Source organism: Thunnus albacares, chromosome 5 (genome assembly GCF_914725855.1).
Source record: "Thunnus albacares chromosome 5, fThuAlb1.1, whole genome shotgun sequence".
NCBI classification, from domain to species: domain Eukaryota; kingdom Metazoa; phylum Chordata; class Actinopteri; order Scombriformes; family Scombridae; genus Thunnus; species Thunnus albacares.
In genome coordinates, this window is record NC_058110.1 from 29,854,736 (window position 1) to 30,112,110 (window position 257,375).

Genomic DNA, 257,375 nt, shown 5'->3' on the forward strand with positions numbered 1-257,375 from the left:
ACTGTAGTAATCCAATGCTGCTGTAAAGCCAGGTTTTCATCTTGTTGCTCTTCACTCTCTTAAGAAAGAATCCAAAGCATCCGTTGAGTTGCATTTCGGCTACTGCATCCTGCAAAATCTGTATTTTGAGACTGTGGTGTACTACACTGTGAAATTTTATGTTTTCACTGGGATTTCTGTGCATTTATTGTCATAACTGCTGCACTGGTTTCGGAGAGGATGAACCAAATAGAGAAGGAAAAAATAGGAAGCTTAAGAGTGTCACTGCTAATGACTGTATGTTCCTGTGGTGTTTGTAATGCAGTCATGTTAAACATAAAGGTGGTTTTAAGTGAGAGTTGTGTATGTTATGCAATAGATAAGAAAGCAGAAAATGGGGGCTGGGAGCCGGGATCTGTTAGTAAGTAGAGCTTCTTATTTTAAACAATCACTGTATGTCGGAGCAGTGGGAGCTGCAGCAGGGAGGCTGGGATGATGTGTGTTTTTTTTGTCCGTTAGCTTTTGTGTTGTTTATGGTTTCATGTTAACGTCTAGGGAAAAAACGTCCGCACTGTTCCACACCGCAATATATTCAGGGCCTGTCGTGCTTTAGAGCAAAATACGAGTTCAACTTTTGTACGCATGAGGGCACATGGTGTGTATGTGTCTGTAATTTTGTACCTTTTTGAAGTGCACATCTTTTCAGCATTCAAAATACACTGTCGTCAGGTTTTTTTTGTCAAAGACATATGCAATCCTAAATTTATTTATTTCCCTAAAGAGTCAGTCAGATTACCTCATGAATGTGAGATGGAGCAAAATATAGATTGATGATTCTTTAACTCCATGTCTTACATAAAGAAGAGCACTCTCCGGATATTTCTCTGTTGTTCTTTCACCCATTAATATGTAGATTTTAAAATTAAGATTTTTTTGCCTTTACAGTTTGCAAATAAACACGCAGGCGACTGGTTGTGCATCGTTTTCATGCAAAAAGAAAAGTAAAAATCTACAGCAATCTACAAAAAAAGCTACTCCCATGATCTTACATTTGGTAGTTTATTCTAATTAACAACAGAAGAGACGTACTGTTAGATGACCTTAATGGTAAGTGCAATGAAACAAAACAGTATTCATATAGTTCAGTGTAATGTAGAAGCCATTTTGTTTTGTCTGTTATAGTGCAGTAACATTGCTGAATTTGAGGAAATGCATTTGTGGTCATAATTACAAAGCTGAAATTAAATAAAAAAAAACTTTTACAACACTTGTGAATGTGTTATTTGTAAGTGAATCAGTCCAGATAAGAGTCTTTTGTCTCCACTCTTTCCCTCCCATAAATACGTTGCCTTTCCAAGTTTCTAAATTTATCCCACAATTAACAACCTTAATACAATATCATTCATTATCCACAAGAAATCCAGTCTAGTAACTGCCGAACTAAGTATTTTTAAACACCACCTGTCTGCCAGCATGGGACCCCCATCCCTCCCCCTGTCCCTCCCTTGGGCCACTGTGAATACCACACCCTATTTTAAACCAGACCGGGGTTATGCCTCGGTTCTTCTCACAGGAAAGCAAAAGTCACACCTTAATTAGTAAATGTGAGAATCTGCAAATGTTATAATGACACATCTGATGTTGCAAATGTCATCTGGTAGAAAAACTCCACTGGTTACCTGCAGTAGTTTGACATTTAGAATAGTTTGCTGACAATTCAGCATGGTGTCGGTAGTCCAGGCATCTGTTGAACAGCACTGCCCCCAAGTGACCAAAACAAGCGGAGCAGCAAAATCCTCCATCAGAGCACATTAGTCCTTTTGAGGTTCAACTAAATTATATATACACACAATACCAGTCAGCTGACTGGTACTGTACATTTTATATACACACTTTATTAGGTTATGCTACAGATTTAGAGTGGTCGAGATTATGTGAGCTCAGTAAAGTGTCACGGAAAACCAGTTTAGAGCTGCAACAGTTAGTCGGTTGACCAGAAAGTTAATTTGCAGCCGTTTTGATGATCATTTCAGTCATTTTTCCTGCCAAAAAAGCAAAATATTTAATGGTTCCAGCCTCTTAAATGTGAGGATTTGCAGTTTTTTCTTTTCATATATATCGTATATACTAAGTTGAATATCTTAACATTTTAAACATCAAATTGAAGACGTCACCATAGCTTCTGTGAGGCTGAATGTCTTTTCACTACTTAATATTTCATTGACTAAACAATTAGAAGTAGCTGATAGCTGACCAGCATAATTTTAGTATTAGTGACAAATTAAAAAAAAAAAAAAAAAAAAAAAAACTGAGTTAACAATTGGCTCTGCTCTATGTAAAATGCAGTCGCTACTGACAGCTCAGTGCTTCTGTCCAGTGGAATTAAAGTGAATAAAGAGAACACAATAGACAGTTGACAAAACTTTATTTTTGACAAAGGCACAGCTTAGACACATTAGGGAATGTATGCCTGTTTAATACTCTTCTCCTTCATCCTCGTCTCCCAAACTATCAGTTCCAACCTCCTCATAATCCTTCTCCAGAGCTGCCATGTCCTCTCTGGCCTCAGAGAACTCTCCCTCCTCCATACCCTCACCCACATACCAGTGAACAAAGGCACGCTTAGCGTACATCAGATCAAACTTGTGGTCAAGCCGAGCCCAGGCCTCTGCGATAGCAGTGGTGTTGCTCAGCATGCACACAGCCCTCTGGACCTTGGCCAGGTCTCCACCAGGAACCACGGTGGGAGGCTGGTAGTTGATGCCAACCTTGAAACCAGTGGGACACCAGTCCACAAACTGGATGGTGCGCTTGGTTTTGATGGCAGCAATGGCAGCGTTCACATCTTTGGGAACCACATCGCCACGGAACAGCAGGCAGCAAGCCATGTACTTGCCGTGGCGAGGGTCGCATTTCACGAGCTGATTGGCTGGCTCGAAGCAGGCGTTGGTGATTTCAGACACCGTTAACTGCTCATGGTAAGCCTTCTCAGCAGAGATGACGGGGGCATAGGTGGCCAGAGGGAAGTGGATACGGGGATATGGCACCAAGTTGGTCTGGAACTCTGTCAGATCAACATTGAGGGCACCATCGAAACGAAGGGAAGCAGTGATGGAGGACACAATCTGACTGATCAACCTGTTCAGGTTGGTGTAGGTAGGACGCTCGATATCGAGGTTCCTACGGCAGATATCGTAGATGGCCTCGTTATCTACCATGAAGGCACAGTCAGAGTGCTCTAGGGTGGTGTGGGTGGTCAGGATGGAGTTGTAGGGCTCCACCACAGCGGTGGACACCTGGGGAGCTGGGTAGATGGAGAACTCCAGCTTGGACTTCTTGCCGTAGTCGACAGACAGACGCTCCATCAGCAGGGAGGTGAAACCAGAGCCGGTGCCACCTCCGAAGCTGTGGAACACCAGGAAGCCCTGAAGGCCAGTGCACTGGTCGGCCTGAGGACAAAGAGGGAGAGATATAATCAAATATGAGATACAATAATATAATCTAGTTTTATTTTTAATCACAATTAGGAATCATTTCTTCCTGATCAAATTACCCACCAGTTTGCGGATCCTGTCCAGCACCAGGTCGATGATCTCTTTGCCGATGGTGTAGTGTCCACGGGCATAGTTGTTGGCAGCATCCTCCTTGCCAGTGATCAGCTGCTCAGGGTGGAAGAGCTGGCGGTAGGTCCCAGTGCGAACCTCATCTATGGAAAATAATAAAATTATAGGAGGGTTTGACTGCCAAAGGAAAAAAAAAAAATTAATGGACCAACTATGGTATTCATAATTTTTAATAAGCATTTACCAATGACAGTGGGCTCCAGGTCAACAAAAACAGCTCTGGGGACGTGCTTTCCGGCTCCAGTCTCACTGAAGAAGGTGTTGAAGGAATCGTCTCCTCCTCCAATGGTTTTGTCACTGGGCATCTGTCCGTCCGGCTGGATCCCATGTTCCAGGCAGTAAAGCTCCCAGCAGGCATTTCCAATCTGGACACCAGCCTGACCAACGTGCACTGAGATACACTCACGCTGTGGAAACAAAAAGATAGATTTATCCATGTGCATTTAATTTGATACAATCAAAAAGTAAGTTTGGTTGACTGAAAATATGTTTTAAACAATTCTTGTGCTATTTTTAACTAATGCAAAGCTGGAGGCAATTCATCACACGTTGAAAACTGCTCAAGAGTTAATGCCAGATCAAGGATGAGGAAAAAAAAGGCTCCTTTGTAAAGAACCAGATACCAGAAAATCATGAGTAAAGTCACATGACGCATGATGCACAATCATTTACACTCAATAGAAAAACCCTTTGGAGACAGAAACATCACATAAAAGGCTGATTATTCAGACACATGATGTGGTTAAAGGAAGAAAGAAGATCTTGTGTTGAGAGCAAACAATCTGAAAAGTTCTGTGGTGAAATATTATACTAAAACCAAACACAGCTGTAGATTTTTTGATACAATAGTAGTAGGGCTTACACAATGTCCACCGTGAAAGATTAGATATAAAAGCCCCCCATAAAGCTTTTAGTGAATAGGTTTTGTTTAAAAAAACCTGTGGTTGCAGTTTTATAAAGACCAGGCCTCTTCATACAGGCCATAAAACAGGAATGTTTCAGGATGAAAGCACAGCGACCTTCGCCAACTGGGTCAATGTGCAGACAGGAAAAGCCAGAAACTGGCAGCCACGACACGACTGAACTTGAATTTGGGCCGTGGCCTGTCTAGTAACACTTAAATGTTCCAAAAAAATCAAGTTTAAAGTTACAGTTAAACGTCCCAACAAGGCTTAAGTTTGATGAGCAGTCCTACACCTAAACTTTTGTTTGGATTAAAAGGTCAAATTGAAGTTTAATAGTTCACGCCAAAGCTGCTTTATTAGCCAGGCTGATAACCGTTAATTCAGGGTGTAACGTGATGTCACCCTTCAAAGATTTAAATTTGATTCAATAAATAAACACAAGATAAGTAAAATTAAACTATCTTTTCATACTCACCATATTTCCTGGAGGAGTGAAGTCTGTTGAGATTCGGGTTAAAAAAGAGGAAGAGACTAAGTTAGCTCTCACAGCAGGGCCTTTATGAGTCCTGTGTAAGAAGTAACTGACCAGTTTTAGCTGGGCGGGGCTATTTATACTTTCCTAGCCGGCGGAAAAGAGCTGCTGATTCTGATTGGTTGGAGAGAATCACGTGGGTCCCTTTCCATTGGTTAAAACAAAAACAGTCATCTTTTTCGACACGCCACGAGCTTTACAGGAGGCGATTTTTTTTTTACCTAGGATGGCGAAGTCATGTCCCGCCCTACTCTGCCTCTGATTGGCTCACCCTGATATTCTTACTCTATCTCTAACCAATCTCATTCCTCATACCTAAACCTAACCAACCCATCCGGATGTGAACAAAGGGAACGAGTACTAGCCAATCAGAAACAGAGTACGGCGGGCAATGATTTCGCCATCCTAGGAAAATCAATTTGAAAGTGGGGCAATCATTCTGGGGGCGTAAACATTGCAACAGGTTTAACTGACAGCAGTGTGCCGGGAAGTTAATACCATTTAAATAGAAATTACATTTCTGTTTTGTTTTGTATTGAATCTATATGCTAATCTCGTAAAAAATAATTAGATATAGCAATATAAGATGTTTCTTGTGTGTTTATTAATATTAGCTTTTTTTCTTCTTTTTGACCAACAAATAGTGGTGGAAGAAGTATTCAGGATGATTACTTCAGTAGAAATACTAATACAACAGTGTAAAAAAAAATACTTAATTACAGGTACAAGTCCTTCATTTGAAACCCTTCTTACAGGTGCAGTAGTGAAGTGCATTTACTCAAGTGCTGTACTTTACACACACACACACACACACACACACACACACACACACACACACACACACACACGTGATTGTTACTTACAACCCATGAAAAATGAGATTATACAATTTTTTAAAAAACTATCTGTATATTGATACAAATACAGTCAAATCGAGTCCTGAGCTTGCAGAAAACGACATTTTAGGTTTTTAAAAATGCAGTTTCTCAATGTGGATAACCAAAACAAGTTCATGCAAGTAGTTTCTGAAGCACGGTGGAGTTGGTGTCTTCTAGTCTTTGAGAATAAGATGTTTATCTGGCACCATGACCCCTCAATTTTTATAGATTAAACCAGTGGTCCCCAGTCTCTCAGGGTTTGGATGACAGGTGTTTTTAAAAATACACCTGCTGTTCCAAATCAGAGTACAATGTGGAATAAAATCATGTTTTCAAATAAGCTTCTAATATTGCAGGACCTGTAGATGAAAATAAGAAAGTTTGACTAGATGAGTGAGAATCATAGTGCCTTTTAAATCCAGGAATATGAAACCAAAAACGTTGTTCAATAAGTATGATTTTTTTAACCATATAAGTTTCAGTACTGCATTCATCAATTAAAAAATCAAGTCACCCTCTTCAGTAGACTTAACAATATCTTGTTTTCTTATCTAATGGCATCAGTGATACCAGGACCCTGAAACTGAAGCAGCTGAATGAAATTTCACCATATTTAATTGTATTATTTACATCTTTGATGTCAAAATATCTTGAAAGAAGCCCATTAAGAGGGAGCTGATATACTTTCATACAGTACTGTGCAAAAGTTTTAGGCACTTTAGATGTTTAGATTATTATCCATTATGCAACACCATCAGGGAGACCCCGAACATACAGCCAGAGCCATAAAGAACTATCTCCAAAAAGAACAAAGAGTCCTGCAACAGATGGTCTGGCCCCCACAGAGCCCTGATCTCATCATCATTGAGTCTCGGATAACGCAAAGAGACAGAAGCAACTGAGACGCCGACATCCACAGAAGACCTGTGGCAACTTATCCAAGATTCAGGAACAACAGACCTGCCAAGCACCTGAAAAACTGAGCGCAGGTGCACTGATGAGACCTGCTGCTGTTTTAAAGGCAAAGCTGCTCACAGCAAATATTGATTTCATTTGGGTTTCTTCTGTTCATTGAACTTTGTATTAAATTAATTGAAAGCATCCTCACTCAACATTTTCACAGCACTGTATACTGTATGTGCCTTAGAAATGAATACTGTTTGAAGGAATTATGACGGCTCTAAATCAGTATATTAGACTAGATGTACCGCCTCTTTTGTGTTAACAAGAATCAGCCTCTCATCTTGTGCACAGACGCTCACAAACCAACAGTATTCAAGTTGTCATCACTACTGCTGTTGGCCATATGAATCCAGCTGTGGTCACAACCACAGTTTTGACCTGGTTTCGACCCTTTTTTTGTCACCCATCACTACCACCAGAGGTCTCCAAAACTCAGAAATGGTTCCGTTTTTCCATTTTGTTTGTAATTCAATGACTTCAGATTAACACAAACTGTGTCACTGGTTGGTTCACGCATCCTAAATTGCAGACCGTTAAGTCGTCCTGCAACACGTCATGGAACACAAACACCATAATGTTTCTTACTAAATGGGGTCTCTATATGCATTTGGGTGAACATTAGAGTGCCTTTGTTGCTACGATAGCTACTTTCATCAGTTTGTCCATATTCATAGCTCACATTTAATCAGTTTACTCAGGAAATCTTAAATTAATTCAGCCGTTATTGCCTCAATATCATGTTTTCTCATATTTAATTAAGATTCACGGATGATAAGCTTCTTCACAGATGTTAGTACAGGATGAAAAACAACACAAGTAGATCTACAATCTTTCCCAGATTTACAGATTTACAGCCCATAAACATTCAAACGACTTTTTAAAAACTACATACTAAGTGAAACAATGAGAACACAATTATAATATTACACATCTATGTACAGATGTAAGATATTAAGCTTGCATAAATGGTTTAGGAATGAGACTTTCAAGTCAATTTACTTATATTTGTAATCAGAATTAGGAATGAAGCCTTGGTACCAAGTTATCCTTTAAATAAACTGCAAAATCACAAAGCATCATTAAATTAGAAGCATTATTATAATTACATTGTTTGTCACCTTTTCACAAACTGTTTATATTCATTGTCCCCGCCATGCATGGAAAGTTTTTACTATTATACAGTCTATTTTTGTTGACAGCATGTCTGACTGGAGGTTCAGGCTATTGTTTATTCTAAAGCAAAAAAAAGGGGGGTGGGGGGGGGGGGGGGGGGGGGGGGTACTGGGATTATTTGAATTGTTTACTGGGATTTTGATATTTATGTCTGCTGATGATTTTATTTGTTTGCTTTGCTTTGCTTATATATTTTATTTTGTTGCTACTTTTATTTTATTTTGTTTTGTTTTTTTCTTTGAACATGTTCGAAATTTTACAGGAACCTGTATATTTTCTGCTGGTCTCTGCTGCAACATAAACACACATCTGTTGGACCCGGGATTACTGTAGAGGAGGATTATGTAGGTCAGACATGTTGCAGTGGGTCTCTTAAAAACACCACATTCACATTCTCCACTGGGAATGGTATTCTCCCATGAATTTTTGTTTACATTAAATAGTAAAAAGACATATTTTAGGTGGCTTAGTTTAATGTAACATATACAGACAGACAGACAGACAGACAGACAGTAGGATGTATAATTTTCACATAATGATCTTTAGAACAAGGATCACAGGATTGATGTAATGTACATTTATATCAAAGCTACAAAATTGACAATAAAACAATTTAAAGCCCTAAATAACATTTAAAATCCTGCTTACCATGATGGCTTGTCAATATTATGCAATGCAATGAGACAAATCTGAGGAGTGTGTTGGTTTTCTTCCGCAGCAGTAACTGTTTCAACCAGAACAACGAAGATACTGGAGGTGAGATAGGACTTTGACTTTGACCCCAAAACATTTTGTCCTTCTTGTACAACTTCTGATCATTTAAGAGGTTTAATTTTCCTTGAAATGGCTCCACAAAACCCTGAAATATTCTGGTGTACAGATGATCAAAAAATAGGAACGGTTATGTGTTTAATTGCTGACTTTGTCTCAAAATCCAGGAAAAGAAGACAAGATGGATTATTTAAACAGAGTTTATTTTTATTTCTTCAGTATTATATAGCAGGGATTCCCAACCTGGGGTTCGGGACCTGTATATTGGGTTGCAAGATGAATGTAGTGGGTTGCAAGATGATTACCCAAGTAGGAAATAAGAGAAAACGAAATTCTGATACACAAAAATTTAATAGTACTTACCTGGTTAAATAATGGTTAAATAAAATGAAAAATATCAAATTTCCTGTGTAGGACATGGACTCTATCTATAATTATACCTAAAGAGGTTTCAAAGCATCATTGCAGGGCTGCAACTAACAATTATTTTCATTATTGATTAATCTGTTGATTAATCCATTTCCCAAAGCCCAAGATGTAACCTTAACTGTCTTGTTTTGTCCAAACCAACAGTCCACAACCCAAAGATATCCAGTTCACTACCATGGAGGACTAAATGAACCAGGAAAATATTCACATGTAAGAAGCTGAAACCAGAAAATTTTTCTACTTTTTCTTGAAAAATGACTCAAAACAATTAAATCAATTATTAACATAGTTGCCAATTAATTTTCTGTCAATCAACAAACAGATTAATTGACTAATCATTGCAGCTCTACATCATTATTGCACTTTTTTACTTTTAGTTTGTTGCTGTTATACCATATTTCTGTGAGGGAAGAAATCACATTGTTGGTTCACCTGAAACTGAAAGTTGAGTTAACTGATGCAACGGTGAAAAACAAAACATTTACCAACCAATGCACGTGGTCCTATGTGCTTTTATTGGTGCTGTTTTCGCTGGTCTTAGCAGGGCGGAGATGGTCTGATGATGGTTAAGGTGGTAAATGAGACCACAGCTGGTCGGCCCATTGACTGAAAACAACTCATAATCCAACCTGCTACACCGGAACCAAAACCAGCTGACCCTCAAGTCCATACTCGCCTATACTGCTGGTTTATGAAAGAGGAGCTAGTCTGAGTCCTATTTACATTTTCATGATATTTTGACCAAATTGCCATCTCTGAAATCCAAGTTTGATTCAATTCAATTCAATTTTATTTATATAGCGCCAAATCACAACAAAAGTCATCTCAGGGCACTTTTCACATGGAGCACATCTAGACCATACTCACACATAATTTAAACAGAGAGAGACCCAACAATTCCCCCATGAGCAAGCACTTGGCAACAGCAGTAAGGAAAAACTCCCCTTTAACAGGAAGAAACCTCAAGCAGAACCCGGCTCAAGGTAGGCGGTCATCTGCCCTGACAGGTTGGGTTGAGAGAGAGAGAAGAGGTTGGGAGTTAGTCATATCAAGTGGATATCTGCCACATTTACAGTCTTTTTAGCATCAAATTCCCTCTTTGTGTTTTCTCAGACAGTGTTTCCTTGTTGAGCTGCAGTAGAGGTATAGTAACAAAAAGAGGAACTTTGTCTCATTTGGACGGCTGACACTTCATATTAGCTTCAGAAAAACACTTAAATACATTTTTGCACAGAAGGAGGACTGTGGATTTTGGCGCTCATCACTTACATTGTAAGAGATCTTCTAACAGTCAGTAGGAGTCACAAGAGGAAACTGCATTATCCCACTTAGAAAACCTGCTTTCAGTCAATCTGCCTTTTCAGTTAAAGAAGCACATGAATGGAAAACCATTCCAGCCCACATCAGGAAACTCACCACTTACAGGTCCTTTTCTAGACAGTTAAGAATGTTGCTTATAAGCCACCATATCTGTCAGCACCAACTCAGATTCCTTCATCATTTCGCAAATGTCACAACTTGTAAGTTGCTAAACTTCCCTGTTGCTTGACTTACCTTAGTGCGACTGTTGTCCTGTTGCTTATATATCTGCCTTTGCTTATGTCTATCTCTGCTTATTGTTTGTTTTTCCTTTGTGGAACCATAGCTTTCCTTGCTTGTACTGCTGCCCATATCTGTGCTCCGCTTTTGCCGTAATTGACATGCCTTACATTATGATTATTGTTTTAAACTTGTTTCTTGATTCCTTGACTCCTGGATAATTCTGGCAAATTTACAGTAATGTTTATTAACATGCACTGTCCCTGAGAAATAAACTGAATAAAAAAAAACATGGGGGATGATTATGGCAAGAATCTGGGGTGACTGTAGCTCAGGAGGTAGAGCTGAGCCACAGCCACCACTAATCAGAAGATTGGCGGTTTGATTCCCTCCACTCCACATGTCAAAGTGTCCTCAGGCAAGATACTGAACCCCAAATTGCTCCTGATGGCTGCAACAGTACCCTGAATGGGTGAATGTGGCTTGTGGTTTTAAAGCACTTTGAGTGATTGGAAGACTAAAAAGGCACTATATAAGTGCAATCTATTCACCATTTTACCATTTATTTCAATGTTCATTTGGGCATTTGACTTATTTTAAGACAGACTTGAAAAATTGTGAACCCGCCCTTTAACATACTTTCAGATTTCTCTAAAGCAATAGTTATTTCTGTCACCAGAGCTGTTTGTCTTTCAAATAATGTTTGAAAATTCTGCATTTACAAAGCAAACTGTGTATTCATGTGCATGTCTGGGCAGATTACAAGTGTTTCCTTTCTGGGGGAAACAAAAGGCACGTGGATGACGGATCAGTGACCAAATCACTCTGGTAATAACCAAACACTCGGGTCTCCCCTTTCTGTAATTGTCAAACTGGTTTGTAATTTTATATGAATTTCAAATTTGCACTAAAGCTGCAGTAAAAATAATGTAATCAAAATAATGTTGTAAGTTAAATTTAGCAGTAGAAAACACAAAATATACATTTTCTCATTAGGTTTTTTAACTACAGCTCATACTGTTTATCTGAGAGTAAGACATTTTACTTGCTTCTCTTATTTAAGAATTAGTTTTTTGTCTCTGTCATGTTCTTCAGCTGTTTCCATTTTATTGGCAACAGCAATCTCATCTCATTCGCAACATCCATTCAAGTTAAATAAATAACACAGACAACTTCACACGTCACAGGAAATTTATTGAGAACAGCCAAAGTGGTAATTAACAAACATTTCTGTTTGGAATGTATTTAAGAGCAAAGGGAATCATCTGTTTCCTGTTTAGCTAGTGCCTTTGTGTCCCTTTTAATATTCCTCTCCTTCCTCCTCTCCCTCACCCTCAATTGAGTCGACTCCGACCTCCTCATAATCCTTCTCAAGAGCTGCCATGTCTTCTCTGGCCTCAGAGAACTCTCCCTCCTCCATACCCTCACCCACATACCAGTGAACAAAGGCACGCTTAGCGTACATCAGATCAAACTTGTGGTCAAGCCGAGCCCAGGCCTCTGCGATAGCAGTGGTGTTGCTCAGCATGCACACAGCCCTCTGGACCTTGGCCAGGTCTCCACCAGGAACCACGGTGGGAGGCTGGTAGTTGATGCCAACCTTGAAACCAGTGGGACACCAGTCCACAAACTGGATGGTGCGCTTGGTTTTGATGGTGGCAATGGCAGCGTTCACATCTTTGGGCACCACATCACCACGGTACAAAAGGCAGCAAGCCATGTACTTGCCGTGGCGAGGGTCGCATTTCACCATCTGATTGGCTGGCTCGAAGCAAGCATTTGTGATCTCAGCCACTGAGAGCTGCTCATGGTAAGCCTTCTCAGCAGAGATGACAGGGGCATATGTGGCCAGAGGGAAGTGGATACGGGGATATGGCACCAAGTTGGTCTGGAACTCTGTCAGATCAACATTGAGGGCACCATCGAAACGAAGGGAAGCAGTGATGGAGGACACAATCTGACCGATAAGCCTGTTTAGGTTAGTGTAAGTGGGACGCTCGATATCGAGGTTCCTACGGCAGATATCGTAGATGGCCTCGTTATCTACCATGAAGGCACAGTCAGAGTGCTCTAGGGTGGTGTGGGTGGTCAGGATGGAGTTGTAGGGCTCCACCACAGCGGTGGACACCTGGGGAGCTGGGTAGATGGAGAACTCCAGCTTGGACTTCTTGCCGTAGTCGACAGACAGACGCTCCATCAGCAGGGAGGTGAAACCAGAGCCGGTGCCACCTCCGAAGCTGTGGAACACCAGGAAGCCCTGAAGGCCAGTGCACTGGTCGGCCTGAGGACAGAGAGGGAGAGACATAATCAAATATGAGATACAATAATATAATCTAGTTTTATTTTTAATCACAATTAGGAATCATTTCTTTTTTATATCAAGTTACCCACCAGTTTGCGGATCCTGTCCAGCACCAGGTCGATGATCTCTTTGCCGATGGTGTAGTGTCCACGGGCATAGTTGTTGGCAGCATCCTCCTTGCCAGTGATCAGCTGCTCAGGGTGGAAGAGCTGGCGGTAGGTCCCAGTGCGAACCTCATCTAAGACAAAACCACACATTGAATCAGTTGTGGTTTGCAAAACTTCAGGTATTTCAATTCAATTTGCTTAAATTAACGTTCAGCCAGATGTGACAGAAATGACACTTACCGATGACAGTGGGCTCCAGGTCGACAAAAACAGCTCTGGGGACGTGTTTTCCGGCTCCAGTCTCACTGAAGAAGGTGTTGAAGGAATCGTCTCCTCCTCCAATGGTTTTGTCACTGGGCATCTGTCCGTCCGGCTGGATCCCATGTTCCAGGCAGTAAAGCTCCCAGCAGGCATTGCCAATCTGGACACCAGCCTGACCAACGTGGATGGAGATACACTCACGCTGTGAGAAGAAAAGAAAACAATAGAGGTTATTCACCTGTATGCATTCATTTGTACTTATAAACTCATTTAGACCTGTCAGAGTAGAGAAGAGAAAATTTAATACCGAAAAAGTGTATTTTAGATTTTTGTTTTGTTTTGCAAATCATCTTTTTATTTATTTAAAGTCACCAACAAGCTTATTATTGAATGGGTGAAGAGGTGGGGTTTAATGTCAACTCTACATTTACAATAATAATAATAATCTTAATTGACTGGCGACAACCAATCAGAGACAATCTGGGGTTGATTGAACTTTTTTCTGACGCACTGCGTTGTGTCTGGAGCTGGGTTGCTATGCGACAAGCCCCTCACTCTAGCAACGGATGACGTTTATTGAAATTGATGTGAAACTGTATCCCTACTGTTATTAGAAAAAAAGAAAACTTGAGTCTAGTCTTAGAAAAGCTGAAATAGCAGCCAGATCTAACAGTAACAGATACGTCTCATCAGCAGCAGCCATCTGCTGACAGCTCGCCAGTGTCCATTACTAGCAATGCATATTTAATGCCTTGCGCCATGCTGACAGCGCACTCCATCCTTCCTCCGTGCGGATAGGGTTTCTCTAGGGGTGTGGGACATTTGCGGACGGGTGCAGCCTCTGCGCATCCTCCTCTGCGGCTGCACATTGAGTTGACGTTACCGGCCGGCGCTGTCACGAGGAGAGTGATGACCGGGGGTGGGGTGGGGTGGGGTGGGGGTTGTTGCTGGACTGAAAAATGCCGCAGACTGGTCTACGTCTGGACTGAAGCCTTCATTATTCATTCTGTCCACACTGCAATCTGTTGAAAACGTCTTTTGTTTCAGCCTGCCCGCCACGTATCCATCCACAGTGCGCCAGGACATCTCCTTACACCAAACCTCTGACTGCTGCCTTTGTTTGCATGCATTTACTTATTCAAGACATATTTCTATTATAAAGTAACGTTTTAGGATAAATCAACCTCTTATTCCCACTTTTTCCCGTTCATATTAACGCCCCCCTCCTTTCATCCTCACACCCACAATCACATCTATAATAAAAAAAAGTGGAAGCAGCCTGTGTATCTCAAATATTTATGAAAGTTAAAAAAAAAAAAAAAACTTCTTACCATTATGTCCTGTTATAGCGCTTGAGGGTTGCAGAAGCTCCTTGATGGGGAGTCTTACAATTCGACAGTTATGGGGTCGATGTAAGAGATAATGGCGCACATGAGGATGGACAGAGCTATATATGCAAGAGCAGCCCCGGCGCCGGGTGGCTGCTGCACCCCTATTGGTCAATTCTCTGTCAGTCTGCAATCCGAGGCTTCCTATTGGATGAAGTGCTCTCTGGCTGCAACAGACCGCCCCTCAGACCCCACCCGACATCCCGACATCCTCCGGGTATTGTGCTGCAAGCATGGCGCCTCTAATTGTGAGGAAAATGCTGCGTAATTTTCAGCATGCTGATACTAAATAGGCCAAGTTTATCAAACATGAGCTCCCACATGAAAAACTAATGAATACAAACAGGGGAATAGTTTGTGTAACATAACAGAATACAATAGAATACAATATGCTTTGTCATAGAGAATAATATTGATTATTTATTTGATCTAAGTTGGCCTTATACATGATGCATGTAATTGATCTCTGTGCTTGTGCAAAATCAATCAGGCAATCTGTTCGCTCATCTCCCTCTAAATATCTTTTATTATCAACGATTTTCCTGCATTTCAACCTCATGCACGCCTTCCACACTGCAGAATTAGAGGCTGCATGTCTTCCGAAAAGGTTGGGATGCTGCATGGTGAAATATTTTATTCTATGCAATGACAGCATCAATAAATATGCTTCATATGTGATATGTTTTACCTAATTTCAGGTGGATTTTGTTACAAAAAGGCCAGTCAAGCTTTACAATTAGTTATATTTTGGTGCATTTGTCCTTTAACCAGAGCTCGCTGTCCTCTCATGTTTTATCATTCAACTTGTCAAGCATTTCTCAAATATTCTTTTAAAAATCACTGTGTTCATAATGCTGTGTACTTTATTGAGTAGTAGTTTTATTTCCAATCTTTATTTTTCATTCTTTATGAATAAAGGAGGTCAAACTGTCCAGTCATAGATGAGGGGCATGTAGGCCACAGAGAGCAACAGACGCCCAACCCCCCAGTCCTACTCCCAAGATTTAACCGTTGCTAGGAAATGAATAACGGAGTTGCCTGGATACAGCCTAGTATCCACATAGACCGCCTTTATCTGGTAGTCACGTGACCCAGCTTAAATAGCAGCATTAATGTGCTGCAGTGCAGCTGCCCCTCTATGTGGGGGGATGTGAGACACCCAGACACCTCTTTTCCAAAAATCTTTTGGCATGATGTGCCTGTGTCTGTAACGAAATGCACTTGCTCACCTACAAGGTTATGTGTCCTCTGCTTTTAAAATAAAAAAATAAATAAATGAATTGTCATGAGGACGATAGGGTGTGGCCACTGCGGCATAAGATGCATGGCATCAGCATGGCTCAGCCCTTTTGTTCACACAATTCATCAAGGCTTCTGTCCATATAAAAGGTCAGTCTTTAAAGAGACAATATGTCTGTCTTAAACATTCAGCTTTCAGTGAGAAAGACAATAAATGTGTTGTTTGGTGGGCCTATAGAGTGGCCCCAGCAAACTAACAGACAGTTAAGCACCTTGGTTGCTAACAACAAAGGAAACCCTGTGGCAACAGTTACCCCGGGGGCAGAAATAATACATCTTTGAATGTGGGGCTTCCTAAAATAAACCACATTTTGAGACACAAAGTCAAGAGCAGCAGTAAGTCACCTGCAGCCACAGCCAGGAGGGAAATCAGATAATTATGCCAAACCGTTAAATCACTATGAGCCATCTACTGTATTTGTAAAGTGAGAGTCATAGTGGACTTTTTCAATATTTATAGATTAAAGAGTGTGACATCTGATGCCTTACAGTTGATATTTTCAGGCCATGATCAGGTGGACCAGCTAATCAGGACACTAGATTGATCTACAATAAAACATTTGATATTTTTAAAACAAAAGGTACACGCCATATTTTAATGCTTTTGAAAGATTGTACTGATCCATTTACACTCATTTCATTTATTTGATGCTGACTTAAATATGCTGACTCACGCATGCTTTCACTTTCTCTTTCCAGACTATTTCTTCAGTGACTCTCAGTGATTCAAAGATTATTTGTTACATGTCACATATAATATGTGGTGAAATTTGTAGGTTTTGCTAAGAATAGTGTGAAAATTAAGGATTAGAAAAAAAAAATAAGATCAGTATATCATTGTATGTATGTGTATGTATGTTTGTATCCATGTTCATCTATTTTAACTTGTGTGTGGGTGTATGCACGCTTTTACACAAGAGTTACCACCATTTTTTAATATTATATATCATAAAAATATAAATTGAAAATCATCATAGTGGTACTTGAGAGCAAAAAGCCCAAACTCATTAGCTAGAATTATTTGTCATTATATCTGCATGTCATCTAGTAGAGTCCATAAGGATATAAATCATGAATTACCATTTGTATTAATGGCTTATATGTTTCAGAAAGCAAAACACATATTACAGTATGACAGTCTTCTAATCATGTGGACCTCCAGGCCAGTATTCCTGCCAGGCTCGGCCCCACCCTCGAAATCTCAAACCAAAATATGTCAAGACCTGCTGAAGCTAAAGCTCAAAACCCTTCAGTGTCTGGTGTATTCATACAAGAGAAAAAAGATACCCAACTTTGATATTTTGTCTGATGACCCAGTTCAACTACATCACCTGCATTAAAACATTCAAAAGTGACAGATGGAAAATATGTCACTTTGCAGGGTATCATATTCTCTCTCGAGGATGCAGTAAAGCCATTTTCATGGCATGAAGGACCACTCCCATCTCTCTAGCATTCCCATCCTCCCTCTCTCCTCTTGGTGTGCAGCTGCTCAGACCCTCCCAGTCTCGCAGCTGCTGGGGAGGAGAAGGAGGAGGAGGAGGAGGAGGAGGAGGAGGAGGAGGGGGAGGGGGAGGAGGGGGAGGAGTGTAGAATGTTCTCTGATGAAGTCTCGGCTGGGAGCCACGGCCGCTTCCTGTTCTTCTCTTTCATCCCCTGCAGTTCATACTGAGTACAGCAACCGCAAAAAGCCGGTTGTAAATCATGCATCCTCACTTCCCTGCTGAATAAATGATGATTTCTCCCACAGTACGGCGGATGTTCTGATGGAAAAGAAAACAACATGTTTGGTTCATACTGCAATGAGGAAGTTTTGCAGGCCAACAGTAGACTCAGGAGGCACTGATTATGTCAGAAACACCATGCAAGCCTCTTTTCAAATGACTCAGCTAGAAGGGAAGGCTTTCCAAACATATTTTATTATATCTGCAGAGGAACTGCGCAGAAGGACCTTGGTCAATGCGGCTATCGAGTGCCTTAGAGCAACCGTCATGCCACATTGACGACACATCACTCTTAAAAAAAGACCATTCAGGCATTTTCAGTTCCTCAAACAAGACGGACAAACAGAGGAGGAGGCACACCCCAACCTCAGCCCAGCTGAACAGCAGAGGCACACAGACATGCAGCCACGTGATCGGCCCACTGAATGACATCATTGCAGAGAATCTAGGACAAAGAGGGAGGAGAGCTGGAGAGCTGGCATGCCAGGCAGATACCATGGCAGGCCCCAGCAACATGGATGATATCAGCTCGAGTGGGATGGAAGCATCTTGTGCAGCAGAAGCATTCAGCCATTTTGCATTATTTATACTGCGTCAGGTGCATCGAGCGCTCGTCACAGATTTCTGATGCAGAATTTGCTTATATACACTAGAAATGTGCAGGTTTCTATTGATTCTATTGCAGTCTGTCACACTAAAATAAAAGATGTATTCAATCTTTGTCTGCTCATTCCTCTGCATGCATAATAAATTAGCTTTGTCTGAACTTGTCCTTTATTCAGCGAGAATAACCTCAAATTTCTGCCCACAAAATATAAATATGGAAAATTACATACAATATCTATCTTAATTTGCATCAAAGGATCAAAGCTGAAGCAAATTCTCATCATATTCATCATATAATAATCAAACATCACCTTCATCCACCTTCATTTGAAATAATAATAAGATGAAATGATGAGTCAATTAGTGGATTATATTAATTAATCTGCATGTTTCCAGCTAGTCTAGTATGTAGATTTGCTGCTTTTCTCTGTTTTATATCATTGTAAACTGAATATCTCTGGGTTTTAGACTGTTGGTTGGACAAATAGAGAGATATATATCTTAATCATATGAAAAATATAATTAGCTTTATGGCAGCTTGCTGTCTTCTGTCTTCTGTATGTTATATGTATATTTCCTTTAACCCTCACTTCATCGGTTTCAGAACATCTCGCCAAAGGACTGCAGTTGAAAATTTGCCAGCTGGCTAAGACTCACAGAAATCTTATCGTCCTTATAAATAGATAAAAATGACAATCACAGCCTTCCAGTAACCTTCAGCATGATATTCATCCTGCTGTGATGCGTTTGACAGGTTTTACAGTACATCATTTTGCTCAGAAAAAAAAAAAATTGAATGCAATATACAGAATAAGCTGGCCTTAACCAGCTCACCAAATGGTGGTAGTAAAACCTCTTTTTTTTCTTGCACAGTGCACAGGAGCCCTGCATGTATAAATCTGGTAGCGCCGCCCTCCCATTCAGCAGTTGTTGCATCGACCCCGCCGGGTACACCACGCGACGCAAACACACCTTTTTAAAACGCTTCTTTCTTCACATTTTCTCGTTCTTTTCTTCTTCTTTGACCCTCAAACGAAAACATGGTAAGTTATTCTATCTCATCTATTTATCTGAGACACTTAATGCGAGGTTTTTAGGAGGTAGATATTGAGGTAAAAGCAGCAGCAGCCGGCGTCTCTGCTGTTAACACGACGTCGTTTTCCATCTCTATCTAATCCTCTTTAATTTAGTAAACCTGCGCATTTGGATGCTTTATGCAGCTGTTATTTAGTTCCCACGTTTCTTGTTGATTTATATTTAACACAATTTGGCTGTTGACACACAGATTGGTCTGCAGCAGTGGCGCGATGTGATAAGTCATTGTGTAGAGATGGGAACAATGCACTGGCTGGCTGCGTTCAGGCTCCAATAACAGACAGTGAGGAGGCGAAATAAATCTGTTTTTATCAATAAAACAGTAGCATTTTTTTATCTGGATTTTTTTTTAAAATGTCAAATTTAGTGAGAGAATACGTAAAAATACGACATCTTATAAATGCCCTACCCTGTCTTAATGCAGGGAGGGGCAGGTTGGGTGGGGATGGATGAAAACATTAGATTGCAGCAATCATATTTAATTAATAGCAAACAGAAGCGAATATTTTATTAATCTTATCTATGATTTAAAAATGGATGCGACACAGTGTTTCTGCCTTTAATCATGGCCTGAAATATATAATAAATGCGTCTCCTAATTGATTTCATCCTCACTGATAATTTATTTTAATTTGTGTGCAGATTTGTGGAATATAAAATGACACAGGGTTGATTATGCAGGATGAGCAATACGCTGTGATTGTGCATCCTCAAGGCTTCAGGAGCAAGTGGAATATTCCAGGCTGGTGATGTGCACGCGCCTGTGCACATGCAAATGAATTTGCATTCGTGCTTATGCTCGCAAAAGAGAGGGGAGAGAGTGTGGGATAAAAGACAGAGGACAAACCAAAAAAAAAAAAAAAAAAAAAGATTGGAGGAAAGACGAGAGGAACGTCCTTCCTCTGAGAGGAGGGCTGCTGTCAGGCATTTCTGTCCCCTGCGGATTGTGGTGCAGGGAGGTGCCTCCTGCTGCATTGCCTGCCAGCATCAGATAGGGGGAGCAATTAAATGTTTCTAATTTCAAAGATGCATTTATGTTGCAGTTTACCACCTGCTAATTATTGTAGATGTGTTAAAGAAGTCAGCAGTGACAGGATGGAAATGAAATTAAAAAATTAATGTATACGGGTAAATAACCTCTCCTTGTTTTTGTTTTTTTTTTCTTTCCACAGCGTGAGTGTATCTCTATCCACGTTGGTCAGGCTGGTGTCCAGATTGGCAATGCCTGCTGGGAGCTTTACTGCCTGGAACATGGGATCCAGCCGGACGGACAGATGCCCAGTGACAAGACTCTTGGAGGAGGAGACGATTCCTTCAACACCTTCTTCAGTGAGACAGGAGCCGGAAAGCACGTCCCCAGAGCTGTTTTTGTCGATCTGGAGCCCACTGTCATCGGTAAATGCTCAGAAATACAGATACCATGGTTACATCTTGATTTAATTTTGTCAAACCCTCCAGTCATTTCTGATTGCACCTGTCTCCTTAGATGAGGTTCGCACTGGGACCTACCGCCAGCTCTTCCACCCTGAGCAGCTGATCACTGGCAAGGAGGATGCTGCCAACAACTATGCCCGTGGACACTACACCATCGGCAAAGAGATCATCGACCTGGTGCTGGACAGGATCCGCAAACTGGTGGGTAACTTGATCAGGAAGAAATTATTCCTAATTGTGATTAAAAATAAAACTAGATTATATTATTGTATCTCATATTTGATTATGTCTCTCCCTCTTTGTCCTCAGGCCGACCAGTGCACTGGCCTTCAGGGCTTCCTGGTGTTCCACAGCTTCGGAGGTGGCACCGGCTCTGGTTTCACCTCCCTGCTGATGGAGCGTCTGTCTGTCGACTACGGCAAGAAGTCCAAGCTGGAGTTCTCCATCTACCCAGCTCCCCAGGTGTCCACCGCTGTGGTGGAGCCCTACAACTCCATCCTGACCACCCACACCACCCTAGAGCACTCTGACTGTGCCTTCATGGTAGATAACGAGGCCATCTACGATATCTGCCGTAGGAACCTCGATATCGAGCGTCCTACCTACACCAACCTGAACAGGTTGATCAGTCAGATTGTGTCCTCCATCACTGCTTCCCTTCGTTTCGATGGTGCCCTCAATGTTGATCTGACAGAGTTCCAGACCAACTTGGTGCCATATCCCCGTATCCACTTCCCTCTGGCCACATATGCCCCTGTCATCTCCGCCGAGAAGGCTTACCATGAGCAGCTCTCAGTGGCTGAGATCACAAATGCTTGCTTCGAGCCAGCCAATCAGATGGTGAAATGCGACCCTCGCCACGGCAAGTACATGGCTTGCTGCCTGCTGTTCCGTGGTGATGTGGTGCCCAAAGATGTGAACGCTGCCATTGCCACCATCAAAACCAAGCGCACCATCCAGTTTGTGGACTGGTGTCCCACTGGTTTCAAGGTTGGCATCAACTACCAGCCTCCCACCGTGGTTCCTGGTGGAGACCTGGCCAAGGTCCAGAGGGCTGTGTGCATGCTGAGCAACACCACTGCTATCGCAGAGGCCTGGGCTCGGCTTGACCACAAGTTCGATCTGATGTACGCTAAGCGTGCCTTTGTTCACTGGTATGTGGGTGAGGGTATGGAGGAGGGAGAGTTCTCTGAGGCCAGAGAGGACATGGCAGCTCTGGAGAAGGATTATGAGGAGGTCGGAGTCGACTCTATTGAGGGTGAAGGAGAGGAGGAAGGAGAGGAATATTAAAAGGGATATAAAGGCACTAGTTAAACAGGAAACAGATGATTGCAATGTGTTCTTGAATACATTCCAAACAGATATGTTTGTCCATTACCAGTTTGGCTGTTCAGAATTGAAGTCCTGAAAATGTCAAGTTTGGCTTTGTCCTCAATAAAATTCCTGTGACATGTGACATGACATGGTTTTTTTGTTTTTATTAATGCTTCCTAAATATAAATATACCAGTGGTACTGTATATCAGTCATGAGTGATCAGTCATAAATGTTAAATTCTGAATTTCTAACTATGCTATAACATGTAATAAAGTTGCAGTTTTATACCAGCAAACACTTAAATCATCGATCCTCAATAGGTTTTTTAGCACCTATACAAGATGTATATCTTACTATAAACATTAAAAACAATGAATCTCAGCAGGTTGTGTTTAAGAAGCTGAGATAAATTGAAGCTCTGGGTCCACAACACTATTCCAGTGCTATTTTTCTATTACGCTCTCTGATTTATGCAGGAAACCTGGTTTAATTAATGAAAAATAACATGTTAATGTCTCCACTGAATTCTGAAGTTGTATGTTAGCTTTCAATGCATGTTTCACAAATCATGATTCAGCATGATTACTGAGGATTATCAAAATGAAATCTGTGACTTCCATAAGCTCTAACTAATAGAGAGAAGAAAGGGAGCTGTGTTTTTGTGGGGTCGGCGGTTCTGTCTGAAATCTTGGATAATCCCACAAGGAGCTCAGCCGCAGCACGAGTATAGCTGCTTTACAATGCGTTATGAATTAAGTAAAACAAAAACTGCAATAACTGTTTGGAGCAAAGTTTATTTGAAAAATATTAAAAGTCAGTTTTGTCCAAATGAAAGCATACACTTCAACTACCAAACTTCAAATACATACAAAAATCAGAGCATGTCTTAAGGTGTAATTTTAAGAATTTTTTGATTTAATTGTAATTAATTGTTACACACTCATTAAGTTTATTGTTTAGAAAACATGTTTTTTAAAAAAAAGTATAAAAAGACATCCCAGGTGCCTGTAACTTGCAATCAGATGATGCTTGGTTTGGTATTTGGTTGTGTAAGGCTGGTTCAGACCGGCCTGTCCTGCAGCAGAGGGCAGTTGTCCACGGCTCCTCGTCTGTTCAGGAGGTTCCAGAACATCGATGCTGCGGAGCAAGTGTGCGCCTGGCCGAGCTGCGGGCCTGCAGATATGATGACGTCTTCCTTCAGAGGACGATAGGACTTAAGGCGCCTGTCGAGTGAAGCACAACATCAAGATAAGTTGTTTAAATTGTATGTGCTTAAAGGGTAAGGTGGGGGATAGTCTATATTGTTCTTATTGCCAACAAATCCCATAAAAAATACCAAAATCTACAAAGTGTTAGTTATCTCTCTATCTCTCTGTGACTTCTCTAACCTGTTTTCAGCTCTCAGCCCCAAGTCTACTGGTTCCTACTGAAGACATAAATCTTTAAAAGCATGTCACAAAAAGATTTATTTTTATCCATGCTAGTGGTATGAGTCTAGGGATGAAATAAACAGAATAGATGACACACTGCAGGGCTCCAATTTCCACTTTTTTTTTTGCACCAAGGTGACTTTTCAAGCACCACTGCTCTTCATCAGACTGAGGTGACAAAGCACAACGCCATCTTAAATATACACGATGCTAGTCACATGATACAGTCACGTGAACCGAGTTTCTAATGTGAAAATAGCATACAATGTATACACAAAACACCTATACATATCCATAAATGCATATATATACCCACATCTGTAACTAAGATGCATGTATATGTATACATACACACATACAGTAGATAGTGTACATAACTCTGCAGTCAAAAAAGTTCAGAGTTGAATAGTGTCAGGAAACACTCAATTAAAAAAACAATTAATGTGTAAAAAGTATATTGTATGTACAAAACTATATTAAGAGGAAGACACTCCATAGGGTGTTCCTAACCACCATCACGCTTGTAAGCCGTCATCAAGTACAGGAAAATACTAAAGAGGCGCCTCTATTTGTCCTATAAAGAGTGAAATATTATCAGCCAAAGACCAACAGCACACAGACCAAAAAAAGACTGAGAAGAAAAAGAGAATACAGATGACTAGTTATACACAGAGGATATGACTAATAGGAAGTGGATCCAGGGAGTCACATAAATGTCCATTTCCTCATTTAGGCCCTTGGGTGACATACAGTAGTATCTGGAGCGCGAATCCAGACAAGTTCTCATTTCAAAAGATGAGTATTTATGTCTCCCCCACCCTCCGTGGGAGTTGGACATGTTCATTTCCACTATAACTGAGAGAGGCAGACAGTGTGGTTCATTAAACTTGAAATGGTTGGACACAGGGCTCTTATAGTCACGGTTTCTGATAGCACTTCTATGTTCTGGGACTCTGGTTTTGAGGGGTCTGGAAGTTTTGCCAATATATGCAAATCCACAAGGGAATTTGAGCATATATATCACACTGTTGGTTGTGGTTTTGCTGGTGTTCCCACATTTGTAAGTGCCTGGTTCCACAGGACTCAGAAACGTAGATGGTGTTGGTGGGGGATTAGGTGGCCAATCCGCCCTCACCAATGGTGGCAATGGTTCTAGGGATGGCAATGTTAAAGGATTTGGGTGGCGATTTTCTATATTTTTCTTATTATCAAAAAATCTCATCTGCAGAACCAAACTACTCTCCAGAGACTGAAAACGTGATCGCTGTTATTAGTCTTTGGAGCTGTTTCTAAACAAACTAAGGTGACTGTAATCTTCTTGGTGGAGGAACATGTCACCCAGTGCAGCAGTGTGACTTATTGATGTGTTTTCAATAGTTTTTGGACAACAACGGAGGTCTACAGCACAGAGGAATAAGGTATATCAGGCTTTGGATACACACACAATACTTGTAAGTAGATTAATTCTTAGTTGGTTTGGTTCAGCACATGAGAATTGTTGACAATAAGAAAAATATATAAAATCTGTAACCTTTAATGTCAATAACAATTCAATAGATGACCATGTAATGGTACAGGTATCCATGGTGCCCAGAAACTGAATCCTTGTGACTTTCTATCAAGCACCACCATCAGGTCAAAATTTTAATGTGTTCAATACTTTGGTTTATGACCAAAAACCTGCAAATGACATTCTCACCAACTTAAGCTGAACTTTGTGCTTACTGCTAATTACCAAATGTTACTATGCTAACACGCTACACTAACATGGTCAGCAACATACCTACCAAACATCAGAAATATTAGCATTGCCATTGTGAGCATGTTAGCATGCTGATGTTAGCATTTAGCTCAAAGCACTAATGTGGTCATAAGTAAGCTACAGCCTCATAGAGCTGCTAGCAAGGCTGTAGACTCTTTGTCTTGTTAAAAAAGGTTCAGATGGGCACTGTTTTCAGACACGGATTAATACATGTTTTGTGCTCCAGTGAGTATTTACAGTAGCAAAATTGTGTCTGTTGATGTTGTTGTTGAAAACAATAGAGCCCTATTTCACGGAAAAAAGAAGCTATGTCAGACTTTGGATAAACAGGAAGTACTTGTCAGTGGAATCAATCTGTTGTTGGTTTTGATCTTTTCGTGGGATTTGTTGACAATAAGACAAATATAGAATATAATCAAGTAATTGAATGAGATTGTGTATAATTTGTAGAAAAATGAATATCACAAGACATGTCAAGTTACAGTTCTTACTTGTAAGAAAACGCTACTATTCCTACTGCCAGGACGAGTGCCAAGACACCCAACATCATAGCAATAGTGCCAGAAGAGGACAGATCTGAGCCTGAAACAAAGAAAAGGACAAGGATCACACTGTCAAGCAGCATAAAGCAGATTGTCAAACTGAACAATTTGTGGACTGTTGCATGGTAGTGGCTGCGTACCCATGTCGACATTGACTTTGGCACTGGTGGCGGCTAGACTGACATCATTGGCCATGGACACATTGATGCAGTAGACACCAGAGTCATTGAAGAAGTGACGCAACACCAGCTGGCACTCTTTGGAAGGCTCCACCATGTTGCATATCGTGTGAATCGGCCTCAAGCACTGCTCATCCAGAATCACACTGCACACCTCTTTTGGGAGGCTTTGGGAGAAAGAAAATGCTCCAGTGAGTAAAAGTAAATAAAATAAAGTGCTCTTAAAGGACACTGTGTAACTTTATTTATTTTGGAGTAGCATTCACCTTCCCTGGCAGGTAACAGTGAGATCCAGAGCATGTTTGTCCGTTCCAGGTGATGCCATCACAGCATTGTCCATTTGCACAATCTCTACTTTTTCAATGCCCTCTGAAAACCAAGACAAGGGCCACAGAATGAAGGACTAGTCACTTCAAAGTTTTTTATTGTTTCCATTTTACATGTTGATGAACGTAGAAAGCATTAACGAAAGGTCACCTACCAACCACTTCAATGCCAGTGCAGAAGGAGCCGTATCGATAAATCACGCAGTCATCATCAGAGGGTTTATCATCAGCTTCCCTTTTAGCAACCACTACCACTGTAGCTTGGCCCGTCAGTGTCACTGTTCGCTTTACACCTGATGAGGACAAACAGCAGCAGAGAGTTAACATCACATCATCTAATTCACAATCATTTTAATTAATTATTGGTAATCCAGAGTGCACCAAAAACATCTCAAGTCCAAAAATGAGAGCAGTCGACATTGATTTCTTTTAACCATAACCGTGGTCATTCCTGAACTGTAACCAAGTTGTTATCATTTCTTTTAACCATGACGACTGACGAAGAAGGTCCCCTAACTTTAACAAAGTTGTTTTGTGGTATGCGTCTTAACCAGTAGGCTACCTTGGCTACCCAGGGTCTACATAATTTGATTGATCACAAAATTGTTAGAGATTTGCACCACTGAAGTACAATATCAGGATCTCCATCCTCCATCTTGTGGTCCTGGTCTTGAAGAGGGTCAGAATCTAGTTTCAAGACAGTTTATATTGAGATAATTTGTTGTGAAGTTGTGTTTTATTGAGTTGCACACTCAGAACTGAGGGCAGCATAGTATTATGCCAGCGTAGGAGTACTGCAAGGCAGCAACAAACAATTATTTTCATTACCAATAGGTCTGAAAATTACTGTCTTTAATAACTGATTCATTGTTCAGTCTGAAAAATGTCAGAAAATAGTGAAAAATACAGATCATTATTCCCTGAAGCCCAAGTTAACATATTCAGATTACTTGTTTTGTCTGACCAACACTCAAAAACCCAAAGATGTTGAGTTTATTATCATGGAAAACTGGGAAAAATAATAAATATTCACATTTTAGAATGTGAAAAAAAGGTTTGAGATGCTGATACTAGCAAATGAATTGTTGTCAATTAATTTTCTGTCAGTCCATTAATTGATTAATCATCTAATCACTTCAGCTCTACCATAGTGGTATAATAGGGGCCAAACAGCAAACTTTTGCCCCAGAGCCCCATAAGAGCCCCGTTCTGGAGTGTATGGATGTTTCTTTGTTATTTAATTTGGAGGATTTGTTGGCCACAGAGCTGCTGCATGTGTCCTAGTTCACTCATTTGTTGGCTGCAATAAATGTTTATTTAACAGCTCTTTATTCAAAATTAGAGAGTGGGTGTATTTTTGCCATTTTGTCATATTTTCTTTAAAAATATTGCTTTGATAAATTGGGGGTAGTTCACTCCTTAGTCAAGGGGAAGATCCAAAGAAAAAATCAATAAATGAAAGATAAGATTCAGCACCCCTCCCCACCCCAATAATTTTCTTACAGTCCCGCAGTACACTAGTAAAGATGATTGATCTGACCACGCTCAGTGAGCATGCAAATCAGAATTCAAATATTAAACCTCAAAGTACAATAGAACAATTCATTTTGAAGTCAGCTTGACCTGTTGATTTGTACAATGGCAGCGCCTTTTGAAAAATTTACATCACATTTACATTTTAGGAAATCAGTTGATGCTTTTATCGGGTTCATCTGACAGTTGGTCCACTTGTATGAGCTTAGTGACACTTTGCTATTGTTGTACAAGCTACCTCTGGTGGGGATTGAACAAATGATCTTCTGGTGAGTTTCTACCCTAATTCTGTACAAGCAACTACTCAAATCAGCTTACCTGCTTCCAGCCCAGTCCCTGCCTCACTGTTCGCCTGCTCATTCGCAGCTGGAAGCATCATGGAGGACTCGGCCGAGGTTGAGTCAGCTGGCTTATTGCGGTTGATGGGGGAGGGAGTCTTGGCCACTGTGGGTGTTTCCTGACCAGGCTGCTGAGTTGTGGAGGCAGTGGAAGCCTCATCCTCGCTGTTGTCCTCCTCTGTGTCCGAAGGAACCGTGTTGACAACCAGACCACTTGCTTTGGTGGAAATCAGTATTGGAACAGCAGACACCATTGCAGGAGCTTTGACTGTACACAGAGAGGGATGCTGATTTACTACAGGTCCATACTTCAATAAGATGTACATACACAGTAAACATTGTAAGCATTATTGAAGATTTTACTGAAACAACCACTGCTAAAAATTTGCTAGAAATTCAATACCAGTCTCATATCTGTCCTTTCAATATGTAGCCAGCAACCGGTTAGCTGCTTAGCTTAGCATAAAGACTGGAAACAAGGTGAAACAGCTAACCTGACTCTGTCCAAACTTTAAAAATCCACCTGCCAACACCTCTAAAGCTCAATAATTAATGCTTTATTTGTTGTTTGTCTAATCTGTACACAAACAGAGATGTTAAAATGATAATTTGTGGTTTCACAAGGAGTTCCTGTATGTGTTGTAACTACTTTCAGTTACCTGTGGTTTCATGATCAGTAGGTGGACCGGGAGCCTTGGTTGGGGTATCAACTGGTGGGTCGCAGGCCTTATCTGGGATCACCGCCTGGATCACCACCTGGGGCTTGAAGGAGCCAGAGTTAATGTAGGTGTGAGTGACAGTCAGCTCTCTGGATATGAGGGCTCCACTTTCATCCCCAAAGTCCCAGTTGAAGGTGATGTCTGCGTTGCTGAGGTACTCGCTGGGGTCGTGGAGGGTGATGGTGAAGGCGATCGCTCTGTTCTGGATGAAGCGCATGTCTCCAGCCACAATGTCGTTCACTTGGTCCAGGGAGACGGCGAATGGGATTTGATCTGAGGCGAAAATCAAATAATAACAACAAAATGAACACTGATTGAAGGTTATAGCTTCTAGTCTTGTAATAACTACTTAGAAAATCTAAACTGATTACCAGTGATGGAGAACTGAGTGGAGGCATATCCCAGAGGAATGAACTTCTCCTTGCTGCGGTAGTGGTAGATAACGATGTCCATGGTGTAGGAGCCCAGTGGGATGTCGTCTGTCCCAATGGTCAGAGAGGAGGAGGAATCGTCTGCCACCTGCCAGTACTTACCTGCCAGGTGAGCATTCAGAGCCTGGTGAGTACACTTTACTTCCTCTTCACTACAAATATTTACACATGATTGTAATCCAGTTAATTTAATAAAACTGTATCAGGAAGCTTTCTGTAAGATGTGTTCAGGGTCAGAGCTTGTCTGCTTGAGAAGGATTTATAAATGCTAACATAATTACCCTTTTTTCTGTTTTCACAAAGCTTCCTCAAATCTGAAACTGTGTTTTAAACAGTCTCTGGAGTCTACTTGGTCATCAAGTCCATGTTTATCCAAGTGTAAATATAATGTTTTTTAAGATAGACCTGGTTTAATGTTGTCTGATTGGAGAAAATGCAGTAAAATCACTTTTTTTGTTTTGATAAATAGAATAAAGGTTTCACACATCTGACAGTGGGATTTAAACAGTGTTAAGGTTTTTACTATGGCCATGTTCAACACTTTCTACAACTGTAAGTGGTGCAAACACTGAGAACTAGTTGCTTAATATAGTTGTTTAAGTTTTCATAATACATAATAATCATGTGAAGTTCTTCACTTGTTTTTTTTTTTTTACTTTCCGAATATGTTTATTGAATTTTTAAGTTTTCCATTTTACAAGAAAAGTGAGCAAGAGAAAAGTAATTTAGAGCATAATACTGTTTATCTCAGCATAAATAAGTAAGTAATGAAGAAAAGAAGAACATTCATTCATCATCGTTTTGAGTCAATTATCACAATATCACAGCAACAACCATATTTGGGCCTTAGTATCTCATATAATTCATGTGAAACTTCTGATTAAAATAGCAAACACATTCACATTAAGGGATGGGTTCACAGTTTTTCAAGTCTATCTTAAAACAACAGTCAGGCTGTAATTATTCCTCATGTTTATATTGGCTATTAAAAGATCCCCTTCAGATGTGATGGGGGCCAAAATCCACAGTGTGTCCACACAGTCATTTGGTGCAAAAATGCATTTAAAAGTTTATCTGGAGCTCATTCAGCAATCTGAGTTAGTCATATGAAGTGGAGGAGAGACACTGGCTCTAATTCAAGCTCAGTTTGCAATGTGTTCTGCATTTCGTACAAGACAGTTTCCCAGTGTTTTTGTAATTCAAGACAAGACCATAGCAGTATTTATGTGTCTGTCACTTGTTAACGTGACATTTTTTGAAGTAAATCCTTGAGGCCTCATGCCATGTGACATGCAATGTCTGAAGTCTGAAAAGTGACAATCATGTATTGTTTTTTTACATGTCTTGCAGGGCAAATGAAGTGACATAATCATGATCATATGAAAAGGCTCATTCTTAATCCATACTGGGTCATGTTTCAGGTCATAGCCTGTGACATAAGAAACCCTGTGACCCTCAGAATCAACATCATTTCAAAGCATTTTGGGTTTATAATAATAATAATAATGGATTACATTTATATAGAGATTTTCCTTGATACCCAAAGCACTTCACAGTGAAGGGGGAAACTAATGTCAACCACCACCAATATGTTGCACCCTCCTGGGTTATGCACGGCAGCCATTTTGCACCAGATTGCTCATCACAAATCATCTTGAAGTGGAGAGGGAGGGGATGGTTGAGCCAATTACTCTGGGAGATGATTAGGTGGCCAGATGGAGAGAGCTGGGATTGGGAATTTTGCCAGGACACCAGGGAACCCCCTACTCTTTGTGATTAATGCCATGGGATCTTTAATGACCACTGTGAGTCAGGACCTCGGTTTAACATCTCCTACAGCACAGCGTCTCCATCACTGCACTGGAGCTTTGGGATTTATTAGGACTAGAGGGAAGACTGCCTCCTACTGGCCCACCAATACAACTTCCAGCAACAAATTCATTTTTCCCAGTAGGTCTCCCATCCAAGTACTGACCAAGCCCACTCCTGCTTAGCTTCAGTCATTAAGCTGAAACAGGGTACATGTTAGTATGGCTGCTGACAGCTAGACTCACCCCAGGTCTTCCAGACAAACACATAGCCTGGCTTCTTGTCCTTCTTAATTGGTGTCCCATCGGGGAAAACAGCTTCCCAGTCTGTGTTCTGTGTTGGGTATACTGGCTCAGATTCAAGGTACTTTGTTCCTGTTGGAGGAGCAACAACATTATGACTGTTAGAAACTGTGAAATGCTAAACAGATTTAAATAGCAGTAAGATGTACAGAACCATGGCCAGGTGTGACTTATTGACAGTGCACATTGTTCAAGAAAATACTTGCAGGATGGAGTAATAAATTAAGAAAAATTAACATATAATTTAATTATGAAAATGAAATTATGGAAATAATTTATGTTATTATTAAGACTGACTATTCATTTGTATGAAGAAATTGTAAGTTGGTGATGTATATTTTGTGTTTGGCTTTATTTTCTTGTTGAAAGTTTTGTGACAGTTTTGTTTCTCCTCTGTGTGTACTCGACTGTTAAACCAATAAGATGAACTGGTTTTGATGTTATCTTTACGTGGTTATAGTGTGTATATAAAAGTGTGTGTATAAATGTATGTGTGGTGGAAGAATAGTCAAATGCTTATGCTGGTGCTAGTGGGGATCCTAATGTTGAGAGAAAGATAGAAAGAAGGTCTTCAGCCATGCTAGCAGCTGTGTGAAGTTAGTTAACTGCTACATGCTAACATGCGGATGATTAGCAAGTCTAATGTCACCATGTTCACCATCATAGTTTTAGCATGCTAGTATTCTCTAATTAGCACTAAACAGAAAGTACTGAGGTTGACGTGATGTCGTGCATTTTGCTGGTACTTGGTCATGAAGCAGCAAAGTTGATGATGTCGCCACATGAAAGCTCAGAGGATCACCAAAGTTATGACAATTCATCTTGAGGGGAACATGAACATCTGCACCAAATTTCACAGCAACCCATCCAGCGGTTGTGAAGACATTTCACTCAAAACCACAAATGTGAACCTCATGGTGGTGCTCCAGAAATAGTCATAATATCACCAAAGTAGAATTTACTGTCTAGGAACCATGAATGTCTGTACAACATTTTGTGCCAATCCATCAAACAGATGTTAAGGTATTTGACTGGATGCAACCTTTGACCTGCTGGTGACGCTAAAGGAAAGTTGAAGGAGGGGTATTATACGCACATCATGTAGTCGCAATAATAAAAAGGTGATGCTTGCACACTTAATCCAAGCCGCAAAGTTTAATCTGGACAAACGTTAACGTTAAAGGCAAAGTTAGGATACATACTCTGGGCACCATGGGTATCTGGACCAAATCATATGACAACCCATCCAATATTTGTTTATATTTCAGTCAAGTGTGTATTGTGCATGGTGTGTGTATGTGTGTTAATGTTGTGTTACCATTGACAACGCAGTCTTCAGCCCAAACAACATTTCCATCCGGCTGCACCTTCTGGTTGTGTGGGAACTCCAAGTCGATGGTGAAGGTGACTTTGGCTCCAGTCAGAGTTGGTGAATCATTCCCTACATTGAACGTCACTCTGCCGCCTGCAATGAAGAGGACAGAAAAACACTGAGTCACGGACACAGAATTATATGCCTGTGAGTCCAAATAAGTGTAATGATCCTTGAATTAAAAACATAATTAAGACATAATTTTCTTTCCAAAAGCATAAAGTAATGGGACGTCCTGGTGGCCTAGAGGTTTAAGATGCACCTTTGTTGCATGTCAGTCCAATATCTCTCTCCTTTCATTTCCTGCCAGCCCAAAAATTCCCATAAATACTTTGAAAAATGTGTATAATGTAGGTAAATATTACATTTGAACTTGTATTAGGCCACCGATATTTCAACACACAAACCTTTCCAGGAGTCTTTGTACCGAGGGTCTCCATCCTTCCAGATTGGGTACATCTTAGTGTTCCAGGACGGATAACGAGTGAAACGGTTTTTGGGCTCTGAAAATAAATTGAGAATAAATATATTATACTGAAAGCAGAAGCCACCAGTTCCATGCACATATGTTATAAGTTCAGAAGAGTTTCCTTATAACCTTGAAAATGTTTCCTAGAAAGAAACATGTAATTTGGTTCTTATAATAAAGAAAATAGAGACAATATATAATTGGAAGTTTAAATTAATTCATTCCAATTAATTCATTATCTAGTCTTTTAGTCAGTGTGCAGTCATTTCAATTCAGTTCAATTTAATATGTGATACCATCAATCAGTTGAACATGGAAAAATGTGAAATTTCTCTACAAGCACGCATAAAATACAACACATCAGGAGAATAAAGATTCCAGTAAAAAACTTTAAAATTAATAAATATTTATTTGGGTTTAATTGAAGTTTTACCTTCCAAAAACTTTACAGTTTCCCTATAATCTTTCCCTAATTAGTTCTACATTCTAAGAAACTTCCTAGAAAATTATTAGGAGATTACAAACCTGTAAATTAAGTGTTTTCTCACTCTACTGGGCTCTTAAAAAGCATTTCAGTGACATGTAGTTTATTTAAATCCTCTTTAGAGTTGCCCAAAGTCCTCATTATTGGACTTAATATATTTAATTTTACAACAATCTTGATGTATCTATCTCTATTTGCCACTGATGATGTGACATAAGGTGAAGGTGACTGAAGGTGCCCACAAATATAATTCTCTACTTCCTCCAATCCCTTTCATGTGATGCTCAGCTGAGTGCGTGTGCACGATTTTATCAACAGATTAACAATGTCACAGGGGTCGAATTTGGATTAAATACAGTTCAAATAAAAGCTTAAACTTATGGCAAAAAACAGAGCTATTATCTGAATCAGACTTTTGAATGTGATTATGAATTCAGCCTGGATTATTTCAGATTAATGACATTTCTTTTTCACTCCTCTCGTGGTTCGGCTCAGAACCTGAAGCCAACTATTGAGGTATGAATTGTCAAATGCAAAATAATACAGTTCTCGAGGCAGCTGGCAAAATATTCATTCCTTCCTTAGAAGTCATGACATTAATTTCTCAGAATATTAGACCGACTGGACGAGTGCACGTCCAGAAACGTTGAGTCTGTTAAGTATTGTTTTTATGTGTTTATGTTCCCCATAATATCACCTTAAGGTGAAAGTTGAATAAGGATTAAGATAAATAGTCTGCGCTTTGCATTAGAAAGGTCAAATTCTGTGTCATTTAAATTCATGCATGACTGCATAGAGAGGTCATGGGAAACTCTTGAAACTGGAGCTTCAACTAGAAACAGATTTTATGAACCAAAAACACAACGTTTCTCTGCTGGAGGAGCAGAAATGATTCATCTTATTGGAAGGAGGAGATTAAATTAGAATAGATTTGATCTATTTTGTCTGTCAGAGCATCTTCAGAGATCAGAGTCAGAGCTTAGAATTTGATTGAAACCTAAAGGCAACCTCACAAAAACCATAGTAGGATCGCCCCCGTAACCACATGGTTGCTGCACATGCAACATATCTACCAACGTCCCTGGTTTGAGTCCAGCAAAGGACTTTTGATGCATGTCAAATCCATCTCTCCACTAGTTTCTTGTTGTCATCTTCACCAATAACTGTCAAATAAAGGCAAAAACTGCCAAAAAAGTAAATAAATAATAAAAAAAAGAACTAAATCACTGCTGATTGACAGATAAAAATACTGACAGAGTGCCAATTTTGTAAATATTGTCTCAAAATGAAGTAATTCATGATGGTTTGAGAAAGTTCCACTTACAATGGCAACAAAGAAACATAATTTACACATAAAACTTGCATAATGAGTGTTGTTCATGACACTGACTGTAATATTAGAGAACTGATTGTCATCTCTCTGTCTACTGGAAGGACAGATTATTCTGATTATTGAAGTTCTCCATCTTAAAGGACATAAAGTTCTCATTCTGAAGTACTTTGCATTCACTTGCAGATAGAAAATGTCCTGAATAACTTGTATTATATCTGAAACTGCTGCCTCATCACTCCTGAGATCTGAGACGGATTAAATGTGACATTTTTATGCTGCTGTTCCAAATTATTTCTGTCACACTTTCTACATAAAATTCAGTTTAAAAAATGCATTTTCTTTACTTACTCGCAGCAGTGTGTGAAGCCACCGCCAGCAACACCAACAGCACTACAGACGTCCTCATGGTCAGTGCCCCTCCTCTTAATGAAATATCCCTTTTGTGAGCAGCAGGCGACAGAAAACTGGCTTTATAAACCCTCTGATGTTTGACCTCACATTGTGTATTAGCAGGAGGAACGCCTCCTTCCTCTCGGAGCCCTCCAATAAGATTCAGGGGCTCCTGGACTGATTTGTGATTTGTGTATTTACAGTAGCAGCACGTCTGAGCGATTACAGTCGTACGTACAGTGGAGAACGCGCCACATAATCACATAAGAAATGCAGAATTCCACATGGACTTTTTTTGCATGGCAACAGATTCGATCACGAGACAAGCTCGAGTGCGTATAAAGAATTTTTATTTCTCTGTGATGGTGACGGCTGTGGCCGGAGGCAGTTTTCGGGTTGTTTTCAGGCGTACGTACATCCCATTCTCGTGAACGGGATATCTCAGGATTTCATTACACCTGGCGTTTGGGCTCAAGGATGAGCTAATTAGATTTTTGTGGTCAAAGGTCAAAGGTCACTGTAACCTCACAAAACAGGTCTTTGGCCATAACTCAAGAATTCATATGAAAATTATGAGAAAGTTTCGCACAACAACAGGATGAAACGATGAAGTGATGATATTTTATATCCAGAAGGTCAAAGGTCAACTTCACTGTGACATCGTGATGTTCTGTAAAAACACTTTTCTGGCCGTTATTCAACGCCATAACTCAGGAACAGAAGGGGAGATTGTGGTCATGTTTCATATTTGGTCAGATACTGAATTGGTGACACTAATCTTGGGTTCCCGCCATGAAACTGTGGTGATTGTTTAGATCTTCTCTGCTGCCGGGTTGAAGATGTGTGTGAAGCGTCCACGTTTTAGAAGTTGTAGCTTCTTTGCAGCAACATCCATATCTGAAGCTTTGTCCACTGTCATGGCTACAACTTTGTTTTTCTACCAGAATCAGCTTTATTGGCCAAACATGTGAACACATACAGGGAAAATACACCTAATACCAAAGTCTTTACTACGAATACTATATGGATATAAACTGCAGCTCGACTGGTTGGTGGATGTATACAACTGTGAGGTGATATTTCTAGTTAAATAAGGAATTAATATTGATCATAATAATATGAATTAAAAGGACGCACCAGCTCACCTTACTGAGTTGTGCTCAGTGATTTACATTAATATAATACATTGCATTAGAGCTGCAAAGATTAGTCAATTAATTGATTAGTCGATCAACAGAAAATTTATCTGCAACTATTATGATAGTCAAATAATCATTTTAGTCATTTTTTTAAGCAAAAATGTAAAAAAAAAAAAAAAGTTGCTGTTTTCAACTCACATGTGAAGGTTTAATGATTTTCTTTGTCACTTTTGACTCTGGTCATTTATCACTAATTTTCAACATTTTACAGACCAAACAATTAATCAAGAAAATAATGGGCAGATTAATTGATAATGAAAATGATTATTAGTTGCAGCCTTTGTTATCGTTGTCCTTCAACACCCATTATAAAGAAATCATTCATTTTCTTTCTTGCAGAGAAAGATGAGAAGATTGAATAGCTGAGCATAAATGCTGAAAGTTAATAGTTACAATTTAAGGTGAATGTAGTTTAAACCTTTAACATCCACCGGGTCACCGGCGACCTGCTTAAGCCAGCTGTAAGCGGTAGCATTACATAGCAATGAGTCAAAGCAATTGGCACAATTTGGCCAATTGGAGATAATTGGAGAGGTTCAGGGACACCAGTGCTCCCATAAGGTTCGGCCTAGAGGTCTGGAATATTATACAGGTTGAAAAGATGTAGTATACAGTGTTCTGCATAATTCTGGCATAAAGCATGTCCTAATTATTGTTATTAAAATATAACTCATTATAGACGAGGACCAAAAACACTTTTTTGAGCCTTATTTGAACTGATGTAGTTTTGTTTGTGTTTTAGCCACATGTTAAACAAACACATTTCCAGAAACTAGAGGATGTCACTTGTCAAATGAAGCCTAATACATGCATCATGGCCTTACAGTTCTTCTGTTATAAGCTTTTCCACTTGGGTACGCCAAATAGGCGAAAATTCTATAAAAAGGGTGGATGTTAAGGGGTTAATATGTAGGCTGTAAACTTCCTTTAATCCACAGACCTCCAACTCATTTGTATCATGCCTCATTTGTTTTTGTATTTTAATTCAACAGCCAGATGAGGGCTTTCAGCCGAAACACGTTGGTGTCAGCTGTGTAATATTAAAGGCTTTTTATTACACTGCAGACTCAGAATGACGTGGATTTTTTCCTCTTGTTTGCAATTGTTGTGATCCTTGACCTTTGTCCAGGTAGTGTGATTTAAATAAAAAACAAAAACAAATTTACTTTTTTTTTTACATATAGCAATAGCATTTAGTACATTTTAATTTAGTTTTTTCATGCTCATTATGTATATAATAGTTTTTTAAACATTACTTATGCATCTGTTCTTGTACTTTTTGCTGCTGTGAAACTTAAGTTTAGATTAAGGGATCAATGAAGCTCATAAGTGGTTTTATCTGCATTAGAGTGAATTTTTTACATTAATACCAACCTTGTGTAGTTACTCTGCTCTCGTGCTGGTTTGGCCGTATTGCACGGCCTCTGTCAGTATAACAAAAACCAATAAAAATGCATAAATTTGGGGAAAATTAGTAATTTATCAGACTTTTAAAAGCTCAGGAACCATATCTGGATCGTGAGGGTTACAGTATCTTGAATGCTGGGTCTTGCGTGGCTGCCAGCTCCACAAAGCATGTGCTCTCAAATACAATATGAACGCTCACCTAAATCTCTGCTACCACCACCTGACCCATTTGGCTGCCCCTCTAATTATTCCTAATTAGGTGCAGATTTACACAAAAGTTCAAGTTGCTGCTGGTGATTATCAGCCATCAAAACAACATCATGGAAAACATTAAAAAAGTATATTTGTATTAGTTTTATTAACTGAAAATGCGCCATATTTAAATATTTGTTTAATGTCTGAAATATTAATGTGTGGAGTCGAGCTCTGTTCGTTTCTGTGTCACCCAACAATAGGTCACACATGCCGCTGAAGTAGAGGAATGCAATGTTAATGAGGATTATTGAAGCACTTGTGACTCCCTAAATTCATCCGGCTTTGTCCTTCCAACCCCCCGAGAACTATAAAGTGACTTTGTTGAAAGATTTTTTGTCTCCATATCATATGCCAAACTGTGACACTGTTTAAACCTCTTTTAAAACAATGTCAGCATTCACAGCAAATCCTATTCATCTGTCATTATATCAACTGTGAACCCTGTAACTCCCCTCACGCCTCATCTCTGACATGTGCAGCCCCAAAATGTGTCAAACGTAGAAAATCAAGTAAACTGTAGAACAACACAATAATAAAAAAAAAGACTGTTGACTGCTCTGCATCAGACAATGAGATAAAAAGTTATCGGTCAGTTTGCACATCAGTTGCTCCATGTTATACAGAGGTTATACTAAAACAAAAGAAACACCTGAAAACATCACAGAATAGCTCCTCTTAATACCTGCAGCAAAGGTTAATCATCATTTGTGATTTTGTTGAGACTTTCAGAGGTGTCGACCCAACTTTAGGGTCAGTTTTTAAGCTTATATTTATATTTTTTGCCATTTCTGTCATGAATTTAAGAAGTTAAATAGGCATTAAAAGAAGCAACACCTCTGGGTCCACAATTATTTGCTTGCTGAAGAAAATAAATTATCATATAATTCAGTCTAAGGCTGCAACTAGAGGTTATTTTCATTTTATCCCGACTAACAGTCCACAACTCAGATATTCAGTTTACTGCCATAGAAGACTAAAGATTCAAGATCCAAGATTCAAGATGTTTTTATTGTCATTCAGCAAAAAAGCAGAACGAAATTACGAGCATAGGTCCCATTAAATACACAGATAAATAAAAAGAAAACAGTATATAAAAAGATCTATATAAGAACAGAAAAAAACTGAATAATAAATAATAATAAAGACTAAAGAAACCAGAAAATATTCAACATTTAAGATGCCAGAATTAAAGAATTTGGACATTTATCTCCTAAAAAATCACTCAAAATGATTAACCGATTATCAAAATAGTTGGTAATTAATGTAATAGTTGGCAACTAATCAATTAATCAACTAATTATTGCAGCTCTAATTAAGTCTAATATAATTCTTTTATTGGTGTTGTTGTAATGAGATCCGCAGGGGTTACAGTTGTGTCACGTTTTGGCCGACACCTGACCTGAAAGGTTTGGTACCTGGAGGTGAAGGGTTTTTATGTCAGAGAATTGATGGAAACATTAATTAAGCTTTGAATTCATCAATCATCTTGTCATTCTTCTTCATTTTCTGAGGACAGAGAGTGGAACATTTTTTAGAGCAACGTTGCTTTTGTTCCACTTACTGTTTGATTTCTCTAAAAACTGTCAAAGCGACATTAGTGAAGAACATACTGAAACAGAAAGGATATGTACATTTAATATACATACCTTTACATACATTACATACATTTTATTAGGGCTGCAACTAATGATTATTTACATCATTGATTAATCTGTCTTAATCTGTTGATTAATCTGTTATTTTCTTGATTAATGGATCAGTTGTATGGTCTAAAAGATGACAGAAAATGGTGAAAAATATCCAAGATGCAACCTAAAATATCTTGTTTTGTCCCGACCAACAGTCCACAAGCCAAGGATACTTGCCGTCATCGAAGACTAAAGCAACTAGAAAATATTTACATTTAAGAAGCTGGAACCAGATCATTTTTGCATATTTTCTTTAAAAAATGACTCAAAATGATATATCATTTATCAAAATAGTTGATAAATTAATTTTATGTCAATCATCTAATCAACTCATCAATTAATCGACTAATCGTTGCAGCTCCACATCTTGTACTTGCATGTAAATTTTAATTTCTAGGTAAGCCCTCATCTATTACACATTATTGCAGCATGATGCCCAATGATCTATGTTTAGCACCTTGTTGCCTAGCAACAAGAACGTGGACCATCTTGCTGCCTTCATCTTTTGTCCTCTGAAGAGTCACAAACCAGAGAAACAAAACAATGTAATATAAACATAAATATACATGTCGGATACAATATGTCCCCACAAACAATGAGCATTAATAATGTAACATTAGCTGTCATCATCACACACGTCACATCAATGGAAAATATTTTTTAACTCAATAATATTATGTTATTAATCCACTCATACCTTTGTTTATACCTTAATGTTAGTTTCAGTTTGTTTTGTCTTTTCATTTAAAAAACATATGAGACAGCAGAATGTGAAACTGTGTGTGCTAGTGATACTTTTACTTAAATAAAAGGCTCAATATGTATCAGTATGTAGCGGAGTGGAAGTATAAAGTACCTCAAAACTGTACTTAAGTAAAGCACTTGAGTAAATGTACTTAGTTACTTTCCACCACTGTCTACCAAATGGTTTAAAACAGTGGTTCCCAACATGGGGGTTGGGACACCCATAAGTGGTCACTGGATTAATCAAAGGGGTCGTGAGATAACAGGGCAGGATAGGATACAGAAAAAAAAACACATTTTGGACTCAAAATTATGATTTTTTTCCAAGCTTTCCTCTAATTTTTGCTTTATTTCTTGTGGATGTTTATATTTTACCTCCTCAAGCCTCTAAAAGTTATTCAAGTAAAACAAAATAAGTCCTCTTTCTAGAGATGCAAGGCTGATACGTCGATCGACAGAAGATTAATCAGCAACTTTTTTGATAATTAAATAATCGTTTTAGTCATTTTATAAGCAGAAATTTAAAAAATAAGCTGATTTCAGCTTCTCAGACGTGATGATTTGTTGCTTTTCTTTGTCGAACATGATGATAAACTGAATATCTTCAGGGGTTTTTTGGACTGTTAGTAAGTAGAAGATGTAACTTTGGACTGTGGGGAACTTTAACAGATATTTTTCACTATTTCCTGACATTTTAAGAACAAAAAAAATATCTGATTAATCAAAGACAATAATCAGTAAATGCAACATGTGACGAAGTAGACTTTGCTATATTTTAATGGGGTCACAGATCAAAAAGTTTGAGCGCCGCTGGTTTAAAAGACGCACGGCTGCAGTTCGTCCGTCTGTCCTGCAGGCGGCGCTGTGAGAAACAGAGTTTACAGTGAAGCGCTCAGAAGTAGAGCAGCTCCTGTGTGATTGGAGGAAGTTATACATCAACAAAGAAAGATGGCTGAAGTCATAGAGCTACAGAAGCTGAAGGTTGGTAGTGTCATAAAATATATATTTTATTACCTGCATTAGCTGGATTTATTAGTGAGGAATGTGTTGTAACCGTGGTTAGTTGTAATATCAGACAGCTGGGTGACGATGAGCTCAACGGTTTGATGAGTGAAATGTGTCCGCCGGGTGTGAAGGCTAACCGGCGTGTTCATCCAGCTAACCGCGCTAACTGAGATCAGTTAAAAAGCTCACATTAAACCAACAGAGAGCTGAGGAGGGATTACAATTAAGAGCTAATGAAGAGCATATTAAATGATATCTGTGAATGTGGTGCATGTGGTTAGATACAAACTATTCCGCCATCTTTGTCCTCGTCTCATAAATTAACGACATCGGTAAATAAATGTGTCGGTTTTTATAACACCTGTGAAACCAAAAAGACAGTTTCTGTTACTATTTGGTTGCTACACAGCTTTCTGTCTGGAAAACTGAACATCCTCTACTACAAAAATATACTAATGTAAGCAGTAGTGGAAAGTAACTAAGTACATTTACTCAAGTACTGTATTTAAGTACGATTTTGAGGTACTTTACTTGAGTATTTCCATTTTATGCTACTTTATACTTCCACTCCACTATATTTCAGAGGGAAATATTGTACTTTCTCCTCCACTACATTTATTTAACAGCTTTAGTTACTTTTCAGATGAAGATTTGACACAATGGATAATTTAATAAGCTTTTAAAATACAACACATTGTTAAAGATGAAACCAGTGGTTTCCAACCTCTTTTTGGCGTTTGACGTCTTACAAAAAGCAGTGTGTAGTCGGGGTCACATTTCAGATGTCTATGAGTTGTTAACAGCTTCACCAAATAGTGATTTTTCCCTCTAAACTTCTCACATGCTTTCATTTCAATAAATGTTCAAATGATCCAATATTTCACCTCAAATCAAAGATTAGAGGAAAAGTTCAAAAACTGAAAACAGATTTGTGTATCAGAACTTTGTTTTTTCATCTTTCCTCTCCCATTAATCATCTCACGACCCCTCAGATTTATCTGCTGACCCTTTGAAGGGGCCTCGACCCCTAGGTTTGGAACCACTGGACTAAACTAGCTAACTGTATATAAAGTAGTTGAAACTAGCTCCACCTCCAGCAGCTACAACAGCAACATGCTGCTCTAACACTGATGCTTCAGTATTAATAATCTAATGATGTCATATATAATAATATATCAGTCAGAGGGCCCAAACTACTACTTTTACTGCAATACTTTAACTACATTTTCTGCTAATGCTTATGTACTTTTACATGAGTAGGATCCATAAACTGATAAAGTTTGAGGCTGTAAATGTGAAAGTGTTTGTTTATTTTTGCTCTTTCAGCTCGCTGAGCTGAGGCAGGAGTGTGAGGCTCGAGGTCTGGACACCAAGGGAAACAAAGGGGAGCTCATCGCCCGGCTGCAAGCCTATCTGGATGAGCACGGTGAGAATAAATAATCTTTTTTACAAGTTATAAACATGAAGGTGGGTGAAATGTAATCACAAATGAAAATATTCCTTTTGTAACTGTTCTCATGACTTTGGGGAAAAAAAAACATGGACTTGATCAAGTCAAGATGAATTGTTTCTACATACAATCCAGATATGAGTTGCTGATGTATTTTTTATGCATCCCTTACTGTGATAAAATGACTAATTTCTCCATCTGGCCTCTTTCTCTCTGGTGACGGGATCTTCATCACTTGATCCAAACAACAGAGGAAGATGTGGACGTAGATGACGTGCTCGGAGAGGATACAGAGGTAATGTGATTGTCTGTTAGATTAATGTTAACCTTGGACTCTGGGAAATTATAACGTGCATTTTCACCATATGTGTCCCCTCTCAGACTGTCAGACTATTCGTGTGATTAATGTTTCCGTTTTCATTTTAGGACTACGCTAAAGTCGAGAGCGCCGAAAATGAAAAGGAAGACAAGAATTCTGAATCTACTGAGAGCGAGCTGTAAGTTTACGTCCTTTGTTTTACTTTGTATTTCTTTGCTGTTTGCTTACAGCCAAGAAATACAAACTGCATCCATACAAATTTCTCTTAACATCCTGTCATTCTCTCCTTCTGCATTGTCAGAATTTAGAAAGTAGGCAGCAATTTAAAAAAAAAAAAAAAAAAATGATGCAGTTGATGTGGAGGTCAGCGTCCCTCATGCTCACGATGGCCATTAAGGCTTCAAAAGCAAAATCCATCAGTGATGCTCTCTGTGCCAAATATCACACAAGCATGTGTCTCTTTTTTGTAAATGTCCTGTCACGTCTGAATAAATTCTTAGGAACATTTACATAAAAGACACCTCTGCTCGAGTGACAAAAAGGCCGCTTTAACACAAGTACTCATTTTTCATCTCTAAAGCGTTATCAGTCTTTGATCATTCCTTTTCTTTACACGTTTTTCTTTCAGAAATGCTGAAAAGAAGGTGGTGAAAATAAGTCCTCCAACAACTGCCACTGAAGTATGTATGACATCTCTGCAAAAACAATGATTTTAATATAGATATTATACACCTACACCTACCTACAAATATTCAGTAGCAGAACCAATACGTCTGCATGTTCAGTTTCTGTTACCAAGTTTTAAATGTTGTCTTGTGTCGAGCAGAGACTACAGAAGAGGGCTGAACGTTTCAGCCTGCCCGCATCCGCCGAAAGCAAGAAGGCCATACGTGCAGCGAGGTAAGACTTCACAGGATCCTTATCCGAGTGTCTTTTAAAGGATAATTCCAGTTTGTTACAATTTTGGATGTTATTTTCATAGTTTTGCCCATCTGTTGTCTTGATAATAAGAGTGTATTGACATCTGGGAGTGCTGCATAACTGCTATAAAGAAGTCACAAAAAATCAGATGATCAGACAGATTTGGAAGGAAAGACCCAGCTTGGCTAAATTTGTTGGCTTTTTTTTTTTGTTTTTACCCGCGAGTGTTTTGGATAATCTGATCTGATCATCTGAACATGGTCGTATCTTTTCTGCCTGAGACTTTGATGTAGAAATGTTGCCACATTCCCAGATCTAAAGGGCTCGACTCTGTGTTGTGTTGTATAGTCGACCAAGATCAGACTAAAAAATCCAAAAGGACGACATGTTTAAGGACTTTAACAAAGAAATTGAGGGTTTTTTTGTGGAAAAACCATTTTAGACACAAGTTATTACTGAAAGCAGAGTATTTCTTTATATGTCTTAAAACTGGAGGAGATCTTTAAATAAATGTCAACACTCAAAGCCACGTTGAAACAATTCTGCTTGTTTTCTTCAGGTTCGGTTTACCCAACGATGCTTCAAGTCCCTCTCCAGGTCTGTAGTCACTCTTTGCTTTTAATAAACTGATTATTGTGTTCTGATCGGAGCATATATATATATAAGCTAGAATATAACGTGTCACATGCTTTGACATGACATCCGATATTTAACAAGTTTTCCATAATGTTTAATTAAAAGTCTCACTTGTTTAGTAGCTGCTGTTTCTCACCTCACAGTTATTTCCATCTCTCTCCCGTACAGGTCTCGTTGCAAACAGTAAAGCTCCTGTAAGTGAAGCCGACACATTTCTTTATGCCTTCATTTACTGTAATGAGATGGTTTTTATAAGAACGTTCTGTGTCTCATAAAGGTGTCTACCGATCAGCTGAAGAAGAGAGCAGAAAGATTCGGCATGAATGTTTCATCCATTTCACAAAAGGTAACGAAAACTGCGTAACTGCAGCAGCGTTATCATTATTATTATTATTATTATTATTATTATTACCTTTTCTGCCCTTTTATTTGTCATTAAAGTGACGCTAACAATGTTTTCCAGATCGAAGAGGATGAAAAGCTGAAAAAAAGGAAGGAGAGGTTCGGGATCTTAACAAGCGCAGGACCGGCCGCTGCAGCCGATGTCGAGGTAGATTTTTTTTATTATTGTTTGACTTGGTTGACAATTTGTAGTCATACATTTTATCACAATGCTGTTGACCATATTGATGTTTTCTTTCTTTTTTTTTTTACAGGCAAAGAAAATGAAGCGCGCTGAAAGATTTGGAAAAGTGTAAATAATGTTTTAGAGCCTGTTTTTTGTTTTTTTTTTTTGTAAAGCATTTTCATGACTTGTACACCAGAGATTCCCCGAAGATCACAAATGTCACTGATAGGATTCCTGTCAATCGAACGTATACTTAAATACAACAATAAATGGGTGAGTTAGATCATTTTTGGGGAAACAATTAGAAAAAAGCTTGTAATTATAATGATGTCAATTTGAAAGTCACATATTACCCTGTCGATTATTTACTGGATTGCCTTTTTTTCCTCATTCCTGAGATGCCTTCAAGCTGTTATTTTCAATTTTCCTCACACAAAAATTCTCATTGCCTTCACTTTTTACACAGGAAGTAGTTGGTTGTCTATTAAAATGCATGGGCAGCATTAGCTCCTGTATAACATAGAAGCTCGTTCTCTCATCGTTCATCATCTTCTTCTTCATCTAACAAACAGGATCCTCAACGGTTTCTGATAAAGTTAATTTCTCCAGCGTTCAGGAAGTATAATTAGTTTTCCCTGTTTTTGGTGTTTAATTACAATAAAACCGCCCAGAATCTTAACAAATCAAACAGAATATGTTGGCACAGGGTAAAAAATGATTGTTTTTAGCTGCAAGGAAACTTTTACATCAGCCAACGAGCCGACCAGGTGCGTGACTAAAGGTGACATTTTGGTGCTTTTTTCGGGTCTTTGAATAGACTCTTGCAGCTCTGACGAAGCACAGTAAAGAATCAGAAACCAGCGAGGCTCTTATGTGTCGGACGAGGTTTAGAAAAGAAACAAAACTGAACGTTATGCAGCATCTACAGATGTTCTCGTCATTATAGACGCAAAAAGGAAGATGGTACATTTTGGCCGGGGAGATAGAAAATGTGTAATACATTCGTGCGAGGCCCGAATAAATTGAAAAAGTGAAATTGAACAACAAAGTTTAGTTTATGATAAATGAAAAGAGTAAAAGAAATTGTGTTTTATAAGCTTATTGGAAGTAATGACAACATATTTTCAATTGAAATGATTTAACTCACATATCTGTATTGACTGTGTGTATTCAAATGTACCTTTGATTAATCAGTCGGCCTGTTCTTGTTTTCTTTCTGGGACTCCATTGGTACACTGCTTCAGTTATCTGTCCATTTTATAACATTTTGTGATTTAAAATAAATTGTTTTCAATTTTTTGATATCTGCTTTGTTGTTTGATTCTTGTTTTTGTCTCTTTTATGTCTTTTATTGTTCTGACTTAGGGTTTGTTACATGAAGTTTCACTATTAGTAATATAAAGATGTCATATATAACTGGAAATGTGTTTCCTGCAGAAAACGCGTGTGAATGCTTGTGACAAAGTGGGTGAGGAGACGCCATTCATCCCCATTTTCACCATCATTGTCGTATTGTTAACTAATATTAATAACCATGTTTGTTTTAGCCATAGTTCCATCATTAATCTGTAACTTGCAGATACATACTATCACAGGTTTGTTTGTGATTTGCATTATATTTGGTTAAAGTTTACATACTAGCAACATGTTTGGTTAAAGTAAAACACAGACAGGCATTTCATAAGTTAATCATTTTCTTTCTTTGTTACTTACCCACCATGAGACAAAAGGAGGAGGCACTGTCATGGAAATTGTCTGAAAACACTAAACACACATGAAATGATACACAAAACACTGCTGGGTTGAAGATTTAAAAAATATTATTGTACAATAAGGAGACAGAACACACAAAGATTTGTCTCACTAAACAAAGAGCGAACCTAATCTTCTATAGTTTCTGAAGGAACAGAGAAATGATCTGTGATTGGTCACTGTATCAGCTTATATGATTATAGCCACAAGATATACATTTACATGCACATGTATGTTATACAAGAGTCACATTTCCCCAAGACTCAGGAAACCAAGAGCACCAAGCCATATATGGGCTTTGACCCCTTAACATGTTCTGTATACACCAAGACCCAGAATGTGACTTTATTTAGGCTTAAACCAGGATGGGAGGAAAGGAGTGGACCTTCTTTATGTCTTATTTATTTATTGGGACCATGTACAGTGTTAAACATAAATGTTACCATTTGATGTACTGCACCAGAGTTAGCTTATAACTATTTCTTCTTCTTCTGCACCCACAACTAGAAATCAATCAGAAATCAATAATGTAAGCTTGTCAAATTAAAAGCAAGATTATTTGAAACAAAGCAAAGGAGCAATGATCCTCACAGTTCTGTACATTAAAATGATAAACCAATCATCTGATCGTCTCATCACCTCAACATCACCCGACCGCTTCCTGTATTTATGCACTAGGTGACATCATCGGTGATGTCACTGGGTTAGACCAATATGATCTGTACTTGTTTTGGCTCGTGTTGAGGTTTATGACGTGGGTGTGTTCTGTTTAAACAATGTTGACTGATACAAGTAGCATTGTTATTTGCCAGTTGGTATAAAGGGAAGGACGCCTCTGCAGTAAATGTGGGCCTTAGTTTGCTTTATTCTGAGTTAAGCCAGTTAAATTTGATTTGCTTGTATTCATTTCATTTTTTGATACATTGGACTGAATAAATCAGTTTTTACTCAACAGGTCTCAGGGCATGCCAAGACCTGTTGTTGTTGTTGTTGTTGTTGTTGTTATTGTTGTTGCTGCTGCTGCTGCAGTAGTATCCGGCCAGCACCAGTATGGTTGGTATGAACCCAGACCATCCGCAGTAACTTGCTGCCTTCCAGATCCCACCCAAGCACCCATGCATAGAATTGGGAGTATCCATCAGGCACCTGGGACCAGCCGCAGCTAGCTGCTGCCTTCCCAGCGCCCTGGCCACCATTCCCATACTTCCCCTTAAGAAAACCGGGACCAGCTGCAGTGAAGTGCTGCCTTCCAGGACCCCCCAAGTACTACTTGCTGCTTTTATAAATACAGCATGTTATTCTCCACTTTTACAGCAAAATACTGCCAAAAAGGAATTGCATTGTTTATTACTGTTAATTTGCACTTTTCACAAGTGGCATACTTACAGATTTTTACTGTAAACTGCAAAATGTACGACACACTACCCACTATTGTGTAACTGATTGCTAACAGTGAAGACTACAGTGAGTTTAAATTTTAAATATTTTTTTCCACAAACCTTGTTACTTGACATAATTACTCATTGACAGTGTTTACAGCAGTGAATAAAAACTCATTTGAATTGTGACTTAAAATGTTGAGACTAATTATACAACTTCAAGGTGTTTCTTTCAAACCACATCTCACTTTATTAACATTTTAAATGAATGATGCTGAACATTTGCACACAATTACAAAGTAATAGAAAAAACAAAGCATAAAGCTCATTTGGGTAATTAAACATTCAAAAGTCATTTAAAAAGTAAATACTTATACAAGTAGTGCAGTCTGTCTGAACTTTGTACACAAATAAAGACATAAAACAAAAAATATCAACATGCTCCTCTAATGGGATTCTGTCCAACAATGGGAAATATATCAGAGAGGCAAATTAATTCAATACTAAATACTTCATAGATATTATTACACCCCAACAACTCAATAAAATGTGCCTAATTTAAGACTTTGGCTGAGAGACTGATTGTGTGGGTGGGTGAGAGGGTTCACTGACTTACTTAAGTCCCACTCAAAAGTCCATCAGTTTCTTTAATAGACTTAACACACAGAGGCTGACTGATGTCGTCTTTTTCTGTATTTTTCTTCAGTGACCAGACTTTGTCCCGTCCTGTCGGGGTGCCTCTCTCTGAGTTTATTTCTGTGTATTCAGAGAGGGTGTGAAAACATGTTTTATTTACTAAATTATTATTATTATTATTTTATATAGCACATCCATTCTTCAGTGTCGCATCCCTGGATGGATGCGACACTGAAGGACTGGGATATTGCTGTAAATTGCTGATGTGTTTCATATAGGCCACTATAGTGCTAAATCTACTTGTAATTGAGCATAAAAGAAAGCAATTGAATCAGTTATCCTTACTTCATTATGATGCCTAAATGTTTTATATGTTTGTCTTAATGTCACATGTTGTAAGTGATGTTCTGATGCTCAGCTGAATCTGGATTTGATCTCATGGTCTTCTCAGATAATCTTGCTTTTGGTTTGACATGCTTGCATTGTTGATTTCTGGTTGACATTGTGGGTGTATGTGATGTGCTGTTTCGTGTAGCTTTGTATTTTGTATTTTGTATAATGTCTCCTGTGTGTTTTTTTTGCTTTGTGCTGTTTGTTATTGTGCTATTATATGTTTTAATTGTAAGGGACAGCAGATGAAAATTAGCTTGAAGCTTAATCTGGTACAGTTCATCATTTATGTTAAAAACTGTACAATGTCCTGATAAATAAATACGATACAAATGCAATAAAAAAATGGAGAAAAACATGAAGTGCTGGTTTCACAAAACACAAGACAAAACTATTCTTATTTTCAGGTGATTATGCACTACTTAAAAAATACTTATGACTATTATATTCCATTTCTGCCAATTGATCCCCCTTAAATACTACACACTGGTCCTTTAAAACGTGTCTGAAGAGGGTCTTTAATAAGGATTTTTTCTGACATCTGCCGGTCAGCGACGGGAAGACGCGCTGACGTAGCACCCCCGGTGTGACGTATGTTCCTGTGACGCGCAGAAATTTTAAACTATCCTCCTTCTCAGTGATGGCGGCTTCGTTTCGTTCTCTCCCTGCAAGCTGTAATAACAAATGGTACTACACCCGGCAACAGATCGACAACAGCCCATCTCGGCGAGCTGGACTTGATCCCGACAAGGAACTGTCCTACAGGCAACAGGCGGCCAACCTGCTCCAGGACATGGGACAACGACTCAACGTGTATCTTTTGTCGAGGGTCGTCTTCAGCTAGCCGACGTTAGCATGTTAGCCAACGAAGTTTAGCTTCAGCGAAGCCGGGTCGGGTTATTGTGTCTCCTTCGCGGGGGGTTGGTTGGTTTTTATGTTTCGAGTCTTTTTCGCCCGGTGGTTTGTGGTTTTTTACTGTGTTTACTGTAGCCGGCTAACGCTATCTGAAAGCGGCGTAGTTGGCTGAGCCGGAGCCGTGAAGGCCTGTGTGGTCGGCGGGCCTTCAGGACGTTAGCATTAGCTTTGGCTCTTAGTGTGATGCTACCGCAGAGAAGGAAACGTGTAGAACAGCCTGCTAACTTACAAAAAACACCGTGTTTTGTTTGCTTTATCCTTTCGGTCATCAGCTCTTTTGTGTGTTTTTTCAAAGATAAATGCTTCCTTCAAACTGTTTGTTGTTCTGAGTCAGAATCGTATTTATTAGCTAAGTATGTTTACGCATAGAAGGGATTTGACTCTGGTTTGTTGGCTCTAAATGTACTTAAATAAAATAACAACAACAGCAACAAAAATCTCGAGGAATATACACCAGGAAGGACTACAGGTGAAACCGTTTTTTGTGAGCTGTAAACAAAATACAAATACTGATAAGGTGTGCAAGGAGATAAATGTTGAATGGAGTGCTGGAGCAAATATTGTATAGGTAAACAAGTGATACGTTACTTTATATATATGTATGGTTAGGTTTGACCGCTTTAGTTGCGTTTCAGATTGAATTGATACATTAAATATAATAATTATAAATTATACTGCATTGTTAAAGAGTAAACCAGTGATTCACAAACATTTTGGGATGTGGGCCCTTCACAAAACTGCAGTGTGTATGTGTGTCTCTTTGTTATGTTTCAGATGTCTGAGTTGTTTGCAGGTCCACCAAAGAGACATTTGAAAAAAAAAAAAAAAACATACATGAACTAACAAAAGGATTTCATATATTTCACATGTATACCAGTGACCCCGGTCATATTAACAATATGCAACCAGTGTAGATGTTTTGATCTGTAAGTACTCTTGTTTGCAATGTTTTCCTTAACTACCATGTATCAGGTCCCAGCTCACAATAAACACAGCCATTGTCTACATGCATCGATTCTACATGGTCCAGTCATTCACCAGATTTCACAGAAATGTAAGTATTTTTTTTTTTACATACCTGATCGTTTTCAACAAAGTCCCAGATAGAACTGTTAGGTTTTAAATCTTAACTATTTGTGAATTTGTTTTCTTTTACCCTCACCAGGTCATTTCTCCTGCCGCTCTCTTCCTTGCTGCGAAGGTTGAGGAGCAACCCCGAAAGCTGGAACATGTTATCAAGGTGGCTCATGCTTGCCTCAATCCTCAGGAGCCTTCACCAGATGTACGCAGTGATGTAAGTCGCTTTTTTTCTCCTTCTGCTCATATGTTTACCTAATAGGGTAGTGATTTCATGTGTACAATAATATGACCTAATGGGAATGTATTGCTTGATTAAGTGAGTTATTGCTTATTCATAAGCAACAGTTTAGAAGTGAACATTCCTTTGTAGCAGCACTTTGACATTAGATAAAGAGCGGGCCACCTTTTAAGCTTCTGACATTTATATTGTTCCAATTTGTGACTTTCCATCAGTTTTCTTCTCCTACAATGGATCATTTTCTAATAACAGCTTCAATGTTGATGCTTTTAACTGCATTTTTATCTTGGTATAAATTTAACAGCTATTTGAACTGGGGACAATTATTTGATGAGGTGTTTTATTTTGAGCTCTTGCTACCTCATACGTGGAGGCTGCTCGATGCTCGGGGCGAGAGCAAAAGAGGAAGTGCATCACAGTGTCTGTGTAAGGTTTTTTTTTGGTCGTCAGGGTAATTTGATGTCTAGTGGTTGTAAAACAAGAGCATCTGTACTTATCTGCGAGGCTTCGTCAGTGCTGCGTGAAAGGTCGATTTTTAACATGCGCAACTCTACCGCAAACTGTAACCCGACCTTTCAGTTCAACCCCAGAAAGCCTTTCAGATAAACGATCAAACGTTTTGGTTCAGTTGCTCTTGTTCGACAACGGATAGAGGCCTCCAAGTGAGTAACGTGCCTGTCCTCTCAACCTCAGGCTTACCTGCAACAAGCCCAAGACCTGGTCATTCTTGAGAGCATAATACTCCAGACCTTGGGTAAGTTGGGAAGGAAGAACTGGGTCCCTTGATTTTTTTTTTGCCCCTGAAACACATGTGATTATAAAAAAAAATAGTGCTAACCTGTTTTACTTTTGTCCTACAGAAACCCCACGTGCAGTTAGCAGCACAGCAAAGTGACACATGCTTCATACTTGGCAACACCTACCCACTGTTACATTACTATTTCCACACTTTTGTTTTATGTCATGTCCTTAACTTTTCCCTCTTTTTTTTTTGTCTTCATATTTTTAAGCCATCTGTTTGAGGACTACGAGATGAATCCCTGCGTTATCATGAACAATGGTTTTTAGTTTGTCTGCTACAGCGTGCAAAATCTTGTCTCCATGTTTCCAAGCTTGGAAGAAGGCAGCAGAAGAAAATAACTTTTAACTGAAAACAACCCATTTGTGTTGTCACCTGTAAACGAGATTCACTGTCAACACAAGTGGAAAAATTTAGCTTGCATGCTATTAATTTTTAAACTGTTGATGTTTTCGCATCGTCTCGGATGTTATCGGAAGACCTCATGCAAAGTGACATCTAATCTAACTCTGCAACGTTTGGTTTAACACGGCGTTTGTTTTTCTGGTTTTCAGGGACTTTTCTTAATGTTTACTGCTGAATGGAAAATAATCTTTGACATGGAAATTGGATTTAAAGAAATCTGTCTAGTTATTTTGACATGTGCGTTTAATTTATTCTTTTTTTGTCCCCTTTTTATTACAGCTTTTGAAATCACCATCGACCATCCACACACTCATGTCGTCAAGTGCACTCAGCTTGTCAGAGGTGAGCATCAAAAGACAGCTTTGAGTTTTGCTTGTAAAATTTTGTGAGGATATTTTGGTATTATTATAAGTTTGCACATAAAAACGTTGCAGATTTTAAGTATGTTTTTCTGTTCTATTGTTGTTCCAGCGAGTAAGGATCTGGCTCAGACATCATACTTCATGGCAACCAACAGGTATATTCACAGTTCACAATAAAACACAGACTTTTATGTTTTTAAACGATGCAACGTGTTGGCATATCTTTGCGTGTAATCCTCAAAAACTCAATATACTGAATGTCTGTCTGTTCTCTCTCTCCCTCTCTTCCTGTTTCCTGTTTTTGTGGTCATCTGGGACGTATGCTGCCACATAGTCTGCACCTGACCACGTTCTGCCTGCAGTACAGTCCTCCCGTCGTGGCCTGTGTGTGCATCCACCTCGCCTGCAAATGGTCCAACTGGGAGATCCCCGTGTCTACAGATGGCAAACACTGGTGGGAATATGTTGATCCCACGGTTACCCTTGAGCTGCTGGACGGTATGTGCTCTGAATGACCTTGTAGCTCAGACCATTCCACACGCGAGCAGGAAAAGCGTTTGAGAAGGGCCAAGAAGTCGTATATCAGTTACAGATTAATCTGATAAATGTGATTCAAGAGGTTTTTTTTTTTTTAAACTTTCTCCTGTCTTCACTGTTTCATAAATTCATTCAGAGCTCACACATGAGTTCCTGCAGATTCTGGAGAAAACACCCAGTCGGTTGAAACGGATTCGCAACTGGAAGGTACAACTTCTTTTTTTTCTGTTGCTCTTTTGTGACAGAGCTCAGCCAAGTCATTCTCCATTGTTTTTGTTGAATTACCTAACAGGAATTGTTGTTTACCCAATGTATACATTTTTATTTTAAAAAATATACACACATACATTCACATATAATAGAAACACACTTTCATATATTCAGATATACAACAGGAATTGTCTGTTTTCTTGGCCTCTAGGCTGGAGGTCAGACACCAAAAGTCAAGCCAAAGGTCCAGGAGGAGGGTGACCAGAGGGACACCATGATGAGCATGATCTCCATGGCCTCATCGGAGAGCACTGTGGCAGGCCTGATGAGCCTCTCAGCTCCACCTTCAGCCTCTTCTTCCTCATCTGCGGGCGACAAGGACAGAAGTACGCCTGGCAGCGCTGCGACTTGGAGCGGCAAAAGTCAGGGTGGAGCTGAGCAGCAGCAGCAGCAACAACCACAGCAGCAGCAGCAGCAGCAGACCAATCACGAGGTCCACGCCCCGGCTAAGGTGTCGCTGAGTGAGTACCGTGCCAAGAACGCAGACGTCCTGGCCGCCCAGAAGCGGAAGCTGGAGAACATGGAAGCCAGCGTGAAGAGGGACTACGCCAACGCCGCCCAGGCTCTCATCGGTCAGCAGCAGAGGAAGGAGAAGCAGCAGCAGCAGCATCATCACCAGCAGTCCAGCTCCTCCTCCTCTGACATGTCCAACCCGTCACCCATTATTCTGAAAATCCCTCTGGAGAAGGAGAGGCACGACAGGAGCTCTTTGAAAATGCGTTTCCCCCTAGCCGGCGGAGGAGGAGGAGGAAGCAGCGGGCACAGCGGCAGCGCCCGAGGTCAGGACCAGGATATCAAAGTCAGAATACGAGTGCCTGAGAAGCAAAGGGGGAGCTCAGGAGAGGAGGGCAAGAGCAGGGACAAGCACAGGGAACGGTCTAACCACCACCATCACCATCATCACCACCACCACCATTCATCCTCTAGCGGCACCTCAATGTCTTCTTCACATAAACACTCATCTAGTTCCAGCGGGGCGTTAGGAAGCAGCAAAAAAGTCCCCAGTGACTCCTCTAGAACGAGCTCTTCATCCTCTTCCGCCTCACGCAAGAGGACACACTCCCAAGATCCCTCAGCAGGATCTCACCAAGCCTCTAAAGTCAGCAAGTCCTCTAGGAATCCCTACCAGCTACCGTCCCTGTCTTCCTCCTCCGGGCAAACACTGGGGACACACGGTCCCGACATCCTCCCCGCCCTGGGCCTTCCCCACCACCAAGGGAGCTTTTCGCACTCCAAAAGTGACAAGACAGACACTAACGGACACAGCGCGACAGGCGGAGCCCAGTCGAACGAGTACCAGGACACTTTTGAAATGCTAAACTCACTTCTGAGCGCGCAGGGGGTGCAGCCGTCCCAGCCGTCCATGTTTGACTACAGATCCCAATACGGGGACTACCGGTACAGCAGCGGCTCCAGAGGGAGCAACTCCAGGCCCCCGCCCCTGCCTTCAGACCCGCCTCCCCCACTGCCGCCGCTACCCAAATGAGTTCCTGGTCAGGAGATGTATTATGTACATTGTACTTGACGTCACAAACATCCATCATGTTACTTAAAGTATTGTAAAATGATTTTTTTTTTTTTTAAACTCACTAAACATTTTTTATAGGCTTCAGAGTGACAGCAGAGAAATGTACCAGTGAGATGAGTTTTTCTTTTTTTTTCTTTTTCTTTTTACGGTTCACTTGTGGGGCAATAATGAGAGGCTTGAAAAGCTTACAAAAATGTGAGAAAAATATTTACAGGAAAGTGTAGATACTATTTTTTTGCTTTTCTGCTTTACTCAAATGAAATGTGATGATGGGACCTGGTAGTTTTTTTTTTACCATCACAGTTTTGGAGGAAGTCATTGTATTGAAATCATGAGGAAAAGATTTCCATCACGTACCTGTCAGGTCTTCTTACCGATTGTCTTTTTTATAATGTTTTTTATAGTATGTTATTTATTAATTGAATGCTTTTAAAAAAAAACAAACAAACATAATCCCCCCCTCCCTTTTTTTTTTTTAACCTTGTTAAGGTCCCCCCCCCCCCCCTCCCATGTTCTTTTTGGGCAGAGGGATATTTCTTCATCAAGACTGTACAGGCGAATTTGAGTGTGCATGTCTCCAAAGCCATCTTTTCAATATTTTTGTCTTTTTTAAAAAAACAAACAAACAAAAAAAAAAACACCCATAACCTCAAAAAATTAGGTGATTGCCCCACCCCTGGTGTTATCTTGCATTATTTAGTAAACTTGTACAAAGATTGTAAAATGTTTAAAACAAACATGAAATATTTTTTACATTTTGTTATGAAAAATTGCAAAAAAGATGTAAATTAACGGAGCTTGTACTTTTTTTTTTTTTGGTTTTGATTTTTAAGTGTTGCAGTCATTGTTTTAAATGGTTGTAAAATATTATGTCAGTTCTCTTAACAATTACACTAATGGACACAGTTCATACAAAGGTTTATACTGTACATCTATGGGTCATGAGGTTCAAACAATTCAAACATATCTACCCAGTATGGTCACAGTGAAGGAATTGCCAACAAAAAAAAAAAAATCCCTCTAGAAATAAATGTGAGTTTTTTTCCTGTCATGTAACTGTCACTTGTCCATCAGTTTCCTCAGGATCTGATCACAGCTACGTGCAAAGATAGAAGTAGATAGAAATAGGCTGCCTACACAGATACACATAATTTACAGTGGTGTTTGCATAAGCAGCACCCACTTTAACCCTGAAACTATGCCAGAAAAATAAAGTTTATCTGCCGGTGCTAACTTTGTGGTGACCATATTGAGTTCAGTATACAACAAAGTATTCACAATACACATTATCAAAGACGAATCATAGGTCATCTGTATGTCTTTATGGTTGTCTTTCATTTATAGATCTTCCCTTTTGGGGATGTTTTTTAAAAAAAAAAAAAAGTGTAAAATCCCAGTGTATACCTGTGTTTTCATGCTGATCTGATTTAATCATGTTGAAGTTGTCTTGTTACTCCATATGCATTGAACCTTCAAAACTGACTTGATGGTTGTTCAGCTTCAGATTGTTTATATAATCCATCCACAAGCCATGATTTAATCAAAAAAAAAGAAAACAACAAAAAAACGTTTGCATGTGTTTCTTCAGTTGTGTAAATCATAACACGACAAGCAGCAGGTTATACCTCCACTACAGGGTCATGAGCATGAAGTATAATACTGTTTAATTAATCTGAATTAATGTTTAAATTTGTGTTTGAGCAAAAATAATGGAAGACTGCTATATGTTAGGAAGAGAATCGGGTATCATCTGTACATTTGATTCATATTAAGCTTTATATGGTTTTGATTGTATAGTATTACTGCTCTTAACCTGCTTTTTTTTCTTTCTTTTTTTTTTGAACTTGTTATCAAAAATTTGTTTTAGGCAGTTCACAGTAATGCAGTACAACAAATCAGCCATACAACTGTAAAATGTTTTTGTTCCTTTGATATATGGAAGACACACGGAAAAGAGTGCAGCTCTTTGCTCAGGCAGCAGAGGTTTTAAAGTCATTAGTTATTCAACTCTTGGTTGTAACAGGGAAAAAGTAAATGCACTGAATATTTATCTCGGTAGGTTTACCTACAATGCAAGTGACAAAGTGTTACATGTATAATGGTGAGACTATTAGAATAGATTTCAATATATATCATTGCCATTTTTAAAAAAAATTGTTTTATTTGATCTGGACAAATCTTCCAATTTTAAGTATTAACTTTATGCTGTGAGAAAGTCATACAAAAGGACACATTTCAAAAATAAAACCCATATGTGAGAAAAATGGAAGACACTCATGCAACCTAACAATGCAAAAATCACATAGCTACAATAAGTTTCATGTTTTTTCATGTCTTGGTGTTTTTAGTGACACTCAGGTCTGGAAATAAAACGTTTTGGGATTTCTTTGTTTTTTGGTTTAAAGGTTATATGTGAACACTGTTCTTTTTGATATAATGTGGTTGCTTTATTCCCAATTAAAGTCAATAAATATTTTAAGAAAACCTGCTCATTGCACCATTAATGTTTCCATAAACTTTCTTTACTGCTGCAATATTGTGGGTGTAATATACACTTGCAAGTTTGGTTCTCCTTTGATTGGCATCTAAATGAGCCAATGGCGCGCTTTGAACTCTGGCGTTTCTGCCAATCAGAGCTCTGAGTGGGCGGGCTCTGGTTGTTCCTGCGGTGGCCGTGGCAGTTATCAGGGAATGCAGGCAAACCGACGCAGTGTGCTTCGGGAGCTACGTTAAGTGAGGCAGCCGTGCGGAAGGTAAGCCGTCATTAACGGAAAATTAAGGTATCTGTTCGTCTTCTGACATCGAGGCATTTCGACGATATCGACAAAGACCACTGCTTGTTGTAATCGGTCACTAAATCGCGCTCCCCAGCCGCAAAAATTGTGAAAATTAGCCGTTAGCTACTATTAGCAACTGCCCGAACAAAGATGGCGACTGCACAACCGAAAAAGAGTGACGCAGTAAAGAGAGGCGGGCTAAAACTCGGTGTGGCGCCTGGTTAGAGTTGTCCGGGGCGTAGAAATGTACTTTTGCTGCAGTTATAACGGCTGATATAACACAATTTCTTATATATGTTATAAAGGCGTTCGCTGGTTATGTATATGTACATTTGTGGCCGTTGTCTATACATATAATGCGCATTAAAATATGAAAAAAGTTGATAAGACCCGATTCTGACAAGCCACCTGACCTGCCACCGCCTGTTTAGGCGTTAGTTTCAATGATTATCAACATTTCCTTTCGACCATATCGCATCAATACGGTGTTTATTAATTTAACTGAACTAAATTAATTGTAAAATGTTCACAAAGTATTAGACGTTTCTCGGCAGCATTCAAAATGTTGTACTTGTATACATATGTCCTAAAATAATGTACATATAACAAAAAATATTAAGATGCAATAGGTATATAATACAAATATTATTCTTATTGATGTATTTTGCATATATGCGTGTCTTTGAGGATGTAAGGGAAAAGAATAGTTTTATTTGGAAGTTAAGTTTGTTTCAAACTGTGGCTAAATTTTAACTGTGGCTAAACTTTGTGGCTAAATAAACCACGTGGATCTCTAAAATGTGAACAGATATTTAAGATTCCTCATCTTAATGCATCACCTGCAATGACATTTCTTTGTGGTCTACACAGACTTGTGCCCATGTTTTATATGTAATACGTTATTAGTATAACTGTCTCAATTAATTGTTTTGTCTACAATGTCAGAAAACACAATGTCCATTGTATTTTCTCAGCACAAGGTGATGCCTTTTTAAATGTCTTGTTTAATCCCACCAACAGCACAAGGATATTTAGTTTAGTGCCATGTATGATTAAGATAAGACCACAAGTCCTTACAATTTAAAGCTGGAACTAGATAATATTTGGCATTTTTGTTTAAACAATGTCTGAAATGATTAGTTTAAAGGAAAAATGCCAACAATTCGCTGGTTGCAGCTTCTCAAACGTGACAATTTTAAGCTTTTGTGTGTCATACATGATTGTAAACTAAATATCTTTGGATTTCAGATCGTTGCTCATTCGGTATGATTTCAGTACAGCAGAAAAAAAGGTAGAAAATAACATTTTGGTCTTAAATTTTGAAAAATGTAAACATTACTGTCACAGTTAAGTTGTGCTGCAGTGGAAAAGGAAATCAACCTTTCTGTTTCTTGCAGGGAGTCAGGTCACCTGACAGCTGATTTATGGTCTAACTGTATATAAAGTAGTTGAAATTAGCTCCACCTGCAGCAGCTACAACAGTAACATGCTGCTCTAACACTCTAACACAGCTTCACTATTAATAATCTAATGATATCATGTATAATATATGGAAACAGTTAAAGCCATGTCAAAAGTCCATGTAACTGAGAATTACAACTGCCTTATTTGAGCTGGATTCAGCCTTGTGTGTTTGATGTTTGTATTCCTTATCTGTTGTGTTTTATTTCTACTTAATCTGTAACTGGTGTGCCGTCTTGGTCAGGTCTCCCTCGGAAAAGAGATTTCAATGTTAAAAGGGACTTCGTTGTTAAATAATAGATGAATTTAAAAAAAAAAAAGTATGTTAGTCAGAGGGACCAAACCGCTACCTCTACTTTCATACTTTTTAACTACACTTTTCTCTCTCAGAAGTGGTTCTTACAACCTGCTGTCTGAACACGTCAGAAATCAAATGTTTTTATCGTTGTTCTGAACAACTTCACTCAAAGGCGACCATCACATAGAGGGGAAGGGGGGACAGGGAGACATGGTGTTGTCTACGGAGATAAAGAAGCATATTTTGATAAAAGGTTGCACTCGGTCAGTGTAAAAGGTCTCTCGTTTGTTATTCTGACGGCAGCGACACTACAAGGTCGCCGGGTAGCCTACACTCATGAGCACGCTACAGCTAAAGTGGTGCACTGCCAAAATGCTCTAGGTGGAAAAACTCTAGAATTACTGTTCTGCACATTGGACTAAGTGAATTATTAAACTATTTTGACAGTAATTGTTCGGGTCACAGAGCGTATTCTTTATACGACTACTTGCACCAAACTGTAACGTCTGTACCGTCATGGTTCGGGACAAGTACACGTATTGTTACACCCCTACTGACCAACAATATAAAACCCAAAGATGTTCGGTTTACTATCGTCAAAGACAGAGAAAAGTGGCCAGAAGTTTTTTTTTGATATTCGATTATCTTTCTGTCAGTCGACAAACCAATTAATGGACTAATTGTTTCAACTCTGAATTATTTTGCAGATTTGCAATGAACAGGATACGCATCCACGTTTTACCGTCAAGTCGGAACCGGGTGACCCAGACTCCCCGTCCTCAGGAGCCTCAGGCCTGCTCCTTCACCCAGCGACCATGCTCTCAGCCCCGCCTGGACGGCCTGGAGTTCTGCATCAAACACATTCTGGAGGACAAGAACGCCCCGTACAAGCAGTGCAGCTACGTCTCCTCCAAGAACGGCAAACGCTGCCCCAACGCCGCACCAAAGGTGGAGAGGAAAGATGGGTGAGTTGGAAACGGAAAGTCAAAATTCAATCAGCTTTTAACAATAGTGAGAAACAAGTTAGACTTTTGTTTACTCTGTGTCTCCTGTCCTCCAGGGATTGAACTTGCATACAGAGACTTGAACACTAGACATCTAATAACAAATCCAAACAGATCTCTGACTTGTGTCTATCCTACATCTCTTCCTTAGAGTGACGTTCTGTGCAGAGCATGCTCGCAGGAACGCCATGGCTCTCCGCGCTCAGATGAGAAAAGCATCTTCTGGTCCAACCCCGGAGTCGCTGTTGTCTCAGCTTAGCGGATACAACCGTGGAGAGACGCACAGCATCGAAGGAGGCCGCTCCGAAGCAAGTCGTATTCTAGGTAAATGGTCTTGTCAACTGTACACATCTCCAGTGAAGTTAATCATGTGTGCATTAGCTTTTCTTCTGTATTGTGGTATGGCTAAATCAACGTGTTTCTTTGAACATGTGTATCCATGATCATAATGTTTAACTTTGCTTCTCGGGGCAGATGAGGACAGTCTGAGTGAGGAAGAGCAGGGACCCTTGGTGTTAGATCAGACATGGAGAGGAGACCCCGACAGCGAGGCCGACAGCGTTGACAGTGATCACGAGGATCCTCTGAAGTAAGCTCAATTATTTTTGACTGTTTCATTGTTTTATTTTAGAGAATGAACAGTTTGAGACAATTTAAAGCCCAATAAAGTCATTTTATTGGATTCATATTGCAGACCTTCATTTCAAAAAGTGACAGTGAAATAAAGTCATTATGCAAACTACAAAAACAAGTCATTCTAGAGTGTGCTGTTGATGTAATATTATCCCGCAGTGCACAAAGAAACGTTGAGGAGCTACTCACAACTGCAACGAATTAAAATAAATTACGGGGATGGTGAAACCCGCTGCAGAAAGAGCTTTTGACAACAAAATAAGTGAAATCCTCAGGACAACATTTGCTTTCTCTTCGATGTTTAATCATCTGTGACTTATTAAAATCTTACTGTGATTGATGTCCAAAGGCACACATACTGCCTCATTTCCTGTTATTAAAATCTGCAAAGTATGTTTGATTTATTTCATACTAACTGCAAAAACAATATACTATGACAAAAAGCACATACTGCATATTGTTGAGTGTAGTAATGTTATGTGGCCCTTTTTACTAGTAGATCTTATGATGAATGTATTTCTTCTGTGTCCCGGCAGACATGCAGGAGTGTACACAGCAGAAGAGGTGGCGCTCATCACTCGAGAGAAACTCATCAGGCTCCAGTCTCTCTACATTGACCAGTTCAAACGCCTGCAGCACCTGCTTAAGGAGAAAAAGCGCCGATACCTGCACAACCGCAAAGTGGAGCACGAAACTCTAGGTTAACACACGACAGATTGTTTACTAACTAAACATGTTTTACTTGTTTACTTGCCTTCAACAGTCCAGACCCTCCACAAGACATCGCAGGCCTCGGTGATAACCGTGTTTGTTTATGTTGATGACAGGCAGCAGTCTGCTGACGGGGCCTGAAGGACTGTCCATGAAGGAGAGAGAGAACCTGAAGAAGCTCAAAGCTCTGCGTCGATACCGTCGTCGGTACGGCGTGGAAGCCCTGCTGCATCGGCAGCTGAGAGAGAGGAGGCAGGCTGTGACGGAAGGAGCTCCTCAGGTGGGACGCAGTTAAAAGAGTAGAAAGTAGTAAAACTAGTGAGCAAAAACACAAAACTTTCCCATTTTCCTGGCAGTATCTAGCCTCGCAGATGGTTTCAAGTCTAGCTGCCCAGGTTTCAGGATATCCATATGTGTACATGTGGCAGTTTAGTTCGTGATGCTCAATGCTGTGGAGAAATATATTTGAAACCACAAGAGCAGAAACAATGGACCTCATGCAAGAACTACTAGTATGAGCAGATTTGTTCTTAAACGGCACATACAAGCAATTTAAAGAATTTATGATATTTACCACTTTTCTCATAAATATGTACATGAGTGGGACAGACCTGTTGTACAAGTCATGGACAGACAGAAGTGTTTTATTGGCATATTTCAGCACAACAACTTAAAGTAGTTGCTAAGAAACTTCTCACTCCGCCAGCTGCCTCAGTGTCTCTGCACATCTCTGTCCAGCAGCATCTGACAGTGTTAACATCACCTACTGTAGATTATTATCTTCTCTCGTCTAATATCTCCATGACTGTCACATCCTCCGACCACCTCTTATCTTTCTAAAGCAACAGAGTTCAGCACTAGTGTTTTTTTTTTTTTTTTTTTTTTAGCTTCTAATCTCATGTCAGACCGTTTCCTCTTAATTTGTCATGTTACAGTTCTGCTCTGATGACACGCAGCTGTACTATGAAGATTTTCTAGTTATTTCAGATCCCCTACTGCTGACATCGTTTAAATATATTTTTTGTCTGCTGACAAAACAGGACTTTAAGCTCTTTTTTTTTTTTTTTTTTTTTTTTGTCTTTGGTAACGAATCTTGCCCACAAACTTAGTGTAACAGGTCGTCTTACACGGCAATTTTAGGAGTATCGACTACGCTAATGATCATATCATGAACGCTCGCAAATCTCTAACGGAAAAGTCAGAGGTTTAGGAGAACAATACAAAAATGTTCTTGCTTGAGGTCAAATGTCTACACTGGATGATCTACAGTTATTGCTGTCAACAGTTTTTCTTCGAGCCATATATCACTACTGAAGAAACAGTCCCTACTGTTTATCTGCACTTTATGCATTAACCATATTGACGTGACTCTCTCTCTCTGGAAAGAGATGTTACTGTTGAATACATTATTTAATGTATTTTTTTTCATGTCTGTGAGCAGTTCAGACTAAATTCCATTCACCTTTTTTGTTGTATTTGGGTGGAGGCAGAAATTTCTGAGTCTGATAAATCAAAATCTGGGCAAAAAAACACACAAACTATTTGCGTGGCTAGATACCACGAGGGGTAAGCGAGGCAGTTTGTGACCCTTAAAATGAAAGGCAGCACTCCAACCTCAGTCAGTTTAGTTTGATAATTCAACAGAGTTAAAACGCCAAGGGTTTTGTTGAAATAAACATGACCTTTTCTTTGATTTCAAAAAGAGAATAACTCACTAAGCTCTACAGAAACATGGTGGTAAAATACATATGATGCATCATCATCACACACATGCAGGCTTTTCTACATCAGATGTATTACAGCGGTAGTGCCTTCAAATGTGTTTGTCACGTTGTCCAAAACTACAGTGACTGAGGGGAAACTGCATACTTTTGGTTTTTAGATTATGCTCAACATTTTTGAGTGCAGCAGAATGCAATTGAGATTTGATCAGTCAGACACTGAAAAGAAACCAGAAGAGTTTCACTTTATTTTCATACGCCTTTTCCTCTTGACAATTTTGTGGCTTCCAGGAATGATAATGGTCTTAAAGATGATTATAGTTATAAAGGAAATGCTGTTATGCTGTTATGTTGATGTTTTTCCTCTCGGTTTAGTGTTACGATCTTATCTAACACTTCTCTCTCCTCTGCAGCCGCACACAAGAACGGTGTACGAGAAATGCATCTCCTTTGTGGAAGGAACCCGGTGTACCAATCCCTGCCTGCCCATGACCCGGCACTGTGTCTCACGTATCCTCAATGGTGTTTTTATATTGGTTTGACTGAATGAAACCATAATAGTCCAGAATGTTTCCATAAAAGAAACCTCAGATGGGTTTTCACGAATTGAATGAAAGAATTTATTAACATTTCTTTTGTTGACACGCTGACGTTCTCTCTTCTCATCGAAACGCCTTCACCTCTCGTTCGATCCGCTTCGGCCCCGATCAAGACCAGCAGCTTGCAGTAGCTGCTGGTTTCAAAGGGAGCCTACATAAACTCCTTCCTGTGGTCTGTTGATTTTTCCCAGAGTGACACAGGGGTTAATCAGTTCAGTTGGAAGGAACAAAACCCCTTCCCAACCTGTCTTCATTTTCTGTATTATTTTCATTCAACAGGATTAATGTGTTTACATTGTAGTTTTCTCTCTGGCAGTTTTATTGCAAGTACTGAATTTTGTGTTCCTCTAATCGCCAGTTTAGTTTGTCACTAGTGTTTCATTGTGAACAAACACTGCAAAGTATTTATGCTCAGACAGAAATCACTAACACACTGTACACAACCACTCTAGCATGAAGCACTCGAGCCTTTTGCAACCTCACAATAAGAAGCTTTATGTTGAGAATTGACTACAGGAAGATTATTTGTCGAAATGAATTTAGCGCTTGCAATAATTACAATTTGGCTGCTAGTGAGGATAAAGTTTCCCATGAGATACAACACAGTTTTACTAATTACTTTTTGAAAATGGGAGCAGTTCTGTTTTATCTGTTCGACCCTCTGGTATCAGTGTTCCTGTTTGGGTACAACATGTCGTTGTCCTTGACGACCAGACGCTCAGACATCTTCCAAGACAGCAATCAGGTTCTTTTCAAAATGTGTCCCGGCCTGAAAGACGTCCCGTGCGACCGCACCGTGCACATGGGTCAGTCCGAGGATCCTCGCTGCCCGCTTCACCTCACCCTGCCTCCCCCCATGTACCAGCCAGAGCAAGAAGCTCCACCGCAGGAGCAGTTCACCCCCGCCAGCAAAGACATGTACCTGAGTGCCGCAGAGCTTCAGCCCACAGAGAGCCTTCCTCTAGAGTTCAGCGATGTACGTACAGATGATGATGATGATGATGTTACCTTTTCTTATCTCACCTCACGTCATGTTCCACACTCACTGTCAGATACTCCGTTACAAGTATTCATCTGATGTTACACAGGACCTGGATGTGGAAGGAGACGGTATGCAGGGTCCTCCGTCCCCCCTGCAGTTTGACACGGCCTTGGCTCTGGAGGACCAGACCATTAGAGCCATCGCCGAGGCCCCGATGGACATCCTGACTGGAGAAGACCCAGACCCGGTGGACCTGGACGCCTCAGGACAGGAGCTTTCTGAAAGGGACGTGGACGCCATCATGGATGACCAGGTTAACTTCTAGTTAGGCGCTTTGTCATTCTGAGTGTCTGTTGACTGATTGTGCCCCATACACTTTGTGAAATCAACAATCTTACACGTTTATTGTGCCAGTTGCAATCTGTCAAACTGAATAATATCGATATTTAAGGAGTGATTGAGCAATAAAAGACTGGTGAATTGTAGAGTTATGATGAAAATAGGGTTAAAAAAACCCTGCAAGCAGAGACTTTAAATCATCATCTATCTGCACTGCTTGTGTTATGAGAATGTAGCAGAATAAGAACAAGCTCTTGCACATAAAGGTGCCACTTTTTTATGCATTGAAAAGTGTCTGAAGCGGAGGAGAGTGCAGGTCTGGATGCCAATTCTGCAAAGTGAGTTTGTGGAAAAATGTTTTTCAGCGGGGTGTCCTGGTCTGAGTCCAGCTGACGTCGTTCACCATCTTTCTACTGTCAACCAATAATAAAGACATAAAATGCCTAATAAATATACTTTTAAAAAAAAATGTGTTTAGCATTATGCTCGCATGCGTATATCAACGTCCAGCTTTTTCATCTATAAGAACATGGAAATTGCAGTTCTCCTTTCCTAATCAACCGACGCTGATTGCCAAAACATAGGATGTACTCATAAAATATAAAAACAACATAAAACTATATTCCATAATAAAACTGTTAAAGAACCATCCAAACAACATAAAAACAAAACGGAGCTTCGTAAGTGATTTTTATAGTCACATTTTCCATACGTCCCTCAGTCCTGATCCGCGTCTGTTTCAGCGGTAATTTAACCGACTTTGCTGCTTTTAACATCGGAGCTGAGAGCTTGAAGCGGGAAACATTCGCTCTTCTGAGTATCGCGCTGTCTTCTGTTTACCCTCTGTTTCTATCACAGTTCTTAATCTGTAGAGGTTTACAGCCTGTCATGCTGTCACCCTGCGTTACTGTGTGCATAATGACGCAGCTTTAAAAAAAAAAAAAAAAGGTAGTGATTCAGCTGAGGGACTTTTTAGGAGCAGCTCTAAAATTGACGTCATCAAACATCTTGTTTTGTCCCCCCCAAACCGTCCAAAATCAACTGATTATTGCAGCTGTTATAAAGAGTCCACTGTGCTCTGGGTTGGTTTGTAGACATTAGTCGTAGCAGCAGTCACATTGTGAGATCCTGACGAAGCTCCCAGTCATCAAACAGTGAACTCGACCTCGGTTTTTTTAAATTAACAATAAAAGATTTCATCACTCTTTTTTTTTTTTTTTCTTCTCATGACTGTCAACTTTGTTTCAGCCCGTAATCACATTAGGTAAACATGGCTTTTGAAGAAACATGTACAGTGTGCTTGCAAAAACAAGTCAATAAAGGAAGCAATTATTTTTGTTGTGTTTCCACATTCTTGCACTGTGCTGCGGACTGTATGTCGGGTGACGTGTCAGACTCTGACAAACATGGAAGGAATTTCAGCCAGGACGAAACAGAAAAAACGGTCTTCAGTTGAAAATTACAGCCTTTTAAACAAAGCAGCAGATCTTTTTTATTTTTTTTTTTTTAACCAGCAGGTAACTTTACTTCTGTCAGCTCACTTCCTGTTCTTCCTCCTAGGTGGTGTCGGAGGTTGTCGGAGGTGAAGGGGACGCCACAGACGGTTCGCTCCAAGACGTCGACGCTGCTACTGTTGACGCTCCCAGATGAACGAATCTTGAACTCAAAGACTGATGCTTGATCTGGGGCTGCGACTGACGATTATTTTTCCTGATTAATCGATTAGTTGTTTGTTCTATAAAACATCAGAAAATAGTGGGTAAAAAAAACATCAATCACTGTTTCCCGAAGCCCAAAGGTGACGTCCTCAAATGTCTTGTTTTGTCCTGAGAACAGTCAACAACCCAAAGATCTTCACTTAACTGTCATAAAATACTAAAGAAACCAGAAAATATTCACATTTAAGAAGCTGGAATCACAGAATTTGGACTTTTTTTTTCTCTTTAAAAAAAAAAAAAGACTTAAAACGATTAATCGGTTATCAAAATAGTCGGCGATTAATCAACTAATCGTTGCAGCTCTTCGATCTACGGTGAACCATTTCCAGTAGACTATTAGACTTTACGTCATTGATTGTACTTCTGTTTGTCATGTGGGTGTATTTATTTGGTTTACATGTTTAGTCTGGGTTAAATTGCCTTAAAATTGCACCCAGTTTAGTCGGTCAATATTTTTCTCAGTTTTGCATCATTTTGTCTGTGTAACTAAAACTTAAAGTGCACTCATCTCTCATCCACAAATAAACTATTTTCTGATACATTTTGTTGAACGCTTCTTAAAGGATGAGTTCACAATTTTTAAAGTCTGTCTGAATGAACATCGCTGTAATCGTTCCTCCTGTTCATATGGCTATTAAAAGATCCTCTTCAACACTTTCAATGTAAGTGATCCATTTAAAATCCATTTAAAAAGTTGATTTGAAGCTTATATGAGTCTTCATCAAGTGGATATCTGCAACATTTACAGTCTTTTTAGCATCAAATTCCCTCTTTGTGTTTCCCTGTTGAGCTGCAGTGGAAGTATAGTGACAAAAAGAGGAACTTTGGCACTAAAAAGACTTAACATTGAAAGATATCTACTATGGTTGAAGCTTTACAAGTACTGTGGATTTTTGTCCCCCATCACTTACACTGTGAATGCATTATAAAGGGAATGATTACAGCAAGAAAAACAGTTTCAGAGTTCATTTGGGCACCTGACTGTTGTTTTAAGACATATTTGGGAAAAAATTGTGAACCTGTCCTTTAATGATATCCTAATCTGGACAGATTTACGATCCTAGCAGTGGTGTTTTTTTTTTTTAAAGTGTGCAGAGCATATTTAGAGCACAGAAAAACCACACATACAGGCAGCTTTATATTTATATAAGTATATGGTGAAGTTATGTTTGGCAGCATGGGGACAACTTCTCTGAAGAAGAGGAGAGGAGGAGGAGGAGGAGGAGAGAAAAAAAATTTGGGGCGGGTAATGCAATTTCATGCAATGACATCACTTTTCCTCCTCAACCCAAACACTAAACGCCGAGTGGAGAAAGAAAGCGGCTGCAGCACAGAGAGGAGCAGGAGGAGGAGGAGGAGCAGCAGCAGCAGCGGCAGCAGCAGCAACAGCGGCAGCAGCAGGAGGAGGCTAGGAAATGAGCACAAGGTTTTAACCAAACATTTAAAAGACACTAGCCTGTTTATATATGTTTATTAAAGATGGCACGACAGCGTCGACTCCGGCGGTTTCCAACCCAATGAGGTGAGTTTAAAGACGAGAGCGAGAGAGAAAAAAAACAGCCGTTAAAATGCCGTTTCATGCGCTGTAACGTTAGCTTAAAATCGGAATACCGACACTCATCCTTTACTGGCTTTTTTTCATTGTTTTAACATCACCTGGGAAGTAAAGTAAACGTCTGTGCTGATAGAAAGCTTTAAATACAAGAGGTTTTTTGGTGTGTTTTTAACCGTTAAACGACCCCCCACCTCCCCTCCTCCTCCTCCTTGTGTGTTTCCCGGTGTTGGGAGACGCAAGGGCGGTAACAGCGTTGCCCGTGTGTCGGAGGGGACCCGTGTCGGTGCAGGATTTTCGGGTTTGGAGAAGGGAGGAGGAGGAGAAGGTGGGGGCTGTCTCCATGGAAAAAAAATGACATTTTTCTAGGTTGAAACACCTTTATGTTTAGCTGCTTTACACGGTGGCTAAAAAAAAATGCAGCTGTGTCGCAGTTTCGAGGGTTAAAAATCTGTGAAAAAGGGGGACATGGAAAAGGAGCTGTCAGCTGTAAGTGCGTTGAGGGCACTAACGGTTCATTTTTCATCCAAATGAGAGACTGAAAGCTTATGATGGGAATAAACTGCTGTTTTCTGTCAAATCCCGGTTGTGACTGGACACAGTGACACTCCAAAAGCAGCCTGGCTTACATTAAAACAAACCAGCATCACTGTAATAATGATAATAATAATAATAATGCTAGTGAATGAATTAACATGTCTGCAGCAGGGATGCATGAGGAGGAAACACCACCCTGGAAATGTTAACATAGAGTCATTTTTAAGGAGGATTTAACAACATAACCATACGTTAACTTGGCACTGCATTTGTTTCCTTGAGTTTATGTTTTTATCAGCTGATTTAAAGCCCCCCATCCCTCCCCTCCTCCTCCTCCTCCTCCCCTCCACTCAAAAACTTGAGTTGGATGTTTGAGCTTCATCGTGCAGGAGGATGCAGAGTTTGACTCTAGGAAGCTGTTTTCTTCATCATCTGCTGAAGGAGGAAAAAAAAGTTTCTGTGTGCTCACCATAAATCTCAGCTTTTTTTTTTAAAGGCGTGTACTAACCAGCAAGATTTGTGACATCACAACTAGTGTGAGCCAATGGTGATGCAGTGTGCAGATGGCACAAGTGTGGTGTGGAAGGTTGAACTCTCTCTAGTGTGAAGCAGTTAAACTTTCAGAATGAATAGTTTCTGTAAGGTGTAGATTAGGGCTGTGACTAATGATTACTGTCATTATTGATTCATCTGAAGGTTATTTTCTCATTTAATTGATCAATCATTTACTCGGTGAAATGTTTCAGATGTTTTCAGTTAGCTTGTTTTGTCCGGCTCACAATCCAAAATCTGTATCTAAAAGATATTTAACAAAGAAAAACAGCAAATTGTCTCATTTGAGAAGCTTGAAACAAAAAATATTTGCTTGAAACCATGAATCAATTATCAAAACTGTTGCCGATCATTTTTCTTTCCAACGACTAATCGATTAATTGATTAAACATTGCAGCTGTAATTATGTAATTTAACTTTTTTTGTGGAAAAAAACCATGTCAGACACAAACTATTCAAAGAACAGTATTTTACATGTGTGGAAGATGTCTTCGAGTGTTTCTGATGGTGCAAAATATTCCTTTAGTTCACAATCTGATGCCTTTAGTTTAAATAGTATCGGAAAACGACATAAACAGCACGAAGTGAGAGGAACAGGAAGTGAAAACACTCATTAAATTTAGTGGCAGCACACAGTTTATGGTGCGATTTAATGACCAGAATTGTCTCGTGTCGGGGGTGAATTATGTTCACGCATATTGGAATTTGACTCCAGTTTTTTTTAGTGTAGTTTTCAGTTTAGGGTTTTGGTTTGGATATTTTTTTCTAAGCCCAGTTCCTAAATGTCAAGATATGTTTTTGTTTAACTGGATTATGTACCAGCAAGAATACAATCCTGCCGCAGTTTTGAGGGTAGAAATCTGCAAAAGGAACATGGAAAATTCATGTTAACGGGCTGATTTTCATTGGCGTCGCACCAAACTAATGCAGGGTTTAGGACTGTTATTACTGAATATTTTTCATTGTTGATTAATCGTTTGACTTTTTGACTATAAAACGTCTCTCACAGTTTATTTTGGTTCAAGCCGACGTCTTCAAATCTCCCAAACTTAAAGATATTCAGTTTAATATCTTAAAAGACATGTTTGAGAAGCTGGATTCAGGGAATATTTGGAATTTTTGGAGCTCTAATAGAGTTACTCCAAATGGTACTTTTCCATGAAGGTAACCAGTTGGATCGGCGCCCATATTCGTCAGTATAAAAACTTATTGGGAGCCGTACTGGCAGTGAATACGTGTTATTGGATCACCGTTTAACAATGCTGCTTTTCAGTAAATGTGATACCTTCCACATTTTCTGAATGGCACTCTAGTCATGAGGAGTGGATTGTTTCTTGTTTGTTTTCACATCGTGAAGGATTTTTTTATTGGCAATAGAACATGTGCCAGTAATCTTGATAAGTTGTAGGTCTGCTCGGAGATTAAACGAGATTTCAAACATCTATTGGCGTGCAGCGTTTTAGAGTCCTCTCGTAGCGGAGAAAAACATCCATACTTAATGATCTGTGCCTGTTGGTTTAAGGCCAGATATACGCTCATGCTGTTTTCATTGTCTCATCGTTTTTCTGAACAAAGACCAAGTTTGAGGTCAGAAGAAGTAAGGATGGAGGAATAGTTTCAACCCTTTTTGAATTACGGACTTACAGAGATGGCCAGAATTCAGGCTGTAAAATATTTTAAGTTTCACTGAAGATCTCCTGTGAAACGCTCGATGAATCTTTTAATGTTTGCAGGCTGCGTTTTTGGGTTTTTTTTTTTCTTATTTTGCTTTGAAAACAGATGACGTATCCCTCATGCCTTCTCCAAATTGTCTGTTGATGTAATGTTGCTGTTTGTTGTTGTTGGCAATTGCGGACAAATGCTGTGTATCATGTGAGAAAGACCTCATAGACTACATGACACAAAGAGCCATCGAAACTGTGAGAGCTCAAGAGTGGAGCGAAAAGATGGAGACTAGTTCCTGAAAGTCGAGAAGTCGTTCAGATCCTCAGTGGTGGAAGAAATAAAAGTAGCAATACAGCAATATAAAAATACGCCATTACAAGTAAAAGTCCTTCACGAAAAAGCCTACTTAAGTAAAAGTACATAAGTATCAGCAGCAAAATGTAGTTAAAGTATTAAAGTAAAAGTAGTGGTTTGGTCCCTAGTCCAGCGGTTCCCAACCAAGGGGTTGGACCCCTCCAAAGGGTCAGCAGATAAATCCGAGGGGTCGTGAGATGATTCATGGGAGAGGAAAGAAGAAGAAACAAAAGTTCTGATACACAAATCTGTTTTCAGTTTTTGGACTTTTTCTCTGATCTTTGATTTTTGCTGAAATATTGGATCATTTGAACATTTATTGAAATGAAACCATGTGAGAAGTTTAGAGGAAAAAATCACGATTTGGTGGAGCTGTTAACAACTCATAGACATCTGAAATGTGACCCCGACTACACACTGCTTTCATCTTTAACAATGTGTTGTATTTTAAAAGCTTGTTATATTATCCATTGTGTCAAATCTTCATCTGAAAAGTAACTAAAGCTGTTAAATAAACGTAGTGGAGTGGAAGTACAAAGTAGCATGAAAAGGACACACTCAAGTACAAGTACGTCAAAATTATACTTAAGTAAATCTACTTTATTACTCTTCCCCCACTGCAGATAAAGCTTTTAACCTTTAAAGTTAAAGTCCACCAAGTGGACAAAACTCAGCAGTGTAAACATATATTCTACTTTGCTGATTGGGTGGAATTATTGACATTTTTTAGCTGATGCATGCAAGTGAAAGAATTTAAACACGAGCTGGGAAGGCGGCGAGGGTTTCAGAACGAATGTTCATGAACGTGCGACATTCGGAACAACACTCGGTCAAGAACATAAGGACCCACCGGCCGCTTTGAACATCTCATCCTGAGGAATGACCTCAGAGCCGCCGAGGGCTCTGCGGATAAATGTGGTTCCACTCTCCGCTCGCTAGATTACATTTATGGTCTGTGTGCCCGTGTTTGAGCTCCGATTGAAGTTTTGTGAGAGCCCGTGTCCCAGTGCAACTTTTGAGATTGCATATCCAAGCTGTGCCGCATTACATCATGAAAAGCTGAGCCAGTGACTTATTCAAGTGTAATGGGCAGTATAAGTGCTGGCTCGCTCTGTTCGCCTCTAATTGTTCACAGATGTTCTGCACGCCTTTGTGTCCCACATCTTGTTGCAGCCGGCTCACACAGACGCCACATACAGTGTTCAGACTTTATTATAGCGGGGGGAAACGTGGCATGGAGTAAGTGTTTAATTTGGCTGTTGGTTCTGTTAACCTGTTTTGCTTATTAAAGTGTTTATTAGGCATCACGTTGCACCACTAATATAGTAGTGCTGGAACAGTTATTGACAGAAAGCCTATCGCAATCTATTTTGTTAATCGATTAAGTCGTTTATTAAGCAAAAATGCAAAATATTCTCTTGATCCTGCGTCTCAAATGTTCAGATTTGATGATTTTCTCTGTTATGAATTGATTAATTTAAAAGAGAAAGGTCAGTAGATTAACAGATAATGCAAAAAATCATTAGTTGCAGCCCTAAAATACAGCAGCACATTGCAGTAGGGCTGCAACCGATGAATAATTTAATTATCTGTTAATTTATTTGTTTGTGCATTGAAAAAACACAAATTTTAATAGAAGATTTAAGGATTTTATATGTACATAAAGACAGATGTTCACATATACTCACCTGTACATGAATTTAAATAATAATAAGGATTTAAAACACTCGTGCAGGAGAGGTAAGAAGCTAAAAGCTGAAATAAAGACCTCTACTTGAAACTCGGTAAGAATGATGAGGGATGGAAAGGTGAAAATTATTGAGTAATCTGTCTTGTTTTGTCTGACTAACAACCCCAAACCCAAAAATATTCAATTCACACAGAGAAAAAAACAGAAAAGCAGCAAATTCTCTCATTGGAGAAGCTGGAATCAGAGCGTGTTTTGTTTTTTTTTCACTATTTTTGCTTGAAATATGACTAAAACAATGAATCCAATATCAAAACAGTCGCCTATTATTTCTCTGTTGATCAACTAATCGATTAATCGGCTACTTGTTCCAGCTCTACATCGCTGTCTACAATGCTGTTTTTACAGAGCAAACGACCTTAAAGACACTCAAGGTCAGTCTTTCTGTGAAATATCACTTTATTAGGTCGCAGTTTACCGTTTTTACAGGGAGGAAAGAGCAACGGGACAATAATTTAGTCAGTTTGAAGTCTAGTAGGGGTGCGCAGACAGGTCAGAGCCTCCTGCGGTCGGCCTATCTCTCCGGCGTCGGCCCTCCCCTTCTGCATAAACGTCCATGCTTTGAAGATATGCTACGCCGGGGCTGGGACCTCTCCTTATCAGCTATCAGTTCAGCCCTTTACCGCCCCGCCGTCTGATGCATGCAGGTGCTGTAGTTACCATGGTTATACACCAAAGGCACTTCTGGTGCCTGCATTAGCATCGCAAAATATTCATCAATTACCCCCGCGGAGTCGGCGCGGTACGACTGAGCTCACAGCAGGAGGGAAGGCTGACTGAGAGCTCTGCAAGACTTCATCATCATCATCTTCTTCACCATGACTGTTTACACGCCCACAATGCAGATATTTAGATGAAAGGGATTATCTCTGCCTGCATTGTTTCCCCCACAGCCCCTCCCTTTTTTTTTTTTTGTTTTCTGTATTTTTCACCTCAGCTCAAGGCTTGTTGTGATTATTTGTACGCACGTCAGCTAGAATATTAGCCCAAGAAGTCACAAAGAGCAACTTAGAGCCTTCATTTCTACATAAACTGCATCAGAGCCTGCTGTGTCAAGCATGGCCTCTGAAATATGCATGATCGAATGCGCTTGAGGAATCCTAATAGTATGCGAGAGAGAGAGCTCCCACTAAATGCAGCGGAGTCGGTCAAAATCCACCCTACAGAGGAATCTGTGGTCATAAAAAACATTGAAGTTGGCAAAACACTGCTTTTAGCTGCTGCAGCTGTAACAAACATTCAATTCATCAGTCCGTCCAGAGAAAATATGGCTTGGAATGTAGCTTTAATCAATTCAAGCAAACCAGGTCCCCACCACGTCCTGTTTGGCCAAAAAAAAAAAAGGATTAAATTGTCGTAATTTTGTTCAGTTTTACACCGACAGAATCTAAGAATCTACACTTGGATTTATGATTTTGAGTTATGACCCATGATAACTTGGATTAAGACTGTTTAGATAAAGAATAACAGCTACAGCGGGAGGTTTTGTCTCGTATCCTCTGCATCGAATGAACACTGTTCCTTTGTGCACCCTCGCAGTTTATTTTCATTTGTCTTAAAATAAGTTGTTATTGAGGAGCTTTATGCACCCTTCCCTCCCCCACCCCCACCCCCAACCCCTTCAATCCCTAAACCCTCTCCCACAAGGTGCTTAGTGAACTACTGGTGCTTCAGTGTTTTGAAATTCTCAGGAGCTTCCTGTTTCCAAACGTGTCCCACCAGCATCGGATCTATACGCCTTTTAAAAACATCAGCGTTCTTCCCCGTGGAGATGTTGTGTGTGTGTGTGTGTGTGTGTGTGTCGCTGAGATGGAGAGCAGCCTTTTAAAAGGAGGATCTCCATATATAACCCCCTCCATATAATCTTTATTCTGTACCATAAATAGGTCCTTCCTCTTGGACGGACCTTGGGAAGAGGATGTGGGTGATGATGAGCACGCCTGGCTCTGCTGAGATAGCACTACGAGCTCCAGGTCTCCAGGAGTTTGAGCCGCTGTGCCTGGCGGCCAGATGTGGCCAGATGTAGAGAAATTGTCCATCATCAAACCACTCATGCACCTCCTCTGCTTTGTCCAGTCTGGTGTCATTGCTCTCCAGATGTCTGGAGTTTCGATCACAGAGCTCGTTTCTCTCTAACGTTGATGAATCTGGATATTGAGAAGCGTTTTTAATTTACTATAAGAGGTGACAGTGGATATACTTTTTATTTCCATTTATCTTATTTTTTACAGTTGAACAAGACTCGGTCAAAACATAGTATATGGCTGGACCGTGTATGGTCAATGTGTGAAATTGGGGCCAATTTGTTACAGGGATAGTCAATGGTAGTGTCTATAATGTGAATTCCTGCATATTAAATGTTCATCTGAAGGGTCCCAGTAGTATTTGTTAAAGTGCACTGAAGTAGCATATCACATGACGTGGTTAAGCTATGTTTGAGTTAAAAAAAAAAGATGTTATAAATGCAGTGATTGTTATTTGGAGTGTTTTAACTGCGCGCTCTCCCTCCATGCCTCCGGCGCATAGAGAGCTGTTTTCTCTCCTACTCCGCGAGCTCGTGCTGGTCGTCACGGTCCGGATGCAGCTGAAGCCACGCAAACCGACGTCGGAGGTCTCTCACGCGCGGCAGCCCCGGGCGCACCTCCGCATGAGCTTCCGACATCATCCCGAGGAGCGGCGTGACGCCTCCGCGCTGGCACCGAGGCCGTAACAACGCCTCCACATGCTCGTGCAGTCGTGCAGTCATGGCGTGTGAATCCGGGTGCAGATCGAGGTTGGGGCGTCTGCAGGGCGCTCGAATGTGCAATAAATTTTGGAATGAGCTGCACTCAGTGGAACCGCTGTAAACGCTCCAACACTTGGCCGGCTGACCAATGGTGTAACTTTATCACTCAGTCAGTCAGTCAGAGACGTTTCACAGTGACACGGTTTCTAAATGACCTCAAATCTAGTTTGGCATGTCTGTGCTACAATTTCATGTTACTTATACACTGCACACAAGTGGAAATGCAGAAAATTTAAAAAAGATTTTGCTAAGAAGTTTTTATTCTCGGCTGAGGTGGAAAAGTTGATGTATCGATAAAAGCAGAATGCAACAAAGTGCAGCGGAAACAGAGTCATAATAAATAAATCATGACTTAACATCCACTGAAGCAGCGGATGAAAACATCAACTCGGTTGTGACTAACACTCCTCAGATTAACACATGAAACAAACGTCATATTTCCATCATGTTTTTACATTGTTTTTCATCATTTGAGGTTTGATTGCCGCCCTGTTAATTACATCATCTCCTACGAACGCTCTTCTTCTGCAAAGGTTTAACAGCAGCTCCACCAGCTCAATGACCAAACCTCTAATATTTACAACTGCAGTTGGATGATTTTGCATATTTTCAGGAAATATGGTTGAAATTTGCTCTAAATTATGTGCAACAAGCTAATATTGGCAGATTTCTTGGTTTAGCTCTTGGCAGTAGTCGGGGCTGATGACACGTTTTGTTACCATGGTGATCTTCCCCGTTTCTAAAAGTGCGTCAGAAAACCCGGGTTAAGCCCAAAGATAACTGACTAATCCGCTGATATCGCTTTGTAATACAGAGTCCCGCTCTCACCTTCCGTGACACGGTTTGTTCATACTACTCAGCTCTAAAGACCGGACATGAAGGCCGCTCATGACCTGGATTCACTTGTCTGGCCTCAGCAGCTTGTCTTGTTCAGCCTCCACATTTTTTCCAGGCATGTCAGAGTTCAGTCATTTGGTTGCGAATATGACTCACCGAGGGATCAGGTAGTAAAGACGTTTGCTGACACACATGGAAATCCAGTGAGGAGCTGGACTAAACGCAGTTGTTCCTCTGGCAGGCAGTCTGGTTACACGGCTCGTAGTCTGGTTGGCAGGGGACACCACCTCCTCTCTGGAGTATTTACAGTGGTATGAAACCTGCCTTTATAGGGGCCACGACAAATGGTTTTCATTACCGGGCTTTTTTTTATGAATGCAGAAATGAACTGAAGAGCAGACTCTGAATCCTTTCACATGTGAGCCATTTATTAAGGTCACCGCTGCTCTGGAATGACATTGTGATAAAAAAAAAAAAAAAAAAATACCTCTAAAGTTGTACATGTGAAGGGGATTTCTGTTGGCCTTGCATGTATCACACAAATAGCTAAGCCAGACTAGAGCCGGGCCACTAATGATGGCTCACCGGCTACAACTCCTGACTTCCTAATGAGGTCCGACTAAGCCGAAGCTTCATGCAAATTAACACAAGAGGCCTCCACCGACCCCACTGGGGGCTTTCATAGCTCCAGCTGTAGACCCCTGCACATCTCCTCTCCGAGGCCCGAGTGTCACATTTCTTGTAGGTGGATTAGCTCTCCGTCCTCACATGGAGCTGTGCACATTACTGCCCATTAAACTGTCTGCCCCCTCAATGGGGGTTTGTTCCCCATGAGTCTGATTTACAGCTCTTAATTCAGAATTTCCCTGACAGTTCCCCCTCTCGCTTTAGCCGCCTTCTGACCAGAAACAGTTAAGATGGACCATCTGCTAACGGATCGTCGCTTTCTATATCTTTACTAGAGCTGCAGCTAGCAATTATTGTCGTTATCGATAAACCTGCCAGATATTTTCTTGATGAATTTAGTCCAAAAAAATGTAAGAAAATGGTGAAAAATGTCAAGTCATCATTATCAAATTGCATGTTCTGTCTAACCAACAATCCCAAACGCTGATATTTTTATTTTACAATCCTATAAGACAAAGAAAAGCAGCAAATCCTCAAATTTTAGAAGCTGGAACAAGCTCATTTATGGCATTTTTGCTTTATTAGGATTATTTTCATTATGAATGAATCTGTCAGTTATTTTCTCAATTAATCGATTAGTTGTTTGGTTCATAAAATGTCAATAAAATGTTGATCACTGCTTCCCAGAGCCCAAGGTGACGTCCTCAAATGTTGTTTTGTCCCGACCAACAGTCCACAACCTAAAAATGTTCAATTTACTGTCAGAGAAGACTAAAGAAACCAGAAATATTCACTTTTTGTTCTTGACTTAATTTAATAGTTGGCAACTAATATACTGCATCTCTATATTGCAGCTCTATAGAAGACAAAGAAAAGATGCAGATCCTCACATTTTAGAAGCTAGAACCAGCTATTTATCAGTCAATCATCAACATTGTTGATCTTTTCAAACTGAAGTGTGTTTTCGCAGGGTTAAGTGTTGATATTATTGTTTGTTCTTAGCGGTAGGAAGATTCCCTGTGTCGTCTTATCTTATCAGGAGTTGCATGTGTGTGTAAATGCTGCTTTGAAGAGAAGGTGTGAGTGTGATGACAGTGTGGCAACGTCCTGCTTTACATGTCGTTTGCATTGAATTTCAGGTCAGTCACATGTCGCCTCCAGTGTTGCCCATAGGAGAGGAAATTTCCAGGCGAGTTTTCTTCCATTAAGACACACGTTTTATCACCTCCTTGACATTCTTGTGTCCAGCTCTCATTTATGTCCACATTACCATTGAGTTTTTCGAGCAGTTAGTGAAGAATCCTCACTTGGGGGGGAAAGTGGTTGGCGGAGTGGGGGGGTGACAATAGACCTTTTATGTTGAGTTATCCTCATTCCGTTGTGTTAGCTCCAGGGGACCATGTGACCGGCTCTCATTCAGGTCATGTCGGCCTGTTCAGCCTTTGACCCTCTTAGAAGGGAAGCGAGTCCCCTCAATGTCCCATTCATCCCATACAGATGTCCATGAGCGTTAATGTCTGACACAGCAGAGGTATGACAATCCCCTGACAAGCCTTCATTCAGTTTCTTTACAAGTGATGTGAGTCGTTAACTCACTACCACTAATTTCTGACTTGAATTATAAGATCTATCAGAAATTTTCTCAGAATTTTCTCCAGTTAGTTTGACATTAACGTGGTCCAAAATATACACCTGCTAATCATAAAACAAAACCAGCATCCACCAATGCATAATTAATCAATAATTAATAAAAAAAATAGAACTATGAAGTGAAATTATGGGGTTAAACTGACACTATATTTTGCTCCAGGTGCTCTAAGAAAAGTTGCAGCAGATTTGTAGTCACTTTTTGTATATTCATATACCTTAATAGATCAAAAAAATGTTGAAAATAACAACACACACAACTATGACACAGCAGCGCTTTGAGCTAAATGCTAACATCAGCATGCTAACATGCTAACAAGGACAATACTAACACGTTGAAGTTTAGCAGCTAATGTTAACCACCATTCGAGTTTGGCTTGTTAACATGCTAACATTTGCTAATTGACATTAATGCTAACATGATGGTTAGCATGTATAATGTTCACCATGTTAACCATATTAGTTCAGCCTGTTAGCATGCAAACAATGGCTGATTATAAACACAAATTACAGCTGAGGCTGATGGGAATGTCATTAGTTTTGTAGGTATAAACCAAAATATTGGACAATTGAAATTTTGACATGGCGCTGGCGTCTGAATCAAAGTGGTGGACTGGCCAACGGACACAGTCATCCGTAGCAGCATAGATGCAAATTTGGTTGCAGAAAAGACAAAAAACACTGAAAAGAGGAACAGCAGATGGAGAGATGATAGCAAAGGGGGAAAAAATAAGTAAAACAAGGAAGTAGAAACAAAGCATTCAGCATTGTATTGAATAAATTCATACATTTTTATGAGTTGTGTAGTCAGGTCAAATCAGTCGGGGGTTTTTTGAAAATTTGACTAGTGTTTTTTAGCGTCTAGACTAAAAAGATGTTGCATCTGTGCACAAATGTCTTTTTTATCATACTTCTTTTCAGTAAGTACTACAATGATTTTGTATATTGAAACAAATTAACACTGAATTCTCTGTTTTTTTTAACTTTCTGTTACACCTTAAAACCAAAAAGAAATTCTGAGTATTAGAAAGTCATATCTGCAATTCACCTGTTGTAGAAAACACTGTTGAAGAATGTGATAGGATTTAGATATTATATATTCAGAGTTCCTTTAAGGATCCAGTTATTTTGATGAATAATGGAGAACTTGGCTGCATGTCAGTTTTGTTATATAGGATGTGAAAACTATCTCCAAACCCCTTAAAATTGCAAATACAACCCTATAATCAGTCAGGATTTGGTGATTAAAGAGAGTTTTAGTTGAAGCTGTGACAGTCATACGCTGGTTCTCTCTTTCATCCACTAGGTGGACACACATTAGAGGCCTGCTGATGAGGACAGACTGGGCAGGACCGCCATATGTGTTAGTAATAAGAGGATAAGTCCTGTCTGAACACGAGCTCTTTTGATCTGGGTGATTTTTGATGTGTAGCTCAGCGTCTGGGCTGTGTTTTCTGATGACCTGTGCAGTTTTCCTGGGGCAGTCTGGGGCTCATTTGAGTTGATGTAAAGTATTTTGTCTTTGGGTTTTCCCCTGATTTCCCATAGTGGATTTATCAGTGTCGACATTATCCTGAAAACAAAGCTTGGCTTTTGCTCATCTCAGACATAGAAATTGAAATTCTGTGAATCTGGGGCAATTCTATACTCGCCAAACTGGCTCGACTGTTTTGGTCAAATCTGAATGACAATAGCTTGAAACAACTGACATTCATGTGAGCCCCCTGGGGGCACTTGATTTTGACTATAGGAAGTCTGGTGCGGGGTAAAGTCGATTCAGGTCAGGTCTCGTCTACTCAATTAGGGTCAAATTAAAAAAGGAATCACTCAACTTTAAAATGAGTACATATAGATCTGTTGGTTACAATTTACAAGAGTTGTTTGCAGAGGCGAGGATGTTTTCCCTTGCATATCTACTTTATTGTATTATCCTCCCACATTCTGGTCATGAAACCCGTGTTTTCTTCCTCCTGTTGTTGTTGCCTTGGCGCCCAGTCATTTTGTCATCAGACTTGGTTTAGTGTGTCTGGTATGTCTGGGAGTATGAGGATGATGTGGTTTTATTAACAGGGAGAGCAGATGAGTCACACAGGGTGAAACCCTGAGCTGTTCCCATGAACTCCGGACAATGTCCGGACAATCAGGTCCCAGCATTGTCTGGAGTGGCGGTTTCACACATGTAGTACAAAACAGGAGATTGTCCATGTCCGACGTGTTCTCACCTGCTGGAAATACTCTGTTTGGTTTAGGTGAGGGGCGGCGCCTGGGTAGAGCGCGCAAGAGGCAGGACATGATGCAAAAAGCAGTGTTTTGTTTACAGCACATCAAAGATGGCGGATGAGGCTGCCAGCTCATCCGTAATGATGACTGTTTTTGCATTGATATCAATACTCCATGTATCAATGAAAGAGTGGAAAGCAATATACATAATTAGTTAATATATAAATGACCTTTTTTCCGGTTTCGTGCCAGTCACATGGTAGAAACATCATCAACATGCCCACTCAATCGCTGTGAGTTCTCCGGACAATGACCTGCTGTATTCACATGTGGGCTCAATCAGACTTTACACAGACTTTGTACTGAGGAGCCGGCAGAGTCAAGTCCGTTTAATGTCCGGTCCAACTGATTCAGACATTTTTGTCCTCACATACATCTCCTCTGGGTAACGTCCAGATAACTTCAGTGTTGCAGCGCATGTGTGTGAAAGCAGCTCTGGAGAGACGACCACCCCGAGATGCTGTGTTCAAGTTCCTTCAGTTGTCATGTGACCAATAAGTACAGTGACGCCGTCGTTGGCCATGAAAATCTGGAAACACTATAAATGTTTAGAAAACCTTCAAGCTGCTGACCAGTTCAGACGATTCTCTCCTAATGCAGGCTGCTGCTGAAACACTCATTCATATGAAAGAGGAACTGTACTAGATCTGAAATAAATAGTTGATCCATTGATTGACAAGATTAATCTTAACTATTCATTTTTTGAGTGAAAATGCCAAATATTCTCTGGTTCCAGCTTCTCAAAAGTGATGCTTTTCTTTGTCATATATTATATTAAAACAGCTGTTGACTCTGGGAAATTATAATTATATATATTTTCTAAAGCTGAAATGATTAGTTGATGAATTGATCAATAAATTGGCAACTATTTTGATCATCAACTAATCGTTCAAATCATTTTTCAAGCAAAAAACACCAAGCGCAGTTCCAGTATCTCAACTGTGAGGATTTGATTTTTTTTTTTTTCTTATGTGATAGTAAATTTAATATCTTTGGGTTTTAGAGACAGTTTAAAGTAGAGTGGCATATAATGATTATTGTCATTATCAATTAATCTGTGGATTATTTTCACACTTTGTCTAGTATAGTGAAAAATGCCTGTTATACTTTTTTAGAGCTCATTGTCTTCAAATGCCTGATCAACTGTCCAAAACCCAAAGATATTCAGTTCATGACGCATTAATGAAACATATGTGTCATATATGCATCACATCCTCAAATTCGAGAAGGTTAAACCAGGACATGTTTCGCATTTTTTCACAGAAAATGACTAAACCGACAAAAAGTTGCAGATAAATATTCTGTGGCTCAACTAATCCAAATAGTTGACTGATTGTTGCAGCTGTGATGTAGAGATGTTATCTTTAGGAAATCGCTTTTTTCTTTATTTTCTGACATTTTATTGACCAAACAATTAATCAGTTTTTCAAATTTATGGCATTTTTAACATAATGTGGTTTTTAACTGTTGGTCGGACAAAACAAACAATTTGTAGACGTCACCTGAGGCTCTTGTAACTATTTGTGGCCATTTTTTTCTTTATTTTCTAGCATTTATTGGACCAAAGTATCGATGAATCGAGAAAACAATCAACAGATTAATTGATAATAAAAATAAACATTAGTTGGCGCCTTAAACCTCCCCTCCAGCTCTGAATTCATTCAGATATCCTGTGACTTTCCCCCCCCCCCCCCTTTCCTATTCCTCAGCGCAGTCACACAGGACTCAGTCCAACACTTATTACCAATGTGATTGAGAAAGACAATCCTCTTAACACAGAGCCTGCTTTCTTTCTAGGGCACTGAACGGCTCTGTGTAGAACTCCTGTCAGTCCAGCCCGCCTGTCGGATATCCTCTCTCTGTTAACGTTCCTTTGTCCGCTACATGCTAGGGTCTCTTTTTGAAACACAACCCCCCTCTCTCTCAAGCCTCCTCTTTACGGCCCGAGCCCGGCAGCTGCAGGGTTAATGGTTAGCAGCAGCAGCGGCAGCAGCAGCAGCAGCACAAGCAGAGAGGCAGGAGTTGTAGGAGGAGGAGGAGGAGGAGGAGGAGGGGAGAGGGAGAAGGAGAGGCAGAGAGGAGGTGGGGGCTGGTCCACAGCTGTTGTAGTAGGCAGGGTCTATTGGGGTAGGAAGCCTGCCTCACTCGCCCTGGAACAATGGGAGACATGGCAGCCTCTGCAGACAGCACAGGCACACACACACAATGCACATACCCAAGGACAGGCCTTTTCTAGCCGTAGCGTAGAGGAAACCGGCTTCCTCGCCACACTCAGAGGGTGACGGCACTTTCAACAGGGAGGAAAATAATCTCCTCCGCAGCCGGAAAACAGAAATGTGAGGTTGTGGCCTCTGTGTCGCTCTTTTTTTTTTCCTTCTTCTTCTTCTTCTTCTTCTTCTCCTTCTTCTTCTTCTTCTTCTTCTGGTGCCTTTACATTTCATGCTGCTTTGAGGAGATCTCAGATGACTGGATGACAGAAAAGGAGCAAGGTGAGCTGACCCAAAAATTTGTTTGTGAGGTAGGAGGGGGGTGGGGGGGGAATGTGTAAATCTGTAAATACTGGTGCAGTTTTACAGCTGACATGGTGTTTCCTTTGGCCTCCTCTTTCTGCGTGTTGTGAGGGTGTTTCTGTGTCTCAAAGAAGCAGATTTTTACTTGTGTGAGAATGAAGTGATGTGACAGTGCCGGGACATGTGTTTTGTTTGGTTTTACGGTGTTGACTTGACATGAATGGACAGGAGATGACTCTGATTTGCTGTGTGTGTTTATGTTAGCAGTTGTATTCGTGGGCTAGCTTACATTTCAGGACAACAGCAAACTGCTCTGTTAGCACACGGTGTGGGGTTTTTTTTTTTTTATTGTAGCTGAACCAACACCGGCTCATGTAGGATTGTTTTGGTTGCTGCTAACAAAGTGTCATAAATCTGCCAAGCGGTAGGGTAGGTTGGTGTCGGGAGGACAGGACAGCCTGTTTGTAGTTGAACGTGTGATAAAACACTGTTATATCAGAGATGCGGGGTCCGTGATGCGTTTCCTCTCTGGGTGTGGAGGTTTGCCTGGCAGAGATTTAAGGATCCCTGCGTTCTGTTCAATCGCTCTCAGACATACATGGCGCACATCCAACCTTTCAGGCCTTTTGGGAAAGGGAGCTCCCATCCTCCAGCCCCCTCCCCCCCAAACTCCTCTCTCCCCCCCCCCGCCTCCGCTCCTCATCCCAAATATTGCTTGTGTATGATTCGTCTCGGTTCATATAGCCAAACATCAGACAGGAAACGGCACAGAGGGGGGACCCCCGCCAGCCCGATTCCGTCTCACCCACGTCTTTGATATTTATCACAAACTGCGTTAAAGATGCAGACAATGGCGTCATAATAGTGTGTCTGGTTAAAAAAAAAAAAAAAAGAAAAAAAAGAAAAATTGACTTTGGCCCACATTTATTTTCGGAGGGGGTGAAAGATTCAGTCTTTCCCCCCGTCTTGTTTAATTCCTCCATCTGAGGATTTAGGTTTTTGTCACATTGTTTACATCTCCCGCCTACACACTTTGCCTACACAGCAAGAACTTCAATCTGGGCCTTTCCAGATTGGCAGATGGAAAGGGTGGTGTTTGACATATCCTGAGACGGCCTTGCCGATTCCAAATCCCCAAGAGTGCGACTGACATGATTTAAGAAGCTTTTGTGCATTTCTTCTCTCTGCTTCGGCTGAGTCGCCTTTGAAATTTTTTTTTTTTTTTTTTCTCCCAGACTTGCCCTCATTCCATGAATCTCATGGACTCATCCTCCAACAGCAGCATCTCACCAAACCTCCTTTGAAAACCTGCATTTGACTCAATATTTCATCATTTTCTCAGCATCCATCCGTCGTCGCTGAGTAAACGCTGGTGACGCGCGGCCGTCGAGGTCTTGTTTGCTTTTTTTTCTGTGTGTGTGTGTGTGTGTGTGTGTGTGAGATCTGCTGCCTTTTGTGATCTCGCTTCATGACACGGATCAGAGATCACGGTTGTTGTTTTTTCCCAGGACCAGGTGTACCGAGGAGGACACGGGCCAGACCAGATGATCTGCCTTTGCTCTATTAAAACCCAGATTGAGAGGGCAGATGCTCAACACCTCTAATCCCATTTCAATTTGACAAGATCTAAACGGATCAGGCCCTTGTTACCCTATAGACTCCTTTTGGAAATGAAGAGTTAATGCTGTAGCTCGCTGTCCACACATATCAGGGAGGTGATGAGACAAAACGCCGGCTGCAGCAGACGTAACATGCTGTTTAAATGTTTTAAATGAGAAATTGAACATAATTAAGAGGGAACTCTGTTAATGGGGAATCCCACGTTAGACTTAAAAAAAAAAAATCATGGTGTGGCACTCAACGCATGTCCTGTGTTATCAGAAAGACATTAAAAGAGGGAGTTCTTAAACGCTGTGTCTGCTGAATTATTCATCCATCTTTCTTTCATTACACTTTACAATGACTCAGAGATGAAAGGAAAGACGAGAGGAGGGGGGAAGGGGGGGGGGGGGGGGGGGGATCGAGGAAGAGAGCGAGATAGAAGAGAGCGGGGGCTTGCGGTCGCGGCATCACTGGCGTCTGCCGAGCGCTGGTATCTCCCGAGGGCAATGGAGCGTCTTCCTCTCCTCCCGGTTTCCTGTTCACTCACTGGCAGAGCGGAGGAAAAAAAGCCGCAGCCTTTCGCCTGCCACGGCCGACAGCACAGAGGTGACATTGGTCTCGAAACCACCTGACGCCACCGGCTCTCAAAACTCCTGCCGTCCAACTTTTCAAGATCTACCTCACACGCGGCCAAATCTTGTGGTTTCTTGTCTTATGATTCACAGCGAGACACAAATAGGATTGGCAGAAATGTCAGGAGGTTGCTCTCGCCAAAAAAACCTCGGTGGAGGAAGAAGAAGAAGAGAGTTTACTGAAATGTGTTTTTTTTTTTTTTTTTTTTTTTCTCCTTCAGCTCCTCGGTTGTGTTGTTGGGAGACAGTGGTGCCTGACAGGAGACTGACTCCTCTTCAAGGATCATAACTGAGAGCTGAAACCACAGGTGAGCGTGTTTGCATGTCGTTTGAAAAAAAAAAAAAACACAGTGCAAGATTCAAAATGGGGAAATTCTCTGTGTGTCACTTCTATAGGGATGCCAAAAGTGATGATATCAGACTGCTTTAGGGCTGATGTTTTCATTCTTAGTGTTGTTGTTCTTTTCTCAATTAATCAATTACTTGTTTAGTCTAGAAAACATCAGACAGTAGTTAAAAAAAGTCCAAGGGGACATCTTCAAGTTGCTTGTTTTGTCTGAACATCTGAAGATATTTATTTTACAATCATATAAAACAGAGAAAAGCAGCAAATGTTCTCATCTGAGAAGCTGGAACCAGAGATCGTTCTGCATTTTTAACTGAAAAATGAAACGATGATTAATTTTCTGATGATCCACTGATTGATTAATTGTCTAATAGTCTCTGCTGCTTAGTTATCAGCAGAGGATGTGACAGTTTGTAGTGACAATCAGCTGATCTGAGCGAGGTGAAGATGAATCGATTGTTGATTTGCTTGTGACTCCGTCGCGTCCTCTCCCGTGTGACTCTGCTAGTTTGTTATCAGGCTGATCGGTTGATACTTGCTCGACTGGAAATGAAAAAGTGTCAGCGCCGCACACCCGTGAAAAGTTGAACCAACCTTTGCAGCAGCAGCAGCAGCAGCCGCCACCGCCGCTGGGTGATTTGTTTAAAGGACACTGAAGCTATTTATTTACAGAACATGACACAATAGTTTTCCTCTGGTGTCAAGTTGCACTTTGTTTTCTGATGAAATGTCCTCACAGCTCACATTTTTTTCTATGAACAGGTATCCGTTTGAGTCATTTCAGGGTGTACAAAAGCACCACATGCTCAGCCGGCTCAGAGGCCAACACATGATCCCGCATGTTTTGTTGAGCAATTGGATCTTTAAGCTGCGATCGCTGCGCTTTGCTGCACTTTGTTTACATTCGGCCAAAGCCATGATTTCATGTCTGTGTTGTGAGAAGGCTTGATTTTCAAAAACAAAACAAAGCTCAGCGCTGACTTTGACCTCCATTCTTATCTGTTTTGCCCCTTTTTTTCCTCCATTTTTATTATCAATTACAGCATCCTCGCTCTTTCTGGTACATCTCTTCCTTTTCATCGTCATAGAAACAAAACAAAAACTCTTTAAATGACCTGATAATTGCGAATGTTCTGCAGAAGGAACCGCATTGTTGTTGTTAGCTGGCGTGCATAAAGTTTGAGGGCAAATATTACACTTGTGTTTCCACTGATGGTTATCTTATGAGGCCGTTTTATTCGCCGCTAAGTTAATTTACTCTATTTTTCTCATCCAAATCATTTGTTTGTCCGCTTATCTATAAAATTTGTTTTGCTCTTCGCTCCTTTTAAACATGTTTCTCCTTTTTCCTTATCGCCGCATTCCATCGAACGTCCTAAAATAACTAAATTGTGTGTCTGAGAACGGCTCCAGCAATCAGACCGCTAAGATGTAAATAAACGCACAAGCCGACGTCGTCCTTATCTCGCTCCAGTGGACGCGAGAGTGAGATTCATTCACATCACAGTCTCCGGTCCTATCACAGCACGCAGACTGAAATAGGATATAAAGACGTTTGTGTGTGTGTTTTTTTTTTTATGGTGTTTTCCTCTCTGTAATGAATACAGATGTCCTCCCCGTCGTTCCATAGGAGGAGGATAAAAAAGCACAATCTGCCAGGCGGCGAGGCCACTCAGCAGCGCACTCAGCAGAGCAACAACATTAACTCTCTTTGCATTCCCCTTGTGGCTTTCTCTCTCTCTCTGTGTGTTGGGCTCCTGACAGCACCAGCGGCTGTAAGTCTGCCAGCAGAGCTCAGTGGAAGGAGCTCCCTGGCACTGCTGCCCCGCTGGGACACACTGAGCCTCTCCTTTCGCCCTGTCAATGAGCCTCTGTGTGCTTTCAGTTTCAGGCCAGTCACAGTCTCCTAAAGCACCACCGTGACAATACTGCTGGCCCGGACTCCCCTCGCTGTTTCTTTTGCTCTCCGGAGGATGTTAATTCAGACATTAATAACAACCGAACCCTTCATCAGTCGATCGGCCCTTTTGATCGGACGTCAGGAGTCATTTTTTTTTTTAGATGTGAAGGCCTGTTGGACGCGACTCGTTTTAAGAGATGCTTCTTTCTAGCGGCGTTTTTTTTTTTTTTTTTTTTTTTCAACGAAGCTTGTGACGTTAACTCTGCACATCAAAGGAAACCACAGCAGCAGCAGCAGCAGTAGCGGCGGGCAGCGGCGGTGGCGGCAGCACCACAGTTTCATGTTATATTTAGCATCACTTTTGTTGTCTTTTTGCTCCACGCTGTAATTTACATGTGAATGTTCGCAAAAAACACACACAGCGACAGAAAGAGAGAGAGAGAGAGAGAGATGGGTGCATGTTTCTTGGCCCTGCTGCCCGGAGCTTTAATGTGCATTAGCGAAGAGAGAGAGAAAAAAAAGCTGGTATTTATAACCACTCAGTAACGTTCCTGGATCCAAGGTCAAACGGATAGGCTAATATCTGCTTCCGTTCTTAGATGGGCCGCATTGATCAGACCTCCATTATACGCGTGGATCCGGCTGCGCTCAGTCAATCGCGGCTCAATATGCGCCCTATACTTTTGGACGGTGCTGCTCAGATTTGTCAGTCGAGTGTTTGCGATCTGCAGGCCGCCGATGTTCAATAATCTTCCTGTAAACGCTTTGCAGACAGCTCTCGTTACACAAAGCCTGGCAGGTCTTTACTGATTACTTATGAAACTGTTTGAAGCTTTTTCCCAGCAGTGTTTTATACTTTGTGTGTGTGTTATGTAGATATTCAGGGCTCGGTTATGGGGAGTTTTTCTATACTGATGCCAATATGATAACCAAAACGATATATTTTTGACACTTAACACTGAGGACTATTAAAATGTTTTACTACAAAATGCTCTTTTTTAAATTAAAGGACAAAGCTGGTGTATACGATGACATATACAGCAAATATTTCTCCCTTTTTTTATTCCCCTATCCCTCACAAGAACAAGAACACATGAGCTAAACAATAAGACCCAACAGCAACATAAATATAAATGAAAATAAAACGATGAGTAAAACAAGAAGACAGAAGAGACAAAACTAAACATTAACTAAAGAGATGAATAAATAAAGATTAAAACTACAAGTCCAATGAGTTGAACCAAACTTTTCTAACTGATTGAATGTAGAGCCTGGTGATATGGCCTATAAATAAGATAATATTTCAATATTTTTAGGCTGTATCATGATACATAATATGTATATCTATATTTTGAAATCTCCTCTAAACTACTGTAAACTACTAAATAAACTACTGTTACATTAAAGTTAAATAAAATACTGCTGTCTGTCTGTGGCTCTCAGCCTCAAGCACATCAGTTCCTACGAACATCTCGACAACTTCTGGATGGATCGCTGTGAAATTTTATACTTTTTTTTTATGAATCTTAATGACTTTGACGTTTCTCTGACATTTCCTCCAGCGCCACCATGAGGTTCACATTTATGAGTTATTATGAGTGAAATGTCTTGAGAAATATCAGATTGCCATGAAACTTTGTCCACACATCCATGACGTTCCCATCAGCCTCAGCTCTGCTTTGTGTTAAAGGCTAATTAGCAAATGTTAGCATGCTGACTCACTTAAAGTAAGCCATGGACTCACAAAGTCATACTAGCACCAAGCTGCTATCATAACTGTAGACTCGTAGTCTTCTTAATAGTTTTGGTCAATAAAGTAGGTGTGTGAAGTAGAGGAAGAAGATACTGTATGTCAGGCTTTGGCTACACAGATGAACTAATTTCTGGTTTTAGTAATTGTATTTGTAGACAATAACAAATCTAGAATAACACCAGACTTACCCTTTAACAAAATATGCCAAACATCTCAAATGCATGTTATTTTTATACTGTTATAAAACTTGAGGTGAACGTATGTCTGTATATGCTTCCTCCAAACAGCCGTCCGATCTGTCTCTGTTGCTAAGATTGTTAAATGTGTTGTTTGCGTTGTTCACTCGCATATTTCAGATCAGATTCAGGTCTGAACATGTACGGATGTATTTGAGAAGTTCCCATTTTGAGTAAAGAACTAGAAAAACAAGTGAAACTCTACTACGACTGTTTGTTTATGTAGCATCCGGAGCTGGCGGAAGTCGGTGGGGGTCAGAAACCAGAAACCAATCAGAACAGACTGGGCTCATTGGGAAGGGGGTCTTTAAAGAGACAGGAACTAAAACGTCCTGTTTCAGACAGAGGCTGAACTGAAGGGCTGCATGAAGAGCCAGAATAAGATAAATAAGGAGTTTTACTTAACTGTAAATAATGCAAAGATATTCCAGTAGAGCCCCAAAATATAAATATAGACCTGGAAATGTGCAGGTTATGTCCTCTTCAACATGAAGCAGCTGCACAAGAATTATAATTATTTAAATTAGGAAATAAATCAATACATAAAATAAATAAATCAAAGAATGAGATTATCATTATTATTTGTAATAATCTGACTGAGCACTTGAGATACATTCCTGGAGAGCTAAGGCACATTTCTAGTTTGAAACCCAGCCCTGTAAATATTTGAATGTTTCTGCATGTTTTTATGTGTAAACGGCGGTTTGTTTGTGTGTGTGTGTGTGTGTGTGTGTGTGTGTGTGTGTGTGTGTGTGTGTGTGTGTGTGTGTGTGTGTGTGTGTGTGTGTGAGTGTGTGTGAGTGTGTGTGAGTGTGTGTGAGTGTGTGTGTGAGTGTGTGTGAGTGTGTGTGAGTGTGTGTGAGTGTGTCACCTGTCCAAGTCCGGTCTGACACATACATGTAACTGTGCCATTTCCTGATTGGCCTGCAGCCACAGAATCAGGCTCGTCTCATCCGCTCTAATGACTCCTTAAGATGTGACAGTTGGATCTGGGTCCACGTGGACTTACCTACTTCCCCTCACATCCCTACACACACACACACACACACACACACATACACACACACACACCTGGAGCCATGCCTACTAGACTGGTGCTCAGCCATATGCCCTGCAGTGTATCATGCTCACTGACTCAGGCAGCCTGTGCACTCAGCGTGGTGCTGCGGCTCGATCTGTGGATTTATTGAAGCTGCAGAGGAATATGGAAAACAAAAGCTTATCTTCCTACACAGGCCGAGTATCTCAAACAATGCAGGATGGACGGATTAATGTGTTTGCCCTGTAATCCTCAGTATATAGAAGGTACGGTGATGTAGATTCAGCAAGGAGCTCTGCAGCGTTAGATGTCTTCGCTGCGTTGACGCGGACAGGCTGCTGTCTGTTTTTAGTTGCTGCGTGCAGAGGACTAAACTCTGAAGTAGTGTTGAAACGAAATGTTGTGGCTGTCAGATAAACAGAGTATAAACAGGGTGTAATGGTGGTAATAACGTTAACGTCACTCTTGGAGATGAGAACAGAGTCTGATGTGAAGCAGACCTCAGTGAACTGGTATCCCCGGTGTTTGTTTTGGTTTGCTTTGAGAACCAGACGGGTGGGGTTTACTGCAGCAGGGACAGATACAGATACAGTCAGCTACAATACCTTAGACACAAATTGATTCATGAATGCTTTCTTTCAGCCAGTGTCTCAATGTCATGGCACTTTATTAAATCCTTCTGTGAGTGGCAGGAGGAACAAAGAGTGTAATATCCACCGGGGGATTGTGGGAACATCTTAACTTCTCAAAAAATCCTGTTTTTGTTCCCCCTGTTTCACCCTCAATGTTGTCATCTGACTGTCCAGCTGCCAAAATCCAGACAAGTCGATAAAAAACGTTGAGTCTTGTTCAGTTATTACCGTGTGGCGTGTGCTGACAGCTACAGGAAAAGCTCGGCGGACGTCTTTTACCCTCCGTCACGCCTCTCAGGCGACACACAGGCCACCCGACCTGATTGCGGGAGGTTGTTGAACCCGGTGAAGCGTGAGAGAGGTTTTGGCTCTACTCAGGGCTAAAAAAAAAAAAAAAAAAAAATCCATCTCCACCGTATGTTGTGGGTTAACTTTTATTGTTAATTCATAGTTTCATAAGTCATTTATTTATAAGCTATAGTTAATTTATAGATGATATAATGGAAGGTATATGTCAGAGCAGCTGTCTTGTTTGTTCGACAGTGAGGTCAGAAACTCTGATGTGTATATTTATATATACACATCAGAGTTTTGATTGAAAAGATCAGTTGTCTTAGGGCTGCAACTAATAATTATTATCAATATTTATTCACCTGCAGATTATATTCTTGATTAGCTGATTAATTGTTTAGTTTATGAGTTGTCAGAAAATGGTGGAAATGCCCTCAGCTCATAGAAAAGTATTAAAATGTCTTGTTTTGTCCAAACAACAGTCCAAAATTCAAAGATATTCAGTTCACTATCAAACATGACGAAGAAAAGCAACAAATATTCACGTTTTAGAGGCTGGAACCAGTAAATTTATGGTATTTTTGCTAGAAAAATGACTTTAAAATAGCTGCCAATGAATTTTCTGTTGATTGGATAATAGATTAGACAACTAATCGTTGCAGCTCTAATCACTATATATCAGTATATTTTATATATATGTATGTGTGTGTGTGTGTATGTATATATGTATATATGTGTGTATATATATATATATATATATATATATAGTGCAGCACAAATACAAACTTTTACAAGAAGATAGAACATGTACTGTGACTTAGAGACTTAGATTTAGAGTAGCTGACACGTCTCGCCTCGTGTTTGCAGAAGTGAGCATTACTGGCTGCAGAGATCGTGACGGTTTCAGTGTTGCCTTCTGTGTCGCAGATGAGAACAATGTCTGACGAGACAGAGCAGAGAATGTGCGACGAGGACTTCGGTTCGGACGAGGAGGGCGAGGAGGCGGACGTGGAGTCTTACCTGGAGGACAACAGCAGTGAGCTCATGGACCGACTGAGAGAGCTGGAGGCGAGTAGACGAGGAAACGCAGTCCGCAACACGAGATTAATATGAATTAAAAATGTTAATTAAAAAATTAAAAAGCGGCTAATTGAGTGTGACTCATGTAATCCTGCCGTGAAGGTCACTGTCCCCTCACATCCTCAAAGTCAGTGAGAACTACGGTAAACATAAGAACAGTTGTAATCCATATATTGAAAAATCTTTATCTTGTATGATTTGTTCATTTTTTTATTTTTAAAAACAGGATACAGTTAAATATCCGTGATGCTCAGAGCAAATTGTACTATTTGTACAAGGAAAGTTGGTCTGTTGATGTTCGGTAAAACCCTAAATTACAAACATATTGTCTGATGGAAAAACAACAACAGTGTCGAACTTTATGTGAAGCAGAATTTAACCAAAAGTCAAAAATCTCTGTGTGCAAAGTTACATTCAAGCAGATAAACATCAGATTTAGAAACAAGCAGGTTTAATTTTCTCCTGGAAGAGAAAAGAGTTGAAAATGAAATCCCGTTTCATGTTTTAGAGCTAATTATACGACAATTTAAAGACTCTACTTGTTCTAATTTATTTTATTCTTCTGGTTTGTTGGTTAAAAACTTCAGTTGTTTGTTAGGAATTTTTTTTTGTGGCTGATTTTTTTTTTTTTTTATTTGAAGAGCTGTTAGCGGAGACAAAGTTCCTTGTTTGCGATGTAATGTTATTTATAAGAAGTTAAGTTTTTGTCAGACAATTGTTTCAGCACTGCAGCTCTATTTTCGCTGCCTTTTGTGAGTCCATGTGGGCTGGGAACTATTATAAGTATTTTTCAGCAACATGTTTTATTGTTATTTCCCTCGCAGGCAGAGAATTCTGCCCTGATGTTGGCGAATGAGAGTCAGAGAGAAGCTTACGAGAGATGCTTGGATGAGGTGAGTTGACGAACAATATGTTGTTTGACTTAGAAAGTAAAAATGATCCATTCTGCTCTGATAAATCACTCTAGAAAGTTTAAAATGCAAATTCTCTTCTGTTATCAGGTGGCCAACCACGTGGTTCAAGCTCTGTTAAATCAAAAGGTAACGTTTCGTTTCTGCGTCTGTGTTTGGATTCATCACAGAGTGAGGTCCGTCCATTCGTTATCTTAACTGCTGTGTGTGTGTTACTCATACAGGATCTGAGAGAGGAGTGCATCAAACTGAAGATGTTGGTGTTCGACCTGGAGAGACAAAACCGAGCGCTTTGTGAGCTTTTTCAGCAGAAACTACCCAATCACCCCACCGCTCACTACCAGGTGAATGAACTCGTCTTCCTCCTGTAACGATCCGTAAATGATTGTGTTTCATGTACATTAATATGTAAGCATCACTGTGATGTTGTAGCTGTTCGAGAAGGGAGTTAATTTTAACTACTTTAATTACTGGGTATTTAAAATTATAACAATTCATCATATTTTATACTTTGAATATATGTTTGATTCATTTGCACAGTAACCAGAAACTAGAGCTGACAAAGAAGTGTAATGGAGCGAAATTAAGTAGCATAAAATGTAAATATGTAAAGAGGAACTCAACTCATTGAACTGTATAATTACTGAATTACATAATTACAGTAATTACTGTATATGTGAAAAAGTTGTATAAAGCCTTTTGTGGCTCCAGAGCTGATATGCTGCCTCAAGTGATGTCACTTGAGTCACCGTTGGTTGACTACAAGTTTGAAAATGAAAAAAAATCTGAGGGTGTGAAGTTAGAAAAAAGTGATGTTACCAGATTTCTGGAGCCTGCTTGAGGCTAGCAGCTCAAGGCTACATTAGCTGCTACTAGCATAACACACCCAAATCTCCCACCCAACTGTCAGCAGTTGAGTTGCATTGTGGGTAATGTAGGCGCCAGGTTTTGACAAGAAGAAGAAGAATGCCTGGGATAAAAAAAAGACAATCTCTGCTGACAATCTGCTGTTTTTATACTTTTTTAAAACTGAAGTCTTATTTATAGGAGTGCAACGCTAAATCTGTGGAGTACTCTTTTCAGTAAAGTACAGTCACCTAAAAAATGTACTTATGAACAGTACTTGAGTAAATGTACTGAGTTACTTCCCATCTCTGTTTGAATATCAGTGCACAGCTCTGATTCTCAACACCAGTCGGAGCTGCTAATTTATTTTTTCACCCTCATTCTTTCAAACAGTAATAGATCTCAGTATTGTCACTTCTGCTCTATATTGTTCTAACAGATGTCAGAACAATGCAGCTCCTAGTTGTCTGTGTATACAATACCCCGTAGTGTATACAGTGTCATCATAATTGCCTCATGAATCTCCTGTTACAGGTCCAGGCGGGACCCCTCCCAGACTACAATGCACAGCTGCACAATGACTCTGCCAAACAGGTGGAGCCTGCACAGACTGAAGCACAAGCCAAGGTGTTTATTTCAAAGCTCACACAGCAAAGCCTCAGCAAACATTAAGAGTGAAACAGATGGATTATATCACGAGAGCACAGTCCCCACCTATATATATGTGTGTGTGTGACAATATAACCGCTCTGACATTTGCTTCACTATTGTGCTTTAAAAAGACGTCCGCTGCTAATCTCCCTCACACTCACTTCCTGTACGCATGCACTCAAAGGTCTCGGTGAATTAAGTTGTTTGGCTTTCATTGAAGTGTCGGCAGTGAATTTTATGCTGATAAAGATCTCTTTCTGTCCGAAGGGAAATGGCTACCGCACACAACACGCCTCCCCGGGCCCTCGTGGTCCCGCCGCCTCTATGGAGGCCCTGTCTCCCTTCTTCAAGAAGAAAGCACACATCCTGGAGGTCCTGCGCAAGATGGAGGAGACGGACCCTCTCAAGTTCCACCCGTCCACCGCGAGCTTGTCTTTCTGCGACTACAGCCAGGTGCTCATGTCCACAGAAGCTGTTTTGGCTACCGCGGACCCACTCCCACTACAGTGCAAATCCCACCACACACACTGCCACTGCTCCTGCTCTGACACTGACCCACACCAGCATGTCAACGGCGACGGGGCGGTGAAGTGTGAGGGAGGGAGCACCTGCTGTTTACACTGCAAGAGGAGCCCAGACGGTCCTCCGAAGCCATGCAACCACGTCTGTAGTCCTTCAAAAGCCAACTCTGCCACCCAGAGCCATGTAGCTCCCGCAGCTGCTATGAGCGAATGTCACAGTAAGAGCAGAACACTGGATTCTGTTCCCCCGTCTAAACAATGTACCAAGACTGACACCCACCAGCAACCAGCAGGCGCCACCACCCACTCATCACTCACAGAAACGGCCGATCAGAGCCTGGAGGTGATGGGAGTGGAGCAGGAGCAGGATAACTCTGAGAGTTGTCTTAACGCTACTGCGTCTGAAGAGCTCACTGGTTTCTGTCCCACTTCCCACCTGCCCGGTTCTGTGATGGAGAGCGCACAGATCTCCCTCTGTGACACTGAAACGAGCGATGGCGTTCACAACGGTTTGGCGCTCTCCTCCTCAGACGACCCCTCAGCCGTCCCCGAGAAAGACAGCACAGATCTGGAGGCTTCCTCTGTGAGAGCCGGAGCCTCCGTCAGTCCCAGCCCTTCCTGTCTCAGCGATGTCAAAGCCGCCGCCATCAACTCCCCGTCCAAACTGCTCAAGTTCTTGAAGATTCCCTCGATAGGGGAGAAGTCTCAGACTTCAACCCCCGCTGTCCGTCTGAGCCCCCAACTCACCCGCAACTCCAGGATCCCCTGTCGCACCAACAACTACGAGGTTTACCACTCTCCTGTTCCCACGCGCAGAGCCACCACCACAGAGAGGTGCAGGCAGCCCCCGCCACCCCCCTCCAGGTCAGAGTCCTACCCCGCCACACACTCAGCACCGACCTCCCCTCCGCAGCCTGAAGACCCCTGCTCCCCGCCCGCTAAGGAAATAAGCTACAGCAGCCTCTCTGCACCGAAAGCCAGCGCCGGCTCAAAGACGGGCGCTTCCTCCTCACCCAAAATATCTCAGAGGGTCCCTCATTATGAAAATGTCTGTGACATGTCGACCAACTCTAGAGAGGGAGAACCGAGCCAGAGCCTCGAGAAAAGAACCACTTTTCCATCGCAAACAAAGGCGAACAGCGGTGAGAGGAAACTCGTTAAATCGTTACCGGAAAGCGTCCTCAACCCCCCTCCTCAGCGAAAGCAGTCGTCGTCCTCCACATCAGAGTCCACATCGGACGACGAAGAGGATTCAGACAGCCCGGTGTGGGTTAACCATCACAGCCTGCCCAACTCATCCGCACTCAGCAAAGCTCAGAGCCGACCCAACTACTCACGAACCAGAGAGAAGCAGGAGGTGGACGTCAGGGAGGTCACGCAGGCGCAGAGCTCCGGGGTCGCCCAGGCGCCGCCTCCTCCTCCTCCGGCCAGAAGAAACGACTCCTCTTCCATCCCCAAGAGACCTGTGACCGGGCCAGCGAGACCTCAGGCTGATTCCAGTCATCACGCCTTCAAAGACAGGCTGGCTGCGCTGGGAAAGCTGAGGAGCTCTGAGGATTTACAAGTCAGCGTAAGACCGGTGGACACAACGAACGAAGGCGCCGTCACCTACAGCGAAGAGAGGAGTAAGACAGCGGAGAGGCCCATCGAGCTCCATAAAGAGGAGCAGAGACATTCAAAATACACAGACTCTTTGGATGGAAAACCCAAAGTTAGCAGCGGTGGTTTGAAGTATCAGGGGGCGACTCCGCTGTACGAACAGGGGGTCAAATCTCAGCCGTCTGGCCTGGTTAAACAAGAACTGTGTGTAACAAAAACAGAAACCCCCAAGAGCAAAATAGGTCTACCTTCGCCCAACGCAGATGCTCCGCAGGTACTACGCAACAACATTAAGTGTCCTGGCTCCTTGAATCTAGCTTATAACGTTAAATCCGGCATGGGGCCTCACAGTAGCAACAGCCCCAATAAAATCCCCCCTAAGTCGCCGTCCAAACCCTGTCAGGGCCCCTCCGTCCACAGAGCGGGGAAGCCCACAGAGGCCCCGCGCTACTCGTCCAAATCCGAGGAGAGGACCAAGATCAGCGGGAAAGGGAAAAAGAATCCGATGTACGGAGACAGCCTCCCGCCTCCTCCTCCGAGACCCCCGACGTCCGAGGTGGAGAAGCCGCTGCAGCCGGTCCCCAGCCCGCAATCCGCCATCGAGCAGAAGGTGATGAAGGGCATCGAGGAGAACGTGCTGAAGCTTCAGGAGCAGGACAGAGGAGGGCAGGGCAGCGAGGTCAAGCAGAAAACCTCCAACGGCATTGCGAGCTGGTTCGGCCTAAAGAAGAGCAAGCTGCCCGCGCTGAGCCGCAAGGCCGACGCGACCAAAGCGAAGGACGAGAAGAAGGAGTGGAAGATCAACATCCCCTCGGTGGGGAGAGACTCTGTGAAAATGGCCACCAGGTGTAAAGAAGGCGTCGAAGGTCTGAACATCTCGACGCTGATGGAGAAGGCCGAGGGGCTGAGGAGGGCCCTGGAGGAGGAGAGGGCGTACGTGGAGAGGTCGGGCAGGGGTCACTCCTGCGAGGTGGTGATGGACCAAGCTCAGGGACAGCTGGCTGTCATGTACAGGGGAGCGCGCTCAGACAACTTCATGCAACAGCTGCTAAACAGGTGAGAACTCAATGAGGACAAGTCGACAAACTGCAGCTTTAAAGGAGTAGTTTGACATTTTGGGAAGTACACTTGTTTTGCTTTCTCGGTGCGAGTTAGACGAGAAGATAGCGATCTCATATCTGTACAGTAAATACGAAGCTGCAGCAGGAGACGGTTATCTTAGTTTAGCATAAAGACTGGAAACAGGGGGACACTGCTAGCTCTGTCTGTTTAATCCCTACAAGATATAACGTGTACATTTTGAGCTTTTAAGTTGCTTTTAGGTAGATTTATCACCTTTAGATAGAGCCAGGCCAGCTGTTTCATCCTGTTTCCTGTCTTTATGTTAAACTAAGCTAATCTCCTCCCGGCTGCAGCTTCACATTTACCGTACAGACACGAGAGCGGTATCAATCTCCTCATCTCACTCTCAGCAATAAAGCCGCAGCGTATTTCCCAAAAATGTCAAAATATTCCTTTTATAATGGATGTTAGAGAACAATGATAACTAGGGCTGCAACTAAAGATTATTTCCATGATATATTAATCTACAGATCATTTTCTCAGTTCAACATTTTGTCTATAAAATGCCTGTTATAATTTTTTGGAGCACATGGTGACGTCTTCAAATGTCTTGTTTTGTCTTTACTATCATGTTTGACACATACAAGCTTCACATCCTCACATTTAACAAGCTGACGCAAGTAAATGTTTGTCATTTTTGCTTGTGACTTGTGAAAAGTCACAAGCAAAAAATAGTTTTGCCGATTAGTCGACTAATTGTTGCAGCTCTAATGCTAACGCTAACTCTTTTGTGTGGTAGGTGTTAAAGCTTTGAGATTCTAACTGATGGTTTTTATGTTTTATGAATGCAGAGTGGACGGGAAGGACGTGATCAGTGTGCCGCAGCGCCGGCTCTCGTTCGACTGTAAGAGCTCCAAGCCGGTGTTTAGTCAGCAGGGCGACATCATCAGTCACACCACCAGGCGTGACGATATTGAGAAGGTACTTACGCAGTCACACAGCTCTTTACTTCTCTGTTGTTAGACAAAAAAATACTGAGATTTAGACATAAAAAGCAAAAGAAAAACATGTAAAACTCACTTAAGCAGCTCAGATTTCAGCAGCGATTCAGTTTAATTTGTTCTACATCTTATCAGCTTTCAAGCCTAAAACCTGGCGTCTGATTCGTTCGACTCGTTCCCCGCATGCTGATTTGAAGAGCGGGCGTTCACTTCTCCATCTGCCACCTTGTTGTTCTTTTCACGCAGGGATCAGACAGGATGGGAAAGATCACGTCGGATGAGAACCTCGCAGATTCAGTTCACTCTCAGCACTTCGCAGGTAAGACGAGTCTGCCGGGAGTTTGTCAGAGGACAGAAGTAGCACACATTTTATAAGATTTATGAGCATTACGACCTTGAGCGAGATCAAACCAGACGTGTGTGTGTGTGTGTGGAACTAGTCTGGAAATAAATTGCTGAATATAAAGATCAGATTCACAGTCTTGTTCCTGCACTGTGCGTCTGTGCGGAGAGTTAAACACACTTCCAGTAAAGGTTGAAGACGGCAGGTCGCCTTTTAAAGGTTTTTACTGGAAGCAACTGTGAAAACATTATTAAACAACAAATTCAATGAAGGAGATTTAAAAAAACTGTTAGATGAAAGGTATTGTAAAAATATATTTGAAACATGAAAACAGGATTCACAAAACTCAATTAATCAATCAAACTTTATTGATAACGTACCTTTCAAACAAGTCGACTGCAATTCAAAGTGCTTTACAAGTGATTGACAAACGCACAGGATGGTAAATATGGAGACTCATGCACACCAAGATACGAGTAAAATGCCAAAATTAAAATAAATTCATAAATACATAATAATAGATTATAAAGAAAAAGTATTTAAGAAAACCTACTTTAAAATAACTGAATAAGACAACAATAACAGATGAGTTAATGAAAGGAAATACGAGCAATAACAGACACAAGTCAAATTAAAATTATGAAACACGACACAAAGTAAGTAGTAAATAAATACATTTATACAATAATAAACCCATCAGAGTACAAGACACTACATAAATAAACGGGTTGTTAGTCTACGTCTAAAAATATCCATACTTTCACTTCCTCTCAGATCGTCTGGACTTGGTATCAAATTACACATTTAGACTGGTGACACTTCTTCTTCATGCAGAGAAGACGAAGAGGAAGTCGAGTCCAGAAGAAAAAAGTAAAAAGAGTAAAAGACATTGAAGTTTTCACAACAGTAATTCAGCTGTTAATGAGAATGTTACAGTAGAAAAACAGCAGCAGACACACAGCAGAGCAGCTAGCTTGATTAGCAGGAAGCTGATCATAGAAAAAACTACAAATGAACACAAAATTAATCACAAAACAGCTGCAATAAAAGAAGGAAACACTACAAACACTCCTCCTTATGTAACAGACACTGATAGCTCACTCTGAGTAGTAAATTGAGGTATCAGACGCTCACTAATCATCATCATCATCATTTTGCTTCATCCCTGTCAGCTGTGGATTGATTCCTTAATTGGACTTAATTGAATCCTCCTTGTTATTATCCTTTTTTATTCTATTTAATTTTATTTTTCCACTGAGCAAATATACAGTGTAAACAAGGCAGACTTGAAATTTTATCTAAATTAACAGCTAAATAGAGAGGAAGTAGAGGAAGACTTCATTTTAATTTATGTGTGTGTGTGTTTATTAAGCACTACACTACACATAAGTAAACCCGGTAATTATGTATAAACTTGAATGTTGTCTCTGAGGATTTCAAACACAAAGTAGAGCAGATCTGTGTCAGTAGTGGTTGCTACTAGCAACAGAAAGACTGTTACATACACAGATAGATCAGGTGAGATGAGTAGATGAATAAAACATAAAATGTGTGTTTCTATAGAAATAAATCTATAGAATACATTTAATAAGCTTTTTATAAATGTAATATTTCTCTCAGGACAAAAGTGATAACAGTCGTACTGAACAACATGCTGCTAATATTCCAATAATAAGGTTGAAATTATGATTCACTGTTTGTCACATTATCTCACTACAAACTGCAGCTTCACTCTCATACACTGATCACTCTGATCACTATTTATTTATCACCTACATCAGAAACGTGACATCACATCCTGTTTCGGGGCCGAGTGACGGGAAATTCTGGTGAACATAAACGTAAAGTGACTTTACTTTAACTAAATACATTCACTAGAGTACAATTTTAAGATACTTTTGATTTGTGGTTACATTTTAGTGTCAGATATTGTATTTTTACTCCATTTTACAGCTTTAGTTACTTTCCAGATTAACATTTTACATGTATAACATAAAATCAATTTATAAAATATTATACATTATTACCAATATAACTACTATCTGTGTATAAAGCAGTTAATATCAGCCTCGACCAGCTGCAACATTAAAATGCTGTTTACATGTTAATACATCAAATATAGTGATCCAGTTATATAATATATACTAATATAACACTGTTTATATTACTCTCTCGGTATATTTTGAAGATAAAATGATTCCTTCTCTTTTTTTTAATTGAATGCAGCTCTGCACATCTGTGATAATCCATAAGGGTTTGACTGAAACGTATCATTTGCATATTGAGGGGAAATAAATGAGCTCACACCTTTATTGGCATATCAAAGGTAAATAAAGTAGGCCACGCCCCCGAGGAGAATCGATCGAGGCTTCAGTAAAAGATAAAAATACTTGGAATTCATTAATTTACACGTTTGCTTCTTTGTCTCAACATTTCATTTATTTATTTCTGCATTTCCACATGATAAAGTCGTTCTCCTCCTTCCTCTGCAGGTTCCGGTGCGTCCACCTACACTCTGGACAGCGGTATCGGTACGTTCCCTTTGCCCGACTGCAGCAGCGGCGCAGCGGGACGGGGTCTGTCCAAGGCGAGGGCCGGAGGGGCCGAGCACCACTCCTCCGGCTCCCCGGGGAGGGCCGGCCGACGGGCTCGCACCCTGGACAGAGAGCTGACGTCGCAGGAGGAGTGCTACGTGCCGCACAAACAGCTGATTCCAACCATTCAGTACGGCTCCATGCTGGAGGGACGAAGCTCCGCCGGCGTCATCCGCGAAGGTGCGAACAGCCTCACGAACACATGATAACAGCTGGAAGAGATCCGGTGGTTCAGAACATCGTCAGAGGTCACTCAGTACTGTGATATTTAGCTTCCAAACTGAGTAATTTAGTACTTTGATGTAGTTTCCTCTCAACTATAAAGAAAAACTCTCTATAAGACGAAGTGTTGGTCGTCTTATACGTTATCTTTGTTTGAAGTGCAGGAACAAAGATAAAAGATCTGCGGTGGATATTTAGTATCGTTTGATAAAAGAAAACACTTACTGTAGCTCATATACTGATAGATAAATATACACTTACCAAGAAAAACACATTTATTTGCCTTTTTAGAAAAATTTTAGGTTTAGAGCTGCAGGATTGGTCAATTAATTGATTAGTCAATTAACAGAAAATTAAATGCCAATTATTTTGATAATCAAATAATCATCTTAAGTCATTTTTTAAGGAAAAAAAGCCAAATATTTGTCATTTTCAGCCTTCCAAATGTGATGATTTTATGGTTTTCGTTGTCTTCTGTGATGGTGAACTGTTCAAATAAAACAAGACGTTTAAAGAATTATAACGCTGTTTTCTGACATTTTATAGACCAAACAACTAATCAATTGGTTGAAAAAATATTCGGCAGATTAATCAATAATGAAAATAAATGTTAGTTGCAGCTCAATTTAGGTTATTATTTATATAACTTGACTTAAGCAGGAGAAATGTCTCACTGAGATTAAGAATCAGAAGCAGCACAAAGAACATAAAACATGAAGGTTACCAAAAAAAACTAAGAAAATGGATCAAACATGAAGAGAATTAAACATATATGATCAGAAGGATACAGCAATCAATAAATGTAGAATCAGATATACATATTCTTAAATATAAATACATAAGATAGATAATAAAATCATAAAACAAATAACACTGACGATCTCAACCAATAAAATTCAACCAAATAAAACAGACAAACACTGACTCAGCTGGATCAGCTGCCTCCATCATTTTAAAAGCGTGACGAGATGTTCAGGTTCCTGAAGTCTGAAACAGTTAAACGACCTTCATCACTTTAAAATGAGGATTTAGACAAACGTCTGTTCTCCTGATGATTCTGTTTAGTAAAAACCTCCAGATGATCCTCTGTGATGTGAGGAGAAAGATTATTTTAATATCTGCTGATTATTTTCTCGATTAATCATTTGTTCTATAATGTTATTACATATGTACAAATTCCCACAGCTCAAGATGACGTCTTCATATTTCTTTTGTCTGATAAACAGTTCAAAAACCAAAGAGACTCATTTTATGTTCATAGAAATCAAAGAAAACAAGCCAATACTCACATTTCTGAGGCTGGAACCAAAAGATTTTTGCCATTTTTGCTGGAAAAAAAGCTTATTCCATTATCAAATAGTTTCCAATCACTGCTAACTGTCTGTTGATCGACTAATCAATCAATCAGCTGATTATCGCAGCTCTGGATAACATGTACATGTACGTAATCTCTCCACCTACAGACAAAGAGGCCCACGGAGCGAACATGTTCTCATCTCGCTCGAAGACTTGGACCTTCCCCAACCTGAAGACCCCGGCGGGACCTGCAGAGGTGTACCTGGCAGTGGAGGAGGAAGAGGAGGAGGCGGTATCCTTCGGCTCACCATTCAGAGGGGTACGGACGGGAGTTCAGTTGACTTTCGGTCAGATTCGAGCTTAAATCTGTTTTCAAAAAGAGCCTGTAACTCCTGGAGCCGGTTGCACCAGCTGTTTGTAAATTCAATCTCATCCTCGTTATAACGGAAGTGGAGATTTAAGCGTCATTAATTAAAACCAGGATCATCAGATTAGTCGCTACTAAATAATTAGCCAACACCTACTTCTGCCAGACACACCAAACCCCAAATTATAAACCTTTACGCCAATAAAATTAGAGTAAATGATCAAATAATGTCTTAGCTTAGCATAATGAGATATTTCCCTCTTATTGTAAATTAATACTCACTAATTCTAAATATTTCTCCAGAGATGCAGATAGAAATCAACAAAGTCACATCTGTATTGAAAAAGGATTGACAGTAAAGTTTATTTTATCTTTTGGCCCCTAAAACTGTTATTTTTAGTTATGTGGCAGTAATGCTACAGTTACTTCCTGTTTACATAGTTGATTGCCTCTGATTGGTCAGCGCTACAGATTCAGTTTCGTAGCAACTTATGATTCACACATTACTAAAGTGTTTATTCGCAGTCTAATCTGTTTTAAAACAACAGTCAGGAGCCAAAATTTCTTGCTGTAATAAGAGTTTCTGCTTACTTAAAGATGTTTTTTCATCTGTAAACTAAATTATGACTCTACTGTGATGAAACACATCGACGCTGGTGTTAATGTTGACATTGACATCGGGTTCAAAATGACTCAACGCACCATCTTTTGTTTTAAATCAGCTCTGAACCTCGCAAGGCCGATGCGGACCGTTTATGACTTATCTACGTCATGAAATTCATATGAAAACAGGATGTTAACGCCCTAACGGCTACGCACCGACACACTGGAGGAGCAGAGCCGCTTACTCAGCTCAGACACTTTAAACAAAGGGCGATTGAATGAATGAGCTTCTAGTGACGGTCAAAGCTCTGCAGGAGAGTCACGCAGAGGCTGACGGCAGCTCCGCATCGCCGAGCGGCGGTCAGTCCGGCAGAATCTGGGTGTGTAGTTACTCTTTAAGTTTTAATGACACAGCCTGATTTGAAACTAGCTGAGAAAATGACGAAAGACTTGATGCACAAACTTAGCAGAAAAGGGAATTAAGTGGGTCACTTATACACTGAAAATACTTTGCAAGGCGGTAAAGCGGAGATACATTTTTAAATCTGCTCTCACATCTTACATAATGTAAAAACACTGAAGCACATTCTCCCTTTAGAAATTATTAATCAGCTGAATATTAAAGATTCACAGTTGGATGATTTCTGTAACCCACTTCTGGTTTTTTGCACCTGAAGGCGTTACATAAGATGAAAGTCACGACCTAAAATATCCCCCCCCCCCTCCTCTCCCTCTCTGCTTCCTCTCAGAGCATGAAGGCCGGGGGCCCCTCCTCCAGCCGGGTGGTGGACCCAGGCAGCCTGCCCGTCCCTGCCCAGTCCGGGATGAGCCGCAGGGGGAAGACCCGCACCCCTAGCGTCCCCGAGATGAGCCGCGAGGCCGGGCTGGAGCTGCTCAGGGAGCGACCGGAGGAAGCGCTCTCCCCGAGCCGCCCTCAGGTCCTGGAGACCCCCGAGTCGCTCAGCGATTCTCTGTACGACAGTCTGTCATCCTGCGGCAGCCAAGGATGATCCGGCCAAGAAGCGGGAGGGGAGGGGAGGGGGGGCAGGAGGGAGGGAGGGGGACAGAAAGGACCAGAGAGGCAAATGCTCATCTAGTCCACAAGACAATAAGAGCCAGCAGCACCCTGAACACGCCTGCTGCTCGCTGGCTGTACTGTGATGCTGCTGCTGTGACCCGCCGCCACCTTTTTTTGAGGAAAAGAAACTGCGCTGCCCCGTTGATGTCCGCGAGAAAAACTCTGATCTGACTGGTTAGATGATGATGATGATGATGATGTTGTCTCATCATCCGTGTCTCTGTTGCAACTGGAAGGATGGATATAAAGACTTCTCCTCAGGATTCCCAATAAACATGAAGCCAAAAGCCACTCGAATGATATATAGGTTGTTCACTTTTATCACAATCAAGACCGACTGTGGACTCATCGATTTCATGTATACAGGACTACAAAACGCATGGCCGAGCTAACGATTAGCACAAAAAATCGTCACTTCCTGGTAGTTGTTCAGCAACTTTTTGTCTTTTGTTTTTCTCATCATCCCGGTAAACGGACATCAGTCGTTCAAGGAAACAGTGAAACAGTTCAACAGCCGACGTACTGTACTGTATCAAAACATCGTCATTCTGGTCTCGACGTCATTTCACCACATAATGTATCAGAAAAAAAAAATACGGAGCTCCTTTTAAAAAAAAAAAAAAAAAAAAAAAAAAACAAGAAAAAAAGAAAGAAAAAAATGAATGTTCATGTCTGTGATTCTTAATTGCTAAAAACTCCCCCATGCATCATGATTTTAAATGTATAAAACGATTTTATTGATCATGTTGATATTGTTTTGCGACCGAGGAAGGTTGTCAGAATATGTCTGTTTTAAATCATAATACATTTAAAGGTAATATATACCAGCAATAATAACATAGATAAGAGAAATGGCTACACTATTCAATGAATATGTATTTCTATTATTTATTTATTTTAAATGTACATCATTTGCAGCCATCTTTTTTTTTTTGTTTTGTTTTGTTTTTTTTTTGTAATCTTTCTGTGAAATTTGCAGTCTCCTTCGCTTAGTAGATTATGTTCATATCTTGTATTTCAACATCTCTGTTGCTGTTCGTTCTCTAGCCGATAGAGGTCCTATGTACCTACTGCCGTTTTTCAACTTTCTAATTAAAATCTTTTGATTTAGTCCTTTTGTCTGGATGCAATTTTTTCAAAGTCGTTATTTTTGGCTGTTGGCATCATTTACGCAAATTTATTTGTACTTCGCTTCCGTTTTCTGCAACTTTATATTTCTACTCCGCCACATTTCAGAGGGTAATATTGTACTTTTTTTGCTCCTCTGCATTTATTTGACAGCTATACTGGTTTCAGATTAAGATTTTATATACAAAATATATAATGAATTTATAAAATATTCTGCATTGTTATAAATTAAATTGCCCCAACAGGATATAAAAGTTCAAATTAGCTCAAGAAACTACATTTAAAGTGCTGCTTACACATTAACACATCAGCAATAATAAATCAATATATATGTAACTATGACTTATGAGGGTCATTTTCTGCAGTATGAGAACTTTAAATTGTTTTTAATATGCTTTAAATACTTTTACTTGACATTTTAAATGCAGAACTCTTACTTGTAATGGAGTATTTTTACAGGTATTACTGCATTTACTTGAAGTTCCCCTCCAGACATGTTTTAAAGACATAAAAATACTCTGAATAATAGTTTGTAGTTTTTACATTTAACTTTTTAAAATGGAAAAACAATTACATTGTTAGAAATTCTTAAAACAACATCAACTCCTTCTTCCTCATTGAAAAATCCAGGATTTTTGAATATGTGAATATTTCTGATTTAAAGTTTTAACTATTTTTACTGGAAGCTTCAAGTTTACACATCACACTTAAGTTGCATACCGGACCAGGACGGGCTCCACACTAGTCGTTAAATCACAAATCCTGCTTGTAGGTTCACGTTTTAAACTCAGATTTAAAGCGAGCACAGAGAAACTTTCCTTATTCTGCAGATTAACTTGAAAACAGCCTTTTAGTGTTCAAACTCTGCAGCGTGAAGCTCAAACATCCAAATGAAGCAACAAGAAGAAAAACACATTTACGAGTCGAGGGAGACTTTAAATAATTTTGCTAATGATACACTAAAAGTACCTTTAACTTTTTTATAGGTATTACTACATTTACATGGTAATTTGGTGTCCATATGAACACAGACAGAGGTTTTTCCCTCACTGTAATCATTCCTCCTGTTCATACTGGCTATTAAAAGATCCCCTTCAAATGTGCTTTCAATGGAAGTGATGGAGGCCAAAATCCACAGTCCTTCGTCCACAAAAGTGTATTTAAAAGTTTATTTGAATATATTTGGTTTTGTCTATTTAGTAAAAAATTCCCTCTTTGTGTCTCAACAGTGTTTTTCTGTTCAGCTGCAATGCAAAAGAGGGAATTTGGCACATTTTGACTCATTTGGACGACTGAAGCTTCACTTTTAAATACACTTTTACATGTTAGAAGTCGCTTATATTGAATAATTAATCTTCTAATGGCCAGTATAAACAGGAGGAATGATTACAGTAAAATATAAGTTAGAAAAACGTGTGTCAATGTTTAGATTGTTTTAAGGCAGACATGAAAAACCGTGAACTCGTCCTTTAAAGAAGCATAAATACACAGTGAGAGAGCAAAGACGTACGTTCAACACATTTATTTGAGCAAATGTATCAAATTATTAGTTTCAATTTTACATCAATAAAATAAATTCTTCACAGTATACACTTTCAAAAAAAAAAAAAAAAAAAAAAAGAGAATCATACCCTTAACATCACATCATTTGGCAAAACTAATTTCTAGACAACAGATATTTAGAGAAATTTACAAGGGGAGGGGTTTGAATAGCTCGCCTGTGTTTGCTATCCGAGTTGAAAACAGGGGGACAGATGGCACCGACTCTTCCTCCTCCGCCGAGCCAACGTCCAAAAAAAAAAAAAAAAAAAAAAAAATCCTGAACCAGCGAGAGGCTGTGAGTCCGTCTGAGTGTCAGCGTGGATCATCTCCAGTCTGACAGGCGTTCATAGTGTGTGTGTGTGTGTGTCAGCTCTTTACCAGGCGTCGCCATTCTTACTCAAAAAATCTTGGTCAACATATTTCAAAAAAAGGGAACAAACGATTACAGTAGGGGGGGGGGAAATTTCTTTTAAAAGGGAGGAAGAGGAGGAGGAGGAGGAGGAAGGAGAGGAATCTGTTGTCAAAATCATGGGACACCCATATGTTGTAGTGACACTGCACTAAAAGAAGAGGAAGAAAAACTATAAATAAGCAAATCAGTGGATGTGAGTAATTACATGACTTCAAATAAAACAATGATCAGTATCAGAAGCTCACGTGACTCGCTAAAAAAAAAAAAAGAAAAAAAAAAAAGGAGCCTATCATGTAGTTAATTTATGGCACTAAATAACAGTAATATGAAAATCATGAAGTGCTGCTCAGCTTCTTTTTTTTTTTTTTTTTTTTTTTTTTATTTTTTTAAAGGTGGGGGGGGGGGGGGGGGTCTTCATAGCGCAACGCTCCCCTCTACAGGCCAAGCATGTTCACTGCAGCATTAGTCTACTCTCCATTCACAGCCAAAAATGGGACTAAGCATTAATTTAACTTACATTCAACCCTTTGTTGTAAGTTTGAACAGAAAAGAAAAAAAAAAAAATCAAAGGAAGTTCAGTAATATAAGACCACATAGGAGTTAATTCAAGAAATGAAGACAAAGTGAAGAGTATCAAGTGCGTTGCAAATTGTGCCTTCTCTGACAGATTGTTTTTTTTATTTTTTCCAGCTACTCAAACTTTCTCTACTTCTTCTCTTTCTTCTTGTCCTGAAACAGAAAAACAGACGGATTATTAGTTTCACAGGACAGCGAACAAACAGGTCTCCAAACAGAATTTTTAAAAAAAAGGAGCAGTTCACCCAAATCATGAAGAAAAAAAACAAAAAAAAGATTCTCTCTTCACTCTGGTGGCATCAAGCCGTGAGGATGTTTAATTTTGAGATATCAGAGAGTTGTGTCATCGCCTCGATACGGACGAGGTGAATGAACTCTGTGCTGAACTCAGTAAACAGTTTAAAAAAAAAAAAAAACAGGGAGGTTGGAGGATTAAACAGAGACGATGTTTCTGAAAACACATGTTGACACTCAGATATTCAAACGTTATTTTCTGTCATTTGTAAACCACAAACTAAATTCAGGGTTTCTGCAGTTTTTGACCAAATTTAAAACTTTTTACAACCTTTTTAAAACCTCTCAAAATGCAAGTCGATGCCTTTTTGACTGACTGATTACAAAATAATGAATTCATTTAAGTTAATTTTATTTCTTTTTATAACTCAATTATCACAAATTTGCCTCAGGGGGGCTCGCTAAAATTGCTAAAATTAACACGTGTCCGTTATCAGTCGATGAGTTTCCATGACGACGGTAGCACCAGTCTAATAGCGCGAACTGAAAATCCACATATGAGGGATGAACTGTCACCGTCTCACTGGTGCTTTATAGATGTACAACGTCTCCGATGGTCAACGACATACAAATAAAGACGTTTAACTGATGTGACGTCTACAGCAGGCAAGAAACATATATTCAAGGGTTTTTTTGTTTGTTTGTTTTTTTTGAAATCTCAGATATCTGAAACAAAAGTATCTGCGAGGAGACATTCGACTCCACCAGAACTAAATGAGAAAACATGTTTTTTTATGATTTGAGTGATCCAATATTTGAAAAACAGCATTTAATCATAAATGTGGTTAAAACACAGTGTGGTTTGTTCAGTGTGTCTCAAGGTTTACAGATGAAGAAAACACCACCGTGTTTTTGGAAATCCCACAAAAAGACCGAGACCAACAATGAATTCGTTTGTCTCTGGTTGCTTTTACTTCCTCCGCCTGTCTGTGGTTCTCAGCCACAAGCTCGTCTGTTCCCACCGAAGATGTGAATCTTTAAAAACTTCTCGTTTCTTTTTACAAAAGGCCAAATAATTTGCTAAAACAGTCGATCACTGTTAGGAAACAGGAGTTAGTGCTGAATTTGTTATGGACTATTTTCAGCTGCGGATTTATACACATTTGGTGGGTTGGTGAGTGTTTTCAGCAGCAGGACGGTGTACAGAACAAGATTAACTACAGATGTTGTGTCCATCATAATGAAGGAACTTGTCATCCATCAATAATCGACAGGAACACAGAGGAACGAAATGTATCAGGACTTGTTAGTGGGATCAGCTCATAGACGACGGGGGTGTAACAGTTTGGTATGAACCACAGTTTTGAGGTCATGGTTCAGTGCAGCAAGGGGGGAAAAAAAAGGAAGGTAGAAAATAACATTTTGGTCTTTAATTTTGAAAAATGTAAACATCCAAAAATGGCTCACTGGCCAAAACTCATTACTGAAACAGTTACGTTGCTGCAGTGGAAAAAGTAAAAACAACCTTTCTGTTTCTTCAGAGGAGTCGAGACACCTGACAGCTGTTTTATGCTGATTTATGGTCTAACTGTATATAAAGTAGTTGAAACTAGCTCCACCTGCAGCAGCTACAACAGTAACATGCTGCTTTCACACCGATGCTTCACTATTAATAATCTAAAGGTGTCATATATAATAATATATCAGTCAGAGGAACCAAACCACCACTTTCACTGCACTTTTCTCTCTCAGAACTGGTTCTTACAACGTTTCATCTGAACACGTCACAAATCAAATGTGTTTATCTTTGTTCTGAACGAATTCACTAAAAGCCAACCGTCACAGAGAGGGGAGGGGGGGGCGCGGTATCGTTTCACTACAGAGATAACGCAGCGTATTTTAATAATAGTGTTGCACTCGATCAGTGTTTTGAGTCTCTTGTTGGACCAAGTGGATTATTAAACTATTTTGACAGTAGCTGCTTCATACGACTGCACCCACTCAACCGTGATGTCACGGTTTAGGGTGAACACACGTACCGTTACACCCCTAATAGACGATCTTCCTCTTTTCATGAATTGTTGACAAGAAGAAAAATACATAATACATACTGGACTTCACTTTTAAAAGATCAGGATTATGAAATAACTTCTGTACCTTATCGTTCATGGCGAGGATGACCATCAGTTTTCTGAAGATGGTGATAAAATCGAGGAACAAGTCCACGCAGTGCCTTCAAAAACACAACACATGCAAAGTTTGTTTCAGACTCTGTAAACACGTCATTCAATATCTCTAAAATAAAGAGCACAAGCCCATTTAGCATGTATGTATCACTCATATGAACAAGTCTTTCATTGTGGTGCAGCTGACTGCAGGATGTATTTGCATGATGTTTGGTTATGTAAAGCCGACAGATCGAGTCCTCACCAGACGTAGTCCTTGTCTCCGTTCTCTGCTTTCTCAATGATGAGCTGAGTGTCAAACAGGACGAAGCCGCACATGATGAGCAGCCCGAGATACATGTGCGCCTGTCAGAGGAGATAAAACACACACACAAAAAAAACGATGATTTACACAACACGGCGTGAAACACGGCTGAAACTTTTAGTTGAGGAACGGAGCCACGTTGGTTCCTCCTACCTTAAACAGCATCACAGATCCGAAGAACATGTTCATCACAGACATGAGGAAGAGGAGGGAGAGGCCGGACATCAGTGTGCCTGAGAAGAAGAAGAAGAAGAAGAAGTAGTTAGAACTTTGTCACTGCTTATTTCTCTTATGGACAAATGAAATCTCAATGAATAAAGAGTGGTTACCTCCCAGGAACAGGTAGCTCCTGCGTTTGGCGTAGAGAGCGCTGAGAGTGAAGCAGATGAAAATCACGGAGGTTCCCATGAAAGCTGTCACGATGATGCTGCGGAGAAAAAAAACCCAGAATTAACTTTTTAAGTAATTAAAACACTTCATAAGATGCGTAAATACCCACAGTCAGATTTATATATCGATTTATCTGCCAATCATACTCTTGATTAATCAATTTGTCTGTAAAAAGTCAGAAAAATGTGAGAAGCGGTTGTTAGAATTTCTTTGAGCCCACAATGACGTCTTCAAATGTCTTGTTTTGTTCGATCAGCAGTTTTAAATCCAAATAAATTATCATGTATGAGACAGAAAAGTCCTCCCATCTGACAAGCTGCAAACAGCAAATGTTTACCAGTTTAGCTTAAAACTTATAATTTTATCTGCTAATCACTGCAGCTCCACCGCCAATCGTCACTAAATACTCTTATCATCAAACCGGTGTTTAATGTTTCATGGTTTCTATGTTTATCTTTCACTCAGCCAGCTGTTCAGCTGCTCATATGCAGATGTTGAACATTGAGTAACTGTTCGCATACCTGGGATTGATAGCGATGACAAAGTCCAGTGTGGGGCCAAGGCCGACGCCTGGAGAGGAAGACAAACACTGTTGTTACATGACTGTAAGTTAGCAGAAAACGCTCCGATCGCACGTCAAATAACTGTTTTCATCTGCTGTTAGCTCACAGCTGCATCAGTTTACCTGTGAGGAAGGCGAATCCCGCGAGGATAGCCAGTCTCTTCTTCTCTGTCTCGGAGTTGTGTGGCGTCATGGCGAGCCAGAACATCATTCCCAGAGAGCCGAGCACAGACAGCACGCCGCCCTGACGACACGGACACGGCGGTCAAGGCATGCCGAGACCCTAAACGCTCATTTACTGTGTTGATGTAATGATGCAACGTCCCAATCACGGGCACGATTATCTTTTCATTCTTTCAAAAAAGGTTAATGTCCATGTTCAGATTGTTGTTATCCTGTAAAACCGTTTCTGAACATCACAGAAGAAACAGGAGGAAGATACGACTGAATATTTCCTTTGGGATGAATAAAGTTGTCTCATCATCATCTTATTGTGTTCCTGATTAAAACTACAGACCTGTAGTTTGACCTGTAATATCTTACATGTGCCTGCAGTGTTAATAAACAGGAGAACAACTATAATACTCCCAGTATGGAAACTGGTGTAGCAGGTACAAGATGACATCAGAGTCGTTCTTATGTTGCTTTTTGTCGTTTCACATGTGTAGGCTTTGTTTTGCTCATTAGTTTGTTTCTGTTTTTATATTTTTTCAGATAAAATATGATTTTTTTTGGCTTTAAGCATCCAAATTTTGGTAGAAAGGTTAATTGAAGTCTTAGTGTTCTTCGCTGTGTTTCACAGTCTTCTACCAGCATAAACTGTCACTGTTATCACATGAAACATGAACTGAGGTTAACAGGAAACAAAAGGATGTGTTCAGCGCCTGAGTGGCAACAATGAAATCACTCCTTGTTTACTATACAGTGAACTATATTTAGTGTTCACCGTTTCATTCATGTTGAGTGTGAACGTATCACTATATTATCACCTTCAAAAAAAACTCCACTGTGGAGCAAAAAGAGGAGTCTCCATGACGATCCCGAACGCATTTCATAGATGCAAAAATGACTTGTGTGTGACTCTACATCTGACTGTAATTAGTGTCCAAAAATCCTAATTTACTGTTTGAGTGTGTGTTATACTGGTGAGTGAATGAGTGTGTGTTATACTGGTGAGTGGATGAGTGTGTGTTATACTGGTGAGTGGATGAGGGAGTGATTTCACATGCAGCTGCTGACTTCAGGGTTTTCCACAGTGTTTTATAGCGGAAGCGTTCCATCTTTCCACTAACATCGTAAAAAAACAACATGAATACACTTTTATGAACTAAAACATTAACCTGTAGGGAAGATGAGGTGCAATATGACACAGCAAATATCATATATTTAATTGGTTTGGTTCTTGTTAACTACATTATCTACTTTAAGTCATAGGATTAGGGTTAGGGTTAGGTCCTGTTACAAGAGTAGCGTAGCTGCTAACGGGAACAGGGCAGTGTGTAATGTGTGTGTGTGGTTGAGCAAGCGGCAGAAAAGTGACGTGAATGTGGGCAGGGCGGAGTTGAGTTGTCAGTCTGGCAGTAAATGTACAGAGTACAGTGCAGCGTGTCAGTTAATAAATGCTGCAGCTTCACAAGACAAAGAAAAGTCTTGTCTGTTGTTTCCCCAACTGCTGGAGAAGTGAAAGCCCCGTTAGCCTAACCCGACCAGGCTCACTGAAAGTGGACTGACCTTTAAGCTGGACCAGCTATTCTCATTATAGTGACAATCTCCTAAACATAGAGCAGAGAAACGTCTGGCTGCTGAGTCCTCCCCCTCCCCTTTACTTTTTTTTTTTAAATCCCAAAGGGAATTTAAAACTTTAAAATGAGGTTAGATTAGGAAGGATAATGTATTCATGTCTGTAGTTTACTAAAGGGCATCATTGTCTCGCTGTAAAGGATCAACCTGGACTCCAGTGTATGTTGTTAGTTATTACCTGAAAGAGGCGTGTGACGACATGGACGTAGGAGCCAGCTGCAGCCACAAACATACAAACTGCCAGGCTTGAGTACACATTCTTCAAGTGCACCTGGGTGGAATGAGATCTGCAAGAAAAAAAAAAAAGAAAAAGATAAGGGTGAACAGGGCTGGGCGATAGAAACCTGAGGTAAAGTAGATAAAGTTCAATACGACTAACATCACACATTGTTCGACCGCGTGCTTACGTACATTTGGGAGAACTTGAGGAGAGCGTCGAAGTTGATGTTGCGGTCGAACACGTTCATGATGGAAGCGGGGGTTTGAGATCTGAAGGGATTTTTTTGATCAGACAGTGTCTCCTCTGAAAAAGAAAAACCACATGATTAGAGTCAAAGGCAAGAATTTCAACTATTCACCGACCGTAGCTGTGAGCCTGTAGCGTTCACAGAGAGCAGCACAGGTGCAACCACTTGTTAATCATCAGTAGCGGAAAGCAACTAACAACTACATATATTTAACCAAGTGCTGTATCTAAATGCAACTTTAAGGAACTTGTTCTTTACTTCAGTATTTCCATTTTATGCTACTTTACATTTCTACTCCACTACATTTAAGAGGGAACTATTGTACTTTTTAGATTAGGATTTTACATATAAAACGCACAATCAGTTTATAAAATATGATGCATTGTTATAGATTAAACTACCAAATAATATAGCATCAATAACACTGATCCATTAATACAACAATAAAACCATAACACAAGTCATTCTGCTTTTATTTTGATACTTTATTTCGTTGCTACTACTTTTATTCTGTACTGGGAGTATTTTACATCAGGTTATTGCTACTTTTATTTTCCTAAATAAAGTACTTCTTCCACTACTGTTAAAAACAGGTTCACAGTTTTTCAAGTCTGACTTGGAACAACAGTCAGGTGCCCAGAGGAACACTGAAACAGGTTTTTCTTGCTGTAATCATTCCTCCTGTTCATACTGGCCATTACAAGATCCTTTCATAATGCACTTATAATGTAAGTGATGGGGGACAAATTCCACAAGCCTCTTTCTGTGCAATAATGTATTTACAAGTTTACTTGGAGATAATATGAAGCTTTAGTCGTCCAAAATACTCAAATAAATTCAACATTTTCCAGACTTAATCTCTTTTTAGTGCCAAATTTCCTCTTTTTAAGATTTTACACTATCCATCAAGACATAAAGAGGGATTTTTTTTTAACTAAAAAGACTGAAACTGTGGGAGATATCCACTTAATTTGACCAACTCAACTAGTATGAAGCTTCCACCATCCAAATGAGTCAAATCAAATAGATATCTTTCAATGTTACAGTCTTTTTAGTGCCAAAGTCCCTCTTTTTTTTATTATACTTCCACCACAGCTCGACAGGGAAACATTGTCCAAGAAAACACAAATAGGGAATTTGATGCTAAAAAGATTGTAAATGTAGCAGATATCCACTTAATGTGACTAACTCAGACTGCTGAAGCCTCATATAAGCTTCACATCAACTTTTAAATGCATTTTTGCAATAAATGACTGTGTGGAAACACTGTGAATTTTGGCCTCCATCACTTCCATTGAAAGCACATTTGAAGGGGATTTTTTAACAGCCAGTATGAACAGGAGGAATGATTACAGCGGGGAAAACCAGTGTTTCAGTGTTTAATTGGGCACTTGACAGTTGTTTTGTTTTAAGATAAAATTGAAAAATTATGAACCTACCCCGTAACATTGACAGGGGCCAGTCTACCTAATGCGTACTTTCATTTTGGATACTTTCGCTTGCACTTGAGTATTCATGCATCAGGTTACTGCTACTTTTACTTAACCAAGTATGTTATCCAGTAACTCTTCCACCAGTGTTAATGATACACAGGCAGCAGGTCACAGATCGGACCTTATGGGGACAGAAGTGCGTAGTAAAGCCAACGCTAGATGAGGGTTTGCAGCATTACACAACAGGCTAAAATGTCAAGCGTTGACAAAACTAGCGCACAATCATGCTTCCTGAACATACTAGCAATTACCGTTGACGTTGTTAACTGTTACCTGACCCAATCCGTTTAAGTAATATAAATATATTGTGAGGAATAGAAAGGGAAAGTCGAGCAACAGTCAGACAGACGGAAAAACAGTGTCGGGCAGCATGATACTATCATATTATTAATAGCTAGCGTTGCTAACGTTAGCCAGAAAGCGTTAAACACGGGCCACGTCTCGTTCAATCGTCTGTTCAGAAAATACGACGCACCGAGGACATTATCACAACATGCTAATATGAAATAATATACCTACTTCTCACCTCCTGTGAACTCAAAGCTATCGGTTGGGTCTCTTTCCTCCTGCTGCTCTTCTGTTATGTATTTTGAGAGAGATAAATATTACGTGTCAGTTAGCTCCTACAGCGGCCTAGTGATGTCACCATGGAAACGCCCAGAAGAAAAAGCCCCGAGTCCCAACGGTTAAAATCGAAAAATGCAATTAAGAAGTATTTTATTTTATAATCATTGTATATTACAGCAATTTTGTTTTTTTAACTCTTCACAGAACGCAAGTGACATGAAACATTTATATTAAAAAAACACTTCCTGGTATGTCACCTCGCGCTTTATATTTTTTCCACCCGCATTCTGCGAAGAACCGCCCTACTCTACCTCTGATTGGCTAGTCCTCGTTGCCTTCGATAATTAGATTGGTTAGAGTTAGGATAATATCAAGGTCAGAGCCAATCAGAGGCAGAATGGGGGCGGGTCCTTGCAGAATGCGGGTAAAGGAAAAAATAACGCTGCCCTCGGTACATCTAAAATGGCCGACCCGTGAATTTCAGCCGAACCATTATAGTCGTCAACAAACAAAGCAGCGATTTTCTAATTATTATGTCGCCTAAAAGTTTACCGATTTTTGGCTAAGACCTCACGTTTCAAGAGCAGATCTTTCCGGAAACTGTTGCTCCACTACATAGCTGAACCGTGCTGTTATCAAACTGGATTTTACATTTCACAACCCTCTTTTAATCCCTGCATTTGTCGCTTTCATGTATTTCATCACACTGGACTTGTACATTGCATTCAACCTCCAATGTTACATCATTTATTTATTGCACACGTCACATTTAATGTTTGCACTTGTCACCTTCATACATATCATTTCTTTGTCCATATTTCTTTTGTACAGTCAACAGTTCATTTCAAGTTTTATATCCCATTTCAAAACTACATTTAATTTTACTACTACTTTGTTTTCATTTGTTTCATTTTTTATATTTTTATTCTTCTATGTTGTGTTTGTGGGAGCAAACGCAAAGACACATTCGTTATATGCTGCATACTTGGCTAATTAACGGATTCTGATCATATGTTTCTGATAATACTGGAATAAATTCAGGGCTGATGCAAATTGGTGTGTAGGAGTGTAAACTAAGTCAGTCACTAATGAGGCATAGTGCATGCAAGAAGTTATGAAAGAGTACGTAACAGCTCAATGTATATTTTACTTAAACTTAACTTAATATTTAGACTTAAGTGTTGTTTATGGAAATAAATATGGATCTAATAAATTAGTACCTGTTATATACTATCACTGGTGGAAGAGGTATTCAGATGTTTTTTTGTAAGTAACAATACCACAATGAATTTATACAAGTCTCAGATTGAAGTTGTTTAAAGTATTAGCGATAAAATGTATCAGGACTTGACTGTTATGTCTTGAAAACGAAGAGATTTAATGATTTTAAATGAGGTTTAAAGTGATGTATAAGAGGATATGAACATACAACTAATGACGCAGGATGTTTGTGTCACAGAGGAGAAAAACACACAAAGAAAAGTAAAATATAACCAATTTTTATTTTAAAATAAAAATCGGTAGCACATTGTCTTTTAGAGTTTTGGTCAGATCAGGTAGACAAAATGAGCTTTTGATTTATTCTGATACACAAAGACAAATTGTGACTGTCTAAACAAATACTTTTGGTCATCACAACTGGTACATTTTCATTGTCATATTTTACTTGTTAACATGCAGGCAATAATTGCATCAGACATTAAACATCATAAGAAAAAAAACCATATCACCCAGGAAACATACCCCAAAACAACAAAATATTTGTTGTAATGAATTTAAAATGAAAAAAAAAAAGAAGAAAACTTTTCTTGCATGACTGAATCTTAGATTTACATGTAGTTGTTGATTTGATTGAACTGCTAAGTTTCTGAATTATCCATGAACTTTGACAGCAAAACGTGTTATGTTATGTAGGCACAGATAAAACAGTTAAAACACAAGGCCAGCCTCAAAGTAGGCAAATGGATTACAATACAAAAAATGTGAAGCATATTACGAAAGTACTGGACAATACAGGTTTTGGCCAATAAATATAGAAAAAACACGCACACATTGTTAAAAAAATCAGATCTGATATTTTCAAGTGTTGCACTGCAAGTACCACAGCCACATGGCATTACACTTGCTCTTGACAGTGTTTTCTCACGCCCAGCATGACACTCAGAGTGTGTAGGCCTACAAATCTCTGTTCAGGCAGAACACCATTCTCTGTCCGAAATTTCAAAAAGGCACAGTTTTTGTTTTTTTTTTTGTTGTTTTTTTGTTTTTTTACTTTCAGCACTGTCAATATAAAACAAGTGCAAGTTGTTTGTCATATAGTAATAAAAGAAAAAAAACATAGTAACAAACAAGCTATTATTAAACCTAGACTGAAAACTGTGGCTTTTATGGTCATCCTATGTGCCAACATATTCCAGTGTGTCTGCTTTCAACGGACCATCAAAGTAAAGACTTCGCCCTGTTTACTTAACTTAAAACCAATATATCAAATATCAATCTGATTACTAATGATGTATATCTGCATGTTTTGTAGAAATTATGTTTATACAATACAAATAAGTAAAATACAGTTTTGTTTTGCTGCTCATTTACAGGTAAAATAAGGCTAATGTTTACATTTGCTGAATGCAATTATTGACTTGCTACTTGAGAGGTACTGTCCATGTTATTACAGAACTGGGTTGCATAGAAGAACCATGTTCACCATTTATAAAATAGATTTCCTTATAAAACAACCTATAAAAAGAAATCAATAAATGTATAAAATCTGGTGGAAATTTTTTAAAAAAAGAGCTGATGTTATTTTTTTTTGTTGTTGTTGTTGTTCCATAAAAGGCACAATAATAAAAACAACGTCCAAAAGTCAAGTCAGGGCAGGCAGGCTTCTGCTTTGGCAAAAGAACCACTTTAATATTCAGACTAACTGGAGTGATTGTGATGTGTGACTGCTTTGGTTGTTGTTTCCCCACTCTTTCTCTTAGTGCCTTCAAATAGTGGTTGTCAATATTATCAGCACTGAGGTTCAGAGGAAAGGCCTCAAATAGCGATCTATATAGTTTCAGCTGGGCCATTGTGTGTTTTTTCCAGGCTTGGAATTTCCTTAACCCCACGCTAATGCAATTTTCTAAACAGATGATTTTGTGCAAAGGCGAGGAGAACATCCGAAAACTCTATTCTTGATATATATACGGTTCTATTGTAGTTGAAGAGGAACTCTGGGGGGGGAAAAAAAAGGAGCTGAGCGGATCCCTTGAGAGCTTAATGTCCGCGAAGCTCGTCCAGCCGGGTGTAAACGTCGTCAGCTTGACTGAGTTCTTCAAACACAGGCAGAAGGTTGAGCAGCTCAGCGTCATCTACGTCGTCAAACCATGACAGCACAGGAACCTGAGGAAAACAAACAGTCACTTACAAAACTGCTGATTATAATGCACCGCAGATTTAAAAATAATTCACACATATAAACAGCACCGGGCAGTTGTTCTGAACAAAAGAGGTGCGTGCTGTATATTTATAGAAATATAGAGATGTACTATTTTAATCAGTCCTGAATCTGTCTTGTACGTGTCGTACGTGTCCAGTTCACATTCCAACAAATCAGGAGGAGATAGGAATACACAAAAACATTTACTGTGATTGAAAATCTTTCAAAACTCTTGCCTGCCAGCTACTTAAACTCTATGAAAATATGTCTTTTGTTTACATTTTTTGTGATCTATTAATCTATTAAGAGCTGATCTCAGACTGTCAGACTGCTGCTGCTGGAGAAAATCTTCAAAGTCAAAACAAATTTGTCTGTTTTAGCACTAAAAAGTTCCATCAATCCATCAATCGAGTAGTTCTGTTAGTTCACAATGTCACCGCCATTTTTTTAAACCAACTCTTGTCCCTGAACGTCTACGAGCAGGTTTTGTCACCATCGTCAAAGCTGTTTTGGACACAAGGAGGAACATGAAAGCTGACAGAATCGGATGAAAACTCACAGCATTATTAGGGTGAAAGATGTAGGAGGCAGGAGAATTATCCAGGATGAGGGTTTTGTGGAGGTCTCTGCCCAGACGACTCAAATCTTTAACATAGCAGCCCTGGTGGAATACGCAAGATTCCCGGAATAACCGAGTCCGGAATACACCACACTGATCCAGCAGGTCCGTCACCGGGTCTGCATACTGAAGGAGGGTCAGACGACAGGTAGGGGAGCAGGTGAGGGACAAGGAGGGATGTGAACGCTACTCAAACTGCAAACAGCTAAGAAACCGCACATCAAAACATCCAAAAGAAACAAACTACGAGGCTTTAATTAGAAGGGAAGAGGTCGTCTATAAAAGAGAAAACAGAGGAGCAACATCTGATAGATCAAACGTTACATTGCACATCAAAAAAAAAAAAAAAAAGATATTTAGTGCTGAATAAAATATGAAGATCTATCTCAGGATCTGTTTCAATACCTTTGCGAGACTGGCTGTAAACAGCACACATTCAAATAGTTCTCCCATTCTCTGCAGGAACTCATCCACGTACGGCCTCTTCAGCACATACACCTGTAAAACAAACAAGACCGTCAGGAAAGAGCAACAATTGATAATTGATTAACTGTTTCAGTCGTATTTTAAAAACAAAGGCCAAACATTATGTGGTTCCAGCTTCTCTAATGTGAAGAGTTGCTGTTTTTTTAATCATGTATAACAATCAACTGAATATGTTTAGGTGCTGGACTGTTGGTCGGACAAAAAAAAAAAAAAAGCAGTTTGAAGGTTGTCTTTTCGTTATTTTTCAACTTTTCATGACTTTCCTTTTGCTGAAAGAAAAAAAATCTTGTTCAGTCCACATTTCTAACTGTTTTAGATTAAAGTGACACCCTTCAAATGTATATAACAGACTCATTACTCTGTAGGTTAGACACAATCTATCGTTCATCTCTGTGTTTTATACTGAACACTAGAACAAGAACTCTTCACTTCATCTTAACCGGATGCGACTCACTAAAAATATGAGGAAAGACTAAACTTCCTGTTTCTGACAGCTATCAGTACAAATCACCTAAATAGATAATTTTCAGTATCAGTAGAGTCTGCTCTGAACTTGACAAAACTACATCTTTTTATTATGCACACTAGGCTTCATCTGGAAACATTCAAGCATCACAATAAATAAGTTTCATGATGAATGTTATAATAATGTATGTATAATGTATCTCAAGAGACTTCCTGGTTACATAAAGGTTAAATAAAAAAGTTGCAGCCATAGTAAACAGTTACAGGAATATTTAAATCTCTTTAAACGTGTACCACCAACTTCTTCTTTCCATCCGTTCAGCTGCTGATGGCCCGTTCCTGAAACAAGTAATCAAGAATAGGCCGTGCCAGTGTTAACCAGCCTATCCTGGATTACTTGAACCAGGCAGAGGCCCACAGAAGATTCCTTACCAGCACACGGGGGGTCCCCAGGAATCACGTTTCTGAGTTAAGCACATTTCCACATGTTGAATAGTTGAGTAGCTCTACGCCCCAAGTTGAACAAAAGGTCCAGTGTACGATGCTAGTCGAGCCTTTCCTCCGACATCTTCTTTCACAGAGGCATTAATACGAACGGCACATCACTTATTTATAAAAAAAAATCTTTCTTGCTGATGCATCCGCTTCCACTTGTGAGTCCTTGTTCAACATCTGGCCAGTAGAGGGCTCCGTACACCCGTCACAGCAAAAAAAAAAAAAAACCTGGCTGATCAGTTACAAGACCCATCCCTTTTCAGCTCAGCAACCGCTGCAAACACATCAACATAGTACATACACAAACACCACCACCACCACCACCCCTCCTCCTCCTCCTCCTTCTCCTCCTCCTCCTCCTCCCTTCCACAGCAAACACACTCACACAGTAGTTTACCTGGTGTGTGGTCCCCTCTATCTCCACAGGCACGATGAAGTCTGCATTACTAATAGGCTGGAGGGAGAAGAGAGAGAGAGAGAGAGAGAGAGAGAGAGAGAGAGAGAGAGGGAGATGGTTGGCATTGCTCGTTCACATGAGCCGCCGCGCTCTGTGTGTGTGTGTGTGTGTGTGTGTGTGTGTGTGTGTACATTCACATGGCATTACATAACAACTTAGAACCAGACTCCACATCGCTGCCATAAATAACAGTGCATAAGCCTACACAAACAGAATATAATTCACTTGATGTTCTGCACACACGTGATGGTTTTTGTAAAGAAACTGATTAATAAACAATCAGAGCAGAATCTGACCAATGCACCACTTCTACAGGCTGCCAGTATGTATTTATATATATATATATATATATATATATATATAAAACCTGGATAAACAGTAGTTTACCTCATGTTACTCAAAGATGTTCTTTATTCTAGTCATTTGGAAGAAGCTCTCACTCTCACTGGAATAACATCAGTATAACTATGTTGCCTGGTCAAACTATAATGCTAAACACAACAAAATTAGAAAAAAAAAATGCTTGAAATAAAGAAAAGATAAGCTTGTTTTGTTTTTTAATACCTTGAATGAGCTGTGCACCAGGGTCTCATCCAGGTCTATGACCACGCATATCTTCCCCTGGTCCTGGGCGTTCACCTCAGGGAGGAGGGTGGGTTCAGACGCCTGAGGAGAATACACACTCTTAATGGTATTGTCACACACACACACACACATATACATACACCTATACCATTTATCTAGTCTGTGCTCATTTTGTCTAAAGCTCATGATTAGTCCCAAAAGTACAGTTATTCATATGAAAATCAAAGCTCGGCCACTTGATTATACCTCTGGGAAATTAGATAAGACTGAGTTTTTAGAGAGGTTCGTATGTGTGGAACTTAATTATTTCCTGTAACAGCTTCTATGTTGCGTATCTTTAGAATTAGCATATTTATGTCTTTCATTTTTACTCCCCCCAAAAGCAGCTTGTTAAACTCCATAGGCTGCGGGGGAGAACATGTTACCGTGATATAATCTTAAGTTTCAGATTCCCCTTTATTGATTTTGTTTCATTTTAGGCTCATTATGAGCAAAGTGAAATGAATTATTAATGTATTACATAACATAAGTAGGTTATCTGTTATCCACCGTGCTGTTTTGTTTTTTTTGTCTTCTTGTCTTTTGTCTTTCTTATCTTGTATTTCTTTGTTTGTTGATGACTTTCTGCTATGAATTCTCAGTATTAATTGTTAATGTGTGAAGAATTTATTAGGCTATAGTTTGTATTGTTTTGTCTGGAGGAGTCTGACAGGAGGGCTGATGTGGGTGGGGTTAAGGGGATAACATGATATGATTCAGGCTCTATTCTATTCATTTTACTTTTATAATTCCCTTTTTTCTTTGTCCCGTCTATTTAAGATTAAAGAATAATTTAAAAACATTCTTAAAAAAAAAAAAAAAAAGTAGGTTATCTATTAAGAAAGACAAATTAAGAGTGAGAAAAATACAATCCATGAGCAACAACAATCTTCTTCCACCAACTAAACAATGAGAATGATGCAACATAACCCCATCGGCGCCGATGTTTAATTCGCTTTCATTTCAGTGGGAGCCTGCCAGACAATAACCAGGCCCTACAGATGCTGCTTCCTGTTTGCTCCTGATGCTGGAGGACACACCTCAATGTGAGCAAACATGGCATCTCATTAAAATGCCCCCTTCCATAGTAGTGAAGCTCTAATCAGGCTGACAGCGTTCACCGGCGTGGCCAGCCGTGTGCAGCGGGCGCTCGAGGCTTTATTTTTTTTCTCCACCTCAGCAATTACGAGGCACACAATACACCATTCTCTGCCCCGCGCTTCTCTGTCTGCTTAAAGGATTGATAGTCGCTCTGTCGTTCTTATCTTCCTTGCAGGATCAAGTGCGAACATCAAAGCCATTCCGTATCCGCAGACAGTTGCAGTTAGCTTTCAAGATGTTCAGAGCAGGTGAAGTAGTGGTTTTAGTGCGCAGTTGTAAAAGTTTAGAAAAAAATTAACGCTCGCAGACAATAATAAGCACTTTTTTTACGACTGTATGTTCAGTTTATTCCTGCAGATGGCCTAACTATTCAAACACCGCCTCTTTTATGGCAGTGTGGTGTGCGTAGGTGCGACGAGGAAGTGAAATCTTAAATAAAAAGGCAGGATTTGAACTCAAATTGTTTTTGCTGGTGTGTGAAATATTGCTGGAATAAGAATAGAGTTACCTTGACAACCGCCCCATTTTCCTGTGACTCCAGCAAGGCCTGCTGGGAAGTCGGTGGTAGTGGTGGAGGTGGTTTGGGGCCATCCTGAGCTTGGAGGCAACAGAAGAGTGCTTTGAAGATGTTACAACTCCGAGGCTGTTTCAGGGCAGACCGGCACACCTGGCCTGTTCAGCGCAGAGAAAGAGAGACTTTCATGAGAAAAACCAAGTAAAAACTGCATGTGTTCGACATGGAAAACGCTAAGTGGGGCCTTGACTTACACACCACAACCCATGTCAGCTCCACCTTATTTTAATCTTTCTTGTTACACACACCCACAAAACAAATCTTGATATAAACAGAGAAGAAAAAATAAGAGGAATATTAAAAAAAATCAATTAATCTGTAAAGGAAATTCCACATAATTAAGTGTGAGTTGCTTGTAACATATAAAAAGGAGCTTCCCCTATCCTAAAGGCACCATCCATCTGTCTACAGGGATGACACAGCCTGCACATGAAATCTGTTTTTAATGCGCCTGCCTCTGCCGCCGCCGCTGCTGCTGCTGCTGCTGCTGTTGCTGTTGCTGCTGCTGGAAATGGCTGGTACATGTTATATAATCACAGAGGGCGGGAAAACCCACACTTTTCAGCAGTACCTTCAACAGAAAACACAGACAGAAAACATTCCAACCATTTTACACTCCCGAGACCTTTCAGGGCTGCCTGGCAGCCTTGACGCTGGCCAGAAGGAGCCTGACAGTCAGCGCAGTCAGTCAGTGAGCCGGACACGCAGTCACACCTCAGTGCTCAGTGCAGGTCTTTGATCAGCCACTGTAACCAAAGAGTGTCCCGGCCCCATACAAGACTTGTGCCGTTGTGGGAAGAAAAGGGAGAAAAAACATTCTTGATGGGCCTCAGCTTAGCTATGCAAGTCCTCTCTAGTGTGTTTCGTGTGAGGACTTGCAAACAGATGCAGAATTTATACCCACCGATACAGAGTCACGGTGGATCGCAAAACACACTGAGTTTCTTACTAGAAAGAGGAACTGTTGATAAACAGGTCAGAAAGTGTGCTAGCTAACTGTAAGCTTGCACATTTACACGTTTTGCTCCTGTTAAACTACACTGTCCACGCTGACCCTCAAGGCTATGAAGACATAATGCAGACACACCAGTGTTACACAACTCCATGTTTAAGAGACAAAGGATCTTCATTTGATCCTTTGTCTCTAAAGGATCAAATGATCCTTAAAGCAAACAGAAGCCTTTCATTAGTCCAGCGCCATTTCTCAGGATATTAAAACAGCCTTTCAATACAATCCACATGATTTGTAACCCATGGATGTGGATCCTGATTGCTATTCAGCCTATTGATTTCCCACAGGAAGGAAGACAGTATTGGGCAATGTATGACATAACACATACATTATATCTCCCCCTGCATGTGAAAAGGGTAGAAAGATAACAGCAGATTAATGCTACAGGGGTGAGGGGGGGAGGTTATAAGTGACAGAATGAGAAATCTAGGATGCCATATGTGACTTAAACCTGCAATAATGCAACATGCACGACATTAATAACCAAGAGGTGAGCAAGAATCAATGGGCAAAGCCTCTTTTAAGCTCAAGGAAAGCGTTCAAACAACGAAATCTTTGAAACGGCGCTACAATGGGCGTGTGCAGAGGGGTGTGTTTGTGCATTCCGCTGTCAATACCGCGGCACCTGGTATTTCTATACAGCCCCCCCCCCCCTCCTCCCCTCCCTCCCTCCCTCCCACCCCCTTCACCTCTGATAATCCACAGCCACTCTACTCCTCTTTACACCTAGCAGCCTATAATATGTGTCATGATTTTCATGCGGACCCTGTTGTTTGTTTGCTCACTGTTTAACATAAATAAACGTGGAAACAGTGCAGTCCTTTAACGCTACTGAGGCGCACTGATCTGTGACCACCACCACTACCATCACCACCCCCCCCCCCCCCTTTCCAAAATGTGAACAAAACACCAAACCATAGTTTATAAATGAACAAAACAGCGTGGTTTACATTGTACTACAGTGCTGCCTGCGGTGACAGGAGCTCCTCACGCTGTTACCTGGTAGTAGTGGGATATGGGATGGTGCCAAACAAGCTGGAACCTGATAGACATAAATACACGGCAGCTTGGTTTTGGGAAAAGCTGGCCATGATCACCAGCTACACACACACACACACACACACACACACACACCACTGAGGTAGTGATAATCATAACACCACATGTTGAGAAGCGGCAGAGATTTGCACAGTAAAGCAGCCACACTGCAAAAAAAAAAAAAAAAAAAAAAAAAAAAAAAAGAGACAAAAACAGGATCAACAATAGCTAAGCCCTGGATGGCAAACCCAGTGCGTAATGGAGACTGTGAACTTAAACTTGAGCTCTTATTCAACACCATAAGAATAACTTAAAGCAGGGTGGGCCACGAAATGATATTAAAATACGTGCTGGATATTATTAAATCATATATTTTTATCCCCAACAGTGCTCTTTATGTTTGATCTGCAGGTGATCAGTGAAGAAAAACAACTCATGTTACAGCTTCTGCGCAAAATAGCTTTAACTAAAGAACGCATATTATGATTTTGTTTTCAGACTGTATTGATTTGTATTATATGGTGATTAGAGATTAATATTGCAGATCTGTTTGGTAAATGTAAAAAAAAAAAAAAAAAAAAAAAAAAAAGGAGGGGGTGGGGAGGAGGAGGAGGAGGAGAAGGGGGGGGGCAATGCGCCTCAGACCGCGCTCAACCAGCGTCCGCAGCGCTCAACTGTCAAATGGGCGCACTACAGGCTTTCTGATCATTATTCAAAAAAAAAATTAAATAAATAATCAATTAATACCGATCCCCTCCAGGCAGATGTTAGTCACATCCCCGTAACATACACAACACACAGGCCCGCCTCACCTGTTTTCGGTGACACTTGAACGTCTTCTTTCTGCACTTGGGTGATAACAGAACTTTCCATCTGACAATCACGGAGCCCTCAAAATCCTCAAATCCTGTCCCCGAGCACTGATGGGCATCCCTCATTGGGTTTTATGGACAAGTCGACTCAATTATTCACCGAGCTAACTTGTCATCCGCCTCAGTAAACCAGTCCTCGGTGAGAGTGGGGTTTATCTTGTTCCTGGGTTTCTTTATTCCCCGCCGCTTTCTTGTTCTTCTCTCCGAGGTCCGCCTGGGGAGGGGGCAAGGCACTTGGATGTTTTTTGGAGGCTATTCGAGACCCGTTGAGCTCCGTCGTCTCTGGTTTACCGCTACGATTAGCAGTTACTGGTAATATCGCCGAGCAGCCCCCCTCACCCGTCGCTGCGAAGTCCTCACTTTTGCACCAACAACATGGAGAATCCAGGCGAGAGAAGGAAAACAACCGAGGAAATGGGGCAAGGGAGGGCGGTTTCAAGCCGCCCCTTACTACAGATAAACAACATCGCCCGAAAGGCCTCAAAGAGCGACGAAAAACGCCGAGAATCGATCGCTAGAGTCGGTTTCGATACAAAAAAACGGATTCCCGTGCGAAGTTTGGTGTAAAACGTTAGTTTAGTTGTTATCCGAGGCTTTGTTTTTCTACGGTTGGGACTCCGCGGGTGCCTTGAAACGGTCGCCGCGCGCGGATTGGTCGCACGGGAGAGGGGGGCGTGGCCAAGGCATTCCTCCCCGTCCCGCACGCGCCGCTCCGAACACATTCCAGCGCTGCTTTTTTACAAACGACATCACGTTGTTTGTAAATTATTTACAAAACAAATAAACAAATGTTGGCCACGGAGGACGAATTAACATATAAATAAACACAAAGAGTGTATTTTTATATTTTTTTATCTTAAATTGTACGCGAGGCTATCATTGAACACGTTTGTTTTTTTGTTATAATTTATTATCTGCAGATATTGTTTGTAATCTGCATTTATTTATCTTTTTAAATTATTTTTTTATTTTACTGATACTCAATTTGAATAAACAATTAACTATTAGCCTTAATTATGTAATTAATTACCCCAAAATAGGTGCATTATCAGTACCTGGTGATGGACTATTATCCAGAAGTCGCCATTTTTACCTTACTCGCACATTTTATTTTACAATAACCCTAAAATTCGCGGTAAAAATCGCGATATAGTACCCTCTGATTAAGAAAGCCAAAAAGAAACTGTTGACATGTATGACATCCGTTCAGTAGGCTAATATTGAAAAAAAGCCTATATATCCAGTCACGAACATTAAACATATAGCATGTCTACAGTGCATTACTGACGAGGTATCACTTCTGTTTTGTAGATAATAGCAATTTAAATACTACAGTTGAAATTATAGTCAAGCTATACCTACATGTTACTGCATGTTCTCCAGTTTTCCTTCGTCTGAAAGACTCACACAGCCTTCACTGAACACGTCCACATCACAAGGGTTTGGTTGGAAGAAACACTTGGTCCATCAGTACTTTATGTGTAGAGGTAACAGAGGACAGAGTGAAACCAGTGACCCAGGCTCCTTTCACTTTCTCTCTCTCTCCCCCTCTCTCCCTCACTTTTGCTTCCCCTAAGTGACATAATTGTAAAAAAAAAAAAAAAAAAACACCAGAAACTGTTTTGCCCCGAAAAATTGTTGGGGGATTTTGCTTTGGGAAACCACTTATGTTATGGCAATCACCTAGCATTTGTGAAACAATACACGCAGCCTTTAATGCAGTTACATTAACATAAGACTGGTTGCTGGGAGTGGTTGTATCATGTAAAAATACAATCACAATATTAAATCAGCTCTGTTTAGACTACAAGTAGTGTTACTCAGGTCTAAATCCAGTGATTAATTTGAAAAAGCTGCGCAAAAAAGTTGCTGCTACTCTTGTTTTTAATTAAAATAAGTTGCTCTCAGCTGCAGACAGGAGCATTTTATAATCATTTTTTCACACAGCAGCTGCAGCTACAACACATTTGTTATACCTTGTGCAAATAAACAGAAGTGGGTCTGACATCATGTTAGGCAACATGGTCCCCAGATATTTAAAGCATGGAGATTCTGCAGTGCCTCCTTATCCCCTAGAAGTTAAAAAAAATCCTCTCAGTAAATCACAGTGATCCTCTCCCTGCAGCAACTGTGATGTGAAATTAAGTGACAGAAGATATTACCTGTCTTTTTTAGCACATAAAACACACGTATGAAAGATACAGTGAACCTCATACATACACAAGACTTCGTAACTGAAGAAAACGAGAGAGAAACAGTAAAAAAAAAACCTGTTAATAAAGGAATAACTACTCATTTTAGATGTGTCTACCCATTCCAAACACAAGAAATAACTACACATTTGAGATCTGTCTACCCCTTTCCAAACACATGTGGGCCCATTACACCACAAGCTCAGCCAGTGCCCACAGTGGCCACAATGCAAGACATAAACAAGAATGGCCCCGCTGTTTGCATTCCTGGTGTCTGACATTTTAAGGCAGCACTGACAGATCTGTGTAAAAATATATACAAAAAGTATGGACCGCACAGCTGGAAAATGTCATGTGGTTTAAAGTTGATGCCACTGTTTACTAAATCAACTTGAAATTCATTATCTTTGCCTGCTTTCTTGTGCGTCTCGCCTTCTTCTTCTTCTTCTTCTACTTCTTCTTCTTCTTCTTCTAGTAAAGTTGCATTCCTCTGAGAGGACAGACAGACCGACAGATAGAAAGAGAGCAAAAGGGGTCAACTGGTGTTGAGGCCCCCAGTTGTACCCCTGGAAAAATCTGTCCTAGAAAAAAAACACGTGACTTCAAACATACTAGTAAGAAGAAAAAAAAACTACATCTTTCATCAATCAACAGAACTAATGCACGAGCACGTAAAAACAACACGTGGTGAAAGAGGAAATAAATCACAAGTGTTGCACGTCTCAAACCTGGGACGTGAAATTCATCGCCGTTGAATCGTTGACAGAAAGTGAAAGAATGAAAACAAGACATAATCAGATTATTCTTAAATAATCCTGACATACAGAGCTCGTAATACCATGTCCGTGGTTTATTGTGTTTGTGCAGAGGAGTTGTTTGTTTACAGTTCAATAACACATTTAATGATTTTTATAGTTGCCGCTCATTAAAACAGTCAGTTCTTGGTAGGCCACAGTAATAAAAACAGCATTCTGCTATTGCTGATGTTTCAAGGACATCTTCTTAGAAAAAATAAGCCAACCACTGTATGTTAATCTGTTACACGTACAGATACATGACTTGTTTGTTCAAACACAATCATATTATCATAAATCAACTGTTAAATTCACTGACAACTATGATTGTCCCCAAGATTTAGAGAGTTAATTACAGTGAATTAACTTCCAAAAGATCTCAAATTCTACACAAACAAACGGTTCATCAACTTGTACTGATGTTGACGTAAATGGCAAAAGAAACATATCACTCTCTTACACACACACACACACACAGATACACACATCCATCCATCAGGCGTTTGTGGTTCTATTTCCAAATTTCACACCTGGGAATCCACAGCGTCTACTTACAGCCTCATGCACTCTGCCATGCATTAGCTACATCCAATCATGTTTGATGACAAACTAGCTGTTGAAATTTGCTTGCAGCATCTGAGCCTCATGTAGGGTTGGGACTGTAGGGTCTACAATCATGTGATTTGCTGGAAGAGCAACCCCCACCCCACCCCCCCCCCCCCCACCACTCACCCACCCACCCACCCACCCACACCCCTCCCGTCCTCCCCTTTCCCTCCCTCCCCTCCCACCTCGCAGGCATGCCCCTGAGTGGCCTCTGCTAGGCTATGTTTCCAGGAAAGGGGCCTACTGGACAGGCTGTGAGGCCTAGGCAGGGAGACATTGGCTCATTGAGAAAAACAAAAACAGAGAGGGGCGGTGGGAAGACTCTCCCCTCTTACATAACTCTGCCTCCATGACAGGGAAAAAAAAAAAGTTCCCCACCACAATGCAAAGAAAAACCTGTCCGTCCGCCTCTCCTCCTTCGGCTCGCGAACGCTCAAACACTTCAGGACTGGAATTCGAGCAAGACTGAAACCAGCAGTGCTTGCTTGCAGTTACACAATAGTTGCAACTCTTTAGACACACCACCGCCACAGGCATGACAAACATCCACACGTACACACTGAAATTTAAGAGAGCGTTACAGTCAAACACGAAGCTTTACTTTGGTTTCTGTCCACTAACTAATAACGCCGTTTCTGTCTGTGCAAACTGTGACAACACGTAAAACATGATGTAACACACCATGTCACTCTCAGTCTGTGTTGTGTTGACTGTGTTTGAGCAGCTCTGGTGGTGAGACATCTACTGTAGCTGAGCGGTCTCCTCTCGCAGCCTGCAGCGCCTCCCTGTGGCCGCAAGAGGAACCGCATGGAGGTAGTGTATGTGATGCTTTGAAATTAACCGAAGTAAAAAATGTTGGTACCACTTTCTGGTAAGCCACACTTCATAGGGGATTTATAAGCTTCAATTAATGGCTTTATTCATTGTGGAAAATCCTCCTCCAGCATTTAACTCTCTTTGTCTTTTTAGCTCTTTATTTCATCAGCAGGAAAATCCCTCCAATGGACTGATTGATCATTCTGGTAAAAGGACATCTGGACCCGTTTATAAACAGCTTATTAAAGGATAGTTTCACAAGTCTTTTTCAAGTCTCTCCTAAAACAATAGTCAGGCGCCCAAATGAACATTGACACATGTTTTTTTTTTTTAGCTGTAATCATTCCTCTTGTTCATACTGACCATTAGAAGATCCACAGTCCTCCTTTTGTGCAAAAATGTACTTAAAACTTTATCTGAAGCTACTTATTATTATTTGTTGTTTTTTCCATTTCTATATGTTTTACTATTATTTTGTACAATTCTCTTAATACAGAGATTGTTTGTGTTTGTTTACAGCAAAAATCAATTAAAAATATAAATATAAGAATCCTTTATTAATGATTTATTAACATTTATAATAGCAGGTGACTAACAAACTTTTGCTGATGGCTTTTCAGTAATTGAGAAACATTATTAACAACTTACTTTTACATTTATCACTGTCTTAAAAAGTGAGAAACATGATCGTTTATTAATGACGTTAGACGTCCTGTTGAACTAAAGAGTTAAAAAGGCAAATAAAAGTTGATGCCGGAGGAGGATTTTCCACAACCTGGCAACCCAAAAGGTCTTATTAATGGCTTATAAATGATTTATAAAGCATCTGTAAATTACTTATTAAACCATTAATTAATAATTTATAAGGGGTAAAGTGGTACCAAAACTTCATTCACATCTGTCAGGGTTTCTGCAGGATTCATCGAGTTAAATTTAAGACTTTTAAAGACATTTTTAATACCAGATTGAAAACAATTTAACACCTGTTTTAGGATTCTGCCGTCCAAAGCAGGAAAGTATGATTGAAAACCAGCAGGGACGATATGGCCTAGAATTATAATCAACATTACTGCTTCCTTGCAGTATATAATAGTGATTCCTAATGATATAGTTAATTAAATCAATCTTGGAGCTGGATAAGCAGCACAAAATGGATAAACGGATTCACCAATTAAAAATAACTCATTTATGGTTTTGCTAAAACTGACACTTTGAGTCGTAGCTGCAGTAGTGACAGCGTTTGCTGCAGGTCTGATGGTGCCGACTGAAACTCCACAACGTTTAACGAAACAAAAACAAAAACATTTTATAGTCTACATCAGGTAAGACAAAATAATATCAATTTTATACATGAAATTTAAGACTTTTGATACCTTCTAAGGCCTTTTTTTTTTGCTCTTTAAGACATTTCAGCCCTTCAGATACCCCGTCTGTAAACCTTTAAATTTGGCAAAACTCACTATGATTGTTTTGTACAATCATTAATTAGGACGTGACTACATGTACAGATAATAACACACATAATGGCAACTACAGTTTCTCGATTACTAAACAAAAACATATACATATCATATCATAACATCATCTAGAAGTTTATGAACTTCTTGTATAAATAAATTCGTGCTTAAGATGTCTGAATGTGCTGGAACTAAACAGTAAAAGGTCAGTTAGGTTGCACACAGCGGCACCTTCGAGACGAACGTCCGCTGGAACACACTTTTGTTTTCAGGAGTCAAACTCCGGCTGCCGCTCAATCAGGATGGTCGTGTCGTTTTCTCTCCCGGTGGTCGGATCCAGGCAGGACACTCCCAGAGCTATCAGACATAACCACGACTGCAGCACAGACACAAAGAGAGAGATTAAAAATGTAATTAATTTTTTTTGTCTTTCCTCCTTTTTCTTATTTTGTTTTAATGGATAGGTGCACAGTTTTTCAAGTCTGTCTTAAAAGAGTTTATCTGAAGCTTATATGAGGCTTCATTAGTCTGAGTTAGTCGCATCAAGTGGATATCTGACACATTTACAGTCTTTTTAGCATCAAATTCCCTCTTTGTGTTTCCCTGTTGAGCTGCGATGGAAGTATAGTAACAAAAAGAGGAACTTTGGCACTAAAAACACTGTAACGTTGAAAGATATCTACTAGATTTGACTCATTTGGACACTGAAGCTTCATATTAACTTCAGATAAACTTTTAAATACATTTTTGCACAGAAGGAGGACTGTGTTGTCCCCCATCACTTACATTGTAAGTGCATTATGAAGGGATCTTCTAATGCTCAGTATGAACAGGAGGAATGATGACAGCAAGAAAAACAGGTTTCAATGTTCTTTTGAGCACCTGACTGTTGTTTTAAGACGGCCCTGAAAAACTGTGAATCCGCCCTTTAACAATAATTTCTTCTTTCTTTTATATTTACTTCTCTTTCTCCCTTTCATACACACACACTGATACACTGTGATAATCTCTGCTGAGTCATCTGGTGTTGCTGTGTGGTTCACTTGTCTCTGTTCATCCTGCAGGTGGATTGTTAGTATAACACAGAACACCTGAAGGTGTGTTCTCAGCTTATTTAAGTCTGGCTGCAGAGCAGCTGCTGCAGTTGTTGCAACTTTGCATTTCTCATGCTGGTTTGGTCACATTACTTTAGTTATTTACTTTGCTTTTATGCACCTTACAACACCCACACACAAACACACAGATCTTCCACTCATGCACATCACACTACTGACTTTGCTGGCATCCACACTGCACTTTAATTACTTAAGTTACCTTTTAATTTGTCTTTCATTTGATTAATTAGTTAAATAAACTTTGACATGGTGTGACTCCCTTTTGTTGTGGCCACTTGAGCCAGGTCATAACATAAGTATACATGTGTGGCTTATAAAAACAATTTTATTATTATCATTATTATTATTATTGTTATTATAGCACATACAATTACTAGTCTGTTTTTGCTATTACGCAAGAGTATATAGTATGTTTTAAGAGTCATCCCTGTCCTTTGTTGTATCATCTTTTTTGTCACATTTGTGAAGTCTTATTCTGTTGTTTTGCACCAATAAAACACGAACAAATTCTCTTGATTTCTCTATTAGATGAAGATCACATATTTAATTTAAGGTGCATCATAAAGTAATGTGACTATACTGTGTAACGATGCTTTAGAAGGCAAAATCTGAGACGACTGACTCGTGCTTTTCATACAAAATCACTGCAGAGTTTTAACTGCCTGAGTAGTTGAGGATGAAGTCACTGGAAGGTCTGGCTGGACAGGGTTTATGTTTACAGTGGATCAAAAGGTCAGACACAGTGCAATCTGCTCTGTTACCTACCAGATATCCCACAAACGTCAGGTAGGCCAGGGAGAAGAACGCTGCCAGCACATACAGCCAAACACTGTTGAACGTAATCACGTAAATCACGACGAAGTACATGTTGATGGCGCAGACGATCAGGATCACCACCCCTCCTCCGATCTTAAACACCCTGCAGGAAGAACAAACATGTTTAAAAGGAGAAACAATAAAATCAGAGTGATATCATTTATCACTTTGTGTCTTATGATCAAGATAAACTTACAATCCGTTGGCGAACTCGTTCATGAGAGATGGCAAACTGGTGAAGGTTAGGACGGGGATGAGGGCAAATGGTAACTGTGAGAGAAGGAAAAGGAAAGTCGCATCACAAATATCAAAAGAAGCAATTTTTTTACTGTACACAAAAATCATAAAAAAGCTTTATTATTGTAGTTACGTGATTGAAAAAAAGTCTGTTCTGACTGTAAACTGATTGTCACTCTTAACCCTGTTAGAGGTGGTGACAGGTTGAAAAGATCATTAAAAAGGGAAACGTTAGCTACATGTCAGTATGTACCGGCCACAATGAGGATTTTACACCTTTTTTATTTATAATTAAGTTTGAATAATATCCTATTATTTTATTCTCATTTTTAGATTTGTATTTTATTCCTTTATTTTGTTTTATTGTTTTATTTTCATTTAATTTCCCCTTTTTATTTTAATTTTATGCATGTGTTTTGTTTTTAATTTTTCTTTGTAATTTTTCTTTGTTTTCTTTATTTTACTATTATTATTTATTTTATTTTATTTTGTTTTATTTTATTTTTATCTATGTATTTTTCTTCTTTATTTAGCTATTGTATTCCTTAATTTAGTTTTATTTTATTTTCAACTTTTCCCTTTAATAATTGTATTTTTATTTAGCTTTTTTAAATTATTATTGTAGCTTTTTCTGTCTTAGTGCGAGTCCTTTTATTTGTGTTTACAATGTACTGGTTTGAGAATAAATATGTTTCATTACTATTATCAGTGATTATTATTACTGACTCTCACTAATTATTACCAGTGCTTTTAATTGTTTTTGGAGGGAACAGTGGTGAGGATTGGCTGAGGAAATGTAATATGTTTTTTTTTTTTTTTTATTGTGTTTCATTCATTTTTTCCTTTTTTCTGTCTGTTATTTATGTTTAAAATAAATCCAGAAGCACCGAGTCAAGAGCAACTTGACTTGTTTTAGATTCTTAATCAGTTCAGACATCACAGATAAGATTAAAGATCTTCTTTCTTGTATTTCAGACTTTAAGAATAAATTGAAAAACACTTTGAAGATAAAGAACTGTGAGATAAAAGTGACTTAAAAGGTGATATACAAGAAAGATAAAACAGACAAAGATAGAAGAGATGGTGGTGAAAGCTTAGATGAAGCTGCCAGTGAACAGTTTTTTAACCGCGGTCTGACCTGCATGCTCTGCAGCACGTTGAGGAAGTCGTTCATGCCTGTCAGGTGCTGTATGTCCTTGAAAACGGCGACCAGCAGGGTGGGAGTGATGGCGAGGGAGCGGGTCAGCAACACCCGAGCGAAACGCGACCAGCGCAGGTTCAAGAAACCCTGAGGGCAGGAGAAACACATCATCGGGATGTGACATTTACAAGAAAGCTGCACTTGTTTACTACTGTTTCAGCAAAGGAAACAAATAAAGACGAATAACACAAGAGTTTCTGATGTAAACCTACCAAAAGGCCACAATAAATCAAAGATTCAGTCTAAAATTCAGTAAGATGATTGACTGATATGGGAGAAAATATTTGTCATGACGCTAAAAGACAGAGCTAACATTTCTACTCTATGCTATGTGTGTGTTTGTGTCAGTATTTGTGCACACGGCTTATTGCTCCCTCCTCCACTGACCTCCATAACAAACTGGCCAGAGTACGTTCCAGTCATGGTGGAGCTCTGTCCAGCTGCAAGGATCCCCACGGCCCAGATGTAGAGCGCCGCCGGGCCAAAGAAACAGCCCAGCACCACTCCCTGCGACAGACACGCAAACAGGGAGGACAGTCAACAAAACCAAGTCGAGAAAACAGATCCAGCGGCGTTGCGTTCACCAGAAAACAATTACAGTCCCACACCGCTTCCATAGAAACGAGAGAAATTTTAAGCGGCTACAGAGAATCATCACTCAACTCTGCAGCTCCCCTCGGCTCTATGAAGCATTTTACTGTCCTTCAGCTCATTGTTCTGGTTTTATCGCCCCAAACTTTACTGCTCTGATTCACTCTCGCCGCTTTCATCGCTGTCAATTTCGTTTCCAGACACACTGGACAGCTGTTTCCAGAGGAAAAGCTCTGAAAACCCCACTGTACACTACCTAGCAAACAGCAAACAGACACAGTTAGCTGTAGACTAGCTGGTGAACACAGTGGAGCATTTAGCAGCTAAAGAGCCAGATATTTCCCTCAGGAGATGGTGGAGACTAAAAACAGAGCAAAAAGAGAGTGAATATTGGACTCGGGTGGATAAAATAGATGTAAATAGGCAGATTTAGTAGATCTACTGTAGTATACAATCAAATGTAATAAAGAGCAATAGATGTTTTTATACCTCAGTAGAATCATTTTATTGTCCCATGCTTTTAATTCCCACTGTGGTTTTAAAACAGAGCTTCTAACAAACGGAGAGATAGTTTATGACACTAAATATATAATGAATGACGATTATAGCTGCAAGTTCTTTTCTTTCTCGAAGGGATTCCTGATAGCGTCGATGCTTTTACACTCCTGTTGCATCACTGTGGCTCAGAATAACATAAGATGATGATAAAAGCAAATAAAAACTGCATCACTGTTTGTTATCTCTTTAGAAAAATTGAAAAAACAGTCTTTACTGAAGACATATATAATAATTCTCACACTTATTTATAGCCTTAGCTTTCATTTTAATATTTGAAAATTATTTCTAGTGTTTCTGCAGCTTCTTATTCAATTGGATTATATACATTTCACCTTGCTGAATATCACTTTTTGCTGTCACTGTAACCACAAGTTGACTTTATAAATTGTGTACACATGTGATACAATAGTGTCATAGTAACAGTTTAAAACTCACCCCTCTGTAGATGTCTACCTCCAGAGTTTTATTATCCATAGGGAACAAATGTGAATGAGGACTTCCTGCATCAGTGCAGACTTTACGCTGCAATCACAAAATTACAAAATACACCTGAAGCACAGCGGCCAAAGAAAAAAAAAACACACATTCATGAAATTCCAAAAGACGTCTTGAAATGTCACTTTTTCTCAGATCACGAGAGCTGAAATACTCACCACTTCTGCGTTTGTGCGTCCGTAGAAACCCTCTGCAAAAACAGCCACCACAAACACGTTGATGAGGAAAGAGACGAAGAGCGCGACGGTCGACTCGATGAAGAAATATTTGTTGGCCTCTTTTACTTCTTTCCTGTTCGTTCGATCCACTTCTCGAGACTGAAAAGGACATTCGGACTCACCGATTAGTTGATTCATACATATGGGAAGGATGAAATAATTTAGTTTAATTTAACAGAGAGAAATCAACCAAAATGAAATAAAACAGGACATGGGAACAAGAAGGGAGGTCTATAGAAAGGATCGCCGATATAAATGGGTTTTGAGGCGTCATTTAAAACAGTCCAAGGATTCGGCAGATCTTACAGATTGTGGAAGATGATTCGCTGACGGTCACCTTTTGATTTGTGCAGGGGATAGATGATAGAAGGCCAAGAATTGAGGATCAAAGAGGTTGTGAGGTGAAACAGGGAACAAGGAGCTCAGAAATGTAGCTAGGGGGGCGAGGTCATGGAGCACTTTATATGTAATCAGCAGGATCTTGTAGTTTATTCTGAATTTTACCAGAAGCCAATGGAGGGACGCAAGAACAGGAGTTATGTGTGTGTATGTAAGACTGATTGAGGCAGGTGTAGAGGGAGTTACAGAAGTCACAGTAGACATAGCCAATCTCATCATGTCTAGACTGCTGTAATTCTCTTTTTACTTGACTTAATGAATCTTCTTTGGACCGATTACAGACCATCCAAAATGCTGCTGTTTGGCTTTTAACGTGATCCAACGGATGGTCACACGTTACACCTATTTTAACATCTCTGCACTGACTTTCTGTTCATTTTAGAATTCATTCATCATTCTTGGGCCTTACTCATGGAGCCCTACATGGCCAGGCTCATCATGGACCTTCTGCACCCCCACACCACGAGCCGAGCTCTTAGGTCCTCTAACCAGGGTCTTCTAAATGTCCCCCCAACACGTTTTAAGACTCGGGGAGATCATTCTTTCCAGTCGGCTGCATCTAAGCTTTGGAATAATCTCCCTAAAAGTCTCTGAACTCTGTGGACTCATCTATTCAGACAGACATTTAGGTAGCATGTGGTATTTTATGTTTTAACTTGTGTTTTTTTTGTGAGCCTGTGAAGAACTTTGTGACTGGTGTCTGTGAAAGGTGTCTATCTATGTCTCATGTCTATCCAGCAGCCGATCGCACCTTGACGAGAGCAGAGTGGAGGTAAATGTTGTGGGGCATGATGACGGCTCCCACGATGCCCACCGCCTGGCCCAGCTGGACCGGCCCGCAGCCCTCGCAGTACGGCACGAACATCCCCATCAGCAGCTGGCCTTGGTCTGGTCCCACCGTCACATACTGGCAGAGAGGGAGCAGAGGATAACTGAACATATATATATATATATACAACTTTAAAAGCATGTGGAGACATATTTTAAAATATAACTGAGGACGAGTCTAGATACACAATGTGTAACCAGTAGCACCTGAAGATTTTACACCACCTGCTCAATGATTGACGCTGAGTAAGCGGGAGTTTGATGTGTGGTCAGACATTTGGTTCACAACCTTTTTTGTTAGACGTAGTAGCCCCACAACTGAGTGGATGTTACTTTATTATTAATCATATAAAAGTGGATATAATAGTGGATGCTACAATACTTTCATAAGACTGAACTGTCAGTGTTTAGTTTGGTTTGGTCGAGTTTGCATTCGAACTACAACCACATGGAGAAGCAAAAGCTGGACGTACCAACCATTTATCCGTTAGTTGTAGTTATTTCATCTCCTCTGCTCGCCTGCTAACTCGTTTTCATGCACTCTTAAATGCAATAACACTTCAACTAATTGTTATAGCTGACTCAATATGTGGATTTATTTTTTTAATCAAATCATTAATTCAAAATTTTCCAATTTAGTTGAGCTACTCTACAGTCTCTCCACGTATCCCCTGGCAACAGCAGAAGTACCCCCCGTCCGTTCCGTCCTAAAGCAACAGTCAGGTGCCCAAATGAACACTGGACATTAACACATGTTTTTCTCATTATAATCATCATACTGGCCATTAGAAGATCCTTTCATAATGAACCTTCAACGTAAGTGATGGGGGGTAAAATCTACAGTCCTCCTTCTGTGCAAAAATGTATTTAAAACACAAGCTGATAAACTTTTAAATACATTTTTTTGTACAAAACAAAGTCTGGATTTTGTCCTCCGTCACTTACATTGTGAGCGATCTTCTAGTTTGATCTTTAGTCTGAACAGGAGGAATGATTACAATGAGAGAAAACTATTTCAATATTCATTTGGGCACCTGACTGTTGTTTTAAGACAGGCCTGAATAATTGTGAAGCTATCCTTTAATGTTTGAGGTCTTAGTGGTTGTATATTAATCTAAAGCTATGGTAATGTTGGTCAGTCCACCACTTTGGTCCAGACTACTTATTGTATTGTATTTATTGGAACAATGTGCAGTTTTAATCATAAATGTTAACATCTGATATACTGCACCAGAGTTAGCTTAAACTGATTCATCTGCAGTCCCTTAAAATTAAAACATATAACAGCACAATAACAAACAGTACAAAGCAAAAAACACACAGAACACATTATATAGAATATCAACAACTATTGGATGGTTTGACACGAAATTTTGTACAGACATTCATAGTTTGCTTATAATCCTTGTTTATGCATCGTCATGACTCTGAAATTTTTTGTCTTGCACCATCGTGAGGTTTATTTTAGTTTTTTAGTAAAATATCTCAACGGCTATTAGTTGGATTATCATGAAATTTGGTGAAGACATTTATTTTCCCCTCTGGATGTATTGTAATGACTCTGGTGATACCTTCACTTTAAAACAACTCATCGTGTTAGCATGCTGGTGTTAGCATTTAGCTGCTAGCATGGCTGTAATTCTCAAAAAGAACTACTTCATACAATGTGCTGTCTGATACGGCTGGAAAGCAAAAGTGTTTATAGCTGTTTTCCAAAAAGCTAAATTTAAAGGTCCTTGTCCTTGTATTTTGATGTTGGCGTTATTATCTTTTTATTTAAACTGTTGTTAAAAGTGTAAAGTGTTAAATGTCTTGTGCTTCTTCATGTTTCTTTGTCTTTTAAAATCTAGGGACCATTGTTGTTTTAACTTTAACATGTTTTCCTTTGGATTTTGGTTTTGTGTCTGTAAAATTTATCATAATATATCATGAAGGTGAGGTGAAAACCCTGCAATCGTTTAAATATGTGACATTCATAGTGTGCACTTGTTCGTTCACATGCAAAGTGACAGAAATAGTTGTGTAAAGAATAAAAAAAGAGAGCTTGAGAGACCTTAAACACCTGGTCAATCCCTGCGTGAGGTGGGCGTGAAGGTCACATTGTTGGTTTCGGAAATTTACAGGAATTGTTCGCAGGCAGTTTTCCAAAGTGCAACAACAGAAAAATGTTGGGGGAGGAGGGCGTTTCAGACGCTGTTCAACCATCTGACAAGCAGTTCAGTTGGAGCAGACTGGCTTCTTTAGTCTTGTTGTTTAGATTGTCTGCTCGGCCTTACATGGCCTGCAGATGAAAACAGCTGGGATGACATCTTGTGACTAAATACTTTTATAAAATTATTGTTTTTTATTGTTTGTCGCCCGCTAAGACCAATCCACAGCCAAAACCCCGGGTGGAAATGAGATCAAATGTGTTTGCTGGTTGTATTTATGTGTGAAAATTTAAGTGCTGGTGCTTTTCAATCCTGAGAGTGACACTTTGAGCGTGTAGTGGCCAACAATTTATCACCTGCGGTTATAATTTTCTCAGTCAGATTTAGATGTTTAGTGGAGGATATAATGAGCCACATTGTGGGTGGTCTGTCATATTGTGTTGTTGTTACTGTGATGAATATTTGCACCTGTGAATCTGTATTCCAGTCATTGATTTATTCAACACTGGAGGCGACCAGCTGAGAACTGTTAAATTAGATATTTTAGTAACACGCAGACACAAGTAGGTAAAACAGAAACGACACTGTGTTTAATTATCTATGCAGATATTTAAACGTTTTTCTTTCTTATATCCTCATTACAGCTAAAAACTCATCCTAACACAGTGGAATAAAACTGTTAAGATGTGGCTGGATGACTTAATTACCAGCTTACATTAAGGAAAGATTTGCTTTAAAACACAAACTTTCACTTTGATAGAACTTTGCAGCCCTTTATTATCTATATCTATAAATCTATAAGCAATAACTGACTCACTGTCCATCTGTATATAAACCAAAATGCTCAGTAAAAATGTCGTTGATAGAATTCTGCATGTTTGTACCTCATATCCAAAGGTTATGGCCATGACAGTGATGAGCAAACCAAAAAAGGCCTCCAGCTTCCTCAGGCCTGCAGAGAAGGAAATGTTTTTATTTATTGTTCTTACGGTTCACCATCATTTGCAAATGATTCCCAACAGAATACGACCAGAATACGACCTACCGTATTTATCCAAAAAGAGGAAGACAAATGTGTCGATGATGGTGATGAGGACGCCGCCCCACAAGGGTATCCTGTCAGTGAAAACACACACACACACACAATTAAGAGAAGTAATGAAGCCGTTTTAAAGCACTTCATCCCAGCGGCCGTTTAACTGATGTCGTGTCTGTTCACGCCACCTGCCAGAGGAGAGGAGGCTGAACGCGATGGCGCAGCCGATGACCTCCTGCATGTCTGAGCAGATGATCGCCACCTCCACCATCAACCACAGGATGATACGAGGCACCTGGACAGAAGACTCAGGTTAGTATCATGTGATTCAGCGTTATTATATAGAAAACACAAACCACGCTAACGACAGCTTAGTCCTGAGTGAGAAAAGTTCTGATTATGTTTCAAATCAATTCAAATAATCATCCATTTAGTGCAGACGACTGCTTCACTTAGATGGAAATTAAAATATGAAATATGGAAATAAAGAAAGGAATCTTAGAAGCAAATGAAAATGATTATTTAATATCAATGTTCACGGTTCAAATGAATTTCCTCTTTTGGATAATAAAGTTAAACTAGATTTGATTCAATTGATTCAAACACATACTGATGAATTTATGACATTACTGAGATTTAAAGCATTGAAACATTTTCATTTATCTACCTGAAGTTATAAGGTTTGAATATTTCTTCTGGAGTTTGTGTCCAGAAGGTAATTTAAAGTGGTGCAATCTAAAAAAAAACTGATTTTAAGTTGTTTTTTTGGGTTCACAAATTCAGATATACTTTATAATTTAAGTGTCAAATGTCCAAAAACTGTGTTGTCAAATTGCTCAGATTCAATTGGTTAATGTTCAGATCTAAAAATTGTAGTCAAGTTAAAGAAAAACAAACAAACAAACGAACAAAAACCAAGTTGTTCTAATTAGACTGGTTAAAAAACAAAATTCAAGATGAAATATTCAAACTTTGAAGCTCCCAAGAATCCACAATAAAGTCTAAAATGTTTTTTGTTTTTTGTTGTCAGTCAGATGATCTAAGAAGGAAAAATTCAAATGAGTGACTGGAAACCTCACACGCTTTAATTATTGAACTGGACAGAAACAAAAGTTTAAAAATTACTTTCTGGGAATTCCAATTATGGGAATTTAAACCACATGAATTCACACAGATGTTTTTTTTTAAACAAAATATTTCAATGCAATAAATTCCATGTTATTTTTGAACGAGACGCATTTAGAAGAAAGCAAATAATCACAAAAGTCTGTGATTAATTGATTATAGAATTCTAATTATTATGACCTGTCTTTGCTTCTATATGGTACATAACTTTAACATATCTGCACTTCTAAATAATCTGTATTTTATGAACACTCACAGCTGTTAAAGATGCTGAGAAGTTAAGTTTAACCATGACGTCTGTTTGAACGTCTTTACAGCCCCGTTCTAGGTCTGAACTATCAGTACGGCAATAAAATAAAGCTCATTAAGATAATAGTCCGTTCATATATTCACACAAGTCCATGAAATCAGTTTCGTATTCAGTTTTCAGTGAGTTGCTTCCAGATTTGTATGTATGTAATGAATGTTGTATGTATATGTATATTGTTCTTGTTGTTGTATGTGCTGTATATGTGTTTTTTACTGTATCTAAAGATGTTCTAGAGGTATTTACAACACATAACGCACTGTGATACATACCTTTCTACCTTTACATAATTGTTACCAATAAAAAACTCGACCCTTGGCTTCGTAACAGAAACAGTCTGTGTACATAAATACTCGCTGCGCTGAACAGGCCCAAATACAAATATTTGACTTCTTAAACTGTCACACACAAGAAATGGCGACAGTCTCTAAAAAAAATAATTGTTTCACATACTGAAACTCTTTACATCTTTATTTTTTTCTCCTCCTCAAATCTGTTTGGAGCTGCTTCTGTGTCCAGCAGAAGTGCAAAAAAAAAAAAAAAAAAAGCATTTTGTGGTGGAAAACAAAGAGAACAAAAGAGGGGTTGGTCACATGATGTTTAGCCATGTGGTTACCAGTTGCTTTTCATCATCAGGTATTAAGAGAAGCAAACAAGCTTTTTATACAAGCTGGATTTAGCAATATATCCTCATTAATGATTCATGAAGTATGGATTTAACAGATTCCACATTTTCCTCAGTGTTTTGATAACTATTGCAGGCTATCATTTGGCTTTGATTTATTTCATTTTTTTTGATTATACAATCCGAGGATTACAGAGGCTGTAACAACAGTGCTGAATGCCGGTTATGCAATCAGGCAGTTACAGTAAACCAGGACTACTTCTGCTTACAGCCTCTCAATTTCTCCATTGTTGCATTTTTGAAGCCATAACAGTATTGTACAGGAACGGCAGCAGCTTGAGATTACTGATATGACAGGTAGGTAGGCTCACAGTGTGGTACTGGCGGTTGCAGACTTCGGCCAGGTGCAGCCCGGTGACCACGCCGAGCCGGGCCGCCAGCCTCTGCAGCAGCAGGCCGATGATGGTGGCTACCAGCAGCACCCACAGAAGCTGACGGAACGAGAACAAAACGAATCATCCGTTAATCATCCATCTGCATCCACTTCCCCTTTTTGAAACAGACTTCATAGTTATTTATGGAGAATCTAAAAATGATAAAGGAAGTTTAGTTTTATTCTTGCATCACGCTCTTATCGAGGCTTTACTTTCACTTATGCCAGTCTGTGACTCTCAGTCTGATATTCTCAGATACTGACACCATGATATAATAGAAATATAAAAAAGGTAACACATATCAAATTTCTAGTGATGTGAGCCGAATAAAGAAGTGAAATGTTAGTATTTTGTCCTCTTTGACTAGAAATTTGAGCTGTGCTACCTTTTTTTTATGTTTTTGGAACATGCCTACTGGATTTTGGGTTTAGTACTCCACTGAGAATCCCTTTATTGAAGCGCAACCTCCTTCTCCAATTCACCTTCATATAATACTAGATAATATTAATGTTATTTTATGTCCTGCTGCTGTTCTTTTGTTGTCTTGTCGTGTCTTAAATATTACACTAAAGCAACATTATTTTTAAAGATGTACTTGTCAGTTTTAGGAAAATGAAATCAACCATGAACACGTCTGATTGATCATCATATCTACATTACTAATAATAATCATTTCTCAGAACTTTTCTGGTTAGTAAATACAGTATGTTATGAATGTACCAAATATTCACCTCAACACTAGTGGGACATTATCAGTGTAAAAATACTTGGCCAACAATATTGTGATGTGTCATTGTGTTTACAGTATTTGTCTGAATGGCGGAGCGAAACCTCAAAAATGTGAACACATTTCGATACAACCGCAGTAGACGGGCTGTCAGGGGAATCAGCTAAAGAGCTTGTATTTTTATTTTCAATATTTTGCATCAGCCTGCTTCTTTTCCCTCGTAAAGCATTTTTCCAGCCTAACGGTGATGTACACAACTTCAATATGGGACCTGCTGACTGGTTTCACCTCACAGTGCTCTTGCTTTTTGATCCAATGGCTGCTTCTTTGTTTATTTTTGTGGCTTACGTGACTTTTGTATTTGTTTTTGATGCGTATTGAGGTGAGATTCTTTCTATAAGCCTCTGGGGGTTTTCTAAATCTCACTGTACACAACTTTAATATGGGACCTGCCAACTGGTTTCACCTCCCAGTGCTCTGTACTGGGCTCTGTCAATTCTCTATTAGGTAGCTATAGAACAGCATTCAAATCACATTTCAGTCTTCTTCCCTCAAGAATTTCAAATATATGTTTATTACCTGTCTGATGAACCAAACTTAACTATTCAAACTGATCATATCTGACTATAATTGGCCTTTTTCTCTTTATCAAAACACACACACACCCTCTTTACATTATTATTATTATTTATTTTATGTCTTTGCTTGATTTATGCTACCTGTTATATGTTTGCTTTTTGATCCGATGGCTGCTTGTTTGTTTATTTTTGTGGCTGTGTTTGTTTATGATGCATATTGAGGTGAGATTCTTTCTATAAGCCTCTGGGGGGGGGGGTTTCTAAATCTCACCTGCACATTTTGCTTCTTCCCTTTTGTTGTTGTGTTTCTGCTGCTTTGTTTTACCGTGCAAATAAATAAATAAAAGTTTAAAAAACAGATAAGATAAAGCGGATAAACAGTCACATTTAAAGCTGCTCGGTCGGTCTGAAAATTCACTCCATCTCTCGTTCATTTTACAGTTTTTCTCGGTTGCTTCGGAGAAGTTTTTGAATGAAAATGAGAATGTTTCTCAGAGCACAATGTGAAATTATCAAACCTATGATTCATTTTCTCATTTCTTGTTTCTTTCATACAGAAGTGAAATACATGAGTACAAATATTTTTAAATGATGCAATAATGGATTACACCACTCTTGCAATGATTTGGACTCATCAACACGCTCATTGTGTAAATCCTCACAATGTTTGAGCCAGCTGTCAGAACTTTTAAAACAGAAATGTTTCATACATTTCAGTGATCTGATGTGATCAGTGTTTACTGTACCGTCGTGTTTCCAGAACTGTTACATATAAGGGAGGTACTATGAATAGGAGACTCACCCAAAAGAGGAACATTAACAATGAAAAACTTGTGAATAAACTGTTGAAACTGGTGTTTTTATGACATGAATTTGTTCAGTTAGCTCTAAAGGATATTTGATTTTATTATTGGGTTACGATATTTAATGAGAAATAACATGAAACGTCATTTTAGTGTCTTCTGTCACACTGACACAGTTCCTTCATCCTTTGACTGTCTCGGTTTAAACAGTGACTCGTGAGTTAAATATTTTCAATGAAGGACCACCTTCTGCAGGGCAAATGTGACAAAAGTGTTTCGCCACTCGGTATAAAATGATGTGGAAATTGCTCTTAATGTTTTGAGGATTGCGACAGTGTCTGAGAATATGTGCTTAAGCGATTGAGAAGAATGAATGAAGAATGTGTTTCCTGTTTATTCAGGCAAATAGCACATTTGTTAAACTTTGACGTGCGGTATAGTGAAACTCTCCAGTGTTTGGCCAGTTTGAGAGACAGTGGAATCGATCCGTCCTTCAGGAAATATTATTGCTGCTATTGTTTATATAACTGCATGGTGAAGAATGAAAGTAGCAGATTACTGTATGAGGGATGTTTGCTAAAAAGGAGCATAATTTTACAACTATTTTGATAGACAATTAATCATTAAAGTAACTCTTTAGACAACTGACATTTTTTGTCTTTAAGGACCAGTGTGTAAGATTTAGTTGCATCTAGCGGAACGGACTTGGCAGAAATTTAATATAATATTCATAAGTATATTTTAATTAGTGTATAATAAGAAAATAAGAATCATTGTGTTGTCTTTACCTTAGAACCGCCATGTTTCTACAGTAGCTCAGAATGGACAAACCAAACACTGGCTCTAGAGAGGGCCTTTTGCATTTTTCATGGCTACCATAGGTTCTCCTACACGCTTGGTAGGGGACCTCAACAGGCAACCTCACCACTAGATGCCACGAAATCCTACACACTGGTCCTTTAATTGAAAACTAAATATTTTTGGGTTGGTCCAAAATCTGAAGACATCACCTTGGCCGCTAAGAAATGTTTCACTCATTCCTGACATGTTGTAGCTCAAATACTCAATTAAACAAGAAAATAATTGTTACATGCAGCCCTACCTTGAAGCCAGCTTTAGCGCCAGACTGCAGGTCTGACTCGATGTTACCTGGGTCCAGGTAGGCTATGCTCATCAAGAACCCCGGCCCAGTGAAGGCCCACAGCTTACGGAAACTAATCCCACACTGGAGGAGAGAGGATCACAAGCTGTGACACTAATAATAACATCAAACTTCATATAATGTATCACATGTTGATGATCATCTCAATTCAACCAAAAAAAACCAAATCGGCATCACTTCTCTTGGATTTGTGGATTACCTGACCGTCCTCCTCGGGAACAGGGACCCTCTGCTCAAAGTAAGTGCTAGAAACAGGATCATTATCTTGTTTCTGGAGGAAGACCCCTGTGTGTGAGTGTGTGGTCTCTATCACAGCTTTGTCTCCCGCCACGTCACCTGCTGAACAAAAACATGGTGACCATCATTAAAAAACTACAAAAACTGAACCTCACAAGCGTTCACCTCACCTACGCAAATCCTATAATGTGGTTAATACATACAACTCCGAAGTAAATGTGTCTATGAGGCAAACAGTTCTTGACACACCTGACAGTATTAATATGATGACAGCAAACTGCATTGTAAAGATGTTGCTACTGTTAATTAGAAAAGCAAAATAATTATTGTAAACACTTTGTTGTTATGCTCTTATTGATTGATGTACAAGTAAACTTTTCTGTGAGATGAGAAGTTACGGGGTCATCAAAGTCATTAATTAGAATTTATCCTCTTGGGACTTTCAATATCTGTGGCAAAAATGATGGAAATCCATCCAATAGTTGTCAAGATATCTGAGAAACATGAATGTCCATTTAGTAAATGTTAAGCTATTTCATTGAATAAATAAAAGCTTTGACCTGCTGGTGGCACCAGAAGTCAGTAAGATTCATCCTCTGGGGTCTGTAAACATCTGCACAAAATTTATTTCAATCCATCCAAAAGTTGTCAAGTTATCTGAGAACCATGAATGTCTGTACAAACCTTTGTCAAGCTACGTATTTCATTGAATAAGTGAAATATTTGACCTGCTGGTGGCGCCAGAGGAAAATTCAGGGGATCATAAAAGTCAGTAGGATTCATCCTCTGGGGACCATGAATGTCTGTATAAAATTTAATTTCAATCAATCCAACGGTTGTTGACATATCTCAGTCTGGATCTAAGTGGTACCATCCTGACATCCAAACAGTTCGTCTTAGTTTAAGGGTAAAATAAAAGCCTGATTCTCCACCGTCAGAGGAGCTCAGAGACACAGAGGAAACTTGTTTTACAGAGCGATGGCGGATGAGTCTGATGCTGAAGGGCTTCATGACACTTTATAAAACTTTCTATTACTGTCTACTCTTACCTTGTCCTCCAGTTTGTTCTGACTCCTGATCTGTGGGAATACTGGGAGGCAGAGAGGAGATGTGGATGTTCTCAGGAGGGGGCTCTCTGGCTGGAGGCAAACAGATAATTATATCGGGATTACAGTCGCTTACATGATCACAGTGCACACAAAACAAAATCCTTCACACACAGAGAGAACCATGAGAAAAAGATGCACAGATAATCATCAGGTTAGATGTTATTTCAGCTTAAAGATGTGGTCAAATAAACCCTGCTGGAGTCTGTGAAGATTCTCAGTCACCCAGGTCATGGATATCCAAGGAGGGTTGAAAAAGGTTCACCTCTCATCCGAGGGGCTTCTTCAGTTCTGACTGACTGGTGGTGAGTCCCCTCTGTGGGGTCAATATCAAGGTCATTGATACCAGTTGGTTCGTTAGTGCTCCTGGCTGTTGTTAAGAGTCGTTGGAGTTGTCACATGAGTGTCGTAGAATGGTTTGATTGGTGGGCAATAAGTCGTCATCTCTCAACAGGGGAGGAGGTCTACGACACCACTTATCACCCACCTACAATAAGTGGTGTCGTAGACCTCCTCCCCTGTTGAGAGATGGTTTTAAACCACCAATGTTGTCCTTTCATCTCTTCCCAGGACCACATTTGGCTTCATGTGACAACTCCAACAACTGTCGTTTACACTTGGCTTCAGATGACTCCAACGGCTCTGAACAGTTATGTAATGTTGTAACAACAGCCAGGAGCACTAACGAACCAAGTGGGAGCAATGATCTTGATAATGACCCCCCAGAGGTTAAATACCTGGGACTCCCCACCAGTCAGTTAGAACTGAAGAAGCCTTTTGGACGTCCAAGACAAGCTGCCATCGATTCAACCCTCCTTTGTTATTTTCACAGATACCAAACACTACTGAGGCAGGTTTTCTATATATGTCAGTTACTTCAAAACAATTTGATAAAACACAACTTTATTTAGGAATATACATATAAAACAATTAGTCCTGAAGCAACATCGTTAGTGTCCGTAACCTCGAGAGAAACTTAACTGACGTCAGATGGTTTAAATTTTCACCTGGTTGAGTTTGTTTGTAGTAAAAGACTCTATGGCGATATAAATTATATAGTAACATACAGTGAAATGTCGTTTCTTCTTCCGGTCGTATGATTGTAAAGAAACTTGAGTTTTTTGAGAGAGGAGACAAAAAGTGCTTTGTTTCTAATAGAGCTGAGATGATTAATCGATTAATCAGTTTATTGTTTGATTGACTATGTATTAAACTATTTTAATTGTTAATTGTCTGAGTAATTTTCAAGCAAAAATCACTGGTTTCACTTTCTAAATTATAGCTATTTTCAGATTTTCTTGATCTTCTATGACAGTAAACTGAATATTGGGGTTTGGACATTTGAATGACTCACAATGGACATTCTTTGCTGACATTTCAGAGACCAAACTAATAATTGATTAATTGAGCATATCGTTAGTAGATTCATTGATAAAGAAAACAATTGTTAGTTGCAGCTCTAGGTTGCAAAGTAATGTTATACTATGTAAGAAGTTATGTTCTTGTTTGACAAATGTTTCACCACTGCAACTAGAGCTGCAACAATTAGTTGATTGAAAGGAATATTAATCACCAACTAATGTGATAATCAATTAATTGTTTTGAGTTATTATTTTTTTTTTTTTTTAGAAAAAAAGCAAGAATTCTCTTGTTTCAGCCACTTAAATGTGAATGTTTCTGGTTTCTTTAGTCTTCTATCATAGTAAACTGAATATTTTTGGGTTGTGGACAAAACAAGACATTTTAGGTTGTATCTTGGGGTTTAGAGAACAATGATCAATATCTTTAATTATGTGGGCTCTGCCCTTGTATGTGCATGACATGATAAGTAAAATAAATACCTACATACTATCTGAACAATATTATACTTCAGTTGTGCAAATTAATAATTCATTGACAGCTAATAAATGGTTTATAACAGACTATAATGTAGTTGATAGCAAATAAAAGTGTTTATTGATGTATTTTCTTGACAGCTGTAACTCCTTCTGTGGAGGCTGGTGTATAAACTGATAATGAACAGCACTATAGTAGGGCTGTTTTTTCTCAATTAATCGTTTTATCAATAAAATGTCAGAAAATGGTGAGAATGTAAGAAATGTAAGTTCTTAGAGCCCGAGGTGACGTCTTCATATGTCATGTTTTGTCTGATCATCAAGAGTTTCTGTTTACTATCATGTTCGACACAAAAAAGCTCATATTTGAGAAGCTGCAACCAGCAACTTTTTGTCATTTTTCCTTAAAAAAATGACTAAATGATTATTTGATTATCAAAAAAGATGCTGATTAATTTTGTGTTGATTGACTAATCAATGAATCGACAAATCTTTGGGACTCTACAACATAGTAACACACAGTTGTATTAATGTAGAATATGTCTTCCTTGGAGAAGTTATAGTTGTTGACAAATATTGTACATTAATAAACATTTTAAAATGCCATCATATCTGCTAACTACAATATAATGTATTTATTAAATGTTTATATACTGCTTATAAATGCTAGACCAGAAGACTTAAAGTAAAATGGAAATTAATCAACTTGCAACCAACTGATATTGAATGAATCTGGGTCTGTTTGTAATCTGTGTGGTACATTTACTCAAGTTCTACACTTAAGTACAATTTTAAGTACTTTACTTGAGCATTTACATGTTATGCTACTTTATACTTTCACTCCACTACATTTAAAAGGGAAATATTGTATTTTCTTTATTATTTCTTAATATTTATGTACTTTTACTTTAGTAGGATTTTTCATGCAGGACTTTTACTTGTAATGGAGTATTTCTACATTGCTGTATTAGTACTTCTGGATCTGAGTACTTCTTCCACCTTTGGAAAAAAAAAACCCATATCACAGCAAAAAAGTAAGTTCCTGTGAGCAGTTTATGGGGATAATTGTACCACAGGAAATGATAAATGCCATGAAGCATGATAAGGAGAATATACGAACTTTGTCACACTATAATTACGTGTTTAAATGTTCTAAAATATCAGGAGTTATATGAAGAAAAAGGCACATAAAGTCACATTTCAGGTAAGATTTGGTGATAAAAATATAAATACAGATACTTTTAGTGCAACCGAGCGTGAAACATTCATTCAAACTATCAGAAAACTCACCTGAGCGCAGAAAGGAGAACATCTTTGTAGCAGGAAGCGTCTCTTCAAACTCTTCAAGTTACAGACGAAACGAGCAGCACGTTTGTGTTTGCGACATTCCGGTAAAATGATTTACTTTTCCCTCTACTTCGCTTCCCTGTTTATGTAAAGGAGGAATGGCAGGTGTTATGCTGATTTCTGCCAGCCCGCCGAGAACTGCGTGCACTTCGCGGGAGCGCGCACAGCTAAAGGAAACACTAACAGACGTAATGTTTTTTTTTTTTAAGGCAAAGTACGGTTTAAAAACCGATATAATCTTCTTTTTCAGGTTCATCAATGATGATAAATGATCTGAATCTATAGGTTTTGAACGTTTAGAGTCATAAATGCGACCATTTGATTCATAGATCTCCAGAAATAAAGTGACAGTGTGGATGCATTACTGGGCAGAGGTGTATCTGATTACCTGACCTCCTTTCTCAGACCAGGTGAGTGTTGAAATTCACACTGTCGAGCCAAAACGGCCCAAAACATGAGCTGGTAACAGTGTTTGATCCGGAAGTGTCTGAAAAGTGGATGCGTTATTCGGCAGAAGTGTATCTTAATACCTGTTGAGAACTGCATCATCCTGTTGTTTCAGCCAGGAAGAATCACATAAATACTGCATCCAACTTTGTCTCTACAGATCTATGAATCAAATGGTTTCACCAGCTGTTATTTGGGGCCGTTTTGGCTCGACGGTGTGAATTTCACACATTTAATAATGACATAAGGTGAAATAATAGCGGATGCATTAATGCATGCACCCCTAAACCAGTGGTTCTCACGTCAAGGACCCCTAAACTGACACAAATGAAACCTCCCATTTTAAAGATTTTTGCTTTTAGATGTTTAATTACAGAAAGTGTATGAAACCCAAACAGGGACACATTCTGTCACTGTGTTACTTATGGATGGAATTATAGTGAAACCCCCTCAAGGACACCTGGGGGTCCTCGAACCCCACTTTGAGAACTACTGCATTAACATGACACTTTAAATCAACGTTTGATAGGAATAAAAATTGTTTTAGCAGCACATACTTTATTTGATTGACTTTGAAAGAGTGAATCTGACACCTCACATTCAATTTTCTGCATTTAAAACCTAATTTTAGTAACTATATGAAATCCTAAAGACACATCGCCCTAAGAAATATTGACAGATTCATCCAGGAAACAATTTCAGACCAGTTGTATCAAAGAAATAAAACAGTAATGACTCTAAACTATAGATTCAGATCATTTATCATCACTGATGAACCTGACAGAGAAGATTATATAGTTCTTAAACAGTACGTTGCCTTAAAAAATCATTACAGTGTCTGCTAGTTTTCCCCTCAAGCTGTGCGCGCTCCCGCGAGGTGCACGCAAAACTGTGTGTTACACCTGCAGGTTGGACGTCGTCCCTCGGCGTGGCGGTGTTGACTCACCTGACAGGTGAGGGAGAAGGACGAAACTGCCTGGGGACGAAACACAAGTGAACCTGTTGACTCGCCTGTTTCTACCACGTGACCCGGTTTATATACCGAGTACCAGTCTGAGTTGATCCCGGACCAGGAAGTGACAGATTATGAAAATTAAACATAACAGGATGTTGTTTAAGGGAACTAGTTAGTTTAGTTAAAAACACATTGTTGACTCAGAAAGAAGTAAATTATAATATTTAATGTCCACCAGTGTAAAGTCACATGCTCTGCTTAAATTTTACGTTTCCGTTTGTTTTTACCTTTCAAAATAATAGTCTTATCAAAGAACAGGGTTTGTTTCCAGCTTCAAGTTTCAAAATAAACCCCTGCATTGTTTCTCAACCTTCTTTTTCTTTCCCAGTTTTAATACTTTTGTTGTTGTTCTGTTTTGTTTCACAAAAGAAAAAGTAAATAAACAAACAAACAAACAAACAAAAAATGTGTGCAGAATGATTTTTGAAAAAATTATTTTCATCTATAATCATCAGGCAACCACTTAGATTAATCTCAAGGTTTTCTCTAAATCAAATCAAACAACGTAGCTGTTTAAAGGACCAGTGTGCAGAATTTAGTGGCATCTAGTGGTGAGGTTGCAGACTCCAACCAATTGAATACCGCTCGCCTTCCCCTTCCAAGCATGTAGAAGAACCTACGTTGGCCATGAAACTTGCGAAAAACACGATAAGCCCTCTCTAGAGTGTTTGGTTTGTCCGTTCTGGGCTACTGTAGAAACATGGTGGTGCAACATGGCAGCTTCTGTGGAAGAGGACCTGCTCCCTATGCAGATATAAAGGACTCATTCTAAGGTAGAGAAAACACAATGATTCTTATTTTCAAGTGATTATATATTAATTAAAACATACTTATGAATATTATATTCCATTTCTGACAAGTCCGTTCTGCTAGATGCCACTAAATTCTACACACTGGTCCTTCAAGTGAGAATCTGTAGCCAGGATTTAGATGATTAGACAATAATTGTATTGAAAGAAAAGTATACAAATTTTTAAAAAAGTATTTGCTGGTTGTAACTTGTCGACGTGAGAGAGATTTATTTGCTCCAAATCGCTTGAAGTTTTCTGTTTGTTTGTTTGTTTTGTTTTTTTGTTTTTCTTTGTTATAGGCTATACGACAAAAGATAAAGTAAATGGAAAGATTAAAATATCTTTGTGTTTTGGACTGTTGGATTAACAAAACAAGAAATTTGAAGACTGAAATGGACAATTTTCACTATTTAATTACATCTCATTGACTAATTGATTAATCGACACAATAATTGGTAGATTAATTGATGATAAAAATAAGTTATAAATAAATTAGTTGTGACTTAATTTAAATGTTCTAATTATTTGATTCAGCATATTTTATTTATACATATTTATAACTCTGACTTAATTATATTTTCTGTTAAATTTAGAGCCTAAAACTTTCTCCAAGCTGCCAGAAATACAAATCTTGTGGTTTCTAATTATTAATTTTTTGGCCAGAAAGTAGTTACAATTAAAGATATTTAGCCTAAAAATACAAGAATCAGCCTATAAGAAACCCATCATTGGTTCATTTTTTAAATTGTAGTCTGTAATTCCCCTTAAAACCCCCAACTTCTCAGAGGAAAAACAATCCACTATACAGTAGCCACTGTACAGCCATTACAAGATACAATAGAACTGCTCTAATGCAAAAACTAGGAACTGACTTGATAAAATGTCACCAACATTATCTGTAGTTTCCCTCCAGCAGAAAGGAGAAATACAAAAATAAGGCCTCAATCTCAAAACTTCTCAAACATCTTGTGGTTTTTTGCTGCCTTGAAAATATTCAACTACCTCCTGCTGCAGGTGTCTGTACGCCCTCTAGCAGCAGAGAGGAGGATGTTTTTTGTCCCACAAAGAAATAAAATGGTCCAATACAAGGAAAATGGTAAACCAGAGCAGGAGCAGCCACTGGGTGGAGACAAATGCTGACTGGTTTATATCCAGGAGGAGCTTTTGTACTGGTGGTGTGATATTTTGGGGAGAGCAGGGGAGGGCCTTTTACATTTTTCTCCTCCTGGATTTATATTTTCTTTCATTCTACATCCTTCCCCATATGAAATGAATGCCTAAAAATGACATTTATTAAATTAACAAAATAGTTACAGAGTATATTTTGACTAATGGATTTAATTTGTTAATCACTGCAGCTCTAATTGAGAGCAGCAAGATAGAAAATACATTTTTCAGGTCTTCAGAGGCTGCTCCTGTGTGTTTTGTTGTGGAACAATTTCTACCTTTGTTGTTCTTATTTGTCCATGATGATTTCATGTAAATCCCAGCAAAGCTTTGCACAACTCAGACCTGAGCAGGTCTAATCAGGCACAAAACTGACAAACACCTGTAAGGATATGTAATCTATAATAATACATTATATTTAATAAGTTGATTGTATATTTTGTATATTTTGAATAAAAAGAACAATATTTCCCTCTGAAATGCAGTAGAGTAAAAGTATAAAGTAGCATAAACTGGATATACTCAAGTGTAATATTTTACTTACTTACTTTCTGCCACGGTCAGTTGAAATACGTAGATCCAGATGATATGGAGTAAACTTGAGTAAACTTTTGGGGCCCCTTGAGGTCTGGAGTTGGTAGTCTAGCCTTTTAAAAGCCTTCAGTTTAATATGTGAGTTCAGGCACACAGAACATCAATACAAAGTCAAGAGGTTGTGACATGTAGCACAACGAGCTAGCGATGCATGCGATGGTGTCTGCTTTACAAAGAACTACTCTCCGGAGACTGAAAACGTGATTTTTTTGTTATTAGTCTTTGGAGCCTTTTCAAACAAACTACTGTGACTGTAATCTTCTTGGTGAAGAAACAAGTCACCTAGTGCAGCGTTGTGGCTCATTGACGGATTTGGATACAGACACAATACTTGTAAGTAGGATCAGTTCATTGTTGGTTTGGTTCTGCACAAGATTTGTTGACAGTCAGAAAAACATAACAAAAGGCCAGCCAAATCCTTTAAGACTGAATAACTTCCACATTCACACAGTCTGCATTCATCTGTCAACTGTGATGAACCCAAACATCTCTGCTTTCACTGTCACTGTATCCTCGTCTGTCTGTCTCACACTGCTGTAACGGCAGCGGCGGCGACCGAGAACACAACACATAAATCAGCTGCTGGATTCATCCGTGGCCACAAAGGTGGTCGCCTATAGCACCAAACGAGGGAGGGGGTGCTGTGTTTTTTTCTTACCAACAGGTGTGCTTTGATGGTGGTTTGATTTTCCAAAAGCCTTGCTGTTCAGTCAGTTGTCACTCGACAGCCACCAAACCTCATGTACTACCTCAGGCCACCAAACGCCATTATACAGTGTCCTGACCCCCACTTTGCCTTCTTGTCTGGAGGACTGGGAGGACTTCCTCTTCATATCTGAAGTTCTTGGACTAGAGGTTGAACTTTTTTGGGGACTCCGATCTAAATCTTTTGGGGCTTCAATCTAAAATCTCACCCTGGGCATCAACATAAGTCAGGGCCGGCCATGATAACAACCATTTTAAAATGTACTATTGTAGCACAAAATTTAAGTCAGATACGTAATTTTTCAATCCCTAATTCTCTCATTAGAAAGTTGAACTATTCTGTGAAAAGAGAGATGCAGAACTAAACTTCTAAGTCAAGGAGAAGGTCCAAGGAAAGTATTCATGACCCTGATGATATATAAGCTTCAGCCCCCCTCTTCACCCTTCTAATCTTTGTACTGTCCCTTACTTTCAGGGTTTGAAATTATAGTGTATATAGTGGATTTTTGTCACTTCATCTTTTGTGACATACTTCCTTTTATAAGTTATCGCAGGAATGTGAACAGATCTGTTGTGCAAAGGAATCTAAAAACGACACTGTCAAAACTATAAAAACTGTAAAACCTACTCTGATTTATACCTACAATTAACAATTATTTCCATTACCTATTAATCTGCAGATTACTGTCTCGATTACTCTGTTAACTGGTGAGGCTATAAAATGTCAGAAAATTGTGAAAAACGCCCATCACAGTCTTCAAATGTCTTGTTTTCGTCCAATTAACAGCCCTGAACCCAAAGATATTCAGATAAAAATGATATAAAACAAAAAAAAAGCAGGGATTGACTTTGCAGCAGCCACTCTATCAGCATCTGCTTATGAATGATTTCATTTTACTTATGAGAGCATTTCAGACAGATTGAACAGGTTAATAAATGAAAGAAAAAAAACTATTAAAAATAACGAATGTCTCATTTTATTTCCCTAAAGAAAAGTTACCTCACGACATTTTTCACACCAGAAAACAAACGACACACACCCGACCACACCGTGCACGCTTCGATCAACAAACAGGGTTTAAAGAAGAGACCGAGTGAGACTGAGTAGTCAGAGATCATTTGATCCCCATTTTTAATCCAATAGTTTTACTTATTATCAAATCTGAATCAGCACACATCAGCAACAATCTGTATTTTAGCTGAAATAGCTGTAACACACTGCCATTTGTCACGTTGACAAAAAGTTGGTGCAATGAAATCAGATGTTTCTAAAGTGTTTATTTTTGGCAAGCACCATTCGAAATAGAGCAAATTTGTCATGTGCTTATGTTTATGTGATGAAGAATAAAATTATATACCCATGCAAAATTCCCTGTGAAATGTACATACGTATCTTTATTGCAGAAAGGTTAAGTGTCACTGAAATCTTGTTGATTTCTTTTTTCTTTTTTTTTTTTCCTTTTTTTTTCTCTTTTATTTTAACTTATTGTTCTGTTGTTGTCACCTCTGTGTTTCTCTCATGTTTGTTTGTTTCAGTTTTCGGTCTATTTCCCAGCATTGGTTAGCTTGTAGAAATTTTTTTTTTTTAAAGATCATTATACATAGTTTGTCTTGGAAATGCTTGGCATGTATGGAGTTACATGATTTCCTCTAAAATCATACATCCGTACAAAAAATCAAAGTGAGTAAAAAACAGAACCAAAAAAAAAAAGAAAAAAGAAAGAGATACAAATCAAACCGAGAGGATCAAATCAAAGAGAAATGTCTCTGTGCATCCTGATATTGAACTGGAAAAAACGTCTCATCGTCTTGGTTTAGGTTATAAAGCCTGTTTACACCCCCTCCCCTCCCCATCCAACCCCAACCTCCCCCCTTCTCCCCCTCACAATTCATGTTTGATGTCTTTTAATGCTTTTTCGTCCTTATTTTCATCAGTTCTTTAATTATTGAAAAGGAGCATCTGGCTTCCTTTTGTTGTACGAAACAAGAGGAAAAATCCTCTAGTGTGTGTGCTGTCTGTTGATGCTCCGGGCATCACTCAGCTCCTCGCAGGGCTCTTGTTGCCAACATGAGTCTTTAGTTTTTTTTTTTAATTTCAGGTCCGTTAAGTCCCTCCACTCATTTACATCTGGACAAAAAAAAAAGGTTTTTTCCTCCCATCGCGCACGCCGACTCCTCGACTCATACGGTGGTGACCCTCATCACCACCTCCCGGTTGGCGGCGGCGCTGATCCGCGGGTCGTTGGGCCGCAGTTGACTCAGGATGTGCAAGATGGTGTATCCACAGTGGTGGTTCAGAATAGTTCTTAGCCTCCTGCTCTGTCGCCCGGCGCTGCTGCTGGCTAGGCCGTGGGGGTTCCCGCGAGAGCCGCGAGCTCCCGCCTTGCTGCTCGAACTCACCGGGTCGCCCAAGTCCTTTGATTTCTCGTAGTTCAGTACTTTCCACTGCTGATTGACAGCCTGCCATCGTTTGAAGATTCGATACACCGATGATCCCTCGTGGATGATGAGGCCTGGGCGGAAAGAAGAAGAAGAAGCAGGGTGAAGGGCAGTGCATGAAATCCAATGAATTCCCACTGCTTTACATCAAATATTACGCTAAAAAAAAAAAAAAAAAAGTAGGGGCCTGCGAGCTGCAATCTGCATCGTAGGTAGGAACTTTCCATCTCGCCTGTGGATGAGAATAGACAGTTGGCAATAATCACAGTGCAGATATCTGATGCCATCTGTTCTCAGTGTTGTCTTACACAGGCAACTCAATATCACACAAGAACAGTCGACCAGGTTGCTCCTAGAAAAACAGTCTCTTGTACTCTGCGACATCATCAGAATTTGCTTGGCTTTTAGTTTAGTTGTCATCTCCTACCTATGCACCATCTGCCTATTTAGTTTGCTTTTTCTGTGTAATTTTGCATGACCTTAACCATCAACAGAATGTGAGCTGAATATTAGTTTGTCATGCATAATGCAGCCTATTAATATTTTTTTGTTGTTGCAGAGTACATCCTGTTTTTCTTTGCTGTCCCTGTTGTTGCATAATGCATCCGTCTGTGCTCTGTCACCTAAGTCTTCTAACTTTATATTTTCATGCGCTACTCCTTCACAGTTCTATCTATTACCGCTGCTCGTAAACATATTATCTTTGCACATTTCGGCGTTTGTTTCGCGCTGTCTTCGTCCGCTCTGTCTTTTACCTATGCAGACGATATCCATGAAGCCGTACATGCCGTAGCAGATTTGGAAGAGCAGGTCCTGACGTTGCCACTTGGCCGACGGGCTGAGGGAGGACCAGATGAGCCAGGAGATGCTGGCGATGAGGAACAGGGAACCCAGAATAATGGCCGCTATCTGCACCTTCTCTATCACCGTCAGAGAGATGGCCTGCCACTGGAGAGGAGAGAAAACATCTACGTCAGTGGTGGGAGAAAAAACTCAAATACTTTACTTAAGTACAAGTATGAGTATAAATGGTATAAATGGAGTGTTATTCTGTTTTATGTGTTTTTATCAGGTTTCCATTTATGCTGTATCCTCTTACATGTACTTTGATGCTGTGTTTGTTCTTTTAACCTGCCGAGGGGCTGCAGATGATTAATTATTGTTAATTAATGTGTTTTCTCTATAAATAAACAAGTAAATAAATAAAACAAGTAAAAGTTCAGCATTCATAATGATAAACAAAACTATTATCAGTAAAAATGTGCTCAAAGTACTGAAGTAAAAGTGCTTGTTCTGAAGATATTTGATCCTGTGTGACTGATATATGATTATAAATTAGATTTTTTTAATATTTGATCGTTAACACAGATGCATCAGTGTGTAAGCAGCATGTTACTGTTATAGCTGGTCGAGGTGGAGCTAGTTTGAACTACTTTAAAGTCAGTTTTGGTATTTTAATCCAGCGGTTCTCAACTTAAGCGTCACAAGAGAAATCTGAAGGGACGTGATATGATTAATGGGTTTTATCATTTTGTCGTCCTGTTTTTCCAGACTGTAACTTTGCTGTCTTGTTCTATTCCTTCCTCTGTTGCTCTTCTGAGGTTTCTTACATTTTTTCCCTGTTAAAGGTGTTTTTTTTAGAGAGGTTTTCTTTATCTGAATCGAGGGTCTAAGAGCAGAGGATGTGGTATGTTGTACAGATTGTAAAGCCCCCTTGAGGCAAATTTGTGGTTTGTGATATTTGGTATATAAATAAAAAAATGAATTGACTTAATGGGAGATAAAAGAAGAAAAAACAAAGCTCTGCTTCACAAATGTGTACAAATGTTTTGGACTTTTCTCTAATCTTTTCCTTTTTTTGTAAAGTATTGGATAATTTTACCTCTTTAGGCCTCAAACAGTTATTTAAATGAAACCATGTGAGAAGTTTAAACACCTGAAACGCCCCAAAACACCGCTTTTGTCGTCCAGGATCATGAGGGTACCACATGTTTAATCTTTGATAATATATTTTAAAAGCTTATCATGATGATTTTTTAAATGGAAAATCTTAAGATGAGAAGTATAGTGACTGTAGCGGAGTAAAAAGTGCATTATTTCTGTCTGAAATGTGCAAATATCTCAAAATTGTACTTAAGTACAGTTACTTTCAACCGCTGGTCTACATTATAACTAACAAATCCACATATATGAGTAGAATTACATTAAATAACAATACAATATCCCATATACGAGACAAATCTATCAACACATCAACAACACTGATACACAGACCCTAACAAATGTCAAACACAACACACAGACAGCCTCCTCTCAATAGGTTTTAGATCTATTGGCCGCCTCTGAGAAGGAGGGCAGAAGGACGGTGACGCAGAGGGAAAATGTGTCAGCACAATATGGCAAACAGTCTTCACACCACAGCGACGGCCCGAGATTTGTTCTAGCGAAGAGCGCCAGGTCTGCTGCCTGAGCGCAGACTGCGGCAGCGTTTTTCCATGTTGTATATGTTATGAAATGTCTCCCCCACCCCCCCCCCCCCCACCCCCTCCCTCCATGTGATAAGATCTCCCTGCTTGAATCGCTCATGAATTTTAAAGAGTGACCCCCCATCAGAGCGTGACAGCGCCCCTGCATGTTGAGAAGTTTACATATTCACACTCTATCGCCATCTTGTTGACTCGATTGTTTATCAGAGAGCGTGTTTTGTAAAAAAAAAGCGATCGATGAGGAGACTTCTGCACACCGCTGAGCCAAAACCGAGCTGAGTTGAGCTGAGCTGAGCCATGCTGTGCTCTGCTGGCCTTGTTTGTGAGTTGAATCCCATGTGCGCTGTGAGTCAGATTCATCTGGATGGGCACAGTATCAGTGCTGCAGCTTTTTAGTTCAAATTCTGCAAGAGTGATGATCCAAGAGGGGAGTGTGGAGCCTTGTTTTCCAAAAGAGTTTCTCTTTTTTTTTTTTTTTTTTTGCTAAAATCTGCAACCCCACAGACTAGAGGGTGTTTATGTATGTGTGTGTTTTTTTTATGAAGACAAATTTGAGTTTTAGACCTTAGGAGTGAGGACATTTTTGGAAAGTGAGGACATTATGGTCAGTCCTCTCTTTGGGACACACATTGAAATGACTGTTTGAGGATTAAGATTTGGTTTTAAGGTTAGAATAAGGTTCAGGTTCAGTTTAGAGAAGGTGTTGAGCTCAGGCATTTAGCTGTGACGGTCAAAGTTAGCGTAAGGGTCATGTTAAGCTGCAACGATTGGTTCATTAATCAATTAGTTGGTCAACAGAACTATTTTGATAATAGATTAATCATTTTATTTTTGTATTTTCTAATTCAATCTACTCATATATGAATATTTTCTGGTTTATTTAGTCCTCTATGATAATAAACTAACTAACTAACTAACTAGCTTTGGGTTGTGGACAAAAGAAACATTTTAGGACGTCATCTTGCACTTTGGGAAACATTTACTGTGAAGACATTTCCACCATTTTCTGACATTGTAAAGCCCAAATGACTAATCAATTAATCGAGAAAATAATCAACAGATTCACTAATGATGAAAATAATTGTTAGTTGCAGCCCTAAGGGAATGGGCTGAGGCTAACGACTATTTTCATTATGGATGAATAAATGCATGAATGAATGCATTATGTCAATGAGGGTCCTCACAAGTATAGAAGTGCAAACATGTAAATGTGTGTTCCAAGTATTACTCATGTTTAGGGGACATAAATCTGTTTATTCACATTGTCACATTGTGGGGACAAAAAGCAACGTAAACGTCCCTCATGACGTAAATCAGTAAATTTCAGGATGAAGACTTGGATTGAGGTGAAGGGTTAGGGTAACGGTTAGGATAAGTCTCGAGGAAATTCATGTAAGTCAACGTCCTCTGAAGTGACGGAAGCACGAATGTGTGTGTGTGTGTGTGTGTGTGTGTGTGTGTGTGTGTGTGTGTGTGATGTTACCTGCAGAGGGTTTTTGGTGCTGATGGCCAGGACCTGGTACTTGAAGTAGCAGAGCTCACAGCTCCAGGAGCCCCTCTCGCTGATCCAGCGGATGAGGCAGGGCTGATGGGTGCAGCGCACGGAGCCGTCACAGCGGCAGGGGCTCAACAGCTCCCCCTGTAGGACAAGACCAGGAAACACAGCAACGTTAATTAAAACGTATTTATATTTATGCATCTGGCCTGATCTCTACTAGGGAAATAAAACATCCCTCCCCGAAGGGTATTAAACTGGTACAACTCCACTTAAAGAATAGAAACATTTTGGGAAATAGGCTGATTGGCTTTCTGGTGAAGAGTTAGATGAGAAGATCGATACAACCCTCCTATTGGAAAGCGGTATTGATTTTCTCACCTCACTCTTTGCCAGAAGGGGAATGAGCCTATTTTGCTAAATGTTGAACTGTTCCTTTAATACATGAATAACTAAAAGAGCAGATTTAAACATTTAATATCTCAACAGAACATTATTTTTCACAATGTGCGCCACCAACACACACAGTTAAAGTGAAATATGGCAAAAGAACCAAATATTCCAGCCACTTATTTTACACATAAGGAATTTGGTTTTACATGTAAAGGGATTTAAACAAGTGTCTTTAATTGTTACAGCTCAGTTAATTGTGGAGGAACCAACAATGAAGTGTGAGCAGAACTGATCATATTAGTAACATTGCAAACCGTAAACAGGAAACATGTTTCTTCTCATTACACTAATTAGTGCAACAAGTGGCAACGTGTGATACTGAGCTTGCATCATATTGAGATCTGACTCTATATGACACATTTTATTTTCACTGCTCTCGTTATTATGTGGAATAAAGGAGCGAGTGTGATCTTTGTGAAAGATAAATAATCAATCACTAATAAGATCTGCACAGAGGCGTCGTGCAAATTGAGGTTTTGCGTTAACAGCGGCGTGAGGTATGAATCAACCAGTGGTTTTCAATCCTGGTCCAGGAGCAACCCTGCCCTGCATGTTTGAGATGTTTCCCTCCTCCAACACACCTGATTCAAATGATCAGCTGGTCATCAAACTCTGCAGAAGCCTGATAACGAGCCGTTCACTTGAATCAAAGGAAACATCTTAAACACGCAGGACATCTGTTAAACAGGAAATGCATTTGTAAAACTACTTAGAGCTTCAGAATCTAAAGTAACTTTAACCCACAACTAATTAACATATTAGCTTGTTGTCCTTTGCTATTATTAGCAGCTAAGGTATTATTTTTGTCCAAACAAACAAGCAGCACTGAAACACTTCCTATACAACAGGGGATGGACATAATGGGATTTATTAAATATTGCCAGTAAAACTACATGTTTGTGAGTTTTCTTTACTTAAATAATCAACAGTGCTGTGAGCTAACCAGCTAATTGAGTTTAAAGCCTTTCCTCTAACATTTTCTTGTCAAATATTGCTGCTAAATGCAATATACTGTTAATAAAGTGTCATTTAATTATAATTCTAGATAGGAGGAGAGATAGAGTTACTGATAGGGGGGCGGTTTGATCATAATCATAGAAGAAAAAGCAGTAACTAGTGTGAACATTAATATATGAGTTGTGAAACTACATGTTATGCATTAACTATACGATCCACATAAATTATGTTTCTCAAAAATGACTCTCATGGGAAACTATTACAAAAATACGAATGTCGTCTTCTGAATAAAGGAAATGCATCTTTACGACCCGCGCACACATGAAACACATCTCAGTGATGTATTGTAACTATTTCAATCTGTTTAGAGCTCACAAGGGTAAGAATGAGGAGAAAAAAATCAACATCAAAATACCCTCGCCTGCCTTAATAATTCCCATCCAGTCCCTAAGAGACAAGCTAATGTGGCTTTTGGACTCTGTCTCTTCAGCTCCACGTCAGCACCTGAAGCCTGCTGGCTCGTTCGCCACATTCAGGCTGTCACCATCAATCAAAGTCAAACATCCATTTTGTCAGAAGGCTTAAAATTTGACGGCACATTTTGCATCAGGGCCTCATTTCACTGAATGAAAAGCAAAAAAAAAAAAAAAAAAAAGCCTCTGCAGTGTCAAACCTGTGCATCGAAAATGAATGAAACGCTTTTAAAATAACAGCGTCGGGGGTAAAAAAAAAATATCAGTATGAATCATTAGTAGATCAATGAATGGTCACAGCTTGACGCGGGGCCCAGTTGGCGAAGGGGCATGTTAGCACTCTGCAACACCAGCGGGGGAGCGAGGCGGCTTCAAGGGCAGCCAGGTGAAGGAGAGAAGAGCTGCTGCTGCTGCTGCTGAAGCCTGAGTGAACTCAGCCAACCTCTCAAACAAACTACAACTCTCAGCTAACATAAACACATCTCAGAGACATCAAAGATACATATTGACTGCGTTTAGGTGGTAGAGTTCACTTCAGAGCTGTTAAGGATCAGCCTGGCAAGTTTCTATATTTTCTTATTGGCATCGAATCTCATGTGCAGAGCCAAACAAACAATGAACTCATCCTACTTACAAGTATTGTGTGTGTGTATCCAAAACCAATATATCTTATTCCTCTGTGCTGTAGACCTCTGTTGTTGTTGTCCAAAAAACGATTAAAAACACATCAGTGAGTCACACCGCTGCACCGGGTGACGTATTCCTTCATTATGAAGATTGCGATGACGTTAGTTTGTTTGGAAATGGCTCTGAAGAAATAAACAAATCACATTTTCAGTCTCTGGAGAGCAGTTCTGTGTAAGAAAGGCGCCACTGAGCATGTGCGGGACCACAGCTCCATTTATAGAGCTTTGCTAGCTTGTTGTGCTGCATATCACAACCTCTAATATACAATGTAGCACAAAATATATCAGTTCATTGTTGGTTTGGCTCCGCATATGAGATTTGTTGACGACAAGAAAAACACAGAAGCCGTCAACCTGATCCTTTGAATTCAAAGGATGTGACTTTGAAAAGCATAAACTGTTTGCAAAAGTCAAATTAAAAGAATATTTTGACATTTTGCATTTAAATATGACACAAGAGAAGGAGATGGTTAGTGTAGCAGAAAGACTGACTCAAATAAATGACTTAAAACGTTTAATCCAAAATAGTTGACGAATAACATTCTGTCTATTGAGTGTTAGTGGACTTTTAATTGGACTAATTAATCAGTGAAGAAGATTGAGAAGAGTTTACTTGGGACTCTAAGAACTAAAGATGTACAACTGTCATTTAATCAAGAAGTAATCAATACAGTCTATGAATTATCAGTAAATATTGAAAAATGCCAGTTATAAGTTCAAGTAGATGAATTCAAACGTCTTGTTTTGTTCAACCAAGAGTCCAAAACCCAAAGATATGCAGTTTCCTGTCATATATAACAAGAAAAGCAGCAAATTCATTACATTTTTGCCATTTTTGGTTGAAAAATGACTAAAACTTGACTAAAATAAGTTTCTGTTGGTTGACTAATTGCCTCGTTGTTTTAACGCTTAAGTGTTTATCAATCTTCTTGTCTGACTCTCAGCAAGAAAACGAATAAGCATAAAATGTCTAAAACTAAACCAAAACTATTCCTTTAAGTACTTTTTTTCTTTGTGGTGACTAAAAATATGGTGGAAATCACCTTCACAGTAATAAAAACAGCAGATTAAAATCAGCTGATATGTGTTTGCTCTGTTTTGTGTGCAGATTTCCAAACGAACTGACATCAGCGCTGAGCTAAATCATCAGTTTACAAATGGTGACTCATAAAATGCTTCAGAATATGTTTCACCTGCCAGAGATTTACCTGTTTAATCAACACGGGGTTTATGCACCAGAGAACTACTTCGCCGACACAAATATGCTTCATATTTTTTCTGTCCGTCCGCACTCTGTCTTTCCCCCCCATCTGGCTCGTTTGACCTTCCCTCTTATAATAAAATACTTCAAGTGTCCCCACCGCATAAAAGATGCGGTTCGGAGGATGAGCCACATGCCACTCATAAACTTTAAAACAAGTTGCCTGCTGACATTATAAAGATAAGACGGAGAAGGTCAGAAGTATATGAGGAACTAAATAAAAACAATATGAAAGCAAACATTTCTAAAATGTCAAGCTGTCGTTGAAGTGTCTGTGTGTATAACGAGGAAACATATTCAGACTGGGATGAGAATGTTAATGTCACAAACAACTAAAACAAAATAAAAACAGAGAGCTTTAAAATCTCTGAATATGATTTTAAAACAACCAACAGAAGCTGTTTAAGCAGGAAATGCAAAACGTGTGACGACCGACAATTCAGACCAGTGAAATAGATCAAATTTAGATGTAAATGAAGCTGCTTTTAACTTCTATTCTGCTCACATCTGGAACAAACTACCTGAAGATCTCAGACTAGAGACGACGCTGAATACCTTTAAATCTAAATTAAACACGCATCTGTTTGCTGTGACTTTTAATTACATCTTAAAGCTCTATTGTTCTTTTGCATTATGTAAATGTGCTACACAAATTAACTTGCCTAAATATTTGTGTTTAGGGAGGAAAATAAACACACATATATGATTACAGATTGGTGTGAGGTTGAGTTTTAGTACATTTTTTTGTCACAATAATCAATAAACTACAAGTCACAACAAGCCTGAACACCACATGCTCCACTTACACCAAAGATTCAGGCTGTGAAAACTAGTTAGTAAGCGAGTAGAGAAGTCCAGTTGGTTGTTATTGTAACCATGACAACGAGGGTCTCCCAACCTTAAGGAAGTAGCGGCCTAATTTTAAACCCAAACCACAATGTTTCCTTAATCTTAAAGCGCATATATTAATAATATTTTTTATTATAACAATGTATGAAATGACACTGTGTGATATCAGACGCCTCCCTCATGGTGATGAACATACAGATTTGATTTACAATTCAATAAAACTCCTTATTTATCTTGTACTGGCCCTTTATGCAGCCCCTCAGTTCAGCCTCTGTCTGAAACAGGCTGTTTTAGCGTCTGTCTCTTTAAGGCCCCCCTCCCGATGTGCCCACTCTGTTCTGATTGGTTAACCCCCAGAAGCTGCCTCTTGGCGACTCGGGAGGCAAAACAAATTCTTCTTTCTCTTGTCTTTTACTCGAAATGGAAAGTTCTCAAATATATTCTTACATGTTCAAGTGGACAACGTGAACAACCTTAACAGACGGCCGTTTGTGAGCACGTCCAAACAATACGATGTCATCACGAGGAGGAAGTAGAGGTAACACTTCAAACGACTTTTTTACTTTCAGGGAGCATTTTTACATACGTTAACTTCAAGTTTTGGAGCTTTGACCATGTTTAACACAGACATCTGACATCATAACAGTATAAAAATAACATAAAATCATAAGAACATTACATCCACTTTAACAAAATATGTATTTTAACCCAAACTATGATCTAAACCTAGTAAAAACTTAACCTGAACCTTAACCACAGCGTTGTCATATCATAAAACATATTTATTTTTCAACTGTGATTTGAACAGTTTTGGAAAGCAAAGGCAAATGTTGTCAAATGCTGAAATTCATGGACAAACAACGTTTCCTGACATTTAAATTGAGAAGACTCGAAAATAAGTTTGGTAACCACTGATTTAGATAATCTCTCTCATCCACAGCTAGAATGAAGAGGAGCCTTTTCTGGAGCTGCTCCTTAGATGATAAAAGGAGACCATATTTTAGACACCCAACGAGCAGGGACTTTCTCTGAATATAGCTGTGAAATAAAATGTATTAATATGTAAAAACTTGTGCTTTTTGCATTCATGAATTAAATGCCAACAGAGCAATTCTTCAAAGTATCTCCTGAGTTCATCCAAAAGTTCAAGATTCAAACTCTGCAGGAGCGTCGTTTGATGTTCTCGAGTATCAATCATCCTGCTCAAGATCACAGGACTGACATGAGTGAATTTAGTTTTGGGAAACCAAAGTGAAGGTGTGAAAGATGCTTTTGATGTACGGAAGTTGAATAATGACAAAAAAAATACGATTGCTTTTGGGTGAAAACTGTGTATCTCCAAAACAGAAAACCTCTGAAAAATCAGCCTTGTTGTTCAGCTTCATGCAGTCTGTTGAAGATGCTCTACAAACCAGGTACAATTCAAAGCATTTAAATGAATAAGAATCAGATGTACGAGGTTATCACACGACACTGATATGACACAGATAACAATATTAAAGATGAGCTGCTAAGGGTTTTTAATAAGCTAAAGTTAATAATGCTTTTATAGCTGGAGATGTGATAACCCTGCAGGGCAAATAAGAAGACATGAAATCCTCGATCAAATTCAAATTTATCAAACTCAGTTGCATTTAACTAAATGAAAATGGAAGTAAAACATGTTTTTGGCGAAATGCTTCTTTTTCCATTTGCACATTCTCTCGTTTGAGAGTAACAGGCTGAGATATAAAAGGTCACATCTGGACGAGCAGGATGTCCTCATGCTCAGATAAAACTAGAAAATGAATTGATAAACTGTGTTTGAGCAAACAATGAAGTGAACTGTAAATTTAACCTACTTCCAGATTTGAGGTTTTTCCTATTGTCAGTAAATCCCATGAAAAGACCAAAACTAACAATGTGTTAGATCATCTCTCAACACTTTCTGACTTCTCTACCCCAAGCCCACTGCTTCCTACTAAATCTTTAACAAACAGCTCACAAATATATCGTTTCAGTTTTAGAAAATGCTGAATAACTTCTTCAAACAGCTGGGCACTGTGGTTTTCAGTGGACATTAATCAAACAGGAGGAGATAGTGCATTTGTTAGGGACTATTTTCAGCTGCGGATGTATACACATTTGGTTCTAGTGAGTATTTCTGGCAGCAATGTGGGACTGAGTCAAAGTAAATACAATGTCCATGTTCATCATAATGAAGGAACACATCACACAGTGCAACAGTGACTCATTGATGTGTTTTAACAGTTTCTGGCAAAGAGGAATGACACAACATCTACATTAAGCCGACAAGCAAAAACGACAAGCGTCCACACCAGGTGTTTCAGCACATTTCTGAAAATACCTCTGTCCACATTAAAACGCCAAAACAGGTCATTTCTCCTCCTACTGGGCATGAACGGAGGAGAGATGAGCAAGTCAGCAACAGAGAACCAACGAAGAAGAAACAGTATACTGTTACCGTTTCCGCTGCAGCTTCCTGACATTTTTACAACAGTTTTAGCGAGAGAAAGGTGGCAGAGAGCTACGATTAACTGCAAACAGGCTATAAAAGTTCTTCTTTCTTCTTCCTCCTCTTCCAATGAAATGCTGCGCTACTGTCATCTGATTTGTCACCGATATTACGACGTTTCTACAAAGCTCTGTTTTCCCCGTACACACTAAAACGCCAAGCCGGCGTTTTCGGATTCACACGCCGTGGAGGCTGTTTTGGAAAAGCTGCGTTTTTGGGAGAGAAAAACACTGTTTTAGCCTGGATGGAGGGCCTAAATGGAGAGAAAAAGATGCATTTGTGAACTTGGCCGGCTTAGTGTGGACATTTTCCAAGATATATCAGGTTTTTGATACAGAGACGACACTTGCTACTCGGTAGGATCGATTCATCGTTGGTTCTGGTCTTTTCATGGGTTTGTTAATAAGAAAAATATAGTAAATCACCAGGATCATCCTTTAAAGACTAACAAACATAAAAGCTGTCCTTCTCTACACACACACACACACACAAAAACACACACTTCCCTGCTTGAATGAACTGGCATGAGTTTGTCCCTTAAGGCCACTTCACAGCACATGAAGGTGTTAATTTGGTGTGTCACTAGTATGACTAAAGTAAAAAAAAAAAAAGAGGTCTTCCTCCTCAACTGTAACCTTTAGACAAACAGTTTTTGGCGTGGAAGTTCCCCCGTGAGCTGAGCAGACTGTGTGTCCCTGTGGAAACACGCTGTTGGGCACTACATGCGAAAAGGGCAGGCAGGGGTGATCAACCTCACCACCACCACCACCACCTCTCCGCACCCCAGCATGTTTTCGTGTATGTACTCTAAAAGTTAACACGTCCCTTCCCCTCCAGCAGGCTCTGGCACCGCTTCTGTGAATCCATTTATGTAGAATCAGCTACTGTACCATCACGCCACACACCGACACCTTTGACAGACAGCTAATAAGGATTCATACTCGGTGCGGCCCACAGAGCGAGGTGATTATATCTGTAGGTAATTGGCCCGCTGACAGCGACATGATCCTTACCCCTGTTGTGACCTGCTTGAATAATGAAATAACAATAAAATGGCAAACGTGAGCTCCCCTCCCAACCCTGCACCGGAGGAGGTATAAGACACTTTCACCTTGCACAATAAGAAAAACAAACAATAAGAGCGAGAAGCTGATGTAGTAGCGTAGTCTTCGGGTTTTCCCTCCACGCTTTGTTTGCTTTCTCTTTGTCTGTGACTAAAAGAGGCAGCTCAGAGCCATGTTGCACGATGAGTCACCTTGCCGGAGAGCCCAAAGCCCAAAACCTTTTATTAAAGGAAGATGTTTGAGTGGGCAACCTGGGTTTGATCCCTGTCTGTAACATCATACGCCTTGTATCCAAAACAAGCTTGAACTAATCTTTACTCGGTCCTGTGGCTCTCTCAGTTTACTATCTCTTACAATAGAAACTCTAAGGCAGATGTCATAAATTAGCACATGGGCTGTAATAACACTATACGCCTATCTTAGGGAAGTGACTAAATGGTAATATCCATCTGTGCTCCTACAGGATTTACAGTGTTTCTAATTATCTCAGGCTTCAGGTCTACCTGCTGAGCCAGGCGGCGCAGGTTTCAGCACATCTGGTGAGACCGGCATTTGGCCACAGACCAAAGAGATGCACTACTTATTGTTTTTGTTTGGGCTCTCGGAAGAAAAAAAAAAAAAAAAGAGCACCGCAAAGGGAAAAAGGAGCAGAAAATAGAAAGGCGAAAGGATGACAAATTCATTTAACTTGTCACGTATCATCACAGCTAACACCATTTTTCTGGCCAGGAACAGTGATCATCACACGATCAATAGTTGATCATCCTGTTCTGTGACACATGTGGAAAATTTAGGGGGTGGAGGTGGGGGTGGGGGTGGGGGGGTTACTCTATTTGTCATTCAGCAGACCTAATTGGCTAACTTTCTTTGTTGCTATGCTGGTCCGGATACCAGATGTTTGGGAACTGCTGCCTCCCAACAACTCATCAGCTTAGATATGAAAACTGTGTTATTCAGATAACCAGATCACCAATAAACCATCTTTTCAGAATAAAAGACAATACCTCTACATGATTGTTGGAATCCTAGGCCTCAACCTAGATTGTGTTTTTTCTTTTCAAAGGAGGTAGGTGAGGGGAAGGTGGGTGGGAGAGAGAGAGAGAGAGAGAGAGAGAGAGAGAGAGAGAGAGAGAGAGAGAGAGGGGGGGGGGGGGGGGGAAGGAGATGTAGGACAGGATGGTTGTAGTAGCTCCTCTGAATCAGAGACCCTTTGTGATTTGCTGTATAACAAAAAATCAAAATGGCAGATTTAGATGAAAGAACCAAGTGTGATTGTTAAAAAATAAATAAAAAATAAAAAAAACTTCCTCAAACCCTGCTGATGTGAAATGGTTCTCCACAGCAACCACAAAGGCTCCGTGCAGCACCATTTCTATCAGCACAAACACTGTCTGCGTCCACAGGACGTGGCATCAGCATTAAGGAGCCATTCTCTCTCTCTCTCTCTCTCTCTCTCTCTCTCTCTCTCTCTCTCTCTCTCTCTCTCTCTCTCTCTCTCTCTGCTGCATGTCTATACCTGCTCGGGGCCTTGGAAACAGATCCGGCACTGGGGGGTCCGCAGGCTGCTGGCGGTGCTGGCCAGAGAAACGGCGTCCAGGCCCACTTGCAGCTTTGGTTCCTTGTCCTCAAACGCCAAGCTCCGGGGCCGCGGGTCGCTGCCGTAGTACTCCTCCTCGTCATCCCGGGAATGGCAGTCGACGAAAGGCGGCCAACCGCAGCCGCCCATCCCCAGACCTCGCATGGTGGTGGACCGTCTATCTGTGTCTGAGCCGGACTGTCTCGAATCGGATCGCATAAACACCAGGACTTTCAGTTCATTAAAAAACATGCGGATCCGATACTTGAACATGTTTGGCTACATAAAGACTGAAATGAATAAATGTGTAAAAGTGTTTTTGTCTTTTCCTCTCTCCCTCTATTATAATTATTATAATTCATACACCAGATATGTTCATTTTTATTGTATTTTTTTTCTGTAATACCACAACTATTAATTGGAAATCCAGAGAAATAAAGGCTCTCGCCCCACTGATGGCATGTGTGTCTAAGCCAATGCGGATGAAAGATTTTCCCCTTCAGCTGGCCGACACACTCTTTCAATATTCATTACTCAAACAACTCAGCAAATGCTGTCTATAGATACATCTTCCACCGCACCCTTAGAAAACATTACAACTTGGACAGTTTCTTGATTTCCACGGTCCATTTTTCCTCGAGGCTGCTCTAAAAGACACCCTTTTTTTTCAGACGCACACTGGGCTTGCAGCAAAAAATAGCCTACATGTTTTGCTACCCAAAGCAGAAGACTGCGAGAGAGTGGACGAGTGGAAGAGAGAGCAACACAGAGCCAGGAAACAGAAGATGGGATGTAAAATACAACGACATGCCATCCATACAGTCACATCTGGGACTCTTGTCAAGAATCATAATCCAAAAACAAAAGCAAGGGAAAGGGTGCGGAAGATGAAATGGAAGTTGATTTTGACGTGATTATAATAATATATCTGTTTTTTTTTTATTGTCCCTCTCAATGTAGCATCCCAAGCGTCAGATCATGGTCCATTTTCTCTCTCTCTCTCTCTCTCTCTCTCTCCCTCTCTTCCTATTTCATCTCCTTTTTGTAAAGCCTCTGGTTGATCCGCGAAGAATCCGTGCCATTCACCCCGACAATCCACGTCGAGATCAAAAACACAATCCGTGTCATTTGCATTTTTTCTTCTTCCTTCAGTAGCCTAGCTGGAAATATGGCAACACAAAAACACCCGAAAGCCCCATGTTTCCCATCCTCGCGTCGATGTCCATCAGCATTTCATCGCGAGCCAAAATACGGTAGAAAGAAAGAGAGAGGCAGAATAATAAAGGCACCCTGCGATTTTTTCTAATTGGAGAGAAAGATGGGGAAGACGCATGAAGATGTCTTCGCATCCGAGAGCAATTACACAGCAGTAATGGCATTGATTATTGGATCAGATAGATGGTGGTGATGATACTGCTGGCGCTGATTTTCCTCCTCGAAATGGTCGGCTTGGAGATTGAACCAGCAGCTACTTCCGGAATGGGGAGAAAAAAAAACCCGGACTGTCATCCTGTAAACAAGTCGCTATTTTTCTTTAGTCATCCATCCGTCTCCGATGGGTGAAGCACCCTCTCCCAGTACTCCCAGCAGCTGGGCAGGAAAGGAGCTCCGGCTGCTTTATTATTGACCAGGCGCCGCTGTCCAGGGTGCTGATCTCCATCTGCTGACGTGTGCGCTGCGGCCACATGCACTGGGTGCCCGCGAAGTACGAACCGGACCTGAGCCTCTCTCTCTAAAAGACCTTTTCCACTACAGGAACTCTCCTATACTCTGACTGAACTTTGTACCCTCTGAACCGGGTTCTGCTTTTGTTTCCTCTGAACTGCAACTTCAGAAAAGACATGAAAATAGAGAAAATACAAGCAGTGAAGGAAACATCTTCACCAGTTTGACAACACATGTAAAGCAATCAGAAAAGCTCTGAAAATGCAGAGAACACAAGCAAATACAGAAAAGTATCACAAGTACAGGAAACACAAACAAATTCAGAAAACACAACCAAATACAGAAAAGCGCTGCAAATACGGAAACCCCAATCGATCAATCACAGCTGTGACAGGTTCTCCATCTCCCACCTTATGATCCTGATCTTGAAGAGGGACTCTGTGTTAAAATCTACTTTTAAGACACATGTTTTCTTTAGTTTATGTTTAGCTCATTTATTGTAAAGTTGTGTTTAATTAAAGGATATTTTCTAATTGTCAACAAATCTTGTGCAGAGCCAAACCCACAATGAATCGATCCTAGTATTGTATTGTAAGTTGGAAGCTTGTTGTGCACCAAATCACAACCTCTTGACTTTGTTCTGAAATTCTTTGACTAAATAACAATATAGTACAAAGTCAAGACGTTGTGTATGTAGCACAACAAGCTAGCGATCCTGGGCATGTGCTGTGGCGTCTGTCATAAACAGAACTACTCTCTGGAGACTGAAAACGTGATTGCTGTTATAAGTCTTTGGAGCTGTTTCTAAACAAACTACAGTGACTATAATCCATGTGGCTCATTGACATGTTTTTAATAGTTTCTGGGCAAGATTGGAGGTCAATGGAGGATACACACACAATACTTGTGAGTAGATCAGTTCATTGTTGGTTTGGCTCTGCACGTGAGATTTGTTGACAATCGAGAAAAATATATCAGCCATATCCTTTAAATAGCAGAAAACCCAGGACAACCTAGTGCAAACCTAAGAGTACTATAAGGTTGGAACTAACCATCTATCTCATTATCAATAGATCTGACAATTGTCTTCTTTAATTATCAGCTGATTGGTCAGTGTTTAATACGTTAGAAAACAGTAAAAAATGTAGATCACTATTCCCTGAAGCCTAAGTTAACATATTCAGATGGTTTGTTTTGTCTTTCTGTCAAAAACACAAAGATGTTGAGTTTACTACAATGGAAAACTGGGAAAACCAGCAAATACTCACCTCTGAGAAGCTGCTACCAGTTAGTTTCATGCACTTTTGCTTAAAAAATTAATCAGTTATCAAAATTGTTGCCGATTAATTTTCTATCAATGAATTGATCGGCTAATCATCTCATGTCTAGAGTATATAATGGGGGTCAACAGGGGCCCCAAAAACAAACTTCACCCTGAGGCCCTATAGGAGGTTAGTCCAGCCACGGTGAGAGCAGGTATGAATTCTGGACTCCATGAAACAACATTTCTCTGCTTATTTTCAGGTTACGTTGAAGTTGTGAATGGCTGAATGAGAGGCAAAAACTGTACAGTGATTTGTCCGTTAAAGTAGAGAGGCGCTATATAAGTGTAGTTCATTTACCGTTAATGCATCACTATTAGTAATCAATCACATATAGGAGTAATTTGTCTGCATAACCTCTGATACTTTAAATACACTTTGCTAAATATACTTGTGTACTCTTTAGTATGATATTGATGCATGATTTTACTTGTAATGGAGTATTCTTACATTGTTTTATTGCTACTTTTACAGAAAGAAAAGATTTGAATACTTCTTCCACCAGAATGATACTCTGGTATCAGCGGAAATCTTGAGTCGACTCGTCTTCAGGCTATCACTCGAGCCACTAATGCTGAGACTGATACTATTTCTGTAATACTCACACAGAAAGTTCAGCGTGCGCTCCGCCAGCTTGCATGGCGTCAGGTGTTGAAGCTGTAAACAGCAGAGGAGGAAAAATGTCTCAGTGCCGTTTATCAGGATGTCAAGACAAGGCAATTAGGAAAACATCAGGGACGCAGGTGCAGAGGTCACTTTAATCTGCAGTTTACAGAGAAGAAGAAGCCTCTCTCTCTTTCTCTCTTTAACACTCTGCATTCTCCTCTATAGCAACACTTCTAACTAAATCCCCTGTCACATTGATCCAAGATTGATTTTTCACACTCTGCTTGTTACAGATATAGATTTATTTTATGCATAAAACTAAATTTGAGATGCAACGCCATACCTGGGCTATCATGCCATCGTTCCCAGATAGATAGATAGATAGATAGATAGACTTTTCAAGGCTAAAACACATACTATTACATTGATATTAGTACACACTACAGGAATAAACAGTTCTACAAATGTACATACAGTGTAATGTAAAGTAATGTATGATCACATGTATGTGTGGGAGGGTTATTTTATGATGATGCTGAGTGGGAGGAGGGTTGGTGGTAATAAATGCTAAGATGAGATGATTGAGATGATCATTGTCTCATATGCTTATCTTGTATTTTCATAGATTTATAAGATGATAATTGATGATAATTTTTATGTCTGCTCATCAGGACTCACATTTACAGTTAATGTGGTGAAAACCTGATTTGCTCACCTCATTTTCCCCCCTTTTCTCTTCATTTTCTTCCTTCCTTTTCTCTTCTTTTCGAGTCAACTTCTTCATATTTCTCCTCATCTACCGTGCCGGTTCCCAAATTTTGTGACTTATGTTGAGGCAATGTCTACTTGTGACCCCTCATCACAGACCGCATGTGTCTCCCAGTGACGACCTGTTCAACCAAACTCCTTTTTATTTGAATAACTTTCAAAGGTAAAATTCTCCAAGAAAAAAAAGCAAATATTTCAAGTCAAGTCAAGTCAATTGTCGTTTATATGGCCCAATATCACAAATTACAAATTTGCCTCAGGGGGTTTTACAATCTGTTGCAGCATACAACACCCTCTACCCTTAAGGAAAAAAACTCCCTTTAACAGGGAAAAAATGGAAGAAAACTCAGGAGGAGCAACAGAGGACGGATCCCTCTTCCAGGACAGACAGACGATAGATGTTGTGTTTACAGAATAGAACAAGAAAACAAAATTACAGTTTGGAAAAACAGGACAACAAAATTATGAATCTGATCTGGAACATGTCGAGCTTCAGGCTATATTTGAGGAAAATCTAAAAGAAAAAAAAGCATAATTTGATGTGAAAGAAATATATTTTTTTCTACAGAACAGTCTCACGTCAACGTCCATTTAGTAGCTGTTCTGCAGCTTTCAATCAATCATCATTCATCACATGATCTTCCTCAACAGATGGAGCTGGCCTGTTGTCACGGCTCAAACTTTGGAGTCGACATGGACGAGAAGACATTTAAACATTTGCAAATCCATGACAACGGGGCAACTCCATCTGCTGAGGAAGCTCATGTGATACAACCAAAAGCTCCAGAACAACAGCTTTTGAGTGGACCTTGTTTGTTCTGTTTCCAAGGTAAAGAACGAAATATGAACCTCAATGTTTTATCTGCTTTCCTCTTCTATTGATCACTTTACCGACCTCTACAATGTGTCTTGTGACCCATTGTAGGGTCCCGACCCCCAGTTTGGGAACCTTCCTCCAACATGTAACATACGTGATCATTTGTATAAATTGCATGTTGTTATAAACCAAGAAATAGAGACATATTTTACTGTAATTTCAGACTAATGAATAAAAACCTGAATAGAAACTTCCGTATAAGTGGCCACATGCATCTTGTCTTATTACTGTATTAATATTGCACAAGTTCCTCAGGTTTCTGCATTAATAAAGTGTAACACCATTATATAAAAAGAATTTGGTGATTGACCATTAATGAACTCAGATGAAGGTTGAGTTATGAAAGATTTAAGTGCTTTTTTAAAAACATGAATACCTCTTAAGAACGCTCTGAATAAATCCTCACATCACCTGTGCCGCCTTTTCTCATCTGACGACTGACAACACGCATCCCTGCTCTGTTTCATTATTGATAGGCAATATTGACCTGTTTGTCTCCCTTCGCTGATGAGAATGATTTGCCTTCTTGCTTGTCCTCGCGGAGCTGTGAGAAGAATCTAGATCCCAGATACAGACCCATTAAAACCACCACACGGGTTCATCTTCAGCGCTCCTGTTCCCAGTGTCAGAGGAAACTCCCACTATTGATGTTGGATGCAGCTGTTGTAAAAAAAAACAACCAATATACACATTTCCTGTCTCCATATGGGAACTGATGATCAGCACACATGGAAACAATCAGTGAAATAATCATATTATCTTCAGATTAACATACATCTTTGCTCAAAATGAGGATTGTGGATTTTGTCGCCCATCATTTCCATTGTAAGTGGATTATGATTTGATCTTCTAATGGCCAGTTTGAACAGAAGGAAAAATTACAGCAAAAGCAAAAAAATGAGGGAAAGTAAATATGATTACAGAGGAATATGTATGTTCAAAAAAGCAATTAGTGAAGACAAATGCAAAACTTCATTGTATCACAACAAAGGGAGTTAATCTAAGGAACAACTGTAGCGAATAAATGAAAACATGTAGAACATTAAGTAAGTTTAAACTAATTTTTAAAAACAACATATTGAACAGATATAGAATGGACGAGCAAAGAGATGGACTGGATTAATATGATTTAGTACAGTGTGTCTTTTTGACTTGTGTTATTGTTTCTATGCAAGTTATATTTATTCTCTCGTGTTGTTTTGAATGCTTTTTTGGCTTTGATTTGATCAATTGAGTATAAAAGAAGAGGGGGGTAGGACTAAAGTTCTTTACTTCATCCTTCACCTTTTTTGAACATTGAAAGGTTATTATTTGTGTTGCTTACTGAAAGTTTGCTGTTATTTTTGTTTTTTTATTTTGTTTCGCTGCCTATACATTTCATTTTGCTATTTTAACATGTTTGAAATAAAAATAATCTAATCTAAAAGAACCTATTTCAATGTTAATTTGGGGACCTGACAATTGTTTTACAACAGACTTGAAAAATTGTGAAGCTATCCTTTAAATATGCAGGACTTTTATTTGTAATTTAGTATTTCTTGAGTGGAATATTGGTACTTTTACTTAAATAAAATATCTAATATTCCTCCACTGAAAAAAGGCTCTATTATTAGGCTCTATTGATTTGAATGCCTTATCATGCCCCATGCTGAAAAGCTATACATAATTAGTTCTGCTTAAAGGACAAGCCCTTGTAAAACCCATTCACCACAGTGCTGTGATATAATGGACCAAATGTTTTAAGATCCTGTCTTCACGCGCTCGCAGAGCCCATGCTATATCTGTAAGAGGACAGATGGTCATCCCTGTTGGTGCGATTCTCCATAGCTTCTCCGAGCTAATACACCCAGCATATGGACATGCATCACAGGGTGGTGGGGACTGGCATCGGGCCCTCAGGAGAGCACGCTGACAGGATAGGGGATGCGATATTGCGGTGCAGTTTCCAAAATGCTGCCACCAGACAACACTCAAGACCCCTAAAGCCCTTACCAGGCATATTTCACTTACATAAATGTTCCTGCGTCTCAGGAAAATGAATCTGCGGGGGCTTCCCGGCAGGGTGTACGCAACGCCAGAGACTAGGTCACGCCTTTCGTGAAGGGGGGGCACCGGCGATGGTGACAGTCTGCCACGGGCCATTAAGAGAAGGGCAGAGGAGCAGTTTATCCTCATCTAGGACAACCTTGGTTGAAAGGTATCAGGATCATTTCTTTGTGTGTTGTCTCTATTTTCCCCCATCAGGGTTGTACTTGAGCTCTCCTTCTGCTCCTCCCTTCCCTCCCACCCCCATATTACTGGACGCATCCCAGTTGAAGGGATTAATGGCCTTCTAAAGTAATATCACAGGGAATCAAAACCTACTGCTTGAGTAAATTAATTTTACAGCTGCCAGGTCGATGCTATCTGCCTTCAGCTCGGATGCAATCAATCTATGTGATAAGAGTCACTAGAAAAAGACGCCTCTGTTGATGAATTCCTTGTTTGTCTTGAGGTATTTACTGGTGTCAGAGCTGGACTGAAATAACAGAGAGTCTGACCAACCGGTGGAGAAAGAAATGGCAGCTGCAGAGACTCTGTACTGACACCATGTGGTGAAAAGTGGTGCCAACAAGTCTTAACACAATTTATTTTTATTCTTTTTTTTTTTTCTTTCACTTCAGTGCAAACTTCCATCATAAAATATAAGCTACAGTCTGTCACAACATACTGCAGTCTGTTTTCCGTGATCTGCAGACTCTTTCTGTTTGATTTAAAGTTTCTTCTAAAAAAGATTAAATGTGCATTTCACAAGAGAACAAACCACTGATGTTCCCACAGCTTCTCAGACTGCAGAAACCTTTAAGTTGTGTTATTGTGTTGTTTTCAACTGTGGCATCTTTTATGTGTTTATGTATGTATGTGTGTATTTGTGATGAATTTATTTCTCATAGTTATTGATTGCAGCCCGCAATGCTCTAAATTGATAACTAATTGACACAGTACAACACTATAAATATTTAACTAGGAATCTGGTTGGACAGCAGATACAAAACTCATGTCGAACATCTCGCTTAAAAACTAAAAATTCTTGTACTGGAACAGAGCTTGTTTCTCTTTTCACAACACATTATACAATCTAACATACTGTCCACACTGGATTATGCAGATATCCTGATGCTCATGCTGCTGCTTTCTGCCACAGTGACATTTGATGTTTGTTATTCATTTGATTGCTTGGTTTTTATCTCACAGTATCTGCACTTGTTTTAATTTGCCTGTTTTTTATCTTCTCTTTATTGTAAAACACTGTGAGCTACATCCCCTGTATGAAAGGTGCTATACCAATAAAGTTTTTATTATTATTAATATTACAGCAGACAGCTATCTGACTCACCGCTGTGAGTTATATGAAAAGGCCGGATGGTCGTCACTGACATCTAGAAGACATCAGCGTACCTGTGCCTTCATTTATAAAACCTTGTTATCAAAGTTATTTAACATCCTTACTGTTCCTCACAGTTAATAACCATGACACCAGATCACTGAGCAGGTTGGCTTTTAAAAGTTCCTCATAAAAACTCTGAACTGGGACAGACTGGTTTCAGGCACCTTAATACTGAATTGAACCTCAGCACATTTTAAAGTTAGAGACACTTGTTCCTCTGAGGGACTTTTGAAACTCATAATGTAATAAAAAGTGATGCAATAATCTGACAAAATGTTATTATATTTTGTGTGCAAGTTATTAGATTATGACTTTAGTGGCAACTTTATTGTTAAAAAATGTAATAACTCAACAATATTGTAATGACTAATTAAAATGTGCAGCCTGCATGATCCACATTTCAACTGTGACAAATGCAAACAACATATATTTGTTCCTTTATGTGTATTTTAGGTGTTTTATGTACTGAAATAATACACACTGTCTCAGATATTGGTGACAAGGTTCTGTGTGATGATTGTTTTGTGAATGAATCATCTTACTGTGATCTTGTATATACAGCAGAAGAGATCCTGATCTCAATGAGATTTCCTGAATAAATAAAGCTTAATAATAATATTCCATGATTGAAGAGGAACAGGGAGACAGAGAATCTTATATTACCAGCCCCTCTTCTCAAAATAACAACATGCCAGTACTTTCCTCATGTATTCACCTCACAACACTCTTATACGACCAAAGATGGAAGACGAAACATAAACATTTAGGTCATGTTGTCCAAATATTTGGTCTCTGCACATTTTCTTGAACTGAAATAATATTTGAACAACATTGAAGTTTACACTGAAATACACATCTGCTTCAATATAGTACATGTACAAACACAAACTACTTTTTTCAAGTAATAATCTGTTTTTTTGCTCTAAACTTAACAGTTTTTAAGAGTGTTTTTACTGTAATTCCGCTAAATCTTTCAATTTTATTGCCCTTGATTTGAAACTTGAGTCTGTTGGTTTGTTGCCATGAGTCCCGTCTTTTGGATGCTTTTATCCTTATATAAGCTGTGTGAAGTTTACAGGAGAGTTTATGGTCTAAAATTACACCAAAAAACTTAATTTATTTACATCGAACCACATTTTAAGTTTTATGTTTTACTTTTCAATAATATCTGAAAGTATTTTTAAATCATCACCAGAACAAAACAAAAAAAATATATCATATATATATCATAAAAAATATTTTTAATACTTTGCAAATATTTTCACATGAAGTTTGTAGCCAAACTTCAAAGTGAGATTCAGGGTGTATTTTCTAAAAAGACACACTAAGAGATAAAGGACTGCAACTAATGATTATTTATGATTATTATCAATCAATCTGTCTATTATGTTCTCAATAAGCTGGTTAGAAAGTAAGAAATGTAACTTTGATATAATATTATGACAGATGACAAAATAAGCAATTTGGGGATCAACTTTGAATCTGGAAAGTTGTAAAAGACATTATGGCTGCAACTATCCAATATTCTCCTTATTGTCTATTATTTTCACAATTAATCGATTATATGTTTGTTCTATAAAATGTCCATCACTGTTTCCCAAAGCCCAACGTGCAACCTTAACTGTCTTGTTGTTGTCTGATCAACAGTTCACAACCCAGATATTCAGTTTTCCATCATAGAAGACTCAAGAAACCAGAAAATATTTATATTTAAGAAGCAGGAACCACAAAATTTTAACATTGTTCTCTTAAAAAAATGACTCGACATGATTAATTGATCATCAAAATAATTTGTGTGTTAATTTTCTGTCAATGTTTGAGCTTCACTGTGCAGATTGATGTTTGTGCAGAGTTTAATACTAGAAGACAAGTTTTCACATCGGTTGAAGCGGGAAAGTTTCTCACCTTAAATGAGTTTAAAACGTGACATCACAACTAGTTTGGAGCCAATCATGATCCAGTATGAAACTTACTTTACGGTGAAGTTGGAGACTTCTTGTGTCCCGCAGTTAAACTATTGAAATTAAAAATATTTGCATATTTGTGGATCTTTCAAAGAGGGAGAAGGAGTTTAAGTAATTTAAAAAACAAACAAAGACAAATTCTTATTCAAAGCAGAGTATTTTTAAAACATGTCTGGATCTTTAAACAATGACTCAAGGTAAAAAAGTTTCCAATTTGAGGTTTTATTATTTGTAAAATTAAGTCTCAAAAATTCAAGATACATTTGAATAACAAGTGCACACAAATTCAAAGTGAGGTGTAATATATATGGCATAATAATGCTTAAGATCTGTCAAAATGCTTGTTTACACCAGCGGTAACTCCAAACCAGCAGCAAGGAAATCCATAATCGGCGTAGTTGACAGGTTCAAGTAAGACAATTACAGTTCGTGTTAGTCCTTAAGTTAAAAGATCCAAAAAGAGAAGCACATCTTAAAAAGAGAGAACTAATGAGCAGTGATTTCTCTACAGGAAATGTCAAACATCGAGTTAGGCAGCAAAGTTATATCATCAAAACTACAACTTAACTTAAGCCTAATGTGCATCATCCAACTTAACTTAAATATTTAACAAGTTCTTTTTTTACAAAGCATTTAACACTGATGAATGAAAAAAAAAAAAAAAAAGAAGAGCCCATGGCAACGGAGAATACGATTAAGAAAACAAAATAATTACACAAAAGAATTATTGTTTTCCAAAAATACAAAAAAAAAAAGAATTGCAAAAGAGCACAATTTCACAATTAACACTATAAAAACAAAACTGGGTTTGCGATAAGCAGTTTTGGCCAAAATTATTTCATGTTAATTTTTTTTTTTTTTTTTTTTTAACATTTTTTGTAATTTCTTCCAGTTACACAGGAGGTAATGATACGTACCTGATTCCACTTTTCTACTACCAGAAACTATACTAAGCGACATCACTGTGCGACACAAAGGAACATATTAAATACAGGAGAGGAGGGGGGGGGGGGGGTGGATTATTGTCGTGGTCTTCGAAGACCTCATCTATGCAGGCAAACCTCCCAGCTAGAGGGGCAACTACATGGCAAAATGCATCGAGAATGATTTTTTTTATTTATTTATTTTTTTTTGTGAACTACAGTATTTAAAGATTATGTACAACATCGAGTCTGCAGTCCGTTGGCATTCTTTATATCTCTGACTGTTAAAAGTTAGTTGGCTCAGTTACAGTTCATAAATATTTGAACCTGATTGACTAGCAACTACGTCACCATAAAAATCTAATCTTGCTTCCTAAGACTGTTAAATCCCGGCATTTGTGGCATCTGGAAAAAAAAACAAACAAACCCACATTTACAGACATTTCAAAAAAACTACTTTACACCACATGTCCAGTGTGTATCTTTCTTCCCCCCCTCCTCCTCCTCACTCAGCTGAAAAAAAGTAGCCTCCTCACACTGGACATGTTTGGGTACACAGCTCTACACATCACTGATAGCACTGACCAGAGGAATATATCTGTTGTGGCACTACATTAGAGAGAGAGAGAGAGATATTCAAGGTGCATACAAGTTAATTTTTGGACACCGCACAGTCATTTGGTTGTGGAATGAAATCAGCAAAGAGGCCGTTTGTCTGCGCAGGCGTGGGACGCATGCAGAGAGATGTCTCGTCGCAAACTAGCAAGCCGCAATCCGGAGAGATCTGGCGCTCGAATCAAGGCTGGGTCGTGATACCGATAAGCTTCTCGGTATTACAAGTCATCCTTTCATACACGAGTATCCAGTTCTTCCAGGTTGAGGTCTGGAGTGGAAGAGGAGGAGGAGGAGGAGGAGGAGGAGGAGGGAGAGGGATTTCCGGACAGGTGACAGGTGTTGCTGTAGCTTCTCAGTCTCAGGTGAAGGTGTGTGTTGTGTGTTTTTCAGTGTTTGTCAGGTGCTGCGTGCGCTTGTCCATTCTGTGTTGTTGTTGTTGTTGTTGTTGTTGTTGTGATTGTTGGTGAGGTACATCAGGCATATAATCCTGATGCACCTCTAGATGTGCATGATTCTATGTGTACCAGTGTGTGTCTAAAACCGCTTCTGCCGCGCTGCGCCTACGTCTGGGGGGGGCCAGACTATAGGAAAGCGCTCGGGTTTGCTCGTGGATCCTTCTGGTTCCTGTAGCGCACGGCGAGCCAAACTCCCAGGATCTGTGAGCGAAGGATTGCAAACATCAGACAAGGACATTAAAAAAAGAAAAAAAAAAAAGATAAATGCAGCAGTTTGGGTTCAGATAGGACTGTTTTTATATCAAAATCGCAACTTGAACGAGTTTGAACGTAGTTTTAATTATGTCTTGAAGGGGACAAATCTGCTTTTTGTGATTTTCTGTCATTGATACACTGTTATAATGTCAGATGTCTATGTTAAACCTGCAGTTCAGAACTTTTACATATAAATTAATGTCCATTACATTCAAGCCCTTGCCAAACGAGTTCACACTATGCTGATTAAGCCTATCACAGCCAGGTTAATCTCTCTGTATTTTCACTGTATACAGAGTTTTCAAATCTCATGTTGGGTAAGAGATTCCCGCGCTGGGCGTTAATCGTGCAGCTCTTCTAGACTTTCCAAATGTTAGAGGACCAAAAGGATCAAAATCTGAAACAATTTATCCAACATTTCACAGCCACATCGAACTGACGTCAGATCTTTCGTGCATGCCCACAAAAAGCTGTCTTAAGTTTGTTCTGATCCGGGCTCAAACATGTATAGATGTATTTGAAAAGTTTATATCTAAAGTAAAGAACGAGAAAAAGAAGTGAAATTCGACTACTGCTGTTTGTCGACGCAGCTTTAAAAGAGACAGGAAGTAAAACAGCCTGTTTCAGACAGAGGCTGAACTGAAGGGCTGCATAAAGAGCCAGTAGAAGATAAATAAGGAGATTTTTTACTGTAAATAATGTAAAGACATTCCAGTAGAGCCCCAAGAATATAAATATAAATGTAGAAATGTGTCCCATTTAACAAACAGTAGGAAGTAACGCTGGTGACTGTTGATTTCAGCAGCTATAATGACAGATTTACTCAGCCGTAGCTCATAAATGTAAATTCTGCTCGAGTTGTCGAAACCACAGAAAAAATAAATCTCTAATGTTGTCTGATAATGAGGTCTTTCTCTCCGTGCAATTTACGTTCACAAAGACGGTTTTGCGGGGAAGAGGAAACACCGTTCAGTTTTATGTGGGCTGAGTCTTTTTTGTTGATTACAGACTGACATAAACAATCTAGGTGATCTCTCAAGTCGATTCCTGACAGGAAGCTGTGCAGTGTTAGCGTGTAAACAACAGACGGCTACAGAGCTGCTACAGAGCTGTCAGTATCTGCCAGTCAGACTCGCTTTAAACTCACTTTCTGTCAGTCCGACATCAAACATTTGCTGTGTCCCAATTCCATAATACAAACTAATTATATACAGTATATATATAATAGCAGCAGTTACACAGAAATAGTTTTTATCAAAGACTCAGTTGTTATTTTTTGTATTCTGTGGTTTTCCTGCAGCTGTTTTTTTGAAAAATCAGGGGCTTTTTATTTTGCTTTGAACTGCTTTGAGGATGTTTAATTTCATCAGTTTTCAAGATTGAACAAACTACCTGTTCAGTTCTGCTTATAATTAATCTGTAGTTTGTATTTGAGATACAGTTACTGTCACGAAACATACCAATGCAGCTGTTATCACTAAACGAAACGCCACCTTTGAAAGTCTTAATTAAACTAGAATATTACTGAGTAATATCAGTATATAACTAATGTAATAATATAATTAATGTGGGCTAAATGGATCCATTTTAAGTTTAATTATATGTTGACTTTCCCTCCGACTGAGTGAACCCCGGGGAGGAAGTCAACAAGCTGCATCGTTTTTATCTGATTCTATTAATGTACAAACAAGATCAATTAGGCTTTGTACAAACACATCTTGTTTAAATCTATGGAGACGACATATACGGGCCTGGAGATTCAATTATAGGGATATTGGACAGAAATATTTCTATTATAAAAAAAGTATATTTGTCAGTTTATGTTGCATAATTAATTCTTATCTTCTAATCTCTTTGTTGTCTGCTTGAAGCCTAAAAATGTCTGGTTTATGTACACTGCACCGGAACGTGTGGCGATTAACAAAAACTTTTACCTAAATTGTTGAGCTTTAGTTGATGATAAAGGGTATTTGAGCAGGAGGAGAGAATCAAACCGTCGACCATGTGATTACCGGATGATTTGATTGACGAAAACTGAACTTTGAACAGTTTTTCTGACCGCCTACAATCATCAGTCAAGTTAGTGCGGATCAATAAACTCTCTTCTCCTTTATGAGACTGATAAGAGCGGATTAAAACTAGTGAACGAAACATCAGATGTAGGTGTGCAGACCCGACACCGACCTCTGTGAAGCTGAAGAAGAGTCCGACGCCCCCGAGGATCTTCAGCGCCTCCGTTGCATGATGCAGCATCATATCCCCGCAGGTGTAACAGGAACTCTGCTTTTTGCATAACTGGAGGGGGGGAAAAAAAAGAAGAAGAAGAAGAAGAAGAAGAAGACAAGGCCTTTAGTCTTCAGCAGCGTGAGTCAACGGTCTGTCAGCTGAGCCAGTATTAGCTACCCGAAATCTATTCTGAGAACGACAGAAAGTGGCCTACTTTTAACCGATTCCGGTTAAGCTTAGGTGATTTAATAGGATATATCGTGTAAATATGTGTCAAACAGGCATTTCATGTTGTTTTTTTTCTTCTAAGGACAAGTTAGAAATGTATTTTTTTGGGGTCTTTCTGTCCAGAAGTTTTCAATACGGCACAAATATTCATCAGGGTTCCGAAAAAATAGGTTTTACTGGAGAAAAAGACCAAGATCTCAAGTTATGAGGAGCGTCTTATCCTTAACAGACTGCAGACATCTTTGTTGAGGGCAGATGTTGACTTTTACACTGTGTGTTAAGGATGTCTGTGTGTTCTGGTTTGACAAAGTAATGTAAGGATGTGAATTAAGAGTAAAGGAATACAGCGTGAACAATGAAAACCGGATCTTTAAGACTTACAGCAGGGCAGTCTTGCAAATCCATATCAAACTGTTTCTGGCTGTCGGTGACGTTGAGCAGCCCGCAGCAGTTCAGCTGGCTCTCCAGGTCTGTCTTGGTTTTATTTTCCAACATTCCCCATGCAGAGTTCAGAAGTGTCACCTGGGAGGGGGGGGGGGGGGAGAAACAGGACAACAGATTAACTATAATAAAAATCATAAATATCATGTGGATGCAGCAGTTAAAAAAGGCTGTTCCCTCACTCACCTGCTGCCCGCGGTTCATCGCCAAGCAGGAACAGGAAACTCCGAATTGGAACAGGAAAACGATAAAAAGAATGACCATGTACTGGGAGCGACGTGTCAAGGAAGTAATAAATTAACATTTAGAGAACAACATCTGCAGCTATTGTATCAAACTTCACTGGCGCTTTAATGCAAGAGGAGGGGAGAGGGGGGTGGGGGATTTACTAGACGAAGAGAAAGGATACAAAGAACAGCATGACTTGGTGGTGGTGTATCGCTCCGATGAGCCCGACGATGGCGATGAGCAGCAGGAAGACGCCCACCGCGATGACCCCTCCGATGATGTGGATGCTCGACACCAAGCCGAACCCCTTCCCCCATGCCGCTACGCCGATCAGCAGCAGCCCCACCAGCTGAGAGGGAGTAGAAGGGGGAGAGAGAGAGCGGAGAGGGAAAGGAGAAGTTAAAAACCAGAGTCAGCTGAGGCAGAGCGAGATCACATGGTCACGGAGTTTTTTGATCACCGCAGACACCACATAACACCGTCGACACTCAGTGTGCAGCTCTGTGATTATCGGCAAAGTAAATAACGCAGGTGAAGCAGCAGTCGGAGAAAGAAACAGGAGGATTTAAAGTTCAACATTTATGATTTTTCACGTGGTTTTGTGTCATAAGACGACCGGATCCTGGACGGTTTCTACTTTCTTTCACCGTCTGTGACTAATTAAAAACAATGAGCTCACTGTCATGTTTTGCCTCCCCTTTTTTTTTCTTCTTTCTTTGGTCGATTACTTTTAACAGTATAAATTACACTTTTTAACAAAGATGAATTACACATTTATCTGTTATAAACTGATGAAGAAGGTCTGAGCTGGTTGTGTGTTTTATCGGTGTTCTGTGATATAATAATGACGTCATTTATGAAGCAAAAACGTCCAAATTCTCTGTTTCTCAGCTTCTTAGATATGAAAATGTTCTGGTTTCTTTAGTCTTCTATGATAATAACTGTTGATCAGGACACAACAAGACAGTTCAAGTTGCTCCTCAGGCTTTTAGAAACAACGATGGACATTTAATACAACAAACAACTAATCGATTAATCAAGTAAATAATCCTCAGATTGATCGACACCTTTACAACTTATTTTGTCAAAGATATTCAGTTTACTATCATCTGTCATAATATTATATAAAAAAATCACATTTGAGACGAAAATTTTTGGGCATCTATGCTGACAAATTAATCCAGAGCTCAAAGTATTAGTTGATTAATCAATCAGCAACGATTCTGATGACTGATTAATCGTTTAAGTTACATTTCAAGCAAAAATGCCAAACATGAACTAAAATCCAGCTGTTTTTATTTGTCTTATTTGAAAGTAAACAGATTATTTTGGGGTTTTGAACCCCATTTTACAATTTTTGACGTTTTACAGAAAGAATAATTGATTGATTAATTGAGAAATGACTCAGTAGATTAATCGATAATGAAAACAGCCGTTAGTCGCAGCCTTAAATGGATAAAAATGGCTGCATTTATATAATACTGTTTAATCAGCAGAAGGGAGGAGGAATTATTTGTCTGTGTGTTTTTCTGTCACTGCTGTTTGTCCTGATTTTACGCCTCAGCGTCGACATCGCCCTCGTGACAGCGGCGGTGACTCAGCCGTCGACAACATGATCGGTGACATGTGTGCGCGCGTTCCAATGTTTTCTGACCGGGTGGGTCGTGTCTCGAGCGCTTCTTTCAGCACACTCTGTACGAGCTCTCCCGGGGTTTTTACTCTTCTCACCAGTGTGTCACAACGGCAGGAAATCTACGCAGAGCCAGTTTTACTACTGAGTCTGATCCAAAGTTCATGCAGGAGAGACTTTAAAATACAATTAACACGGCGGGTAAGAGACAGACGTTATCACCTCTGACTCTAATGACTTGATAGTTTCAGTTATGTAACTGAACTCTAAGTACATTATGGCCTCTGACTGAATTATTAGACACGCAGACACACAATCAGAGGCATTCACTATACGTTTCATTTAACTCCACAGTCATTAGTAAGCTTAACTGCAATGCAACCCGTATGACGAGAACTCCGTTTATCAAGACAATAATCAAAACCCTGCGTGATAGTATCACAACACAACAACAGAGCTGCATCTAGCAATTATTTCCATTACTGACTGATCTGCCAGTTATTTTATTCGTTAATTAATGAATAATTTGGTCTATAAGTAGTCAGAAAATAATGGAGAATGCTCGTCACAGTTTCCCCACAGCCTTCAAATTCACTTTACGCTAACAGAAGACGAGAAAAAGCAGCAAATATTTGGCATTTTTGGCTCGAAATACAACATAAACAATTCATTTATTATCAAAATAGTAATAAATTAGCTTTCTATCAACTGACATTATTTTCTAAATTTATCATTTTGGTTGTTAAGTGTCAGAAAAATGGTGAAAAATGCCTGTCACGATATCTTAGCCCCCATTGTGACGTCACCAAACGTCTTATTTCTTCTGATCAACGGTCCGAAATCTGTCGTGTACGACATAGAAAAGCTTCAAATCCTCAAATATGAGAAGCTGCAACCAGGAAATATTTAGCATTTCTGCTTATAAAAGGACTGAAATGATCATCAAAATAGTTGCAGATTTAATTTACAGACGTTGCAGCGGTACTATCAATCCACTAATATATAAATATAAACCAAAACGTTAATGTCGCTTTAACGAAGACACGACGGATCAGCAAAGCATTAATGTGCTGTTGTTCGCTGGCAAACATTAACTATACTGAACTAAATGAAGGGAGGCTCCACTAACTGTTAACGACACATCTGTAATAACTTGGCATAATAACAGCTGGAACAAGAACAATAGAAACACCTGAAACGACATGACGCCACACAACAGCTCTGCAATAAATACGACCTCACTTAAAAGTGGTTTATGGAAACTTTAGTTGTTTTAGTGTTGTCTGTGATTCTTTTCAAGGTTGTATTTAGTGGTGTTGATGTACTGGACAGTGGTGGAATGTAACTAAGTATATTTACTCAAGTACTGTACTTACAAAACCACACACACACACACTACAGCTTTAAAACTTACCATGAAGTTTGCTCTCAGTCTGTCGCAGTATTTAGTTTTATAAAGGTATTATTTTACTGGATGTCATTAGTGCAGGAAACACAGAGGTTTCTTCCTTTTTTGGTATCTCAGTGTAATCAACAAATCACAGTGAGTTTATGTTGGTCGAGTTAAAGCCAACATGTTGACTGTCTCAACACACAACTATCTGAAGAAATGAGCTGATTCAATCTTTGTTGTGACAAACCCGGTGACAAATCGAGCTGATAACAGACAAAGAATAGAGACAACAGCCGGGTCAAGCTTGTCAATTCCAGTGGTGGAAGTACATTTACTGCAGTACTGTATTTAAGTACAATCTCCACCACATCTCAGAGGGAAATATTGTACTTTCTGCTCCATTACATTCATTTAACAGCTTTAGTTACTTTTCAGATGAAGATTTGACACATTGGATGATATAACAAGCTTTTAAAATACAACACATTGTTAAAGATGAAACCAGTGGTTTCCAACCTTTTTGGCTTTTGACGTCTTACAAAAAGCAGTGTGTAATCAGGGTCACATTTCAGATGTCTTCTTTCCTCTCCCATTAATCATCTCACAACCCCTCAGATTTATCTGCTGACCCTTTGGAGGGGCCTGACCCCTAGGTTGGGAACCACTGGACTAAACTAGCTAACTGTATATAAAGTAGTTGAAACTAGTTCCACGTCCAGCAGCTACAACAGTAACATGCTGCTCTAACACAATAATGCTGAATCAGTATTAATAATCTAATGATGTCATATATAATAATAAATCAATCAGAGGGACCAAACCACTACTTTTACTGCAATACTTTAACTACATCTAGCTGATAATACTTAGTATTGCACTTACTTGATGCAAGTACAGTGCTAAGTATGTTTACATTGCTGTATTGGTACTTTTACTTCAGTAAAGTATCTGAATACTTCCTCCACCTCTGGTCAGTTTCACATTTTTAGGTCAGGTGGCCTCCATGCTAACAGCAGCTTCTATACACATAATGGCGATAGCTAACAGGCTAACACACTCTACTTCTACATTTCTGTCTAGTTGGCTAAAGTCAGCGTTTTAAACATGTAATTATCATAACCACGTACATACCAGTAATCACCTGTAAAGAGACTCTAGAGACACGAGAGACAAAAAGGGCGAGATGATCAGTAATATTGTCTGTCAGCCTGAGCTAACGTGGCTAGCTGAAACTTAGCATGATGATCCATTTTGTGCACTCACCATATAAACCACATTCAGGGAACAAAGCGCATTTTTGGAACAGGTGAAACCTCCGCAGACCATATTCTAAACCTCCCGTCAGCCGGATTCAGCCTGATGAAAAGGTACCAAATGAGTCTCTAAACGTCTCTCTAACGTCTCCAGACACAAATGTTTTCGCTCAGCGGAGAGGGCGTATGTGATGACGTCAGCGGTACGCGTGACGTCTACGTCAACGTCATTATACTGAGGTAAAAACATTTTTTTTTTACTCATCCTGCTTCTGTATGTGAAATCATTTGTTTACCAGTGGTGGAGGAAGTACTCAGATACTTTACTTGAGTAAAAGTACAAATACAGCAGTGTAAAAATACTCCATTACAAGTAAAAGTTCTGCATGAAAAATCCTACTTAAGTAAAAGTACATCAGTATTATCAGCAAAATGTACTTAAAGTATTAAATAAGAGTACTCATTTTGTCCCTCTGACTGATATACAGTGGTGGAAGAGGTACTCAGATACTTTACTTAAGTAAAAGTACCAATACAGCAATGTTACAAGTAAAAGTTCAGCATGGAATATGATAAAGTAAAAGTACACAAGTATTATGAGCTAGATGTAGTTAAAGTATTGCAGTAAAAGTAGTGGTTTCGTCCCTCTGACTGATATATTATTATATATGACATCATTAGATTATTAATACTGAAGCATCAGTGTTAGAGCAGCATGTTACTGTTGTAGCTGCTGGAGGTGGAGCTAGTTTCAACTACTTTATATACAGTTAGCTAGTTTAGTCCAGTGGTTCCCAACCTAGGGGTCGGGCCCCTCCAAAGGGTCACCAGATAAATCTGAGGGGTTGTGAGATGATTAATGGGAGAGGAAAGAAGAAAATACAAAGTTCTGATACACAAATCTGTTTTAAGTTTTTGGACTTTTTCTCTAATCTTTGATTTTTGATGAAATATTGGTTTATTTTAACATTTGTTGAAATTAAACCATGTGAGAAGTTTAGAGGGAAAATCACTATTTGGTGGAGCTGTTAACAACTCATAGACATCTGAAATATGACCATTTAAGTGTAAATTGAATATTGGACCAGGGTTAGTTCCAAACTAGTTGTGATGTCACAAATCCTGCTCACAGCCCCATCTCTAAAAATCTGATTTTCAGTGAGCTCAGAGAAACTTTCAACTTTCAGCAGGTAAATGTGAAAACAGCCTTCTAGTGTTAAACTCTGCACAGTGAAGCTCAAACGTCCAACTGAAAAAAACATATTTTTTTTTTGCGTGGAGGGAGACTTTAAATTTAATTTAACATTTAGAATACTTTTACCGTTTTATTAATCTTATTATTTGTGAGTATACAAACCCTTGTTACTCTATGTTTGAGATGGTAAACATGTCGTGAGTAACAATGAAAAAAAGTAACACCTGCACACTGACCCCAAGCCACTAAAGTCTAATCTGGACAAAGTTTTCAGATCTTCATCAGGTCAAACTGTCACATTCACAAACTTTTATGACTTGGAGTAAGTGTGAAGACATTACCTTTTTTCATAGATGCTGCTTCCTAATAGTCTGGCACCTACATGATGTGTGTATAATTACTCTCCTTCAAAACATGCTGTGAGTTCCATTTTGTAAATGTTAAAATAAATGAATAAATCTATCCCTCCTTTTATTTTCTTTACCGCTTATTAGGGCACAAAACTAGCACCAGCCAGTAGATTTGCTTCACTCACCAGCCAGAAAAAAACAACAGTAATCTATTGAATGGCTGTAAAATGTGAACATTCACTAGCTGGTGGATAAAAAAAGTTAATTTTGCACCTTGCTGTTTATCCTCTAGAGGGTGACGGGGGAGCTTGAGTCAATCTCAGCTGACATTGGGTAAGAGGCCTGGACAGCTCACCAGCCAATCACAGGGCTAACATGTAGTATAGACACATTCACATTCACACCTACGGGCGATTTATAGCCACCAGTTAACCTAACCTGTATGTTTCTGGTCTGTGGGAGGAAGCCGGAGTACCCAGCTGGCCAGTGGGTTCAAACCCACAACCCTCTTGCTGTGAGGCACCACTGTGCCGCCCCCTTTATATCTGACTAAGATTAAAACATTGATCATGATATTACAGAACTAGAAAGCAGAATTCCCAGTAAGTGTGAGCGTAAGCACAGTGACGACAGGACTCTTATTACACAAGGATTGCACCATAGACTCGGTATGTCATACAACGTGACGGAGACGGACAGGAATTCTCTTTAACTCTGTTTGACATCAGCAGTCATTTATTCACTCATAAATTCAATTACAACAACACGCTGTTTAAATAACATTTATTTGTTTAACACTCTTCTAAAGTTCAGGAAGTCTAAATCTGTAACGTCCGGTGTCTGTTGAGCATGAAGCTGCTCTACTACTAATGAATTTAAAGACTATTTGACTGGTGATCAGAAAATATGACTTTCTGAAAGCTACTTTTCACCGTTTCAGCTGAAATCTCAACAGTCATGAGGTTTAAACGATTAGAGCGGCACCTTTTTTAACTTGTGACCTCACATCACAGCCATGTCTAAATGTGAGTTAGGGGGCTGTTCAACCAAAAATACACGTTTCCCTCCTCAGGCTGTTCCACTTTAAGGATTTTTAGAGGCCTGTGGAGGTAAAAGTAAAAAAAAAAAGCAAACATTTGCGAAAAATCATGAAAAATGTGTCTGACAAAAATACTTTAGAATCACTACGAGCCACGACTCTCACATTACACACTGTCATTTGATCTTGTTATCTTGATATTGATTATAACTGCTTTAACCTAAGCGGATATAATGAAGATATAAGGCCTGATTGCTCGTCGCTAGAGGCAGTTTAAAGGTACGTGAGGTCAGGATGATGTCATCTGTCAGAGGTGCTCAGTAGATTTATGACATCACAGCCTGAAACCCACTGCGGGGCCTAATGATAGATCAATAGCTCAGTGTGTATTCATAACTGTAAATATGGGTCACTTATAAATATAAATCGGAGTTAAATACAGATCAGGGGATCATGTCGGCATTCAGCTGATTATAGCAGCCGTGATGGTGCAAACAGCTGTTTAAAAACAAAAGTGACGGAAAGTAATTAAGTACTCAAGTACTGTACTTAAGTACAAATTTGAGGCACTTGTACTTTACTATTTCCACTCCACTATATTTTACAGGGAAATATTGTACTTTCTACTCCGCTATAGTACATTTATTTTCACAGCTAAAGTTACTGGTTACTTTTCAGTTCTAGATTTTACGTGTAAAACTTGAAATGTATTTATATTCGTTAACAATTTAGATCCTTTTTGTAGAGATCTGCTTTCAACTTGACATCAAAGCGTCTTTTTCTGTTTATTAGTGTAAAAAAAGCCTCATAAATCCCCTTTAATTCCATGTTATAAAACAATAAATAATAATATATATATATATTAAAATATAACACTGAGTAGGTCCGCTTTGCATAATGAGAACTTAGTTACTTTACTAACTTTACTTTGATATTAGTATTTTTATATGGTGATATAGCTACTCTTACTCAAGTAAAACATCTCAATACTTCTTCCCCGACTGTAGTTACTTTTCAGATGAAAGATTTTACATAAAATAATATATTTCAATATTCTGTTGTTTAAATTGTCTGCTCTTTAGTTTTCTTTTTAAATTTGTAGCACTTTGAGCTGCATTAGTGTGTGAAAGGAACTGTATAATAAAGTGTATTACTATTATAATAAAAAAAAAAACACGATACACTTATATAATATGATGCAGTACTATTACTATTAATCTACCCAAAGTATCTAAAATCAGCTGCACACATGTATACGTTGGTGACAACAACAAACAGTATAATATACTATAATAATATAACTTTTTACTACTTTTACTTTTGATATTTTTAGACTGCAGTATTTCTACTTTTACTTTTATAAAGAATCTGAACACTTCTTCCACTACTGTTGACAGCAGTTCATGTCTGGATTAAAGTGTGTCTTGTAATCTTAATTCATCATGAGACCTAAACACAAACTGTGAGCATCATAGATTGTTATTTTACATAATTATTTCCTTCATAATGGCAGTAGAGCATGTCTTATGTCCTCTGTAGGCTGTGATCACCACAACTGTCAAAGCTGCTGTATAGTGAAGATCGCGGTTTGAAATACGGAAGTGAATTCAGTTCATTTCAAACCTGCAGAGGAAACTGAGACACACATTGTCGTGAGCTGACTTTTGTGGTTTAGAGAGCGAGAGAGAGAGAGAAAAAGAGAGAAAGAGAGACAGCCGGTCTGAGCCGCCGTTGCTTCTTTTCCGCTGCTCCTGTGTGTTGAAGTTCGTGATCATTTGGTGGAATTAAACAGCCGGGGAGTTCAAATGGGCTGAAACAAGCGGTTTTGCTCCAGTTTACAACAGATCCATGTGTCAGGATGAACAGCCAAAATAAATCGGTAAACTCCACTGCAATAAAAGCAGAGATAAAGAGGCATGATTCTCTCCAGAGTGCAATCAACCGCCTTTCCAAACAGTTTGAGAGGGTCCAGGATCAACAGCTGCGTTCAGGCCTTAAAGTTTACCTCCACAGTATTCAAGGTAAGCTCTTCTTTCATAAGCTCTGCCGCTCTTTGTGATTGACTTTTGGTTGTCGGGTTTAGGGAAGGACGCACAATATTGCCTGAATTTGTGAGACATGTTTTCTGAATTTGGTATGTGTGGTCTTGATTTTCATTGTGCTCACCTGAAGTAACAATACGTTTCTTGGTATGACAAACAGGAAACTGACAAGGCTGATTTTGTATCAGATTGAGTGTCATTCTTTTTATCAGTGGGTGTAAGGGAACATGGTAACATAGGTGACTGATGTCTTCCTCTGTGCTTCCTGTGTCAGTCTTACTGTCTTTTTCGGGGACGTGTTACTCCGTCAATGTTCATTTTCCTTCTCATTTCACTCTGAGTGTTAAAATTCACCTCCCGGAGGCCAGTTTGTTGTGGTATTTATTTATCAGTCAGCCTCTGGACAAGACAACCAATGGCAACATCCCTCAGCAGCCATCGCCATGGCAGCAGGATGAAACCTGCTGTGTGGCCCACTTCCTGTCTGCCAATCTGCAACTGCCCTCAAAAGCCACTTCCTTTCAGACAAACAGGGCCTTTACATGTGAAGTTGATCAGTTTTACATCATTTCCTCATATCGCTACTTCCCACCGTTTCTTGTTAATGTGACACAATATGTTACTGTGACACTCCCTGTATGTTTTTGTCATATCTGCAACAATTTTTTTACCTAGAAGCAGCATATGTTCGGTGGAAGTACTCAGTATTCAGATCCTTTACTAAGGTAAAAGTAGCAATACCACATTGTACGAAGAATACTCTGTTACAGTAAAGTAAAAGCCCTTTATTCTAAATTCTACTTAAGTAAAAAAGTGTAAATGTATTACCAGCAAAATGTACTTTAAGTATCAAACGTTAAAGTACTATGGCCTCTTTTAAAGTGTTAAATTAAAGGACGAGTTCACAATCTTTCAAGTGTGTCTTAAAACAACAGTCAGGAGCTCAGATTCACATTGAAACATGTTTTTCTTGCTGTAATCGTCCCTCCTGTTCATACTGATCATTAGAAGATCCCTTCATAATGCACTTACACACAATATAAGTGATGGGGGACAAAATCCACAGTCCTCCTTCTGTGCAAACATGTATTTAAAAGTTTATCTGAAAGCTAATTTGAAGCTTGAGTCATCCAAATGAGTCATATCGAGTAGATATCTTTCAACGTTACAGTCTTTTTAGTGCCAAAGTTCGTCTTTTTGTTATTATACTTTCACCGCAGCTCAACAGGGAAACACAAAGAGGTAATTTGATGCTAAAAAGACTGTAAATGTGTCAGATATCCACTTGACGTCACTAACTCAGACTGCTGAAGCCTCATATAAGCTTCACATCAACTTTTAAATGACTGTGTGGACACACTGTGGATTTTGGCCTCCATCACTTACATTGAAAAGGGATCTTTCAACAGCCAGTATGAACAGGAGGAATGATCACAGCAAGGAAAACCTCTGTTAGTGTTCATACTGGCAGCAACTAATCATTATCTTCTTGATCTATAAAACATCAGAAAACAGTGAAAATGCCCATCATGACTTCCTGCCCGAAAATACTCATTTTACCATCATATAAAACCAAGAAAAGCAGCAAAAATTGAGAAGCTGGAACCTTCAAACGTTTGGTTTTTATGGTTTCGGCAATCGTATCAACATTTGATGAAGGTTCCTCGATAGCTGTAGGCTGGAGGAAGTGTAGAATGATAGAGGATCGTTCTCATGTTTTTTGGTATCGTCCGGTACTACGGGGATACTGGCAAAACATAAAAGAGGAAGTCAAAAGATGTAAATAATGAAGGCCAAAGATATATCTTATTCATAGTTGCTAGGAAAGTGATAAACTGGATGAAAGTACTCTCACCAAACACAACTCAATGGACTCAAAGGCTGAAACAGTTTACACAGTGGAATATACATGTGTATATATATGAATGTATATATATGTATGACAGCCAAAATGCAAATGAATGTGGAGGCTTTTAACGAAGATGAGCTCTTGTGATTTTGTACCTTACATTATGAAACCCTGAACAAAGTCAACTCTGTGAATCGCTCAAAACATCATGTATCTGTACTATGAAAAATGAATAAAGTAAAAAAAAAAAAGGCTTAAACAATTAATCAATTAACAAAACAGCTCTTTAAACAGACTTCAGAGTCTCTGTTCTTACACTTTCATTCTCATTAGCACATGATGACTTCATGTAAATCCCAGCACAGTTTTGCACAGCTCTAATCTGAGCCAACAGGGCCTTTAATCTGCAGTATAATAAGCATTACATTTAATAAGTTGATCATATGTTTTGTATGTAAAAATAATTAGTAACTATAGCAATTAAATAAAACCACATGTTCCAGCCTGTGTCCTCTGATAACCTGCTGCTGCTCTCACAGTATCAAATCCATCAAAACAGAACAGAAACATAAAGAAAGAACCGATTTATTCTCTGGTTTCATGGGTTTATTCATTATATATCTGTTGTTACTCACTCTGTTTGTGAACTGAAGGTCAGTCGGCTCCCTGGTGGATTCTGGTGAGCTTTGAGGTCTTTTTAGGGATCTTGGCAGATCTTGACTCGCTCTGAGAAGTATCCCCTACATGTAAAAATTTGAATTTTTATTTGTGTGTGTAATTAGACTGGAGTTGTCGACGCTGTAGTGAGGATCAAAGCTGTGTATATCCTCCGTGGAGGCCTCTATCTGCTAGTGTAGAGTTCACCTCTCCTTTTGGACTTAATAAGCGAGTGGGATGTGCTCGACTGACTGTGTGCCAAGGAAAGGCAAAAAAAAAAAAAAAAAACAGACATGGAGAGGGAGACGAGGGTGAATGAAGACATTTAAATGTGAATCTGACTGGTTTGGTGTGTTCACTGCAGCGCGGCAAGCAGAGTGAGAGATTGAGGTTGTGGAAAAATAGATGTGAGAGAGAGAGAGAGAGAGAGAGAGAGGACGAGCTCACAGTGAAGGAGAAATGAAAAAATCACCCAGCATGACCACTGCCCTTGGCCACTGTCCATCTGACAGCAGCACCCGTCCGTGGGTGTCGGAGGGAGCTTTTTGTCTGGATACGCGCGTCAAATCGAGAAAGAAGGTGGCGCGTGTGTTTCTCTAGAAAGTCTCTTTTCTGTCTTATATGTGGGTTTCCATTTCGTGGTGATTAGAGGCGCGGTGCAGCACGGCAAAACCTTACGTGCACTTTAACACACTTGGTGTTCACACTTTTTTACACACGTCAAACATCACTCTCCTGAGATTACGCTTTGATTTTTAAAGAGAAGCTCAGCTCTCGTTTCCTATTTGAGTTTTTTTTTTTTTTATTCATGACTCCTCTCCCCTGTGTTGGAAGCTGTGGTCGTCGTTCCCCCCTCTCTCTCTCTCAGGTCATGCGTTTCCCCTTGAGCCAAAGGCGGCTGTCAGAGGTCTTTTGTATTCAGTGTGAGTAGTTATTGCCCTCTCTCTGACTGTGGTAGGGAGGGAGGGAGGGGGGGAGGACGGTGAGGGGGGGCGGGGGGGGGGGGAGGCGGGCTGAGCAGGTGGACAGTCAGATCCTGTATTATGGGATGATGGCGGGAGGCAGGAGAGAGAGTGGTGCACTATGGGGGAAAGGCATCCTCTGATTTCACATCAAGGATTTTTTTTCTAATCAGAGAGTAATTAACATGAAATTACACCCGGTAATATTTCAAATGATGGTTTGTGTAATCATGTTTGCTGCAGTGTTGTTGTTGTTGTTGTTGTTGTTGTTATTGGACGCAGCATAATTGCAGCTCCTCATCTACTTTTGCTCATATTATTGCTTTTGTGTGTTATTTTATATTATTTTTCAGACATCATTTCTTACACATGCACATACAGGTTTTTTCATCAATTGCATCTTTAATATAAATATATATGTGTTTAATTTGTTTTTTGTTTTTTTTTTGCATTCTGTGGTCCAACTATTGATGTCCAATATGTTCTCATCCACTCATGCCGTTGCTCGATTCATGCTGTGAGCCCAGAGCTTACCCACTTCTGCTAATGAACACATGCCATAGTAGGCAATAGACTACAGATCAATACACTCACAGGAAATCTCTTTCACTCACATATACCACACACACACACACACACACACACACACAGAGAGAGAGAGAGAGAGAGAGAGAGAAACACCATTTTGATACAGAGATCCAGGGAACGATAGCTATGCAGAATGTACCAAAAGGAGGAGGAGGAGGAGGAGGAGGAGGTGGAGGAAGGAAGGAGGGACATGGAGGAGATGATTGTGCCACCAGAGCCAGGAAGATTGTAACACCTTAGCAACAAACAAGCCAAGCCTCCTACTGAGGAGGAGCCACACAGAGCTGCACACACACACACACACACACACACAGCTAATAGACAGCTGAAGACAGATGGATGATCTTGATGAAACTATTCTGGCAGCTGTATAAATGACACTTGGAAAACACATCCTGCCCTGAGTGTCTTTTTTTTCTCCCTCCACAAACATGCATCCATCTTTTCTTTTCTTTTTTCTTCTTCTCTCTAACCCTGCTGCCTCTCCCTGTCACTGATCGTTTCTCCTGCGGTCTCCCCTTCATTTAGGAGGTCCAGCTTGTGTGCACTGCTGCTTTACCACCAGCCGTTATACCAGTTGCCTCCCCTCCCCTCCCTCCCCTCCTCATCCTCCTCCTCCTCTTCTCCTGCACGCAGGGAGAAAGATGGAGGGGAGGGGATGTGGATGGGGAGGGGATGAGCAATAAAGAGCAGGGACCCTGCACAGTCTGAGAGAAGCAGCAGGAGAAACAGAGAGAGAGAGAGAGAGAAAATAAAGGAGGGAAAAGGAAAGAGGAGAAGCTCCTGCATTGTATGGATTGCCCATTACAACAAGGAGGGGCATGTTAGAGGGAGGGACGCTGGTGATTCCTATCAGTGTGTTTTGTGGGAGAAGGAGCGAGAAGAGCTGTGCATGTGTGTGTGCATGTGTGTGTGCGTTTGTGTGATGCGTTTTTGGACCCGTTGAACCTGTGCGACGGTGTCTCTCTATCGGAAAGCTGTTCCGAGCGGCGGTGACTACGCCTCGGCGGCTCCTTCTTTCGTGTGTTGTCATGCTCAACGCCTGATGCGCTCAGAGGACGCAAGCGGCCCCGGAGACAGCGAGAGGGGCGTGATGGCCGGACGCGCCCCGGCTCGGTCATGCATCTCCAGATATCCGCCCGGTTTCTCCTGGTTGGTTTCTCCTCCTGATCCCCTTCAGCCCTCATCAGTGTCCTTCCTGTGCGTCTCCGCGAGGCCGCCTGCCTTCCTGCCGCCGCGCTCTCTGAATGGATGCTGCTGTCAACACACATGTGAGGCTGGGAACGAGAGCCCATGATCTTGGACCGGATTGCATACAGCTCTGGGTGTACTGTGCCATGCTGCTTTAGGGTGACACTAATGAATTTTTAAAGACTTCACCTTTTTTTTCACTTTACAGCTGCTGCTGATCACATTTTTTGATGACGTATGATGCGGGGCAGTTGTTTTTCTGAATTGAATCCCGGTTTTTTTTTTGAGAGGATCTAGCACAAGAAGAGGATGGACTGAGCAACATGTAAGATGTGGCTGCTGCACGTAAAAAAAATAAGGTCAAGTAAATAATTACCATCAGGAACGAGGCATCAGGCGCCATAATGAAGATTTATTTGCATCAGTAGCTGCGTGCATATGCAGAGAGGAGAGGTTTTAATTGGGTATTTCACAGGAACAAAAGAGATGCTTGGACTGCACTGACAGTCTGCTGAAGGTTGTCAGGAAGAGTGGATTTCTTTTTCTTACTGTATTCCAGAGAAGAAAAAAATTGCAGTCAGCGAAGAAATCCGTGACTGAAATTAAAAATCCGAAACAAAGAAATAGGGATTTTGGGGGATGGATGAAACCAACAGTCGCTCTGCTGTTTTATCTTCCGAGGAGAAACTTAATCTCCCTCCATGTAAGTTTTTAGTCTCTGTCGTGCTGTCAGATTCTCTCACATCCCAACACGCTGGCGGACTGTCAGCTGTTCATGTCACTCTGTCTGGTTTCATTCATCTACTGTGTGTCTACTGAAGCCTGACCACATGAGCGGAGGCGGCACCCTGCAGCAACGCACCACCTACCTCATCTCCCTCACCCTGGTCAAGGTAGAGGCCGTGGAGGAGAATGGCGGAGGGGAGGCCAAGAACAGCAGCCAGGGAGCAAAGGAGGTGGACGCTGGGCCGGAGACCCGGCCGGGAGGGAGGGCAGGAGGAGGAGGAGGAGGAGAGGAGGAAGAGGAGAAGGCCTCCGCCGGGGTGAGAGCGGAGGCTGAAGGTGAAGCTCCTGCGCGGGCGGAAAATGGAGCTGGAGTGGAGGGACCGCAAAGTGCTGAGGATGCTGCTGCTGCTGCTGATTTGAAAGGGGTCAAGTTAAGTGAACTCAAAGATGGAGAGAGAAAACCCCTCAGCCCTTTGAAAGATAAACTTCCCTCCGCTGTTGATGCTCTTAGTAAAGGAAGTGAAAAGCCTCCGTGCAACCTCTCGATCCCCTTACAGGCCGAGAGAGTTCAAAAGTCCGCAGAGACAGACTTGACACGGGCAGAGAAGCCGCTTTCCACCCCGGAGGCGAAGCAATGCAGGTCTCCATCGCTGACAACGACACCGTCAACGGAGGTGGTCGATCCCGTTCGTACCCCGACCAGAACCAGCCTCCCTATACGCCCGGCGGGACAGCGTCCTGTGAGTCTGCTGAAGTCTCACAGCAGCGTGGCCACCCGGGGCCGGGACTCCAGAGATGGCAGAGAGCGCAGCCCTACCTCAGCCCAGAGCCTCGACCGGAAGGACTGCCGCATGCCTACACGCTCTCCAGGCCCCTGCAGGGCCTCATGGGCCGAGGCGAGCAGGCCCGAAGGATGGAGAGACCTGCAGGATGAAGCTCACGCCGGACTACCGCTGGAGATCGGAGGCGGCATGGCTGCGGTGATGAGAGACATCCCCAGGAAGGAGCGACTAAAGTCAGGTTCCACCTCCCTACCCGCACCTGCGACCCAGGCCCCCAAACCGCCACGCAAGGGGAAAAGCCGCACGTTGGATAACAGCGACCTGAACAGCCTCTCTGAAGACCTGGGTCTAGCCAGGGAGGCCCAGCAGGCGCAGCAGGGCCAACGAGGCTCCGCTAAAGACAGGAAGATGCTCAAGTTCATCAGTGGCATTTTCACAAAGAGCAGCTCGGGGGCAGCGGGGTCATCCTCCACAGCGCCTCCTGTCTATATACAGAGAGACTCCAGTGAGGAGGAAGGTAGGAGGTCACAAACACACACACACACACACGCGCACACACACACACATAACTGTCACCTCTTCGACAACATCCATGACATCAAAACACGATCAGACACTCAAACACTCCTGCCTTCAGCTCCCCGCCAAACAATTAGGCCTATCAGACATACTGACACATCCCCTTCATCTGTGCGGAGGCATCCATTTAAAATGAGTGGGTGGGGTCGGGTGGGGTTGATCTTTTCAAGGAGGAACCCCACGCAGGGAATAGACATTTAACAGGCTATAATACGTGTCACGTGTCAAGAGACATTTCTTCCTGAAGCGGCTGCAAATTGATGACAGATGAAGTTTCTTTGATCTGGAAGCTGCCAATAGAATCATCTCGGATAGTCTTAATCTAATTCCCCTCAGAGCGCAAGAGGGCCCGATTTCACACCGCTGGAGGGGTTTAATCTCTGCACACATACACATTTAAAGCAGCGTTCCCAGCATGGGTTTAAATCTCATAATGAAGCCAAAGGGGAGAGGAGCTGGTGGAGCTGGTGGATCTTTGCTTTGGCTCTGTTTCTATAAAGCTGAAACGGTTGGAAAGAGGGAGAGAAAAAAAAGACATGAGATATTTGTTCACCCACGTCCAAAAAAAAAAAAAAAAAAAAAAAGGAAGTGTGGCTCCACAGCCAATCAAGAACATTTCTAATCCCGTCTTTGATATTCCACCCACTGCATGTTCTGTCACTATATGGGATTTTTTCTTTTTATTATTATTATTCCTCCTCTTCCCTCTCACTCCGTCTTTGTCTCTGTCGGGTATGCAATTTAAATTCTATCATGTCAAAGCGTTCATGCCGCATTTTAAGATTTAGGATGTACACTCGCTGGTTGTGAGATTTTTTTTTTCTTTTTCTTTTCCTCGACGTTGCGTGTCGACGGCTGCAGCTACAACAGTGCATCTCTTTCACAAACATGTTTGCTCAAAGAGCGAGTGTCAGCCGGTGGGAGTGAGAGACTGTGTGTGTGTGTGTGTGTGTGTGTGTGTTTTATGTATTCATTCACTCATTGTGTATTCACACTATTACACATGCACACTGTGGATTCACTCAAGTAGTGAGACTAGCCACACACACACACACCATACACACACACACACACACACACACACATACATACACACTGAGGGCAGGAGGAAGTGTTGCCATGGCAACCGGCAGGACTGCTGCTTCTTCTGCTGCTGCTGCTACAGAGGCAGAGTATGATGAAACAGTGAGGTGGTGGAGGAGGAGGCGTGTGTGTGTGTGTGTGTGTGTGTGTGTGTGTGTGTGTGTGGTCGTGCTTTGAGACAAGCTGAGAGGTTTCTGAGAAAAAAAAAATCCCCCCCCCCCCACCCCCCAAAAAAGAAGAAAGAATTAAGTTGAACAATTGGCAGTTTTGACTGTCAGCTACAGGCTACATGTGGGGGGGGGGGGGGGGGGGGGGGTGGGGTGGTGGGGGGGATGTGGTGGATCGCACATGATTGGTTTGGAGCGCAGTCTGTGGATAATTGGCTTTCTGTGGGAAATCTGTGCCGAAGCAGCAGAAGGATCACACTGTCTGATCACTTTTGGCAACAGCAGCTTTGACTCAGAAAGACAAAAGTACATGTGTGTGTTTGTCTCTGTTTGTGTGGTTAGGAGTTGCCCCCTTTTTTTTTTTTTTTTTTTTACCAGGGAGCTTGCCCGCAGCGGCAGCTCGTGTGTGAGCCTCTTTTCTCTGGCCTGAAGCATCATCACTGGGCTTTATCTGTGCAGTGTTGGCCTGGACAACTCTGAATGATTAAGAATCATCATTTGTCTTTGAAGGACACATCACACATTTGTACCGAGGGCAGCGGGCATCATATCTGTCGGACTGACATTAACTCCTGGTCTCCTCTGTTGTCTTTCTCTGTTTTTATTTGTATTTTCTGATGTTTATTCTGTTTCTGAACTGGTTTTTTTTTTAGCTGCTTGGCTCTAGATATGGTAATGCTGGTCTGTTTGTTGGTCCAATGCTTTGATTCAAACTAAAATATCTCAACAACTATATGATGGATTTGTATGAAGTTTGGCTCAAACATTCATGGTGCCCAGAGGATGAATCATACCAACTTTAGTGATCCTCTGACATTTCCTCTAGTGCTGCTCATCCACTGAAATACCTCAACATCTCCTGGATGAATTGGCACAAAATTTGTTACAGACATTTAATCGCTACCAGACGATGTATCTTGAACATTTTGATGATCCCCTGATTTTTTTTTCTAGCTCCACCATGACGTTGACATTTGCAGTTTTAAGTGAAACTTCTTGACAAATATTTTTGATGGTCTGCCATTAAAATGTGGTTTAGACATTCATGTCCCACTCTGGATGAATTTTTAATAATGTTGACGATTCCTTAACTTTTCATCTGGCGCCATGAGGTCAAAATGTGTCCAATACTTTGATTTATGATCAAATACCTGCAAACTAATGACATTCTCATCAGCCTGTACTTTCTTTAATGCAAATTAGCAAATGTTTGCACGCTAACACACTAAACTAAGATGGTGAACATGGTATAAATACCTAGCAAACAGCAGCATCTGAGCATGTCTGTGTGCTGGAATTAGCATCTAGCTGAGCCTCATACAAGTAAAAGTAATCCTCATAAAGCTGCTGGTGTGGATATCGACTGTTATTCTGCGTTCTTGTTACAGGGGATGATGGTACAGATAAGAGAGATTCCCGTGTAAATGGCCTGCGAGCATTAACGTAATCAAGACGGTTGTCGGATTTACAGAGTCGGCTGTGTAAAGATTAAAACACTGTGCATTGATATAACACCGTATCAAATATATTCGGGGTTAATTAGATTGAACGCCAGGCTTTTGTCCATGTCCTGTTTGGTTTTCAGGCACTTCCACAGTTGGATTCCCAACTTGAGAGACTCAGATGTTGACTATTTACAAGTCAACTTGTGATTATAATAACTCTGATATGACATGAATGCAGCATTAGTTTTGTTCTATCTCAGTTTCTCCTCAGGCTCTCTCTCTCTCTCTCTCTCTCTCTGTCTGTCCATCTATTCTCGTCCCTCTGAAGCTGCAGCTGGGTGTCTGGGTGTGAGCGTCACATCACATTGGGGGCATGCCACCTCTTTTTCCCAGTAGGGACATTGGCACAGCTGTGTGCAAAGCTTCCCCCTCTTTACTACTGTACATGCATGTGTGTGCGCCCGTGTGAACGTTCTTGGGATTTCTCACGACTTCAGCACATCAAAACTCATCTCAGTTCAATTTTAGCTCAGAGAGAAAGAGGAGGAGAGAGGAGGAGACATCTTTGAATGGCAGCTGAACCCGAACCATCCGGTAAAGGCCTCATCGCACAGCTGCCCGTCATTTACAGCACGAGGGGAGGAAAGTGGATAACGAGCGGTGTGGCTGCACCTTGTAGAATCCCCCGTTGTGACTGAAAGGTTATATTCATTAACACGACCTGCTAGGCCACACGTCTGCTTATGGCGGACAGTCACGCAGCTGCCGGCTGTGTGATTTATTGCTCTCCCACAGGCCATCATGATGTGGCTGCCCTTTTTTTTTTTACTGTAGATGGTACAGGATGATGAATTTCTTTCGGTGTGTCCCTGCCTCACTGACTGTTTGTCTCTGTCTGTCTCTCTAGTAAGTATTGCCAACAGCCAGGAGTGGAGCCTGAGTAGATCCATCCCAGAGCTGAGAGTGGTGAGGAAAAAGTCTTGCTATTAGTTTCCAATTTATATTTCTACTCCATTACATTTCAGAGAGAAATATTATGCTGTTTATCACACTACAACACATTTATTTGACAGCCAGAGTCACTAGTAGGTTTTTTAATGAAAGCATTAAGTTAAATATGATTTGTTGCCATAAATTAAATACACAGTTGTTATATAACATAGTTAAAGGATAAGTCCGTCCTAAACCATTAGTCAGGTACCCAAATAAACACTGAGATTTTGCTGTAATCATTCCTCCTGTTCATATCGGCCAGTAGAAGATCCCTCTCTAATGCGCTTTCAGTGATCGGCGCCAAAATCCAGCAAAATATTTATCTGAGGCTAATATGAGGCGTCCAAATTAATCAAATCAAGTGGATATTTTCCAACGTTTAAAGTCCTTTCAGTACAAAATTCCCTCTTTTTATCACTATCCCCCTGAGAGACACAAAGAGAGAATTATGTACTATGAAGACTGTAACTGTGTAAGATATTATTTGACTAAAACACAGACTGCTGAAGCTTCCTGTTAGCATGTTAGCATTTTGGCCCCATCGTTTACACTGAAAGTACACTAGCAAGGAATCTTTAAATGGTCAGTATGAACTGGATAACAGCTAGAAAAACCTCTGTCAATGTTTATTTGGGCACTGACAGACAGATTTAAAAAACTGTGAACCTGTCCTTTAAAATTGGCTCCATACTGACCAAATACACCTTTAAATTCAGCCTACAAGTTAAAAATCTGAAAATATATTATATATAATAATATAAGATTCTGCTACGGGCCCATTTTGCATTACAGCTACTTTTACTTGTCAATATTGAAGTACATGTTGCAGATGATACTGCGTCTGTATGTAAATGTTGGTTGCAATGGAGTATTTTTAATGTGTGACTTTGTACTTAAATAAAGGATCTGAGCACATCCTCCTCTGCTGAATATATGTCCATATATGGATAAAACAACAATACAGCAATCTAAAGTTAGAAATTCAATATCTGCTACCAGAGAGACTAAACCAACTATAAGGAACAAACAACATTACGTGGAGGAAGTTTGAGTCGAATGCATCTCAATTCAATCTGATATTCGATACTCTGCGCTGTGATCGCTCATGCACGCTGACTCTGAATTAACCTCATGGTATTGTGTTTCCTTCCTTCCTTTCTCTCAGGGCATTCTGGGTAGTATCAAAAGCGGCAAGTCAGCGCTGGTGAACAAATACATCACAGGCAGTTATGCTGCAATTGAGAAGGCTGATGGTAAGAGAGATAAACATCTCTACGTGTTTCCTTTAGGTAGCTGAGTTATAACGTTGCTCACAAAAGGGTTTCAGTTTAAAAGTAGCAGCCTGGTGTGTGTTATGGCTTCATCCTACGCCTGTCTCTCTGCCACCAGCTGCTGAATAACCTGTCTGTCATTGTCATTGTCCTTGTCAGGTGGCAGGTATAAAAAGGAAGTGCTGGTGGATGGACAGAGTCATTTATTAATGATCCGGGAGGAACCTGGACCACCTGATGCACAGGTGCTTCTGTGTGTGTGTGTGTGTGTGAGAGAGAGAGAGAGAGAGAGAGAGAGACAGCAGTGAGTATGCATAATAGCTGCAGTACTCATCATCCATCAGGCTGGTGCCTGCTGAGTTAATGTCTTCCTCCTCTTTCTCCGTTTCAGTTCAGCAGCTGGGTTGACGCAGTGATTCTGGTCTTCAGTCTGGAAAACGAGGCCAGCTTCCAGGAGCTCTATCAGCTCTACAGCCAGCTCAGCGCTCACCGCACAGACATCCCAGTCATAGTGGTCGGCACTCAAGGTCAGTGCACAAATTGTATGAATCACAGCCGCAGATTTACATATTCTGAGCCCTAAAACATCCTCACCTGGAGTCAGAGGGATGAATACGGTACGTTAAAGGCACCCTGCGGAGTTTTTACCTCTCTTTTAGTCCAGTTTTGTTAACGTGATGGTTTCACATTATCCACTGGCTGACAGGTGATGGGAACTTTGCCAAGAAAAGAAGAGATGCGCTGCCAAAAAATAACTGCTTTATTTTATTTATTCTATTTAGTTTGTAGGATTGATTCTTTTTTTATTTTACAAAACAGATTACAGTGTAATCTGTTTTTATGATGCCCGGAGGAAACTGATGAAAGATAGTCTGTTGATGTTTGGTACAAACCTAAATTAGAACATAATGTCTGAAGAAAAAATGGCTCATTATATGATGATTTAATGGCTACACTATTAAGTAAATTGTCCTTAATTTCTGATGATTTTTTCTAGATGATAATAAAAAAACTCGAGCTGTGTTTCAGGAAAGGAGCCTTTGATGTGACTGATTTTATTTTTGGCACAGAAGACAAAGTTCTTTGTTTGCAGTGTTCTGTGAGATGTTTAGTTCGTGTCAATGTTTGACAAATGTTTCATCTCTGCAGCTGTATTTTGGTTTCTTGTATGTCCATGTGGGCACTTTAACGTACCGATCAATCAGAAATCTCCCCGCCTACCAATCGTCTGGGGATTTTTAAATGCAAGGTAGATGCTCCAACGCCGCTTACATTTTGTCAAGGACGTGTCTTACTGGAGATGATGCTCTCCTCCTATTCTCCCCTTTAGTGAGGAGAACGGGGGGAGTCACTGCTCCAGTATGAAGGGCTGCACTAAAGACTTTGGATCGATTCTGCAATGCAGGACTTTTTAAAACTCTTTAAGTGTTTCCACCCAGTTTGAACAAGGAAAACTGGGAGATTGTCCTCAGTCTCTAGTTGAGTGAAGCATTTAGAGACCAACTCATTCACTCAATCACTTACTAACTAACTATAGCCCAGTATCACAAATCATAAATTTGACTTGAAGGGCTCTACAATCTGTGCAGCAGTACAACATCCTCCATCCTTAGACCCTCAATTCAGATGCAAAAAAATTCCACCAAATAATGGACGAAACCTCAAGAAGAGCAACAGAGGAGGGATCCGTCTTCCAAGACGGACAGACAGGCAATAGATGCCATGATAGTAAATTATATACAAAATGTCAAGTCTCCTTTAATATATTGATTGTATAAATGTGTGTCTAACACATTCATGGCTCCTCCTGAGCTCCACTAATGTCCTCTTGGATCAAACTAGTTTCCCCTCTTGAGGATTAATGTTAGTTATCTGTCTCTATATAGCCTTTATAACAAATAATAAGCCTGTATTATAAACACTCTTTGCTGTGCTAATCTGTCATAAAGTTTTCCATACATTCATTTCTCTTTTTATTCAGATAAAATCAGTAGCACCAACCCCCGTGTAATCGAGGATCAGAGAGCCCGACAGCTGTGTATCGACGTGCGTCACTCGCTGTTCTACGAGACCTGCGCCACCTACGGCTTCAATGTCGACCGAGTGTTTGCAGAGGGTGAGTTGACTCAGGTTTTATGAAGTGCTATCGACAGGACGAGTGGCCTGATTTTTATCATGAAGAAAAGCTGCTGCAGCTCACCGACAGTTAGTTTGGTTAAACAAATTTAACGGCTGCTGTGTGTGGTTTTTTTTTTTCAGCCGCCCAGAAGATTGTAAATCAGAAAAAGCAGGCGGCGCTGCAGGCCTGCAAGTCTCTTCCCAACTCCCCGAGTCACTCTGGAGGCTCCACACCTGGATCATCATCACTTCCTGGCCAGGTACCGCATCCTAACAGCTGGACTGTTTGTCCTGTAAACTCACCTTACAGGACAGAAAGAGTCTTTTTTTTTAAAGATGGTTTTGAAAATCTTGTAAATATTAATAAATTCAGAAGTGAAACTTATTCATTAGTTGCTCCTCAGCTTCAGCAAACACTTATCTTTTTTCTAGTCTAGACAGATATTACATAAGATATGATAAAAATAGTACACAGATGAAAGTCATCTGCTGTTGCCGTACTTGTGTTTTCTTTCACTTTCACTGAGCATTTTTATTTTTCCACCTCTGTAGAGTTTTAGGAGCATGTTAGAGACTCTGATGCTCTTTTCTTACTTGTCAAGGTTTTTTTTAAATAGATTTCAGTATTGATGAAGAGAACACATATTTCAGAGATCGTGTCTAACGTAGGAAACTCTGTGGAGCTTTCTCTGGGCAGTTTAGGTAGTTAAGCATTCATCTGAGGAAGTGTTACATGCATTATAAAGTTAAAACCATCTATCAAACCGAAATCTAATTTTAAACCCCCACCTCCCGAGACCGTTCATCACCTATTCTACATCCATCCCACCTCCATGAGTATCACATTCCCCTCGTTCACGACGATTGACGACTGAAAAATTCATGCTGTCGATCATCGCTCACTTTTTTTTGTTAATCTGTTTCACCTGTTTCGTCTTTCAACACATTCTCACTGTCTCCATCTCTTCCCTCACGCCTCCACTCCCATATCCCCCGCCCTCCCTGCATCCTGACCTCCTGACCCCGCCGTCCTCCTCCACCTACCCCTCCCCCCCCCCCCCCATCCTCCATCGACTCTCAGGCCAGTAATGGTCTGAGTAGCAGCTACGCCTGCTCCCTCCCCTCCACCCCTGTGACCGGTCGCAAAGACCTGAGGGTTGCACAGGGAGAGGGGGGAGGCAGTATCAACGCACGCGCCCTGAAGAGCATCCCCAGACGGCCCTCCCTCTTCAAGGTTAGTCGTCGCCAACTGCCGGTGTCTCACACCTTTTTAGCCTCCTGTCATTTCACACCATCATTTCACTCCGCCGTGCTCCGTATCTGGCCGTTTTTCGGCTGAAATCTTCTCTTTTAAAACACCTGCTGTTGGATTTCTTTCAGAATCGGGATCCAGATAAAAAAGCTGCTGATACAAAAGGAGACTTGAGCAGCGTACGGGGCGTTCCCATCAAACAGGTATGGTTAAAATGACAAACAATACAACAAAATAAACACTGAATATTCAATAAAGCGGGTATTTACATGCTTCGGTTTGCCTGCAGCACGACAAAATGCGCAAATTCCCTCTTCAGCAACAAGGTGGGAACAAACTGAACAAAAATGCACTTGTCTATTTATTTCATGTTACGTAATCAGCACAAAAAATCTATTGTTTCATCTTTTTTAACCTTTCTCAACCTTCCTCAAGGGTGTTCTATTAATACCGTGCGAGTGCTTTCAGCTATTGTTGTCGGACCAAGCTCGCTTTTATGCTGCAACACTTTGAAGACATCGCCTCTAAATTTAGGCCGTTCCTGAGTGTCGTTTGTTGTTGCGAGTGCAGTGACCTTGGGGTTGTTGTTTTTGACAGAGCATCCTTTGGAAGAGAAGTGACAGATCTCTGAACAAGGAATGGAAGAAGAAATACGTCACCCTTTCCAACAACGGCACGCTGTCTTACCACTCCAGCTCCAGTGTAAGAGAACACCGCAAGACTGATCAATACGGCAGTAAAACACAGTGAAGCATCCAGCAAATGGCCGAGAGCGTTTTCAGTATGAATCACAGTCAGAAACAGGTTTATTGCCAAGTAGGTTTGCACACACGAGGATTCTGCCTCGGTAGTTGTGGTGTGTAACATTCAAAATATGCACAGAATGAAGTAACCTTAATAGTATAAAATAGAAAGAAAGAAATTTACAATAAGAAATATGTCAAATATATATTCTAAGTGAGAAGAGCTGCTTTAAATTTTGAATTGAAGGGAATGAAATTAAATATACAAAAGATTGACCAGGAATGTGCAAACGTTCATAGTTTAAACAAGAAGAAGAAGAAGAAGAAGAGAAGGAGAATAGTAGTTGCATTAATGTAACGCGCCATGTAAAATCAAAAATCACAGATATGCAAATATAAGATTATGAATATGAATATCTGTAGCTTTTTAGATTCAACTATAGTTTCTGCTTCAGGCCACATTTGTCTTTACAGCCCTTTAATTGCTTTGAAACCTTTGCTTAATATTGATTTTTTTTATTTAACATTTTGTGCAGAGTTTCCTGCACCAGTGAATAAGAACTGTCACTTTAGGAACTGGCTTTTAAAGCAGTTTGCTTATGTAACTTTTGCTAAGTAGCAACTAGCAACATTTGGTCGTTCACTAAACACCCTCCTCTGAATAGCGACTGTCCAATCACAGCTTAGCAACCGTAACTACGCACAACAGGATTGTCAAGCTTTGGATTTCTCCATAAGCCAGAATGGTGTACGTGTGGCTTTACAAAGAGTTTGACATATATTCTTTTTTAAATCCTCTCTAAACCCAAAATTACAAGAACAAAAGTGTAAAGAAGTGATTAAACATCGTGTTTGTCTGCTCTAATGTAAGCAGTGTCACTTCCAAGTATTACGTCCAGTTATGGCTGCAACTAATGATTATTTTAATTATCAATTCAATCAATACATTTTATTGTCAGAAATGTCAGAAAATTATGAAAAATGCCTTTTGTCTTAGAGCTCATGGTGATGACGATCCAATCCAATACTCAGTTTACTATCGTCTACAAGACAAAAAACCCTCAAATCATCACATTTAAGAAGCTGCCACCAGGAAATGTTTGGCATTTTTGCTTAAAAAATGAAAAAAAACAATTATTCAGTTATCAAAATTGTTGCTGATTAATCTTCTGTTGATCAAGTAATTGATTAATCGACTAATTGTTCCAGCTCTACTTGCAGTTTTACCATAATACTCTCATTCTTTTGTGGGGTTAGTTTACATTAAATAGCCATGTTCATGACTAATACATCCGCTGTGCAGTATTTCCTGGCCCTGGATGCTATTATCAGTTTGTAGGCTGATGTTACCGCTCCTGCCCTTCTTAATTAGATTTGGGGAAGTTTACATCTAGCCACAAACAAATGTGTTATATTATTATACATAAAAGCCTGAGACCAACTCATGAAGGTAATGTTAGAAACAGCTAGCTCACAAAGATCTGTAAAAAACACTTATTTTAGGCTACAAAATCTCTAGAAATGAAAAGCCTGTCTACCACTGTCTGAAAAAAGGACATTGTTTGGAAAATAACCAAGAATTTTGATGCTAAATCGGACACTTTTATCACTTTTAACCACCTGTGTGCCATGTGAGAATGAAAAGTTTGACAGACGTGTAGCAACAGTAACTAAGGATGGTGGAGCTTAGCGATTAAATGCTAAATGCTAAAACATACATTAGCCTTTTATAGCAGAAGTAGAGAAGAGTCATAAGGCTAGTCAACTGACTGTCAGTAACAGCAATATCTATCTAAACGTTGCTAGTTAGCTAACATTAATTTGTTATTAATTATCTTTAATTAGTAACAGGAAGAATGTGTTACTTAGTGTCACATGGCTTCAACCACCAAGATGTTTTTATATCCCCAGTGAAAATGTCTAATATGTGTGATGTTCTGTTGGTTTCAGGACTACACGCAGAATATCCATGGAAAGGAAATAGACTTGTTGCGTGTGACAGTGAAGGTTCCTGGGAAACGTCCTCCGAGAGCCGTCGCCCCCGCGGGGCCCTCACCTGTCCCCTCCGGCGTTGTGCCTGGAGTTAACGGGCTGAGTAAGGACCCGACAGCCGCTGATAACACAAGTACAGGTACTTCTACTAGTGTGAAAACTTTGTGACTTACTGAGTTTCATTTAAAGGATAAAGCTGGCATTATTCCACATGTTTCTTATTGTCAACAAATAAAATTAAAAGTCCAAAACCAACAATATGTTCCTCTTTTCCCTGTTAGAGACACTCAGCCCTGTTGGTTCCTACTGAAGACATAAGTTTTTGAGAACTAGTCACAAATATATTTAGGTTTTCTTTTAAAAAGTCTCAGTAATTTCCCTAAAACTTCTAGGCACGCTAGTTTCTAGCAAACGTTACTCAAAAAGGAGGAAATAGTGAATTTGTTGGGGACTATTTACAATGGCGGATTAATACACACTCAGTGCTTTAGGGACTTTTTAGGGTATCAGGAAGCTGTATATGCAAAATAAACTTCAGTGTAACTGTTCATGGAAATTAGATAACATGTCACCGAGTGCAACGGTATTAAATTAGAATTCCTCTTTTTTTAATTCACTACATTTATCTAACAGCTGCAGTTACTTTTCAGATTAAAAATGTACATACAAAACATATGATCAGTTAACATTATAATAATATAACACGGACATGTAATAATGTGTTCATTAAGTACCCTTTGTTGCTAATGTCTCTCTACTTTAGCTCAAGTATTATAGTGTAATATTGCTCATTTTACTCAAATAAATGATCTGAATACTTGTTCCGCCACCGACTATGCTATGCTAATGAGTTGCACTGTGTCATGTGTTTTTATAAATAACAGACAGTGTGGATTTCTTTTTCAGATGTGGGTCTTGCGTCTCATATATAAATATATCTATATATATACTATATGTAAACATTTAACTTCCTGTCTTACATTCAGTTCCTCAGTTGTGTCCAGCCACTCTGTCTGTGGTCGATGACAGGTCTGGTGGTTTGTCACCTCAAGGAGGTGAGAGAGGACTTCAGCGCTGCCCCTCTTCACTGTCAACCAAAGCACAAAGTGTTGGTACGTAGGATTCAAACACACACACACACACACATCGGCTATAGCTTTACCGAGACCTCGTATTACGCTGTCATGGATGATTCATTATTCTCGCACCAAATGTCAGATGCCCTTGAAGGGACAGCCAGTCATTTCGCTGGAAAAGACCCGGGCCAGTCATCTCCCATGAGCGACAGGAAGAAGAACAGGAGGAAGAAGAGCATGAATCAGAAAGGAGATGCAGCCGTCGGGCAAGCTGAAGGTAACTTAAATTAGAGATGTTAGTTTCAGTTTTTTTTTTACAAGGAAATACAACTGCTACTGCTTTTTTTTGTGTATGTGTGTGTGTGTGTGTGTGTGTTGACTTTGTAAATATGTACGTGCACTGATGCCAGAGTGAATGAAAAAGCATCAAAGAAAGACATTTGATGAATAACTAGAAAATGAACACATGAATAAAACATTAAAGTGTGTTTTTCGGGGCTTCTGAATGGGAGTGTTTGATTCTTGCTATCACCCCCTGTGTGAATTTCTCCAGGGAAATGTTATAAATAACTCAAACCTATCAAAAAAAAAAATATGTTAACTGCGTAGGAATATTTACATATTCCTGCACAGTTACTCGTTTTCTCATGCTTCTATCCGCTCTGTCTCCTCTGTAAAGAACATGGTTTAATGAAGGGTTTTTTTTGTCTTTCTCTGAATATTTCTTAAGAGCCTATTCTTAACTCCTGTACTTGTCTTTCTCTCTTTTCCTTTTTTTTCTGTGCTTATCTCTTGTTCTGCAGCCAAACGCAAAATGTGGAAATTAAAGAGCTTTGGTAGCTTGAGAAACATTAATAAGACAGGTAACAAGTGATGGTGATGGAGCTGAATCAGCTTGTGCTCTGATTTACATACAATGTTTTCCCCTCCGTCTGTTTTCCTCTTCAGTGTGCCTGACTGATACGTTACCTTCATCCCAAGCTTGAGTTACTCATTTGACTTGTTTTCATTGTCGTAACCCCAAGATTTTTCTGTTCTCACCTTCACTCAAATTGCTGTTTTGTGCTGTTTTGCATGTTTTTTTTTTTGTAATTCCTTCACATGCATGCGTTCCTTCCATGTACACGTGCAAATCTCATTTGAATTTCTTCCCTTTCACTTGCAGACGAAGAGAACGCAGACTTTATCATTGTGTCGTTTACCGGGCAGACGTGGCATTTTGAGGCTCAGAGCCTGGAGGACAGGGACTCGTGGGTGTCGGCTATAGAGAGCCAGATCCTGGCCAGCCTGCAGTCCTGTGAGAGCGGCAGGAACAAGGTACACACATTAAAAGCCCTCAAAACTCAGCTTCTTACTCTGAGCGTAGTAAGTAAGTAAGACAGGGTTTTGGTTAATTTACATGAGATATTTCTGTGTTTCTGGTTCTGCTTTTCTCACCGGTCGAAATTAGAAGAAAGTGCCACAAATGTCTTTGCACCAATTTAAGTTTAGAAACATTTGATTTAAAATCTAATGACAGTTTTGTGGGAGTTTCTAGGCCACTGTCAACCAGATATGATCAAACCACACCCACATGATGACCCCGATGAACCAGAATAGTTGAGTTTTTGAGAGTTAAGACCTGGTCTCACCAGCATTTAAAACTGTTTAATTATGTGGCAAAATAAATAAATTCCAATGGACTCACCACTCAGTGGATCGCCCAGTAGAGAAGATGTTGCTGGAAAATTTCCCCCTCAATTTGGTGAACTTAACAAGGGATCTTGACCATGATGACCTTTGAGGGAAGGGAAAGCCAGAGAGTCCACAAATGGAGGAAGTTATTGTAGCTCATTGTCTGTTTTGCCTCATCCATCTCTATTTAATCCTCCTCTGTTTGGGTATAAACTGCTACACCAAGAGGATTGTTTATTCGTCTTTTGAATACACTTATTGTCCTGTTAGCGACCAAGCTAGCAAGCTTTCTAACTGACATTTAACAAGCAGTTAGCAAGCTCATTAGCTCAGTGTACTTTAATAACTCTTAATGGAATATCATTATGTATAATCCTGAGAGCAAAAGGTCAGGAGGAGTAAATGGCAGATAAAACAGAGAGAAGCTTGTAGAGCTATTGTGGCTGACTAGCGTTAGCATATATTCCCAGCTGGCTAGCATGTTGGTTTGCCAACATAACAAATTATTGGTTTACCAGCTGCAGTAGTTCACCAATGGTGCCGGGAAGTTGAAATGTTATGTTGCCTTGGTGTCTGGGAATCTGTACATATATTGAACTTTCCAGGTTTTTTGGTTGTTTTTGAGTTTTAAGGCATTGCAGACCTTTCAGGCCACAAAAGTGCAGGATATGCTAACAGTGGAGAACTAGGTATCTAGTGGAAGTAAAGCAATTTTTTCTTTATTATCCTTCAAAATATTAAGCTGTAGGCTACATAAAGCTAATAACTTATGAAATCATGAAGTGTTTGATAATAAACTGATAATAAACCAAATATTTTGCAAAGGTGCATGGATAAATTTCGTTGTGCCACTTTCTGGAAGGTGTGACTGGACCTTTAAACTCTTAAATAATAACTAACAATGTTTAGTTCTGAATTTTAACTTGTATTGTTGCTTATTAACTTATAGATATTAAATATTATAGAGAAATGCATAAGATTGAAAAGCAAGGGGCTTTCAAAATATTCAGTGGATAATTGAGCTCTAAACGATATCTGTGGAAGAAGCTTTTTTGCATCCCTTTGTAGACCTAAATGTCATGTGTTTCCATTTATCTATACACATGATTCAGCATCAGATGGAATAATCAATACATGTGATATGATGATGATTTTATGTAATATAATCTAAGCATTCCCATAGAGGCGAAGGTGGATTTTAAATACCATTTGTTCTTGTAATATAATTGATTGTGTAGGCATAAATAAATGATTCAAACGTGTGTGTCTGTGTGTGTTTGTGTTGTGTTTATTGTTCAGGCGCGGAGGAGCAGCCAGAGTGAGGCTGTAGCGCTTCAGGCCATCCGTAACGCCAAAGGCAACAGTCTGTGTGTGGACTGTGAAGCACCAAGTGAGTTCTTACATGTCGCATCTTTCCCTCCAGCTGCAGATTTACTCCGGAGGATAATCCCGCTTTCATACACCATCCATAGCCTGCAGTAGTGTCTCAGTTTACTGCACACATTGTTTATTTCTACTCAGTAATCCTTCCAAGTTCATTACGGGCTTACTTCCTTTAATCAGTCTGTCTTCTCGCCCTGAAGATCCCACCTGGGCCAGTCTCAATCTGGGTGCGCTGATCTGCATCGAGTGCTCGGGGATCCATAGGAACCTGGGGACTCACCTGTCTCGTGTACGTTCGCTGGACCTGGACGACTGGCCCGGGGAGCTCACGCAAGTCCTGGCTGCCATCGGGAACCACATGGCCAACAGTATTTGGGAATGCTGCACACAGGGCAGAACCAAACCCATACCCAGTGCAACACGGTGAGCGCGACCTAATCAACATATTTGTTTAAAGCTGGAATGAAGGACTTTTGACGCCCCCCCCCTTCTGGCAGTGAGAGTAAAGGGAGGCGCTCGGCTGTGATTGCCTGAGTACAAAGACGTTACAAGGACGAGGGGGAGGACATTTCTATTAGTTTGATAACGTTAAAAGTAAAGTTAAACTTTTCTGTCGGATTCCTGACTCATTTTAAAAAAGACGAGGGAGAGAGCAGCTGTGGTCGAGTGAGCTAGAGGGTGAATGAAGAGAGGGAGCACCGGTAGCGAGAAAGCCGGTGAATCAGATCAATACGACGTTATTTTCTGATTGTTTCACAGCGGTTATGCTCTAGAGTACAAACACACCCACACACCTCCGCTCAACCCTGCGGCTGTGTGTCGCAACACCTGATTTGGTCTGAAACAGGCATGCAGCACACTCTCGTGTGCACCCTGAATGACAGAGGGCTGGCTGGTAAAAACGGATATGTTTTGACGGTCTGCCGACCCAATGGGATTTGTCCCAGTACTATGCCCGATGGCCAGTACATACTGGCTGTAACCTTTTGTTGCAGCTGTAAAACGGTGGATAAATTGTTTTGAGTGTTTCCGTGCTCAAAACAACTCGTTTCACTATCTGGTCAATACAATCCTGTAACATTTGGAAAGTCTAGAAGAGCCACACGATTAAAGGCCAAATGGCCAGCGCGGGAATGTCGAGCCCGACATGAGATTTAAAAACTCCGTATACTGTGAAATACTGAAAGATTTATCTATTAATCAGCATTGTGTGAACTCGTTTGGCAAGGGCTTGAATGTAACAGATATTCATTTGTATGTAAAAGTTCCACACTGCAGGTTTAAAGGTTTTTTTAGGTTGCTGAAAACATGTTCCTACCTTCAAACAGCCGCTGGTTTCAGCTCAAATCAAACTTGAGAGAGGTTAAGTAATAATTTAAGGATATGGCTGGCGATTTTCTATATTTTTCTTATTGTTAACAAATCTCATGCAGAGCCAATCTAACAATAAATTGATCAACTTGCAAGTATTGTGTGTGTGTGTGTGTGTGTGTGTGTATCCAAACACCTCCAAAGACTAATAACAGCGATCACGTGTTCATTCTCTGGAGAGCAGTTCTGTGTAAGGCAGACGCCACTGAGCACGTGCAGGAAAGCTGTTCCATTTACAGAGCTTTGCTAGCTTGTTGTGCTACATATCACAACCTCTTGACTTTGTGCTAAAGTCAAGAGGTTGTGATATGTAGCACAACAAACCTGTGAAGCTCTGTAAGTGGAACCGCCTCTAAAAAACTACCCTGATGCAATCTCTGTGGTGAAGGAACATATCACCCAGTGCAGCAGTGTGGCTCACTGATGTGTTTTTTATTGCTTGTGGACTACAGTCTCTCTACAAATGTCTACAGCACAGGAGAATAACATGTATCAGACTTTGTATACACACACACAATACTTGTAAGTCAATCAATTGTTGGTTTGGCTCTGCACATGAGGTTTGTTGACAATAAGACAATTATAGAAAATCACCAGCTGTATCCTTTCACTAGTTTTTGTCAGTTATATTCAGATCAACACCGTTGAAGCTATGGACTGAATTTGGTGCATTCAAGTGCTTGTAGGAAACATTAAAGCTTCAGAGGCAGAATAACAAATTTTTTACTGCAATAAACAAACCACACATTTTTCTTTACACTGGATCAATTTTGCCCTCTTACAACATAGTTTCAGTGGTTTTTGGGAGCTGACTCAGATATCTGAATGTGAAATTTCCCACAAGCAGAAACATGAACAAACACTGGTATGATTCTTTGAGGAATTTCCTCTTGTGCTTTCTACTTCTTTCTGCTCAGATGTGTGGTTTTCAATGACTAAATAAATTACAAATACAAATTACAAATTTTCAGTGGCACTGAATTTGCACTTATTTGGATTTTAAAACATCTGGCAGCGAAAGTAATCAAACAGTTGACTGATCCTTAGAAAGGTGCCATAGTACATGCTTTAGTGACTTTCATCTTGATATTATAATGTCTGTGTGTATATATTTGTATGCTTGACCGAGTCTCCTGTGTGTGTGTGTGTGTGTCTGTTTTTACAAGTGAGGAGAGAGAGTCCTGGATTCGTGCTAAGTATGAACAACGGGCGTTTGTGCCGCCTCTTCAGCCGGCGTCGGGGACCACGCGGCCAGAGGACAGTATGCCGGACTGGCTGCTGTCTGCAGTGACGGAGAGAGATCTTCCCAGGGTGCTGCTCCTTCTGGCGCACAGCACCAAGGAACAAATCAACGCTCCACCGGCCGGGTCGTCTTCGCCGCCTCGCACGGCCCTGCACGCTGCTTGTCAGCTGGGAGATGTTGTCATGACCCAGCTGCTCGTCTGGGTGGGTTTCTCCTGTCTGCTTTTACCTCTTTGATTCCTAAGAGTCCACCCTTTTTATATCCTTAGCAGATGTGACAGAATATAGACTGTAAAAGGGCAAAAAAAAATTATAATATAGTAGATAACATCAAGATAGTCTTGCCACAACAAAATTAACAGGTTAGGGGGCTCCGAGGCAGAAATTTGCTGTCTGTTAGCCACCTGTGCTTTGTGTATCCTGTCACCTTCAAGTTCCTCAAATACAGCAGGTTAATTCCAGCTGTTAGAAAAGTCCCTGCTGATGAGTTCAGGAACTATCTGGTTGGAGTTTTCTGTCGCCGTACGGTCAAACAAAGACTCCGCAGCTGCTTCAGTGCATGCACCGCTTCCTTCTCAAAATAAGGAAGTATTAAGATGAGAAGTGGACATTTCCTGCAATTTTGTGTATGTTTATTAACCTCAAAAACAAAAGAGCTGAAGGCAGAGGGGAGGGTGAAGTGATTAAAAGGAGAATGAATGAGCAGAAAGTGAGTGAAGGAGAGAAATAAAACTTTATTTGCTGACGGTTTCATTGCAGTTCTAAAGCAGAGATAAATAACCATCAAACAATCCACTTTGGAGACAGTTTCAGTCTCGTTTTCCAGCTCTGTACCTTTTTATTTATTCATTTACATCCAATTCAAACATCAGAGACGTGTAACAGTAAAAACAAAAAGACAAACAAGAGGACTGTTGTCGTTTCCTCATGTCACACATGAGGAAACGACAAATTACATTTTAAAGGCCACTATCTTTTTTTAATCTGCTTAAACGTCTTGGTTCTTCAAATGCAGAGGGAACATAGAATATGCAAAAGAGACATTTAAGTTCCTAGTTTAGTTATGAGTTTAGTTCCTGTGGTGTTGTCGAAGGGTTGAAAAGGTCTATAGAGACAGAGCGTACAGAGTGTCATACTCTGAAACCACGCAGGGTCGTGGTTTTTAGGGTAACAGTCAGAGCCATGATAGGCAACCCAGAGCTGAAACGCTAACAAAATGCCTGTAACTAGCTTAGATTTCAGTATGTCAAAGGATTATTTTAGCATGCTATGTCTACCAGAGAGGATCTTATCTTGCTTGCAAATATAATACTGCACATTCCACTATAACACAAGTTGCAAACTGTCAAAATGCTTCAGTTTAACTTGCAGAAATATATTTAGCCTAAAACTGACATTTGGATATTTGACTTACCAGTGACAAAGCGCTTGCTGCACATGTAGACATACTGTCAGGATCACACAGTGTACTGATGCTGATGCCTCACATCTTATTGCTTGTATCCACTTTTGTCTTCTTCAAGGCTCAGTTTTTCAGTTCAGCAGCTTATAAAAACTTACTTCTGGGTTCTTTACGCTGTTGGTAGTGCATCCCGCCACACAGAAGCTTTTAGGCATGTGTCTGTTGTTTGCTAGCAGACGTAAGTGACAAGGAGGCACCTTCAGTCAATACAAAGTCAGTAGAGAGCGATGAATCATGTCATGCTCTGTCTCTAGACTCACACCGTGCCCCAACACTATAATGCAAGGTTTTATACCAGCAGGAAATTATGCAATGCATGTGCTGTTCAAAGGCAATCAAACCTCTGAATGCCATCGCAAGTTCAACCTCACTAAAAGACAACAAAATGCTTTTTTCTCAAAAATTCAATCTTTTTTTTTTTTTCCTGAGGTGTTCATGGAACTGTTTCACCACCATCCACTGTTACTTTTCATTCCTTTGTGCTTTGCATTATGGGAGAAAAGTGTTCACGGGCATTTTAGTGTCCTACCTGATGTTCTGAGTAGACTTGATTTTGTCACTTTTCAACTGTGAGCACATGACGTGTTCAAAACCTGCTCAGAAGTAATGTATAGTGGAGATTTGAGACACAGCTTCAGACGCCAACCTGTACTCCAATCAATCAGTCAATCAGTCAATCAATCAATCAATCAATCAATTAATCAATCAATCAAACTTTATGTGTATAGCCCTGTAGTGTGTTGATTTCTTGTATTCTAACTGCAAAAGTTATACTATGAAGAAGAGTATATACTGTATACAACTAGTGCAATTCAAAATGCTTCACAGATGACTGACAAGCTGATCAGAGTGCAAACGTAAAATGTTATAAAACCAATAAAATAGATAAAAATAAGATAAAATAAGAACTAAATCAAACAGATAAAGGACAATGACAAATAAAACAGATAAGACATTTAAACATTTTAACATTTTAAAACATGAAAACAATAAAAACTTTTGCAATATGCCCCATCTGAGCACAAAATAAATTAAAATAATAAGATTAAAGATAAAGATTTTTGACACGAGACAAGTGATAGAATTATCTGATGTTGCAGCTCTCAACCTAGTTGTACTTTAGTGTTGCACATTTCCTAATAAATTTGCTACAAATCAAATTACCAAAATCAATTGAAAAATGCAGTTAATCTCTTTTTTGGGGTAGTTTTTTGGCAGTTTCTTGCTTTGCCTGGTTGGTTTTAAAGCCTTCGGGTCTTACAGGCAGAGATGCTCGTCTACTAGACCTGCATTTCTCAGCACACACTGTTCCACCTTGAATCAATATTTAATCTATAAATAATCTTACTGAGCAAATATCATGTTCTCTCTCTGCGTCCCCCCATCCCTCCCTACAGTACGGCATCGATGTGAAAGCGAAAGACAGCCAAGGCCAGACCGCCATGATGATGGCCAGAAAGACAGGGAGCAAAGGCTGCATCGATATTCTGCTCCAACACGGCTGTCCCAACGAGACGTCCCCCACCACTGCCACGCCGGTCCTCTCCCGCCGCTCCAGCACTGCCAGCCTGGGGCGAACCAGCTCCAGGAAACGGATTACATAGCCTGGACTGAAGAAAAGCTACCACACACACACACACGACAACCGGATGACGCTCGTAGTTTAGAAACCTTTTAAAAAAAAACAAAACATGGATACAGGCAGAGCTGAAGCTTTGGAGAAGGGTGTAAGAAAAATAACGGGACTATATAGCATAGTATTAAGGATTTAAATAATAAAAAAAATTGTTTCTGAAGACTGAACAACATATCAAACAACTTAAAAGCAATATTCATTCAATTTGTTGATGACAGATATATTGCTGACAGATAAATACTGTGTTGTTGTTGACCTCAAGATGACTCAAGTAGATTTGTAGCTGTCTTCTGTAATTTTAGAGCAGAGCAGACAGTCGAGCTGCTTCTGTTTCACTTCCTCCAGGAGAAGTGCAATAATCCAGCTATGATGACGAAAAAAAAGCAACAAGTTTTGAACACGGATAGAGCAAACCGTGTTTTGGATGACTGTATTGTTCAAATTTGTTGTGACTGGACCAAAACAGCTATTTTTTTTTTTTTTTTCTTTTTGGCTTTACAAATAAGACATAAACCTGCAATATGTCATGTTGTTAGTTATGTGTGCCTGTCGCAGCAGTATATAGGTCCAGTCGGCCCAATATAAACTGTTTCCCAGTGACGAATCAGCCGAGATAATTATGACATTCTGCTTAGACTAGAAAAATGAATGGTTTTGAAGATGAAATATGTCAGTGTTACTCTCACAGGTCAAAGATATTGCATTTTAATATACTGTAAATGTACCTATACTACATACTTAATGTTAAACTCTGTAACGAAGACACAACTGAAAAATCAGACTCAATTTTGTAAATGATTTCTTACTGGTAGTTTTGAAAATTTGTCAGGTTTGTTTTTCATCGTCTTTTATAATTTCTTATTCTCTTATATGTCATAAAAAGCATAAACCAGTAAGCAGATGCTTTTACATTCTGTAAACATGTGACTATTTGTTAAAGGTTTCATTTGGGATAGCCAGATAACTACATGAAGACTATGACATTATACACATTCATGTTACTGTTGTGTAGGTCGATCCCACGAATTTACAGTGAAGTATATGAAGCGGTTACAGGTGTCATTGTTTGACCTTTGACACTTTGTGGGTTGTGTGAATCCCTTGTGAGATAAAAGAAATGGTTACCGGAATAAAATAAACTTTTTTAATTAGCATTATCATGATCATTTGTTGTGTTTTATTTTGTCTTTGTGTGTGTAGGCCCAACCTGCTGCATAACGTTTTGTTTTATAGCATGTTTTTAGCCTTGCTAGCAGCATGATCCAGGCTGAAATATATCTCAACACCTGCAGGATTGATTGCTTTAAAAATTTGGTTTAGACGTTCACGATCCCCAGAGGATGAATCCTGCTGACTTTGATGAGCTTTGTCACGTCGAAAATTTCAAATTGTCCAAAGCTTATGACTAAAAACTTGCAAAACTAACAACATCTCTATCAGCTGTCCTTTGTGTTTATTGCTCACAGAGTTGCCTGCATGACTGTAGACTCTGTTTTGCATTAAATTTGGTTAAAACAAATATAACAAGGACACAGCAAATAAGCTGAGGGAAATAGGATGATAAAAAAGAAGGAAATCATTAGAATAACAAATTAAAACCTTACAAAAAAAGCTTACAGATATTACATTTTTGGACATTTTTGTGTTGGTACATTCAGGTATACATAACATTCATTGTTTGACATAGATAACCAGCTCAGAAAAGTCTGAATATAACATTTTGAATTGGATAAATCTGAAAGCAAGAGTCTCTGTCATATTCAGTGATTTCAAAGGATGCATTTTTTTTTCCAAAGGAATGAAGATTGACATACATTTGATTAGACATACATTGATTGAATACATCTTCTGATGCTCCTGAACGCATCCGTTCTGACCGTAGGGGGCGCCTGCGCGGAACTGTTGTTGATGTGCGTCATCAAAATGCGACAAACGATCAAAAAGGTTCTAATTTAATCTGTGGACGAACACCGGAGTGTCTTTGAAAACAAGAAAACAGAAGAGTATTCACCAGCCACAGACGTCTTTAATGGGTGAGAAACAGTCATGATACGAACGAGACGGTTTTATAAACTAGAGGAGGGTTTTTCTAACGAAGTAAATGTGTTAAATCTGAGAGATTTATCAGTTAGTGAATAGGTTTATTAATAATGTGTCTCTACTGTGCTTGAATAAACTGGCTAATCTCTGTTAGCTTCTGCTGCAATTAACGATATTTAAAACGTAAAGTCAGAGTTTGAAACTCAGGCAGCAAAACACTGATGAAACTCAGCGGGGTTTTTGTGGTAAAATGGTGTTTGTAAATGTTTATACTGAGTATACACTGTTCAATGATGTTAATATGCTATAATACACTGTGCATTAGTGCAAGTCAGGTGGATATTACTAATGTATTAAAGTGCATGATTGTCCATAAATGTTAAGAATTAAATGTACATTGATACTTGACTAATTTACACAATGTATATACATATGATAACAGTATATGTTTTGTTACAGTGCAGTGTGAGATATGATTGAAGTTCATTTAATAAAAGGCAGCAGCAAACAGAAAAGTGTTCAGCCTTGATTTAAAAGACTTTTTGAATATTTATTTTTAGATTCTGGTTGGCTAATTTTATAATTCTATTAATGTGGATGTTAACATGTAGAATATTTCTGGCATGATTTGTGGTCTTTAACATTTTTATCTTTGTCTAACTGGAGAAAATCTTAATACACAAATGAAATCAGTGGTTTGTATAATGCATTTATTATAATGCAGTGATTGTATGGTAAATGTAATGTTGTTTTATGTCACTGAATGTCTTGGTTCTGGACTGTTGTTTGGACAAAAGAAGCAATTTAAAGTTTCCACAGTGGGCTCTGAGAAACTGTAATGGACATTTTTTACTGTCTGACATTCTGTAGACCAGAAAAAAACATGAATGCACAATAACACAAATCAAATCGACTGTATTCAAAGAAAGAAAGAAAAGTTTACCTGACTATTAACAGCATGTACTACACACACACTCCTCCTCTGTTCTGCTTCAGTGACTGTCTTGTTTGTTCCCACAGTCTGACTGTAGCACACCAGGAGCTGCAGCGGCAGCAGGGATGAGGATCCGGTTGCAGGGTCCCGGCCATGCTGCCAGCCTTCTCACTGAGCTCAACCGCTGCCGCCAATCACGCCAGTACTGTGATGTGTTCCTACAAGTTGGCAACCGCACATTTGCAGCACACCGTGCTGTGCTGGCCTGCGCCGGGACGTACTTCCGCAATCTGTTTGCCCGGGCTCCAGCCGCGTCCACCACTGCCTTCTCTTTGGAGTTTATTTCCCCGGCGAACTTTGAGAAAGTGCTGACGTTCGTCTACACGGGGGAGATCTTGACCGATCTCATAGATGTCGGGGTTCTGTACGAGCTTGCTGAGAGGCTGGGTGTTAGTGAACTGGTGAGGGCCTGTCACGCTACCTTCCCTGATCTGCAGGCTTCTGTGTCTGCGAACTGTAAAGCCAGCAGTCCTGGAGATCTCCTGGACTCAAGCATGGTCGCTGCTGCTTCCACAGTGGCTGCTGTCAGCGCCGCCTCTGTATCTGCATCGTCTGTGTGTTCCTCTGCTGCCTCCTGCTCCTCTCTGTCTTCGTCAGCCGGTCCGTCTGCTGCCCCGACTCCTGCCGCCGCTCCCTCGCCTCTCTTCCAAGCCAGGGCAGCCAGGACGGGCCGTGAAGCTCACACTGGGTCTCTGTCTCTGGACCTGAAGGCAGAAGACCTCCAGTCTCATATAGGTTATGGGCAGATGGCACCGGATCATCTTTTAACCAGCAGCCATTCCAGTCAGAACGACAGCGTGCTGCCTCCGGGGCCGGTGCTCCAGCTGAAGACTGAGCAGGGGCTGGAGGAGGAGGAGGAGGAGGAGGGGGCAGGAGGCAGCTGCGAGGAAGCTGGCAGAGGTGGACGGATGGTGGTTTCTGAGAGCGCGGGCAGCTCTCTACCCCGGAGCAGCGATCCTGCGCCGTCCGACCCCTGCTCCTACCCCGATTCTTCGGCTCAGCTGGTGGCGGAGGCCTGCGCCCCGACGTCGTCCTCGGGAGAGCCCGTAGGCAGCCTGCAGGTGGGAGCGGTGGAGGGCGGCGTGATGGACGTGCAGAGGGACGGCAGGCTGATGTTTGGAGAGGTGGACGAAGGAGAGAACGAGGAGGAGAGGGAGGCGCTGCAAGGGAACGGAGCGATGGAGGGAACGGAGGAGGAGCAGTGGAGACAGCTGGCGGGCGAGATCATCGAGCTGAGCGACGACGAGAACTTCATGGAGGAGGGAGATGAAGAAGACGACGAAGACGACCTCGTGTGTGTGGAGAACGGAGAGGGAGGGAACTCAAGCGGCCAGGTAATGTTTGTGTTTGTCAGCAGTGAAATAAGTCAGATAAATATCAGTCCAAACAACAGAAATAACGCTCATCTCTCCTCCTCCAGGTGACGGGCAACATGCTGTCCTGTAAAGCCTGCGCGGCGCCGCTCCCCGCAGACCCGGCTGCCATCAGAAGACACGGCGAGAGCCATCTGACAGAACTGGGGCTGTGCAGAGTGTGCGGGGCTTCGTTCCCGGACCGAGCTGCGGGCGTCACCCATTCCCTCACCCACGTCGGCGTGCAGCTCTTCACCTGCGAGATGTGCCACCTGCAGTTCTGCAGCCAAAACAAACTGCTGCGTCACCACCGCCAGACGGCTTCCAGTTACACGCTACCACAGGGGGCGCTGACCAACAACGGACAAGGCCAGAGCTCCGAGCTGCAGTGCGCCGTGTGCACTAAAACCCTCAGCAAGGACTTCCAGGTCAGTGAGCAGAGTATGTCAGTATGTAAATCAGGCATAAAAAACATGGTTTCAGGTCAATTTTATTAATTTTTTTTTTTTACAACAAATTATTCTACATCAACCAATCAGAGGCTGCTGCTGTAAATAAACACACAGAGGCAGTAACTAAATGTCTCTGTTTATTTAGCTGAAAAAGCTGATTTTTTTTTTGGCCACTAGGGGGCAGCAGAAACAAGTAGTGAACACAACACTGACATATTATCAGCGTTTAAATTGATCTGTTGAACTTGTTAGCAAACAGTTGCTAATTTCCACAACCAGCAGTTATGAAGCAGCATCATCGTTCATTTGGAGTCGTGTCTCTGTCCGCCTGGTATAACTAAGAGAAAGGAGATTTTGTGTCTGTGTCTTTAGCTAACTGGCTAAATTTGGTGGCAGCTACTGAAGACGGGCAGGGGGGCGCGTGATTGGCTGATTAATAACATAAAATGTCTCACAATGAAAAATAACATTATGGAATAAAAAGTGGCGCGAAATAAAACTGACTTTTAGGGAAAGATGGAAAAAATGCCATTACAAAATTAAGACTTTTAAAAAAAGGACGTTTTGAAATAAAAATAAACTCCTATAAAACTGTTGTTGTGAAAATAAGAATGATAAAATAATATTTTTAATAAAGAGTTATTTTATAAATTGTTGTTTCATTTATATATCTTACATAATTTGCTCATGTCATTTTATTTCATAATTACATCAGAGCTGCAACACTTAACTAGTTTATTGATTAGTTGCCAATTTTTCTTTTACCAGAATAACCTATTTTGATAATCGATTATTTGTTTAAGTCCGTTTTCAAGCAAGAAAACGGACAACATCCCCTAGTCTCAGCTTCATAAATGTGAGAATTTTATGTTTTTATTTGTCTTATATCAGAGTAAATTGAAAGTCTTTGGGACATTTTTACTTATTTCATATAAAAAACTCTGTAATTCTTCACCCACAGAATAAATAAATAAGAACAGAGTGAAATCAATATATAAGACTTTTTCTCACATGAACAGTAGGAGAGTTGGAACGTATCTCACAATGACTCACACAGTATGTCGAGACGTCTGCTGTTTGTATCATTTGTACCGGAGAGAGAACTGATTTCACAAAGAGCCACATGGACAGAAAATAAGAATATGGAATTACTCTTTAACCAACTGCTTTCATGAAATCCTCACATCTTGCTTCATGTGTCTGTCCCGCCTCCTCCACAGACTGTCAGAGACCACCTGCTGAGCCATGTGTGTCCTCAGAGCCTGAGCTGCGGCGTATGTCACCTCCCCCAGCTCTCCCTGTGCTCCCTGCTGTGGCACGCCCTCGCCCACCTCTCTTTACCCGTCTTCACTTGCCCGCACTGTTCCCGCTGCTTCGTAGAGCGCTCCCTGCTGGACAGACATATGACTGCGCACGCCGAGGAGGCGGCAGCTAAGGAGAGGGAGCGGTCGGTGCTGAGGGCTTACAGAGTCGGGGCAGATGGAGTCGTGGGAGGAGGAGGAGGAGGAGGAGGAGGAGGAGGTATGGCGGGAGCGGAGGAGCTGCATTGCTTCCTGTGCCCACAGACGTTCCGTTCCTCCTCCGCCTTTCAGTATCACCTCAGCCTGCACACCACTGAGTCCCTGGGGAGCGGAGGAGGAGGAGGAGGAGGAGGAGGAGGAGGTGTCGCGGGTCAGAGCTGGTTGGGCAAACGTAAAGCCGATCAGTCTCTGGATTGCCCTCCGTCTTCCTGTTCCTCCTCCTCTCCGCGGGACGCCGGCGGCCTCGTGAAAATGAGCAACCTGGGTTTGGGTCTGGGGATGGGCTTCAGCTTACCAGATAAGTTTTTTCAAGGGCCGATACACAGCTTGCCCTCCGGGGTCCTGACCAACGGGAGCTCGGGGCAGGACGGGGGAGTCGGGGCGGCGGGCGTTCGTGGGAAATGGTACCGGTGTCGCTACTGCGGTAAACGTTTCGCCCACTCGGGGGAGTTCACCTATCACCTCCGCATCCACACCGGAGAGAAACCCTACCAGTGCAAAGTCTGTCTGCGCTTCTTCAGAGGCCGCTCCACCATGATCTGCCACCTGAAGACGCACGCCGGCGCCCTCATGTACCGCTGCACCGTCTGCGGCCTTTACTTCTCCACGCTGAAGCTGGTGTCGTCGCACATGGAGCTCCACAAAGACCATCTGCCTCCGGACTTCAACATCGAGCAGACCTTCATGTACAATGATCACTCTAAAGAACCGCTGCCCACTGTGGACACCTGATAGACTCTGTGTCATCTCTCTCTCTGACACCTCCTCTGTGTCTGGTTATCGTGGACCATATACCGCATATAATAGACTTAGACTTTTAGAATGTAGTGGACATTTAATCCGTCAGATGCCGTTCACTGAGTCAACCTTTTTTGGGAGGTTTAGTCTCTTTGAACTAAGATTAAAAAGAAGCCACTTGGTGGCAGTGTATCCTGTCTTGTGTCAGTGACAGAGGGGGAAGCTGTTATTATCTACTCCAAACAAGTCTGTATCTTTACAACTTCAATATCAGGATAGGTTTTTATGTCCGTGATTGATTGATACATTACACTGTTTATTAAAGTAGCACCTCATTGTAGCATAGAAATTTATTTTCCTATTTTTGCAATCACTATTTTTCACACACTACGATTTTTTATGTGTCGTGTAAAAGCTTCATTTTGTCGTCGCACCTTTTCACAAACACGATATAACTAGCCACGTGAAAGTCTTCGTCATTGAACCATAAAAAAAAAAAAAAACATGTTTCTTGATGTTGTGTCAGCGATGAAGAAGCATCTTTAATGAATGCTGTTTAGTCACATGCTGTCTTCACTCGTTGGGAGCATGTGAAGCATGTCGTGCTGTAGAAACATGATATTTAAGTGCCCATCTACACATTTCTATGTGATATCTGTGTCTTACCTCATATTTATGATACTAGTGCAACTATTTATTGTTTATATGCCTTTATACATCTGATTTTCTGTTTATAAACCTATGTCGGCCTTTTTTTTTTTTTTTAAATGTTGTTTTAGATTTTGAAAAGAATAAAATAAACGCCTCTTGGAAGACTGTTATGACACCTCTAAATGGGTGTTAATCTGTTTTGGATGACCTTCTACACTGTCACGCACCACAAAACCCATCCATCATCACAATTTCAGTGGAATTAGCAGAATTCCTCGTAGTATCGTGAACCTCCCACTTCCAGGGGCTCGTGACCTTTGCCCTTTTTGAAACTCTCTTCCTGCTATTGTGCCATCTGTGGATTGACAACCCCCCCCCCCCCCCCCTTCCCCTTTTTTTTTTTTTTCCTTTTTCTGCCTTTCTTATCATTTCAACTGTCGGATGTGACACATTCCAGTAATGGAGGTAAAAGTAATACAGATCAACAGTAACTGCAAGAAGTGAGATTAGCCCGAGTGCCAGAACAGCAGAACTGGCTCAGTAAAATAAACACACTAAGCTTCCAAACACATGCACACACGCACGTACTTTGAGTTTTTTCATTGCTCTGCTCCGACACTGTGATAACAAAGTACAGAAGTCAGCTTTTCTCAGCTTAAATGGATACAAACAGTGTTTGAGGGAGTTTTATTGCATGTTAACAGGTAACTAAGTTACAGCACAGACTAGATGACAGCAGCAACCAGTAAACAGATAAATAAGCATCAGGCGACTTGATCCAACTGTTAGATCTGTTGGATTTGTTATGAAGTAAGACAGTGGTCTATTCAGTTACATTTTCACACTTGTAAGATATTTATATGGATATGAGGATGATTGCTCTAATATGGCGCTGGACAGACAGACAGATTTGTTTACACGCATTCCTGGTGCGGATCTCTTCCTCCCCTGTGCAAACGAGAGTTTAGAGTTCTTGTGAATTTCCTGCTTTCCGCTGCGGTTGGATACATGATTTTAAAAAAAAAAAAAAAAAAAGGAAGGATTATGAGAGGATGGTGATGGTGATCTCTTACAAACAGCACAATGAGTCTATGACCGGAGTGAGACGATACAATCTTTGCCTCCGGTATTCTGAAGCACCGAGACTTGGATTCAGTTCTGTCAAATCTTCTCCTCCGTCGTCCCTCACTCCTGCAGCTTACTCTTTTCTTACATCACCTTCTCTCTTATGATCCCACATCAGACTGGCTGGTGCTGGCGTTACTAAACTTCTGCTTCCCCATGCCTCCCCCGCCTCCGTTTGGAGCGTCGGGCTGGGTCCCCGCTCCCGCCTGGTCTGCGGTTACCTCTTTGGGAATGCAGTTCACCACAGAGCTGATCAGGTTGTTGCGGAAGCTCTTGCTGAGGAAGTTGTAAAGGATGGGGTTGGCGACGCAGTGGAAAAGCGACAGGCCCTGCACCACGCTGAAAGAGAAGTAGAGGAATTCCACCGCGTTGCAGCTGAAGATGTAAGGGTTGAGGTCATCTATGGTCATCAGGAACATGACCAGGTGGTAGGGCAGCCAGCACATGATAAACACCACGGAGTACACGTGCACCAGCCACACCTCCCGTCGACCCTGCACGTCCGGTGTCGTTTGAACGGCTTGGGCGATCAGCACGTTGCAGGTGATGATGACGGCGGCCGGGCCCAGGAACTGGAAGAGCAGGCTGAGTAAAGCCACAGAGACGAACCATTCGGTGTGGTTGTCCTCGGGCAGCATGTAACAGCCTGGCTCGTCCCACTCCAGGAGATCCACGTGGATGTTCTCTATCAGAGCCAGAAAGAAGGAGAGCAACCACAGGCCTCCGCAGAGCGCCCAGCGGCGCCCTCTCGCCACGGGGAAGCATGCCAGGGACGAGGGCCTGGTCAGGGACAGATAGCGCTCCAGGGTCATGAAGGCCAAGAAGAAGGTGCTGCTGTAGACATTGATCATATAGATGAGGTTGGTGACCCTGCAGAGGAAGCGGCCCCACAGCCAAACCTTGTCCATGGTGACCTCCATCATGAAGAAGGGCAGGATCACGATCACCATCAGGTCCGACAGGCTCACGTTGATGATGCAGAAGAGGACGCCGCTGGCCGTGTGGCGTCGACGCCAGTTGACCCAGACGACCAGCAGGTTCTCCAGGAGGCCCACCATGAAGACGAAAAGGTAGAGCAGGAAGAGGGCGATGCGCCGGTAGTCTGTATCGAGGTCGATGGAGCACTCGAAGACAAACCACGGCGTGCCATTTATGAAGTCTAATGAGCGGTTGTGCTCGGAAGTGCTCATGGTCTGGAGTGAAAAGGAGAAAAAGCAGGGAAACTGTTTCATATCTGGACACAGTTTAGATTTACTTTGGGGTTAATCTGATTATGTTTCAGACGTTGCATAACAAGCACAGGAGGAGGAGGAGGAGGAGGGTGGCAGACATGCTGGGTTGAGACTCTAATGTTTCTGAGAGGTGGATATTAAAACCACAACAGCTTATTAGAAAGCCTTTATACAATCTACACCATGCAATTCAGCAAGTATAAACGTCCCACTTTGAGGTGCATGCTTGGATGTTTCTGTATGTTTAAAGTCTTTTTTATTATCTACATCCAAACATCTCCAAAGATATATAACTAGACTATATCATACCTTGTTGTGATGATGAGTGCACTGAAGATGATGAAGAGGGCAGGTCCCTCTTGAGGCCTTCGTTGTCTTCTGGAGCAAAGCGGAGAGCTTTCTGTGTGTAGATGACTCCTTCCAGCTCTGATGTTCGGGGCTATCTGAGCAATCAAGTGGCCAGAAGTTTCAACACACCCATCTCTCATTAACACACACACACACATGAAACAGGACATCCTCAGCGAGTGGTGGGGAGTGGTCTAGAAGTCCAGGGACGCCCACACAAGCTGATGAGTCTGGGTTAATTGCAGTTGGCGGGGGAGGAAAAAAATGTATTCAGATAAGAAGGTGTTTCCCAAAAATTAGAGTTTATACTCATGGGAGGAACTTGTACAAACACAGTAACACAAAAACAACCTTGTTTCCATCTTAAACACTTTGATTATTATCTCTGCTGGCTCCCACAGGTGATTTATCATCAGTTTTAGTTTGCATTAGCTCAGCGATGGTAGGTTTTTCTCACTTAAAATGACCTTAACATGATCCTATATGGCTGCTAGGAACGGTTCAGCAGAAACAGTGAAAACAGGCACCGCATAGCAGAGGACAATGCCAGGAAGTGGGGCACACTGTGTGACGGGCAGAGTTTAGGGGAGATGGGAAGCCTGAGGCACAACAGCCTCACTGAGGAAGGGGGCTCTTTAACCTAGATGTAAACACACATCCTCATTATTACGTTATTTCAACACTAAAGAGAGCTGAAGTTTGGCTCATGAAGCATGTGCAGGTGATGACAGAGTAGATGTGTTTCCACTGAACTGGCTGGTTTGATAAAATAAAACTCCGCCGGGTTAGCGTCGGACTTATAACATTGTAGGAATCACAGCGTATTTAAATGGATTCAGCAGATCCAGAGATATCATCTTTTTTGTGCAATGCCTTCCTTGCAATAACCTGGAGCCTACATTACCCATAATGCAACTCCACCACAAAAAAAAGCTGTGAAATGTATATAACATACACTTGTAATTTTTACATTTTCATGCAACTATTTTTTCTCTTTTTTCTTTCACTATTTTAGTTCCCCTGGTGTATTTTTATACACAAGTTATATACACCAGTGGTTTTAACAGTGTAGTCGGGGTGTTCCCAGCAAAAAGGGGAATAACCTATTTTCGCTATATTTCCATTAGTAAGTGACACAATGACCGAATGTGTGACTATTTTGGTCACAGGTTTCATACACTTTCTGTAATAAAACATCTAAAAGCAAAAATCTTATCAGATGGGGGTCCGTGGTTTAATTAGTGTCAGTTTCAGGCTCCTTGATGTGAAAAAGTTTGAGAACCACTGATTGGTTTTGTCTCAATAAAGTTCATAAAAAATCATTACATCACAAAAACTGTGATGCAATTCATTAGGAAAGAGATGTATTATTAGAAAGTATTAGTTATAAATCCATAAATAGTCTGAAAGAAAAGAAAATACACCAGTTCAAGACTGAGATGAGACACGACTATGATTATCTACAACGCCTTGTGAACCTTTTTACAGTTCAAATATTTATTTACCAGTTTCCATTTTTTCCTGTTTTTCCCTTCATGGTTTTGTATGAAAGAAATAAAATTGATGAATAACTGCTAGTAATCCAGCAGAGATGAGGAGCTACAGAGGTCTCTCTAACTCCGCACCTCCAGATATTTTTCATTTTCAAACTTTTAGTATTTAAGCACTTTATCAGATCCTAAAAAACTCCCTCTGGAGCCACAAAAGCCTTTATACAAACACCTGTAAACAGACTTTGATGTGTAAAACCAGTAGAGTTCCCCATCAGTAGGCTCTTTAGACATAATTCCCCCCTTATTGTTCATCTAAAACCGCACAGAACAAATGCAATCCTGTCGTCTCGTCTGCTGACATGATGTAACCGTCTAAACGGGAGCAGCTCCACTGAGTCAGCCTAAACGAGTCCTCGCTCGAGGAACTGTGAAGGTCACGACTGAGGTCAGCGTCGTACAGAGAGAACCCAGAAACATTTCTCTTGGCTGTGATTCGCACTGATCAATGCGATCCCCTCCCTGGACGCCGTGTTCCTTCAGCCTCTCCTAACTGTCAGCACTTTGTAGCTTACTGACCCCTTCAACGACTCCATCCTTCTGTCTCACTCGCTCATCCTGCCGGGACTCCTATTGTCTAAAGTCAGTTCAGTTTTCTGCAGCAACACGGAGGAGTTCACCTATCAGCAAATTTGGTCTTTCCAGATGAAACAGGAAGGAACCAGTCAGCACAAATGTGCCTTCTGTAAAGAGTGAGACAAAAAGCAGCCCCTGACCCCCACCTTGTTGTTATCTAAGACTTGATTAAAACTCATTTATTAAACAGACTCTGACCAGCAAAATATCACAGTATAAAACTACACTGATCAAGATGTCATAGTTAAAACATCTCTACAAAGTGATCTAATTTAATTATAAATCTAAAAAATACATCATCTGTTTTACCTGTAAAATCTAGATCTGAAAATTAACTAGTTACTACAGCTGTGAAACTAATGTAGTGGAGTAAAAAAATACAATATTTCCCTCTGAAATGGAGCAGAGTAGAAGTAAACTGCTGCATAAAATGGAAATACTCAACTTTGTGCTTTGTACAATTTGTTCACAATTTTTCCAAGTCTGTCTTAAATCAACAGTTAAGTGTCCATATGAACATCGCTGTAATCATTCTTCCTGTTTATACTATTAGAAGATCTCTTTCAAATGTGCTTTCAGTGTGAGTGTTGGAGGCTACAGTGTGGATATCAAGTGGATATTTGGCACATTTACAGTCTTTTTAGCAAAAAATTCCCTCTTTGTGTTCCCCTTTTGAGCTGTAGTGGAAGTATAGTAACAAAAAGAGGAACTTTGGCACTAAAACAGACTGCAACGTTGACAGATATCTACTAGATTTGACTCATTCGGATGACTGAAGCTTCATATTAGCGTCACATAAACTTTTAAATACGTGGTTTTTTTTATAAGTGCATTATGAAGGGATGTTCTAATGGCCAGTATGAACAGGAGGAATGATTACAGCAAGAAAAATCTATTTCAGTGTTCATTTGGGCTCCTGACTGTTGTTTTAAGACAGACTTGAAAAATTGTGAACCTACCCTTTAAGTACAGCATTCGGTTACAAGAAGGCAATAACATCTTGTTTACAGGCCTTTTTTCTGTCTGCGTCGTCTTTCTGCAGTTAATTATCAGATCAAATGTTTCCACAAGTGTCATCACGCACACACACACACACTCTCAAACTCTTACACAATATTACGCAAATAATGAGTCAAACACTTTCCCGGAGTTCTTTGTAAAATATATTTTGGTCCAAAAGCTGATTTGCAAAAATACAACATGTGCAATCATTGAGTAAGATGAGGCATCATACAGAGTTTACCGTATCTATACTGCCTGGCCAGTGTTTGTTGAATGCTGTTATCATGTCACTGCGTTAAGGCTAAACTGCACAAGCTACTGAAATGTAGTGTTACTGTCAAAAAAAAAACAAAACAAAAGATGTTTAACACAGTACCCTGGTTATCACTAAATCTGAAATATCATTACAATAACACACAGACAATAGTTCATATAGTTCTAATGCTATATTGTTTTTTCCTAAGTCTTATCCTATCACAATGATTCACATAGCGCACATTAGCTATTTTAATGCACAAATCTCTACACCCATGTTCAAAATGTCCACAGTAATGATGGATGGGCTCATTTTTCAGGGAATTGTTTTGATGTTGAATTCCACATCGACGTGTGACGTATATCATTAGAAAAAAAAAAAAAAAAAAGGCAGGACTGATCCTAAAATTTGGACCAGCCACTTCCTAAATGCGGATCCAGCTCTGGTGGTCACGTGGGTGAAGGAAATGCTCCAAGGTCAGCGCCCCCCCCCCACCCACCCCCCGTCCCCCGTCCCCCGTACCCCCTCCCTCCCTCACCCCACATTCTCTGTACTGAGAGATGCAGGTCTGGCAACAGTGTTTACAGGCTAAAACATCTGATATGCTTTCCATTTTAAATACCACACATTTACTGTTTCAGTATTTAAAGAAATGTAGAAGAGATTCAGTATTTTTGATCCATTCAAATTGTGTCTCTCTGTCACTACGGAGTTGATTTGATTGTATTTTAAGTGCAAATCCTGCTCCGATAAAGCTTTGATCCCACACATTTGGCACACTAAACATTCAAATGGCCTGTTTCTACTGATAAATAACATTAATCTCTCAACTGTACTGTCGAGACTACCGTTATTTTTTTAAACACCCATCTTTATTTAAGATTATTCTAGTATTTAAGGATTAGTCCCACATGTTAGGAAATACACTTATTCGCTTTCTTTGCAGAGAGTTAGATGAGAAGATTGATATCTCTCTCATGTTTGTACGGTAAATATGAAGCTACATCCGGGAGACAATTAGCTTAGCTTAGCATAAAGACTGGAAACGGGGGGAAACTGCTAGCCTGGTTCTGTGTGAAGGTTAAAATAAATCTGCAGGACCTCTAAAGTTCACCAACAAAGACGTTATAACTTCTTTGTTTATTCTGTACAAGAAACGAAGATTAAAAATGAAAAGTTGTGGTTTTAGAAGGTGTTAGCCTGGTGCAGTGACTTCTAGCGCCAACACATAACTCCCAGTAAAACCCCAACTTGTCATTTTCACACATGTATGAATTAAACAAACAAGATATAACGTGTTATTAAGTGAGCTTTACAGGTGCTGATAGGTCTTCAACAGAGCCAAGCTAGCTGTGTCCCCTTGTTTTCAGTCTTTATGCTATGCTAAGCTAAGCTAAGCTAAGCTAAGCTAAGCTAAGCGTCTCCTGGATGTAGCTTCATATTTAACGTACAGACATGAGAGTGGTATCAATCTTCTCATCTAACTCTCAGCAAGAACGTGATAAAACCTACTTCCCAAAATGTTAAACTCCTCATTTAAGGAAAAAAAAAAAAAAAGAAAGAAAAATAATGATATTTGATCTAGCACTGATCTGGTCTAACACTTTGAACACTGATCAACAGCAGTTTGTTTCCAAGTACCCCATCGCTCCCGAGTTATTCCGTTAAGAGTGCTTAATATCTACAAGAAATACACCTTAATTCTTAAAAATAAATATATGCATCAGAAGTAGTACATTATATTGCTACAGCGTCAGTCGTCTCGCCTCAGATCACCAAAATTTTTTTTTTTTTTTATATGATCTGCGTGTGCATACTATTTTTGGTCAATGGTAAAATAGGCTTTCAGCTCTCAGTAAGTTGGATCGACTTGTGGGAGTGTTCATAAGCCGAGTGTTATGCGAAAATGTTTGAGATGAAGTCGCGGAATCGTTTGGCGTACTGCTCGGGGTGGACTGTGGAGATTTCGGCGCCAGCCTGCAGCAGAGAGGGAAGAAGAAGAAGGAGAAGAAGAAGGAGAAGAGGGCAAAAAAAGGTCATCAGCATCATCCGTATGCATCGTACATTACCATGACATGACATCAGAGCAGACATCAAACGCTTTTAACCCTCAGCGCAGGTACGACTGAATGTTTTGAACAACTGACAGAGGCCCCTCCACCTCTCTTTTCCTTCCTCTGGTGTTTTTAACTCACCCCGTGTTTGACAGTTTTTGCTGCGTGAGCGGCTTTCTTCTTGGTGTCGTACTGAGTAAGTACGTCAATCAGGCCCATGAAGTAGACCTCCCTCTGAGGGGCTCCTGAGATGAAAGGAAGAGAACAATCAGGGTTATTTTATTGGGGTTTTTTTTTTTTTCCCTGACGGCGGCAGTGACAGGCCTCATATAATAATCATCAACCTGAAAGCTCCCTGTTAAAAAATGAATATCTATTATTTTTCCGGATGACCTAGATGATGATGATGATGATGATGATGATGATGGAGCTGAAATGATAACACGCAGAGAAACATTCAAGACAAACACATCCTGTCTTTCTGCAATCAGTTTGAGGCAGTAAACAATATTCTTGTGATGAAATGTGGATGAAATAGTAGTTTATAATAATTTAAACAATAATTGATTAATCATTTAAATCATTTATCAAGCAAAAAAGTCCCAATAAATGTAGGATGGAGCTTCTAGAGTTGCTGTTTCTCTCTGCTGCAACGATTAGTCGATCGTCAGGATAATAATCGACAATTATTTTAATAATCAAATGATCGTTTTAGTCATTTTGTTAAGAAAAAAAAGGACAAATATTTGCTGGTTGCAGCTTCTCAAGTGTGAGAAATTTAAGCTTTTTTGTGTCACACATGATAGTTAACTGAATTTCTTTGGATTGTAGACTGTTGATCAGACAAAACGAGACAATTAAAATCAATTAATCGATAATGAAAATAATGGTTACTTGCAGCCCTACAACATACAGTGCACTCTTCTCACACAACATTAAACATTTTGGAAAAAGTTAGATGAGAAGATTCATTCAACTCTCATTTTTGTCTGCTGTCTATATATATGAAGCTACAACCAGCAGCTGGTTAGCTTAGCTTAGCATAAAGACTGGAAACAGCTAGCCTGACTCTGTAAAAAGCTTCAGCAGACCTACTGAAACATGTCTTTTAAAATTAAACAGTTTGTACATTTCGGGGGAAATCTCTTTAGTGTGCATCATCGATATTCTCGACTAATTCATAAGAACAAGGGTATTTTCCTGAAATGTGTGCTGAGCTTCCTCCAACTTCAATTATTTTGCTTTTACAGGAAGTGCAGGTGGTGACAGCTGTCACTTCCTGTTTCCCATAAAATTCATTTTGATAACGTAAGAGCAGTGGTCCCATCGTTACCAGAATGATGTTCACACACACAATAAAAATGAACACAGTGTGGTTTATTGTGAAACTGGAGGTTATGAGCAGGCCATCTGTGGTTTGCTTACGTGACCAAAGAAGCAACATTGAATTTTATGATATTTACAGTAAAAGGTGATGAAGGAGAAAAAGGAAACAAAAACCTCTTTCCAGACATTACAGTTCGGTTATATTCACCTGGGCAGCTCCCGACCGCGTACACGTCCACGTAGGGGTCGAACTCTCCGGGCCCCAGAGGTTTGCAGCAGGACATGTAACCGGCGATTCCCTCCGGAGAGGTGCCGTAAGAGCCCACCGTCGGACCCGCTGCCAGGCCGTTCTCCGCCTCCTGTTCTTCCTCGTTGGAAACCTCCTCGCCTTCCTCCTCCTCCCGTTCGGCTCGGCCCACGTCGTGGATACCCAGCAGCAGGCTGTAGTCCATGATCTTCAGCTTCACCAGGAACTGGAGGGAAAAAAATGGGACATTTTACAGATGATGTTTAACTGTAAGAGGAAGTGCTTATTAAATTAACTGCAGCTGAACAACTGACACAAAAATAAACAGAAACAATTATCATTTAAGCTGTTTTTTCTTCCTTCATCTTCTCAAATCTGACGATTTAATGCTTTTCTGTGTTTTCTATGATAGAAAACTGAATATCTTCCAGTTTTCAGCTGTTGATCAGACAACAAAAACAATCTGAATATGTTAACTTGTGCTACAGGAACTTCTGATGAGTATTTTTCACATTTTTCTGACCAAACAAAGAGTAGATAATCACTACATTAACTGATAATGAAAATGACTATTAGGTAAAGCCCTAATATTAACTTGACGGTGGGAACATGCTGTGATTTTTGTCTATTTCCACAACAGTCAGAGTTTTGACATCCTCTTATTTCTGACTCATGTTACTGTCAATTTTTCTTGTGAAAACTCACCACAGGACGCACGGAAAACGCTGAATGAGGATTTATTTGAAGTTACATTAAGCCTGATGACTTGATGTTGTATTCGTAAACTGTAACACACACACATTACTCACTATCTCACACAGACCTGAATACACATCAGAGCTAAAATTAATCTGCAACTATTTTGATAATAATTATATCAATTTGTATATAATAATTAATCATTTTGAGTCATTTAAAAAAAAAAAAAATACAAAAATTCTTTGGTTTGAGCTTCTTAAATGTGAATATTTTCTGCTCTTTTTATTCATCAGTATCTTTGGGTTGTGGACTGTTGGTCCGAACAGAAAGACATGATGATCAACATTTTTCACCATTTTTCACCATTTTTCACCATCTTACAAACCAAATGATTATTCATCGGTAATGAAAATAATGGTTAGTTGTTGCCCTTATACACATCATTCATGTTATACACAATCAAAAGATTGTTTTAATTAATAAACTTGATTGCAGTTGTTTCCCCTACATATTAGCACCATGTTTTTAAGGTATTTTTATGGCTACGTGCAATAAAAACACAAATAACTAAAATATAAGTTCCTGCATTCCAGCACTTAAGAACAGCAAGTATATACATAACCTTAGCACCTGTAATACTCTTCAAAATATACTTTAATATATACTAAACATAAACTGCATGAACCTACATAATGTTAGAACATATACAGCATGTGATTACAACATAAAACAAATATCATTATGTGTCTAAATGGCTCTTTAAAAACAGTTGCAGATGAATGTTTTCTGGATGGATTTCATTAATTCAGCTCTAGTTTATGTTTTAATACACAAATGGATTTTACATCCTTCCTCTCCCTGCCAAAATGGCAACACAGGATTGTTTCCTCCCCCGGTGAGCTGATGCTGCCGCTGTGTGGTCGAGGTGAGCAACAACAACAGCAGCAGCAGCGGCAGCAGCAGGGTGTCAACATTTAAAAGAAATTCTCACCCACCTCCACGTCTCTGTTGAGTTTCTCCATGAACTTCTCCTTCTGCTCCTCGGTCACGTACACCTTCTGCATGTTGTTCCTGAAGTCCATGTCTTTGAAGGTGGGAAGCTCTTTCCCCTTAGAAATAAATTAAAAAAAACATCTTTAGTGGGATAAAAGAGGAGGAAGTCAGCTGATGGATAGTAAGCGAGAGGTTCTTTTTACCCTTTCTTTGTCACTTGCTTCACGAGCCACCAGAGAGCCCTGCGAAAAAAAAAAAAACAAACAGAAATAAAAACGGACACCTGTAGGACTTCCACATTGTTCTGTTCACCAGTGATGAGAAGCGATGCGGTTAGTTCCTCCTCACCTTCAGGTCGTACTTCCTGTGTACCACCAGTCTGTGGCTGAACATGTTCCTCATGACGATCAGGTACGTCTCCTCGCTCTCCACGCTGACCCGGTACATGCCCAGGAACTGAGGCAGCAGGGTGCTGCCGTGACATTTCACTATGTGCTGCAGGGAGGAAACACAAAACAGTGAATTTGCATGGCGGGGGAGCAGAAAGCGGAGTCTCGATGTTAAAAATGTCAGAGCGGTGAGAGAGGAGACGCGTTAACGGATGAGACATGAATATGTGATGTAGGCGTACAGGCTTATTCAGGTTAGACTTTTAGCTGTGTTCAACACTCACAGTTAAAATAGACGCTCACTTCAGACTGACCTCATTCACCGTCCCCTGAAACTCACTGAGCAGGATGTTAAAAGACATCGCTCTGCATGTCTGAACGCTGTTTTATATATCGATCGATTTAGCAGCTCCTACTTGTCAGACGGAGCGTCTGTGCGTGTGTGTGTGTGTGTTTGTGTTACATCCCTCTGCTGAATCTCAGCACTGACGGGTGAGAAGAAGTAGTCGGTGACTACACGGATGTCAGAGGACGCAGGGCAGCTTAAAACCTGTCCAGGCAACAGTGAACGATGCGGTAGTACACTACAGGGAATTGTGCAAAACAATTTTCTTCCTCTTACTGTTAAACTGTTCAGTACACACCAAACTAGGGCTGTGAGTCATGATTATCTTCATTGTTGGTTCATCTGCTGATTCATGTTTCAATCATTCAATTAACTGTTTATGAAATGTCAAAAAAGTAGTGAAAAATACCTGAAAACATTTTGTAAATTCATTATATTTTAATCAGACAAATTGATAAGTCGACTAACTCTTGCAGCACTAAACTGAACTGAATGACAGCAGCATACACCGACACTATAAATGGTGCACAATCTGTAATCAAATGTAAACACTGTAGCCTGCGCGAGGCGATACCACAAAATACTGATATTTGTTTAAAGGTAAAAGGTCCCTTTCAGACCTCCTGCAACAGCCCATGTTACAGTATAATAAGAGACAACTTAATGGTCATATTATATGTACAGGAATGTGATGAAGTGACTTGATATGTGAGGTATCTGATTTAATGGATTTCAACCTGTTTATTATATCCATGAATGATTTGCTGATTGAGAATGTACTCTGTCATTATATAAATCATTATATTAATACATACTGTCATTATACAATTATATATATGCTTCTGACTCAGTTTAACATCCATATATCATTCATAATGAGTAGCTGAAAAAGACTTAAGATGCCAATTTTCCATTTATACTTCATGTATGTGAGTGTTACTGATTCATGTGTTGCCTTTAGAAGCTGTCGGACAATTATGACGACACATAAAATGTCATATTTGGATCAAAAGTTTGAAAAGCTGCTCTAAAAGACGTCCTTAAGCCACAGATAAACTCCTGAGTGGATACGTAGTAGCTCTGTTTAAACAGCTTTCTGGAGTCCGCGTTCCACACGTGCTCAGTAGATCGGCGTCTACAGGAAGACGGCGTTGTGATGTCACAGCAAATCGGAGGTACGCGGATGTCCGCACAGAGCCTACGCGTACACCCTCTGATAGAGAAGCTTTACACCTGCCAAAAAAAATAGACCTTAACCCCCAAAACAGTCTGAGAATTCATCCAAATAAAACCAAAAAGCTGCAACAAGTACAACAACAACAACAACAAAGCCTTCTACAGACATTTTGAAACTAAATGTCGACAAGAAAACTGCGACCTGCAAACTCATGTCACGATCAACGAAGGAAAACAATGAGTTCATTCAGCGCCAAGTGAGTTAAAAAACCCCTCTGAAAAACAGAGCTGCCATTTTCCTCGTCTCCCTCCCCGTTTTATGTAGGCTGCGTAACCACAGGCTACACATTCCAATAAGAGCTCAAAGCAGCCAAAAGTTTACTCACTGGCATGTTTGCCTGAAGTGAGACCCAGTTTTTTCCAGAGTGTCCACCATAGACTGTATAAAAACAACTCAAATAATAATATAACTCCGCCATAATGAAATAAAAACCTGATAGAAACTAAATCAGGTGAAAGTGTGACCTCCTTCTTATCTCATCCTACAAACGTACTCCACTATTTACATGAACACAGATGAGCTGATAGGAACATTTGAATATCGTCAACAAAGCTAACAACGATATGAGAGAGTGTTTGTTCTGCGCTCTGCGGCACCGCGAATGTAACCACGGAAAGAGAGTCGAACAACCTCGGCTAACCTTGATGATGATGATGATGATGACAAGCAGGTTTTAAGCTACAGGGAGGTGTGAGGTCAGGTGTAGACGTGACTCGTCTGATGTTTTTTTAATGTTAAAGTTGCTGATGATTGTTTGTTTGAATGTTGTGGACGTCTGAGTGACTTTGTTGATTGGTGTTGGGCCGGTTTTCTTCAGCTAAATACCAAAACTAACTAAGTAACTGATGTAAAAAAAAAATAATAAAAAGGGACTCAAACGCAGGTTTCATTTACAGGAGGGGAATTACAATGATTTTACTTTATGAGTAAGCATTTAGGAGACTTTCTGTTTCATCACTTGGTATTTTTCCACTGTCTTCAGTGAACAAGAGCAAAGACAATAAGTTAATATAACAAATAAACACAGTGTGACACTTCTTAGTGAGTCCTGAGTGGTGATGAAGGACTTAGAGATGCTTTATACCTTCAGTTAAAGCAAACAAATGTTATATGATAGTTATGTCTCTTGCTTTTGAATTATACTGACTATTGATACTGATATATTATTTTGATTGTGTTGGTTTTTGTACCCTTAAATTGTTGTTAATGTTGTGGTGCCTTATTTAGCAGTTATTAACAGTATATAATCAGTTAATAAATGATTTATAACTCACTAGAATGTAGTTATAAGCAGATATGTGTTTATTAATGTATTGTCAATCCGCCGGTGGGCACCATGAGGTAGATGCTGGTGTATAAAATCGATAATGAATGACAATATAATAAAGTAAAACACAGTTATAATAATGTGAGTTATGTCTTGTAATGAACTGTAGACAAATACTGTACATAAATTAAGACTTTCAAATGTCTTTCTATCTGCTTAAAACTACATTATAGTATGTAAAAACTAGGAATGCAACTAACTATTATTATTATTATTATTATTGATTAATCTGTCTTCACATCCTCAAATGTCTCAATCAAAAGTCCACAACCAAAAAATATTCAGTCTAAATAAAACAGAACATTGTTACATTTGAGAAGTTGGAGCCAGAGAATTTAAATTTTTTTTAAAATTAATAAAGATAAGTAATTGACTATACATATATATATATTAGTAGCAACTGAAGTAGTTGGCGATTAATTGTGTGTGAATCGACTAATAAACCTTTTATTAAATGTTTACAGTATATACATAAATTCTGAATAGTGGCACTTTCAGTAAAGCCTTACTGTAATGTATTTTGTTGTATTCGTTGTATTCGTCTGACAGTTACAGATAATTAACAAATCTAAGTTTAGTGTCTTGCTCAAGGACACTTCAGCAGGGCAGACAGATGTTTTCCATCCTGGGGTTGAATACGAGTCCGTCCTCTTACTCACGACACCGTTCTGCTGCCGGCGGCCAGAAGTAATATCATCATATTTAGGTCAACTTCCCTCACTTACGGCAGAAAAAAAAAAAAAAAAAATTTCCCCCAGGAAGTTCTCATTTAGGAACTCTATGACAAAAACCTCTCCGGGGTTTTTTTTTTTTTTTTTCCAGCCACTAAAAGGTCCAAAGAAAGGTTACAGAGAGAATATAAGTGGGACACACAGCAGCACAGATGTGAAGCTTCATACACAGTTCAGTACAGCGGTCGGGAGGTGACTGATCCTGGTTCTGTGTGTGTAGACGTTACTGCGTCTGGAGACCCGACGGACGACGAGCTTCCTATGAATGACTGAATGAGAGGAAGGCAGATCCAGATGCTGATGGGAAGTTTTATTTATAGCCTGAGTTTCACTGCAGGATCAAACAGAAATAACCGGGACTTACTCCAAAATTCATGTCACCTATTTATTAACGCTGTTCCTTATCTCACATCAACAAGCTGGAAACTATAAAAATCTGTATTTTTCTTATTGTAAACAAATCCTATGAAAAGACAAAAACCAACAAGTAATTGATCCTAACAAGTCATATATGTCTCGTTCAAGAATCATTATAAACACATCAATGTGCCATATTAGCTGCACCTGTTTTTATTCGTAGTTTTAATTTGCTCATAATAAATAAAACCTGAGTGTAAAAGCTGAAAATTCAAAAAAATAATCTTGCAGAAATGTTTTTTCATTTGGCTGAGGTTGTATTGAGAAAAGCAAAATGCAACAAAGTGCACTGGAAACAGATTTAGCGATTAAATCATGATGTACATGAAGTTCGTAACTACACCGTCCTCTTCCCGTTGTCCTCATGAAACAAACAGAGACGTCAGGCGCCCACTTCTTCTTCTGAAATGATTTAATGTCCTCGACCGGAAAACTAGATGAACCGTCTCCAAATATTACAAAAAAAAAAAAGGCAGTGGATGGAATTTTCTTTTGTTAATATTCTGAAAGTTTGGTTCAAATTTGCGTTACATTTGGATGGAAACGTAGCTGCTGTTGCACTGACATGAACACGGTCGCTGTAGTTTACTAACCCGACTAGTCAATCCCACATACAACAAACACTCACTGAAGCATCAAATATGTATTATTCCACAACTAATTTATAAAGATGTTTGTCTTCAGTAGGAACAATGGCCTCGGGCCTGAGTGCACAGACAGGCAGGAAGAAGATGGAAACTAAAGAGACAAACTGACACGATGCTGATTTAAGTGTTTCGTTGGAGTTTTGCCAGAACATATCTAGAGAATATCCAGATCTTACCTGATGATACTCAGACAGGATGCTGTGCATGTCTGCGACGTCCTCGCTGGAGATCTGCTTGACGACCAGCGTACGGTCGTAGGAGTTGAGGAGCAGACCCTCCCCCTGGTCTTCTACGCTCCTCATCGGTGGGCTGCGGGTCAACGACACCTGGGAGGTTTAAGACGGAGAGCGCACACGGGTCAGCGTTGAAACCAGTATGCAAATGCATCGTTGTTAAACAAAATACACTTTAGTTTACTTTGGATTTTAATACATTTACTCAAACTGGACTGGATTATCTCTGTAGGGTGGGGGGGTAGGGTGCTACACCAGTAGCGACTACAGCCGCAATCACCTTCTGTCCTCCGCTCAAATTGAAGTCTAGTTCAGAGAGACACACATGCAGCTGTTTCCTGTTACTGAGTTTCATCAGTTGACTCATTAACTGTCAACTCTCACAACAAAAGGAAAAAAAAGTCAAAAATAAACTTTTTACGAGACCAAGATCCTGCCGGCTCGTCAGTGTCACGTTACAGTTGATTCTGTCTTTGCTGGTCTACGTTTATAAAGCCGAACTGATTTTATGTGCAGCGAGCGACGAGTATTTAACATCGCTGCAGATACCGGCCGCTTTCATACTGTAACAAACACCCTCATATACATTCAGGAAGAGACATTTCAATTAGTTTGCAAACTGTTGGACTTAATAATTAAATTACAGCTAAATAATTCTTATATTTAATACTAAGCTATAAGGTGGTGAAGGTCACATGGTTTTCCTGCAGAATATCAGTGTCTTTAAATGCTGTTCAGAGCGATAACTTATTATTATGAAGGAGGAGGGAATTTATTATCATTTATTACCCATCTCTCCCTGTAATATTAATCTTAGTCTGAATAGGGTTTAACACATGATTATCTTCTCCATTTAATTAGGAATGGCACACCCTGAGATGATTTTGACCTTCTTAAGATGCACCTGACACCTGAAAATAATCTCACATCACATACCTGATAGTCCAGATCCTCGATACCGAAGCGTTCCCTTAGATTTCGGAAGACCTGAGGACAGTATTCTTTAAACTTGAAATGTCCTGGGAGATTTTCTCTGCAAAGAGACGAGGAGGAGGAGGGAGGAGACTGAGAGGAAGCCGACTGAAAGCACATTTATTTATCATTTTTGTTCCTGTTTAAAAATCCCATGAAAAAAAAACAAAACCAACATTGTGTTAGTCCGTATCTCAATACTTTCCGGCTTCCTCAGCCTGTCTGGGCTCTAAAAACCAAGCCCACATTACACAAACAGGAGGGTAGAGGACATTTTTTGGGGACTATTTTCAGCTGCGGATGCTTAAAGATGTTCTCATTGATACAACTACGGAGCTTTAAGACACAGAGGAGGAAGATATAATCAGGCTTTAGACACTAACACAACACTAAATATGATTAATTGTTGGTTTCGGTGTTAGATGGGATTTGTTGACAATAAGAAAAATATAAAATCCATCAAGCTCTTCAGTCTGACAGACTTCAGGAATTTGTCATCTATCTCTTCTGTAAGTTTATCATAACAACAGATAACTGCTGCTGATTTTATCAATCAGGAACAAGTTGCTCCAAAGCTTCCGACAAGACGGCGGTTGTTCCAGATCTCAGATTCATGTTCAGTTTCAGTTTCTCAGTTCGGACTTCTCTACCGGGTTTCTTACTTGTTGAAGAGGTGGTTGTTCACTTTGATCTTAGTGTTTGCTTTGAAGTCGTCAGGCAGCAACATGACGGGAACAGGCACCTGGTTGAGATCGTTGATCTGCACACAGAAGGATTCATATACTGGTTACTTTCATGATTGATTATTTGGTGGATTAGAAGACATGTGCATCAGTGTTCACGATTTCCTAAACCTAAAGTGAGGTCATCAAACGTAGAACTGCAACGATTAATAGATTAGTCGATCGACAAGACATCTTAATCATTTCGATCCCTTTTTAAGCAAATATGCTACAAAAAATGATGGTTTCAGGTTCTCAAATTTGAGAATTTGCAGCTTTTCTTTGTCATATTTTA

At 40.0% G+C, this 257,375-nt stretch overlaps 18 protein-coding genes and 1 non-coding gene across 26 annotated transcripts in view; 9 read left to right on the forward strand and 10 right to left on the reverse strand.

Annotated features, from left to right (window-relative positions):
* Nucleotides 1–2,387: 2,387 nt before the first annotated feature.
* On the reverse strand, nucleotides 2,388–5,113 carry LOC122982050 (tubulin alpha-1C chain-like). The gene is made up of 4 exons (XM_044351022.1): nucleotides 4,983–5,113; nucleotides 3,787–4,009; nucleotides 3,537–3,685; nucleotides 2,388–3,428 (listed from the first exon to the last, which is right to left on the reverse strand). The coding sequence occupies exons 1-4, from the start codon at nucleotides 4,983–4,985 to the stop codon at nucleotides 2,454–2,456; spliced, it is 1,350 nt and encodes a 449-aa protein (XP_044206957.1). The 5' UTR covers nucleotides 4,986–5,113; the 3' UTR covers nucleotides 2,388–2,453.
* Nucleotides 5,114–11,969: 6,856 nt separating this feature from the next.
* tuba1a (tubulin, alpha 1a) lies at nucleotides 11,970–14,916 on the reverse strand. The gene is made up of 4 exons (XM_044351021.1): nucleotides 14,794–14,916; nucleotides 13,442–13,664; nucleotides 13,184–13,332; nucleotides 11,970–13,073 (listed from the first exon to the last, which is right to left on the reverse strand). The coding sequence occupies exons 1-4, from the start codon at nucleotides 14,794–14,796 to the stop codon at nucleotides 12,093–12,095; spliced, it is 1,356 nt and encodes a 451-aa protein (XP_044206956.1). The 5' UTR covers nucleotides 14,797–14,916; the 3' UTR covers nucleotides 11,970–12,092.
* Nucleotides 14,917–19,389: 4,473 nt separating this feature from the next.
* LOC122982047 (tubulin alpha-1B chain-like) lies at nucleotides 19,390–22,464 on the forward strand. Of its 2 annotated transcripts, XM_044351020.1 has the most exons (4): nucleotides 19,391–19,522; nucleotides 20,747–20,969; nucleotides 21,061–21,209; nucleotides 21,318–22,464. In XM_044351020.1, exons 1-4 carry the CDS (start codon nucleotides 19,520–19,522, stop codon nucleotides 22,296–22,298), a joined length of 1,356 nt encoding a protein of 451 aa, XP_044206955.1. In that variant the 5' UTR covers nucleotides 19,391–19,519; the 3' UTR covers nucleotides 22,299–22,464. The 2 variants fall into 2 exon arrangements, with proteins under 2 accessions (XP_044206954.1, XP_044206955.1); XM_044351019.1 differs by having other exon boundaries at nucleotides 19,390–19,522; nucleotides 21,061–22,464.
* A 645-nt stretch (nucleotides 22,465–23,109) lies between these two features.
* Nucleotides 23,110–35,779, reverse strand: pmelb (premelanosome protein b). Its single transcript, XM_044351018.1, has 12 exons — nucleotides 35,702–35,779; nucleotides 33,475–33,570; nucleotides 33,014–33,160; nucleotides 31,639–31,767; nucleotides 29,525–29,686; nucleotides 29,094–29,426; nucleotides 28,415–28,702; nucleotides 26,719–26,856; nucleotides 26,504–26,606; nucleotides 26,199–26,404; nucleotides 26,008–26,098; nucleotides 23,110–23,547 (listed from the first exon to the last, which is right to left on the reverse strand). Exons 1-12 carry the CDS (start codon nucleotides 35,757–35,759, stop codon nucleotides 23,385–23,387), a joined length of 1,914 nt encoding a protein of 637 aa, XP_044206953.1. The 5' UTR covers nucleotides 35,760–35,779; the 3' UTR covers nucleotides 23,110–23,384.
* A 6,131-nt stretch (nucleotides 35,780–41,910) lies between these two features.
* On the forward strand, nucleotides 41,911–47,237 carry LOC122982916 (SAP domain containing ribonucleoprotein). Its single transcript, XM_044352550.1, has 11 exons — nucleotides 41,911–42,017; nucleotides 43,368–43,467; nucleotides 43,743–43,786; nucleotides 43,918–43,988; nucleotides 44,439–44,490; nucleotides 44,637–44,710; nucleotides 45,291–45,328; nucleotides 45,536–45,561; nucleotides 45,645–45,713; nucleotides 45,831–45,917; nucleotides 46,024–47,237. The coding sequence occupies exons 1-11, from the start codon at nucleotides 41,985–41,987 to the stop codon at nucleotides 46,063–46,065; spliced, it is 636 nt and encodes a 211-aa protein (XP_044208485.1). The 5' UTR covers nucleotides 41,911–41,984; the 3' UTR covers nucleotides 46,066–47,237.
* Nucleotides 47,238–50,679: 3,442 nt separating this feature from the next.
* Nucleotides 50,680–54,097, forward strand: LOC122982075 (cyclin-T1-like). 2 transcript variants are annotated; one of them, XM_044351081.1, is made up of 6 exons: nucleotides 50,680–50,905; nucleotides 51,980–52,061; nucleotides 52,173–52,301; nucleotides 53,019–53,079; nucleotides 53,809–53,871; nucleotides 53,992–54,097. In XM_044351081.1, the coding sequence occupies exons 1-6, from the start codon at nucleotides 50,733–50,735 to the stop codon at nucleotides 54,066–54,068; spliced, it is 585 nt and encodes a 194-aa protein (XP_044207016.1). In that variant the 5' UTR covers nucleotides 50,680–50,732; the 3' UTR covers nucleotides 54,069–54,097. The 2 variants fall into 2 exon arrangements, with proteins under 2 accessions (XP_044207016.1, XP_044207017.1); XM_044351082.1 differs by having other exon boundaries at nucleotides 50,681–50,905; nucleotides 54,001–54,091.
* Nucleotides 54,098–54,148: 51 nt separating this feature from the next.
* On the forward strand, nucleotides 54,149–58,473 carry LOC122982073 (cyclin-T1-like). The gene is made up of 3 exons (XM_044351078.1): nucleotides 54,149–54,389; nucleotides 54,565–54,635; nucleotides 54,850–58,473. Exons 1-3 carry the CDS (start codon nucleotides 54,149–54,151, stop codon nucleotides 56,182–56,184), a joined length of 1,647 nt encoding a protein of 548 aa, XP_044207013.1. The 3' UTR covers nucleotides 56,185–58,473.
* A 404-nt stretch (nucleotides 58,474–58,877) lies between these two features.
* kansl2 (KAT8 regulatory NSL complex subunit 2) lies at nucleotides 58,878–69,008 on the forward strand. The gene is made up of 10 exons (XM_044351080.1): nucleotides 58,878–58,979; nucleotides 61,470–61,727; nucleotides 61,918–62,090; nucleotides 62,241–62,355; nucleotides 62,936–63,099; nucleotides 63,227–63,390; nucleotides 65,245–65,341; nucleotides 66,153–66,406; nucleotides 66,519–66,725; nucleotides 68,312–69,008. The coding sequence occupies exons 2-10, from the start codon at nucleotides 61,477–61,479 to the stop codon at nucleotides 68,399–68,401; spliced, it is 1,515 nt and encodes a 504-aa protein (XP_044207015.1). The 5' UTR covers nucleotides 58,878–58,979; nucleotides 61,470–61,476; the 3' UTR covers nucleotides 68,402–69,008.
* LOC122983251 lies at nucleotides 65,529–65,662 on the forward strand. The gene has a single exon (XR_006403642.1). It is a non-coding gene; the product is annotated as a small nucleolar RNA SNORA2/SNORA34 family (small nucleolar RNA).
* Nucleotides 69,009–69,763: 755 nt separating the features above from the next.
* On the forward strand, nucleotides 69,764–109,277 carry nckap5l (NCK-associated protein 5-like). 2 transcript variants are annotated; one of them, XM_044351354.1, is made up of 13 exons: nucleotides 69,764–69,991; nucleotides 88,018–88,104; nucleotides 94,921–95,061; nucleotides 95,898–95,966; nucleotides 96,075–96,113; nucleotides 96,209–96,328; nucleotides 97,365–97,457; nucleotides 97,749–100,657; nucleotides 101,515–101,644; nucleotides 101,911–101,983; nucleotides 104,500–104,781; nucleotides 106,287–106,438; nucleotides 107,839–109,277. In XM_044351354.1, exons 3-13 carry the CDS (start codon nucleotides 94,921–94,923, stop codon nucleotides 108,097–108,099), a joined length of 4,269 nt encoding a protein of 1,422 aa, XP_044207289.1. In that variant the 5' UTR covers nucleotides 69,764–69,991; nucleotides 88,018–88,104; the 3' UTR covers nucleotides 108,100–109,277. The 2 variants fall into 2 exon arrangements, with proteins under 2 accessions (XP_044207289.1, XP_044207291.1); XM_044351356.1 differs by lacking the exon at nucleotides 69,764–69,991 and adding an exon at nucleotides 85,210–85,541.
* A 1,525-nt stretch (nucleotides 109,278–110,802) lies between these two features.
* Nucleotides 110,803–120,016, reverse strand: tegt (testis enhanced gene transcript (BAX inhibitor 1)). 2 transcript variants are annotated; one of them, XM_044350770.1, is made up of 10 exons: nucleotides 119,788–120,016; nucleotides 117,713–117,824; nucleotides 117,480–117,588; nucleotides 115,625–115,745; nucleotides 115,461–115,509; nucleotides 114,879–114,976; nucleotides 114,703–114,782; nucleotides 114,490–114,590; nucleotides 114,217–114,292; nucleotides 110,803–111,978 (listed from the first exon to the last, which is right to left on the reverse strand). In XM_044350770.1, the coding sequence occupies exons 2-10, from the start codon at nucleotides 117,766–117,768 to the stop codon at nucleotides 111,955–111,957; spliced, it is 714 nt and encodes a 237-aa protein (XP_044206705.1). In that variant the 5' UTR covers nucleotides 117,769–117,824; nucleotides 119,788–120,016; the 3' UTR covers nucleotides 110,803–111,954. The 2 variants fall into 2 exon arrangements, with proteins under 2 accessions (XP_044206705.1, XP_044206704.1); XM_044350769.1 differs by having other exon boundaries at nucleotides 119,781–120,015.
* Nucleotides 120,017–121,311: 1,295 nt separating this feature from the next.
* On the reverse strand, nucleotides 121,312–131,630 carry ctdsp2 (CTD (carboxy-terminal domain, RNA polymerase II, polypeptide A) small phosphatase 2). The gene is made up of 7 exons (XM_044350767.1): nucleotides 130,933–131,630; nucleotides 128,005–128,168; nucleotides 126,336–126,437; nucleotides 125,712–125,768; nucleotides 124,274–124,366; nucleotides 123,809–123,994; nucleotides 121,312–123,212 (listed from the first exon to the last, which is right to left on the reverse strand). The coding sequence occupies exons 1-7, from the start codon at nucleotides 130,991–130,993 to the stop codon at nucleotides 123,087–123,089; spliced, it is 789 nt and encodes a 262-aa protein (XP_044206702.1). The 5' UTR covers nucleotides 130,994–131,630; the 3' UTR covers nucleotides 121,312–123,086.
* Nucleotides 131,631–135,795: 4,165 nt separating this feature from the next.
* LOC122983194 (natural resistance-associated macrophage protein 2-like) lies at nucleotides 135,796–157,158 on the reverse strand. Of its 2 annotated transcripts, none has more exons than XM_044352964.1 (16): nucleotides 156,731–157,158; nucleotides 153,549–153,638; nucleotides 152,462–152,598; nucleotides 152,203–152,325; nucleotides 148,930–149,049; nucleotides 146,690–146,796; nucleotides 146,511–146,581; nucleotides 146,350–146,417; nucleotides 143,239–143,394; nucleotides 142,029–142,187; nucleotides 141,811–141,897; nucleotides 140,614–140,733; nucleotides 140,164–140,313; nucleotides 138,985–139,058; nucleotides 138,738–138,891; nucleotides 135,796–137,233 (listed from the first exon to the last, which is right to left on the reverse strand). In XM_044352964.1, the coding sequence occupies exons 1-16, from the start codon at nucleotides 156,750–156,752 to the stop codon at nucleotides 137,126–137,128; spliced, it is 1,746 nt and encodes a 581-aa protein (XP_044208899.1). In that variant the 5' UTR covers nucleotides 156,753–157,158; the 3' UTR covers nucleotides 135,796–137,125. The 2 variants fall into 2 exon arrangements, with proteins under 2 accessions (XP_044208899.1, XP_044208898.1); XM_044352963.1 differs by having other exon boundaries at nucleotides 152,462–152,601; nucleotides 156,731–157,157.
* A 6,234-nt stretch (nucleotides 157,159–163,392) lies between these two features.
* On the reverse strand, nucleotides 163,393–179,950 carry march9 (membrane-associated ring finger (C3HC4) 9). Its single transcript, XM_044350654.1, has 4 exons — nucleotides 177,701–179,950; nucleotides 167,915–168,070; nucleotides 164,701–164,893; nucleotides 163,393–164,019 (listed from the first exon to the last, which is right to left on the reverse strand). Exons 1-4 carry the CDS (start codon nucleotides 178,031–178,033, stop codon nucleotides 163,688–163,690), a joined length of 1,014 nt encoding a protein of 337 aa, XP_044206589.1. The 5' UTR covers nucleotides 178,034–179,950; the 3' UTR covers nucleotides 163,393–163,687.
* Nucleotides 179,951–188,591: 8,641 nt separating this feature from the next.
* On the reverse strand, nucleotides 188,592–198,249 carry tspan31 (tetraspanin 31). The gene is made up of 6 exons (XM_044352328.1): nucleotides 198,047–198,249; nucleotides 193,942–194,109; nucleotides 193,719–193,799; nucleotides 193,473–193,613; nucleotides 192,822–192,932; nucleotides 188,592–190,583 (listed from the first exon to the last, which is right to left on the reverse strand). The coding sequence occupies exons 1-6, from the start codon at nucleotides 198,107–198,109 to the stop codon at nucleotides 190,509–190,511; spliced, it is 639 nt and encodes a 212-aa protein (XP_044208263.1). The 5' UTR covers nucleotides 198,110–198,249; the 3' UTR covers nucleotides 188,592–190,508.
* A 9,136-nt stretch (nucleotides 198,250–207,385) lies between these two features.
* Nucleotides 207,386–232,067, forward strand: agap2 (ArfGAP with GTPase domain, ankyrin repeat and PH domain 2). Of its 3 annotated transcripts, XM_044352215.1 has the most exons (19): nucleotides 207,388–209,934; nucleotides 213,599–213,657; nucleotides 214,850–214,937; nucleotides 215,115–215,200; nucleotides 215,347–215,482; nucleotides 216,937–217,071; nucleotides 217,215–217,333; nucleotides 218,155–218,307; nucleotides 218,454–218,528; nucleotides 218,923–219,027; nucleotides 221,019–221,199; nucleotides 222,047–222,172; nucleotides 222,279–222,413; nucleotides 222,940–222,999; nucleotides 223,302–223,453; nucleotides 225,110–225,200; nucleotides 225,394–225,616; nucleotides 227,731–228,010; nucleotides 230,666–232,067. In XM_044352215.1, the coding sequence occupies exons 1-19, from the start codon at nucleotides 208,740–208,742 to the stop codon at nucleotides 230,870–230,872; spliced, it is 3,606 nt and encodes a 1,201-aa protein (XP_044208150.1). In that variant the 5' UTR covers nucleotides 207,388–208,739; the 3' UTR covers nucleotides 230,873–232,067. The 3 variants fall into 3 exon arrangements, with proteins under 3 accessions (XP_044208152.1, XP_044208150.1, XP_044208151.1); XM_044352217.1 differs by lacking the exon at nucleotides 218,155–218,307 and having other exon boundaries at nucleotides 207,386–209,934; XM_044352216.1 differs by lacking the exon at nucleotides 222,940–222,999 and having other exon boundaries at nucleotides 207,392–209,934.
* Nucleotides 232,068–232,840: 773 nt separating this feature from the next.
* LOC122982862 (zinc finger and BTB domain-containing protein 39) lies at nucleotides 232,841–239,707 on the forward strand. The gene is made up of 4 exons (XM_044352455.1): nucleotides 232,841–232,937; nucleotides 233,965–235,272; nucleotides 235,359–235,718; nucleotides 236,963–239,707. Exons 2-4 carry the CDS (start codon nucleotides 234,004–234,006, stop codon nucleotides 237,992–237,994), a joined length of 2,661 nt encoding a protein of 886 aa, XP_044208390.1. The 5' UTR covers nucleotides 232,841–232,937; nucleotides 233,965–234,003; the 3' UTR covers nucleotides 237,995–239,707.
* On the reverse strand, nucleotides 239,323–241,480 carry gpr182 (G protein-coupled receptor 182). The gene is made up of 2 exons (XM_044352456.1): nucleotides 241,318–241,480; nucleotides 239,323–240,969 (listed from the first exon to the last, which is right to left on the reverse strand). The coding sequence occupies exon 2, from the start codon at nucleotides 240,964–240,966 to the stop codon at nucleotides 239,878–239,880; it is 1,089 nt and encodes a 362-aa protein (XP_044208391.1). The 5' UTR covers nucleotides 240,967–240,969; nucleotides 241,318–241,480; the 3' UTR covers nucleotides 239,323–239,877.
* A 4,772-nt stretch (nucleotides 241,481–246,252) lies between these two features.
* The window catches only part of pip4k2ca (phosphatidylinositol-5-phosphate 4-kinase, type II, gamma a), a 14,119-nt gene continuing 2,996 nt past the window's right edge, over nucleotides 246,253–257,375 (reverse strand). Inside the window, exons 2-10 of the mRNA XM_044352724.1 lie at nucleotides 257,021–257,118; nucleotides 256,323–256,419; nucleotides 255,330–255,479; nucleotides 250,408–250,554; nucleotides 250,263–250,301; nucleotides 250,062–250,175; nucleotides 248,329–248,593; nucleotides 246,936–247,039; nucleotides 246,253–246,717 (exon numbers count right to left, since the gene is read on the reverse strand). Coding sequence (XP_044208659.1) covers nucleotides 246,637–246,717; nucleotides 246,936–247,039; nucleotides 248,329–248,593; nucleotides 250,062–250,175; nucleotides 250,263–250,301; nucleotides 250,408–250,554; nucleotides 255,330–255,479; nucleotides 256,323–256,419; nucleotides 257,021–257,118 — 1,095 coding nt within the window. The 3' untranslated portion in view covers nucleotides 246,253–246,636. The remainder of the gene's footprint in view (nucleotides 246,718–246,935; nucleotides 247,040–248,328; nucleotides 248,594–250,061; nucleotides 250,176–250,262; nucleotides 250,302–250,407; nucleotides 250,555–255,329; nucleotides 255,480–256,322; nucleotides 256,420–257,020; nucleotides 257,119–257,375) is intronic.

Excerpts from the sequence above, each read along its gene's own strand:
- LOC122982050 (XM_044351022.1), bottom strand. Across the intron at positions 3,686-3,786 it reads CCTGGAGCCCACTGTCATTG|ATGAGGTTCGCACTGGGACC; the intron begins GTAAATGCTTAT and ends TATTTTCCATAG. Across the intron at positions 3,429-3,536 it reads TGGACAGGATCCGCAAACTG|GCCGACCAGTGCACTGGCCT; the intron begins GTGGGTAATTTG and ends CTTTGTCCTCAG.
- tuba1a (XM_044351021.1), bottom strand. Across the intron at positions 13,333-13,441 it reads CCTGGAGCCCACTGTCATCG|ATGAGGTTCGCACTGGGACC; the intron begins GTAAGTGTCATT and ends GTTTTGTCTTAG. Across the intron at positions 13,074-13,183 it reads TGGACAGGATCCGCAAACTG|GCCGACCAGTGCACTGGCCT; the intron begins GTGGGTAACTTG and ends CTCTGTCCTCAG.
- LOC122982047 (XM_044351019.1), top strand. Across the intron at positions 20,970-21,060 it reads TCTGGAGCCCACTGTCATCG|ATGAGGTTCGCACTGGGACC; the intron begins GTAAATGCTCAG and ends CTGTCTCCTTAG.
- pmelb (XM_044351018.1), bottom strand. The coding sequence starts at position 35,759 with ATGAGGACGTCTGTAGTGCTGTTGGTGTTGCTGGCGGTGGCTTCACAC. Across the intron at positions 33,161-33,474 it reads GTACAAAGACTCCTGGAAAG|GCGGCAGAGTGACGTTCAAT; the intron begins GTTTGTGTGTTG and ends TCTTCATTGCAG. Across the intron at positions 29,687-31,638 it reads GTTTGTCTGGAAGACCTGGG|GTAAGTACTGGCAGGTGGCA; the intron begins GTGAGTCTAGCT and ends CTCACCTGGCAG.
- LOC122982916 (XM_044352550.1), top strand. The coding sequence starts at position 41,985 with ATGGCTGAAGTCATAGAGCTACAGAAGCTGAAG. Across the intron at positions 44,491-44,636 it reads CTCCAACAACTGCCACTGAA|AGACTACAGAAGAGGGCTGA; the intron begins GTATGTATGACA and ends TGTGTCGAGCAG. Across the intron at positions 44,711-45,290 it reads AAGGCCATACGTGCAGCGAG|GTTCGGTTTACCCAACGATG; the intron begins GTAAGACTTCAC and ends TGTTTTCTTCAG.
- LOC122982075 (XM_044351081.1), top strand. The coding sequence starts at position 50,733 with ATGGCGGCTTCGTTTCGTTCTCTCCCTGCAAGCTGTAATAACAAATGG. Across the intron at positions 53,080-53,808 it reads CATAATACTCCAGACCTTGG|CTTTTGAAATCACCATCGAC; the intron begins GTAAGTTGGGAA and ends TTTTTATTACAG. Across the intron at positions 53,872-53,991 it reads GTGCACTCAGCTTGTCAGAG|TTGTTCCAGCGAGTAAGGAT; the intron begins GTGAGCATCAAA and ends TCTGTTCTATTG.
- LOC122982073 (XM_044351078.1), top strand. The coding sequence starts at position 54,149 with ATGTCTGTCTGTTCTCTCTCTCCCTCTCTTCCTGTTTCCTGTTTTTGT. Across the intron at positions 54,390-54,564 it reads TACCCTTGAGCTGCTGGACG|AGCTCACACATGAGTTCCTG; the intron begins GTATGTGCTCTG and ends AAATTCATTCAG. Across the intron at positions 54,636-54,849 it reads AACGGATTCGCAACTGGAAG|GCTGGAGGTCAGACACCAAA; the intron begins GTACAACTTCTT and ends CTTGGCCTCTAG.
- kansl2 (XM_044351080.1), top strand. The coding sequence starts at position 61,477 with ATGAACAGGATACGCATCCACGTTTTACCGTCAAGTCGGAACCGGGTG. Across the intron at positions 63,391-65,244 it reads TGACGGAAGGAGCTCCTCAG|CCGCACACAAGAACGGTGTA; the intron begins GTGGGACGCAGT and ends TCTCCTCTGCAG. Across the intron at positions 66,407-66,518 it reads TTCCTCTAGAGTTCAGCGAT|GACCTGGATGTGGAAGGAGA; the intron begins GTACGTACAGAT and ends GATGTTACACAG.
- nckap5l (XM_044351354.1), top strand. The coding sequence starts at position 94,921 with ATGAGAACAATGTCTGACGAGACAGAGCAGAGAATGTGCGACGAGGAC. Across the intron at positions 96,329-97,364 it reads ACCCCACCGCTCACTACCAG|GTCCAGGCGGGACCCCTCCC; the intron begins GTGAATGAACTC and ends CTCCTGTTACAG. Across the intron at positions 97,458-97,748 it reads AGACTGAAGCACAAGCCAAG|GGAAATGGCTACCGCACACA; the intron begins GTGTTTATTTCA and ends TTCTGTCCGAAG.
- tegt (XM_044350770.1), bottom strand. The coding sequence starts at position 117,768 with ATGAACGTGTTCGACCGCAACATCAACTTCGACGCTCTCCTCAAGTTC. Across the intron at positions 114,977-115,460 it reads GTCATCGCTATCAATCCCAG|CATCATCGTGACAGCTTTCA; the intron begins GTATGCGAACAG and ends TTTTCTCCGCAG. Across the intron at positions 114,591-114,702 it reads GATCTGTGATGCTGTTTAAG|GCGCACATGTATCTCGGGCT; the intron begins GTAGGAGGAACC and ends CTCCTCTGACAG.
- ctdsp2 (XM_044350767.1), bottom strand. The coding sequence starts at position 130,993 with ATGGAAAGTTCTGTTATCACCCAAGTGCAGAAAGAAGACGTTCAAGTG. Across the intron at positions 124,367-125,711 it reads TAGAGGGGACCACACACCAG|GTGTATGTGCTGAAGAGGCC; the intron begins GTAAACTACTGT and ends TTTGTTTTACAG. Across the intron at positions 123,995-124,273 it reads TTACAGCCAGTCTCGCAAAG|TATGCAGACCCGGTGACGGA; the intron begins GTATTGAAACAG and ends ACCCTCCTTCAG.
- LOC122983194 (XM_044352963.1), bottom strand. The coding sequence starts at position 156,752 with ATGTTCTCCTTTCTGCGCTCAG. Across the intron at positions 146,418-146,510 it reads CCTCTTTTTGGATAAATACG|GCCTGAGGAAGCTGGAGGCC; the intron begins GTAGGTCGTATT and ends CCTTCTCTGCAG. Across the intron at positions 138,892-138,984 it reads AACGAGTTCGCCAACGGATT|GGTGTTTAAGATCGGAGGAG; the intron begins GTAAGTTTATCT and ends TTCTTCCTGCAG.
- march9 (XM_044350654.1), bottom strand. The coding sequence starts at position 178,033 with ATGTTCAAGTATCGGATCCGCATGTTTTTTAATGAACTGAAAGTCCTG. Across the intron at positions 168,071-177,700 it reads GTTTCCAAGGCCCCGAGCAG|GGGGAGCTGTTGAGCCCCTG; the intron begins GTATAGACATGC and ends CTTGTCCTACAG. Across the intron at positions 164,020-164,700 it reads CATGGATATCGTCTGCATAG|GCCTCATCATCCACGAGGGA; the intron begins GTAAAAGACAGA and ends CTTTCCGCCCAG.
- tspan31 (XM_044352328.1), bottom strand. The coding sequence starts at position 198,109 with ATGGTCTGCGGAGGTTTCACCTGTTCCAAAAATGCGCTTTGTTCCCTG. Across the intron at positions 193,614-193,718 it reads CGATGAACCGCGGGCAGCAG|GTGACACTTCTGAACTCTGC; the intron begins GTGAGTGAGGGA and ends CCCCCCTCCCAG. Across the intron at positions 190,584-192,821 it reads TCTTCTTCAGCTTCACAGAG|ATCCTGGGAGTTTGGCTCGC; the intron begins GTCGGTGTCGGG and ends CTTCGCTCACAG.
- agap2 (XM_044352215.1), top strand. The coding sequence starts at position 208,740 with ATGAGCGGAGGCGGCACCCTGCAGCAACGCACCACCTACCTCATCTCC. Across the intron at positions 214,938-215,114 it reads TGCAATTGAGAAGGCTGATG|GTGGCAGGTATAAAAAGGAA; the intron begins GTAAGAGAGATA and ends TGTCCTTGTCAG. Across the intron at positions 225,201-225,393 it reads TGTGGACTGTGAAGCACCAA|ATCCCACCTGGGCCAGTCTC; the intron begins GTGAGTTCTTAC and ends CTCGCCCTGAAG.
- LOC122982862 (XM_044352455.1), top strand. The coding sequence starts at position 234,004 with ATGAGGATCCGGTTGCAGGGTCCCGGCCATGCTGCCAGCCTTCTCACT. Across the intron at positions 235,273-235,358 it reads GAGGGAACTCAAGCGGCCAG|GTGACGGGCAACATGCTGTC; the intron begins GTAATGTTTGTG and ends CTCCTCCTCCAG. Across the intron at positions 235,719-236,962 it reads CCCTCAGCAAGGACTTCCAG|ACTGTCAGAGACCACCTGCT; the intron begins GTCAGTGAGCAG and ends CCTCCTCCACAG.
- gpr182 (XM_044352456.1), bottom strand. The coding sequence starts at position 240,966 with ATGAGCACTTCCGAGCACAACCGCTCATTAGACTTCATAAATGGCACG.